This window comes from Ranitomeya imitator, chromosome 8, assembly GCF_032444005.1.
Source record: "Ranitomeya imitator isolate aRanImi1 chromosome 8, aRanImi1.pri, whole genome shotgun sequence".
Classification (NCBI taxonomy): domain Eukaryota; kingdom Metazoa; phylum Chordata; class Amphibia; order Anura; family Dendrobatidae; genus Ranitomeya; species Ranitomeya imitator.
This window is the reverse complement of record NC_091289.1, coordinates 137402171-137675657: the sequence shown is the minus strand read 5'-3', so window position 1 is coordinate 137675657 and position 273487 is coordinate 137402171. Positions and strand designations below refer to the sequence as shown.

General features: G+C 44.7%; 2 protein-coding genes and 1 non-coding gene across 3 annotated transcripts; all 3 read left to right on the top strand.

Moving 5' to 3' along the window:
* The first annotated feature begins 65049 nt into the window (after positions 1-65049).
* Positions 65050-65121, top strand: TRNAG-CCC (transfer RNA glycine (anticodon CCC)). Its single transcript has one exon. It is a non-coding gene; the product is annotated as a tRNA-Gly (tRNA).
* Positions 65122-70101: 4980 nt separating this feature from the next.
* CDC14A (cell division cycle 14A) lies at positions 70102-190484 on the top strand. Its single transcript, XM_069737406.1, has 16 exons — positions 70102-70342; positions 76133-76223; positions 82934-83009; positions 112891-112983; positions 117561-117640; positions 143132-143198; positions 144713-144775; positions 150453-150540; positions 154008-154238; positions 164467-164605; positions 166883-167042; positions 177851-177960; positions 178198-178245; positions 180072-180200; positions 186357-186621; positions 188676-190484. The coding sequence occupies exons 1-16, from the start codon at positions 70300-70302 to the stop codon at positions 188703-188705; spliced, it is 1713 nt and encodes a 570-aa protein (XP_069593507.1). The 5' UTR covers positions 70102-70299; the 3' UTR covers positions 188706-190484.
* Positions 190485-239045: 48561 nt separating this feature from the next.
* On the top strand, positions 239046-241727 carry GPR88 (G protein-coupled receptor 88). The gene has a single exon (XM_069737405.1). The coding sequence runs from the start codon at positions 239094-239096 to the stop codon at positions 240093-240095; it is 1002 nt and encodes a 333-aa protein (XP_069593506.1). The 5' UTR covers positions 239046-239093; the 3' UTR covers positions 240096-241727.
* The last annotated feature ends 31760 nt before the right edge of the window (positions 241728-273487 follow it).

Genomic DNA, 273487 nt, shown 5'->3' with positions numbered 1-273487 from the left:
TGGCAGCTGTTCTTGAAATATTACCTCTTCTTCTGTTTACATCTCGTTGCCAAAGTTCTTGTATGTACAAGCGCCATCCGAGAGTACGCCTTTATGGAGAAGGGAATAGCCCTTTAATAGATATGGGTGGAAAATCCCTTTTAATATTTTACTTCTGCGTGAGTGATCTGTGCCAGACCTCCAACTAAACTGGGGGAAAGAATGTGACTGAACTTTTATTTAATTAGTAGATTGGATAATAAGAAAAAAAAAACAGCTGCCGCCCCGAGCCCTGTGTGAATGGGGCGTGTACACCGCATCCATTCATTGTCTATGAGGCCGGCGTCACACACAGCGTAAAACAATACGGTCCGTATATTACGGCCGTAATACGCTGAAAAGTCCCGAAAAAAGTGGTCCGTAGCTCCTCCGTAGGCAGGGTGTGTCAGCGTTTTTTGCGCATGGCATCCTCCGTATGTAATCCGTATGGCATCCATACTGCGTGGTTTTCTCGCAGGCTAGCAAAACCAACATACCGCTATAGAAGTGATCCATGTGTCCCAAAAAGAAAAGAAAATATATATATATATATATATATATATATATAATTATAATGTCAGTAGACACATATATGTATATACACACATGCGAGTTTTACGGACGTAAGAGCGCAGAATCTACGTCCGTAAAACTCGCAAAAAATACGGCACAATTATTCTCTATGCCCCTGCTCCTATTTGCCGTATTTTACTGATCAGTATTATACGGCTTTCTACGGCCGTACAAAATCGCAGCATGCTGCGTTTGTCACCGTACTGCGCAAGAAATACGCCAATGAAAGTCTATGGAAGCGTGAAAAATACGGATTACACACGGACAAGCAGTGTGACTTGCGAGAAATACGCCGCGCTGTTAGAGAGAAAATCCGGTAATTCAGTGCGGTGTACAGTAAAATCACACTGACAGCTTACAGTAGAATAGGTAGAATAAATGTGTACACATAGAATAGGTATATATATATATATATATATGTCAGTGAGACACATATATGTATATATATTAATATTTATTCCAGCGCTATACAGCTTGAAAGCCGGTAATTCAATTACCGGCTTTTTCTTTCTCCTTCCTAAAACCCGACATGATTTGAGACATGGTTTACATACAGTAAACCATGTCTTCTCTCCATTTTTTTTGCAGATTCCACACTACTAATGTCAGTAGTGTGTATCTGCAAAATTTGGCCGTTCTAGCTCTTAAAATAAAGGGTTAAATGGCGGAAAAAATTGGCGTGGGCTCCCGCGCAATTTTCTCCGCCAGAGTAGTAAAGCCAGTGACTGAGGGCAGATATTAATAGCCTGGAGAGGGTCCATGGTTATTGGCCCCCCCTGGCTAAAAATATCTGCCCCCAGCCACCCCAGAAAAGGCACATCTGGAAGATGCGCCTATTCTGGCACTTGGCCACTCTCTTCCCATTCCCGTGTAGCGGTGGGATATGGGGTAATGAAGGGTTAATGCCACCTTGCTATTGTAAGGTGACATTAAGCCTAATTAATAATGGAGAGGCGTCAATTATGACACCTATGCATTATTAATCCAATTGTAGTGAAGGGTTAAATAAAACACAAACACATTATTTAAAATTATTTTAATGAAATAAAAACAATGGTTGTTGGAGTATTTTATTCAACGCCCAATCCAGTCACTGAAGACCCTCGTTCTGTGAGTAAAAAAACATAATAAACCAACAATATACTTACCCTCCGCAGATCTGTAACGTCCAACGATGTAAATCCTTCTGAAGGGGTTAAAACATTTTGCAGCAAGGAGCTGTGCTAATGCAGGCTGCTCCTCGCTGCAAAACCCCAGGGAATGAGGCTAAAAATAGATCAATGATCTATATTTAGCTTCATTTGCGGTGAGGCGCCCTCTGCTGGCTGTTCATAGATCGTGGGAAATTACCTAGAAAGCTCCCTGGCTTTCTTCAGTGACTGGATTGGGCGTTGAATAAAATACTCCAACAACCATTGTTTTTATTTCATTAAAATAATTTTAAATAATGTGTTTGTGTTTTATTTAACCCTTCACTACAATTGGATTAATAATGCATAGGTGTCATAATTGACGCCTCTCCATTATTAATTAGGCTTAATGTCACCTTACAATAGCAAGGTGGCATTAACCCTTCATTACCCCATATCCCACCGCTACACGGGAATGGGAAGAGAGTGGCCAAGTGCCAGAATAGGCGCATCTTCCAGATGTGCCTTTTCTGGGGTGGCTGGGGGCAGATATTTTTAGCCAGGGGGGGCCAATAACCATGGACCCTCTCCAGGCTATTAATATCTGCCCTCAGTCACTGGCTTTACTACTCTGGCGGAGAAAATTGCGCGGGAGCCCACGCCAATTTTTTCCGCCATTTAACCCTTTATTTTAAGAGCTAGAACGGCCAAATTTTGCAGATACACTCTACTGACATTAGTAGTGTGGAATCTGCAAAAAAAATGGAGAGAAGACATGGTTTACTGTATGTAAACCATGTCTCAAATCATGTCGGGTTTTAGTAAGGAGAAAGAAAAAGCCGGTAATTGAATTACCGGCTTTCAAGCTGTATAGCGCTGGAATAAATATTAATATATATATGTGTCTCACTGACACATATACATATATATATGTATATGTATGTATATGTATGTATATGTATGTATATATGTATATGTATATGTATATATATATATATATATATATATATATATATATATATATATTCTATATATATCTATTCTATGTGTACACATTTATTCTACCTATTCTACTGTAAGCTGTCAGTGTGTTTTTAGTGTACACCGCACTGAATTACCGGCTTTTCTCTCTAACAGCGCGGCGTATTTCTCGCAAGTCACACTGCTTGTCCGTGTGTAATCCGTATTTTTCACGCTTCCATAGACTTTCATTGGCGTATTTCTTGCGCAGTACGGTGACAAACGCAGCATGCTGCGATTTTGTACGGCCGTAGAAAGCCGTAAAATACGGCAAATAGGAGCAGGGGCATAGAGAATAATTGTGCCGTATTTTTTGCGAGTTTTACGGACGTAGATTCTGCGCTCTTACGTCCGTAAAACTCGCATGTGTGACGGCGGCCTGAGACTGCTGGAAATGGTCGGGAGACGAGCATAATCTCTGCCAGTGTATGGTAGACCTAACGCAAAGCTAGATGTTGGAAATCAGTGACTGGAAGCATTGCCACTCATCTTTCTTCTGATCATATAGATGCTTCAGCCTTGATTAGGTAACAGCAGCAAGAATCAAAGCTCAGCAGCAATCGCTCAATGAAAAAAAAAAACACACTTAGTACAAATACATCCGCATCTGGCATTTCATCCAGCTATTACATAGGTGGCTCAAATGAATGGCCAATTATCAGAGTGGATGCTTTCCTGAAACGGAAAGTACTTGCAAGCAGCATAATACAAAGAATAGCAGGTTTACCCAGAATCCTTTGCAGTAGGCGGAGCTATGCAAATCATCTCTTTCCACCCCTGTCTAATCCACAGCGCTTGGAACCGCCAAGCGTGCAATGCTGCGGATTAGTTTCTAAATTTACACAGCCAACCAATTCCTACCTGTGGACACGTGTTTCGGGCTTTAGGCCCTCATCAGCACAGGGCTGGAATTTGTTGGCTGTATGGAGTGGGGCTCGGTGAGCAAGCGATACATACATGCTAGTCACCTTAGGGAGAGACCCAAGTTGGGCTAATTGTAGCGGGACGAAAGAGACCGAAAAGCCCTCTACTTAAAGGGCAATTATCAGAGGAACTCACCAGTAACACAACTTCAAAGCACAAATGGCAGACGTATAAGAGAAACACATAAAAAAGCAGCTTTGTTTTTAATTAAAACCCCAAATATATGTATATGTCATAAGCACTATGCAGGAGAGGAAGGTAGATGGGATACCTGGAGAAGCCCCGTCTACATCCAACTGTCCACAAGGGGGCAGCAGAGTAGAAATGAGCTGGTAAGGCTACCAGTCTACATACAACTGTCCACAAGGGGGCAGCAGGGTAGAAATGAGCTTGTAAGGCTGTGTTCACACCACTGATTTTGGTCCAAGTGCTGACAGCAGTCGAACAGATGTTAATTGGGCTGTTATATGACTGCTAGCCAGCTAGCTCTTCCAGCCAGCCATCTGCGCTCCCGTGCCGCAATTGTGCGGCAAGGATGGGTTCCCCTGCCAGCGGTGTGGGGAGCCTGCTGCCGTCACTGCTGGCATTAATAGTAGACTGTGATGTTTGTTATATCCATAAATACTGTGGTATCGCTACTTATAGTACAAGTGATCACCTGAACTAAGGGCTAAAAATAAGTGAGAAAATAGTTTGTGTGCTTTTTTTCATATTTAGAAAAAAGCAAACGTTTACATCGCCCACCTTTTCTCATATAAAAAATTTAAGAAAAAAAAAATAGACCACTCAAGTGAACGTTGGATCTCTCAAACCCAAATAAACCTTATTGGTAAACTGCAAAGCAAGAATAAAAAATCTAAATGCCAGAATTGCATATTTTTTCGTTCAGCCCAATATTACTTGTATAACTTTACAAAAAAAAAAAACCCCATGCATGTTTGGTATTGCTGTAATCATACGGAGATGGAGAATTGTATTGTCAGGTCTTCTTTTTTTTTTTTTACTGTATGATAAACCGTTAAAAAAAAAAATAAAATTGTGTGATTGTGCTTTTTTTTCCCCCGCTATTTCACTGCGCTTGGATTTTTCCCACTTTCTAGTACATCACATGATAAAGTGGACGGTGTCATTCAAAAGTACAACTCGTCCTGTAAAAAAAAACAAAACAAAAAAAAACAATCCACCCCTGTGTTGATCTAAATGGGAAAGATAATAAAGTATCTGGAGAACCAGCCACGCAGTGTGAGACGGACAAACCCTCGCTCTCCAATTGGGACTGTGTAATTCTTCATTTCCCCTGCGGGGGGAGCTGCAGGGGATGAAGTCTGTAATGAGGAGCAGAGTTGTGAATGAGTGTCATGGTGGCTTCAAGCATCCTGTATAGCTATTCAGTGCGGCCCCCAAACATTGGGTCACAAACATGCTTGATGGCTCAGAATGTCACCTTTTCCTCCTGGTGCAGAAAGCCGATGTCCTGTGTGGACATTTTCTCATTGCTCCTCTTCCATTAAATCCCATAAAGTACAGAACAGATAGTCATTAGTGATGAGTGCTGGTTCCTCGAGTCTGCACCGAGTATCGCGGGTGCTCCAGTTCCCACGGCCGCATGTTTTGCTATGGTCAGACTGGCACAAAACATGCAAGGATTGCCCGTATATGTGAGGCAATTCCCACATGTTTTATGGCCGTCTAACAGTCGCGAAACATGGGACCATGGGGACTCGAACACGTCACTGGAGCACCCGCGATACTCTGTGCAGGCCCGAGCACCCTGGGCAGACTCGAGGAACGAGCCAATAGTCCTGTGTCTCCACCTTGTGTCCCCTCTATAAGACTCTTGTGGCATGTCCTGTACTATCTGCCATAACCGTCCCGGAAGGGTATACCTGGGTAACTGCAGCCTTCGTGTAGTCTGACCATCTGGAGCTTCTGATGTAGAGGGTCTTGGTGCTAGGGTGGGTGTCTAGTGAAAAGCATATAGTTACACAGCAGATAAAGCTACGTATGGCGGCTCGTATGAGGTGACGAGCGTCGCGGTGGAATAGGACGTTTAGCAATGTTGCTGGATGCAGCCATGAGATGGCCGCCGAGACTCTGCACCCGCGCTTCAGGTTGATGATCCACGCGAGCGTTAGCTGTGGGATTAAAAGATTACTACAACGCTAATGCCGGCGTCCTGGGCTTTCCTCTGCTCTCACAGCCTCTGGCTCCAATGAATCTTTTTTATGCATGAATTCTAGGAGGGTGCTGGAGAGCAGTGGCCTTTCCTTCACCCGGGAAGTGAAATACACTGCCCCCATCTGGTATCTAAATACCCCAGTCCTGGGGGGCTTTTTGGCACCTGGGGCAAATGCCCCTGTTGTCTCCCCCTAGTCCCACCCCTGGGTACTGTGATGGTACACAGATGACTTTCTCTGTTCTATAAAGAGTTTTAGGAGTTGGATCCCATAGAGCAGATTGTTGGGGGGACGGCAGTGGCGTCCCCACCTATTCCCAGACTATGTCCACCAGAGAAAAAACACAACAAAAGAATCCCAAGTATAATTTAAATAGTACAAATCAATTTATTAAACAACCAGGTAAAAGATGACAAACGAGTGGAAAAAGAAGGGAGTACAACCACTAATACATGTCAGAAAATGAGGGCACTCACAGGACAAAAAAACAAATATCAATGAGGTTTACACAGGCAAAAAGGAACATATCTACTACTATTCAGTGTCATTATATATGGATATTGCATAGTTCCCATATCACCTGATAAATATATCGCCTGGTAATAAGGTGTGAAATATAAATAGGGGCCAAGTACAAGCTACATAAGATGACGAATATAATTACCTGTATACAACCAGGAAGAGAGTCCAGGAGTGTCCACCCCGACGCGCGTTTCGGCTGTGTAGCCTTTCCCGCTGTTATGTCCATGTAGACAATATATATTTCACAGCTTATTCATATATATTTTTTCATCATTATCATTACTGTGATTGCTTGCTTTCATGAGGTGTGTTTAAGACTAGGCTAGTGTCGAACAGAGCTTTACATGTAAGAAAAACTAAACATATAGACTTGTGTAGCCCCCGTCACTGGCTCCGAGAATGCCTTCAGATTAAAGTTTACCCCTTAGGGATATCAGGACTGATTCATCATTTGCAATTTCTTGAAGTCCCCATATTTGCTGATATTTTTGCACCACATTTTTCAAAATGGCGCACACGGTTCTTGAATTTGGTGTAAAATCAAAAATGCGCTTTATTTTTATCTTTAAGCATTTTTTTTGCAACTTTTCCCCAAAAGTCCAAAACTCTTTTAAAAAGCCGCACATTTGTTTAAAAAAGTGCAAAACCGAAAACTCCTCCAGAAACCTTACTAGAGGGACGGGAGTGAGATGCGCCAAATTAATGTGACATTTTGTAAAAGTCGCGTTATATAAACAGCTGGATAAACAAAGTTGTTGGGGAGGAAGCAAAAAGAGACGTAAGAAAGAAAGTGACGAAAAATGTATAGATGAAAAGGTGCAAATAATAAAAACCACTAAAAAAGGGGCAAATTACTCCAGAAAAGTAGAGAAACCGCAATGAAGAATCTGGGCCATATTGTGAAGATACTAATATCACTAATCCGAGAACAACATAGTGTAGAGACAGGGACCCTGATTCCAACAATGTGTTACTTACTAGGCTGGTTGCTATAGTTTTTAGAAAAATACTGTTTTTTTTCAGCAAGATATTATGTCTAGATGGCTATTTTGATTCCTGCCATGTAGTCCAGCCATGCCTCCACCACTGATTGGCGGCTTTCTGCCTATGCACAGTCCACACAGAAATCTGCCAATCGGTGATGTGGGCGGGGTTATACCGAGCTCAGATGGGGTAGCAAAAACCTGGTGACAGATTCCCTTTAAAGATATGTTGAATGTTAGGGCTGAGGAACCATCACCCTCTACCAGTGGACACGTTTCTAATTTTGGGGGCGGTTGGAGTAAGAAATGAAAAGTATATTTGTGCATTTTAGGTGTTTTGCAGGGAATCTGGCACGATAAAACGCAAGCGAGTTTACAAGCAGACGAGATCTGTGTGGATTTCAGGGCACGCTTCATCCATAGTAATCCGTGCAGATTTACTTCCACCTTGTGGAAAATTCCCACTCTATGTGGCATTACTTAAAGGAGAAGTTTAAAGGCATCCACACAGCACTGTGTGCAGAAAGGGAGAGTGCGGCAGAGGACAACAGCGCGGATAATAATTGTCAAATATTTTTAAAAATTCAGAATAAAAAGGAATTTGAACTGATGTGGGTGACAAAACATGTCGCACTTGTGAGTTTGCTGCATTTCTGCTCCGTGATGTCAGACAGTAATAAGCATCCTGCAGGTTTGCTGACAAGTTCATTGCAATAAATCCCAGATCGTCTCTTTATGATGTGTGATATGTATTATAGGTGCTGGAAAAGTTGGCGGGTCCTGACACGTATAAGAGAAAGCCGCGGCCGTGTCCTCAATCCGCTCTGTTCTCCACGGCAGTGATACATTCTGTCGAGGCCGTCACCTGTATGTCATCCACATGACTGGGACATCGCACCCACACACTGAAGCTGTGCACACCCTGCGTGAAACCATCTTCTGCTTCATAAATATTATTTCTGGAGTCCTTAATGCGCTGACACCCTTGTGATATTGGTTTGTTATGTGATGACTATGACTGCACACAGGCACATGATATGTGGTCTATTGCCTAAGTAGAAAACAGCCTGAGAATTGTAGGGACTGCCACTGCCAAATACAGGTCCAGGGCGTTTTACTGATACTCTGCCCCATACATTTCTGAGGGACCTGCTGAAAATCCTCTAGATGCCGCCAAACTATTCTCAATTATATGCAGTGGCCTGTAAAAGTATTCATTCCCTTGGCATTTTCTGGGTCACTACTTTGTAGGGCCTCCTTTTACGGCAATTACAGCTGCAAGTAGCTTTGGATAAATCTCTATGAGCTTTCCACATCTTGCCACTGGGATTTTTACCTATTCCTCAAGGCAAAACTGCTCCGGCTCCTTCAAGTTAGATTTTTTCCTCTGGTGAACAGCAATCTTCAAGTCTGGCCACAGATTCTCAGTTGGATTAAGGTCTGGGCTTTGACTAGGCCGCTCCATAACATTTACACATTTCCCCTAAAACGACCAGTATTTCTTTAGCAGTATGCTTTGAGTCATTGTCTTGTTGGAAGGTGAACCTCCGTCCCAGTGAGAAATCACTGACAGACTGAAACAGGTTTTGCTCAAGAATATCCCTGTATTTTGTACAATCCATCTTCCCTTCAAGCTAGATCATTTTCACTGTCCCTGCTGCTGGAAAACATCCCCACAGCATGATGCTTCCACCACCATGTTTGACTGTGGGGATGGTGTTCTTGGGGTGATGAGCTGTGTTGATTTGGTGTCAGACATAGTGTTTAACTTGGTGGACCAAAAGTTCAATTTTGGTCTCATCTGACAACAACACCTACCTCCAAACATTTTGGGAGTGTCCCACATGTCTTTTGGCAAATGCAAAATGAGCCTTACAATTTGTGTGTGCAAGTAAAGGCATTTTTTCTGTCTACTCTTCCATAAAGGTCACCTCTATAGTGTTTATGGCTTATTGTGGTTGTATGAACAGATATCCAAATCTCTGCTTGGGAACTATGCAGCTCCTTCAGGGTTATCTTTGGTCTCTGTGCTGCCTCTCTGATTAATGTCCTCTGTTGTGAATTCTGTTGTCGGGCTCCCTCCTGTGGTCGTGAATGGTACTTCGGCGAGTTCTGTCTATGGGCTCCCTCTGGTGGCTATGAGTGAAGCTGCTGCTTCTGAGGTTCCTTACACAGGTGACGTGGTTTATCCTTTGGTTGGTTGCTCTATTTAACTCCTCTCAAATCGTTACTCCATGCCAGCTGTCAATGTTTTTGCATTCGTTCAGTTCGCTCCTGGATCTCTCTGGTGACCTGCCTTCTCCTGCAGAAGCTAAGTTCCTTATTGTCTTATTTTGTTCTCTGTTTTCTTGTCCAGCTGGTTTTCATGATTTTGTCTTGCTAGCTGGAAGCTCTGGGATGCAGAGTGGCTCCTCCGCACAGTGAGTCGGTGCGGAGGTCTTTTTTGCACACTCTGCGTGGTCTTTTGTAGGTTTTTGTGCTGATCGCAAAGTTACCTTTCCTATCCTCTGTCTATTTAGTAAGTCTGGCCTCCCTTTGCTGAAACCTGTTTCATTTCTGCGTTTGTGACTTTCATCTTTACTCACAGTCAATATATGTGGGGGGCTTCCTTTACCTTTGGGGAATTTCTCTGAGGCAAGGTAGGCTTTATTTCCTATCTCTAGGGCTAGATAGTTGTTAGGCTGTGACGAGGCGCCTAGGTCTGGTCAGGAGCGCTCCACGGCTATTTCTGGTGTGTGTGATGGGATTAGGGCTTGCGGTCAGCGAAGCTCCCACATCCCAGAGCTCGTCCTGTATGAGGTTTAATTATCAGGTCATTCCGGGTGCTCCTGACCACCAGGTCATAACAGTCCTCCTTGCCTAGGCTGAGCGTATTGGTGGGTGGTCCTCCCTTGGTAGGTTTGTTGTGGTACCATGTTCTTTTCATTTGATGATAATGGATTTGATGGTGTTCTGGGGGATTATCAGAGATTGGAATATTTTTTTATAACTCAACCCTGACTTGTACTTCTCTACAACTTTGTCCCTGGCTTGTTTGGAGATCTCCTTGGTCTTCATGGTGTTGTTTGGTTAGTGGTGCCTCTTGCTTTATGGTGTTTGGTTACTGGTGCTTCTTGCTTATTGGTGTTGCTTATTGGTGTATATACTGACCGACGTGTGACACTTAGATTGCACCCAGGTGGACGTCCTGTCACTGAACATGTGACTTATGAAGGTAATTGCTTGCACTAGACATTTTTAGGAGTTTCATAGCAAAAGGGTAAAAACATATGCACATGGTCAATTTTTAGTTATTTGATCCCAAAAATTAATATAGGGGAGATCTTTGTGAGATATTCGTTATTTATTGGACTATGGCGGAAAGTAAGTATACAGTTGGTTTATTTTTTTTACTTTTTTTGCAGGCATTCAAGTATGGTAAGTATGGTGAAATTAAGAATAATAAAATACTTTTTTCTGGCTGTGTCTTTATTTTTATTTTTTTAAACTCTCGCTACAATAAGATTAGTAATGGATAGGCATCTTATTGATGCCTCTCCATTATTAACTGGGCTTAATGTCACCTTATATTAGCAAGGTGACATTAACCCCTTATTACCCCATGTCCCACCGCTGCAGGGGAGTGGGAAGAGAGGCTAAGTGCCGGAATTGGCGCATCTTACAGATGTGCCATTTCTGGGGCGGCTGCGGGCTGGTATTTGTAGCCGGGGGGAAGGGGCAATATCCATGGCCCCTCTCTAGGCTATGAATATCAGCCTGCAGCTGTGTGCGTAGCCTTTCTGGCTATAAAATACAGTGGGACCCCACGTAATTTTTTTGGGGGGTCGCCCTATTTTTATAGCCAGTAAAGACTACACAGACAGTTGTAGGCTGATATTCATAGCCTGGGAAGCTCCATGGGTATTAACCCCTTCCCAGGCTACAAACATCAGTCCCCTAGACGCTGGCTTTCCCTCTCTGGTGCAGAAAATTGCGCAGGAGCCCACGCCATTTTTCTTTTTCAAATTTTTTTTTTTAGATTAAACATTGCGTTTAAGGCTGGGGTCAATATCCGGCTCTGCCACGGGTACTTGGGACTGCAGCGTTCAGCTGCATAGAAATACATGCGGCCGCACGCTCCACTCCCGAGTGCCGGTGGCAGTGCCGGGTATTGAAGCGAGAGACTTGTGTGAGTTTCTCGCGAGTGTGACCCCGCCCTAACGCAGATTTCGTGTGTGTATCTTTATTTAAGGCCGGGATCACACATGCGAGAAATTATCTACGATATCTATTGTATCTATCGTATCCATCTATCTATCGTATCTATCTATTATCTATTTATCAATATATCTATATATAGATATATTTATAGAGCGATATTTATCGGTAGATAATAGATAGATATATCGATAGATAGATACCATAGATAAATACGATAGATCCATAGATAGATATGATAGATACGATAGATATCTATCATATCTATCTATTGTATCCATCTAACGTATCTATCTATCTATCAATCAATCTGTGTGTTTATATTCTTCAATGGAGTATGTAAATGAAGAGGTTGGACAAGAAATGACATCACAATTCTTTTTTTTTTTTTTTGTATATCTTTATTGAGCTTACAAAAACACACATATCAGCATTAAAAAAACGCATGAAAAACGCGTCAAAAAACGCAGGTGACCTGCCAGTGACCTCAGGTGTAGGTTTGGTGCAGATTTTACCTGCGTCAAATCCTGATGCAATCCTGAACGTGGAAACATTCCCTAATACTGAGTTGGGTTATTTCATGAGTGATCATGTGCGACCGTGCTGCGACATTCAATCTCTGTGCACGGAGGAAGAGTGGTGGATCCCAAACCCCATTGTAGAAACCATCGTCATATTACAAAAAGAACTCAAACATTCTGGTATAATCTGTATTTCTGTATTCTTTATTATACCAGTTGTTATGACCTTTTTGTAGTAAAAATGCCACCTGGTGATCTAGTCCAGCCAATCTGTATGAGCGCACCGCCATTACAGGAGCAAGATATGCCTCAGATAACGGTAAAATTAGTGCCGGTCTGTAGACGACCGTGATACCGTAACTGGACTGTTGCTGAATTTTGCAATGTTCTGCCAGTGATCTCCACAGCAGAATCTCCTTCATTTTGCAAGTTGTGCAGAGTGTAACCCAGCGTTGTCAGCACCAGTTGTCGACCTCTGCACACGTCATCCTGTTCCCTCTGATTAGACTTTTGAAACCTACAAGTTTGTCCCCTTATGTAAAACAGTAACCATTAAGCTTGTTGCTTTCCCATGAGTAAAGAGTGAAGGACGACTTTACCAGCAACGGCCAGTGCATCCCAGTATATATTGAAAGCGTTATTCCATCCTTAGGGTATGTGCACACGTATTCTGGAGGACTGCGGGTCCGCAAAGGATTTGGAAAAACCGCAGTGCAAAACCGCTGTGGTTTTTCCTGCGGATTTATCGCGGTTTCTACTGCGGATTCCGCTGCGGCTTTACACCTGCAGTTTTCTATTGGAGCAGGTGTAAAACCGCAGCGGAATCTGCACAAAGAATTGACGTGCTGCGGAATGTAAACTGCTGCATTTCCGCGCATTTTTTTTCCGCAGCATGTGCTCTGCGGATTTCGTTTCCCATAGGTTAACATGGTACTGTAAACTCACGGGAAACCGCTGCGGATCCACAGCTGCGGAAACGCTGCGGATCCGCAGCAAAATCAGCAGCGTGTGCACATAGCCTTATACATAACATCACTGCATAATGTGGGAGTGGTTTATTGTTAATAATCCAGCTGACAGGTTCCCTTTAACAGCTTGTGCTGCATTATATAGAGAAACAAAATTCTAGATTGCTGTACTATATGGTTGTTCTTGTGATTACAGTGATACCAGATTTATATAGTTTTTTTTATCTTTTGCTGCTATCGCACAGTAAAAACATTTTTTTCAAAAATAAAAAGTAGGTTTTTTTCATCGCTATATTCTGAGAGCTGTACCTTTTTTAATTTTTTGGCGAGCAGAGCTGTATAAGGGCTTATTTTTTGCGAGAAGAGTTGCAGATTTCTTTGGTACCATCTTGGGGTACATAATATTTTTTGATCGCTTTTAATTCCGATTTTTCAGAGACCGAATGAACAAAATAACAGCAATTCAGTTTTGTTTATTTTTTGCGCTGTTAACCATGCGGTAAAAGTGATCAGACAGATTTGTCCGTCTGGTCGGTATGATTACAGCGATACCAGGTTTCTATCTTTCATCTTTTATTTTAAGCGTTGCTATTTTTACACACTAAAAACAATATTTTTCAAAAATGAATTTGTTTTTGCATTGCCATATTCTGGGAGCTGTAACTTTTTTACTTTTTTTGCCGAATGAGCCAAATTAGGGCTTGTTTTTATGCAGAACGGTTTGACAGTTTTATTTATACAATTTTTTTTTTACATATGACTTTGTGACCTTCACGCCCCCAGGAGGAAGCTGTCGCGAAACGCGCGTCGGGGTCTGGCAAGGATCAGCGTGCCATGCGGCTGTAAGCAGGGATCACCACATATCTATCAATATGTACTTATTCAGATTATTTAGCCTATTTATCTTGTGCGTACCTACTTATGTTGCCAGTAACATTTGACTATAGTGGTCTTACTAAGTTGGGACAATCTGTCAGCAATATGCAACTGCACTGGTCTTATGGTGCTGACATACTGGGTAAATAAAAGCGGCATATGTTTGTGTACTTTTAAGCTAAACCTATATAATTTGGGCTTTATTACCTAGAATATGAAGGCACTTTGGCAATAGAATTTTGATGAATTAGTTTACACATTATTGCACTAGTCTTATGATGTTGAAATGCTGATTAAAGTCTACATAATTTTTTTGTAGATGGGTACTGCACCTATATAACTGTGGTCTTAGCATTTAGATTAAAGAGGCATTTTTTGTCATTACAATTCTGATTTATCTGGTCTGTTTAGTGTGACACATATTGCATGTTGCCAGATGTTATAGCTTATTTGTGATATATTGAGCATACAATAGTGACACAAAAATCGAGATAACTTGTCTGTATGCTTTTAGTATTAAAGTGCTCTGCAATTTTCTTTAATCGAATCAATGGTGATCTGCTAATATTGTATACTTTGCGCTTACCTGCCAATACTTTATGTGGTTCAGAGGCATTGTTTTAAATGTTATGTGTAATGTGTGTATTAATAAATTTATAACTTTTTATATATAAAAAAAAGCAAGAACACTTTTTTGATTCAGCTCGCAGTTTAATAACTGCCTAGTTGGTTAGTATGTTTATAGATTTGGTAGAGTGTTACCCACCCCAAGTTTGAGGTTATGTGTTTGGGTTATATGTTTACAGAATAAATGATGTGCGAGTTTTATAGATTTGGGTCGGTTCGGTCTCGGTGATACCAATTATGTTTACTTTTTTTTGTTTTATCACAAACACCGCATTTTGTGTGGCGAAACAGCTTTTAATGATTTGTGTGCGCTTTTTTGCAAGTTTTTAACATTTTTTACAGATTTTATTTTACTTTTTTACTTAATCCCACTGTTGGACATGTTTAATTTTTATTTTGCTCACTGGTGTCATGCACTGTAGTACTCGTGTACTGCAGTGCAGGAGACCAGTCAGCAAGTCATTAACAGAGCCTCTGAGACCCAGCTTACAAGAACAAAAGGGGTTCTTGTAATGTACAGCTGACACACGAGGGGCAGCGCTATACTCCTATTCCTCAGCACTGTTAAAAAGCGGCACTGAGGAATAAGGCCCCTTAACGGCCGCCATTAAAAGGCGTATCGGCGGTTGATTAGGGGTTAATCGACAAAGCGCGAGACAAACTGACGAGCACAGCAACCTGTTAAATCATGTTTAAGATGTCCAAATAATGATAATGTAATTAGTACAAGGATGTTGACATTGTTTTTACATGTACGGCGCATGTTGTGTCCCTCCGGCGCAGACTCCACATCTTTCCCGGCACGTCAGCTGTTTTGAACAGCTGACATGTGCCCCTAACAGCCGCTGGTGGAAGCGTGATCCACCCACGCCTGTTAACCCATTAAATGCCGCTGTCAATCTCTGACAGCAGCATTTAATGTGATCGCGCCGGAAGCAAGTCACGTCACTGCGGGTCGCTGATGGGATGGCATGACAACCCATGGTCTGCAGGAGACCCCTGTGGTTGTCATTGCCAGATTGCTATGAGCGCCGCCCAGTCTAGTGTCCCATGGAGACTATTGAAGCATGCAAAAAGTTAAAAAAAAAGTTTTTAAAAATATTTTTAAAATAATAAATAAAAGTTCAAATCACCCCTCATTCGCCTTACATAAATAAAACAAAACAAAAAAATACACATATTTGGTATTGCTGCGTTCAGAATCACTCGATCTATCCAGCTATAACAAGAATTAATCCGATCGGTAAACAACGTAGCAAAAAAAAGTAAAAACCCCAGAATTACGTTTTTGGTCACTGCAACATTGCATTAAAATGCAATAACGGACGATCAAAAGATCTTATCCAAACCAAAATGGTATCAATAAAAACATCAGCTCGGCACACAAAAAATAAGCCCTCACCCAGCCCCAGATCATGAGAAATGGAGAGGCGTCTCGGAAAATGACGCAATTTATTTTTTTCTTTTTAACATACTTTGGATTTTGTTTTCACCATTTAAATAAAAAGCAACCTATACATGTTTGGTATCTACGAACTCGTAATGACCTGGAGAATCATAATGGTATGTCAGATTTAGCATTTGGTGAATATGGTAAAAAAAAAAATGTAAAAAAAATAGTTGTGGAATTGCACTTTTTTTTGCAATTTCACTGCGCTTGGAATTTTTTTCCTGTTTTCGAACACAGGATATGGTAAAATCAATGGTGTCATTCAAAAGTGCAACCTGTCCCACAAAAAACAAGCCCTCACATGGCCATATTGACGGAAAAATAAAAAAGTTACGGCTCTGGGAATTAAATTTGTCCTGGTTTGTCATCTTCTTAAAGAGGCTGTGTGCGGATACCGGTCCCTAATACTGTGCTTAATATATTAATCTATAGTGTGAATTGTGTTTTAATTATATCTATATTAAACATAGCATTTTTACAGTTCCTTTATTTCCAAGCTACCAGTATTCACTAAAACACACCTTTTGTTGCCATAATTTCAGGGGTCTGTCCTGTGTTTTCTTCTTGCAGGGCAAGAAAAAACAGAGGACATTTAAAATGGGGTTTCCAAGTGCATTCAAGCTCATAGCAGAAATTGCGACATTCCCCTCCCACCTTTGAGCTTACTCTTATTCTACATTACACATTTTTTGCATAGCGTGGTCAATGAGTTCAATGATTCCTGTAATTCTCTGGTCTTTACAGTCAATCTACTATATAATTGTCTAAGGGTCACTTCCGTCTGTCCGTCACGGAAATCCCGCGTCGCTGATTGGTCGTGGCCCGAGGCCGCGACCAATCAGCGACGGGCACAGTCCGGCCGCGAATTGGCCCCTCCCTCCTCCCCTGCAGTCAGTGCCCCCTCCCAACTCCCCCCCCCCCCAGTCAGCGCCCACATAGCGTTAACCGGACTGCCTTACACCGTGGCATAACGCGGTGTAAGGCAGTCCGTTAACGCTGCCATTAACCCACTGTGTGAGCAACTTTTTACTATTGATGCTGCCTATGCAGCATCAATAGTAAAAACATATAATGTTAAAAATAATTAAAAAAATAAAATAATCATTATATACTCACCCTCCGATGGCCCCCGGGTCCAGCCCAAGCCTTTCCCGTTCCTCGCGTGCCGCTCTGGTCCCCAGAATACATTGCGGCAATGACCGGAGATGACGTAGCGGTCTTGCGAGACCGCTACATCATCACGTGTTATTGCCGCTTGGGACCGGAGCGGCGTGCGAGGAGCGGGAAAGGCCTGGGCTGGATCCGGGGGCCATCTGAGGGTGAGTATATAACTTTTTTATTTTAATTCTTTTTTTTTAAAAACAGGGATATGGTGCCCACATTGCTATATACTGCGTGGGCTGTGTTATATACTGCGTGGGCTGTGTTATATACTACATCAGCTGTGCAATATAATACGTGGCTGTGCTATATACTACTTGGGCTGTGCAATATACTATGTGGCTGTGTAATATACTACGTGGGCTGTGCTATATACTGCGTGGGCTGTGTTATATACTGCGTCGGTTCTGCAATATACTGCGTCGGCTGTGCAATATACTACGTGGCTGTGCTATATACTACATGGGCTGTGCTATATACTACATGGCTGTGCAATATACTACTTGGCTGTGCAATATACTACGTGGCTGTGCAATATACTTTGTGGCTGTGCAATATACTACTTGGCTGTTCTATATACAACGTGGGACTACGTGGGCTGTGTTATATACTGCATGGGCTGTGTTATATACTATGTCGCTGTGCTGTATACTACGTCGGCTGTACAATATACTACGTCGGCTGTGCAATATACTACGTGGGCTGTGTAATATATTACATGGCTGTAATATACTACGTGGCTGTGCTATATACTATGTGGGCTGTGTAATATACTACGTGGCTGTGTTATATACTATGTGGGCTGTGCTATATACTATGTGGACTGCAATATACTATGTGGACTGTGCAATATACTATGTGGCTGTGCAATATACTACGTGGCTGTGCTATATACTACTTGGCTGTGCTATATACTATGTGGGACTACGTGGCTGTGTTATATACTGCATGGGCTGTGTTATATACTACATCGCTGTGCTATATACTACGTGGACTGTGTAATATACTACGTGGCTGTGTAATATACTGTGTGGGCTGTGCAATATACTACGTGGCTGTGCTCTATAGTACGTGGCTGTGCAATATACTACGTGGCTGTGCTATATACTACGTGGCTGTGCAATATACTATGTGGGCTGTGCAATATACTATGTGGGCTGTGTAATATACTATGTGGCTGTGCAATATACTACGTGGCCATGCAATATATTATGTGGGCTGTGCAATATACTACATGGGTTGTGTTATATACTACGTGGCTGTGTTATACACTATGTGGGCTGTGTTATACACTACGTGGGCTGTGTTATATACTGTGTGGGCTGTTATATACTACGTGGCTGTGTAATATACTATGGAGCTGTGCTATATACTACGTGGCTGTGCTATATACTCTATGGGCTGTGCAAAATACTACGTGGGCTGTGCAATATACTATGTGGCAGTGCAATATACTACATGGCTGTGCAATATACTACGTGGGCTGTGCAATATACTATGTGAGCTGTGCTACATACTATGTGGCTGTGCAATATACTACGTGGGCTGTGTTATACACTACGTGGCTGTGTTATACACTACGCGGGCTGTGTTATATACTGCGTGGGCTGTGTTATATACTACGTGGCTGTGTTATATGCTATGTGGGCTGTTATGTACTACATGAGCTGTGTTATATACTACGTGGTTGTGTTATATGCTATGTGGGCTGCTTTATACTATGTGTCTGTGCTATATACGACGTGGCTGTGCTATATACTATGTGGCCGGCCGCGAACAATCAGCGACAGGTGCACTCCGGGCCGTGAATTGGTGCGGGATTTGAACCATGCTTCGCTAACTGGTTGCACCCGGCCAGCCGAATTCTGTGTATTCATTCTATTATTCTAAAATCTTCATAAATAAACCACATATATATTCTAGAATACCCCATGCATTAGAATCGGGCCACCATCTAGTCTATATATAATTGTCTATGGTCCACTTACGTCTGTTTGTCTGTAACGGAAATCCCGCGTCGCTGATGGGTCGCGCCCGGCCGGCCGTGACCAATCAGCGATATTGGGGCAGGATTTAAACACCGCTTCACTTTTTACTATTGATGCTGCCTATGCAGCATCAATAGTAAAAACATATAATGTTAAAAATAATAATTGTGATATTCTCACCTTCCGGAGTCCCCGGCAGCTTTTCCCGCTCCCCGCAATGCTCCGGTCCCAGTAATGCTTTGCGGTAATGACCCAAGATGACGTAGCGGTCTCGTGAGACCGCCACATCATCACAGGTTATTGTTGCAAGGCATTACTGGGAACAAAGCATCGTGAGGAGCATCGCTAAAGGCCTGGGCTGGATCCGGGGGCTGCCAGAAGGTGAGTATATAACTATTTTTTATTTTAATTCTTTTTTTAACAGGGATATGGTGCCCACTCTGCTATATACTACGTGGCTGTGTGGGCTGTGCTATATACTACGTGGCTGTGCAATATACTAAGTGGCTGTGCTATATACTACGTGGCTATGTTATATACTACGTGTCTGTGCTATATACTACGTGGCTGTGCTATATAATACATGGACTGTATTATATGCTACGTGGACTGCTATATACTACGTCGCTGTGCTATATACTACATGGCTGTGCTATATACTATGTGGCTGTGTTATATGCTATGTGGACTGTGTTATATGCTACGTGGACTGTTATATACTATGTGGCTGTGCTATATACTACATCGCTGTGCAATATACTACATGGCTGTGTTATATACTACGTGGCTGTGCTATATGCTACGTGGGCTGTTAGCATATAATGCAGCCCACATAATATATATGTGGCTGTGTTACATAATACTTGGCTGTGCTATATACTACGTGGCTGTGTTACATACTGCGTGGCTGTGCTATATACTACGTGGGCTGTGTTATATGCTACATGGGCTCTGCAATATACTACGTGGCTGTGTTATATGCTATGTGGCTGTGTTATATGCAACGTGGCTGTGCTATATGCTACGTGGGCTGTATTATATGCTACGTGGCTGTGCTATATGCTACATGGGCTGTGTAATATACTACATGGGCTGTTATATGCTACGTGGCTGTGCTATATTTCTGTGCTGTGTATCTGTGCAGCATGAATCGTGGTATGTGTTAAAGGGGGGACCTACTGAGACTCTTTTGCCCGGGGCCCTCAAAAACCTGGAGCCGACCCTGACTTCACTGATTGGTCGCGCCTCGCCGGTCACAACCAATCAGTGACAGGCGCAGTCTGGCCGCGAATTGGCGCGGGATTTGAACCATGCTTCGCTGATTGGTCGACCCTGGCCAGCCGAATCATGTGTATTCATTGCATTATTCTTAAATCTTCATAAATAAACTACATGCATATTCTAGAATACCCGATGCGTTAGAATCAGGCCACCATCTAGTAGTTAATAAAGGCCCACATATACATTCAATAGTTGAGAAAGGCCAAACCTATCCTGACTCCCACATACACAGGAATTTACGGAGGAGCTCTGCTGTGTTGTCATTGAGAGCCGGAGGAACTCTGCTGTGTTCTCCTTGAGAGCTGGAGGAGCTCTCTTGTGTTGTCCTTGAGAGCTGGAGGAGCCCTTCTGTGTTGTCCTTGAGAGCTGGAGGAGCCCTTCTGTGTTGTCCTTGAGAGCCGGAGGAGCTTTCCTGTGTTCTCCTTGAGAGCCGGAGGAGCTTTCCTGTGTTCTCCTTGAGAGCCAGAGCAGCTCTTCTGTGTTCTCCTTGAGAGTCGGAGGAGCTCTTCTGTGTTCTCCTTGAGAGCTGGAGGAGCTCTGTTGTGTTCTCCTTGAGAGCCGGAGGAGCTCTGTTGTGTTCTCCTTGAGAGACGGAGGAGCTCTCCTGTGTTCTCCTTGAGAGCCAGAGCAGCTCTTCTGTGTTCTCCTTTGATAGTCGGAGGAGCTCTTCTGTGTTCTCCTTGAGAGCTGGAGCTCTGTTGTGTTCTCCTTGAGAGCCGGAGGAGCTCTTCTGTGTTCTCCTTGAGAGCTGGAGGAGCTCTGTTGTGTTCTCCTTGAGAGCCGGAGGAGCTCTCCTGTGTTCTCCTTGAGGACCTCTCCTGAGTTCTCCTTGAGAGCTGGAGGAGCTCTGCAAGATGCTTATCTCTCCTGGCATTATCTGTTGGGAGAGTCAGGAGACCCCCATACCCATTAGGGCTCATTCAGACATCCATGATTACTTCATGTATGCAAAAAAAAAAAGTTTAAGTTTCATCTGTCTTTTGAATCCCAATTTTTTGGACAGTGTTTAATTTTTTACCAGGAGTTTTTCATCACTGACTATTCACGTGTTAAAAAGCTGCTCCTATTCATCAAAATGTTAATCATGGACTGCACACTGATGGGGAAAACTTTGATGACTTGGGCCCATAGACTTGAATGAGTTAATTGATCTATGATCAAAAACAGACATGTCGTCATGATTTTTTTTCTTGATACAAGGACATGTGGGGCATTGAAAATAATGGGTACATGCTTGATCCGTGAAAACCGCAGAACACCAAGCATTGCATATGTCGCTATGATTTCTATTTACACAGACAGATAGTGCCAACTGCAATAACAGAAGGGCACTCACTATATTGGGTGCAGAGGTCGCAGTCACATCTGGGTCTTGGAGCTAAGGATGGTACATGTATGAGAAAGCAATTACTATTAAAAACCTGTGATAATTAATGGGCACTGGTGGAGATCTTGCATTGGGACCCACACTCAATTTATGTGGCTTAATGACAGGATTAATGTATGTGCAATTGATTACAGTGCTTTCTAGGTTCATGATATTAGTGGTCTGTCTGATTATAGTTGAGGTCCCAGCTGTTTGCAGTGGATCTGTTTACCTGCATGCGGTCAGAATAGTATCGGCTGTGCGTCCTATTGAAGTGAATAGAACCAAGCTGTCATACCTAACACGACCAATACTACATAGATGGGGAACAGGTAATCAGGGCATATGACGCAGCGGCACTTGCCAAGTACTGGGACCCATTAAAGCGGTTGATCCATTGAGAGTCGCCCGTCACTGATCATGTATTGATGGCTGATCCTAAAAATAGGTTGTCAATATTCTAAACCCGGAAGGACTCTTTCAAATTGATTAATAGTATTTGCACTGACTGAGCCATTACCCCAGCAATAAAGCGGTCTACAACAGTTGCTGCAGCATTTGCACCTTCTTTTGTCTTCGGTTCTGATTGAATTTTTTATGCAAATTTTTCCAGCTCAACCCTGACTGTGTGGAGGATACATAGAAGAGTTTAGCGTTAATGTATTTGGGCAACAGACAGCAGCCCATTTGACACAGAATACTATTTTTCCCACTCAGTCTCTGCATCAACCTATATTTTGCAAGATTACGTCCCATCCTCAGCCTCACTGATTTCCTCCCACAGTCACATAGTTTGTCCCAAGCTTCTCCATCTCAACAGTATCCAAGGAAGCAATCAGCCACTCCTGGATTTAGTTTGTCAAACCAGCTTTGTGGTTTGTGTATCTATCTTGCACTTAGCGCGAGGTATCTGCAGGACATCAATTTAACCTTTTATCAGCTCTTAAGTTCACCAGACAAAGCTAGAGCAGAATAAGGGTTAATGGCGCCAGCTCCTATTCTGAAGTGTTTTTGAGAGTACACCTTCAAGAACTCATACAAGTGGATGCAGAGGTATTATCAAGATATCACATCAACCTGGGAGACAGGGTGACGCAAGAGCAAAACTGGGAGCGGCCCTAATTTACCGTGTTTTTACACCGTCCGATGTATGGTATTAATAACACAGGAAGACTGCACTTCTCACTCAACAATAACCGATCATTCAGTGGGCATAGACTGCCATTGCTCTCGGCAGTGCAGATCCTGTTTACACAGGATGATGCACCGCTGACAACGATGATCTTTCAAGCAAACCAGAAGATCATTTAACCCGATGAAGAAGCATTTTGCATTTAGGTCTGCTGTGCTCCAGTATATGTCATCACACTACAGTAATGAGAGCAGACTGTTACATGTCTCCCACTGAGCATTATCTAAGCTATTGTGGGGGCGTGTTCTTCTTTCCTCAATAAGTTGCTGCCTTCTTATGATTGGTCAGTGTTGGAAAGAGGAATAAGTACACGCCCCCAGTGAAATCTCTCTGGTAATGCCCACCTTGACTTAAAAAAAAAAAAATAACTGTCTATGGCTGTGACAAAGTCACTGGTAAAGTGCTGGATGGGAGATATGTTTCACTGCTCTTAATGGCATCAGTGATGTAAAACCCAGAGGTTTTCTTCCAGCACACTAAGTGCCGTGAGGGGTTAATAGCTAATTTATGTAATGGGATGGGTTTTTGTGGACAACCATAGAGCAAGTGGGAGGTTGTCAACCTTATCTCCACCCCAGTGTGTGGTCTGGGGCTTAAATAGCTGGCTTCCAGAGTCAGTCTGAGTTCAGTAGGGCTGGAGAGAGGATCTCCAGTGGTTTGTGTCCTGAAGAGGAAAGACTGAACCTGCAGTATCTCTAGGTTGCTCCAGAGCGGGCAGCTCCCCGCAAATGTATGGACTGTGTTACAGTATTTTTTTATTTTTTTTTATTATTGTTGCCCTGTTTTGCCCAAAGGGCTGAGTTTATTTTTCCCTTCATGTTGGTTTATGACGTCTGTCTAGTAAATCAACAGAAGATTTAAAGAGAAAGTGTTCCTGTTTTCTACCTATGTGTACTGCGGAGTGAGCTGATCTACCACAGTGACAAATAATTTAATCACTAATATCGCCATAATGAAGCGGGAAAATAAAAAAAACAAAAAAAACACTTTGCAGCCATTATTACATCGTGTGTCCAGTTTAATATGAAAAAAATGGTGGTAGGTCTTCTTTAAAGAAAATCTGTCATCAGGATTTTATACCCCAAATACCCGCCCACTGCCTGCCTCCAATCTCTGATTCATGACTACCTGAACAATGTGGTGTCACGTTGCCCCTCCAATGGAGAGGGGATGGGGAGAAGGAGTGAGACACATAGTGACAAAACAAGCACACAAAGAGTCTGTACAAAGCTTTCTAACAAGTCTTTTACTTTATCCCAAAGCTGGATTCACATCTACCCTTCTCAGAACTACTGTATAATTTCCTCAGCTTCTGCTGCTTCTGTCTGTGTGCTAAATAAGGAAAGTAGAGCTGGAATCCCTAATTTCTATGTGACGTGTATGCAACATAGCACTTAGTCTCTTTCCACCAGCTCAGAGTCAATTGCTAATTAAAAGGGAGTCTGCACTGGAGAAAACTGTTGAAATTGCATGCTACAAGTAAACAAAAATTACAAAATTAGTGTTATTTCTGATGTACTCACACATATTCTGAAAAATTACTTCAAAGCACAGTTAGCCTTTCAGGAGATATTGAGACTGGAATTAATTTCAAGTTCTGAATTTACACTCAATGGGTGTTTATGGCAGGTTTCAATACGCTGTCCAAAGAGGTTTGAATACAAGTGAAGGAGGACATCTTAAGGTTTAAAACAAAGAAACTTTCCAAATAAGAGCAAAAATGTTTCTACTGGGCAAATCAACAATTTGGTGCATTAAAACAACAGATTGTACAAACGCAAAAAAAATAGAAGAAAACGTGAATGGAACTGCTATAAACTGAGTACTATAGAAAATAAATAATATTGCAAAAACATAGGTGCAATGATCACCTCAGATGGTTATGCTATGATAAGTACAACATTATAAATCATCATATTTGCAAATGTTAGGTAAGTGCAGCCTGTGTTCTCATAGATGGAGATCTCACTGGGTAGCTTCATATGGTAAAATGATGGTACCAGGAAGGTTAGGACACGAATATTCAACACGGCATAACATTATCTCACTGTAAATTTGACAAAGGGACATTGAAATAACAAAACACATAGTCCCTGATTCATCAAAGTGATTACGACAGAATTTTGGTGGAAATCCTTTTGAAAAGTACCAACATTTTTGCACTATAAGAAGTTGTGCATAAATTTTGCAACCATTGGTGTAACAGGGGGTGTAATCAGAGCACCACATGAAGATTCCCCCCCACAGGCCGGCCCGAAGCACGAGCATATGCTTGACCTTGGACTTCATTCTGACCGTCTGTTTAACCACTTCTGCTCTGATCCACTATCTCCTGGTATTCTGACTTCGGACCTGACTACACCTTTGTCTCTTCCTTCTGTTTATGACATACCCTCTAGGTTTCTGACCTCGGACTCCTGACTATCCTCTCTTGGCTTGACCATCAGAAGTGACTCAACGTCACAGATATGTTCTTTTCACTTTATTGTGGTAGGAAACTTAAAGCAATGTGGGATATAACATGTTTCTTAGGCAAAAAAATTCCTAACAAGGTCAACTGATAAAGTCTCATAAATAACTTGTGGTTGAAGAAGTCAAATAAGGCAAGGGCAGAATATTTTTTTATAAAATCCTGGTATCCTCCTTGTCACTGTATAAGCAGCCATCTCTCAATCTAGGCTGCCATTTACTGGGCTGAAGCACTAATTTGTTCAGTGATTACATAATACATCCCTGAGGTGCGTTACACGTCAGTCCACAATGCTGTGTTTTGTATGAGTGTGTGACAACTTCAGTTCAAGGTGTCAATACTATATAAACTATTTGAGAACCAAAACATGCAGTAAGATGCTGTTAATCAATTACAACAGTTGCATATACACCCAAATCATAACTAATAAAGTGTTTCTGTACAGTGCTGATAGTTTGAGAGTGTAATTCTTGGATATGGCCCTCCCTTGTTCTGCCGTGTCACCTCCTGTTCTTGTCACTTGTGGTCTCATTGATGTTAGCTGTGTACTTCAAGATTCACTCAACTTTGAAATTAGGACTGAGAGGCTTGTGAAATGCCAATGGATCCCATGTAGACTGTTAGTAACTCATATTAGCTGGAACTATTATATAACCCACTAGCTGTGGATGGGCCAATAAAACAGAATGTACATATGTGGTGGCAAGTCCTAGATATTTTATTAATGATTTTTTGGAGATACAGTATCAGTTTTGATGCAGTCATTAAATTACAGGGGTTTTCTCAACTTTGGAAGTTCCCTTACCTTTGGGTAGGTATAACATCCTGATCGCTGGGGGTTTGACTGCTGGGACCCCTACTGATGCTGACAATTGGGGAACTGAAGATCCCCGTATGCATGGCGTTCTCTCCCTATGAGAATCAATCAACCTTTGGCACCCACAACACTATTACTAGCTGTTTCTGCTTGGATCACGGGTCAATGGCATACCAGAAACACCGCAGAAAAAAATAGAATTTTGTAAATATAAATGTAAATGGGTTGGCGCATCTGATTTTGCACAGAGGTATTTGCTGCAAAAGAAGGACAACACCACAAAATTGTCAGTAAAAAACAACCTACATACTACATGATTTGTGTAAAAATACCTTCTTAGATTGTAGAAGTAAATGACATATTTATTAGGAGTACAATAAAATCTAAATTCAACCCGTCGGTTGTTTAGAATAAAAACCGAAACAAATAAGTCCAAATTTAGTCCTAAATGCCAGGTTGATTAACTCCAGAGCGTATAATATTTCAACAACTGCTTCACAGAGTCCCCAATAGTGAATGAATTTGCTGATAAAACTGTATGCAATGCGTAATGTTGAGGTTACCTCTATCACCGTAGTGCTTTAGTCCACAGTGCGAGGTTCTTCTCTGAGAATAATGGTTGCAGCAAAAGAGTTCTTTCAGGAGCGTGGTTCCGGCAGGTGACACACGCTCCTTGAGCCTTCTTCCCAGCGGTGTGCGAGCGTGTAGAAACTCGTGGTTGAAGTCCGCGGCACTGAGATAGACCTGCAGGACCTTACGTGACGTGTGTTGTCACGTGACCAGCGGGGGTAAGAGGCGTCAATAGGACCAATTCCTACACGTTTCGGAGATCGCGGTCTCCTTCGTCAGGGATGCTTAGCACTTGTTGGCCCTTTTTCCTTCACTCTGCGGTCCAGCTCACCCCAAACATCTCGATTGGGTTCAGGTCTGGTGACTGTGGAGGCCAGGTCATCTGGCGTAGCACCCCATCACTCTCCTTCTTGATCAAATGGCCCTTACACAGCCTGGAGGAGTGTTTGGGGTCATTGTCGTGTTGAAAAATAAATGATGGCCCAACTAAATGCAAACCGGATGGAATAGCATGCCGCTGCAAGATGCTGTGGTAGCCATGCTGGTTCAGTATGCCTTCGATTTTGAATAAATCTCCAACAGTGTCACCAACAAAGCACCCCCACACCATCACACCTCCTCCTCCATGCTTCACAGTGGGAACTATGATTCTATGATACTTCATAGCACTAGCCAGCTGATTTTCCCAAGCTGAAGAGTTCATCTTAGTTCAGGTCAGCAGGGAGCGCAGCTTCGGTGACATCACCGCTAGTGGCTGAAGCTCCGCTCAGAGCATTTCATTTATTCCCCAGTAGTTTACAGCTGGTATGGTCACATTAGCACTACTCCCGGTTGTAAACTGTATTTAACCCAGATATGGATTACGGCGTGGGACTGACTGTATGCCAGACAGGTATGGGTATATTGTTGCTTTTTTATTTTTTACAGAAGTTCGAGGGTGTCGCATGGATTACCAGTAACAATAAAATGGTGAAACTGTGTTTAGTGTTTTATTTCATTAAAAGACCTTTTTCTGGCTGTGTCTTTTTTTAACCCATTAACAACTATAGGATTAGTAATGGATAGGTGTCTCATTGGCACCTCTACATTACTAAGCCGGCTTAATGTCACCTTACAATTCAAGGGTGACATTAAGCCCTTATTACCCCATATGCTAGATGCGCCATTTCTGGTGAGGCTGAGTGCTGGTGTATGTAGCCGGGGGGGCAATAACCATGGTCCCTTCCTAGACTATGAATCTCAGCCCGCAGCTGTCTGCATAGCCTTTTCTGGCTATTAATTATAGGTGGACCCCACATCATTTTTTTGGGGGTCCTCCTATTTTAATAGCCAGTAAAGGCTAAATATACAGCTTCTGGCTGAGATTCATAGCCTGGGAAGATCCATGGGTATTAACCCCTTCCTAGGCTACAAACATTGGTCCCCTAGTCGCTGGCTTTCCCTCTCTGGCGCAGAAAATTGCGCATGAGCCCACGTAAATTTTTTCCCTGAAAAGATTCTTTTATTAAATACATACATGTCCCCTCATTTGCACACACACTATACTAATTGTATTGGTCACTGACATTTACCATATATATTTAACTATTCTGCATGGATTTACTATATGTAATCCATGTCTCCTATCCTGTCGGCTTCTGCATTGAAGCCGACAAATTCTTCCATCTATCTGTCTATGAAATACAAAGAGATATATATGTGTGTCACTGACATATATATATATATATATATATATATATATATATATATATATATATATATATATATATATATATATATATATATACCTATTCTATATGTATATATCCATTCTATCTATTCTAACCTATTATATTTTATACTGTACGGGGCAGATCATTTGCCGGCTTTTAATATATATATATATATACATATATGATTTGATGAATATTTCGTTTAAAATGATGTGTAAATGACTTAAAGAAGTTCTCTATGTAAATGCTCGTGTTAAAATCGCTTTGCAGTCTGATAGCAATCGCACGGGATGTAAATCGGGTTCTGGGTGTGAAAAATCGGATTGTACTCGCACAAAAAAACGCATGTCACTCGCATGACAGTTGCATTGCACTCGTCCGACTCTCCTGCATCAAAATCGGAACGATTTTTAAATCACTAGTGTGTCTCCAGCCTTACAATGTTGTCCGGCCACCTGTCTAAAAATGCATGGAGTGACTGACACACAATTTGTAAACTAAAAGTAATAAAAAACAAATAAAAATACCAGTGCCAGTGCCGGCCCATAACAACAACAAAATAAAACTGATTTAAATTCCAGATACCTAAAATGGAAGTGCATTTATTTGATACAGATTTTTTTCTTTGCTATATTTTTTCCCTAAATGTTCCCAACTGTGGTTATAAACATGAAATAACCCAAATGGGCAGCACAGTATTAAATGCTATGAATGAATAAATCATATAAACCACAGGGATGCTTCCTTGTGCTGAATAATTTGTGGACTTAACTATTTCAGCTCTGTCGGTTTCACACTCGGGCACCACTTCACCCTGGGAGATCTCAAAGTCAGCACCTTGGCTGATGAGCGTAGTACGGGGCCAAAAATAGTCCTGCTGTACGGGACTGAGAGCTGGAGGAGGGGTCATTCATGGACCGGAATACTGCCCACTGTGGACTCACGATCTTTCATTATAAGACTAATTTTTCATATTCTCGTAAAATAAAATAAAATGTTTAATAATTAAGGAATTTTTAATGCAGGTAGGTGAGTGTACTAATGTCATGCAATGCCACATTGCTCTTCACACACTATTTTTATTCTATTTTACATGATTTTTTCACAAAATATAGCTTTGGTTTAAAAAAAATATTCTGGAATGTACATACCGTAAATATAGTGGAGAAAAAATAGAAATGATCTATGTTCTTACTAATGCCAATATATTGAAAAAGGGACATTTCCTAGGGGCATTATTACTATGTTGTGGCATTCTGCTATATAGCTGCGGTGTAACAGAAATGGGTAATGGGCTGCAGCAAAGTCTGAACGGTGCATTTTCTTTGTTGTCAATAATAGATTGAAGAGCAGTAAGGCCGGGATCACACATACGCGAGATATGGCCGAGTCTCGCAGGTGAAATCCCTCCTCTGGCGCCAGCACTCCGGAGCGGAGCGTGCAGCTCCATGTATTGCTGTGCGGTTGCACGCTCCGCTCCGGAGTGCCGGTGCCAGAGGAGGGATTTCACCTGCGAGACTCGGCCGTATCTCGCGTATGTGTGATCCCGGCCTAACACTGATGGATCCCATGTAACTCGCTACACACAGCCAAACTCTGTATTTTATAAACACAATTCTTGACTTCAGATGAAAATGAAGGATGATTTGTCATCTTTTCTTTCTCAGGGATGTCACAGTTTAATAAAGTGAACTGTATGTAGCCAAGCAGAACACAGCTCTTGTAAATACACAGTATCCGAAATAAAGGTCACGTTGGCCTATACAATGGTAGCCACAAATCTTAATTACAGGGGTTTTCTACTTACTGTAATAGGGAATTTTGATTTAAAGGCTCTCACAGTCTGGAGGACATTCCTGCATTACACAGATAACCCATTAATATAAATGGGCGCTGTGATTAAAGGGGTTTTCCACTACTTCTTAAAGGGGATCTGTCACCCCAAAATTCGCCTATAAGCTAAGGCCACCGGCATCAGGGGCTTATCTACAGTATTCTGTAATGCTGTAGATAAGCCCCCAATGTATCCTGAAAGACAAGAAAAACAAGTTAGATTATACTCACCCAGAGGCTGTCCGGTCAGATGGGCGTCGCAGGTCCGAGTCCGGCGCCTCCCATCTTCATACGATGACGACTTCTTCTTTGCTTCTTGCCGCGGCTCCAGCGCAGGCGTACTTTTTCTGACCTGTTGAGGGCAGCATAAAGTACTGCAGTGCGCAGGTGCTGGGCCTCTCTGACCTTTCCCGGCACCTGCGCACTGCAGTACTTTACTCTGCCCTCAACAGGGCAGACAAAGTACGCCTGCGCAGGAGCCGCGGCAAGAAGCAAAAAAGATGACATCATTGTATGTAGATGGCAGGCCCGGACCGCAACGCCCATCTGACCACACCGCACTGGGACCGCCCCTGGGTGAGTATAATCTAATTTCTTTTTCTTATCTTTCAGGTTACATTGAGGGCTTATCTACAGCATTACAGAATGCTGTAGATAAGCCCCTAATGCCGATGGCCTTAGCTTATAGGCGAATTTTGGGGTGACAGATTCCTTTTAACCTACTTTCAAAACAATCCACATTACAATTTACACTGCTCAAAAAAATAAAGGGAACACTCAAATAACACATCCTACATCTGAATGAATGAAATATTCTCATTGAATACTTTGTTCTGTACAAAGTTGAATGTGCTGACAACAAAATCACACAAAAATCATCAATGGAAATAAAATTTATTAACCAATGGAGGCCTGGATTTGGAGTCACACACAAAATTAAAGTGGAATGTAATGTCCTTAAAACAAATCAAAATGCTGAGGTATTGTGTGTGGCCTCCACGTACCTGTATGACCTTCCTACAACACCTGAGCATGCTCCTGATGAGGCCAACTCCTGAACAGTCTGTGGTGCAATGTGACATTGGTGGATGGCGCGAGACATGATGTCCCAGATGTGCTCAATCGGTTTCAGGACTGGGGAACAGGTGGGCCAGTCCAGAGCTTCAATGCCTTCATCTTGCAGGAACTGCTGATACACTCCAGCCATGAGGTCTGGCATTGTCCTGCATTAGGAGGAACCCAAGGCAAACCGCACCAGCATATGGTCTCACAAGGGGTCTGAGGATCTCATCTCGGTACCTAATGGCAGTCAGGCTACCTCTGGCGAGCACATGGAGGGCTGTTCAGCCCTCCAAATAAATGCTACCCGACACCATTACTGACCCACTGCCAAACCGGTCATGCTGAAGGATGTTGCAGGCAGCAGATTGCTCTCTACGGCGTCTCCAGACTCTGTCACATCTGTCACATGTGCTCAGTGTGAACCTGCTTTCATCTGTGAAGAGCACAGGGCGCCAGTGGCGAATTTGCCAATCCCGGTGTTTTGTGGCAAATGCCAAGTGTCCTGCACGGTGTTGGGCTGAGAGCACAACCCCATCTGTGGACGTCGGGCACTCAGACCATCCTCATGGAGTCGGTTTCTAACCATTTGTGCAGACACATGCACATTTGTTGTCTGCTGGAGGTCATTTTGCAGGGCTCTGGCAGTGCTCCTCCTGTTCCTCCTTCCACAAAGGCTGAGGTAGCGGTCCTGCTGCTGGGTTGTTGCCCTCCTACGGCCCTCTCCACATCTCCTGGTGTACTGGCCTGTCTCCTGGTAGCGCCTCCAGCCTCTGGACACTACGCTGACAGACACAGCAAACCTTCTTGCCACAGCTCGCATTGATGTGCCATCCTGGATGAGCTGCACTACCTGAGCCACTTGTGTGGGTTGTAGACTCCGTCTCATGCTACCACAAGTGTGAAAGCACAACCAACATTCAAAAGTGACCAAAACATCAACCAGAAAGCATTGGTACTGAGATGTGGTCTATGGTCCCCACCTGCAGAATCACTCCTTTATTGAGGGTGTCTTGATAATTGCCAATAATTTTCATCTGTTGTCTTAGGAAGCAGTGTTGCTTCCTAAGTGGACAGTTTGATTTCACAGAAGTTTGATTTACTTGGAGTTATATTCTGTTGTTTAAGTATTCCCTTTATTTTTTTGAGCAGTGTACTTGCATTACCTGTAGTCAGGGCCGGAATGGCCATCTGGCAACTTGGAGGACAGGTAGAGAGTGACAGACCCCACACTACATATGGAGGACAGGTAGAGAACGACAGGCCCTTCACTACACATGGAAGAGAGAGAGAGTAACAGACCCCACACTACACATGGAGGACAGGAAAAGAACGACAGACCCCTCATTACACATGGAGGGCAGGGAGAGAGTAACAAATCCCACACTACACATGGAGGACAGGTAGAAAACGTTAGGCCCTTCACTACACATGGAAGGGAGGGAGAGAGTAACACTGTCACACCGTTAACAGCGATAAAGGGGCAGGACGGCGTACTGGGACCCGCACCTGTCCCTGCCACTATAATGGGGCCCTGGCTTTCCCTTATCTCAGGGGTACCTATGATGGTTAGGAGGCCTGAGCCGCCAGCGTATCCCTGTCTCCTGTGCAGGCCCTATCAGTGGCCCCCTCTCCTCCCAAGGGAGGTGGACAGCACCAGTGTATAAATACAACAACTAACAGGGTATACAGACAAGGTAACTAAAAGTCTCAAACTCACCAAATGCTCACACAACCACAGAGGAAACACAGAGAAGGGAAGAGAAGGAAAAAACTAGGAAGGAAAACAGGTTTAACATGCAACCAAAACAGCAGACACCAATCTCTGTAAATAAACCTCCAAGCTCCAACACTATACTCCTTCACACTCTCCAAGCCAGGCAGCTGAACTGATCACTGACAATAGCTGTAGTCAGGGCTGGGTCTATATAGATGATGAGATTACAAAATCCACTTCAGCTGAGAGACCCAGCTCTCAGCAACTCAGCAATAAGGTTAACTCCTGCACTGCTGGCAAAAAGCAGCCAGGTCAAAATACAGGAGAAGAGCTTCTGTTCACTGTGTGAATGAGGCCCAGAGCGCTGAGGTTCTCTGGAACCTCTTTGTCGCGGTAGCCCCGTGACAAACAGACCCCACACTACACATGGAGGGCAGGGAGAGAGTGACAGACCCCACACTACACATGGAGGGCAGGGAGAAAATGACAGACCCCGCAATACACATGGTGGGCAGGGAGAGAATAACAAACCCTTCACTACACACGGAGGGCAGGGAGAGAGTGACAGACCTCGCACTACACCTGGAGGACAGGTAGAGAGTGACAAGAGGTTTGTCCTGATGAAGATGTCCGGCGTGACCTTGAAACGCGTAGACTTAGACTTAACTGTTAAATAAAAGTTTTACTTTTAAGGATATTCCGTCTCAGCAGTGCATTAGTGATACGTCCCTCGTTTTTCCTTTCACCAAGTGTCGTCCTTCTAATCGATATCTGTGCAGCAGATGATGTATGCTATTTATGTGTTGCCATCTAGCAACTCAGCAAGGGGAGTGTATCTCTTCTTTACCTGACACTCGTGTTTTGAAATAAGACAAGACCCTATTGCGCTTTGTTTCTTCCTAGCTCTTTTCCACGTTTCAGACTCTGCACTACACACTGAGGGCCTGGGAGAGAGCGACAGACCCCTCACTACACATGGAAAGCAGGGAGAGAACGACAGGCCCCGCACTACTCATGGAGGTCAGGGAAAGAGTGACAGACCCCACACTACACATGGAGGGCAGGGAGAGAGTGACAGACCCCGCACTACAGATGGAGGGCAGGGAGAGAGTGACAGACCCCACACTACACATGGAGGGCAGGGAGAGAGTGACAGACCCCACGCTACAGATGGAGGGCAGGGAGAGAGTGACAGACCCCACACTACAGATGGAGGGCAGGGAGAGAGTGACAGACCCCACACTACACATGGAGGGCAGGGAGAGAGTGACAGACCCCACGCTACAGATGGAGGGCAGGGAGAGAGTGACAGACCCCACACTACAGATGGAGGGCAGGGAGAGAGTGACAGACCCCACACTACACATGGAGGGCAGGGAGAGAGTGACAGACCCCGCACTACAGATGGAGGGCAGGGAGAGAGTGACAGACCCCACACTACACATGGAGGGCAGGGAGAGAGTGACAGACCCCACACTACACATGGAGGGCAGGGAGAGAGTGACAGACCCCGCACTACAGATGGAGGGCAGGGAGAGAGTGACAGACCCCACACTACACATGGAGGGCAGGGAGAGAGTGACAGACCCCACGCTACAGATGGAGGGCAGGGAGAGAGTGACAGACCCCACACTACAGATGGAGGGCAGGGAGAGAGTGACAGACCCCACACTACACATGGAGGGCAGGGAGAGAGTGACAGACCCCGCACTACAGATGGAGGGCAGGGAGAGAGTGACAGACCCCACACTACACATGGAGGGCAGGGAGAGAGTGACAGACCCCACGCTACAGATGGAGGACAGGTAGATTGTGACAGACATCTGGACTGGCCATCTGGCAGATGCCAGAAGGTCCTGTCTGGTATTGGGCCTCCTTGGCTGCTACATTCTTATCAGGATCTGCATCCTCAACATACCCACACTGTTAGCAAAGTCGCTGGCTTCGTCACCTACCCCAGAAGGCCACGTGCATCCCTTTTGTTGGCGACCTGCTGAGGACAGCACCAACAGGGTAAAATGAAAAACTGTAAAGCTTGCACCATTAATTACCAAGAATGATTACTCCATAACATTGAAACTGCATTACTGCCATAGGAAATGTGAAAAAAAGAGAAAAAAAGCGCTATATAGCGTATACATGAAATATTCATCTGCAAAATTGCTATGAAAAATGCAGTAAAAAAGAAGGTACTTAGAGCATAGATTGGCCAATATATGTGAACCCAACTGCCATGCCAAGGTGTCCTTCAAAGTTGGGTCCCTGACCTTCATTTGTCACCTCTCATGGGCAAAAAAGCCTACAATTTATGGGGGGAGGAATGGACCAGCTAACTACTTAAAATCACCTGTGGCTGATGGGAGTGGGAGTGCACATGTCCAAAAAAGGTTTGATACAAATAGAGAAAAAGACCAGCACATCCAAGTTAGTGTGAACAGGTGCCAACCAAAAAAGCATATACCTTGAAAAACTATAAAAGTTGCACTATGAATTACCAAGAATGATTGCTATAGAACATTGAAACTGCATTACTGCCATAGAAAATGGGAAAAAAGGAAAAAAAGTGCTATATAGTGTGTATATGAAATATTCATCTGCAAAATTGCTATGAAAAATACAGTAAAGAAGAAGGTACTTAGCACAAAGATTGGCCACTATATGTGAGCCCCACTGCCATGTCAAGGCATCTTTCAAAGGTGGGTCCCTGTCCTCATATGTCACCTCTCCTGGGCAAAAAAGCCAAATCTCTGATGGGTCCGCCAATTACTACATTATTTAATCTTTATTTATTCGATTATTTTTTCTTATTGGTCTTTATTGCACTTTTCCTTTATATGATCCTCATGGACCTGAGGAAGCGAAGGAAAGAGTTGCCTCAGGAGATTAGAAAGAAAATTATAGACATGTTAAAGGTAAAAGTTATAAGACCATCTCCAAGCAGTTTGATGTTCCTGTGTCTACAGTTGCACATATTATTCAGAAATGTAAGATTCATGGGACTGTAGCCAATCTCCCAGGACGTGGCCACAGGAGAAAAATTGATGACAAATCAAAGACACGGATAAAACGATTGGTAACAAAAGAGCCCAGCAAAACTTTTAAACAGATTAAAGGTGAACTTCAAGCTCAAGGAACATCAGTGTCAGATCGCACCATCCATTGTTGTATGAACCAAAGTGGACTTCATGGGAGACAACCAAGGAGGACACCATTGTTGAAAAAAAACATAAAAAAGCCAGACTGAAATTTGCCAAACTACATGTTGTCAAGCCACAAAGCTTCTGGGAGAATGTCCTATGGACAGATGAGACATAAATTGAACTGTTTGGCAAGGCACATCAGCTCCATGTTCACAGATGGAAAAATGAAGCATATCAAGTAAAGAACACTGTCCCTACTGTGAAACATGGAGGAGGCTCTGTTATGTTCTGTGGCTGCTTTGCTGCATCTGGCACTGGGTGTCTAGAATCTGTGCAGGGTACAATTAAATCTCAAGATTATCAAGGGATTCTAGAGAGGAATGTGCTGCCCAGTGTCAGAAAGCTTGCCCTCATTTGCAGGTCACAGGTCTTGCAACAGGATAATGAACCAAACACATAGCTAAAACCAACCAAGAATGGATAAGAGGAAAATGATGGACTATTCTGAAGTGGCCTTCTATGAGCCCTGACCTCAATCCTATTGAGCATCTTTGGAAAGAGCTGAAACATGCCGTCTGGAAAAGGCAACCTTCAAACATGAGACAACTGGAGCAGTTTGCTCTTGAGGAGTGGACCAAAATACCTGTCGAAAGGTGCAGAAGGATCATTGACACTTACAGGTATTGTTTGATGTGCAGCAAAATATTAAGTTAAGGGTACCATAATTTCTGTCCAGGCCTGTTCATGAGTTTTATTTTTTTTTTTTATTCTGTGGATGCATGGTTGAAAACCAATGTCTGACTTTAATTTGTTCATTTTCATAGATCTTTTATTTATTATTACTTTTGTCAGATTCAAGTTATTTCTGTGACCATTGTGGGTTTTTCTGTCATTAAACGAGGGGTACCAACAACTTTGACCACGTGTGTAAATTCCCAGAGGGGTGGAATTTCCAGAATGGGGTCAATTGAGGAGGGATTCTGCTCTTCTGGCACTTAGGGGTTCTGTATATAGAGTCTGCAAACTGTTCTATGAAATTTTGTTCACCAAGAGTCAAGTGTGACAAATTTTGGTGCCATTTTTACCCATTTCACCATGTGAGAATGTAAAATCTTGGATCCAAACAACATTTTTGTGTTAAAAATGTAATTATTTTTTCTTCACTGCCCAATGAATAAAATTCTGTGACACACTTATGGTGTCAATATGATCACTTCACCCTTAGATTAACCCCTTAATCACTGGGCCATTTTCCGTTTTTGTTTTTTGCTCCCCTTCTTCCCAGAGCAATAACTTTTTTATTGTTAGGTCAAAATGGCCATGTGAGGGCTTGTTTTTTGAAGGACAAGCTGTACATTTGAACGACACCACTGGTTTAAACATATCGTGCACTAGAAAATGGGAAAAAAAATTCCAAGCGTAGTGAAATTGCAAACAAAGTGCAATTACGCAGTTGTTAGTTTTTTTTTACCATGTTCACTAAATGCTAAACAGACCTGCCATTATGATTCTCCAGGTCATTACAGGTTCATAGATGCCAAACATGTCTAGGTTATTTTTATTTAAGTAGTGAAGAAAAATCCAAACTTTGTTAAAAAGGTGCCATTTTCTGAGACCTGTAATGTCTGCATTTTTCGTGATTTGAGGCTGTGTGAGGGCTTTTTTGTGTGCACCAAGCTGATGTTTTTATTGATACAATTTTGGTGCAGATATGATCTTTAGATTGCACGTTATTGCATTTTATTGCAATGTAGCGGCGGCCCAAAAAATGTAATTCTGGCGTTTTGACTTTTTTTCTCGTTACGCCGTTTAGTGATCAGGTTCTATTTTATACAGATAGATCGGGCTATTCTGAATGTGTCGATACCAAATATGTGTATGATTTATTTCTTTAATTGTTTTATTTTGAATGGGGCTAAAGGGGGGTCTTCCATTACATATGGGGTGCTGGTTTACTCAGGAGAAATTGCACAACAAATTATATGGTCCATTTTCTTCTGCTACCCTTGTGTCCACTATTGAATCCAACAAATTTTGTATTCCAAAAGTGAAATGGTGCCAAACAATGGATTTCCACCACATTTAGCATATCGGCATACTCAAGAGAAATTGCACAACAAGTTGTATGGTAAATTTTCGAATGTGGTTTCGAGCATTTTGTGGGATGCAGTTTTTAGAATGGTGTTACTTTGGTTTTTTTTTGTCATATAGTCATATAAGTCACTTCGAAAGACATGTGGTCGCTAAAAAAATTGGTTTTGCAAATTTTGGGGGAAAAAATTGGAAACTGCTGATCAATGTCACATAGTGTCCACTATCTAATCCAGCCAATTTTGTATTCCAAAAGTAAAATGGTGCGTAACAATGGCTTTCCACCACATTTGGCATATTGGTGTACTCAAGAAAAAATTGCATAACAAATTGTATGGTACATTTTTTCCTGAAACCCTTAGGAAAATGCAACCCTGTGAAACACCTGAAGGGTTAATAAGACTTCTTGAATGTGGTTTCGAGCATTTTGTGGGATGCAGTTTTTAGAATGGAGTCACTTAGGGGTATTTTCTGTCATATAGGCCCCCCCAAAGTAACTTCAAATGGCATGTGGTAGCTAAAAAAATTGTTTTTGCAAATTTTGGTGGAAAAATTTGAAACTGCTGATCAAGTTTTAACCTTTCTAACTTCCTAACAAACACAATTTGTTTTTAAAATGTTGCTTATGTTAAGTAAACGTGATAAATGTTATTTTCTTTATTTTGTGCGATATAACTATTTAGTTTAAGGGCTTAAAAATTAAATTTTTGAAAATTGCTAAATTTTTGCCAAGATTCCAATATTTTCACAAATAAACGCCAAAAATATCAACTTAAACTTACAACTAACATACGGTAAAGTACAATGTGTCACAAAAAAAAAAGTCTCAGAATTACTGAGATTTGTTGAAGCGTTCCAAAGTTATTACCACATAAATTGATGCTGGTTGTACCGTAATTGTAAAATATGGCCTGGTAATGAAGATGCAAACAGGCTGGGAGGGGTGAGCAGGTTATATACAGTGGGGCAAAAAAGTATTTAGTCAGTCAGCAATAGTGCAAGTTCCACCACTTAAAAAGATGAGAGGCGTCTGTAATTTACATCATAGGTAGACCTCAACTATGGGAGACAAACTGAGAAAAAAAATCCAGAAAATCACATTGTCTGTTTTTTTAACAATTTATTTGCATATTATGGTGGAAAATAAGTATTTGGTCAGAAACAAAATTTCATCTCAATACTTTGTAATATATCCTTTGTTGGCAATGACAGAGGTCAAACGTTTTCTGTAAGTCTTCACAAGGTTGCCACACACTGTTGTTGGTATGTTGGCCCATTCCTCCCTGCAGATCTCCTCTAGAGCAGTGATGTTTTTGGCTTTTCGCTTGGCAACACGGACTTTCAACTCCCTCCAAAGGTTTTCTATAGGGTTGAGATCTGGAGACTGGCTAGGCCACTCCAGGACCTTGAAATGCTTCTTACGAAGCCACTCCTTCGTTGCCCTGGCGGTGTGCTTTGGATCATTGTCATGTTGAAAGACCCAGCCACGTTTCATCTGCAATGCCCTTGCTGATGGAAGGAGGTTTGCACTCAAAATCTCACGATACATGGCCCCATTCATTCTTTCATGTACCCGGATCAGTCGTCCTGGCCCCTTTGCAGAGAAACAGCCCCAAAGCATGATGTTTCCACCACCATGCTTTACAGTAGGTATGGTGTTTGATGGATGCAACTCAGTATTCTTTTTCCTCCAAACACGACAAGTTGTGTTTCTACCAAACAGTTCCAGTTTGGTTTCATCAGACCATGGGACATTCTCCCAAAACTCCTCTGGATCATCCAAATGCTCTCTAGCAAACTTCAGACGGGCCCGGACATGTACTGGCTTAAGCAGTGGGACACGTCTGGCACTGCAGGATCTGAGTCCATGGTGGCGTAGTGTGTTACTTATGGTAGGCCTTGTTACATTGGTCCCAGCTCTCTGCAGTTCATTCACTAGGTCCCCCCGCGTGGTTCTGGGATTTTTGCTCACCGTTCTTGTGATCATTCTGACCCCACGGGGTGGGATTTTGCGTGGAGCCCCAGATCGAGGGAGATTATCAGGGGTCTTGTATGTCTTCCATTTTCTAATTATTGCTCCCACTGTTGATTTCTTCACTCCAAGCTGGTTGGCTATTGCAGATTCAGTCTTCCCAGCCTGGTGCAGGACTACAATTTTGTTTCTGGTGTCCTTTGACAGCTCTTTGGTCTTCACCATAGTGGAGTTTGGAGTCAGACTGTTTGAGGGTGTGCACAGGTGTCTTTTTATACTGATAACAAGTTTAAACAGGTGCCATTATTACAGGTAATGAGTGGAGGAAAGAGGAGACTCTTAAAGAAGAAGTTACAGGTCTGTGAGAGCCAGAAATCTTGATTGTTTGTTTCTGACCAAATACTTATTTTCCACCATAATATGCAAATAAATTGTTAAAAAAACAGACAATGTGATTTTCTGGATTTTTTTTTCTCAGTTTGTCTCCCATGGTTGAGGTCTACCTATGATGTAAATTACAGACGCCTCTCATCTTTTTAAGTGGTGGAACTTGCACTATTGCTGACTGACTAAATACTTTTTTGCCCCACTGTATATATATATCTATATATATATATATATACAGTTAGGGCCAGAAATATTTGGACAGTGACACAAGTTTTGTTATTTTAGCTGTTTACAAAAACATGTTCAGAAATACAATTATATATATAATATGGGCTGAAAGTGCACACTCCCAGCTGCAATATGATAGTTTCCACATCCAAATCGGAGAAAGGGTTTAGGAATCATAGCTCTGTAATGCATAGCGTCCTCTTTTTCAAGGGACCAAAAGTAATTGGACAATGGACTCTAAGGGCTGCAATTAACTCTGAAGGCGTCTCCCTCGTTAACCTGTAATCAATGAAGTAGTTAAAAGGTCAGGGGTGGATTCCAGGTGTGTGGTTTTGTATTTGGAAGCTGTTGCTGTGAGCAGACAACATGCGGTCAAAGGAACTCTCAATTGAGGTGAAGCAGAACATCCTGAGGCTGAAAAAAAAGAAAAAATCCATCAGAGAGATAGCAGACATGCTTGGAGTAGCAAAATCAACAGTTGGGTACATTCTGAGAAAAAAGGAATTGACTGGTGAGCTTGGGAACTCAAAAAGGCCTGGGCGTCCACGGATGACAACAGTGGTGGATGATCGCCACATACTTAATTTGGTGAAGAAGAACCCGTTCACAACATCAACTGAAGTCCTGAACACTCTCAGTGAAGTAGGTGTATCTGTCTCTAAGTCAACAGTAAAGAGAAGACTCCATGACAGTAAATACAAAGGGTTCACATCTAGATGCAAACCATTCATCAATACCAAAAATAGACAGGCCAGAGTTAAATTTGCAGAAAAACACCTCAAGAAGCCAGCTCAGTTCTGGAAAAGTATTCTATGGACAGATGAGACAAAGATCAACCTGTACCAGAATGATGGGAAGAAAAAAGTTTGGAGAAGAAAGGGAACGGCACATGATCCAAGGCACACCACATCCTCTGTAAAACATGGTGGAGGCAACGTGATGGCATGGGCATGCATGGCTTTCAATGGCACTGGGTCACTTGTGTTTATTGATGACATAAGAGCAGACAAGAGTAGCCGGATGAATTCTGAAGTGTACCGGGATATACTTTCAGCCCAGATTCAGCCAAATGCTGCAAAGTTGATTGGACGGCGCTTCATAGTACAGATGGACAATGACCCCAAGCATACAGCCAAAGCTACCCAGGAGTTCATGAGTGCCAAAAAGTGGAACATTCTGCAATGGCCAAGTCAATCTCCAGATCTAAACCCAATTGAGCATGCATTTCACTTGCTCAAATCCAGACTTAAGATGGAAAGACCCACAAACAAGCAAGACCTGAAGGCTGCGGCTGTAAAGGCCTGGCAAAGCATTAAGAAGGAGGAAACCCAGCGTTTGGTGATGTCCATCGGTTCCAGACTTAAGGCAGTGATTGCCTCCAAAGGATTTGCAACAAAATATTGAAAATAAAAATATTTTGTTTGGGTTATGTTTATTTGTCCAATTACTTTTGACCTCCTAAAATGTGGAGTGTTTGTAAAGAAATGTGTACAATTCCTACATTTTCTATCAGATATTTTTATTCAACCCTTCAAATTAAACGTTACAATCTGCACTTGAATTCTGTTGTAGAGGTTTCATTTCAAATCCAATGTGGTGGCATGCAGAGCCCAACTCGCGAAAATTGTGTCACTGTCCAAATATTTCTGGCCTTAACTGTATATATACCGTATATACTCGAGTATAAGCCGAGATCTTCAGCCCAAATTTTTGGGCTGAAAGTGCCCCTCTCGGCTTATACTCGAGTCACGGTAGCGGTGGGGTCGGCGGGTGAGGGCGCTGAGGTATACTTACCTAGTCCCAGCGATCCTCGCGCTGTCCCTGCCGTCCCACGGGCTTCTGTGCTGCAGCTTCTTCCCCTCTTCAGCGGTCACTTGGGACCACTCATTAGAAAAATGAATAGGCGGCTCCACCTCCCATAGGGGCGGAGCCACCTATTCATTTCTCTAATCAGCGGTGCCGGTGACCGCTGATAGAGAAAGAATCTGCGACACCGAAGACCAGCTGTGACAGGCAGAGGGAGCGCCAGGATCGCTGGGACCAGGTAAGTATGTAATATTCACCTGTCCGCGTTCCAGCCGCCGGGCGTCGCTCCATCTTCCCGGCGTCGCTCCATCTTCCCGGCGTCGCTCCGCTCTGACTGTTCAGGTCAGAGGGCGCGATGACGCATATAGTGTGCGCGGCGCCCTCTGCCTGATCAGTCAGAGCGGAGAGACGCCGGGTCCGGACGCTGGGAGCTGCAAGCAAGAGAGGTGAGTATGGCATATTTTTTTTTTTTTTTTATTGCAGCAGCAGCGGCCATGGCACAGATTTATGTGGAGCATCTATGGGGATATATGAACGCTGCAGAGCACTATATGGGGCTCAGCTATGGGGAGATATGAACGCTGCAGAGCACTGTATGGGGCACAGCTATGGGGAGATATGAACGGTGCAGAGCACTATATGGGGCTCAGCTATGGGGAGATATGAACGCTGCAGAGCACTATATGGGGCTCAGCTATGGGGAGATATGAACGCTGCAGAGCACTTTATGGGGCACAGCTATGGGGAGATATGAACGGTGCAGAGCACTATATGGGGCTCAGCTATGGGGAGATATGAACGCTGCAGAGCACTTTATGGCACAGCCAAGGGGGAATATGAACAGTGCAGAGCACTATATGGGGCACAGCCAAGGGGGAATATGAACAGTGCAGAGCACTATATGGGGCACAGCCAAGGGGGAATATGAACAGTGCAGAGCACTATATGGGGCACAGCCAAGGGGGAATATGAACAGTGCAGAGCACTATATGGGGCACAGCCAAGGGGGAATATGAACGGTGCAGAGCACTGTATGGGACACAGCCAAGGGGGAATATGAACAGTGCAGAGCACTGTATGGGACACAGCCAAGGGGGAATATGAACAGTGCAGAGCACTATATGGGGCACAGCCAAGGGGGAATATGAACGGTGCAGAGCACTATATGGGGCACAGCCAAGGGGGAATATGAACAGTGCAGAGCACTATATGGGGCACAGCCAAGGGGGAATATGAACGGTGCAGAGCACTGTATGGGGCACAGCCAAGGGGGAATATGAACGGTGCAGAGCACTATATGGGGCACAGCCAAGGGGGAATATGAACAGTGCAGAGCAATGTATGGGGCACAGCCAAGGGGGAATATGAACGGTGCAGAGCACTGTATGGGGCACAGCCAAGGGGGAATATGAACAGTGCAGAGCAATGTATGGGGCACAGCCAAGGGGGAATATGAACAGTGCAGAGCACTGTATGGGGCACAGCCAAGGGGGAATATGAACGGTGCAGAGCACTATATGGGGCACAGCCAAGGGGGAATATGAACAGTGCAGAGCAATGTATGGGGCACAGCCAAGGGGGAATATGAACGGTGCAGAGCACTGTATGGGGCACAGCCAAGGGGGAATATGAACGGTGCAGAGCACTATATGGGGCACAGCCAAGGGGGAATATGAACAGTGCAGAGCAATGTATGGGGCACAGCCAAGGGGGAATATGAACGGTGCAGAGCACTGTATGGGGCACAGCCAAGGGGGAATATGAACGGTGCAGAGCACTATATGGGGCACAGCCAAGGGGGAATATGAACAGTGCAGAGCAATGTATGGGACACAGCCAAGGGGGAATATGAACAGTGCAGAGCACTATATGGGGCACAGCCAAGGGGGAATATGAACAGTGCAGAGCAATGTATGGGGCACAGCCAAGGGGGAATATGAACGGTGCAGAGCACTGTATGGGGCACAGCCAAGGGGGAATATGAACAGTGCAGAGCACTATATGGGACACAGCCAAGGGGGAATATGAACGGTGCAGAGCACTATATGGGGCACAGCCAAGGGGGAATATGAACAGTGCAGAGCACTATATGGCACAGCTATGGGGCAATATGAACAGTGCAGAGCACTATATGGGGCACAGCCAAGGGGGAATATGAACGGTGCAGAGCACTATATGGGGCACAGCCAAGGGGGAATATGAACAGTGCAGAGCACTATATGGCACAGCCAAGGGGGAATATGAACAGTGCAGAGCACTATATGGCACAGCTATGGGGCAATATGAACAGTGCAGAGCACTATATGGCACAGCTATGGGGAAATAATGATCTATTTTTGTTTTTGAAATTCACCGGTAAATGCTGCATTTCCACCCTAGGCTTATACTCGAGTCAATAGGTTTTCCCAGTTTTTTGTGGCAAAATTAGGGGGGTCGGCTTATACTCGGGTCAGCTTATACTCGAGTATATACGGTATATAACGAAAAATAATTTCTGCTTTACAGGATATTAGCTTTTAAGGGCTTGTTCATTTCAGCGGAATATGATTATGTGCGCAGTCCATATTAAAATTATGTGTCACACTGGCCAATGTTATTCAATAGAGCTGTTCAGGTGAGAAAACAACCTCTGACCCAGTCTGAATGATGGCTGCAATTTGTACTGAGTAGTGCAAGATTTTACCAGGGAGATGGGACATTGAGGAGCTGTCAGTTTGTCTAGGTGGGTAGAAATTGAATTAAACTTTCACAAAATATTATACTGCCATGCTGATGTAAAGTGACTGTGGGTGGTAGCCATGGTCGATCTGCCGCTCCATTGCACCCTGACACTTTACAGGAAAATCATGTCCCAGTCCCAGCTTACTGGCAAGTGTGGGGTGCATCACACTCACCTGTAGACCGCAGGCCTCTGCTTTCTCCAGGTCTCCGTCCTCAGGAGCCGCCGCACACAACTCGGGGAACACGCACTTAATTTTATTAAGCAAACATTTATTAGGCAGTTGAAGTTCATCAGACTGTAACACCCAGTTTTGGGCACAACGCTTCTTATTCCTTGTTTCTTTAGTACAGTCTGTCTCCAGCATCGCTCTCCGTTCCTCCTGGACTATCTTCCTCACGTTAACTGGTTTTCCAGGGAATTCCTGTCCAGTCCCGCAGTGCAGCAGGGATCCGTTACCTTCCCTTAAAGTGGTTTCACATCCATTTCCTTTGTACACTAGAGGATAAGGCACTCTTTGTAGTATCTGTAAAGGTACTGTCACACTAGACGATATCGCTAGCGATCCGTGACGTTGCAGCGTCCTCGCTAGCGATATCGTCCAGTGTGACAGGCAGCAGCGATCAGGCCCCTGCTGTGCTGTCGCTGGTCGGGGAAGAAAGTCCAGAACTTTATTTGGTCGCTGGACTCCCCGTAGACATCGCTGAATCGGCGTGTGTGACACCGATTCAGCGATGTCTTTGCTGGTAACCAGGGTAAACATCGGGTAACTAAGCGCAGGGTCGTGCTTAGTAACCCGATGTTTACCCTGGTTACCATCCTAAAAGTAAAAAAACAAACACTTCATACTTACCTACCGCTGTCTGTCCTCCAGCGCTGTGCTCTGCACTCCTCCTGCTCTGGCTGTGAGCGTCGGTCAGCCGGAAAGCAGAGCGGTGACGTCACCGCTCTGCTTTCTGGCTGCCCGGCGCTCACAGCCAGACCAGAGAAGCAGAGCGCCGAGGACAGACAGCGGAAGGTAAGTATGTAGCGTTTGTTTTTTTTACTTTTTAGAATGGTAACCAGGATAAACATCGGGTTACTAAGCGCGGCGCTGCGCTTAGTTACCCGATGTTTACCCTGGTTACCGGGGACCTCGGGATCGTTGGTCGCTGGAGAGCAGTCTGTGTGACAGCTCTCCAGCGACCAAACAGCGAAGCTGCAGCGATCCGGATCGTTGTCGGTATCGCTGCAGCGTCGCTATGTGTGACGGTACCTTAACAAGCCCAAGGCTACGGATGTTGCAGGAACGTCCGCAAGAGATTCCAGTAAGGCCTCCCACTGCCTTGAATGACGGCTGCTGGCTATACTGTTCTTCCCTATCTGACTATCAGGAACTAGTCCTCTTTTATGAGGGTTTTCCCATCCCACTATGGGCCAGTCCCAAACTTTAACTATGTGTGTCCCTACAGTATGTAGCTGGGCAGATCTCCACCACAAGCACTGATGGAGGGAGAACAGGAAAATCCTCCGGTGGGTCATTGTGCAAGAGTGGGCTACCACGCTCTTATATGAGAAGTACTTGGCATAATATACTTTATTCACTATGTACAAAGGCGGCATCCTATTCATGTAACAATCTACCCAGTTTAGGCTAAGTTCACACTGCGTTAGTGCAGTCCATTCAACACATCCGTTAAACGGACTGCACTAATGCAAGTGGGCAGCACGGTGGCGCAGTGGTTAGCACTGCAGCCTTGCAGCGCTGGGGTCCTGGGTTCAAATCCCACCCAGGACAACATCTGCAAAGAGTTTGTATGTTCTCCCTGTGTTTGCGTGGGTTTCCTCCGGGTTCTCCGGTTTCCTCCCACATTCCAAAGATAGGGATTCTAAATTGTGAGCCCCATTGGGGACAGTGATGATAATGTGTGCAAAACTGTAAAGCGCTGCGGAATATGTTAGCGCTATGTAAAAATAAATATTATTTATTTATTTAAGTGCCGACGTTTGCACAGCGCTAGCGCTAGCAGTGATGGACCTGGAAACGTTGCAGCCCGCGTCTCGGGTCCGTCACTCAATGACGACACATCGCTAGTTCACGCCCATTGTGGGAGTGTGCTAGCGATGCGTCCGCCATTGAAAGTAATGGCGGCGTTAACGGACTATGTTACACCGCGTTATGCCGCGGTGTAACGTAGTCCGTTAAACGGGTCACACTAACGCAGTGTGGACCCAGCCTTATTTCTATAAATTTGTGATTGATGATATTCACATTATCACGTAGCTGAAAAGTTGGCCCTGGGGTTGGTTACTGGTGGATTCTTCGCACCCCAATCATACACTGCTTGCGTCTCTTGTCTAAAAAGAAAGTGAATAAAAAAAAACTCCCATGACACTTTTATTTTTATTTTTCTTTTTTTTTTAATTGGAATAGCAATAAGCAACGCTGTAATAAAAATATTACTGGCCCTTTAAGAAATTAAATCATGATCCCAATGACTCTCAGGTCAGACCCTACACAGACCACAGAACTAGCTGTGGGCATTGAGGGCTGGATGAGAGCCATTGGACCAAAAGATCCAGAGGAAGGCGAAGAAACCCCCCGGAGTGTTCTGCCTCAGGGGGGGAAAAAATTCCTTCCTGACCCCAGTTGTGGCGATCGGATATTTCCCTGGATCACGTCTGTCCTGTTGCATATTACTGTATATCTGCATGTATTATAAGATCAGGAGAGTCGATTTGGAAGGGAAAAGATAAATACACCCTGCTCCTAGGAGCTTACAATCTAATATACACCCTGCTCCTCAGAGCTTACAATCTAATATACACCCTGCTCCTCGGAGCTTACAATTTAATATACACCCTGCTCTTTGGAGTTTACAATCTAATATGCTATAGACATGATGTTGAGAGCATAGAGAATAATAAACAGATAAATGAGGGGAGGGGAGTATAGAAGCTCACCATGTTGATGGCTTGCGATCTTCGGTTCAGGCTGGAGACATGCTGGTGGGTGCCGCACCCTCTGGTCATTGCCGCGATACAGAAATGACAAGAGGGCAGATGTTGGCACATCCAACCAGGAAATAAAAGTTGAAATATTTATTTGTGTAACATTAAAGGGCCACTGTCACCCCCTCCAGCCGTTATAAACTAAAAGAGCCACCTTGTGCAGCAGTAATGCTGCATTCTAACAAGGTGTCTCTTTTAGTTTTTGGTGCATGTATTCCCAAAATAAAGCATTTTATAACTTCTTCAAAATACCTGTCTTTCGCCAGGGAGGCAGGTCCTCACCCCACTGCTTGAACCACCACACTGCCGTCACTCAAATCTTCAGGGGCTCCGGGTGCCACCCCCTCCGTGCTGTTTTCGCATGAAATCCGGCGCCTGCGCTGTGTAGTACTGTCTCGTGCAGGTGCAGTAAGCTCTGGCCGTCTGACGTCACATCCAGGCTTGCAGACTGCGCCTGTGCGGCTACCCACCTTGGTAATCCCAGCCCCGCAGTGTGTTATGCATTATGCACAGTGCGGGGCTGGGATTCCTGGGCATGCGCACTGCGTGTGTCAGCCACTCACCCAGGTCCCCCGCTGACACACGCAGTGCGCATGTCCAGGAATCCCAGCCCCGCACTGTGCATAATGCATAACACACTGCGGGGCTGGGATTACCAAGGTGGGTGGTCGCACTGGCCGCACAGGCGCAGTCTGCAAGCCTGGCTGTGACGTCAGACGGCCAGAGCTCACTGCGCCTGCACCAGACAGTACTACACAGCGCAGGCGCCGGATTTCATGTGAAAACAGCGCGGAGGGGGCGGCGCCCGGAGCCCCTGAAGATTTGAGTGACGGCAGTGTAGCGGTTCAAGCAGGGGGGTGAGGACCTGCCTCCCTGGCGAAAGACAGGTATTTTGGAGAAGTTATAAAATGCTTTATTTTGGGAATACATGCACCAAAAACTGAAAGAGCCACCTTGTTAGAATGCAGCATTACTGCTGCACAAGGTGGCTCTTTTAGTTTATAACGGCTGGAGGGGGTGACAGTGGCCCTTTAAAAGCGACTACAATCTAATATACAATAGACAGGCTTCTCCTGAGAGTTTATAGACTAATCTACACCCTGCTCCTAGTTTACAATCTAATACACATGCTGATGAAAGCATACAGACTAATCTACACCCTGCTCCTAGAAGTTTAGTCTACCAGTGGGAATAAGCTTCACATCGGGAAATTTAATGCACAACAAGGCTTCTAAACATCTATGAAAGGCCGGCATTAAGGGCACAAACTTGACACGTAACCATACACAAAGCAACCCCCTGCCTTCTGCTGAGATATCGTATTTTTTGAATTATAAAATGCACATTTTTCCCTCCAAATTTTGGAGGAAAATGGGGGTTAATGTTATAATCTGAAGGTAGCTTACCGGGGTGGTGGCTGCCGTGGTGCAGGGCCACAGGAGGCAGGGTGGTTGCTTCAGGAGTCTGGCAGAGGAGGCAGGATGCTGCTGGCCATGGGCTCTCATAAGATGTCAGCGCTGGTGAGTGGAGTCTCCTTTTCCATTGATTTCCTTGTGATGAGCTTCGGGAAATTGGCTGCCTGAGACAAGATCTCATCTCCCAAGATCTCAAACCGCGCATGCGCGGCCTCTGGCAGTGAGTTTCCCGAAGCTCACCACAGGGAAATCAATGGGAAAGGGGACTCCACTCCCGTCCTCTTGAAGCAGCGACCCTGACACCTGTGACATCGTTCCCCAGCAAGCTACCGTTAAACCAGCCTAGAAGATGCATCCCCATCTTATCTAAAAATGTTGTAATTCTATTTTCCACCCCGGGGTGCATCTTATGTTCAGGTGCATCTTATAGTCCACGAAATACGCATAATAGAGTTGCAGACTCCAATCAGGCTTTGATCAGAGTGTGATCAGAGTGGCATCAGTTTCTCTCAGAGGTGGAGAGAGGGATAAAAAGTTTCTCCATTTTGTCAGTCTGTGAATATCTGAGAGCATATATATAAATATATATATATGTATAAATATATTTACTTATATATATTTAACTTATTTATATATAGTGCTGTGGAATTAATGGCGCTACGTAAGTAAAATAAATAAAAATATGTGTGTGTGTGTGTGTGTGTGTGTGTGTGTGTGTGTGTGTGTGTGTGTGTGTGTATTTGTGCAGCCTTTGCACAGAGTAGAATACTGGCTAACAGACATTCTATGGAGCCTGTACATACAGTAGTTTTGAGCCCGCTCAGGCAGAGTTCTGCGCTTCTGTCTGTTGATCAGCATGCCATGGAGCAGCTGTTTGGAGCAATCAGTGGCTTTCTCGGACCCAGTCTCCCACTGATCAACTCCACATAAGGCCGGTTTCACACGTCAGTGGCTCCGGTACGTGAGGTGACAGTTTCCTCACGTACCGGAGACACTGACTCACGTAGACACATTAAAATCAATGTGTCTCTGCACATGTCAGCGTGTTTTCACGGACCGTGTGTCCGTTTTGAAAACACGGAGACATGTCAGTGTTCGTGGGAGCGCACGTATTACACGAACCCATTAAAGTCAATGGGTCCGTGTAAAACACGTCCCGCACACGGATGTTGTCCGTGTGCAGTCCGTGTGCCATGCAGGAGACAGTGCTACTGTAACCTCTGTTCCCCCCGCGTGGTGCTGAAGCCGCTAATCATTTCTTCTCACCAGCAGCGTTTGCTGGAGAGAAGATGTGGAAACTCTTTTTTTTTTTGTGTTTAAAGGGAACCTGTCACCTGAATTTGGCGGGACTGGTTTTGGGTCATATGGGCGGAGTTTTCAGGTGTTTGATTCACCCTTTCCTTACCTGCTGGCTGCATGCTGGCCGAAATATTGGATTGAAGTTCATTCTCTGTCCTCCATAGTACACACCTGTGCAAGGTAAGATTACTTTGCGCAGGTGTGTACTACGGAGGACAGAGAATGAACTTCAATCCAATATTGCAGCCAGCATGCAGCCAGCGGGTAAGGAAAGGGTGAATAAAACACCCGAAAACTCCGCCCATATGACCCAAAACCAGTCCTGCCAAATTCAGGTGACAGGTTCCCTTTAAAAAAAAAATTCCCGTCCCCAACCCCCTCCCACCCCCTGTGCGCCCTCCCCCCGCTTTTAATAAAATACTTACCCGGCTCCCTCGCTGGCACTGCTTCCTGTCCTCACCGCAGCTTCTCCTGTATGAGCGGTCACGTGGTGCTGCATATTCATCACTGTAATGGGCGGCACCACGTGACCGCTCATACAGTAGAAGCTGCGGCGAGGACAGGAGGCAGCGCCAGCGAGGGAGCCGAGTAAGTATTTTATTAACAGCGGGGGGGGGGAGATGGCGCACAGGGGGTGGGAGGGGGTTGGGGACATGAATCTTTTTTTTTAAACACAAAAAAAGGGTTTTCATATCTTCTCTCCAGCGAACGATGCTGGAGAGAAGAAATTATTAGCGGCTTCAGCACCAGATGCAGTGGACAGCGCTTAACTCTAGCGCTGTCTTCTGCGCGGTGCGTGTGGTCCTCAGTCGGCACACGGGCGACACACGGATGCCGCACGTGTGCCACACTGATGTGCCACATAAACGCACGGACACGGATAATTCCGGTACCGATTTTTCCGGTACCGGAATTATCTGGACGTGTGAGACTGGCCTAAGGGCTCGTGCAGACAACCAATTTTGTCATCTGAATGCTATCCGTGGTTTTGACGGAGAGCACTCATGCCTTTGATATTCTATGGGACTGTGCATTTGTCAAATTTTTTTTCTCGGGCCCAGTGGTCCATTGAAAAAAATCAGACAAATCAGATTTTGAGTCCAGTGTCAGATCAAAATCGGCAATGCAAGTCTATGGGCCCGTGAAAAAATTGGACCCCGCTTGGATGACATCTGAGTGCGATCCAATTTTCACAGACTGACATAGTGGAGAAGGTGGAGAAACCATTTTTTTCCCCTCTCCACATCTGAGAAAAACTGATACCACTCTGATCAAACACTGATCTGAGTTTAATCAGAGTCTGTAACTCTATTACGCCAGTTGCCGTTTAATCAATTCTGCTCATGATATCCTGTGGTTCCAGTTCTGGTCCTCCTGCTGCATCAAGCTACTACGTTCTCCATTGTTTCTTCTCAGCCTTCCTGCTGCGCCACCGTCATCTGTCCGTGCTTCGTTACAGCTGCTCATCTGAACTAGATGAGACATAACACCTATCATTACAAAAAAGAGGATTAAATGGTAGGTCCTATTTAATGAACTATTCTGATACACAAGAGAGAACACGTCACCCAGAGATGTTTGCTGAGAAATTTTAGGGGTAACTGGTGCAGTTCTAAACTTCACCACGAACACCCCACAGCTACACAATGTGTGAATGGGGCCTTAATGTTAAGTGAACAGCTTCCTACCAGGACTTTTCTTCCTCAAGCTGCTGCTTCTGGGGACACAAGTGGTGGTTCAGGATAATAATGTTATACATTCTGTACCCATTGTGATGTCATGTGATAGCTATGATGTCATGTGCCCTGTGATGTCATGTCCCCTGTCGTAATAACTGCCGCGGGTGTGTTATGTATCAAGTTTCCAACATCAAGAGCAGAATTAATAAAACAAAATCACAGGCTGCAAATAACCACCAGCCTCATTTTTAATTGAGTCATGACTAGAATTGATCGAATATGTTCGGAATTGGTCGCTGAATCCTAATTTGCCATATTTGTGCCATATTGATACCCTATTTGTGCCGAATTTACATTTGATGATCGGTTCCGAACATATTCGTTCATTTCTACTCCCATTGACTCCAATGACGTTCGGTGAATAGTGCAAAAACAATATTTGTTGCTGATCATAATCGGGACCGAATTTTGAAAAATTTGCTCAACTCTAGTCATGACGCACATTAAAACCTAAACATTTCCACCCTTTTATTCTAATCCATATCACCTACTATTCTATGAACTGCTATTTCTGATCACGATAAACCGTCAGTTCCCGATCACTCCTGATCCAACAGGACCGAGGGAGCTGAGAATGGAGAACTGTCGCAGTCTGCAATTAAATTTATGTTATGATAACGTTTTCACAATATTTATGGCAAAGCTACCTAAAAATGGAACCAAATGGAGTTGTCTCACCTGGTTCTCCCCTTTCTATATGCTTTTACTAGAGCACATGGGTGTCACAGAGGGCAAAACCAGCTGATTGTTGAGGGTCTTGAAGACTAGTGACACATGATCAGTTCATTGCCAGCAAGTCCTCATTTAGGGAAGGGGTTGTCCAAATTGGTAACCCCTCCCTGTTAGGCCGGGTTCACACTGGCTTAATAAAAAACAACATGTTCATATTTTCCTTGGAATCTGGTCAATAATTTTTTTTTTAAATCATAGAATTATTATAACAATCACAGGACACATGATATAGCAGGTTTTGCTAAGATCCCACTACTAACCCCCCATCTATACAATTTATCAGTGAGGTTGTAAGTGAAGAGTTCCTTACCTGGACTTGTTTGCTTCAAGCTGTCAGGCTCTAATGAAACAAGATGGCTCAGGTGTTGCACTTTGCACATTCTATGCCAATTGTGATGTCATATGATGTCTCTGATGTTAATGTGCATTGTGATATCATCCAAACTGCCGGTTTAACCCCTTCCCACCCAATGACATACTTTGATTTTGTGAACAGGTTATTTGGAAGCAACGGCGCAACCAATGAAGGGACAATGGTTAATCATCCAAAACTATCTTTCTACCGCAGAATATCTTATTCTAATTGTATACATTATCCTTTTGGTTCAAACGTGTAACGAATAATTATGAATTTCTGTCTTCGCTCAGTGGGCACCACTCTCAACACCAGACCTGTCGCTGTTGTATTCTCTACAATCCTTTTTGATTGTTACACTGGCAGTAATGGGGGTCACCAGTGTTTGCCGCTAGGCCGCAAGTCCTTCATAAGTGAGTCACTTAGTACCCTGCATATGGTCGCCACTACCCACCCACGTTCTTTTCCGAAACATGGCCATAGCCCACACCCTGTACCATATGGCTACGCTGGAAATAACGGCCCAGAGGAACAGTCCTCCACTACTGTGACTTTGGTAGCATAATCACAAAACTAATATAGCATTGCAACCGCGAGGGTGCTGAAACAAACCAGTTGCAAAACATTCAACTGGGTATGATTTTTGCGTCTTGTTTGTCATGGTTGCATTACATTAGGGTTGGAATGCGACCTGGTTCACCTGTATTATGCTGCGATGCAGCAGTAACACCTAGCAATGTTTGGTTCTCCCGACGTTTCGCAGCCAAAGTCACTGTTTTGGCCTTACAGTGCCATGAATTAAAGGTATTCTGAGAAAAACAAGCCAGTAACTTCATGTTTGCCACTGAAACTTCAGCTAACCTTTGCCCACTGTTATCTCTATTATATTCAGTCTTATCCAAGTGGCTGAAATTTGCCAACTTGCTTGTAAAGTAACTAGAAGACATGTGGGATACCTTAAATCCATCGCAGGGGTGGTTTGTGTGACCATTTTCCGAGATGCATAACTTTTTTATTTCTCCATAGACAGAACTGTATGAGGATTTTTCTTTTTTTTTGTGGAACTGTAGGTTTGTGATCATTTCAGGGTACATTTGGTCTGTTTTGATTATTTCTTACTACATTTTTTTTCAGCAAGGTGCAGAAGTAAAAAATGTTAAATCTGGTCTTTTCATTTTTTTCTTATGACGTTTACTTTATTCTATATGCACACGTCCGGAATTGCCGCGGAAATCTCCGCGGCAATTCCGCAACTGTGCCGCGGGTAACACGCATGCGGAATTGGCATGCGTTTTCCTGCTAAACACTAGCGTTTTACAAGCGTAATTAGCTTGCAGAATGCTAGCGTTTTACAAGTGATCTGTAGCATTGCTTGGAAACCTGATTGGTCACACTTATCAAACATGGTGTTTGACAAGTGTGATCAACTTTTTACTATTGATGCTACCTATGCAGCATCAATAGTAAAGAGATAGAATGTTAAAAATAATAATAAAAATAAAAAAATCGTGATATTCTCATGTAGCGCCCCAGAGTCCTGGTTCGTTGCAGTAATGTTATTCTTCCACCAGGGGGAGTGATATTACGTCTGATGGCACTAAAGGAGTCCAACCTGCCAGGTATCACAAACCATACACCACACTTCACACTCCAGTCCACCAGGGGGATCCTTGCTCCTATCTATTAAGGAACTCCTCACATTAGGGTAAAACTGATGGGTTGAATAGAAAGTTAGTCAGAAGCTGACTGGGCTTTGCCCATGCAAGACCTGTCAGGCAGACAGCGGGAAAGGAGGAACACCACAAAGCTGCAGACATAGGGCCCCAGACAGGGGTGGGATCCTGTCGGAGGCCTAGCACAAGACAGAAAGACACGGAGCTGCGCCTGCATCCCATACGGCAGCATCCTAAGGAAGGACGAGAAAGGAATTGTATTGTAGAAAGTAAGACACGAAGTCATAGCACAAGGAGAAAACCAGAAGGAGTTCTGCCCTGAGAGAGGCGCGTAGCCGTTGGCCGGAACACCGAGGGAGTAATAGACTCTATGCTTTACTTCAGAGACCGGCAGGACAGTCAATTCTAAGTTGGCTGCCCGACCTTAAATACCTAAGAAGACACGGTGTCAAATTGTGGGGGTCGGGGCGTCTCTAGGGTCCCTATAAACAAGCCTCAGGCCATCAGTCATACGGGTTTGTCCTATCCACACCATCTGGGGGACAGAGAGGAAGAGACAACATCTACAACAGTTGTGAGGACCTTACCGAGTTGCTCAGCAGGGAGGTACTACAACACCCAGGCACTAGTAGGAAGGCTATTGAATTCCACCTGGAAAAGGGGACTCTGGATTTGCCTTCGGACCGGCCGGACTCTGCCTACCCTGTGGTCTGGTGCCCTGAACTGTGGATGTTGCAGCCTTCAGTAAAGGTAAAGAGACTGCAACCTTGTGTCCTCGTTATTCACTGCGCCTCACACCATCCATCATCTACACTCTGGGAAGCCCTGGGGATATACTTCACCTGTGGGAAGGTATACCATCTAGCTGTCATACCATCACCCCAGCGGACCCCTAAACAGTGTCGGTCACCCTGACCGAATACCACAGGTGGCATCACGAACATTATCCCTTTTAAAGACCTTTCCCACACACATCTTCAACGGACGTCTCCTAGGGCCACGGACCGGGTCAGCCGCCGTGACATCCCCACTGAGAATCAAAGGACCCGGTGCAAAGAACCCCATTGCCCTACTCTGGGGGCGATCCACTCACCTTCCGGCGTCCCCTGCAGCCTCCCCGCTCCTCGCTATGCTCCTGGCAGCTTCCGTTCCCAGTAATGCCTTACGGCAATGACCCCAGATGGCGTAGCATCACGCGAGACCGCAACGTCATCATAGGTCATTGCTGCAGAGCATCCCTGGGAACGGGAGCATCACAAGGAACGGGAAGGCTGCCGGGGAGCTGGCAAGCGTGAGCAGTGGCGCAGGTTCCATTTAAATGCCTTTGTCAGAGATTGTCAGCAGTGGTTAACACCTTTACGACCTATGACGTATAGGTACGTAATTGGTCGCCTTCCCCTGCTTGATGTGGGCTCCAGCCATGAGCCCGCAACTTTTCCGGCATGTGTTGAAATCAGCTGTCATGTGCCCCTAACAGATGCCGGTGTAATCGCAATCTTCCCGCGGATGTTAACATGTTAAATGCTGCTGACAATTTCTGACAGCAGCATTTAACATGATCGTGCCTGATGACAGCTGATGGTTTGGTATGACAACCCTATGGATGTCGCTCATATCAGATGAGCATTTTAGCAACACTGCAGGGCTGAAGCCCTACTATGTGTAGCAGAGGCGATCAGATGATTGCAGTTTCTAGTCTCTCATAGAGACTATTGAAGTCAGTAAAAAGCAAAAAAAAGTTTAAAAAAATATATATAAAAACAAACTTCAAATCATCCCCCGTTTGCCCCATTCAAACTAAAACAGTAAAAAAAAAAATACATACCATATATTTGGTATCACTACGTTTAGAGTCGCTCGATCTATCAATATGTAAAAATTAATGCAATCAGTAAATGGCGTAAAGAGAAAAAAATCAAAACGCCAGAATTATGTTTATTTGATTTCTGCAACATTGCATCAAAATGCAATAATGGGTGATCAAAACATTGTATCTACCCCAAAATGATATCAATAAAAATGACAGCTCGGCATGCAAAACATAAGCCTTCACCCAGCCCCACATCCTGAAAAATGGAGACGCTATGGGTCTCGGAAAATGATGCCTTTTTTTTGTTTTGTTTTTACAGACTTTGGATTTTTTTTCACCTCTTAAATGAAAAAGGACTTATACATGTTTAGTATCTACTAACTCGTAATGATCTGGAGAATCATAATGGCAGGTCAGTTTTAGCATTTAGAGAACATGGTAGAAAAAAAAAAAAACAATTGTGGAATTGCACTTTTTTTGCAATTTCACCACAGTTTGATTTTTTTCCTGTTTTCCAGTACACTGTATAGTAAAATCAAGTTGTTAAAAAATACAACTTGTCCCGCAAAAAAACAAGCCCTCACCTGGCCATTTTGATGGAAAATCTAAAAGTTATGGCTCTGGAAAAAAGGGGAGCAAAAAGCGGAAGCTCAAAAATGGAAAAACACAAGGTGGTAAAGGGGTTTAATGGTTAATAGCCACGGCCAGAGAGGCAATGCCGGCTATCCAATATAGGGAAGGTGCTCAGCTCCTGAGCCCCTTCCACGCATTGTCACCCCCGTAATCATGTACATGTATGTGATATTGCTTTAAGGGGTTAATAGTCTCCATCTTTTCCTATAAGGCAAAGGTTCCTTGTGGGCCCCCCCTAGCCTCTAGGGCCCATTTGCGATTGCTCCTTTTATAGTTACATCCCAGTCAATAATGTGTTCTATCCAGCAGGTGGATTTTAATGTGTTTCTCCAGTTTCTGAATCCAGAGCCCCGTAGAGGGGTGGATTGGATAAAACAGCTCAGGAAGGAGGAACTGCAGGTGAACAATACATCCCGAGACTCCTGCGAGATGCGCTCAGAAAAGAGCAGGTAATAAAGGTATATTGTAAAGCGGATTGTTTCGATTGTAGGTTAAGGTGTAGTGGAAAACTGATTTAATCACAGCGTCCACTCAAATGAATAGGTTATCTGTGTAATGCAGGAAAGAAGATGTCCTCCAGACTGTGAGAGCCTTAGGCCGAAGTCACACTACAGCGAGATACGACCGAGTCTCACAGGTTAAAACCAAGCTCTGGCACCGGCACTCCGGAGCGGAGCGTGCAGCTCCATGTCTCTGTATCGCCCCCGTGTAGGGCAGTGGGGTACTCGGCACCGGGCCCTTCGGTTCTCGAGGGGGATGTCACGGTGGCTGACCCGGTCCGTGGCCCTAGGGGCATCCGTTGTAATTGGGGGAAAGGTCTTTAAAGGGGAAATGTTCGTGACGCCACCTGTGGTATTCGGTCAGGGTGACCGACGCTGCTTAGGGGTCCGCTGGGGTGATGTTATGGCAGCTAGATGGTATACCTTCCCACAGGTGAAGTGTGTCCCCAGGGCTTCCCAGAATGTAGATGGTGGATGGTGTGAGGCACAGTGAAGAACGAGGACACGAGGTTGCAGTCTCTTTACCTTTTTACTGAAGGCTTCAGCATCCACAGTCCAGAGCACCAGATCACAGGGCAGGCAGAGTCCGGCCGGTCTGAAGGCAAATCCAGAGTCCCCTTATCCAGGTGGAAATCAGTAGCCTTCCTCTAGCGCCTGAGTGTTGTTGTACCTTACTGCTGAGCTTCTCACAAGGTCCTCACAACTGATGTTGCTGTTTTAGATGTTATGTCTTTCTCTCTGTCCCCCAGATGGATATGAACAACCCGTATGACTGATGGCCTGAGGCTTTTTACAGGGACTCTAGCACGCCCCAGCCCCCACAGTTGCCACCGTGCCTACTGGGTAAAAGGTCGGGCAACTAATATGGTATTATCTGTCCTGCCGGTCTCTGGAGCCAGGCGTGGAGACGATGACTCCCTCGGTGTTCCGGCTACCAGATTCTGCGCCTCAGAAGGAGGCAGCCTGTGCATGGCAGAACTCCTTCTGGATTCCTCTCCTTGTGCTATGACTTCGTTTCTCACCCTCTACAATACAATTCTCCTTCAATGTCTCTTTCCGTGCCTTTCTGTCTAGGCCTCTGACAGGATCCCACCCCTATCAGGGACCCAATACCTGAGTGGAGCACAGATAGCCGCTCACTGGGTCGAGCCCAGCCAGCTTCCACCAGACTGGTGCTGCCTGGGTGAAACCCAGCTCGCTTCTGCCTAACTTCCTATCCAGACCACCAGTTTTACCTAATTGTGAACAGTGCCCTAATAAATAGGAGGATAGCTCCCCCTGGTGGGCTGGAGTGTGAAGTATGTTGAATGGTTTGTGATACCTGGTAAAGTGATCTCCTTTATTGCCTTCAGATGTAACATCACTCCCCCGGTGGAAGAATGACGTTACTGCAATGACCAGGACCCTGGGGCGCTGCATATTGCTGTGCGGCTGCATGTTCCGCTTCAGAGTGCCGGTGCCAGCGCTTGGTTTTAACCTGCGAGACTCGGCCGTATCTCGCTGTGTGTGATCCCAGCCTCAGGGTACGTGTCGACGCTCAGGATGGCCGGCGGTTTTGACGGAGCGGCAAACTAGCTCCGCCCAAATCTCCGCCCCCTTCTGGAGACGCGATGATGCCGGATATGTTCATTGCACACATCCGGAATCATCGCACCCCACACATAGGGCCCTGTGTTATACCTTGCAGCGGCGCAGCGTGGCCGTAAGGTATACGGACATGCTGCGATCTAAAAAGATGCGCCGCATGTCCGAAATCGCAGGGCCGCCACGTATAGTGGAGACGGGATTTCATTAAATCCCCTCCACTATGCTGTAACATCTGGACGCTGCATGTTTGACGCTGCGATTCAACGCAGCGTCAAACACGCAGTGTTTCCTTAACGTGGAAACATACCCTAAGACTCAAAATTCACTAATACACTATGTAAAATGATTTTTGTTTAGCCGGACAGCACCCTTCAAGAGGATTTTCTGGGAATTAAGTAAAGCAGAAAGGAATATTCTAAAATAAATACATATTACTTACCTGTTCCAATGTTCTCCAACATTCCAGCAGTGAAAACATCCTGTCGATCAGTCATGTCGCTGTTGCCACCGATCACTGACCTCAGCAGTCCCATGTTGTACATGGAAACATTACTGCCCAGACCAGTGGTTACGTGAATGCTGGACAGGAGGTCATCACCGCAAGACGGGCAACACTGAATTGGCAAAGACTCCATTGGGTAAGTACTGGTTATTTCTTTTACTTTAAAACATTCCCTATTTTTTGTACCTAGACACTAATAAGTGTAGAGTGGGGTCATATATCTTTAGAGAATCGTTAATCACCTATACACAAAATAGTATATGCCAAAGTAATGGAGAAATTCAATTAATTGAATACTTTATTGTAACATGATTAATTTAGTAAGATAATTAAAAGACAGCGAAGATTCAGTAGCGAAAAACTGCAGCAACGTATGTGATCAGCCGAAATGTATGATCATCTGATGTAATGTATACTTGGCATACCATTGTATTTGTATTTTTTTTTTACAAGCATTCAGCTCGATCTCAGGCGATAAAGACTTGAAGGATGAACGATATGTAGGAAGATCGATCTTATGCAAGCCTAGATAGGTCAACCAGGGTCTTCTCCGCCATTATCTGGATAGTATCAAGCCATCGGGTTGCTGGTTTTCCTCCTCGCCTTGTTCCTTCTATTCTCCCGACCATGATGTCCTTCTCCAGTGATTGCTCTCTTTGTATGATGCGTCTAAAGCAGACAAGTCATAGCTTGGTGATCCTTGCTTCTAGTGACATGTCTGGCTTGATTTGTTCCAAAATTGATTTGTTTGTTCTTCTTGCCACCCATGGTATTGATTAAATTCTTCTTCAGCAACACATTTCGATGGCATCGATTATTCTTCTGTCTTGTTTGTTTATCGTTCAGGTTAGTTTATCATCCAGCATTATAATGGAAGGATAATGTGCTTAGTGCTTAATGGTGCATGTAGAAGGGTAGTCAGAATATCTGTACCTAAGGCCGGGATCACACATGCGAGAAACATGTTCGTGTTACGCATGTGAAAACCAAGCTCTGGCGCCGGCACTTGGGAGCGGAGCGTGCGGCTCCATGTGTTGCTCTGCAGCCGCACTCTCCGCTCCCAAGTGCCGGCCCCAGAGCTTGGTTTTCACATGTGAGACACGGACGTGTTTCTCGCATGTGTGATCCCGGCCTAAGGCCGGTTTCACACGTCAGTGGCTCTGGTACGTGAGGTGACAGTTTCCTCACGTACCGGAGACACTGACTCACATAGACACATTAAAATCAATGTGTCTCTGCACATGTCAGCGTGTTTTCACGGACCGTGTGTCCGTTTGAAAAACACGGAGACATGTCAGTGTTTGTGGGAACGCACAGATCACACCGACCCATTAAAGTCAACGGGTCCGTGTAAAACACGTACCGCACACGGATGCTGTCTGTGTGCAGTCCGTGTGCCCTGCAGGAGACAGCGCTACTGTAAGCGCTGTCCCCCCCGCGTGTGGTGCTGAAGCCGGAATTCATCCCTTCTTCCCAGCAGCGTTTGCTGGAGAGAAGGAATGAATAATCTTTTTTTTTTCTTTTCCCTTAAAAATAAAGTTTGTGCGTCCCCTCCCACCTCCCATCCACTGTGTGCACCCCCGCTTGCCAGGAAATACTCACCGACACCCAGCTCCAGCGATGTCTCCTCTCAGCGGCTGCAGCCTGTGATGTGTGAGCAGTCACGTGGTCCCGCTCATTACAGTGAGGAATATTCCTCACACAGGGCCTGCTGCCGGCGCTGAGAGGAGACATAGCTGGAGCTGGGTGAGTATTTCCTGGCAAGAGGTTGCTCACAGGGGATGGGAGGCGGGAGAGGACGCACAAACTTTATTTTTAAGGGAAAAGAAAAAAGGATTATTCATTTCTTCTCTCCAGCGAACACTGCTGGGAAGAAGGGATGAATACTGGCTTCAGCACTGCACGCAGGGGACAGCGCTTAACTGTAGCGCTGTCTCCTGCACGGTCCGTGTGCTCCTCAGTCGGCACACGGGCAGCACACGGCTGCCGCACGTGTGCCACACGGGCGGCACACGGCTGCCGCACGTGTGCCACACTGATGTGCTACGTAAGCACACGGACACACGGACATGGATAATTCCGGTACCGATTTTTCCGGTACCGGAATTATCTGGACGTGTGGGACAGGCCTCAAGAAGTATATCGCTCGAGCCCCAACCTCACAATATGAAATGCAAATTGAATTGAAGGAATATTAACATAATTCAGCAACAAGGTGTAAAACATTCATCACAATGCATATCAAATCTTTACAATAAATAAGTGCTTAAAACCCCTTTCTGACCTCGGGCGGGATAGTACGTCCGAGGTCAGAACCCCTGCTTTGATGCGTACTCCGGCGGTGACCCCGCATCAAAGCTGGGACATGTCAGCTGTTTTGAACAGCTGACATGTGCGCGCAATAGCGGCAGGTGAAATCGCGATCCACCCGCCGCTATTAACTAGTTAAATTCTGCTGTCAAACGCAGACAGTGGCATTTAACTACCGCTTCCGGCCATCCGGCAGGAAATGAGCGCATCGCTGACCCCCGTCACGTGCTTCAGACCTCTATGGTTACTGATCCCGGCTAGGTGTGAGCGACACCCTGTGGTCGGCGCTCATAGCACACCTGCATTTCTGCTGCATAGCAGCGATCTGATGATCGCTGCTATGTATCAGAGCTGATCGCGTTGTGCCAGCTTCTAGCCTCCTATGGAGGCAAAAGTTAAAAAAAATGTGAAAAAAAAAAAAAAAAATAAAAGTTTAAATCACCCCCCTTTCGCCCCATTCAAAATACATCAATAAAAAAAAATCAAACCTACACATATTTGGTATCGCCGCGTTCAGAATCACCCGATCTATCAATGAAAAAAAGCATTAACCTGATCGCTAAATAGCGTAGCGAGAAAGAAATTCAAAATGCCAGAATTACGTTTTTTTGGTTGCCGCGACATTGCATTAAAATGCAATAACGGGCGACCAAAAGAAAGTATCTGCACCAAAATGGTATCATTAAAAACGCCTGCTCAGCACGCAAAACATAAGCCCTCAACCGACCCCAGATCATGAAAAATGGAGACGCTACGGGTTTCGGAAAATGGCGCAATTTTTTGTTTTTTTTTTAGCAAAGTTTGGAATTTTTGTTCACCACTTAGATAAAAAATAACCTAGACATGTTTGGAGTCTATGAACTCGTAATGACCTGGAGAATCATAATGGCAGGTCAGTTTTAGCATTTAGTGAACCTAGCAAAAAAGCCAAACAAAAAACAAGTGTGGGATTGCACTTTTTTTGCAATTTCACCGAACTTGGAATTTTTTTCCCGTTTTCTAGTGCATGACATGCTAAAACCAATGATGTTGTTCAAAAGTACAACGTGTTTCACAAAAAATAAGCCCTCACACGGCCATATTGATGGAAAAATAAAAAAGTTATGGCTCTGGGAAGGAGGGGAGCGAAAAACAAACACGGAAAAACAGAAAATCCCAAGGTCATGAAGGGGTTGAATCTGACAGCAGGCTTTCACACACCAAACTATTTATATGTGCATGTAGCTCTTTCAAAGTCAAGTCCAAGAATACCTTTCATGGCCAGTCTATTCCTTTTGTTACTGAGAAAACAGCATTTGAATTGATATGCAAATGAGGCTGAAAAGCTATGATAGATCTGAAGCCTCTGTCACTCCAGCTCTATTTCCCGCCCAGCTCCACCTCCTCCGGCTTGACTGACGTCTCCTTTGCCTGAAGTCACATAGCATAGAGGACGTAAATGTTAAAACAGTAAGGTACTTAGCAATAATTTGTTTTCATGAAAGAGTGCATGAGCCATCCAAACATGTCAAGGTGCACCTAAATATGGATGGTCCCATCACTAATGTTATACCTCGCCATGTGCCAAACCAGACTTCATCTGAATGGGGAGTGAAGTGAAACAAGGTACAGCTCCCAATGTAAATCCTTGCCTGGGAAAGATGAGTAAATAAGGGTGCAGAGCTTTAGAGGGTTCTGAGCTTTGGAGGCCACTCCCCCCCCCCCCCCAATATGTACTACAAAAAAAAAAAACATTGGGCCTGCACGCCTTTAGTAGTAAATTAATCTACATGTGCAAAAATACGTCATGTGACTATGTATTGGTGACATAGCATATTTGTGCACCTGTTGATTTAATACTAATGGTGTGCAGGCCCTGTTTTTTTTTTCCTTTTTTGTACACCATAAAGGCTGTCAGTCAAGCAGGAGGAGGCAGCGGCTCTGGGTGAGGAATAGATCTGGAGTGACAGAGGACTCAGAGCTACAAATAGCTTTCCATCTTCATTTACATATTGATTAGAGGGCTCATGCATTGGTGGTATAGTGGTGAGCATAGCTGCTTCCCAAGCCGTTGACCCGGGTTCGATTCCCGGCCAATGCAATAATGAAGTGTTTATATACAAATATCTCGCTGAGGATCTGTTTATACCAAGGAAGGTGACGGGCACAAGGGGGCATTCTTTGCGTCTGGAGGAGAGAAGGTTTTTCCACCAACATAGAAGAGGATTCTTTACTGTTAGGGCAGTGAGAATCTGGAATTGCTTGCCTGAGGAGGTGGTGATGGCGAACTCAGTCGAGGGGTTCAAGAGAGGCCTGGATGTCTTCCTGGAGCAGAACAATATTGTATCATACAATTAGGTTCTGTAGAAGGACGTAGATCTGGGGATTTATTATGATGGAATATAGGCTGAACTGGATGGACAAATGTCTTTTTTCGGCCTTACTAACTATGTTACTATGTTACTATGATTCAAATGCTGATTTCTCAGTAACAGAGGAACAGACCGGTCATGCACAGGTATCCCTGGACTTGTCCTTTATATAATTTGTGGAGTGAAATCAAGTCAGAGCCCCAATGGAGCCATTCACATCAATTAAGTCAATGGTCACTTTGGACATTGTCCTGTCTCCCTCTTGGCAGTGTTCATCTTTTTCAGACATGCACAAAAACATGGTATGAAACATCTGAAAAGGATGAAGACTCGATGAAGTCCTCAATGGAGAGGACTGTATGTAGGTGAACCTAGCCTAACATGATTATTAAAGGAGATCTGATGGGGAGGCAGACAACTGTTAATACTGTGAATGCACATACGGGCAAGCAGGCAGGGGTCCACTCAAGTCCCCAATGCTCAGTGGCAGCACGGTGCCTCAGTGGTTAGCCTTGCAGGTCCTGGGTTCAAATCCCACCAAGGACAACATCTGCAAGGAGTTTGTATGTTCTCCCCGTGTTTGTGTGGGGTTCCTCCAGGATCTCCGGTTTCCTTCCACACTCCAAAGACATAGTGATAGGGAATTTAGATTATGAGCCCAAATGGCACAGTAATGATGCATGTAAAGCGCTGGAGAATAAAATAGTGCAAAGCATAATAATAAATACATTTACCTTGTGCACATTTGGTGGGCAGCTTAGGAGAGCTCTCATTATTCTTAAAAGGAACCTGCCATTATATCCATGAGAGAGAGCTGGAGTGGAGCCTGGAGAAGCCGCCCAGGGGTTTTAGCCGGACTATAGTCCTCCTGACTTCTCACACTGTTTCCTCTAAAATCCTGCAGCATTTCAGTGCAATATATACCTGGCTACCATCGCACAGCCATGATCTATACCCTGCTGCCCATAGTCCGAGCATCATGCTGCCATCGCACAGCCATGATCTGTACCCTGCTGCCCATAGTCCGAGCATCATCCTGCAATCGCACAGCCATGATCTGTACCCTGCTGCCCATAGCCCGAGCATCGTGCTGCCATTGCACAGTCATGATCTGTACCCTGCTGCCCACAGTCCGAGCATCGTGCTGCCATCGCACAGCCATGATCTGTACCCTGCTGCCCACAGTCCGAGCATCGTGCTGCCATCGCACAGCCATGATCTGTACCCTGCTGCCCATAGTCCGAAAATCATGCTGCCATCGCACAGCCATGATCTGTATCCTGCTGCCCACAGTCCGAGAATCGTCCTGCCATCGCACAGCCATGATCTGTACCCTGCTGCCCATATTCCGAGATTCGTGCTGCCATCGCACAGCCATGATCTGTATCCTGCTGCCCATAGTCCGAGCATCATGCTGCCATTGCACAGCCATGATCTGTACCCTGCTGCCCACAGTCTGAGCATCGTGCTGCCATCGCACAGCCATGATCTGTATCCTGCTGCCCACAGTCCGAGAATCGTCCTGCCATCGCACAGCCATGATCTGTACCCTGCTGCCCATATTCCGAGATTCGTGCTGCCATCGCACAGCCATGATCTGTATCCTGCTGCCCATAGTCCGAGCATCATGCTGCCATTGCACAGCCATGATCTGTACCCTGCTGCCCACAGTCTGAGCATCGTGCTGCCATCGCACAGCCATGATCTGTACCCTGCTGCCCACAGTCCGAGCATCGTGCTGCCATCGCACAGCCATGATCTGTACCCTGCTGCCCATAGTCCGAGCATTATACTGCCATCGCACAACCATGATCTGTACCCTGCTGCCCATAGTCCAAGCATCATGCTGCCATCGCACAGCCATGATCTGTACGGTACCCTGCTGCCCATAGTCCGAGCATCGTGCTGCCATCGCACAGCCATGATCTGTACCCTGCTGCCCATAGTCCGAGAATCGTGCTGTCATCGCACAGCCATGATCTGTATCCTGCTGCCCATAGTCTGAGCATCATGCTGCCATCGCACAGCCATGATCTGTACCCTGCTGCCCATAGTCCGAGATTCGTGCTGCCATCGCACAGCCATGATCTGTATCCTGCTGCCCATAGTCCGAGCATCATGCTGCCATTGCACAGCCATGATCTTTACCCTGCTGCCCATAGTCCGAGCATCGTGCTGCCATCGCACAGCCATGATCTGTACCCTGCTGCCCACAGTCCGAGCATTGTGCTGCCATCGCACAGCCATGATCTGTACCCTGCTGCCCATAGTCCGAGCATTATACTGCCATCGCACAACCATGATCTGTACCCTGCTGCCCATAGTCCAAGCATCATGCTGCCATCGCACAGCCATGATCTGTACGGTACCCTGCTGCCCATAGTCCGAGCATCGTGACTCTACTGACCAGTTCCCTCTAAGCACAGATAGTAATCTTAGGAAATTCCTCTATCAGGTTATACATTCAATCATAAAGCGCAGTAATGAAGCCGGGGTATTTACATGAAGGGCACCATGTTGGGTACCAGGTTTGCCCCTAGTAGGAAATCTATCAAATCTCTTTTTCCTAAATTAAACTTTGTAGCTGAGGTATAAACACTGGCGGCCAGTGTGCTGGACATGACAGCCCATAGGATGTGGGTGACAGTCCATTGGATGGTGGGTGACAGCCAGTGTCGGACTGGGGTGCTAAGGGCCCACCAGTACCCAACTCCAGGGCCCCACTTTTCAACTACATGCAAATATGACATTATCCTCAATCAAAAATGTATATAACAATGATTGGGGTAGATTGTTAAATGAATAAGATGCTGCCTGTCTGTACATAATGAGTCAAGTGTATTATAGTGCCAAGTACTGCTCATATAAAAGGGTTGTGGCCCACCAGTGTACAGGGACCCTCCGGAGGATTCTCCTGTGGGCCAGTCCAAGCCTGGTGACAGCGCACAGGATGGCTCCTGACCAGTGGTGGACACAGACAGTAGTGGGCCCCTGAGCAAGCACAGTATAGGGCCCTTTCCATCCAGTCAGGTGTCTGTGGGAGAAGCTGGTTGCCATTTTGGATATGGAAGTGGCCCCGCTCCGTCCTGGGCCCGTGTCACTGGTCGCCCCTATGGCCGTCAGCCCCTCCTGTACTGCTCCAGTGTCGGCCATGTACCCGGTCTCTTTCAGGACCACTCTCCGCCACAGAATGTGACTGTGGTGACCGCACACTGGTTACAGTCCCCAATGTAATCATTTCATATTTAGTTTACCACACAAAAAGTGGCCACACAAGACAAACATGCGTGCAGTCACTGTGTTATCAGACATGCGTGCAGTCACTGTGCTATCAGGGGCCAAGTGGCCCTAGGAGAGGTTCCCTGTGGCCCTAGCAGAGGTTCCCTGTGGCCCTAGCAGAGGTTCCCTGTGGCCCTAGCAGAGGTTCCCTGTGGCCCTAGCAGAGGTTCCCTGTGGCCCTAGCAGAGGTTCCCTGTGGCCCTAGCAGAGGTTCCTTGTGGCCCCCTAGCAGAGGTTCCCTGTGGCCCTAGGAGAGGTTCCCTGTGGACCTAGGAGAGGTTCCCTGTGGCCCTAGGAGAGGTTCCCTGTGGACCTAGCAGAGGTTCCCTGTGGCCCCCTAGCAGAGGTTCCCTGTGGCCCTAGGAGAGGTTCCCTGTGGACCTAGGAGAGGTTCCCTGTGGCCCTAGGAGAGGTTCCCTGTGGACCTAGCAGAGGTTCCCTGTGGCCCCCTAGCAGAGGTTCCCTGTGGCCCCAGCAGAGGTTCCCTGTGGCCCTAGGAGAGGTTCCCTGTGGCCCCCTAGCAGAGGTTCCCTGTGGCCCTAGGAGAGGTTCCCTGTGGCCCTAGGAGAGGGTCCCTGTGGCCCCCTAGCAGAGGTTCCCTGTGGCCCTAGCAGAGGTTCCCTGTGGCCCTAGCAGAGGTTCCCTGTGGCCCCCTAGCAGAGGTTCCCTGTGGCCCTAGGAGAGGTTCCCTGTGGCCCTAGGAGAGGTTCCCTGTGGCCCTAGCAGAGGTTCCCTGTGACCCTAGCAGAGGTTCCCTGTGGCCCTAGGAGAGGTTCCCTGTGGCCCTAGCAGAGGTTCCCTGTGGCCCTAGGAGAGGTTCCCTGTGGCCCTAGCAGAGGTTCCCTGTGACCCTAGCAGAGGTTCCCTGTGGCCCTAGCAGAGGTTCCCTGTGACCCTAGCAGAGGTTCCCTGTGGCCCTAGCAGAGGTTCCCTGTGGCCCCCTAGCAGAGGTTCCCTGTGGCCCTAGCAGAGGTTCCCTGTGGCCCTAGGAGAGGTTCCCTGTGGCCCTAGGAGAGGTTCCCTGTGGCCCTAGCAGAGGTTCCCTGTGGCCCCCTAGCAGAGGTTCCCTGTGGCCCTAGCAGAGGTTCCCTGTGGCCCTAGCAGAGGTTCCCTGTGGCCCTAGCAGAGGTTCCCTGTGGCCCTAGGAGAGGTTCCCTGTGGCCCCCTAGCAGAGGTTCCCTGTGGACCTAGGAGAGGTTCCCTGTGGCCCCCTAGCAGAGGTTCCCTGTGGCCCCGGAGCTGCATAGTGCTTGCCATGACCACTTGTCCTGTCACTAACACCGTGCTACAGCAGCACTGCTGCCGATGGCACGGCAACAGTTAAAACCTCAGCACTCCTTACTCCACCCTGATTGGCCGGGAGACACAAAGCCCTAGTAACGGAGGCCGGCCGCAGATTGGCTGGCGGTTACCAAGACATGCGACTTTAAGAGAGCGGACACATAGAGTACAGGGGGCTGGTGGAGAGGCTGACACCACGGGGGGCAAGACGGGAAGAAGTGCTGAGGCGGCGGCGGCGGCGGCGGCGGGAAGAGGCCGGGCGGGAGCGTGATGTGATAGCGTAACGGGACAGGAGGATTATCCGGGGGCAATGCCAGAGGAAGCGGCGCTCTCCCTGTGACCTGGGGATGGAGAACCAGGAGCTGATCAGCGCAGCGGAGATTATCAAGGGTAAGAGCCTGTGCCCTGACCGCAGGGTATGGAGCATGTCCTGTGCTGCCCTATGTCTCACCCATCACCAGTGTTGTGCTGCAGGGTGCTGACTGCTCACATAGTACCCCAGGGGTCCCTGCTGGGTGCCCACTGCTCACATAGTACCCCAGGGGTCCCTGCTGGGTGCTGACTGCTCACATAGTACCCCAGGGGTCCCTGCTGGGTTCCCACTGCTCACATAGTACCCCAGGGGTCCCTGCTGGGTGCCCACTGCTCACATAGTACCCCAGGGGTCCCTGCTGGGTGCCCACTGCTCACATAGTACCCCAGGGGTCCCTGCTGGGTGCCCACTGCTCACATAGTACCCCAGGGGTCCCTGCTGGGTGCCCACTGCTCACATAGTACCCCAGGGGTCCCTGCTGGGTTCCCACTGCTCACATAGTACCCCAGGGGTCCCTGCTGGGTGCCCACTGCTCACATAGTACCCCAGGGGTCCCTGCTGGGTGCCCACTGCTCACATAGTACCCCAGGGATCCCTGCTGGGTGCCCACTGCTCACATAGTACCCCAGGGGTCCCTGCTGGGTGCCCACTGCTCACATAGTACCCCAGGGGTCCCTGCTGGGTGCTGACTGCTCACATAGTACCCCAGGGGTCCCTGCTGGGTTCCCACTGCTCACATAGTACCCCAGGGGTCCCTGCTGGGTGCCCACTGCTCACATAGTACCCCAGGGGTCCCTGCTGGGTGCCCACTGCTCACATAGTACCCCAGGGGTCCCTGCTGGGTGCCCACTGCTCACATAGTACCCCAGGGGTCCCTGCTGGGTGCCCACTGCTCACATAGTACCCCAGGGGTCCCTGCTGGGTTCCCACTGCTCACATAGTACCCCAGGGGTCCCTGCTGGGTGCCCACTGCTCACATAGTACCCCAGGGGTCCCTGCTGGGTGCCCACTGCTCACATAGTACCCCAGGGATCCCTGCTGGGTGCCCACTGCTCACATAGTACCCCAGGGGTCCCTGCTGGGTGCCCACTGCTCACATAGTACCCCAGGGGTCCCTGCTGGTTGCCCACTGCTCACATAGTACCCCAGGGGTCCCTGCTGGGTGCCCACTGCTCACATAGTACCCAGGGGTCCCTGCTGGGTGCCCACTGCTCACATAGTACCCAGGGGTCCCTGCTGGGTGCCCACTGCTCACATAGTACCCCAGGGGTCCCTGCTGGGTGCTGACTGCTCACATAGTACCCCAGGGGTCCCTGCTGGGTGCTGACTGCTCACATAGTACCCCAGGGGTCCCTGCTGGGTGCTCACTGCTCACATAGTACCCCAGGGGTCCCTGCTGGGTGCTGACTGCTCACATAATACCCCAGGGGTCCCTGCTGGGTGCCCACTGCTCACATAGTACCCCAGGGGTCCCTGCTGGGTGCCCACTGCTCACATAGTACCCCAGGGGTCCCTGCTGGGTTCCCACTGCTCACATAGTACCCCAGGGGTCCCTGCTGGTTGCCCACTGCTCACATAGTACCCCAGGGGTCCCTGCTGGTTGCCCACTGCTCACATAGTACCCCAGGGGTCCCTGCTGGGTGCCCACTGCTCACATAGTACCCCAGGGGTCCCTGCTGGGTTCCCACTGCTCACATAGTACCCCAGGGGTCCCTGCTGGGTGCCCACTGCTCACATAGTACCCCAGGGGTCCCTGCTGGGTGCTGACTGCTCACATAGTACCCCAGGGGTCCCTGCTGGGTGCTGACTGCTCACATAATACACCAGGGGTCCCTGCTGGGTGCCCACTGCTCACATAGTACCCCAGGGGTCCCTGCTGGGTGCCCACTGCTCACATAGTACCCCAGGGGTCCCTGCTGGGTTCCCACTGCTCACATAGTACCCCAGGGGTCCCTGCTGGGTGCCCACTGCTCACATAGTACCCCAGGGATCCCTGCTGGGTGCCCACTGCTCACATAGTACCCCAGGGGTCCCTGCTGGGTGCCCACTGCTCACATAGTACCCCAGGGGTCCCTGCTGGTTGCCCACTGCTCACATAGTACCCCAGGGGTCCCTGCTGGGTGCCCACTGCTCACATAGTACCCCAGGGGTCCCTGCTGGGTTCCCACTGCTCACATAGTACCCCAGGGGTCCCTGCTGGGTGCCCACTGCTCACATAGTACCCCAGGGGTCCCTGCTGGGTGCTCACTGCTCACATAGTACCCCAGGGGTCCCTGCTGGGTGCCCACTGCTCACATAGTACCCCAGGGATCCCTGCTGGGTGCCCACTGCTCACATAGTACCCCAGGGATCCCTGCTGGGTGCCCACTGCTCACATAGTACCCCAGGGGTCCCTGCTGGGTGCCCACTGCTCACATAGTACCCCAGGGGTCCCTGCTGGGTGCCCACTGCTCACATAGTACCCCAGGGATCCCTGCTGGGTGCCCACTGCTCACATAGTACCCCAGGGGTCCCTGCTGGGTGCCAACTGCTCACATAGTACCCCAGGGATCCCTGCAGACTGCTCACATAGTACCCCAGGGATCCCTGCTGGGTGCCCACTGCTCACATAGTACCCCAGGGGTCCCTGCTGGGTGCCCACTGCTCACATAGTACTCCAGGGGTCCCTGCTGGGTGCTCACTGCTCACATAGTACCCCAGGGGTCCCTGCTGGGTGCCCACTGCTCACATAGTACCCCAGGGGTCCCTGCTGGGTGCCCACTGCTCACATAGTACCCCAGGGGTCCCTGCTGGGTGCCCACTGCTCACATAGTACCCCAGGGGTCCCTGCTGGGTGCTCACTGCTCACATAGTACCCCAGGGGTCCCTGCTGGGTGCCCACTGCTCACATAGTACCCCAGGGGTCCCTGCTGGGCGCCCACTGCTCACATAGTACCCCAGGGATCCCTGCAGACTGCTCACATAGTACCCCAGGGATCCCTGCTGGATGCCCACTGCTCACATAGTACCCCAGGGGTCCCTGCTGGGTGCCCACTGCTCACATAGTACTCCAGGGGTCCCTGCTGGGTGCTCACTGCTCACATAGTACCCCAGGGGTCCCTGCTGGGTGCCCACTGCTCACATAGTACCCCAGGGGTCCCTGCTGGGTGCCCACTGCTCACATAGTACCCCAGGGGTCCCTGCTGGGTGCTCACTGCTCACATAGTACCCCAGGGGTCCCTGCTGGGTGCCCACTGCTCACATAGTACCCCAGGGGTCCCTGCTGGGTGCTCACTGCTCACATAGTACCCCAGGGGTCCCTGCTGGGTGCCCACTGCTCACATAGTACTCCAGGGGTCCCTGCTGGGTGCTCACTGCTCACATAGTACCCCAGGGGTCCCTGCTGGGTGCCCACTGCTCACATAGTACCCCAGGGGTCCCTGCTGGGTGCCCACTGCTCACATAGTACCCCAGGGGTCCCTGCTGGGTGCTCACTGCTCACATAGTACCCCAGGGGTCCCTGCTGGGTGCCCACTGCTCACATAGTACCCCAGGGGTCCCTGCTGGGTGCTCACTGCTCACATAGTACCCCAGGGGTCCCTGCTGGGTGCCCACTGCTCACATAGTACTCCAGGGGTCCCTGCTGGGTGCTCACTGCTCACATAGTACCCCAGGGGTCCCTGCTGGGTGCCCACTGCTCACATAGTACCCCAGGGGTCCCTGCTGGGTGCCCACTGCTCACATAGTACCCCAGGGGTCCCTGCTGGGTGCTCACTGCTCACATAGTACCCCAGGGGTCCCTGCTGGGTGCCCACTGCTCACATAGTACCCCAGGGGTCCCTGCTGGGTGCTCACTGCTCACATAGTACCCCAGGGGTCCCTGCTGGGTGCCCACTGCTCACATAGTACCCCAGGGGTCCCTGCTGGGTGCCCACTGCTCACATAGTACTCCAGGGGTCCCTGCTGGGTGCTCACTGCTCACATAGTACCCCAGGGGTCCCTGCTGGGTGCCCACTGCTCACATAGTACCCCAGGGGTCCCTGCTGGGTGCCCACTGCTCACATAGTACCCCAGGGGTCCCTGCTGGGTGCTCACTGCTCACATAGTACCCCAGGGGTCCCTGCTGGGTGCCCACTGCTCACATAGTACCCCAGGGGTCCCTGCTGGGTGCTCACTGCTCACGTAGTACCCCAGGGGTCCCTGCTGGGTGCCCACTGCTCACATAGTACCCCAGGGGTCCCTGCAGACTGCTGGGCGCCCACTGCTCACATAGTACCCCAGGGATCCCTGCAGACTGCTCACATAGTACCCCAGGGATCCCTGCAGGCTGCTCGCCCAGTGACTGCATGCCATCCCATGCAGGAGAAGTGTGTGCCATCACTGGCATCAGACACATTCTAAGGCAGATTCCTAAAAGTGATCTCTTTTCTGATTTTTTTTTTTTTCCCAATTGTCTAAGAAATATAATAAGATCCTGCATATTATTGAGAAAATCAAAGACAATCCTCAGATCTTTGCAGATATTTCTTTTAGCCCCATCAGGTCACACTTTGTAAATCACTTGAGGGAAGAGGATGTGATCCTTATGGACGGCGTCACACTTCTTTCTTATGACCACAGATCACAATGGAAATCTAATCAGCTCCTGTTGTGTAATTATGAGGCGGACCGAAATAGAATCGGTATAGACTATAAACTCACCGCTTTTGTGTATATATATGGTTAGCCTATATATATGGTTCACAGTTTACTTTCAGAACCGGTTTTCATGTAAAGTGCATTGTTCCTCAGGTCCACTTCCTGTATTCGTGTCCTTGTGGTGATACATTCTTTGTCCCCATAGTAACAGAACACTCAAGTGTTGCACAAATGTAGCCGCGCTTTCGTCACTGACCACAATGACCCCGGGTCCCAGTGATGTTACAATATAGTTCAGCTGTGAAAGATCCGGATGATCTAAATAATAATAATAATAATAATAATAATACACACGTAGACGATGTAATATACATGTCAGTTATAAAGGTAATTATTACACATCCAGTTTGACCTGTCTCTAGGTCCTTTTGTTATGCACTGTGCAAGTAATATTAATGATACAGGGAGTAATTAACCATTTCAGTAGTCCGTCCTGCCTAGACCGCGGCCACGTTCCCCAACACGCGTTTCGCGAAAAGTCACTTCCTCAGGGGAATATGTATGTATATTGTATCTATAGTGATAATAATTTAATAGTAATGCTTTGATAATATTAATGAATCGATAACCCACTGTACCCTAGGGCTGCCCGTATACATTAATATTTTGGGGTTTAAGGATCAAAGTAGAAAATGGCACAGATATATCCTTCATAAAGGGACTGATCTGATTTACTATAAATAACAGATCAGTAAAGAGTTTTTTATGTATTTGTTATTTATCGTAGCTTTCTTTTAAATTTCCGAGAAATTGCTTTAATCTGATAATCCCTAAAATCTGATCATCTGCTGCGTTTCCTGCACTGGACTTCAGTATAATGGGCAGAGAGAACCAATTCAGACCGTCGTCATCGGATTAAAACCCGTAGTGACGGCAGCAGATTTTGTCTTTAGTCCGTAGCTGTATCATGACCAGAGACGCTTCGGCTTCTGTAGTGTCCTGTCCAGTATAAAGGGAAATATCTGGTTCATATAATGTCGTTCTTCACACGATCATCATACCTGTTATTCATCCTGTAAGAGCGGAAATCGTGACGGCCGGGTGAACGGAGCCTTTGAAACATTTCTTAGAACTAATCCTGTGTAATTGCCGCCTGGCTGATGACTACAATGGGCTGGGGATCCATGCGGGACGGCCGTCGCTACCGACCACAGCTGTAACATTGAGCATTGTTCTGTTCTTCTTTGTAGATCGCTTGTACTTTGCAACCTTGAGGAACAAACCAAAAAGTACCATAAACACTCACTATTTCTGCACTGACGAGGAGCTGGTGTACGAGAAGTAAGTATGGCTGGATTCCATCTTGGTTATGGGCACTCTCCATTTTTTTCTTGCTCTCTGTGGTTTGCAGGACTTTGTGTAACTTATTAAGATTTCCTTTCTTATTCGATCTTGTCCAGAAAATTGATTTTGAAAAATGAGCTTTGTAATGAAACGATTACATTTTTACCTGACCATTGCAAATGGAGACATTCAGGATACACTGTGTATTGGGTTAGGTCAGTGTTCCCCAAATTCCAGTCCTCACGGCCACCAACACATCATGTTTTCAGGATTTTTTTTTTTAGCATTGCACATGAAAGAGAACCTCGGGCAATTTCTGTTGCCTTGATGATAATTGGAAATCCTGAATTCATGATCCGTTGGGGGCCGTGAGGACTGGAGTTTGGGAAACACTGGGTTAGATGAATGGGTAAGTTGTCTTGCTGCCCTTTTCCAAAACAACAAGTTTTAGTGCACATACTGCATCATTCTAATATGTCCAGGAACCAACTTATTTCTGATGCTCTGTAACTTGCCATCCACTTGTTTTGAGTGCGCGATTCCTCTTCAGCATTCTGCCAGCACTATAGGAGCAGGAACGTCCTTTCGCTTACTTTGCACCTACTACAGTCCCATAGCCTCCCTGCCCTAAACTGAAAAACATTCTTCTATTATGTCTGCATGCAGTTTGTCAGACAGGAGAGTAGGAGCAGAGAGACCAAGACCTGCTCTCCTCCCTGTTATCCATTTTGGTGCCTCTGGCTATTATCTGCATCTTTCTTTATTCACTTCTATGGATGTTCTGAAAATATCTGAGCCAACTTATTCAGCTATTTTCTTTCAATGGAAAGATCAGCACCTGCACAACCACCTTTCCATTCACAATTGCTACAAGACAGCGCTCAGGGGACCCTCATTCTCAAGACACCAGAGGTGGACTATCTATCTATCTATCTATCTATCTATCTATCTATCTATCTATCTATCTATCTATCTATCTATCTATCTATCTATCTATCTATCTATCTAAAATCTAATTGAAAAAATGTGGCTTTGCTGATCCATTTTGTCAGATTTTCTATTTTGGAGGTTTTGGCATCACCTTTACAGGTCTTATTGCACCCCTTCTTTTTGGTAGTGCTACCAAATTTTCTTTAATTATAATAAATAAATATAAATGTTCAAGTTACATATTTTAAACATTAAATGTAAAAATATAAATAAAAAAAGTATAAGTATTATATAAAACTCATCTCCTCAACCAATCATCACCGTCCGAGCCTTGACCCCGTTACCCTAAATTGGACATGTAATGTATAAAAATGAATGTCAAGAGTAAAAAGTCTGTTGTAGGATGACGCAATATGATTAAAATATATATCAATAATTAGATAGATTAATTAGAATTAACTATAACCATAAGAATTTTTTTTTAAAAATCTACAATTATGTGTGTAAATGTTATAAACAATTGTACCTTTCTCAGGTCTTTAGACATCACGTCCACCAAATACAAAAGTTAATGCTGCTAAATTCACTCTTTAAAAATGCCAAATACCTATTCTGAATACACAAAAAACTTAAAGCATTCCCCCTAAGAGAATCGGTAAAGATGCAGTTAGTCGCGTGCCTTCCGCGAAACTCTTAAACCGATTCCAAAGAAAAATCACATTTTTTTTAATTGAATGTGCTGTGTGATCGAATCTCCAGGGGATTTAATTTCCTTACAGGGATTAAGCTAACTAGATGCGGACTTGGCGATCAAACTGGGTGAAGATTTCGGCGTAATGGTTCAGGGAAAGTATGACAATCTCTGCTCTAGTGAACATGTTGTCTCACAGCACTGACCTAGTTTTCTGAAAAGGGCCCCATGATTTTTAATTCGGGAGTTTTTTGTTCTACCGCTGTTGTTTACCCTGCAAAATTACTCTAGCAAATGGGGGGAAAAACAATAGGAACGGATTAACGGGCACGATAATATGCTGCCAGGAGAAACCTCTTAGCCCCAGCCAAGCGTGTTTTTTTTTTTTTTTATTCTTAAAGTTAAAAAGGCATCACTTTTTAATTTTTCAGTTGACATAGTTATATTAGAGCCTTTTTGTGGAACTGTTTTTTTTTTTTAACTTGATTGATTAACTTTTATTAATTTTTTCAGAGGAAAGAAAGGAAGAAAAACAGCGATTCCATTTTAAATTAACATAACGTAATAGCTACAACTTGGTCGCAATATGTTGACACCAAATAAGTACCGTATATGGTTTTTTCACCACTTAGTACTTTTGCTCCATTCTAAAGTTTTAAACAAAAAAATGTAATTTTTGAGACTCTGCATCCAGAGGGCCATAACTTTTTTTTACTTTATAGCTATCAGACACACTGGAGCTTGCTTTTTTGCAGGATGGGATAAATTTTATATTTGCGCTATTTTTTTTTTTTTTTTTTTTGGGGGGGGGGGGGGGGGCACATATATAGGTTATTGATTATTAATAAAACTGATATGCAAAGGAACAGTCATTCCTTTATCCTGACAGTTATTATAATTGTGGCCGTTCCGAAAATGTATTTTTTTTTTATGCTAAAGGAGAAAAAGGAAAGATCATATGTAGCGGACCAAAGGGCGTTTGTTAGGTCTTTAGCTTATATAAAGAAGGTCCATTGATCTGACAGAAGGAGACGCTCCCTCTGTCGAAGGTCTTAGGTGCAGCATTTAATGGGTTAAATAATGGAGTCCTCACTCATTGGTCTTTAATCAGTGCCTGATGCCCATGGATGCCAGCAGCATCCTAGATCTTTGGATTGTGCTGTGTAGACCAATCTACAAAAGCTGATCCTTTAAAAAAAAATGGTGCATCAGAAGTCGGGTCTACAGCATCCACCGTAAAACACTGTTGGTTAAGTGGGAACTGTGATTTATGCCTCACTCAGACGTCTTTTTTTTTTTTTTTACACCTGAGAATTACGGACTGCGTTTCATCAGTGTTTTATATCCAAGTTTCATCAGTTTATCTCGGATGATAAAGTTTATCCAGCTTTTCCTTTCAGTCCATGTCCGATTTTTTTTTTTTTTTTTTTTTTTTTCCATTTATTTTATTTATTTATTTTCACAGACCTATAGACTTACATTGCCGATTTTTAACAATTTCGGTCTCGTCACTGCCATTTTGCACAGATCACTTGTTCCAGCTTTAAACAAAAAACAAAAAAAACTGATGTCAACAGCCTCATACAGTAGCGTGTCATAGGTACAAGTTCTATCCAGGAAAATCACAGGTAGAACTCGCACGTGAAAAACGGACGTCTGAATGAGGCCTAATATAATAGTCTATAATGGACAATTAGATGGGTGGAAGTCCACCACCATACAACCCCATTGATCATATGATCGTAGCTCTGTCAATAATTGGATGTAATCAGTGCATTGAGATGGCACACCTCGACTCTGTACACCATGTAATGGCTGTTCTTGGGTACCGCAACTTGTCTCTTATTGAAGTGAACAGGCCATGAAAAGTAAGTAATGGACGACCTCTGCAGTCATGCAGTGTGACTGTAGGATGCTGAACTGTGAAAGTGTGTGATGTGCACACTGGCGCGATTCCCCTGTTTTACCTGTAACATGGTGGCCACCTGACTGCAGGTATGTGACTTATATAGCTGCGGTCACATGCAGACTAGTCTCACTCTTTTTCTCTCAATAGGAGACTAGTCAGCACCACCATTATGTAAATCACATATATGCATTCGTGTTACCACCACCCACATGGGGAATGCAGGGGAATCGTGACAGTATGCGATGCACACATTGTCATGATTCGGTAGTCTGCAGTCACTGTGACTGCAGACTTTTCTGAGACCGGACAACCCCTTTAAGGATGAATTGACTCGTCCGAATACAGATGCTGATCCCCCCCACTACACACCTATGTCCAGGCCTTGGGCTCTGTAACGTGATCACTGTACATTAGTAGGATAGATAAACAGTATGGTGCATATGGTAATTTGTTCCCGTGTAACCCTTTTAGCTGAGGTTTCACCTGGGAACACATTAATATTTAACAGTTTCCACCTACACAATAAAAGCAGAGGTGTGAATCACTCCTCGTCCATATAATTAAGTTGTCTTTTACTGTTCGGCATCAAGCACAAGAGTCGTGGCAGGTTCATGGATTTTTTTTTAATTTTTTTATTTTTCAAGCATGGCCTGATTTATCTCTTTATTCAGAAGTGTTAGTTAACAACTCCTGTAGAAACCAGCCTTCCTTCCAGCAGTTGGATCTTGGCTGCAGTTTTCCAGCTGTTACGACTCTTGGACATGTTTGATATATGGTGGGAGGTTATTCTTCCACAGTGCGACCTGGGGATAATGGGTATCCTACCAGGGACTCGTATACGTGATCAGTGTGCACCAAGGTATGTGCACACCATGCAGTATTGCAGATTTCTTTTCTTACAGGTGTCAAGTTCTTAAAATAATCTAATAAAGGAGGCATGTATATTATGTTCTTGTAGTAATGCACTTTACCAGAAAATCACCTTTTAAAGTTGCTGCCTGGTTTGGAAACTCCCTTTTAAAATGATGGATTACTGGAGACAAGCTGATATGTTGGGGTTCGTTATAAGGTCCTGAGTTATCAGTAAGGAGACCAATGTGTAAGTGCAGTGGGGAAGCTAAGGGTGCTCCAGCCCCAGAGAATCTGAATGGAGCATTCGCAGTACCACCCTATTCCAACTACCCACCGCAGTGAGAAGAAACGAGAAACATAGTACCCCTCATATCATGATCAGGAAGAGTCCCAGAAAGTATATACTAAAAGGGTAGCTATCATGTAAAAATATGATTTATATATTATAGGGGCTGCTATGGGGTCCTGATCCATGGGGATATTGAGAATCCCACTGATTAATGAAACCTTCACTCTGAAGTGTGCTGCTCATGCTGGACACCTGGGGTCTAAAGGTCCGGACACTACTCACTTCGCAGAGCAGCTGTGCACTCAGAGCTGTGTTTTGACCAATTGAATGTTATTCCAGGATCCGAACACCCCCAAGCCCCTGTAATATATAAACCATTCTATTAAATGACAGTTACCTTTTCACACCTACACTCTAAAGAGGTGATACATGTTGATTCCGAATAGTCCTAATAATCTCACTTAATCCTTTATGGGCATCTCCCCGTTCCTTGTATACTGTGTCTGTGTCTCATGCCTGCATCATACATACATGAACTGCATTCCGGCTTGTGTGGTGGATAATAAAGCCTTGTTATGTTCTGTAATTGTATACGTGTGTCACTGTACGACATCTTCTTTTTACTATGATGCGACCTGAGAAGCACAACTGAGCTCGCTGCTCTCATTACCATCAGTTCCTAAACTGACATTTGGGAAGCTCCTTCCCCAGCTTCTCTGTGCAGAGATGTGACAAGATAAGGGGCCCTGGGGGGTACATTGTTAGCCAGTAATATTGTAACAAAAGGGAGCTTAGGAACACCACACAATGGGTCCGCTGTCCTCCCCACCTCTGATTTTGTCATGTTTCCTCTTCTCTGCTTCCTCTAACTCCTGATCAGCCATCCCACTCCTCCTTCTGTCTTATATCCTCCCAGTATCCCTCCGCATGCAATTAAATGAAAAACGTAAGTATGCAACAAGAAAAGGATTATTCTAATTAGAAATAAAAGTAGTATTACTGTAAATAGGAAATTTGTACAAATTTGAACATCAACAAAACCCACTGACTTTGTCAGGACAGGATGACCGTCTGATTTGTATGGTATGATATCTTTTGCCCGACCAATGATGTCAGAGAAATAAAGGATCGGGCATGTAGGAATTTAATATGCCCGATCCTTTGCTCTGAAGTTGTGAGGCAGCTTCTTACTGACCTCTTCCCATTGAGAACACACACAGTAAAGGTACATACTGTATGTTGGGGATGGGGTCAAAGGAACAGCTGTGATCTATGGCCGACTTATTATTTTCTTTTCTTGGCTGTCATCGTGTATTGTAAAGTTGGCCGTACACATGAGATCAGTGTCAGCAGTCCACATATAGATGAGCTCGTGTGTTTTCATTGGGGAGAGAGGAGAAAGGCGGCTCATATCCCCTGAGAACAAGAGGATCGGCTGTTGAAATTCCATCCTAATCTCCCCTTCATCGTCAGTTGGGGACAGTCTGGATTGTGATCCCGCTGAAATTGGCGGATTGGTCAACGCTCATCTAATGTCTATGGGGCAGTAAGGGTCCTTTTACTTGGTATAGAAGACATAGGACGACGATGTCTTATGTTTTATATGCGTCAGTCATCGTTAATGTGCCAACTGTATGAGACACACATCACCACAATTGTTACTTTGCAATATTTTTGGCACTTGGGGCGTCTTGTGGATAGTCTAGTTTCTAGGACTATGATGGTGGTAATGCAGCAACGATCAGGGAAGAGGGCGTCTATGGATGTTCTGCCGGTCATTGGTCTGTGTAAGGGCCTGAAATGGAATTTATGGTTTTCCGCTTTCTATAACTGATTTTTCACCAGGGAAGCGGAGTTTGTCATGTGTAGATTGTCAGCAGTTTGTTATACCGTGAAATTGAGTATGTGGATTTCCATTGGACCCATCATTATCCCAATGCACCGATAGTCTGCAGATCAGGTCCTACTAAAGGGATAATCATGGCAACGTCTCCAACTTATCTCTTACCTCTCTTGTCTCTCCTCTTGTCCTTCAGCTTCTATGCAGATTTTGGGCCTTTGAACCTCGCTCTTCTCTACAGATACTGCTGCAAACTCAACAAAAAGCTCAAGGTGAGGAAATGTTCACACGTGATTATTGTTGGTTCTCATTTCTACCCATTAAAAGGTGATTTTGTTTGTTTAACCAAAATAGCCAATAATTGTTTATGATCACAATCGATCCTTTCGGATGACTTATGTAGGGTATGTCGCCATAAGTCTCGCTCTTCTTCTGGCATTCTTCTTTTCGATGTATGATTATATTTTACAAATGGGTGTTACCATTTCTTTGTCAAAAGGACCAACTCCCAGACACTTTGAGGGCAGGTGCAGATAATTGTATTTTCAGTCCGAATGCGATCCAACAAAACATCAGATCGTACTTAGACCGATGTTATTCTACGGTAATGTGCACATTTCCGATTTAGTTTTCTTGGACAGAGTCGGTCTGAGGGAAAAAATAAGTAGCATGCCTGAGTTTGACCCAATATTTGGATCACACTCTGCCATGAAAGTCAATGAGTCTGTGGAAAGCATTGGACTGCGCTCAAATGACATCTGAGTGCAGTCCTATTTCGACACACTGACACAATGCAGAAGATGGAGACAATTTTTCCTTCATCCTGTCCTCATCCAAGGGAATCGGATCACACTATGCTTACACTCTGATCACACTCTAGCCTTGGATGAGAGAATATACGGTGGTGGGCGCCTGCCCTGACATTGTCCGGTTATTCCTGATAGTGACTATTGTCCAGTAGGGTAGTAACTCATAGTTGTCCTCTCATTCATACATTTCCAGGAGGAATTCAAAAGGAATAGCAAAACAGAGTGCTAACAATTTTTTTTTCTCCACAATTGTCATTTAAAGAGCAGCTAAACTTTGAAGTTTTTTAATATATTTTTTTTCTGACACTTTAATTGCTTGACAATCACTTAAAAGGCCACTGAAAAGTGCCAAACTGGAGAGGCAGCCGCGCACAGAGGGGATCGGGGTCAGTAGAAATTCATAGGCTTTCTGTAGAATTCATACTCTGCTCTGTGCGCTCCGGCCTTTGAGCTTCTCACTTTGCAGTGGTCTTTTGTGTGATGGGTGGGGGTTTAGGGATTTTAGCTCCCAGACTCTTGAAAAGAAAACTGTTCAAAGTTGAGTTACTCTTTAATAGTGACTCCAGGTGCTTACTTAAAGCTGACATTGGGAGAGGTGCAGGCCCTCTTGACCTTTTGGGGTATGTGTTAACCCAATGCACATACTGTACTCCAGACATATTTGTGACACAGTGAAAGATCAGACCACAGCTCCTTGGGATTCGGGCAAGGTCAGTGCTCTGCTAACTCTGCATTCACCATTCATTGACCTGACATTAACCTTTTGTGCACCTGATGAGGCTTGTCTCCTCCAGAGGATGGATTTTCCTATTAATGAGCCTGGCAGGCCGTATCCTGGAGATGAACTGGCATTAGGACTGCCTCTCTCTTAGAATTAAATGAGCCAGTGTTAGTGCTCCCCTTCCCCCATTGTGTAATCTGCCCCTCCTTAGCTTCATTCTGATTGTGCAAGGAATCCGAGATCCGTGCGCTCTGCACAAAAGACAAGTCTGTATCTCGTCCTCGGTGAAATCCGAGCACAATCTTTTCACAAGCTTGCCTGAGCAGCAAGTAAAGGTTGCCGAATGCGCACCCTTTCCGTCCGCTCACCCACCAGGGTGCTTCTTTCTCCTTGGCATCGCTCTTCTGAAGCTATTTCGTGGACTTACAGAATTATTAATTATTTATAAAGTAAACTATGTCCTCCATGGATCTCAGTGGTGTTAATGCATCAGAAGATGCATCCCTCTTGGCGATCAGGAGATGGCACCAGGTTCCGCTCTGGGCACCAGCGTCAAAGATCTGATCGTCTCTTGAGAAATCACGGCCTGACTGCGGAAGGAGAACATAGTCTACATGTTTCCCAAGAGTCATCTTCAGTAATACATGGACAGCTCATATTTGTGGGGGTGGCTAGCATGGACCCTCTTTTTTATGATGTCCACATGCTCTAACACGGCCTATAGACAATGGTTAAAAAGGGATATTCTAGTTTCAGTAAATAAAGTTTAGCAATTCCCTGATAACTAGGTTACATTTTTTGACATTGGTGCCTGCGAGAGTCCACTAATTCTTGGAGTTGTGCATCTCCAGTAGACTTTTCATTAGGACCAGTGTATAAAACCGCCAGACTTGATGGATTCCCTCCCCACTCCCATTTAATCTGCATTTGTACTAAATTATTTTTGTGAACGAGTTTTCATCAGAAGACTCTTTTTTCACAATAATCTTGCAGTGGCCAGTCATTTGATGAAGGAGCAATACGATCATTTGTTTGGTGAAATGATTTGTAAGCTTGGATCAAAATCGTCAATGCAGTTCGATGGGTCTGTGAAACCATCAGAATGGAGAAGGTGAGGAGCTTTACATGCAGGGTCACGCCCCAGTACACTTCCAGACACATACACTGTGTGCAGAATTATTAGGCAAGTTGTGTTTTAGAGGATTATTTTTATTATTGATCAACAACTATGTTCTCAATCAACCCAAAAGACTCATAAATATCAAAGCTTAATATTTTTGGAAGTTGGAATGGTTTTTTTTTTTATCTGTTTGTGCAGGGAACTATAAGGCTGCCGTCACACTAGCGGTATTTGGTCAGTATTTTACATCAGTATTTGTAGCCAAAACCAGGAGTGGGTGATAAATGCAGAAGTGGTGCATATGTTTCTATTATACTTTTCCTCTATTTGTTCCACTCCTGGTTTTGGCTTACAAATACTGATGTAAAATACTGACCAAATACTGCTATTGTGACGGCTGCCTTACTGTGCAGAATTATTAGGCAACTTAATAAAAAACCAAATATATTCCCATCTCACTTGTTCATTTTCATCAGGTAAACCAATATATCTGCAAAACATTTAGAAATAAACATTTCTGACATACAAAAACAAAACCCCCCAAAATTAGTGACCAATATAGCCACCTTTCTTTATGATGACACTCAGCAGCCTTCCATCCATAGATTCTGTCAGTTGCTTGATCTGTTTACGATGAACATTGCGTGCAGCAGCGACCACAGCCTCCCACACACTGTCCCGAGAGGTGGACTGTTTTCCCTCCCTGTAGATCTCACATTTTCTGAGGGACCACAGGTTCTCTATGGGGTTCAGATCAGGTGAACAAGGGGGTCCATGTAATTTTTTTTCTTCTTTGAGACCTTTACTGGCCAGCCACGTTGTGGAGTAGTTGGAGGCATGTGATGGAGCGTTGTCCTGCATGAAAATCATGTTTTTCTTGAACGATACCGACTTCTTCCTCTACGACTGCTTGAAGAAGTTGTCTTCCAGAAACTGGCAGTAGGTCTGGGAGTTGAGCTTCACTCCATCCTCAACCCGAAAAGGTCCTACAAGTTCATCTTTGATACCAGCCCATACCAGTACCCCACCTCCACCTTACTGATCCAGCCTCTGGCCCATCCATCTGGCCCATCAAGAGTCATTCTCATTTCATCAGTCCTAAAAACCTTTGAAAAGTCAGTCTTAAGATATTTCTTGGCCCAATCTTGACGTTTTATCTTATGTTTCTTGTTCAAAGGTGGTTGTTTTTCAGCCTTCCTTACCTTGGCCATGTCCATCAGTATCGCACACCTTGTGCTTTTTGTTACTCAAGTAACATTTCAGCTCTGAAATATGGTAAAACTGGTGGCAAATGGCATCTTGGCAGCTTCTCGCTTGATTTTCCTCAATTCATGGGCAGTTATTTTGCGCCTTTATTGCCCAACACGCTTCTTGCGACCCTGTTGGCTATTTGCCATGAAACACTTGATTGTTCGGTGATCACGCTTCAAAAGTTTGGCAATTTCAAGACTGCTGCATCCCTCTGCGAGACATCTCAGAATTTAGGACTTTTCAGAGCCCGTCAAATCTTTCTTCTGACCCATTTTGCCAAAGGAAAGGAAGTTGCCTAATAATTAAGCAAACCTTATATAGGGTTTTGATGTCACTAGACAACACCTCTCCTCATTACAGAGATGCACATCACCTGATTGATTTACTTAATTGGTAGTTGGCTCTCAAGTCTGAATAGCTTGGAGTAGAGCAACATGTATAAAAAGTTTCATGTGATCAAAATACAACTTGCCTAATAACTGCACACCGTGTATATATAGAACATGGAAGCCTGTCACGTCCCAGTGCTCTTCTAGACGCACATATACAGAACATGGAAGCCCGTCACGCCCCAGTGCACTTCTAGACGCACCTATACAGAACATGGAAGCCCGTCACGCCCCAGTGCACTTCTAGACGCACATATACAGAACATGGAAGCCCGTCACGCCCCAGTGCTCTTCTAGACGCACATATACAGAACATGGAAGCCCGTCACGCCCCAGTGCACTTCCAGACGCACATATACAGAACATGGAAGCCCGTCACGCCCCAGTGCACTTCCAGACGCACATATACAGAACATGGAAGCCTGTCACGCCACAGTGCACTTCCAGATGCACATATACAAAACATGGAAGCCTGTCATGCCCCAGTGCACTTCCAGATGCACATATACAGAACATGGAAGCCTGTCACGCCCCAGTGCACTTCCAGATGCACATATACAGAACTTCAAAGCGCTTCTTCCTGCTGGAGCATCACTTTGGGTTATAAAGACATCCACTTTCTTATCTTTTAAATGACTACACTGACATATGAATGGTTTGGGGGTGTAGACGTTTCTTTACAGATTCTCTTTAAGGCTTTTGTATGTGTAATCTTAATCTGATAATTACAATGCCGCCCAATCAAGACAGAGCCCCACTAGTAATTATCATGAATTACAGATTCGCTTGCTAGAAAGGCTGTGTACAAACAATGTTATCCCAAATGCCCGCAGAACAATGTTACTATGGAAGACACTGCGGACACCACAATAGGCTGCAGACGTGACTTGTAATCTGATTTTTCTTAATAGCAGAGGATTGTGCAATGAATGTTTAGACATAGTGAATTATCAATGAGTTGAAAACTGCACCGAAGGCTCTGACATTTTGGGGCCTTTCATCTCCTCCGTATGTCCCGTAAAGGAAAGGTATAAAAATCCAACATCTCTGCCCTTGTTTCTGTTTACATCTGTGCTTGAGATGTCCAGATATACATGAGAACTTACTTCATTCAGGAAGCTCTGATCACAAATTCCGGAAATTTGCTGAAAGAGTATGGACATGTAATTGAGCTTTATCTCGTGGCCATTGTCATGGAAAAATATCATTTTTTTTTTTTTTTTTTTTTTTTAATAACATTTGTGTTGTATGGAGGAAATGGAAAAATGTTAAACCATGAATACCAAGCAGCTCAATTTAAAGGAGATATCTTAAGTTCATACATGGGTAGAATTGCAAAGTGCTTGTAAAATCATGCAAACTTGCAGTTTACCTCTTATTTAAAAAAATACTCAAGAATGGAGAATTTTTTATTTTAGGTTAGGAGCGCGTGTCGGGAGAAGACTGTATGCTTTGCATCCTGCTCAGGGCCCATACAGTTATGTAAGTGAGCTCTACCATGTGGCCATCCCAATTTAAGTTTTTTTTTTTTTTTTTCTTTTTTAATGAGTTGAATGATGGAGAGAAGAGGAAATGGACAGAATACAACCATACTGAACAGCTCAATTTAAAGGGGTGTCTTAAGTTAATAAATTGGGAAAATTGCAACATGCTTATAAAAAAAAAAAATGCAACTTTGCAATTTACTCATTATTAAAAATCCTCTCCATTCTCAAGAATGTAGGGATTTTAAATCTTAGTGTCTAGGTCAGTGGCAAGGTGTCACGGGGTCTACTGTGCTGTAGTACCTCTTTCAGCACCCCCCCCCATGTTTCAGGAGGTCCATTCTGCTTTTGCTGGATTCTGAATGAAGGACGCTGGCTAGGATTTCTTGATTACATGGGCACATATAAAAGCTGACTGCTACTCCAGGTATTTCCAGTCTAAAATAACACACTTTAATTACAGCACACAGAATATGTAACACAGATACATAGGGCAGGCCAATAGAAAGAACAGGCCAGACATACATTACAATAGCCGCAGGGGGCCGGAGCCTGCTGGTATTTACTGGGGGAATTACAAAGGTGGGGGAGGACAGAAGGGGGATTGTTGTGAATTCTGTGGCAGAGCTCCCTCCTGTGGTCACAAGTGGTACTTCGGCTGATTCTCTCTGTGAGCTTCCGTTGGTGGAGGAAAGTGGTACTGCGGCTTCTGAGTTTCCTTTCTCAGGTGATGTGGTGAAGTCATTAGGTGCTGCTCTATTTAACTCCACCTAGTGCTTTGATCCTGGCCTCCAGTCAATGTTCTAGTATTGGACCATTTTCCTCCTGGATCGTTCCTGTGGCCTGCTGCTCTGCATAGCTAGGTTCCGCTTTGCTATTTTGTTTGCTGTTTTTTTCTGTCCAGCTTGTCTATTGGTTTTTTCTTGCTTGCTGGAAGCTCTGGGACGCAGAGGGTGTACCTCCGTGCCGTTAGTTCGGTACGGAGGGTCTTTTTGCCCCCTTTGCGTGGTTGTTTGTAGGGTTTTGTGTTGACCGCAAAGTTACCTTTCCTATCCTCGCTCTGTTTAGTAAGTCGGGCCTCACTTTGCTAAATCTATTTCATCTCTACGTTTGTCTTTTCATCTTACTCACAGTCATTATATGTGGGGGCTGCCTTTTCCTTTGTGGTATTTCTCTGAGGCAAGGTAGGCTTATTTTCTATCTTCAGGCTAGCTAGTTTCTCAGGCTGTGCCGAGTTGCATAGGGAGCGTTAGGTGCAATCCACGGCTGCCTCTAGTGTGGTTGGAGCACAAGACGGGAGCGCACTCTATGCTTTATGGCAAGTTTGCGCCTCTCTGAAGTTGGCCAGATCGACTTTATCTTTATTTTAACAGATGTGTTGGGGACCTGATTTTATGGCTTTCATACAGACAGCACAGCTCTCAACATGGCTGCTGATAGAGGAGCATGCGGCCAGACCAGACACTTCACATGTTTTATCATTGGAGGAGGCTGATGGACAGGAATTTTTGTGACAAACGTCAGGAATTCAGAAGACTGTATCAATGAAGAGATTAATGTCGTAAATGAAAGAGCCCTAGTATTCAGTAGATGAGCCAGGCAGTGATTTTCTATTTCGGTGTAACGCCTCTGTAGTGGTACTGCTGTATTGATTCTACATGGATGTATGGCCTCCACACAGCTGAGGCATGCATTGTGTGGGCTCAGCCAATATTTATGAGAATAGGACCTCTAAATCCACTGACTGCATAATTGCCACATGGAGAAGCGTCCATCATAGCTTCCGTGACGCGCTCGTGAATGTACAGCCTCGTACACCCTATAAATCTACTTTACTGCATCCTTGTGTTAGACTGTTTAGTAAGTAATGAATGGGGTGGTCAAAGATTTGGTTAACATGCTAATATAGACAACATCATCTTTAAGAATTCTTAAAGGTGCCGGTGTTCACCTCCACTTGTATAAACTATGCTGTGTCCATCCATAACCATAGTAATGTCCAGCAACTGAGTCATCATATTATTGGTGTCCATACACATAAGATAACCAAGCATGTATTTGGTTGACCTCTATCTCTCTGGGGTACCCCACACCCATGAGCACTCCTGTCAGCTGCACACTTCTCGAAAACAAAAATCTGCTACATTCCTTGAAAACAAAAGGAATGGCTGTTGAAATTCCAACGTACTGGTCTTTCATGCCGCCAATGTATCTGTCAGTGAAGAGTTGGAAGGTCCCCATACATACCAGGATGTCACCTACTCCTTCTTAAATTGACAGGTTTGACTGATGTGAGGATCTGAGGTGGGTTGTAATAATCAACTAGGCAGGTTAACGATGCAACTATTTTTATTTCTTACATCCATGGTCTTACAGCAACCCTGGGTAGATGGCCACGATGCAATGTCTCCAGTCCACAAGATCTCAACCCAGGGCCGGTAGATTCACTGGTTCCGTACCAGGTGATACCCACTGTCTCCCAACTTATGCTTGGCCCACAGGTTTTATATCTCCCGCCACTATAGTATGCAGTAACATTCTGTGCTCCTCCAGATGACAATACCACAACTGTAGCGCATGTATCCAGCTCCCGCCGGCAACAACAGTCTTTAGGATAGTTCCTCAAGTCCAGATGACAGATAGCTCATGTATCCAGCTCCAGCTGACAACAACAGTCCTCAGGATAGTTCCTCAAATCCAGATGACAGATACCCGACCATAGCACATGTGTCCAGCTCCAGCTGGCAGTTGACCTCCAATTTCCATAGTTGATCCACACATTGGCACCAGGATTTAGCCTCCGCAACAGATCCTGGCCCCTCAATGTCACCTCAACAACAACTCACTAAACATGTGGTCTATTGTTCCACCTCTCCTGGGTTCAGCCCTCTGGCTGGGCTGAGATACTAAAACCCCACCCCTATAAACATTTGCTACAGGTATATTGGATATTAGGGATGCCCCCTGCAGAGAGGAACAAAGACACACATGCCACCAACAAATGCAGGAGTAAAATGCTAATGTAGGCCTTATGTATACATGAGATCAAACACCCCAGGTCTCCCTCTTCTTAAGGCCCCTTCACATTAAGCGACGCTGCAGTGATACCGACAACGATCCGGATCGCTGCAGCGTCGCTATTTGGTCGCTGGAGAGCTGTCACACAGACAGCTCTCCAGCGACCAACGATGCCGGTAACCAGGGTAAACATCGGGTAACTAAGCGCAGGGCCGCGCTTAGTAACCCGATGTTTACCCTGGTTACCATCCTAAAAGTAAAAAAAAACCAAACACTAGATACTTACCTACCGCTGTCTGTCCTCCAGCGCTGCGCTCTGCTTCTCTGCACTCCTCCTGTACTGGCTGGGAGCCGGAAAGCAGAGCGGTGACGTCACCGCTCTGCTTTCCGGCTCACAGCCAGTACAGGAGGAGTGCAGAGCACAGCGCTGGAGGACAGACGGCGTTAGGTAAGTATGTACTGTTTGTTTTTTTTTTACTCTTAGCATGGTAACCAGGGTAAACATCGGGTTACTAAGCGCGGCCCTGCGCTTAGTTACCCGATGTTTACCCTGGTTACCAGTGAAGACATCGCTGGATCGGTGTCACACACGCCGATCCAGCGATGTCTCCAGGGAGTCCAGCGACGAAATAAAGTTCTGGACTTTATTCAGCGACCAACGATCTCCCAGCAGGGGCCTGATTGTTGGTCGCTGTCACACATAACGATTTCATTAACGATATCGTTGCTACGTCACAAATAGCAACGATATCGTTAACAATATCGTTATGTGTGAAGGTACCTTTACTGTCACTGAATGGAAACTGATTCCTGAGCCTAAACACTTTCCAGGAAAGATTTGTGCACCTTACACTGACAACCAAGCAAATCTCTAATAAAACACAGAAATAAGATTGATGTAGCCGGTGCTCTGTGCTGGAAAAAGTCTGAATCGCTAAGAGCCATAGACTCCTCTCTACGTCCATTGGTCCAATAATCTTTAGTCCGTGGCCAGCTCCTCACAGCTGACTTTCATCTAATGTGTATGGAGACCTTTACACTGCTATGAATACAAGTCCACATGCGGTAAGTAAAACTTAGTCGCTACCATTGTAACTGAGAAAAAAACTAAGGGAAGTTCCCTATTTTTGCTCATTTACTTCCACAGATTTGAATTTCCAGTGTTAAGAAATCCTATCTTAATACTGATGTTGACTTTGGATACATTGTAACACTTTCTCATCTGTTAAGGCCCCGTCACACATAGCGACGCTTGAGCGATTCCGACAACGATACGACCTGTCAGGGATCGCTCAAGCGTCGCTATGTGGTCGCTGGTGAGATGTCACACAGTGCGATCTCCCCAACGACGCAGCAGCGATGCGGCGAACTGTAGCGACCTGTAGCACGATGCTATTTCATGATGATTCAATGGGACGTCCTGTCAGCGAGGTCGTTGGTAAGGTGTCAAACACAGCGATGTGTGCTACCCAGCGGGACCTCAACGATCAAAAAATGGCCCAGGCCATTCCGACACGATCAGCGATCTCACAGCAGGGGCCTGATTGCTGCTACGTGTCACACATAGCGAGATCGCTACTGAGATCGCTGTTGCGTCACAAAACTTGTGACTCAGCAGCGATCTCGCTAGCGATCTCGCTGTGTGTGACGGGGGCTTTAGGGGTTCTTGTGACTTTCTTATTGATGACCTTTTCTTATCCGAAGGTAATCCAACATCAGATTAGTGAGGGTCTGACAACCGTTGTTTGAAGGGGCTTTGTGCCCTTGGTACCGTGAATGATGTTGCAAGCTCTCTCACATTTGATTGCATGGGTAGGTTCACAGTACCATCTTCTCCCCATCGGAGAAGGTCCGATTATTCTGATCAGAGTAATAGTAGAACAACACGGCACTCGTAGTAGTGTATAGAGTAGGTGCTCAAGTAGGGTATTCAGCCCAACAAATCCGAAAAAACTCGATGAATAATTATCATATGCAAAAGGTTTATTGATGTGCATCCATAAAGGCAAGTTGAGTGTTTTCAAGCCACATCCGGACCTTCATCAGAACAAATATACTGGATGCAGCAAGAAGTCCTGTCCACGTAGGCGCACGTGTAATGCGACCAGAGTCGCTGGGTAAATGGCGCTGAGTGGCATCAGATTTTCTTGGACGAGGAAATCAGAAGAAAAAAAAAGCTTCTCCATTCCGTTAGTCCATGAAGATCGTTCATGTGCACAGCCCCACAGACTATCATGACTATCAAGATTTCCATCTGTGAAAACCACTGATGGCACTCGTCGATAAAATCAGCCGTGTGCATGAGCCCTATGAGAGAGAACTTCCAACACCATTCATAGATCACCATTCTGCCGAACGTCATGGCTGTGGAGAGTCAACCCACCGACCAGATGGTAGAGCTGTTCTGCAAAAAATGTCCTGGTTGTTTTTAGTCCCTTGATGTAAGCTAAAGAGATTGCAGCAAGCAGATATGCTTCAAATGCAAAGATTCGCTATGGCATATTTTTGATCTAGTTTTTGGTGTTTTTCATTTACACCTTATTCTTTTAATTTGTTTGCCTTTTTATGTCTGTCATTGTGGGCTGGGTTTGGGGCTTCTAAATGTTTCCAACTGATTTATCAATTTAACTTTTTAAATAGTTGCAAAAGTTTTGCATAACTATACTCTTGTTATCCCCTACCACCGCCCCCTGAGTAAAGGTGGAAACCTTCCAATGTCAGTAGGATCCATTGCTGCTCTTTCCGCATAGGGAATGTTGATATTTTATTACTGAGTTGTCGAAATAAAACTGAAAACCTGTCGTCGAGAGCTGTGAAGAAGCGGCGTTGTGTGACTCTGTGTCTTATTGTGCAGAATGTTTGCCGATGCTGCTCATTAATCAGGAAATTACAGGTACAGTTTGTTGCTTGGCTTGTGTGTGTTGCCCTGGAATTACCAAGGAAATAGGCAGAGCTTGGTCACTGCTGGAGTTATGGAGGAAGCCTCCGCGGCTGATCAGGATCCTCTGCATGCTACTCCACCAAGGAATCTGTTTGGGATTGCGAGTTTGCACCCTGCTCCTCCTCTATGGCAGGAGATCTTACGAGTGTTTGCTTCTGCTTGGCTGTGGACAGAAATAAATCTCCACTTTTAGCATGCCCAACGTGTGATTGCTCATCAGGTCGGAGAATGCCATCTGACCGTAAAGGGATTCACAGGGCAAATAAATAGCATTTCAGTTCCTGAACACTGATCACGGTCTACTATAATAACCCCTGAATGTCATCTGATGACAGAATCCCACCTGTGTGGACAGGCCTATGTAAAATCCCCCCTTATCTCCGCAGAAACAGCCTTCAGGCCACAGCACAGGGGTTACATTTCAGTGGTTCGTATACTACTGACTGAGGCCCCTTCACACGTGCCGTTTTCCGGTACCTATCACGTCTGTTTTCACAGCGGAGACACTTATACCCGCCCACCCATTATAATTTATGGGGCTGCGCACATGTCCGTGTTTTCACATGGACCGTGTGTCCTTGTGACCCAAACGTAGACATGTCAGGATACAGATCTCAATGCATACTGCACATGTGCACATGGATGACATAAGTGTGACATCCGTGTGCCGTCCATGTTACACGTACCGGAATTGAATAAAGAATAGAAATTGAAGATTTTTATTTGTTACATTTGTACAAAGATATAGATAGATATAAAAAGAGGCAGTACTTCATTAATAAGCAAAAGGTGTGGACTTTATTAGCCCATGTGGACATCATAAAGTCCACGCTTTTTGTTTATTAATGGAGTGTGGCCTCGTTTTATCTATATCTGATGGATTATGGGATTGTTAGTCCAGGAGGCATGCACCGTGAGTTTTTTTTTTTAAATTGTTTTGCATTTTTTGCATGTTGTGCTGCTTAATTTTTCTCCATTTAGATAGATAAATAGATATCTGTGAAATACATAATTAGTTCCTTGCATCTGTAGCATACTGTACATGGATTGAGCCAATACATAAATACATAAATGAAAAAAATGACTTGGGTTCCATCCATTTTGATCATCAGCAATGGTAAAGCAGACAGCTGTGAGCTGATATTATCAGGCTGGCAAGGTCCGTGGTTATCTTGCCCTTTCCAGCCTAAAAATACCAGCCCACAGCCGCCCCAAAAGTGGTGCATCACATTAGATACATCAATTCTGGCAATTTGTCTTCGCTCCTCCCGATTGCCCTGGTTAGTTGGCAATCTGGGTAATGGTAGTTGGGGTTGATGTCAGCTGTGAATTATCCAAAAACACAGTTGACATCAAGCCCTGATGTGATACCCCCCATTACTAAAACTCACACAAAAAATATTAAAAAACACTCCTCTACACTTACCCTGGTTCACCAATTTAATTAAAAACAACCCCACGCAGGTCTGAAATAGTCCAGGGAATCCTATATCGTCCAGAAATAGAAACTTGAAAAACATAAAAAGAGAGAAATAAAAACAAGACACTATTCTTCATTCACCAATTTATTATAAATAAAAAAAAAAAAGAGATCCCAGCATGTCCGACGCAAGTGCTTCTCACGACATTCCCCGAATTCAGCTCACACTACACGTGACGTCCCCGCTCATTAGAGTTGCCGGCCACGCTTTCGCTACGCAAGCCCCGGCACCTGTGAAGAGCAGTAGTACTGACATCACCGCTCTTCACAGTCGCCAAGCCTCCGCTACCGTTATCTTGTGTTGGCTGTGCCACTGATGTCACATCGACAGCCATTCAGTAAGCTCAGTGACTCTGCCCGTTGTAGGGATGTAGCTTGTTGGTAGCATTCACACAGGCACACAGTTTCTTGTCCAAACATGATATACGATTTATACGGTTTGATGAAACTGGTGTATTTTAATACTGTTTATCTAAGTTGGCACCACATACAATATTAGTTGCCATATTTTGTGCAAGAAATGTTTGCCAAAATGTTGGCACATTGTTTGGGGGCACAGTGTGGCACATTAGTCCTCTTATCAGACAAGGTGCAGAAAGTGTCTAAAACACATAAATATGGTGCAATTTAAGAAAGATTTTTTTTGTGTGTGTGCAGATTTGGTGCACTTTATATAATTGCTTTCCCTATGGCTTGTATTTTAGTCTACTGTTGTTTGCGTGTGCGGGCACTCTGTGCTGCTTCCCCTTCTGTCTTCTCTTTATTTTACTGCTCCTCCCTTCTGTAAGCGGTAGATTCATTCTCCTTCCTTTAGCATGCACTCTACTACATCTTCCTGGGATAATATTTCACTGCTCCTATCTTCTGCTTCATCTCTAGTCTGCTGCTCCTCCCTTCTATAAGCAGTCTGTTCTACCACGTCTTCCTTCTGCAGGCATTTCTTTTTACTGCTCCTCCCTTCTACAACCCCTGGCAAAAATTATGGAATCACCGGCCTTGGAGGATGTTCATTCAGTTGTTTTAATTTTGTAGAAAAAAAAAAAGCAGATCGCAGACATGGCACAAAACTAAAGTCATTTCAAATGGCAACTTTCTGGCTTTAATGAACGCTAAAAGAAATCAAGAACAAAAAATGTGGTAGTCAGTAATGGTTACTTTTTTAACCAAGCGTAGGGGAAAAATTACGCAGTCCTGAGGAAAAAATTTTGGAATGATAAACAAAAAAAACCCACAAAAACATCACTGCTGCGTGGGAACAACGGTTGTGCAACAAACAACTTGTGAACATTGTAAGTAAAGCCGAGTAACTAGAGTTACACTTGATGTAAAAAGTTAAATGATATTTAAAAAACCCCAAATATAAATATATAAAGGCTTTAAAGTGGATAATTCACAGATGTAACATCATCATACATGGTTTCAGTAAAGAGGAGATAATCATGATTCTGGAAATACAAAATAATAATTTTTCACTCGGCATTATCTAGAAAAGTCACCCAAGACTTTCCAAGTGTATCCAATGGAATGATCATTTTCGTGATATCATTTGACAACACATTGGGTGGGTAGATGGAAAATCCATGTATGAATAAATAGGAGCGAGTGACCCTGCACTTCCAGGAAATATTGAGAGGGAACTCGTACAACACAAGTGAATTCTGAAGGAAATCAAACATTTATCTGTGTCATGCCGCCGGAGATCGGTCTTCCTTTTCTTATGTAAACCTCTATATGATACGTCGGCTTCCTGTGATTGCATATGTACACATATGTTTTTCTAGGTACACATGCGGGATGAATAGGATGGACAGATGATTTGAATTAATAGATTCTTGGGTGATGAGACATTTCCACCTTTACTGCACTTTATCGTTTGCATATAGATGTAATCTACATAGAGGTGGAACCTTGTTAATATCTTGTGTTACAGCCTCCACTCTATTCCAGATCTTTGTTCATTGTTCTGCTGGTTGTCATTGGAAACAGACAACAAACATATCATTAAACAATAGATTTTATAATACAACTGCGTTCACACATCCAATGTTACAATCTAAGAGAAGCAGGTACATTTTTTTTTTTCTTAATGGTCATCCCAGTTGCATGTTTTTTTTTTTTTTTTTTTTCACTGAAGCAGGTAGACTGAACGTTTTTTTTTTATCCATTGCCTCTTAAACAGATTGTCTGGCCTTAAAGCTACAAGTCTGCAGTCACACTGTGTGACTGCAGACTTGTGAATCCTCACATCGCGTGCACTGCCCGCTGTGCGGATTCTCTGGAGCAGGCGGGCACATGATCTCATGTATGTGATTTGTATACATACGGTCACGTGCCGACTACATGAGTGCGGCCAAACTCAGCACAAGTGTATTGAGCGAATCCAGTGTAGTCGGAATGTTGCCGGAATATGAAAATCACATATCAGTCCCATGACTGCCTGCCTGACCCTGGCACCAGAGAATCCTGACAGCGTGCACTGCGCACGATGTGAGGATTCACAAGTCTGCACACATATGCAATGACTGCAGATTTATAGCTTAAAGGGACACTGTCACCTGAATTTGGAGGGAACAATCTTCAGCCATGGAGGCGGGGTTTTGGGGTTTTTGATTCACCCTTTCCTTACCCGCTGGCTGCAATATTGGATTGAAGTTCATTCTGTGTCCTCCGTAGTACACGCCTGCACAAGGTGCAATCTTGCCTTGCGCAGGCGTGTACTATCGAGGACAGAAAATGAACTTCAATCCAATATTGCAGCCAGCATGCAGCCAGCGGGTAAGGAAAGGGTGAATCAAACACCCAAAAACCCCGCCTCCATGGCTGAAGATTGTTCCCTCCAAATTCAGGTGACAGTGTCCCTTTAAAGGGAACCTGTCACCTGAATTTGGCGGGACTGGTTTTGGGTCATATGGGCGGAGTTTTCGGGTGTTTGATTCACCCTTTCCTTACCTGCTGGCTGCATGCTGGCTGCAATATTGGATTGAAGTTCATTCTCTGTCTTCCGTAGTACACGCCTGCGCCAGGCAAGATTGCCTTGCGCAGGTGTGTACTACGGAGGACAGAGACTGAACTTCAATCCAATATTTTGGCCAGCATGCAGCCAGCGGGTAAGGAAAGGGTGAATCAAACACCCGAAAACTCGGCCCATATGACCCAAAACCAGTCCCGCCAAATTCAGGTGACAGGTTCCCTTTAACCCCTCTGTGACCTTAGACGTACTATCCCGTCGAGGTGCCCTGGGCTTATCTGACCCTGGACGGGATAGTACGTCATAGCCGATCGGCCGCGCTCACGGGGGGAGCGCGGCCGATCGCGGCCGGGTGTCAGCTGCTTATCGCAGCTGACATCCGGCACTATGTGCCAGGAGCGGTCACGGACCGCCCCCGGCACATTAACCCCTGGCACACCGCGATCAAAGATGATCGCGATGTGCCGGCGGTGCAGGGAAGCACCGCGCAGGGAGGGGGCTCCCTGCGGGCTTCCCTGAGACCCCCGGAGCAATGCGATGTGATCGCGTTGCTGCGAGGGTCTCACCTCCCCCCCTGCTCCCTCCAGCCCCGGAGGTGGCTTCACAGAGCCTGCTCAGAGCAGGCACTGTGAAGCCTGCAGCGCTGCATGTCAGATCAGTGATCTGACAGAGTGCTGTGCAAACTGTCAGATCACTGATCTGTGATGTCCCCCCTGGGACAAAGTAAAAAAGTAAAAAAAATTTTTTCCAAATGTGTAAAAAAAATAAAAAAAAAATATTCCAAAATAATGAAAAAAAAAAAAAAATATTATTCCCATAAATACATTTCTTCATCTAAATAATAAAAAAAACCCAATAAAAGTACACATATTTAGTATCGCCGCGTCCGTAACGACCCGACCTATAAAACTGTCCCACTAGTTAACCCCTTCAGTAAACACCGTAAGAAAAAAAAAAAAAAAAACGAGGCAAAAAACAACGCTTTATTATCATACCGCCGAACAAAAAGTGGAATAACACGCGATCAAAAGGACAGATATAAATAACCATGGTACCGCTGAAAGCATCATATTGTCCCGCAAAAAAAGAGCCGCCATACAGCATCATCAGCAAAAAAATAAAAAAGTTATAGTCCTGAGAATAAAGCGATGCAAAAATAATTATTTTTTCTGTAAAATAGTTTTTATCGTATAAAAGCGCCAAACCATAAAAAAAGATATAAATGAGGTATCGCTGTAATCGTACTGACCCGAAGAATAAAACTGATTTATCAATTTTACCAAACGCGGAACGGTATAAACGCCTCCCCCAATAGAAATTCATGAATAGCTGGCTTTTGGTCATTCTTCCTCACAAAAATCGGAATAAAAAGCGATCAAAAAATGTCACGTGCCCAAAAATGTTTTCAATAAAAACGTCAACTCGTCCCGCAAAAAACAAGACCTCACATGACTCTGTGGACCAAAATATGGAAAAATTATAGCTCTCAAAATGTGGTATTGCAAAAAATATTTTTTGCAATAGAAAGGGTCTTTCAGTGTGTGACGGCTGCCAATCATAAAAATCCGCTAAAAAACTCGCTATAAAAGTAAATCAAACCCCCCTTCATCACCCCCTTAGTTAGGGAAAAATAAAAAAAATGTATTTATTTCCATTTTCCCATTAGGGCTAGGGCTAGGGTTAGTGCTAGGGTTAGGGCTAGGGTTAGGGTTAGGGTTAGGGTTAGGGTTTAGATTACATTTACAGTTGGGAATAGGGTTGGGATTAGGGTTAGGGGTGTGTCAGGGTTAGAGGTGTGGTTAGGGTTACCGTTGGAATTAGGGTTAGGGGTGTGTTTAGATTAGGGTTTCAGTTATAATTGGGGGGTTTCCACTGTTTCGGCACATCAGGGGCTCTCCAAACACGACATGGCGTCCGATCTCAATTCCAGCCAATTCTGTGTTGAAAAAGTAAAACAGTGCTCCTTCCCTTCCGAGCTCTCCTGTGTGCCCAAACAGGGGTTCCCCCCCACATATGGGGTATCAGCGTACTCAGGACAAATTGGACAACAACTTTTGGGGTCCAATTTCTCCTGTTACCCTTGGGAAAATACAAAACTGGGGGCTAAAAAATAATTTTTTTGGGAAAAAAATTTTGTTTTATTTTTATGGCTCTGCATTATAAACTTCTGTGAAGCCCTTGGTGGGTCAAAGTGCTCACCACACATCCAGATAAGTTCCTTAGGGGGTCTACTTTCCAAAATGGTGTCACTTGTGGGGGGTTTCAATGTTTAGGAACATCAGTGGCTCTCCAAACGCAACATGGCGTCCCATCTCAATTCCTGTCAATTTTGCATTGAAAAGTCAAACGGCGCTCCTTCCCTTCCGAGCTCTCCCATGCGCCCAAACAGTGGTTTACTGCCACATATGGGGTATCAGCGTACTCGGGACAAATTGGACAACAACTTTTGAGGTCCAATTTCTTCTCTTACCCTTGGAAAAATAAAAAATTGGGGGCAAAAATATAATTTTTGTGAAAAAATATGATTTTTTATTTTTACGGTTCTGCATTATAAACTTCTGTGAAGCACTTGGTGGGTCAAAGTGCTCACCACACCTCTAGATAAGTTCCTTAGGGGGTCTACTTTCCAAAATGGTGTCACTTGTGGGGGGTTTCAATGTTTAGGCACATCAGTGGCTCTCCAAACGCAACATGGCGTCCCATCTCAATTCCTGTCAATTTTGCATTGAAAAGTCAAATAGCGCTCCTTCCCTTCCGAGCTCTCCCATGCGCCCAAACAGTGGTTTACTGCCACATATGGGGTATCAGCGTACTCAGGACAAATTGGACAACGACTTTTTGGGTCCAATTTCTCCTGTTACCCTTGGTAAAATAAAACAAATTGGAGCTGAAGTAAATTTTTTGTGTAAAAAAAGTTAAATGTTCATTTTTATTTAAACATTCCAAAAATTCCTATTAAACACCTGAAGGGTTAATAAACTTCTTGAATGTGGTTTTGAGCACCTTGAGGGGTGCAGTTTTTAGAATGGTGTCACACTTGGGCATTTTCTATCATATAGACCCCTCAAAATGACTTCAAATGAGACGTGGTCCCTAAAAAAAAATGGTGTTGTAAAAATGAGAAAATGCTGGTCAACTTTTAACCCTTATAACTCCCTAACAAAAAAAAAATTGGTTCCAAAATTATGCTGATGTAAAGGAGACATGTGGGAAATGTTACTTATTAAGTATTTTGTGTGACATATCTCTGTGATTTAATTGCATAAAAATTCAAAGTTTGAAAATTGCGAAATTTTCAAAATTTTCGCCAAATTTCCGTTTTTTTCACAAATAAACGCAGGTACTATCAAAGAAATTTTACCACTATCATGAAGTACAATATGTCACGAGAAAACAGTGTCAGAATCACCAGGATCCGTTGAAGCGTTTCGGAGTTATAACCTCATAAAGGGACAGTGGTCAGAATTGTAAAAATTGGCCTGGTCATTGACGTGCAAACCACCCTTGGGGGTAAAGGGGTTAAAGCCAGACAACCCCTTTTAACAATGAAGCAGTTAAAAACCTGAAACTTGAATGAAACTGTGAAGTACAAAGTACAATGGGGAAAATAAATATTTGATATACTGATGATTTTGCACGTTTTCCCACCTACAAAGAATGGCGAGGTCTGCAATTTTTATCGTAGGTACACTTCAACTGTGAGAGACAGAATCTAAGATTAAAAAGACAGAATATCACATTGTATGATTTTTAAATAATTAAATTGCATTCTATTGGATGAAATAATTATTTGATCACCTACCAACCATCAAGAATTTTGGTTCTCAAAGACCTGTTAGTTTTTCTTTATGAAGCCTCCTACTCTGCACTCATTACCTGTATTAATTGCACCTGTTTGAACTCGTTACCTTTATAAAAGACACCTGTCCACACACTCAATAAATCACTCTAACCTCTCCACCATGGCCAAGACCAAAAAGCTGTCTAAGGACACTAGGGACAAAATTGTAGAACTGCACAAGGCTGGGATGGGCTACAGGACAATAGCCAAGCAGCTTGGTGAGAAGGCAACAATTGTTGGCACAATTATTAGAAAATGGCAAGTGAAGAAATGTTGTTTTTGTATTTCCAGAATTATGATTTTCTCCTCTTTACTAAAACCATAAATGATGATGTTAAATCTGTGAATTATCCACTTTAAAGCCTTTATATATTTATATTTGTTTTTTAAATATCATTTTACTTTTTAAATAAAGTGTAACTAATTACTCAGCTTTACTTCCAATGTTCACAAGCTGACTGTCAGTCCTCATCGGTCCGGGGCTCCATGCTAGATCTCACCTCGTGGGGTAAGGATGATTCTGAGATAGGTGAGGAATCGGCCCAAAACTACACGGGAGGACCTGGTCAATGACCTGAAGAGAGCTGCGACCACAGTCTCATACATTACTGTTAGAAATTAAGAAACTAGGGAGCCATAGCGCAAATAGGCTGATACCCATGATACAAAGGGTGAAATATCAGGGGGTGTAAGCTCATTTTGTTTTTTTGCAATTGCAATATTGAATACACTTGAACAGTTGCTGCGGACAGTGGGTGATAGACCATGAGGATAGTAGGAGATGGACGGCTTTCCTGCTCTGCAGTCAATATCCCACAAAGGATAACGAAGACTCAATAAAATAAAACCATTTGTTTATTCTGAGGTCATGTGGAATCTTGAAACGCGTTGACTTTTAAACCTGTAACATTAAACCTTTTGGATTTTACCTCTGCCTTGAATGTTATCAGCAGCGCAAGATAAATACGCCACCGGCTTGCACATCTATTTTTCTGGCTAAAAACAAGTGTCATTATAAGTAGCATAAACATAGTTGGTTATCGGAACTTAAATTCCAGGATTTATAGTATAATCTTATTTTGATATTCATGCCATTGGTGCCAATTTTCAGAGCTTGTCCTGTTTGCTATTAGTCAAGCGAATTTTTTAATTACCGTATATACTCGAGTATAAGCCGACCCCTCTAATTTTGCCACAAAAAACTGGGAAAACTTAATGACTCGAGTATAAGCCGAGGGTGGAAAATGCAGCAGCTACCGGTAAATGTCAAAAGTAAAAATAGATACCAATAAAAGTAAAATTAATTGAGACATCAGTAGGTTAAGTGTTTTTGAATATCCATATTGAATCAGGAGCCCCATATAATGCTCCATAAAGTTTATGATGGCCCCATAAGATGCTCCATATTAAAATATGCGCCATCTAATCCTACATAAAGGTTAATAATGGCCCCATAAGATGCTCCATAGACACATTTGCCCAATATAATGCTGCACAAATGTTGATTATGGCCCCATAAGATGCTCCATAAAGATATTTGCGCCATATAATGCTGCACAAACGTTGATTATGGCCCCATGATATTTGCGCCATGTAATGCTGCACAAACGTTGATTATGGCCCCATAAGATGCTCCATACAGACACTTGCCCCAAATCATACTCACCTCTCCGTCGCGGCACTTTCAATATTCACCTGACTTCGTTCTGGCGCCTCTCCATCTTCAGTGTCTTCTGCACTGACGTTCAGGCAGAGGGCGCGCACTAACCACGTCACCGCGCCCTCTGACCTGAGTGTCACCGCAGAAGACGCTGAAGACGGAGCGGCACCGGAACGAGGAGCAGGTGAATATCGCGCAGCGCTCCCCTCCCTGTTATACTCACCTGCTCCTGGCGCAGTGCAGTCCCTGCTTCCCCGACGCCACAGCTTCTTCCTGCATTGAGCTGTCACCGTTACCGCTCATTACAGTAATGAATATGCGGCTTCACCCCTATGGGAGGTGGAGCCGCATATTCATTACTGTAATGAGCGGTACCATGTGACCGCTCAGTACAGGAAGAAGCTGCGGCGCCGGGGAATCAGAGACCGCGCCAGGAGCAGGTGGGTATAATTAGACAGCCCCCGCTCCTCCTCCCCTGCCGACCCCTGGATATGACTCGAGTATAAGCCGAGAGGGGGACTTTCAACCCCCAAAAATGGGCTGAAAATCTCAGCTTATACTCGAATATATACGGTAATATACAGCACAGACCAAAAGTTTGGACACCTCATTTAAAGATTTTTCTGTATTTTCATGACTATGAAAATTGTAAATTCACACTGAAGGCATCAAAACTATGAATTAACACATGTGGAATTATATACTTAACAAAAAAGTGTGAAACAACTGAAAATGTCTTATATTCTAGGTTCTTCAAAGTAGCCACCTTTTGCTTTGATGACTGCTTTGCACACTCTTGGCATTCTCTTGATGAGCTTCAAGAGGTAGTCACCGGAAATGGTCTTCCAACAATCTTGAAGGAGTTCCCAGAGATGCTTAGCACTTGTTGGCCCTTTTGCCTTCACTTTGCGGTGCTGCTGACCCCAAACCATTTCTATTGGGTTCAGGTCTGGTGACTGTGGAGGCCAGGTCATCTTGCGTAGCACCCCATCACTCTCCTTCTTGGTCAAATAGCCCTTACACAGCCTGGAGGTGTGTTTGGGGGTCTTTGTCCTGTTGAAAAATAAATGATGGTCCAACTACCGGATGGAATAGCATGCCGCTGCAAGATGCTGTGGTAGCCATGCTGGTTCAGTAAGCCTTCAATTTTGAATAAATCTCCAACAGTGTCACCAGCAAAGCTCCCCCACACCATCACACCTCCTCCTCCATGCTTCACGGTGGGAACCAGGCATGTAGAGTCCATCCGTTCACCTTTTCTGCGTCACACAAAGACACGGTGGTTGGAACCAAAGATCTCAAATTTGGACTCATCAGACCAAAGCACAGATTTCCATTGGTCTAATGTCCATTCCTTGTGTTCTTTAGCCCAAACAAGCCTCTTCTGCTTGTTACCTGTCCTTACCAGTGGTTTCTTAGCAGCTATTTTACCATGAAGGCCTGCTGTACAAAGTCTCCTCTTAACAGTTGTTATAGAGATGTGTCTGCTGCTAGAACTCTGTGTGGCATTGACCTGGTCTCTAATCTGAGCTGCTGTTAACCTGCAATTTCTGAGGCTGGTGACTCGGATAAACTTATCCTCAGAAGCAGAGGTGACTTTTGGTCTTCCTTTCCTGGGGCGGTCCTCATGTGAGCCAGTTTCTTTGTAACGCTTTATGGTTTTTGCAACTGCACTTGGGGACACTTTCAAAGTTTTCCCAATTTTTCGGACTGACTGACCTTCATTTCTTAAAGTAATGATGGCCACTCGTTTTTCTTTACTTAGAATTTGTATTATGGCAAGAAAAAAGCAGCTAACAGTCTATTCAGTAGGACTATCAGCTGTGTATCCACCAGACTTCTGCACAACACAACTGATGGTCCCAACCCCATTTTTAAGGCAAGAAATCCCACTTATTAAACCTGACAGCGCACACCTGTGAAGTGAAAACCATTCCCGGTGACTACCTTTTCATGCTCATCAAGAGAATGCCAAGAGTGTGCAAAGCAGTCCTCAAAGCAAAAGGTGGCTACTTTGAAGAACCTAGAATAGAAGACATAATTTCAGTTGTTTCACACTTTTTTGTTAAGTATATAATTCCACATGTGTTAATTCATAGTTTTGATGCCTTCAGTGGGAAATTTACAATATTCATAGTCATGAAAATACAGAAAAATCTTTAAATGAGAAGGTGTGTCCAAACTCTTGGTCTGTACTGTATACTATTAAATTCGTTCATCCATTCTGATTTGAATTTTTATAGATTTAAAAAAGAAATGTTGAAACATTTTTTATTTTTTACTTCTATTGTTTAGACGCCTCAGGGAGTTTTTTTTTTTATACTGCAATACCATAGTATTGCATGATGGTCTGCCATGAAGCCCACCCTTATTTACATAAGAAGTAGAAAATTATAAAATCATATCCAACGATAGATGTTTTCAGTTTCAAATGAATAAGATTATTCTATTCACTTTCAATAATGTGCGTCCCGTTTATGTACGTTTGTATGAGTGTATTATCATCATCACATGGTCAGGGATAATCTGCCTGGTATAACAACCCTATGGGGATTTGCATCTTAAATTCTGCATCAATGCTATTTTTTCTTAATAGGAACATTCATCAACACATTTATAAATAGATAAAATCTTCCATACATATAGAACGTAACAATCTCTGGTAATGAATAGGTTACATTTCTGCAAAGATCCAATCTTTGAGTTTATTAATATGATTTCATACAATTGTGTGTTTTATAGATATTTTTTATGGGATGCAATGAATACATTATTATAGCATTGGCTTAAAAAGTGGCTTTATTAATTTTTTTCATATATGAATAGTTCACATGAGAATAAACTTTTGCAATATATATTATTAACTAAATTTGCCCTTTTCTCCTCCTGGAATGATCTTTCATTCGGAAAACTCTGTATTAAGTGGTAAAATCTGTATTCAGTGAAGGCGGATTTCACCATTATTGAGACAGGAGATGGCTGTTTTTTTACTATGGGGTTAAGAACTTTCTGGATGTTAGTTGTTAACTACCGGCTTCTGCTGCCTTGCGGCGATTTGTTCTAGCTCAGCTCAGTTACGTACCGCTCCTGCCAGCAATTCTGCTGCTTCCGGTGACATCACATCACCCCAGCAGTTTTTCTTCTCTTCCGATGTGCTCTGTCAATGGGGAGTCACTGCTGATGTCATGCTGATTGATAGCCAATTTCGCCCTGAGCTGGCTGTCAATCAGCATGACAGCAGTAACGCCCCGTCGGCAGAGCAGACTGGATGTGAAAGAGCTGGTCTGTTGACGTGCCGTCAAATAAAGCTGGAGAATCGTTTCCTCAGCAGGAACAGATTGGCGCAGAGCAGAACATGCAGGTAGTTAAGGTCTTAACCCCATTGCCAAAAAAACCACCAACGTTCCCGATAACCCCTATACGTTTTTAGTGAGAGGACAGTTAATACTGTGCTGATGGCCACTGCAGTGAGGCCTTATTCATTTCACTTATGTTGGTAACTGGTCATTTACATCTGAAGGAAATTACAAGATAGAAATGTACAGTCATGGCCAAAATTTTTGAGAATGACACCAAAATTATATTTTCACATGATCTGCTGCCCTCTGGTTTTTATTAGTGTTTGTCTGATGTTTATATCACATACAGAAATATAATTGCAATTATATTATGAGTATCAATAGGTTATATTGACAGTTAGAATGAGTTAATGCAGCACGTCAATATTTGCAGTGTTGACCCTTCTTCTTCAAGGCCTCTGCAATTCTCCCTGGCATGCTCTCAATCAACTTCTGGACCAAATCCTGACTGATAGCAGTCCATTCTTGCATAATCAATGCTTGCATTTTGCCAGAATTTGTTGGTTTTTGTTTGTCCACCCGTCTCTTGATGATTGACCACAAGTTCTCAATGGGATTAAGATCTGGGTAGTTTCCAGGCCATGAACCCAAAATCTCTGTTTTGCTCCATGAGCCATTTAGTTATCACCTTTGCTTTATGGCAAGGTGCTCCATCATGCTGGAAAAGGCATTGTTGGGCGCCAAACTGCTCTTGGACTGTTGGGAGAAGTTGCTCTTGGAGGGCATTCTGGTACCATTCTTTATTAATGGCTGTGTTTTTAGGCAAGACTGTGAGTGAGCCGATTCCCTTGGTTGAGAAGCAACCCCACACATGAATGGTTTCTGTATGCTTTACAGTTGGCATGAGACAAGACTGGTGGTAGCGCTCACCTCTTCTTCTCCGAATAAGCTGTTTTCCAGATGTCCCAAACAATCAAAAAGGGGATTCATCAGAGAAAATAACTTTGCCCCAGTCCTCAGCAGTCCACTCCCTGTACCTTTTGCAGAATATCAGTCGGTCCCTGATGTTTTTTCTGGAGAGAAGTGGCTTCTTTGCTGCCCTCCTTGAAACCAGGCCTTGCTCAAAGAGTCTCCACCTCACAGTGCGTGCAGAAGCACTCACACCAGCCTGCTGCCATTCCTGAGCAAGCTCGGCACTGCTGGTAGTCCGATCCCGCAGCTGAAACAGTTTTAAGATAGGGTCCTGGCGCTTGCTGGTCTTTTTTTGGGTGCCCTGGAGCCTTTTTGACAACAATGGAAGCTCTCTCCTTCAAGTTCTTGATGATGCGATAGATTGTTGACGGAGGTGCAATCTTTGTAGCTGCGATACTCTTCCCTGTTAGGCCATTTTTGTGCAGTGCCATGATGGCTGCACGTGTTTCTTTAGAGATAACCATGGTTAACTGAAGAGAAACAATGATACCAAGCACCAGCCTCCTTTTAAAGTGTCCAGTGATGTCATTCTTACTTAATCATGACTGATTGATCGCCAGCCCTGTCCTCATCAACACCCACGCCTGTGTTAATGGATCAATCACTAAAATGATGTTAGCTGCTCCTTTTAAGGCAGGACTGCAATGATGTTGAAATGTGTTTTGGGGGTTAAAGTTCATTTTCTGGGCTAATATTGACTTTGCAAGTACAGTAATTGCTGTTAAGCTGATCACTGACATTCAGGAGTATATGCAAATTGCCATTAGAAAAAATGAAGCAGTAGACTTTGGAAAAATTAATATTTGTCTCATTCTCAAAATTTATGTCCATGACTGTAGGCACAGTCATCACTTGCATTTTCTTTAAGTTGTTTTCCTGATTTTGGCAGAGTTAAAAAAATGACTTTTTTCCTGTCTTGAAGTGCTTTGGCGATTCTCTGCAGCAAGTCGCAATTTGGCACAAAAAGAAGTGAAAAATGGGTCAAAGATCTGGCACGTTGAAATTTCACCAGGTTGGGACTGGATTGAAATTGCACCTTTTTTTTTTTTTTTTTTTTTTTTTTAAATCTCACTGAGAAAAATGGATCAGCTGTCCAAATTGGACTTGCAGGATCCTTATTTCAGCTGACATCTGTCCATGAGAGTCGGGAGGCCACCATGCATGTTAGACCTTGGGCTGAACCCCACAATATCGGTGCCGCCATTAGTCTAGTGTAAGGGACCCAATAATGCGATATGTGACTATGTATTTGATCATAATACATTTAGATTTACACTTTTGGCTTGTTCAGCGTAGTTCTGGTGGTTGTCATCACAAAAATAGATCATCGCTAGATTGTGCGCCCTCGTGATCTGCAGGCACCTGGATGGAGAGGGTTTCTGTTGTGGATAGTATTTCTAGGGCTCTGCTAGCCCATGATCACCACATGCATTCAGTGTGCACTGGAAAATGCTGGTTTTCCATAATATCCTAAAATCTACAGTTGCTGTTTTGTCCCTCATTTCCTTTTATATAGCAGTTTCCCATAGATAAAAAATTGTAAGACATTATGGAGGGAATTTATCAAGACTAGTATTTCATTTCATAGGACAATTTTGAACCAAAAGCTTTTTGGAGTAAAGTACTCCAAATTGTGTGCCTGGTAATAAATGTGGTCCTCCTTTGGACTGTCAATGCACTATAAATAGTTGCATATGTTATTTAATGGATCTCTTGGACCTGGAGAAGCTTGTGTACTTACTAAAAATCTATGTCAGAATTGCTGTATAATCCTTTTTGCATGTTTTCCTGCCTGATAATAAAATGAGCATTTTATCAGCCCAATTCTAGCTCCTCTTAATTGGATCGTGCAGCTATTCCCACATACCGTAGATTTCTTAAAGTGAAGTACATAATCCGGTCTAAGAGATTTATATAATGTATGCCATTTATATTGTGAAGTCTGATATCCATAGTTTTAATTCAGTGTTGTACAGTTTTTCTAAATACCCCAAAACATGACATTTTGCAGAGAGGGACAATTATCCTATTAAAATTTCATTTACATTTTGCATTGTCGATAGATCAATACACTTCAGCAAGGAATTAAAGGAAGTCTAGTCCCAAATTCTTATTAAATTATGTTCATATGCAAATAAGGTGCTTAGAGCACTGAGGGTGGGCACGGGGGGCTCTGACAGGTTCTCTTGCTATTTCCGGCTCCCACTGCATTGATGGACAGTATTGGGTCAGCCTGTGAAACGGTCAGAGGAAGGGCACTCTGCATATAAACATGAAGCAGTTTCCTCCATTGCTATCTAGTGGATTTTTAATCCCTTAGTGACAATTTTGACGTTAATGGCTTTAACTTTTTTTCACGACAGTTTTGCTTTAGCTCCAAATGTGTTATTTTCACTAATAGGATAAAATAGACCCTAAAATGTGTTGTGCAATTTCTCCTGAGCACGCCGATACCCCATATGTGCAGGAAATCCACTGTTGGGGCGCATGGTAGGTCTTGGAACAAAAGGAGCATTGATTGACTCTTTTGAACACAAAAATGGCTGGAATCGAGAGCCGACGCCATGTTGTATTTGGAGAGCCCCTGCTGTGTATAAACCGTGGAAATCCTCCACAAGTGACACCATTTTGGAAACTAGACCCCTTAAAGAATGTATTTAGATGTGTGGTGCGAGCCTTGAACCGCCTGGTGCTTCCTAGACGTTTATAATGTAGACCTGTGAAAATTAAAAAAAAAATCACATTTTACCCACAAAAATGTACTTTTAGCCCCAATTTTTTTTTATTTTCACAAGGGTATCAGGAGAAAATGGACCACAATATTTGTTGTGCAATTTCTCCTGAGTACGCCGATACCTCATATGTGAGGGAATACTACTATATGGGTGCACAGCAGGTCTTGGAAGGGAAGGAGTATCGTTTGACTTTTTGAACGCAAAAATGGCTGTAATCAAGACGCTGTGTCGAGTTTGGAGAGCCCCTGATGTGCCTAAATAGCAGAACCCCCCCCCCCCCCCCACAAGTGACCCCCTTTTGGAAACCAGACACCTTAAGGAATGTATCAAGATGTGTAGTGAGCACCTTGTACCCCCAGATGCTTCACAGAAGGAGAAAATGGCCCCCAAAATTTGTTGCGCAATTTCTCCTAAGTTAAGTACGCCGATACCCCATGTGTGGAGGAAAACTACAGTTTGGGCAGCGGCAGGCCTTGGAAAGGAAGGAGCGACAATTTGGGATGCAAACTTTGATGTAAAGGTCTATGGGCATCATGTCGCGTTTGGAGAGTCCCCATTTTGGAAACTACACCCCTCAAGGATTTTATCCAGGGGTATAGTGATCATTTTGAACCCACAGGAACTACACTGAATTTGGTAACATTAGGTGGCCATATTGAAAATGTTCAGGTTTTTTTTTTTTCACGAACATGTTGTTTTCGCCCCAAATTTGTAATTTTCACAATGGATAATACAAGAAAACGGATCTCATAATTTGTTGTGCACTTTGTCCTGAACTCGACTATACCCCATATGTGGTCAAAAACTTCTGATTGGGCACATGGCAGGGCTAGGAAAGGGCGCTATTTGCCTGGGATAGATTGTGAATGCCACGAAAACAGCAGAAAGCCCCCACAAGTGACCCCATTTTGTAAACTAGACCTCTCAAGGAATTCATCTACAGTTGTAGTGATTATTTTGAACCCAAAGGCAAAACATTTGATAATAGGTCGTTTTTAACTATAGCTATAGTTAAAAACGACCTATTATCAAATGTTTTCATGTCTTCTCCATTAAGGCTATGTGCACACACTGCGGATTTTGCTGCGGATCCGCAGTGGTTTTGACGCTGCGGATTCGCAGATGTTTTCCCTGAGCTTACAGTACCATCTAAACCTATGGAAAACAAAATCCACAGTGCCCATGCTGCGGAAAAAGCGCGCGGAAACGTAGCGTTGTTAATTCCGCAGCATGTTCATTCTTTGTGCGGATTCCCCAGCGGATTACACCTGCTCCATAATAGGAATCCGCAGGTGTTAAACCGCACAAAATCCGCGGTAAATCCGCAGGTAAAACGCAGTGATTTTTACCTGCGGATTTCTCAAAACAGGTCTACATGTACATGTGCACATACCCTAAAACTGCCTGGTTGTAAATGTGTGTGAACTGCTCAGCTCGTCTTATTCTTCCCTTTTTTTTTTTTCAGTCTTTCAGTTTATCAAGAAAGAAGATTGTGCACTACACCAGCCATGATCAGAGGAAAAGAGCCAATGCAGCTTTCCTGATTGGCGCGTATGCAGTAAGTGTTTAATAAAGACGTGAACCCAAGTACCCTGACCATTCTACTCTGTGATCCGGAGGGGGCTGTCACTCGCCCCTTGTGTGTGTGAGGAGTGACAAGTTCCTGACCTGCTGCCGTTACTCTTCTGAGCCGATCTCCCCTTTGTCTCAGAGATTCTCATTCTGCCTCGTTAATATTTTATAACGGGACAGAAATAAATAGAACGGGTCTCGTATGTCCGGGTCCGGTTCAGGCTTTCATCATAGTGTGTGTGCAGCAGTGCGGCAGATTTAAAAGGCCTTTATCATAGGCTGATGCGTATTACTGGGCATCTTCTATGCTGGAGAATCTGGGAGCAAAGTCCTATTACTTGTAGTCTGTAGTAAGATAAACCATGGTCACCTACACCTACAAAGAGAGGAAATCTGAAAAACTGTGATTCTACTGTAGAGTTTCTGAGGAGTCGTCCCATGAGTCTGATTTTAGCCTCGCACTTAGGGAGTGATCACTAATTAGAAAGTCAGCATGTAATTACAGTTCGGTAATTGTGTCCCGCTCTCCTGCTACGCTGGTGGAAGACTGCTGTGCATGGAGCATCTACACAAAATCAGGGTCGGGAACACCAGGGAGACACGTCAAATAGTGGATTTCTGCTCTGGTTATTAGATGGTTCTCCAGAGCTGGAAACTCCACTATATTGTACGCATACGCCCATAAAGGAATTTATTAGGGTATGTTCACACATAGAATTTTTGATGCGTTTTTTTTTTTTGTTTAATAGAAAACTGCAGCATTTTTATATGATTGTGGCGCCACACTATTTTGATCTCAATTGGGAAAAACTTTAGTTAAAATGCCGAAAGAATTGACACGCATGTTGAATTTCTTTAAAAATGCACCACAAGTCAAAAACTCCATAGGAAAAAAACACCCCGGTGCGAATGATATTTTAGAAGTCTCATTCATTTGAAATACATTTTTTTTCCCCAGACTTAAAAAAAGGAGTGTTGAAGAGTTAATGAAGAATGCTACATGTGAATACACTCTAATACATACATGCGGTTTTGCAGTGTTTTACAATAGTAGCAAAATAAATGAGGTTTCTACACTATTAGTCCGGGATCACACATGCGAGAAATACGGCCGAGTCTCGTATGTTAATACCCGGCACGCAATACATGCAGCCGCACGCTCCGCTCCCAGGTATTAACATGCGAGACACGGCCGTGTTTCTCGCATGCTTGATCCCGGCCTTATGCACATGTTACTACTTTTTTTCAGAACACAGCACAATCATTTCTGCATTTTTAGCAGAGCTTTTTTAACCATTAAGATCAATGAAGCTCTTTAAAACAGTTGAAAGTAAAAAAAAATGCACGAAAAACGCATAAAAAAACGTGATGTTTACTACGTATTTTCTGCCCACACTGAAAAAACGCAGCAAAACAACTGTATTTTCGATCCAAGTTCGATCTGATGTTTTGTTATTCTATGGGGCTGTGCACATATCTAATCTTTTCCTCGGAATGAGCCTAAAGACAAAATCCCATCGTTTTCTGTTAAAAGAGTTCTGTAATATTTGTGCAGGCTCCCATACATATCAGACAAAAAGGGTGACTGAACGGTTACAGGTCACTGGTGGAAAAAAGTTCCACCACAAACCCCATCAGCAGGGTTTAATTTTTGTGGCCGATGGTACAGCCAGTGCTTTATCATAGTCCAAAAAAATACAAAATACTCAATCGATCGTGATCAGACATTGATCAATAGTGACAATAGGTTGTTTCAACAAAGCAGCCAATGATCATTCACTATGGTCAAAATCTGAGATCTTGGCCTGCTTTTATATTGTGTGTGTGTGTGTGGTGCCTGTACACCTCCGTGAGCCAAGTTCCCACAATGAGCTTTAGGTGAGTTTTTGATGTTCCACGTTTTCTGCACCATTTCTGCACCTATTAAGTAAAATAGGTTACTTTCATCTTTTCTTTAGAAAATAAACAGCATAAAAAACTAACCAAAAACTCATCGTGGCTTGTTTTGGTGACAACTATCTTTCCCTGCTTGCTCATAATCTTGCCTGTTTGGCTCTGGCAAGCATGCATGTGCTCTGTATGGGGGACTGTTTGGCTCTGGCGATCATGCATATGCTCTGTATGGGGGACCGTTTGGCTCTGGCGATCATGCATGTGCTCTGTATGGGGGACCGTTTGGCTCTGGCGAGCATGCATGTGCTCTGTATAAGGGACCGTTTGGCTCTGGCGATCATGCATGTGCTCTGTATGGGGGGACCGTTTGGCTCTGGCGAGCATGCATGTGCTCTGTATGGGGGACTGTTTGGCTCTGGCGAGCATGCATGTGCTCTGTATGGGGGACCGTTTGGCTCTGGCGAGCATGCATGTGCTCTGTATGGGGGACTGTTTGGCTCTGGCGAGCATGCATGTGCTCTGTATGGGGGACTGTTTGGCTCTGGCGAGCATGCATGTGCTCTGTATGGGGGACCGTTTGGCTCTGGCGAGCATGCATGTGCTCTGTATGGGGGACCGTTTGGCTCTGGCGAGCATGCATGTGCTTTGTATGGGGGACCGTTTGGCTGTGACGAGCATGCATGTGCTCTGTATGGGGGATCGTTTGGCTCTGGTGAGCATGCATGTGCTCTGTATGGGGGACCGTTTGGCTCTGGCGAGCATGCATGTGCTCTGTATGGGGGACCGTTTGGCTCTGGCGAGCATGCATGTGCTTTGTATGGGGGACCGTTTGGCTGTGACGAGCATGCATGTGCTCTGTATGGGGGATCGTTTGGCTCTGGCGAGCATGCATGTGCTTTGTATGGGGGACCGTTTGGCTGTGACGAGCATGCATGTGCTCTGTATGGGGGATCGTTTGGCTCTGGCGAGCATGCATGTGCTTTGTATGGGGGACCGTTTGGCTGTGACGAGCATGCATGTGCTCTGTATGGGGGATCGTTTGGCTCTGGTGAGCATGCATGTGCTCTGTATGGGGGACCGTTTGGCTCTGGCGAGCATGCATGTGCTCTGTATGGGGGACCGTTTGGCTCTGGCGAGCATGCATGTGCTCTGTATGGGGGACCGTTTGGCTCTGGCGAGCATGCATATGCTCACTATGGGTGCAGGTGCCAGACTGCAGTGGTGGCAGCTTATCTTCTGGGAAAACTAAACAATCAGGCAATTCAATGCTCCCAATCCTTTTGATTGAGAGTCCCCCATACACATTAGATATTTGCCAATTCCCACTGAAATCATTCAATTGAGCGGACGTTATTGGGGCCTATAGTGTATGGGGGCCTATGGTAGCTACAATTGAGTCCTACAATAAGACCCTATGGACACAATTCATTGATGCATTTGCACTTTTTTCAGTCTACTTTTTGGCGTTTTTAGCCAGATCTCTAATGTTATGTCAGGTGAGCCCTGCAGCCAGTCAGTGTCCTCTAATGGCCGCCTCCTTCTCGCCTTCTTCACCTGACATGTAGAGGTGGTCGACCATCTGTAGCTCTCACTTCCAGACATCCGTTTTGTCAGAAGTAACTGAGAGTGGAGTGACCCATTAACAGCCACTGATGGGCTGACATAGTAACATCACACAAGCCGCTGAGATGGAATGGCGCTACCACCGGAGGTGAGTATGATGTGTTTTTGCTCTATGTGGGGGGGATATTATAATTGTCATTATTTTATTTCTGTACATCTGTTTTTTTCTATGTTCGCTGCTGTCAATGAGGGTTGAGGTTTTGAATAATTTTGATCTTCATGAATTATGACCTTTTAAGCCTTTTAATAAGTTGTACATTTTTTGCATAAAATGTACTCCAATTTTCCATTCAGGGGTTTTATGAACACTTAAAATTTGTGTGCAAATTTTGTAACCGTTTTGTAGAACGTGCAAATTTTTGCTCTAAAAAGTTGCGAAAAGGAAAAAAAAAAAAATAAAGAGCATTTTTGCTTTTATACAAAATTCAAGAAAGTGTCAGTTGAAGAATTTTGATGAATAATACAAGACGTCAAAAGAAAAGTAGAACGTTTCCGCCCGCCTGAATGCTGAGTGTGGCCTGAATTTCTGTACACTGTAAGGACTTGTGGACATGACCGATTTTCTCTTACAACTGCTATCTGTGGTTTTGACTGATAACACTCGTACCTATGACATGTTATGGGGCTAGCGATCTTTTCCTCATGCCGAGTGGTTTCCGAAAAAAATATGAGACATGTTCTATTTTGGTTTGAGTGTCGTATCAAAATCACCAACGCAAGTCTATGGGTCCATGAAAAAAATCTGGACTGACAGAATGGAGAAGGTGTCTCTCCATGTCTGAGAAAAACTGATGCCACCTGTGATCGAAGTGTGATCGGAATAATCGGACCGTTTTTCTCAGATGTGGCGAAAAGGTTCTTGTGACCCTACCCTGGATCAATGTTTAATCCAAGTCTAATCTCCGTCATTGCCGTTCTCCTGCCGGCTACTTAGCTCCGGCATGTAGTAGCGCATTGTGCTGGCGGGTCAGTATTATGACTTTAGTATTCTTGTAGTTATGGTCTTTGTATTGATAATGGTGTATATTTCTTTGTTCTTTAAACTAGGTGATCTACTTGAAGAAGACGCCAGAGGAGGCATACCGAGCACTGCTGAGCGGATCCAGCCCCCATTATCTCCCTTTCAGGTAAGAAGCTAAACAGGAACTATGTTGGGGAAAATTTATCAGAACTGTCTGGAAACTGTGTCCCATTACAACCAGTCAGATCAAGAGTGCAGCTTATTTTTCAAGAGGGTGAAAAGAAATGAAAGCTGTGCTGTGATTGATTGCCAAGGGCAGCAAAGATTGTGTTTCTATGAGTGCCTTTAATCTCCCCCATTTTTAGTCATACGAAGACAATGAGCGTTTTGGGGTGGCTTTGAGCTGCACACACTGACTGAAATGGACGACCTCACAATACTCGGACTATCCCTCAGCTTTCCTGACCGGAGCATGACCACATGTATATCTATCTATGCAGCTGCGGTACTGCTGGCTCAGGTGAGGCGACGGCCAGTCCATGCACTGCGATGTCGTCCATGTTATACGGCCATCTGACGTTTGGTAAGTTGTAGCAGCTCAGATCATTTCTACCTTTTAATATCCCCATGTGTATACAGTTAGGTCCAGAAATATTTGGACAGTGACCGAATCGTCGTGATTTCAGCTCTGCAGGCCACTATTTTGCATTTAAAATGAATCATTTGAGATGCAATTAAAGTGGAGACTTTCAGGTTTAATTAAAGGGGCTGAACTAAAATGTCTGGTGACATGTTTAGGAATTGCAGCCATTTTTCTGCAACACCCTCATTTCAGAGGCTCAAAAGTAATTGGACATATTTTTGTAGTACAATGGATAGTTGGAGGAGCAAGTGTAATGGGGAAGGTATCGGCTGCAAAAAAGGACAACACCCCAAAGATGTCAGAAAAAATTCTAGTAAGAGATAACAGTGATTTGCGCTATGAGTACCTTCCTAGCAGAGGAGTGTGATAATCAGATGGTTGTATGGTATAAGATATGTCAATAAGATATTGTGAATATGTTACCCAAAGATTACTCCAATAATCAAGGATAATATTAGTTTCAGTCAATAGTATATCGTAATGTGTGATCTCACTGAATTCTGCTGGTATTCTTGCTTAATACGTGGATGTTAATCCAAAGGGTTGATGCCCATCAGTCATAGTATAAGTGTAGATCGTGAGTAGGCAAATAGGGAATCAATGGACAAATGAATATTTGTAAAGTTATTACCTTTTCCCAGTTGGTGAGGTTGTAGTTGGATCCTATATTGGCAAGGAGTAGAGAACCTCCGGTGGATGTCCACACTTGTTCAAGGTAGGAGCTGGTAAATGTATATAATGGAGCGATGTCCCAGCTGGTGAAAGATGCTCCGTGTGGCTCTTCTCCGTTGGTGCGCGAGCACCTGTGCACCACGGTACAGTCCAGCGAGGTATCGGCGTCTGAGAGGCAGACAGGACCTGCGTGACATAGGTGGTCCCGTGAGGTACACGTGACTCGATGAAGTAAGAAGCGTGGTCAGGACCAATTCCTACTCGTTTTGGAAATACATGGTTTCCTTCATTAGGGATGGTCCTGATAGTCACGTACAGTGGGTACGAAAAATATTCAGACCCCTTTAAATTTTTCACTTTGTTTCATTGCAGCCACTTGGTAACTTCAAAATAGTTCATTTTTTTCTCATTAATGTACACTCTGCACCCCATCTTGACTGGAAAAAACAGGAATGTAGAAATTTGCAGACGAGGTGAAGGCTGCTATCAAAGCAACCTGGGCTTCCATAACCCCTCAGCAGTGCCACAAGCTGATCACCTCCTTAACACGCCGCACTGATGCAGTAATTGATGCAAAAGGAGCCCCGACCAAGTATTGAGTGCATTTACTGAACATACATATCAGTAGGCCAACATTTCGGATTTTAAAATCATTTTTCAAGCTGGTGTTATGAAGTATTCTAATTTACTGAGATAATAACTTTTGGGTTTTCATTGGCTGTAAGCCATACTCATCAACAATAACAGAAATAAACACTTGAAATAGACCACTCTGTTTGTAATGAATTTATATAATATATGAGTTTCACTTTTTTTATTGAAGAACTGAAAAATTAAATTTTTGATGATATTCTAATCTCGTTAGATGAACCTGTATGTTCAGATCTAAAAAAAAATAATGGTTTCAGTGCTAGTGAATGAAGTAAAATGAAAAAATATATATTTTTATTAATTTCAATTAAAAATTCAGCTAATAAGTGAGGGCGTCCTGACCAGATGAATAAAACATTATCAATAAAACGTGCCAGAGGAGCAGGTTCGCACACAGCCCACCATCGGGATAGATGGCCTCATGTTCCCATCTACCCACGTATAGCTGCCCGTGCCTGTGCTGTAGCAGCTATTGGATCACAGCTAGACACTGATTGCTGCTACTGCGCAGGCGGCGCCATCTTGGAGGAGGAATTTGTTTTTTTCTCCAGTAACATGGCGCTGCCGGCGCATGTGCAGTGACATGTGTAGGTTATTTTTTATTTAAGTGATGAAAAAGAATCCAAAGTGATCATACTAAATGCCACTGTCAGAGATTGACAGCAGCATTTAACAGATTAACAGCCGTGGGTGGATTGTGATTCTATCCGTGGCTGTTAGAGGCACATGTCAGCTGTTCAAAACAGGTGACATGACCCTGGAAAGATGTGGGGTCAGCGCCAGAGCCCATATCAAAGGGAGGGATACAACATGCCCCGTACATGTACGTCACATGTTGTGAAGGGGTTAATGATTTGCACCTTGATTTGAAATCTCTCTATTTGCTCTTATGAAGTTCTCTTTATAGTAAGTTCCTGGAGATGGTTCTTTACATGTTGTCTTCTGTGGACATCCAGGTCTTTTTGAGTTCCCAAGCTCACCAATACTTTTGTTTTTGACCCGTTGAGGCAGCTACACATTAAAAATCTGTAATTCCTAAACCCTTATTCCAATTAGGATGTTAATACCATCAAATGAAAGCTGAGAGTTTGCACTTTAAGCCCATATTGATTATACAACTGTATCTTGAACATGTTTTGGTAAGCAGCTAAAATGCCAAAACTTGTCACTGCTCAAATATTTGTAAGCCTAACTGTGTGTATATACTGTACAGACCAAAAGTTTGGACACACCTTCTCATTTAAAGATTTTTTTTGTATTTTCATCACTATGAAAATTGTAAATTCACACTGAAGGCATCAAAACTATGAATTAACACGGGGAATTATATACTTAGCAAAAAAGTGTGAAACAACTGAAAATATGTCTTATATTCTAGGTTCTTCAAAGTTGCCACCTTTTGCTTTGATGACTGCTTTGCACACTCTTTGCATTCTCTTGATGAGCTTCAAGAGGTAGTCACCGGAAATGGTCTTCCAACAATCTTGAAGGAGTTCCCAGAGATGCTTAGCACTTGTTGGCCCTTTTGCCTTCAGTCTGCGCTCCAGCTCACCCCAAACCATCTCGATTGGGTTCAGGTCGGGTGACTGTGGAGGCCAGGTCATCTGGCGTAGCACCCCATCACTCTCCTTCTTGGTCAAATAGAACTTACACAGCCTGGAGGTGTGTTTGGTGTCATTGTCCTGTTGAAACATAAATGATGGTCAAACTAAACGCAAACCGGATGGAATAGCATGCCGCTGCAAGATTCTGTGGTAGCCATGCTGGGTCAGTATGCCTTCAATTTTGAATAAATTCCCAACAGTGTCAGCAGCAAAGCACCCCCACACCATCATACCTCCTCAGAGCAAAAAAAGGGGAGAAGCCAGCGCAGCCTAAGGTTAAGACGCAATACATAAAGTGCAAATGCACATATTAATTTCTAACTGTATTTTCAAAATGAGACATTTAGCAAACAATTGATCAATTCTTTGAGCCACCCCGCCTCTTCACGGCAATCTCCTATTGGGGCAGTCCTACACTACGTTTTTTATATTCGCTGTGCCATAAAGGCCTCCTAAATGAACTAAATGCAAGACCACATTAAAAACATGCTGTACCTGGAGCATATACTGAGTCACCCCCATGGCGCCAGAGTAGGCAAGCGAGGATAAAGGTTGACCAGGTCCAGACAGACATTTCGGATCCAACCTCCACACTGCCCATCCAGAGCCACAGATGAAGAGTGAAACAGGCTGAGGCACAGGTGCATAATTAAACAAAGCCTGAGGCAGGGCAGGGCTGCTGTGTGTGAACAGCAGCCTATCAATCAATGAGACACACAGCCTGGTTATGTGCGCCATTCTTTCTGTGTCTCAGTGATTGATAGGCTGCTGTACACACACATAGCAGCCCTGCCCTGCCTCAGGCTTTGTTTAATTATGCACCTGTGCCTCAGCCTGTCTCACTCTTCATCTGTGGTACTGGATAGGCATTGTGGAGGTTGGATCCGAAATGTCTGTCTGGACCTGGTCAACCTTTATCCTCGCTTGCCTACTCTGGCACCATGGGGGTGACTCAGTAATGCTCCAGGTACAGCATGCTTTTAATGTGGTCTTGCTTTTAGTTCATTTAGGTGGCCTTTATGGCACAGCGAATATAAAAAACGTAGTGTAGGACTGCCCCAATATGAGATTGCCGTGAAGAGGCGGGGTGGCTCAAAGAATTGATCAATTGTTTGCTAAATGTCTCATTTTGAAAATACAGTTAGAAATTAATATGTGCATTTGCACTTTATGTATTGCGTCTTAACCTTAGGCTGCGCTGGCTTCTCCCCTTTTTTGCTCTATCATACCTCCTCCTCCATGTGTCACGGTGGGAACCAGGCATGTAGAGTCCATCCGTTCACCTTTTCTGTGTCGCACAAAGACACGGTGGTTGGAACCAAAGATCTCAAATTTGGACTCATCAGACCAAAGCAGATTTCCACTGGTCTAATGTCCATTCCTTGTGTTCTTTAGCCTAAACAAGTCTCTTCTGCTTGTTGCCTGTCCTTAGCAGTGGTTTCCTAGCAGCTATTTTACCATGAAGGCCTGCTGCACAAAGTCTCCTCTTTACAGTTGTTGTAGAGATGTGTCTGCTGCTAGAACTCTGTGTGGCATTGACCTGGTCTCTTATCTGAACTGCTGTTAACCTGCGATTTCTGAGGCTGGTGACACGGATAAACTTATCCTCAGAAGCAGAGGTGACTCTTGGTCTTCCTTTCCTGGGGAGGTCCTCATGTGAGCCAGTTTCTTTGTAGCGCTTGATGGTTTTTGCAACTGCACTTGGGGACACTTTCAAAGTTTTCCCAATTTTTCGGACTGACTGACCTTCATTTCTTAAAGTAATGATGGCCACTCGTTTTTCTTTACTTAGCTGCTTTTTTCTTGCCATAATATAAATTCGAACAGTCTATTCAGTAGGACTATAAGCTGTGTATCCACCAGACTTCTGCTCAACACAACTGATGGTCCCAACCCCATTTATAAGGCAAGAAATCCCACTTATTAAACCTGACAGGGCACACCTGTGAAGTGAAAACCATTTCCGGTGACTACCTCTTGAAGCTCATCAAGAGAATGCCAAGAGTGTGCAAAGCAGTCATCAAAGCAAAAGGTGGCAACTTTGAAGAACCTAGAATATAAGACATATTTTCAGTTGTTTCACACTTTTTTGTTAAGTATATAATTCCACATGTGTTAATTCATAGTTTTGATGCCTTCAGTGTGAATGTACAATTTTCATAGTGATGAAAATACAGAAAAATCTTTAAATGAGGTGTGTCCAAACTTTTGCTCTGTACTGTGTGTGTGATATATACACACACACACACACACACACACACACACACACACACACACACACACACACACACACACACACACACACCCACACCCACACCCACACACACCGGATGAGACAGTTCAGCATATGATGTCACGTATGTAAATTGGATGAACGGTCGTCAACCGTCATCGGCAATACCAGTGAATCATCACTGTGGACTTTTAACCCAAAACTTGTATGGCGCCTTTAACTTTATTCAACCAGTAGTTTCTAATTTTTTAAAGAGCACAAATTTAGATTGTGTTATATGGTCAGAAACCTATATTGATTCTTGTCTACGTATTCCCTGGAAGCTGCCTTTTTTTTGACTAGAAAGTTCTGACATTTTTGCAGCAAGTAGCTGCATTATTCCTCAATACGATCATGAATAGGAAGTTTAGAAAAATACCTGTTATCTCACATTACTCACATTTTATGTTAAACTTTTATAACTTTGTGCTTCTTATTAAAGGGAACCTGTCACCCTCAAAATTGAACATGAGCTAAGCCCACCAGCTTTAGGCTCTTATCTACAGCATTCTGTAATGCCATAGATAAGCCCCCGATGTATCCTGAAAGATGAGAAAAAGAGGTTAGATTATACTCACCCAGGGGCGGTCCTGCTGCGGTCCGATCCGATAGGCGTCACAGTCCAGTCCGGGGCCTCCCATCTTCTTACGATGACGTCCTCTTCTTGTCTTAACGCTCCGGTGTACTTTATCTGCCCTGTTGACGGCAGAGCAAAGTACTGCAGTGCACAGGTGCCGGGAAAGGTCAGAGAGGCCCAGCACCTGCGCACTGCAGTACTTTGCTCTGCCCTCAACAGGACAGACAGTACGCCTGCGCCGGAGCTGCAGCCTGAAGACAAGAAGAGGACGTCACCGTAAGAAGATGGGAGGCCCCGGACTGGACTGTGACGCCCATCGGATCGGACCACCCGCCCAGGTGAGTATAATCTAACCTCTTTCTCATCTTTCAGATTACATCGGGGGCTTATCTACAGCATTACAGAATGCTGTAGATAAGCCCCTGATGCCGGTGGGCTTAGCTCGCCTTCGATTTTGGGGGTGACAGGTTCCCTTTAAGAAAAAAGTGGGCTACCTGGTTCTGCAATTGGCTTGTCTCAAAGATATTGCAAATGGCTGATTACATCAGATTTGGCTATCTTTGGCTGCAGTCTTATCACATTTATATGGTGTCCTGATTGAAAAGGCAAAATTAAATTAGCACTACAATATCAAATTGTATTCCCTGCTTTGTATGCAGTTATTCGGGGGCATTGTAGGATGTATCCTTTAGAATGTAAAATAGCTTTCTAACCAGTTTGGGGAGGTCGTGCTACAAAAAAGTAAAAAAGCCTTTAGAGTTTCAGAATTAGACATTTGCTTGGACAGGCAGATGCTACAGCTAACCGTTGCTTGAAGCTTTACTTGTAGAATATCTTCCACGTGTCGCTCATACCTCAGGGGGATCCCATACCAAGAATTAGCTGCTGGATGACCCCACATTTACTACATGGACTACTTGTCCTCTCTTGTTGTTACACATATTTCCTTCTCGTATCAAATTTAATACAGTTATATATGTCTATGTACATATGTATATAATTATGTCTTATTACACCACTGACCCATTAGTGACCACTGGTAAGCCTTTTTACTGACCTAAGGAATAAGAGAATGGTGCCCGCAGATGGGTGAAGATGCAGCGGATGTTGTCCGTATACTATAGCTGACTACCTGGTGCATTGGCCATGGTCAGTGTTAGCATCGATCATTGCTGTACCCCAATAGTGACAATGGCATCTAGATAAGATACCAGTGGGAGGGAGCTCCCTGTTTACCCGGATCAGCACCAGTGATCATGTAGTCTTGGGAGTTAGGCCAAGTAATGACCGTAGGGTCTGCCAGCTATCGTGGCCTGTTTATATGTTAGCAACATTTTACTGAACAAAAAAAAAATTATTCCATTCATTCCACTTTGCACTAATTCCTGTGAAGTTCTGGAAGGGTTAACAAACTTCCTGACAGCAGTTTTAACTGGCTCCCATATGTCTGCATAAAGTAGACATGGGAAAATGCTGTTTATTATCTTTTTTTGTGTCCTATGGCTGTCTACTTTAAGAGTATAAACATTCAAAGTTTGGATTTTGCAGATTTTTCAAATTCAAATTTTTTTTTTTTCCAATGTTTTTGAAAAACATGCAAAAAATTATAGCTGTAAATTTACCACTAAGGCTATGTGCCCACGTTGGGGAATTGCCTGTGGAATTTTTTGTACGGATTCTGCATCTCTTGGCAGAAAACGTAGGTGCGGATTTGATGTGTTTTTTGTGCGGATTTACGGCGGATTTTGTGCAGATTTTTTTTGCATTTTTTTTTATCCCTTTGGATTTCTATAATGGAATGGGAACAAAAAGACTGCAGATCCTCAAAAAAGAAGTGAAATGCTACTTCTTTTAATGCGCAGCAATTCCGCACGGAATTTTCCGCACCATTAGCACAGCATTTTTTTTCCCATTGATTTACATTGTGCTGTAAATCACTTGCGGATCTGCAGTGTTTCTGCACGGTAAAAAACGCTGGGGATCCGCAGGAAATCCGCAACGTGTGCACATACCCTTAGGGCTTATTCACATGACTATATTTGCAAGTGCTATCTGTGGGGGGAAAATAAAAAAACGGACATCACTGGGACCAATATTGTTCAATGGGGACATGCAGATGAACCATTTTTTTTCCACCATGCACTAGTTCCCTCCATAAATAAGATGACTCGCTATTCAAGTCTGTGTGTGTGTGTGAAAAACAGATGTCATACAGAATCTATATCTGTATAGGGGGTTTTAGGCCATGTTCACAAGTTCAATATTTGGTCAGTTTTTTACCTCAGTATTTGTAGCCAAAACCAGGAGTGGGACATTTAGAGGAAAAGTATAATAGAAACATATGCACCACTTCTGTATTTATCACCCACTCCTGGTTTTGGCTACAAATACTGAGGTAAAAAAACTCCCCAAATACTGAACGTGTGAACGTGGCCTTAGGGATAGCTGTCGGCCAAGCGAGATTTCATCCAGCAACTATCTTATGTGTGTGCTGAGCCTTATTAATGAAAATGTGGAGCTTTGGGAACACTTATATGAAATGACCCTCGTACAACAGCACTTCAAATCAGGCATGTAACTCCTGCAATTAGACAGTGGATTTTACTACAACTCCCAGCATTCAGGTACAGTGTCAGGGCATGCTGGGATGTGTAGTTTCACCACAGCACTTGAACCTTCAGCTGAATATAAGGAACACTAGATGGTAGCCCGATTCTAACGCATCGGGTATTCTAGAATATGTATGTAGTTTATTTATGAAGATTTTAGAATACATTGAGTACACAGGATTCGGCCGGCCGCGACCAATTAGTGAAGCGTGGTTCAAATCCCGTGCCAATTCGCGGACGGACTGCGCCTGTCGCTGATTATTTGCGGCCGGCCACGTAGTATATAGCACAGCCACGTAGCATATAGCTCAGCCCACGGAGTGTATAACAGCCGACATAGCATATAACACAGCCACGTAGTATATAACAACCCACACACGCAGTATATAACACAGCCCACGTAGTGTATATCACAGCCACGTAGTATATTGCCCAGCCCACGTAGTATATTCCCCAGCCCATGTAGTATATTGGCACAGCCCACGTAGTATATTGCCACAGCCCACGTAGTATATTGCCACAGCCCACGTAGTATATTGCCACAGCCCACGTAGTATATTGCCACAGCCCACGTAGTATATTGCCACAGCCCACGTAGTATATTGCCACAGCCCACGTAGTATATTGCCACAGCCCACGTAGTATATTGCCACAGCCCATGTAATATATTGCACAGCCCATGTAGTATATAGCAATGTGGGTATCTATCCCTGTTAAAAAAAAAAAAAAAATAGTTATATAATCACCTTCCGTTGGCCCCTGGATCGAAGCGGTTACCGACGCTCCTCGCGCGCTCCGGTCTGAAGAGTGCATTGCGTTCTCGCAAGATGATGACGTAGCGGTCTCGCGAGACCGCTACGTCGTCATCTCGCGAGATCGCAATGCATGGAGCAGTCACCGGAGAGTCGCGAGGAGCGAGAAAGGCGTGTTCTGGATCCGAGGGGCCGACGGACGGTGAGTATACAACGATTATTTTTATTATTTTTAACATTAGATCTTTTTACTATTGAGGCTGTATAGGCAGCATGAATAGTAAAAAGTTGGTCACACAGGTTTAATAGCAGCGTTAACAGAGTGAGTTACAGCACGGCATAACGCGGTCCATTAGCGCTGCCATTAACCCTGTGTGAGCGCTGGAGGGGAGTACGGAGCGGGCACTGACTGCGGGGAGTAAGGAGCGGCCATTTTGCCGCCGGACTCTGCCCGTCGCTGATTGGTCGTGGCTGTTTTGCCACGACCAATCAGCGACTTGGATTTCCATGACAGACAGAGGACGCGACCAATGAATATCCGTGACAGACAGAAAGTCAGAAAAACGGAAGTGACCCTTAGGCTGGCGTCACACTAGTGAGTTTTACGGACATATGAGCGCATAAAATACGTCCGTAAAACACGCATTACACACGGCCCAATTATTCTCTATGCCCCTGCTCCTATCTACCGTATTTTACTGATCTGTATTATACGCTTTCTACGGCCGTAGAAAATCGCAGCATGCTGCCTTTGTCACCGTATTGCGCAAAAAAATCGCCAATGAAAGTCTATGGAAGCCAGAAAAATACGGATTACACACGGACCAGCAGTGTGACTTGCGAGAAATACGCAGCGGTGTTAGAGAGAAAAGCCGGTAATTCAGTGCGGTGTACAGTAAAATCACACTGACAGCTTACAATAGAATAGGTAGAATAAATGTGTACGAGGTTGTCCCTCGAGCGTGGGAACTTTCCTAGAAAGCTCCCAGGCTCGAGTTCATATGAGGACAACCAGCAGAGGGCGCCTCACTGCGAATGAAGGTAAATATAGGTCATTGACCTACTTTACCTTCATTCCCCGGGGTTTTGCAGCCACGAGCACCGCTGCATTAGCAGAGCTCCTGGCTGTAAAATATTTTAACCTGTTAAGATGGATTTACATCGTGGGACGTTACAGATCTGCGGAAGGTATGTATATTGTTGGTTTATTATTTTTTATTTGTTACAGAGCGAGGGTCTTCAGATGGATTGAGCGTAGAATAAAATATTACAACAACCTTTTGTGTTTATTTCATTAAAATACTTTTTAATAATGTGTTTTGTTTGTTTTTTAACCCTTTACTACTATTGGATTAATAATGGATAGGTGTCATAATTGACGCCTCTCCATTATTAATTTGGCTTAATGTCACCTTACAATAGCAAGGTGGCATTAACCCTTCATTACCCCATATCCCACCGCTACACGGGAATGGGAAGAGAGTGGCCAAGTGCCAGAATAGGCGCATCTTCCAGATGTGCCTTTTCTGGGGTGGCTGGGGGCAGATGTTTTTAGCCGGGGGGGGGGGGGGGGGGGGGGGGCAATAACCATGGACCCTCTCCAGGCTATTAATATCTGCCCTCAGTCACTGGCTTTACTACTCTGGCGGAGAAAATTGCGCGGGAGCCCACGCCAATTTTTTCCGCCATTTAACCCTTTAATTTAATAGAACGGCCAAATTTTGCATATACACACTACTAACATTAGTAGTGTGGAATATGCAAAAAAATGGGGATATGACATGGTTTACTGTATGTAAACCATGTCACATATCATGTCGGGTTTTGGAAGGAGAGAGCAAAAGCCGGAAATTGAATTACCGGCTTTAAAGCTATCTCGCGCTGGATGAAATATTAATATATATATATATATATATACATATATGTGTCTTCTGATTATATCTATATATATAATTGTCTAAGGGTTTTTCCATCTGTCTGTCTGTCCTGGAAATCCCACGTCTCTGATTGGTCGAGGCCGCAAGGCCTCGACCAATCAGAGACCGGCACAGCATCGACGTAGAAATCCCGCGTCTCTGATTGGTCGAGGCCTGGCGGCCTCGACCAATCAATCAGCAACGGGCACAGCGACGATGATGTCATAAAGGACTTAGACATCCCGCGTCTCTGATTGGTCGAGGCCAGGATTGGCCTCAACCAAATCAGCAACGGGCACAGCGACGATGATGTCATAAAGGACGTAGAAATCCCACGTTTCTGATTCAGCGACGGGCACAGTATCGACGTAGATGTCATAATGGTTGCCATGGCGACGATGATGTCATAAAGGTTGCCTCGACCAATCAGCGACGGGCACAGTCTGCCGCGAATTCTGGAATCATCATTGTCCATATACTACGGGGACATGCATATTCTAGAATACCCGATGCGTTAGAATCGGGCCACAATCTAGTATATATATACAGTATATGTGTTTTTATGGGTTTTTTTACACATGGATCCCTTGTATATCCGTATGTTGGTTTTGCAAGCCTGCGAGAAAGACACGCAGTACGGATGCCATACGGATTACATACGGAGGATGCCATGCGCAAAATACACTGACACACCCTGCCTACGGAGGAGCTACGGACCACTATTTTGGGAACTTTTCTGCGTATTACGGCCGTAATATACGGACCGTATTGTCTTACGCCGAGTGTGACGCCGGCCTTAGACAATTATATAGTAGATAGTCATTGGCAAGTGATTAGAGGAATTGCTATATAAGCCATTTCTATTTCACTGTGATGTACAGTTGAATGTGTCTAGTGATACTAGAGGAAATGTTCTCCTTTGTCCTACTCAGGTCCCTAATTTATAATGGTGACGTTACCCCTCTCGCTGTGTGTGATCACATTTCTCAGTGGTAGAGAAGGCACCACAATTAGCTCTAATTTCCCGCATGAGTGACTACATGAACTTTTAAAGCTGGTTCACACTAAGGCTAATTTGGCACATGCATCTTTCGCCGTCAGGCATAATCCAGCGGCGGGACGGATCTCTTTATCCGGCGAAATTAGTGAAAACTTAAAGCGCCAGATCAGTTTTTCTGCGAGAGAGAGAGAGAGAGAAACACCCCAGAATGTAAAATACAAATTCTGGGCATGTGCCATTTAAAAAAAAATGGAATCCGTCATTGACGGATTCCGGTGCCATAAGCTTTCATTATAGGAGCTGGAAACAAAAAAACCTTCCTTTGTCCGTTTTGTCTGTCTGCCGGATCCACAATTTTTGCCGGATCCGGCGAAAAACGGACGAAACGTAAGGCCATCCGGCGCTAGTACAAGTCTATGAGAAAAAGATGGATGGGGCGGCATCAATCGCCTGATCTGTTTTTTTTTTCAAAAATCTCTGGATTGCGCCTGACGGCGAAAGAGGGATGTGTGAAAGTAGCCTAATGCGGTGCTGTACGCCGAGCACTCTCCACTGAAGTGCATGGCTATGTCGGGGTTCCCATCACAATACAGTTGTTTGGGGATTCCTCTGGCAAGTCAGGCCACGGTCACACCTATCAAGCACTCTCCTCGAGCACTGCATCGGAGTTCTTTTTGTAATCCCTGAACCTGTTTTTTTGTCTTTTTTCCGACATACAGAAAAACGTGGGTGGCCATGTGTTTGTGAAAATCCGAAAAAGAGGAATATTGCCAGGACGGAGGTCATAGTGTACACAGTAACTCCATCCAAGTCAGATTAAGGCCACATTCACACGATCAGTATTTGGTCAGTATTTTACCTCAGTATTTGTAAGCCAAAACCAGGAGTAGGTGATAAATACAGAAGTGGTGACGTGTTTCTATTATACTTTTCTTCCGATTGTTCCTCTCCTGGTTTTAGCTTACGAATACTGAGGTAAAAAACTGAGCAAATGCTGAACATGTGAACGTGGCCTAATTCCTACAACCAGCATTAACCATCGCTCCACCACACCGCTGCACGACCAGCTCTACCTTCTCCTAGTGTATCCTTACCCATCCCTTGTAGATTGTGAGCCCTCGCAGGCAGTGTCCTCTCTCCTCCTGGCCCAGTCGTGACTCTTATTGTTCATGATTATTGTACTTCCTTTATTATGTATACCCCTCCTCACATGTAAAGCGCCATGGAATAAATGGTGCTATAGTAAAAAAATAATAATAAAGTTCTGCATGGATTCTGATAGAAGCCCCGACATAGTGCTCAGCGGATAGCCGTGTATTAGGATTCACTCACACTAGTGTATAAATAATATAATATGAATTCTACAATCATACATGATTATCCGTAATGCATATACCGTATATATGCTTTTGGAACCCAACAAATACTGTAGTGACGACTCAAATAATTAAGTTTATAAGGAGAAACCTGAGTCAAAGCTACATAAAAAGTTAATTTTATTAAGTAATCAAAACACATTGCAGAACACATTTAAAAGATTAGGCAGAGAAGTAAGGGATGACGGCAGTACAGTGACAAATTAACCCAGAGATAAAGATGGCTGGTGGCACTATATGGCATGAAAAGACAATGGGTACCAGAAAAACATTCATATCAATACGTACAAAAATGTGCTTTTCTTACATAAACAGATTGTAATCAGAACAGAAATCTGTATGCAGGGCTGCCACTAGAAATTTCGGGGCCCCATACTGGCAAAATTTTCGGGGCCCCCTTGAAACTCCGCCCAGGCTCCACCCCAGCCCCGCCTCCAGGCTCCACCCCACGAACTGTCCACAGTCCCACTGCTCTCTCTTGGAAAATCTCCACTTCTCACCTATCACACATTAACAGTTCCCATCACCAGATCACACATATAGCCGGCAGCTTTTGTTTTGGCCAAAAGATTTTTTAAGCCGCCACCACAACAAGGTAGACACTTTTGGCCGGGCCCTACTCTACTGTAACCTACTAAATATTTGTTAAAATATGCAATACAATTTAGGTATATTTTTATTTATTTTTCAATTTTTAAAATGACCTATAATACTACATACAAGGAACAAATACCACAGCACTATGACCAGATGACATATTACCACCACAGTGATCGAATAATATAAAATACAAGGAACAAATACCGCTACACCATGACCAGACCGCATATTACCACCAATGACTGAATACTACAATACTGATCAGTAATAAAAAAAAAAAAAAAAACCCACAATACTATCACCATCAGTGCCATTATGCACAGGAGATCTGTAATTAGTAAGCAGTGTCTGTGTACAGGTAATACAGTGATCACCGGTGACATTACACACAGGAGCTCTGTGTATAATGTATAGGTAATACAGTGATCACTGGTGACATTGTACACAGGACCTCTGTATATAGTATACAGTGTATAGTGTCAGTGTATAGGTAACACTGACTCACCAGTGACGTCTCTAGGTGAAGTCCTTCATCTTTCATCCAGCACAGACCACCATCACTTCATCCAGCCAGGACTCGTCTCTGCAGGAAATAAAACAGTTATCTCGAGTTCCGCTTGTAGAACACATTACTTAATTTTCCCAACTTCTACATTACACCACATGAAGAAGGCAACATAGTATCACTCTACACAGTAACAGGACCGCCCCCCCATTTAAAACAGTATACTCAAAAAATAAAATAAATACATCACTGCAATAATAATATCCCTTAATTAGCCCCTATGGTAATATTCGCCATCCTAGCCCCCGTGTGTCTCATTCCAGGCTCCAGCCATATGTTCTCCCATCCTGCCCTCATGAGTATCCATTCTGCCCCATATGATCTCCCCATCCTGCCCCATCTGTCTCCATCGTATCCATCCTGCCCCATCTGTCTGCAATCTTGCCCCATCTGTCTCCATTCTGCCCCATCTGTGTCCAGCACTCTGCCCCATCTGTGTCCAGCACTCTGCCCCATCTGTGTCCAGCACTCTGCCCCATCTGTGTCCAGCACTCTGCCCCATCTGTGTCCAGCACTCTGCTCCATCTGTGTCCAGCACTCTGCTCCATCTGTGTCCAGCACTCTGCCCCATCTGTGTCCAGCACTCTGCCCCATCTGTGTCCAGCACTCTGCCCCATCTGTGTCCAGCACTCTGCCCCATCTGTGTCCAGCACTCTGCCCCATCTCTGTCCAGCACTCTGCCCCATCTCTGTCCAGCACTCTGCCCCATCTCTGTCCAGCACTCTGCCCCATCTCTGTCCAGCACTCTGCCCCATCTCTGTCCAGCACTCTGCCCCATCTCTGTCCAGCACTCTGCCCCATCTCTGTCCAGCACTCTGCCCCATCTGTGTCCAATCCTGCCCCATCTCTGTCCAGCACTCTGCCCCGTCTCTGTCCGGCACTCTGCCCCGTCTCTGTCCGGCACTCTGCCCCGTCTCTGTCCGGCACTCTGCCCCGTCTCTGTCCAGCACTCTGCCCCGTCTCTGTCCAGCACTCTGCCCCATCTCTGTCCAGCTTTCTGCCCCCCCTGTGTCCAGCTTTCTGCCCCCCCCTGTGTCCAGCTTTCTGCCCCCCCTGTGTCCAGCTTTCTGCCCCCCCTGTGTCCAGCTTTCTGCCCCCCCTGTCCAGCTTTCTGCCCCCCCCCGTGTCCAGCTTTCTGCCCCCCCTGTGTCCAGCTTTCTGCCCCCCCCTGTGTCCAGCTTTCTGCCCCCCCCTGTGTCCAGCTTTCTGCCCCCCCCTGTGTCCAGCTTTCTGCCCCCCCCTGTGTCCAGCTTTCTGCCCCCCCCTGTGTCCAGCTTTCTGCCCCCCCCGTGTCCAGCTTTCTGCCCCCCCCGTGTCCAGCTTTCTGCCCCCCCCCCCCGTGTCCAGCTTTCTGCCCCCCCCCGTGTCCAGCTTTCTGCCCCCCCCCCGTGTCCAGCTTTCTGCCCCCCCCGTGTCCAGCTTTCTGCCCCCCCCGTGTCCAGCTTTCTGCCCCCCCCGTGCCAGCTTTCTGCCCCCCCCCCGTGTCCAGCTTTCTGCCCCCCCCCCGTGTCCAGCTTTCTGCCCCCCCCCCGTGTCCAGCTTTCTGCCCCCCCCCCGTGTCCAGCTTTCTGCCCCCCCCCCGTGTCCAGCTTTCTGCCCCCCCCCCGTGTCCAGCTTTCTGCCCCCCCCCCGTGTCCAGCTTTCTGCCCCCCCCGTGTCCAGCTTTCTGCCCCCCCCCCGTGTCCAGCTTTCTGCCCCCCCCCCGTGTCCAGCTTTCTGCCCCCCCCCCGTGTCCAGCTTTCTGCCCCCCCCCCGTGTCCAGCTTTCTGCCCCCCCCCGTGTCCAGCTTTCTGCCCCCCCGTGTCCAGCTTTCTGCCCCCCCCGTGTCCAGCTTTCTGCCCCCCCCGTGTCCAGCTTTCTGCCCCCCCCGTGTCCAGCTTTCTGCCCCCCCCGTGCCAGCTTTCTGCCCCCCCCCCGTGTCCAGCTTTCTGCCCCCCCCCCGTGTCCAGCTTTCTGCCCCCCCCCCGTGTCCAGCTTTCTGCCCCCCCCCCGTGTCCAGCTTTCTGCCCCCCCCCCGTGTCCAGCTTTCTGCCCCCCCCCCGTGTCCAGCTTTCTGCCCCCCCCGTGTCCAGCTTTCTGCCCCCCCCGTGTCCAGCTTTCTGCCCCCCCCCCGTGTCCAGCTTTCTGCCCCCCCCCCGTGTCCAGCTTTCTGCCCCCCCCCCGTGTCCAGCTTTCTGCCCCCCCCCGTGTCCAGCTTTCTGCCCCCCCGTGTCCAGCTTTCTGCCCCCCCCGTGTCCAGCTTTCTGCCCCCCCCGTGTCCAGCTTTCTGCCCCCCCCCGTGTCCAGCTTTCTGCCCCCCCCCCGTGTCCAGCTTTCTGCCCCCCCCCGTGTCCAGCTTTCTGCCCCCCCCGTGTCCAGCTTTCTGCCCCCCCCCGTGTCCAGCTTTCTGCCCCCCCCGTGTCCAGCTTTCTGCCCCCCCCCGTGTCCAGCTTTCTGCCCCCCCCCGTGTCCAGCTTTCTGCCCCCCCCCCCGTGTCCAGCTTTCTGCCCCCCCCCGTGTCCAGCTTTCTGCCCCCCCCCCCGTGTCCAGCTTTCTGCCCCCCCCCGTGTCCAGCTTTCTGCCCCCCCCCGTGTCCAGCTTTCTGCCCCCCCCCCGTGTCCAGCTTTCTGCCCCCCCCCCCGTGTCCAGCTTTCTGCCCCCCCCCCGTGTCCAGCTTTCTGCCCCCCCCCCGTGTCCAGCTTTCTGCCCCCCCCCGTGTCCAGCTTTCTGCCCCCCCCCGTGTCCAGCTTTCTGCCCCCCCCCGTGTCCAGCTTTCTGCCCCCCCCCGTGTCCAGCTTTCTGCCCCCCCCCGTGTCCAGCTTTCTGCCCCCCCCCGTGTCCAGCTTTCTGCCCCCCCCCGTGTCCAGCTTTCTGCCCCCCCCCGTGTCCAGCTTTCTGCCCCCCCCCGTGTCCAGCTTTCTGCCCCCCCCCGTGTCCAGCTTTCTGCCCCCCCCCCCCCCCGTGTCCAGCTTTCTGCCCCCCCCCCGTGTCCAGCTTTCTGCCCCCCCCGTGTCCAGCTTTACTTCCCCCCTCTGTGTTCAGCCTTCTGCCCCCCCTGTGTCCAGCTTTACTGCCCCCCTGTGTCCAGCCTTCTGCCCCCCCCGACCCCCCCCCCCCCCCCCCCCCGGATCGCCGCCCTCAGTAGAAAAAAAAAAAGTTCTGCTTACCTGCTGCGCTCCTGATCTCTCCACGCAGCTGCACTGTGCACTCGCCGGCGACTGACAATGACGTCAGACGCCGGCGACCTGCACGCTGCGGCTGGCAGCTGTTAACTATTGACGCGCGGGCCCGCATGTCAATAGCGTACAGCTGTAGCGCCGGCCGCCGCTAAGGGCCCGGTTCAGCCTGCGGCTGCCGGTAGGGGCCCGGTGAGCAGGTAAGAGGGGGCCCGATGCGGGCCCCCTCTGCTCACCGGGCCCCATACGCCAGTCACGGCTGTAATGCCCTGATGGCGGCCCTGTCTGTATGGCAATAGCACACTGCTGCTCACTCTCCCCAGTCCCACAAGCTCGCTGCATCGTGGTAACCCTTGACTCTAATCTCTCCTTCAAACCACATATCCAAGTCCTTTCCACTTCCTGCCAACTTCAACTCAAAAATATTTCACGGATCCGTACAGTTCTAAACCAAGAATCTGCAAAAACCCTAGTCCATGCCCTCATCATCTCCCGCCTTTACTACTGCAACCTCCTGCTCTGTGGCCTCCCCTTTAACAATCTCGCACCCCTCCAATTTATCCTAAACTCTGCTGCCCAAATAATCCACCTGGCCCCCCCTGCTAATCCCCGGCCTCTCCCCTCTGTGAATCCCTGCACTGGCTCCCTATTAACCAGAGACTCCAGTTGAAAACCCTAACCATGGCATACAAAGCCATCCACAACCTGTCTCCTTACATCTGTGACCTCGTCTCCCGGTACTTTCCTGCATGCAACCTCCGATCCTCACAAGATCTCCTTCTCTACTCCCCTCTCATCTCCTCTTCCCACAATCGCATACAAGATTTCTCCCGTGCTTCCGCCATATTCCGGAACTCTTTACCACAACATATCCAGACTCTCACCTACCATCAAAACCTTCAAAAGGAACTTGACGATTCACCTCTTCTGACAAGCCTACAACCTGCAGTAACCACCTATCCACCAAACCGCTGCACGACCAGCTCTACCCTCACCTACTGTATCCTCACCCATCCCTTGTAGATTGTGAGCCCTCGCGGGCAGGGTCCTCTCTCCTCCTGTACCAGCTATGACTTGTATTGTTTAAGATTATTGTACTTGTTTTTATTATGTATACCCCTCACATGTAAAGCGCCATGGAATAAATGGCGCTATAATAATAATATAGAAAGTCAGGGGTGCATATGTGTATATCTGTGGAGGTGGGTTTCCAACAGTTCCTGCACAGTGGCCAGACATAGCAGACCTCCACCTCCGTTCATACCTCCCAACTTTTGAGGAAGGGAAAGAGGGACAAAGTTAGCGATGCGCGCAGCGGCACATTTTAAGCCACACCTCTGACCATACCCATTTCATAACTAGTCACGCCCCAACCACACCCATTTAGCACTTCTGATCACAATGTTTCATAAACAATAATTATAAACAAAAAAATATGGTCACACAGTGCTCCATACTGTATAATGGCCACACATGATGCTCCATACTGTATAATGGCCCCAAATGATGCTGCATACAGTGTACTGGCCCCACGTGATGCTCCATACTGTATAATGGCCACACATGATGCTCCATACTGTATAATGGCCCCAAATGATGCTGCATACAGTGTACTGGCCCCACGTGATGCTCCATACTGTATAATAGGCACACATGACGCTACATACTGTATAATGGCCCCAAATGATGCTGCATACAGTGTACTGGCCCCACGTGATGCTCCATACTGTATAATGGCCACACATGACGCTACATACTGTATAATGGCCCCAAATGATGCTGCATACAGTGTACTGGCCCCACGTGATGCTCTATACTGTATAATGGCCACACATGACGCTCCATACTGTATAATGGCCCCAAATGATGCTGCGTACAGTGTACTGGCCCCATGTGATGCTCCATACAGTATAATGGGCCCACATGATGTTGCATACTGTATAATGGCCACACATGATGCTCCATACTGTATAATGGCCCCAAATGATGCTGCGTACAGTGTACTGGCCCCACATGATGCTCCATACAGTATAATGAACCCACATGATGCTGCATACTGTAAAATGGCCACACATGATGCTCCATACTGTATAATGGCCCCAAATGATGCTGCGTACAGTGTACTGGCCACACATGATGCTCCATACTGTATAATGGCCACATTATGCTCCATACTGTATAATAGCCCCACATGATGCTTCGTACTGTATAACGGCCACACATGATGCTGCGTACAGTGTACTGGCCCCACGTGATGCTCCATACTGTATAATGGCCACATTATGCTCCATACTGTGTAATTGCCCCACATGATGCTTCATACTGTATAATGGCCACACATGATGCTGCGTATTGTATAATGGCCACACATGATGCTCCATACTGTATAATGGCCACACATGATGCTCCTTACTGTATAATGGGTCCACATGATGCTCCATACTGCATAATGGCCACACAGTGCCCCATACTCTATAATGGCCACACATAATGCTCCATACTGTATAATTGCCACATTATGCTCCATACTGTATAATGGCCCCACATGATGCTGCGTATTGTATAATGGCCACACATAATGCTCCATACTGTATAATTGCCACATTATGCTCCATACTGTATAATGGCCCCACATGATGCTTTGTACAGTACAATGGCCCCACACAATGCTGGGTACAGTATAATGCCACACATGGTTACCCCCACCATTGCCTTCTCCATCACTACACACACACACCTTTCACAGCGCACCCTCGCAGCTGCCGGTAGCTTCCACTCCCACGGCGCTGAATGGTGTCATCCAGCTGCGCCGCTGACTGCTCACGTCGCTGCAGCTGTGATACGCCACTGATAAAGACCTCTTCGTGTCTCCTGTGCCAGTCAGTGTCAGAGCGAGGAGCAATATATGCTCCGATCCGACACAGCCAGCGTCTGCTCCGTACACCTCGTACACATGCGACTCTGCTCCATACACCTCGTACACACACACGACTCCGCTCCGTACACCTTGCACATGCGGCTCCGCACCGTACACCTCGTACACACACGGCTCCGCTTGGTACACCTCGTACACACACGGCTCTTCCCCATACACCTCGTACACACACGGCTCCTCCCCATACACCTCGTACACACACGGCTCCTCCCCATACACCTCGTACACACACGGCTCCACTCCGTACACCTCGTACACACACGGCTCCGCTCCATACACATTGCACACAATGCTCCGCTCCGTATACCTTGCACACAAGGCTCCGCTCCGTACACCTCATACACACACGGCTCCTCTCCATACATCTCATACACACACGGCACCACTCCGTACACCTCGTACACACACGGCTCCGCTCTATACACATTGCACACGCTGCTCTGCTCCGTATACCTTGTACACACATGGCTCTGCTCCGCACACCTCATACACACGTGGCTCTGCTCTATACACCTCTTATACACATGGCTCCGCTCCGTACACTTCTTACACACACGACTCTGCCCCATACACCTTTCACACACTGCTCCGCTCCGTACACCTCGTACACACACACGGCTCCGCTCCATACACATTGCACATGCTGCTCCGCTCTGTATACCTTGCACACACATGGCTTCGCTCCGAACACCTCATACACACATGGTTCCTCTCCATACATCTCGTACACACACGGCACCACTCCGTACACCTCATACACACATGGCTCCGCTCCATACACATTGCACACGCTGCTCCGCTACGTATACCTTGTACACATATGGCTCTGCTCCGCACACTTCGTACACACGTGGCTCTGCTCTGTACACCTCGTACACACGTGGCTCCGTTCTGTACACCTCGTACACACACGACTCTGCTCCATACACCTTTCACGCGCTGCCACGCTCCGTACATCTCATACACACGTGGCTGTGCTCCGTACACCTCGTACACACGGCTCCGTACACCTCGTACACACGGCTCCGTACACCTCGTACACACGGCTCCGTACACCTCATACACACGGCTCCGTACACCTCGTACACACACGACACCGCTCCATACACCTTGTACACACGCGGCTGTGCTCCGTACACCTTGTACACATGGCTCCGTACACCTCTTACACACACGACTCCGCTCCTACACCTTTCACACGCTGCTCCAATCTGTAGACCTCGTACAAACGCGGCTGCGCTCCGTACACCTCGTACACACGGCTCCATCCACCTCTTACACGACTCCGCTCCATACACCTTTCACACGCTGCTCCGATCCATACACCTCGTACACACACGGCTCTGCTACATCCACACTGTAACACCTCCTGACCTCACACTTACCCTCCTCCAGCGCCATGACAACCAGCAGAGTCCTGTACACGGAGGTCCTCCCACATATCGGCTGCTCTGTGCGCACAGGACCTGTGATGAGGTCACAGGATGGGAGGAGTCAGTGGGTCACATGATCCGATCATGTGACCCACTGACTCCCATCCTGTGACCTCATCACAGGTCCGGTGCGCACAGAGCAGCCAATATGTGGTGTGCTGCTCTGCGGGTGCAGGGACTCAGGGAGCTGGCCGGGTGATATACACACCTCTCAACCAGTGCGGGACAACTAATGTCCCGCCCGGGATCGCGGGGCTGAACTGTCAAAATTGGGACAGTCCCGCTGGATCCGGGACGGTTGGGAGGTATAGCACAACAGGTCCAGGCATGCGCATCAAGTGATAAACAAACGCAAGGCGTGTGTAAAATTGCATCAACTGGACATCTAGCAGCAACAGAAATAGAATGTAAGAATTTGATATATACCCATAGCTGCAGTAAAGAGGGTGCACAACAGCTAGCTGTCCCCACAGGGGACCCTTTTTTCTCACACTCATCAGATTTTGGAGTGAAATTATAGTATGCTGCAGTTTTTGTTTTGTTTTTTTTGTTTTGTTTTTCATGCCGAATACAGCTTGGAAAAAATATGCAGGTCTCATTGATCTGATTGAATAATATTGGTCCAAGTGCTGTCTGATTTTTTTTTTTTTTTTTTTCTTTTATTGGATTGCACTCGTCCGACTTATACGCCAATGTGAGCGAGCCCCTAGTGTGAACCTAACCAAACTCTTCATGTGGAACGTTACATGCGGAGCAGGAGTTGTGTTGGGAGTACCATATTACCGTAGTTAAATGTTTACCACCTTGAATATGAAGATACAATGGGACCCAATGTGGGGCTCATCGAAGAAGGACTGCAGTCCACAACAAAGAATTTTTCTCATTTATTAAATTTTATGGTTGTCATAATTCTTATATTTCCGCCCTCAATCCTCCATCCCATAACGAATCTTGGACGCTGGCGGTTACTAACAAGCATCTTATGTGCAGGCTCCTCACCTTGTTGTGACTCTGAGCTTGTGTGACGCTGTATAGCCAGCACTGAGCCCTCTCCGCTCGCCATAGTGACAGTGGAATTTCTGGCTTCCTGGCGGCCATTGTTCCTATGCCTACAGTGTGGGACATAAATGTGCTCGCTATCATGCTTGTATACCTGTCACACCTATGCTGAATACAGAATTTCTTAAAGGTACCTTCACACTAAACAACTTCACAACGATATCGCTAGCGATCCGTGACGTTGCAGCATCCTGGCTAGCGATATCGTTGTGTTTGACACGCAGCAGCGATCTGGATCCTGCTGTGACATCGTTGGTCGGAGCTAGAAGGCCAGAACTTTATTTCGTCGCTGGATCACCCGCTGACATCGCTGAATCGGCGTGTGTGACACCGATTCAGCGATGTCTTCACTTGTAACCAGGGTAAACATCGGGTTACTAAGCGCAGGGCCGCACTTAGTAACCCGATGTTTATCCTGGTTACCATCGTAAAAGTAAAAAAAACAAACACTACATATTTACCTTCCGCTGTCTGTCCCCGGCGCTCTGCTTCTCTGCACTCCTCCTGCATCCTGTGTCAGCGTCGGCCAGCCGGAAAGCACAGCGGTGACGTCACCACTCTGCTTTCCGGCCGCTGTGCTCACAGCCAGAGCAGAGAAGCAGAGCGCCGGGGACAGACAGCGGTAGGTAAGTATGAAGCGTTTGTTTTTTTTACTTTTAGGATGGTAACCAGGGTAAACATCGGGTTACTAAGCGCGGCCCTGCGCTTAGTAACCCGATGTTTACCCTGGTTACCGGCATCGTTGGTCGCTGGAGAGCGGTCTGTGTGACAGCTCTCCAGCGACCAAACAGCGACGCTGCAGCGATCGATATCGTTGTCGGTATCGCTGCAGCGTCGCTTAGTGTGAAGGTACCTTTAGTTCCCAAGATGAGATCTTAAGGGGATATTGTACTACAGTGCAGCCTGATCACTTCTTCGCTTCCTTGTAGACAGGAGAAGTACTGTACCATAAGTTACCATATGTGCCTGGGAAAATTCCTGATTCGGAGCCTAAAGGGTCACCCTCAGCTTCATTTTTATTTCATAGATCAATAGAATACTTGAAAATAAGCAACTTTGCAATATATCTTATCAGATAATTTTGCTTCTTTAATCTACTCTATTGATCTTTCACTCTCAATAATTCATGGGTAAAATGTGGATGATAATGTGTGCAAACTGTAAAGCGCTGCGGAATATGTTAGCGCTATATAAAAATAAAGATTATTATTCTAAAGATTATTATTTAGTGAAGACAGACTTTCCCATCACCGAGACAGGAGATGACAATGCTTGTAGAATTCTATGGAGAAGGGGAAAAGGAAAGGCAGACACAGACTTTCTGCAAGTTCTCCTGAAAGGCAACTTACAGATCTCCATAGAACTTTCTGAGCACTAACTGTCATCTGTCTCCGTAATGGGGAAATCTGTATTCACTGAAGACAGATCTTTACCAGTGAATTGAGTATATTGTGAGAATGAATGATCAGTCCAGGAGGAGAATGAAGTTGATTTCTCTTAAACTTTATCATGTGTTTTTTTGTTTTGTTTTTTTTTTTTATTTTCACGTGCACTTTTGATTTATGAAATAAAGGAACAAAATGATGGTTACTCTTTCAGTAGATCCATTGGCCCCCATTTACCAGTTGCCATAGAGTATTTATATGGGAGCCTATAGGTGACCTGTCATTTTAGTACCATCTGATATAGTATGTTGGATCTTGTATTCACTGATTTTCAGCCGTTCTAAGCATCCGGAGTCTGTTTTTTATTGGCGTCGTTAACGATATCGTTATGTGTGAAGGTACCTTAACTGATGACCTTTCTCTCTCTCTCTCTTTTTTTTTTTTTTTTTGCAGAGATGCTTCTTTTGGAAACTGCACTTATAACCTCACCATCCTTGACTGTTTGCATGGCATGCGCAAGGTAAATGCCGTTGGCTATAAATGTCATAGTTCATATTTGCTGTCATGCTGATAATTATACGATATGCCACATAGTAATCCTCCTGCTCTATCGTCAGCTGTAGCTTTCCTTTACTTCTCTTTTGGCCTGGCTGACCTGCCATGGTCCAAGTTTTGTACTTACACATACACTGGAGTATTTTTTTTTAATTCTTTGCAATGTATTTTCAGTAAGCACATTGCAGATCTCTATAAAATGCTGCCACCCAGAGGATGTGTGTGTTACTACAGCACTCATAATAACTATTATTATAAAATGTAATATCTAATGGTAGAGTGTCATTTTTATTTTTGTTTTACCACCAGAGTACTTAAATAGATTTAACCCCCTCACTGAATGTAAGAATAATAAAATCAATATTCTATGTATTATGGCTCGCTCACACCACCGTATTATCGCTCCGAGTGCGATCCAACAAAACATCGGAATGCACGGGGATCAATGTTTGTTTATGGGGCCTAATTTTTCCAAGTCGGTCCAAGGGAAAAGTCGCAGGATGTCAGAGTTTGATCTCGTATTCAGATCACACACCACACTGTAACACAATGAACGGGTCAGTGGAAATCACTGGACCACGCTCGGATGGCATCTGAGTGCAGTCTGATATCTGCGCACTGCCACAATGGAGAAGATGGAGAAATTTTGTTTGCCATCTTCTCCTCAGCTGAGAGAATCACACTATGCTCACACTCGGATCAGTGTTTTTTGCATAGTCGGCCCAATTCTCTTGGATGAGAGAATCCATGGCCGTCTGACTGTAGCCTTACACCTTCCCATTAACTTTGGTATTTTATCTTGAAAACTTGTAGGCAAAGGTGATGAGATCTGTGTAAAAATCTAAAATTCTTTAGTGAGGCAGAGTTATCAGAGCTTCTCAGAGACATAACTCGAATGTGGAAGGTGAGTTTTCAGCAGGCTCCTTATCATCAGAGGCAGGATTGCATTAACAAAGGACACCCCTATGCACAGCCGATAACAAACGATTCACCAATAATATGCGTTGTCACACTACTTTTGAGAGAACCCATCGGGGACTTGCCTCTGACTAATCTCCGTAGTGATTAGTAAAGTATGTTATCTCTCAACGCCGCAGCACTGCAGAATAAAACATACATGTAGGTAGCAATGGAGCTGGTCTCTAATTTATGCTGCCCGAGATCTGGACAGAATAAAGCGGCTGAATGGGTTCCTCCTAAAGCACAGTGGGGTGTAGATCCAGAGGACACGCTGTGGCCCTTCTGGTGGGTGCCGGCTGTGGTTACAATGGAGCTAGGTGCGTCCGCGTCGTCACAGTGGACAAAGGCCGGAATCACACAGTGATGGATATATGCCTCATCAATATACATACAGTATGCTGTATATGTCAGTAAGTAGGGAACAGATATACTTTATCAGTAATGTATTTGGGATGGAGATTTCCATGAAAAGTGACTGTATGTGGTCCGTAATGCCGGGATGTGTTTGTTTCCCCGCAGGCGCTGCATCTGGGGTTCTTTAACTTTGAAAACTTTGATGTGGATGAATACGAACATTATGAGGTCGGTTTCCACAATGTTGAAGTTCTTTTTTCACTTATCCAGTTTCTTATTTGGAGCTGAAGTTGGTTTCTTATCCGGCAATTTATTTTTTTCTGTTTTTTACAGGTTTATCGACAAAAATAAAAAAATTACAGTAATAAAATAAAATGCAGCGGGGTTCCTGATGTGAAAACACTTAAAAGCAGCTACAAAACTGGCACAAAAATGAAGGGCGTTATAGAAGGGGTTAAACGAGTGTGGGCCACTGATCTCACACTGCAGACACGTTGATCAGGGTGCCCCATATCAAATTCAGGTCTCTGCAGCCACATGTGATCTGGGCAGAGAACGGGCATAAAACAGTGCATGTTGATGATTTTAATAAAAGTGTTTTACGGGTGTTTAATGACTTTTTTTGCCACCGATCTCAAACCACCGTTAGCATACATAGTGATTGCCCCACATCAAATTCAGATCATCCCCAGTGTGGCCCAAATGGGTTCTGGGCATCAGAATGGACATCAAAGCGGGGAAATAGCCAATTTTCACAGATTTGAAATCCGCAACTGGTGTTAAAAAAAAAAACAGAAAAAAAAGAAATTGCCTAATAAGAAACCAATATCCGCATTGTCCATTTTTTGTTTTTTTTTTGTTTTTTGCTTTGTTGTTCATTATGGAGAGGAACAGATTTTTCAGTCTACCTTCCCTACCTAAATGCTTGCTGTCTACTACTTAAGGAGTAATCCTTCTTTTTGTATATTTCTTTTCATAAATCAATAGTACAGGTGAAAATAGTAGACTTTCAGAGCGCACTCCTCGAGGTCGGATTGGGCATTCGTCTGTTTTCAGTGAATACAGAATTTCCCATTAGTGAGATAGGAGATGACAATTGGTTCTCATAAAGTTCTGCAGCTGTCGTTTCAGGAGAGCGTGCGGCAGGAAGTCTGTCTGCCTCTAGCTCCTCCATAGAACTGTACAAGCACCAACTGTCCTCCACCGTCTCAGTAATGGAAATAGCTGCCTCACTGAATACCCATTTTAAAGCTTTACACCCATGAACTGAGTGATTAAATTGAGAATGAAGCCGATTTCTCTAATAAGATTTATTGCAACGTTGTTTTTCATGTGTACTATAGATTTATTAAATATATATTAAAACAATGGTGACGCTAAAAAATGAATGACCAATATCAGATCAGTGGGGAGGCCGACACTTGGCACTTTCACAGATCAGCTTTTTACAGCACGGGCGGCTTCCTGTATTAAACAGTGTAAAGAGCTGGAGCCGCCCATCTCCGTACACCGTGCCATTCTCTGGTGCTGCAGCTCCGCTTTCTTTTAAAGTGAATAGTAGTTGAGCTGTTGTACTCAAAAATGACCGCCAAGCAGTGAACATGCTGTGGTGTCCCCCTCCGTATACTGCTTTACATCAGCCCGCTGCTCTCATTATTAGGCCGGGGTCACACTTGTGAGTACAATGCGAGAAACTGGCGCATCAATACCCGGCCCTTCCGCCGGCACTCGGGACCGGAGCGTTCAGCTGCATAGAAATACATTCAGCCGCAAACTCAGGTCCAAGTGCCGGCGGCAGTGCCAGGTATTGATGCGCCAGTTTCTTGCATCATACTTACAAGTGTGACCCCGGCTTAAGCAGGTGATCGGTCGCAGCTCTGGCTGTTGGATGTTACTGATCTGATATTGATGACCTTCCTCAGGATAGGCCATTAACATCAGATTTGTTAGGGCTCATGCAAACGTCTGTGCAAATTGGTCCAAGCACGGACTGCTAATGCACTGACTGGCTGTGGGTTTCCCAACCCGAGCATGACGGCTTCATATATGTGATAGTAGAGAATGGGTGTTCGATCGTCTCATCGGTGGTGCTCAGAAGTAAATAGATACAATAAGGTTAGGTATAAACTTCGGCACTCAAAAATTATGCTACAATAGAAAGTTTATTAACAAAAAAAATTGACCCAAATGGATTCCATATTATCAAGAAGTCAACCTTCCGGCCTGACAACTGGACTTTGTCAAGAGATATCTGGGAGGGAAAGGGTCTCTTAGAAATGCAATTCAAAGGCGCCAGGAAATAATCCAAATGAAGAATGGATAAACCCAGAACTGGTAGGGATATAGCGCCATTCTGCAACATGACCACTTAACCCTACCAGTTCTTGGTTTATCCATTTATCCATTTGGATTATTTCCTGGCGCCTTTGAATTGCATTTCTAAGAGACCCTTTCCTTCCCAGATATCTTTTGACAAAGTCCAGTTGTCAGGCCGGAAGGTTGACTTCTTGATAATATGGAATCCATTTGGGTCAATTTTTTTGTTAATAAACTTTCTATTTCAATGTAATTTTTGAGTGCCAAAGTTTATACCTAACCTTAGCTTCATATATGTGTATCAGGCCATCACGCTCTGGTCTCGAGACCCGCGGCCAGTCCGTGCATTGCGGTCCGATATTGGAACGAGAGAAACAGACGTCTGCATGTGCAATTATGTATGTTGTAGGCTCTGCCTGCAGTAGGGCACATGCACACTTATGCTTTAGGCTCTGCCTACAGTAGGGCTCATGCACACTTATGCTTTAGGCTCTGCCTGCAGTAGGGCACCTGCACACTTATGCTTTAGGCTCTGCCTGCAGTAGGGCACATGCACACTTATGCTTTAGGCTCTGCCCGCAGTAGGGCACATGCACACTTATGCTTTAGGCTCTGCCCGCAGTAGGGCTCATGCACACTTATGCTTTAGGCTCTGCCCGCAGTAGGGCACATGCACACTTATGCTTTAGGCTCTGCCCGCAGTAGGGCACATGCACACTTATGCTTTAGGCTCTGCCTGCAGTAGGGCACATGCACACTTATGCTTTAGGCTCTGCCCGCAGTAGGGCACATGCACACTTATGCTTTAGGCTCTGCCTGCAGTAGGGCTCATGCACACTTATGCTTTAGGTTCTGCCCGCAGTAGGGCTCATGGACACTTATGCTTTAGGCTCTGCCCGCAGTAGGGCTCATGGACACTTATGCTTTAGGCTCTGCCTGCAGTAGGGCACATGCACACTTATGCTTTAGGCTCTGCCTGCAGTAGGGCACATGCACACTTATGCTTTAGGCTCTGCCCGCAGTAGGGCACATGCACACTTATGCTTTAGGCTCTGCCTGCAGTAGGGCACATGCACACTTATGCTTTAGGCTCTGCCTGCAGTAGGGCACATGCACACTTATGCTTTAGGCTCTGCCTGCAGTAGGGCACATGCACACTTATGCTTTAGGCTCTGCCTGCAGTAGGGCACATGCACACTTATGCTTTACGCTCTGCCTGCAGTAGGGCTCATGGACACTTATGCTTTAGGCTCTGCCCGCAGTAGGGCTCATGCACACTTATGCTTTAGGCTCTGCCCGCAGTAGGGCTCATGGACACTTATGCTTTAGGCTCTGCCTGCAGTAGGGCACATGCACACTTATGCTTTAGGCTCTGCCTGCAGTAGGGCACATGCACACTTATGCTTTAGGCTCTGCCTGCAGTAGGGCACCTGCACACTTATGCTTTAGGCTCTGCCTGCAGTAGGGCACATGCACACTTATGCTTTAGGCTCTGCCCGCAGTAGGGCACATGCACACTTATGCTTTAGGCTCTACCTGCAGTAGGGCACCTGCACACTTATGCTTTAGGCTCTGCCCGCAGTAGGGCACATGCACACTTATGCTTTAGGCTCTGCCCGCAGTAGGGCACATGCACACTTATGCTTTAGGCTCTGCCTGCAGTAGGGCACATGCACACTTATGCTTTAGGCTCTGCCCGCAGTAGGGCACATGCACACTTATGCTTTAGGCTCTGCCCGCAGTAGGGCTCATGGACACTTATGCTTTAGGCTCTGCCCGCAGTAGGGCTCATGCACACTTATGCTTTAGGCTCTGCCTGCAGTAGGGCACATGCACACTTATGCTTTAGGCTCTGCCTGCAGTAGGGCACATGCACACTTATGCTTTAGGCTCTGCCTGCAGTAGGGCACATGCACACTTATGCTTTAGGCTCTGCCCGCAGTAGGGCACATGCACACTTATGCTTTAGGCTCTGCCTGCAGTAGGGCACATGCACACTTATGCTTTAGGCTCTGCCTGCAGTAGGGCACATGCACACTTATGCTTTAGGCTCTGCCTGCAGTAGGGCTCATGGACACTTATGCTTTAGGCTCTGCCCGCAGTAGGGCTCATGCACACTTATGCTTTAGGCTCTGCCCGCAGTAGGGCTCATGGACACTTATGCTTTAGGCTCTGCCTGCAGTAGGGCACCTGCACACTTATGCTTTAGGCTCTGCCTGCAGTAGGGCACATGGACACTTATGCTTTAGGCTCTGCCCGCAGTAGGGCTCATGCACACTTATGCTTTAGGCTCTGCCCGCAGTAGGGCACATGCACACTTATGCTTTAGGCTCTACCTGCAGTAGGGCACATGCACACTTATGCTTTAGGCTCTACCTGCAGTAGGGCACATGCACACTTATGCTTTAGGCTCTGCCCGCAGTAGGGCACATGGACACTTATGCTTTAGGCTCTGCCCGCAGTAGGGCTCATGCACACTTATGCTTTAGGCTCTGCCCGCAGTAGGGCACATGCACACTTATGCTTTAGGCTCTACCTGCAGTAGGGCACATGCACACTTATGCTTTAGGCTCTACCTGCAGTAGGGCACATGCACACTTATGCTTTAGGCTCTGCCCGCAGTAGGGCACATGCACACTTATGCTTTAGGCTCTGCTAGCAGTAGGTCACATGCACACTTATGCTTATGGATTTACATACAGAGAATTTTAAAAGGTTTTTGGGGGTTATATGGGGGTTATATACCCCTTTATGGAGTGCACCACAAGCGATGGTTAAGGTGCTAGTCTTAGTTCAGACATGAAAAAACTGGTGACCGGTTTCCTTTAAAACAAAAGCTAAGGGCGAACAAATCTGTAATTCTGCTGAACAACCCCACCAAACCTGTTCTACAAAAAGCTGAATTTTTAATGTTTTCCCATAGCATAATTGTTTCTAGTTAATGATAGAAATAGAAAAGTGCAGCACAATTGTGTCAGCTCTGATCTTCTGCCAATATTTGCTTCCTGACGTGTGACGTGAGTGTTCCCGTACGTAACATTTTGGGAAGAGGATAAGCCATACAGTCAGTACCGTAAAGAAAATGGAAACACCAGAATTGTCATTTGTCAGTTGCCCTGAAAATTGCGCTAAGAAGTGATCCAAACGTGGTAAGTACCCAATAATAATGTCACAGTGCAGAGAACAAGACCTCGCACAGCTCCATTGATGAAAAATAAAAAAGGTATGGGTCTCAGAAAATGGAGTAGTATAATAATTCTCGTATATTGTATGGTAAAATGAATGGTGTAAAAACGACCATTTGATCTGAAAAGAACAAGCCTTTGAACGGCTATGTTGATGGAAGGATATGGGGATGAAAAAATCAACACGCAAAGCTGGAAATTCGCCTAGGAAGAAAAACACAACAAAAAAACACACCTAAAAATGCAAAAAAAAAAATTTTGAACCAAAATGCCAAATGTGAACTTTGGCTCAGTGGACACATGTCCTGTCATACATAAAGATGCTCCTTTTTAGGACTTTGTAATATCAGACATGTAAACTTGACACTAGGTGGCGGATTCTGACTCTTTTCTTGTGTTCACAGAGAGTGGAAAATGGGGATTTCAACTGGATTGTCCCAGGGAAATTTCTGGCATTCAGTGGCCCTCATCCAAAAAGCAAAATTGAAAACGGTAAGTTTAGTAAATAGAGTAAAACTAATAGAATAAATTAATTTACACGTTTCCAGAGGGATTAACTGAAATATGGGTTTTCAGTTTTTTGCAATCAAAATTTTATTTATTTTTTTATGGCGCATCTAAGCATCTTTATAATTCAGACGCATCTTACACCAGCACATGCCTCTTAATAAATAAGGCCGGCGTCACACTAGCGTATTGCATCCGATGCGAGAGCACCAGATGAGATATGCTAATGACCCTCGGCTCCTGCTCTGCTGCGAGCGGGAGCCAAGTGTCATACGTCTGCGAGCCTTTCGCAGAGAACGGATCGGAGCACAGCTGCGGAGGAGGAGGAGAAACTAATTTCTCCATCTCCTCCATTGCCGGGGTCCGCGTTTAGCGCACAGCACTCGGATGATATCCGAGTGGTGTGCGCTGTCTCACTCGCACCCATAGGCTTATATGGGTGCGCATGAGCCGACAGTTAGCTGCTGGGAGCTGCCCCATAGTGTAACATTGGTTCGATTGCAATGCGATTTTTTTTATTTTTTTTATTTATCGCATTGCACTCGTCCGTTTAAGTCACCAGTGTGACGCCGGCCTCAGACGCATCTTACACCAGCGTATACCCATTGATAACTCAGCCGCATCACATGCTGTACCTTTACCGAAAGTCCAGATTCACAGCAGCCTTGAGCTGGCATACATCTGCATTATATTTGACATCAATATCTGGTGTAAACTATAGTAAATTTGTTGGATTACATGTGGCCTGATCCCTGTATTCTAAGCGCAACCAGTATTGTCGAAAATTGGCATGAGATGCGGTGAAAATTTAAAAAGTTGTAAATTATGGAGTAGATGTGGCAGGTGCCATAATTTGGAATTTTTTTTTCTATCCAGAAATCGAAAGTAATCACATTGTAAATCCTCCTCAAACACTGCACAAATCTCTCCCTTCACCTGCATTCATACATTGTAACAGACTCACCTGCGTGAGCAGCACTAGGCCAGAGGCTTCTAGAACTGTTGCCATTCATTGACTGCAAATATATATATATATATATATATATATATATATATATATATATATATATATATTGTAGTGCAGCGGGGTTGGTGCAGTGCGACAGACAGACGGGGACAACAGAAAGTTCAACATAAATGGAGTCTTTATTTTCAGAACTCGCACATAGGAGTGATGTCCTATGGATCACAGTCGGGTCTCCATAAACACAGTCCAGAACGCAAAACTTGTTGCCGTGGACAATGGCACTGCCATGCCTTCTGGGTGTGTCAGCTACCTGGAAGTTCCTGGCTCTGTGTTAGACCTGGGTTGCACAGAGCCACCTGCTCTGCAGCTTGCAAACTCCAACACATCATTGCCACAGAGCCACCTCCAAAACCCGGAGTGGAGAGAGGGATTCGCCCCACTACCAAACTTGCAAATACCTCTAAAAATATCAGCCCTTAATGGGTTTTCCTAAAAATCTGACTGAGTCACTACTTGGACCCAATCTATTCTTTCTTTTATTTTGCCTTGTGACTCACAGGCATCCTGCGGGTTTAATAGGACTCCGTACGCATCCTGGGGGACACATATCGACCCTCGGATATGATCCCCTTCACTGTCTCACAATATATATCTTACAATAATCAGTAATTGAAACGTACAAAACTTTCTTTACACCAATTTAAACACAATCTGTCAGATTCAGAATCTATTTACCTGCAGCTATAGGGTTAATCTGGAGGTAAATAGTGTATGCTAATTCAGCTCTTTACCCGATAAGGACCAGGCCATGTACCCCTGTTCTGACCACACACACTTTCATGTTTTTTCGTACATGGAGTATAAAGACCTGTAAAAATGTTTCTCATTCAAATAATTTTTTGCATTTGTGATACATTGGGTTTTATCTTTGTTATCTTAATAGTCTCTATTTTTTAGTCTTATCGGAAAATAAAGGAAACGCAATCTGTTTTTCGAAAAAAAAAATTTTTTTTAATTATCTATTGCCACAATGGATCATTAAAATTGTTTTAAAAGTTGTTTTCCCTTTTTGCAACAACTATTTTTATATATTGGACAATTTTTTTTCAGTTGGTGTGGAGCTAGTGAGAACAATTTGGATTGGCTACGGCTTTTATATTAATTTTTAGTACATTTATTTATTAATTTAATCATCTATTTTTCATTTATTTCACATTACGTGCTCCAAATAAGGTCACAAAAGAACTTTAAAGCGTATTTCAACATTTAAATACTTTATTTTATTTTTTTTATCTGATTTTTCCCTGTAACTAGGGCTGGTATATTAGACCCAGTTACAGTGGGAAATACAAAAAAAAATTAAAGAATTGTACATACATTTTTTTTATCTGCGGATTTTCCTCATCTCACTCAAATCTTTGGCGAAAATCCTCAAATTGTATTTTAAGCATACGTAGATTATGAGCCCTCGCCGGCAGGGTCCTCTCACCTCCTGTACCAGTCGTGACTTGTATAGATTAAGATTATTATAGTTGTTTTTATTATGTATACCCCTCCTCACATGTAAAGCGCCATGGAATAAATGGCGCTGTAATAATAAATAATAATAATAACATAAGGCAGGAGAATTGACGTGTTGCATATTTCAAATTGTCTCTTCAGAGAGGAGGAGGACTAGAACTCTAGTGCCACCTATAGGAAGTAGTGATCCTAAAAGTCATTATCGACTTTCTAACGAGCATATTTCAAAATCACAGTGCAGGTCAGTTTCTGCATAGTAAAAAAAAAAGTTCAGTCAGCATAGAAGCATAGATACCATCCACTTTTCTTGAACTGTACACAAACATACGCAGCAGAAAAAAATGCATCGGACACTTATCGTGGGAACTCATAGTAGTAGTGATGAGGGAAAGTGCTCAGATAAGATGTTATCTGAGCATGCTCTTGTGCTGAGTGTCTTCGGTGTGCTCGAAAAATATGTTTGAGTCCCCGCGGCTGCATGTTTCGTGGATGTTTGACAGTCGCAACACATGAAGGGATTGTCTGTTTGTTAGGGAATCCCTGCTTGTGTTGCGGCTGTTGGACATCCATGAGACATGCAGCTGCGGGGACTTTATTCAAGCAAGTCGAAGACACTCGATTACCACCTTGAGCATGCTCAGATAACACCTTATCTAAGCGCGATCGCACATCACCAGTATGCAGTATTGGTGTGCAGCCGTTCTACGTTTTTTTTATTTGTAGTGGATCACTGTTCCATTTTAAGATTAGAATTAAAGATAACATTTTAATTATGTATTCACTTATGTAACTGATTGAACGACAATTGGATGTGCTAAAATCCCCCCATGTCAGATAACTGTTTCCTCCAAATCTGTCATGGCATGGCTGTCAGAAGAGCTTGTTGGCTGAACCCCTCTCATATAGCATTGTACATACGGGAAACAGATAAACATACCTAATTGCCATTGTTCTCCTTTTCCAGGCTATCCCCTCCATGCTCCAGAAGCTTACTTTCCATATTTCAGAAAGCACAACATCACCGCCATCATCCGGCTCAACAAGAAGGTTTACGATGCCAAGCGATTTATAGATGCTGGGTTTGATCACTACGACCTGTTCTTTGTTGATGGGAGCACTCCCGGTGACTGCATAGTGCGGAGATTCCTCAACCTCTGTGAGAATACAGATGGAGCAATGGCTGTTCACTGCAAAGGTAACAGGATGAGCTGAGTGATATGTCACCTGTGTTTCCTCACTTATTTATGTGAAAGAATGTCACTTGGCGTCGTTACATCTCAGTTGGCTGCGTTCTTTTCATCTGACCACATTTTAAGTACTGTTGTAAAAAAGGGAATCCGTCAGCAGGATCCACTCTCCGAAAGCCGTCTATATGGGCATGTAGGTTGTAGGCAGCTGAATAAAATGATACCTTGACAGCTGTAAGCTGATGTATTATTCCTAAGAAATCAACTTTTTTCTTAAAATGTAAATGAGCTGTTAGGATCTATGGCCCGGACATGGATCTCCCTGAGAATCTGCCTCCAGAGCTTATTATGAAAGAAAGGAGTTGTGAGACATGTAGATCAGGAGAGCAGACTGTCAGTCATTACATGTCTCACACTGGTAACGCCTGTTTTTATTTATAATAAGCACAGGGTGGGGGGAGATTCTCAAAGAGATCTGTGTCCCTCCCATAGATCTTAACAACTCATTTACATATTAAGAAAAATGTGGAATAAAATATTGAATCGCAGATACTGAGTTATCTTTTTCATGCCCATATATATGGCTTGGGAGGGTTGATCCTACTGACAGATGCACTATAAGGTCACTGATTGCTTTTTGCTTTGCTTAACCAGGATAAGTTTCCTTTGTCTTCTGTATTATTTGCATCATTCTTAAAGGGAACCCATCGCAGGATTTTATTGCCCCAAACCTCTCCAATAGCATCATACTGCTTTGTCACAATATGTTCCTAGGGGGCGGCACCCATAGGGCAATTATCGAGCTGCCTAAAGACACGCCCCCGGGGAACCTTGTGGGCCACACCCCCGGTAGAGACCATAAAAATGAGCTCTAAACAAAAAGGCCCATAAAAAAAACAGCAAAAAGAAGAATATCAAAGAGGAGCAAAAACTGTCCACTCGTGACCTAATGACATATAGAATGTACACTTATTTTAGCTTAATTTTCTCGTCATTGATAAGACCTTGCAGTAATATAGGGATTTGTTTAGAAAGGTTTGGTAAAGCAGTATAACGCTATAGTCATGGTGTAGTGTAAGAGAGTGACGTTCAGGCTCCCATTAAAGGTTTCCAGTTTCCCTAGTCAGTTGGTTACTGATTGGCTCCTATTGGCAAACCAGTGGTCCCAGTGTTCCTCAGTGTGGGTGATGGTACTTTCTGAGAGGTTTAGGGCATATCACCAATATAGTACATGCCATACATGTACAGGTTGCTCTACTGGGGGTTCTCTTCTCCCCAATCAGTACTCTGGAGGGCAGGAGACCCTACAGAACTCTCCCCATTGAAGATCATGGGTGCTGTAGTAGGCGGCTGCATTTCATATTTCCCTTAGACTGGTATAATGAGAGTTGCCCGCATAGACAGGCTCTTAGGCCGGACTCAGAGAGGCGTATTTCATGGTCCTTATACTGACCGCGGGGCTTCATATGTGTCTATAAGGATATAAGTTAAGATTTGGATACCTGCGGTCAGTCCAGGGGTCTGTATGCGGACTGTGAAATGTACTTGTCGGACCGTGGCCTTCCGTATGCCTTTGTGGAGTGCTAGCCCCTAATGCCTTGATGTTGGGGGACCCAGATAGAGGTACACAGGGCTATTCCTGCTTGTCCATGTCGGCTCCTGACATTGTGACTTGGAAACTGCTGTATACAGAGGATTGTGGGCCGCACAAAATGTCATGGAGGGCGGCATGTGGCCGCAGGTTGTGCCCCCTACTCCGGAGTGACTCGTCGTAATGTAGTAGTGGCAAGCATGCACTGTACTCGGCTATCTGACTGTCCCATAGACATGGGCTTGCAGGGCTGACTATCACTCCATTTAGATGAGGCAATGTAGTACCTCATTCCCGGAATTTCAGGGGATTTCAGAAATGTTACAAAAATAATTTGTTCTTCCATTTTCCACATTTTTTTAAGTTACAAAATGCTGATATTACAGAGTTCCAGTCATTAAACAGATATTTAGCTCTGATTTATCGAATTCATTATGCAGTAAATCATCGCTATTCACTGAAAACTGGAAACCCCCTTAAAATCTGCTGTTCCCCCTGAGTCCAGTAGGTTGCGCTGTTTCTCCTTGTCCCACTAGTGTAAGCTCCTACTGTATCCGCCGCCGCTGGGGGACGTCCATGTAAATATTTCTATTTATAAGGCGGCAATTAATGTGCACTTATCATGCTCCTTGGCCCCGGGCCACATAATTACAGCCATTGGGGAGTAAGTGGCTGTGATTTTCCCGATCCTCTGGGGAATGGGCACAGGGTCATTTCCTGTCATTGTTTATCTGCTAAGCAATAGACTCTGCGCGTCGGTAATTAAGAGAAGTAAAGTAGAGTTTCTTCTCCACCAAGTACATGACATATTCTATTTAATGACTTATTGTTACAGCATTCACAGTGATGTGTGCAGCAGACTCCGATTTTAGGTCTTTCTTGGCCTTCTGCTGCAAAAACTTGCAAGATTAAAAGGGGCTATATATAAGCTTTAGGGTATGTTCACACACACACAAAGTTTTGCAGCATTTTTTTCTGCAGAAAATAAACCGCTTTTTTTCAGAACCAGCCACAATTCAGATTTCAGGAAGCGTTTTTTAAATCTGCAGCATGTCAAAATTTTTTTAGTGTTTTTGCAGCATCTTTGCAATGTTATCTCATAGAAAGCAATGAAAGTGCAAAAATGCTGCAAATAATGCAGTAAATAGGCTTTGCTACTTTATAACAGTGGCGTAACTGCAGTATGACGGGCCTCGGTGCAAGATTTGCATTCTAATAGCATATATACGTCCCTCATCCCGGTATATACAGCTCTGGCAAAAATAAAGAGACCGCTGCAAAATGTTCAGTTTGTCTGATTTTTCTCTTTATAGGTATATGTTTGAGTAAAATGTAAATTGTTCATTTATTCTATAAACTTCTGACATGTCTCCGAATTTCCAAGCAATAAATCAATAAATTATGGTTGGTTTTTTTCCGAAAAGGAGAAATGGTCAAAATTTACAAAAAAATAACCAGTGCTTTCAGACCTCAAATAATGCAAAGAAAACAAAGTCATAATCATTTAGAAACAACAATACTAATGTTTTATCTCAGGAAGAGTTCAGAAATCAATATTTTGTGGAATAACCATGATTGTTAATCACAGCTTTCATGCGTCTTGGCATGCTTTCCACCAGTCTTTCACACTGCTCCTGGCGCAAAAATGTAAGCAGTTCTTCTCTGTTTCATGGCTTGTGACTATCCACAGGGCTGCCACTAGAAATTTCGGGGCCCCATACTGGCAAAATTTTCGGGGCCCCCTTGAAACTCCGCCCAGGCTCCACCCCAGCCCCGCCTCCAGGCTCCACCCCACGAACTGTCCACAGTCCCACCGCTCTCTCTTGGAAAATCTCCACTTCTCACCTATCACACATTAACAGTTCCCATCACCAGATCACACATATAGCCGGCAGCTTTTGTTTTGGCCAAAAGATTTTTTAAGCCGTCACCACAACAAGGTAGACACTTTTGGCCGGGCCCTACTCTACTGTAACCTACTAAATATTTGTTAAAATATGCAATACAATTTAGGTATATTTTTATTTATTTTTCAATTTTTAAAATGACCTATAATACTACATACAAGGAACAAATACCACAGCACTATGACCAGATGACATTACCACCACAGTGATCGAATAATATAAAATACAAGGAACAAATACCGCTACACCATGACCAGACCACATATTACCAACAATGACTGAATACTACAATACTGATCAGTAATAAAAAAAAAAAAACCCACAATACTATCACCATCAGTGCCATTATGCACAGGAGATCTGTAATTAGTAAGCAGTGTCTGTGTACAGGTAATACAGTGATCACTGGTGACATTACACACAGGAGCTCTGTATATAATGTATAGATAATACAGTGATCACTGGTGACATTGTACACAGGACCTCTGTATATAGTATACAGTGTATAGTGTAAGTGTATAGGTAACACTGACTCACCAGTGACGTCTCTAGGTGAAGTCCTTCATCTTTCATCCAGCACAGACCGCCATCACTTTATCCAGCCAGGACTCGTCTCTGCAGGAAATAAAACAGTTATCTCGAGTTCCGCTTGTAGAACACATTACTTAATTTTCCCAACTTCTACATTACACCACATGAAGAAGGCAACATAGTATCACTCTACACAGTAACAGGACCGCCCCCCCCATTTAAAACAGTATACTCAAAAAATAAAATAAATACATCACTGCAATAATATCCCTTAATTAGCCCCTATGGTAATATTCGCCATCCTAGCCCCCGTGTGTCTCATTCCAGGCTCCAGCCATATGTTCTCCCATCCTGCCCTCATGAGTATCCATTCTGCCCCATATGATCTCCCCATCCTGCCCCATCTGTCTCCCATCGTATCCATCCTGCCCCATCTGTCTCCAATCTTGCCCCATCTGTGTCCAGCACTCTGCCCCATCTGTGTCCAGCACTCTGCCCCATCTGTGTCCAGCACTCTGCCCCATCTGTGTCCAGCACTCTGCCCCATCTGTGTCCAGCACTCTGCCCCATCTGTGTCCAGCACTCTGCCCCATCTGTGTCCAGCACTCTGCCCCATCTGTGTCCAGCACTCTGCCCCATCTGTGTCCAGCACTCTGCCCCATCTGTGTCCAGCACTCTGCCCCATCTGTGTCCAGCACTCTGCCCCATCTGTGTCCAGCACTCTGCCCCATCTGTGTCCAGCACTCTGCCCCATCTGTGTCCAGCACTCTGCCCCATCTGTGTCCAGCACTCTGCCCCATCTGTGTCCAGCACTCTGCCCCATCTGTGTCCAGCACTCTGCCCCATCTGTGTCCAGCACTCTGCCCCATCTGTGTCCAGCACTCTGCCCCATCTGTGTCCAGCACTCTGCCCCATCTGTGTCCAGCACTCTGCCCCATCTGTGTCCAGCACTCTGCCCCATCTGTGTCCAGCACTCTGCCCCATCTGTGTCCAGCACTCTGCCCCATCTGTGTCCAGCACTCTGCGCCATCTGTGTCCAGCACTCTGCCCCATCTGTGTCCAGCACTCTGCCCCATCTGTGTCCAGCACTCTGCCCCATCTGTGTCCAGCACTCTGCCCCATCTGTGTCCAGCACTCTGCCCCATCTGTGTCCAGCACTCTGCCCCATCTGTGTCCAGCACTCTGCCCCATCTGTGTCCAGCACTCTGCCCCATCTGTGTCCAGCACTCTGCCCCATCTGTGTCCAGCACTCTGCCCCATCTGTGTCCAGCACTCTGCCCCATCTGTGTCCAGCACTCTGCCCCATCTGTGTCCAGCACTCTGCCCCATCTGTGTCCAGCACTCTGCCCCATCTGTGTCCAGCACTCTGCCCCATCTGTGTCCAGCACTCTGCCCCATCTGTGTCCAGCACTCTGCCCCATCTGTGTCCAGCACTCTGCCCCATCTGTGTCCAGCACTCTGCCCCATCTGTGTCCAGCACTCTGCCCCATCTGTGTCCAGCACTCTGCCCCATCTGTGTCCAGCACTCTGCCCCATCTGTGTCCAGCACTCTGCCCCATCTGTGTCCAGCACTCTGCCCCATCTGTGTCCAGCACTCTGCCCCATCTGTGTCCAGCACTCTGCCCCCCATGTGTCCAGCTTTCTGCCCCCCATGTGTCCAGCTTTCTGCCCCCCCCCCCCGTGTCCAGCTTTCTGCCCCCCCCCCTGTGTCCAGCTTTCTGCCCCCCCCCTGTGTCCAGCTTTCTGCCCCCCCCGTGTCCAGCTTTACTGCCCCCTCCGTGTCCAGCTTTACTGCCCCCTCTATGTCCAGATTTACTGCCCCGTGTCCAGCTTTACTGCCCCGTGTCCAGCTTTACTGCCCCCTCTGTGTCCAGCTTTACTGCCCCCTCTGTGTCCAGCTTTACTGCCCCCTCTGTGTCCAGCTTTACTGCCCCCTCTGTGTCCAGCCTTCTGCCCCCCCCTGTGTCCAGCTTTACTGCCCCCCTGTGTCCAGCCTTCTGCCCCCCCTGTGTCCAGCTTTACTGCCCTTCTGTGTCCAGCGGCCTTCTGCCCCCCTGTGTCCAGCTTTACTGCCCCCCTGTGTCCAGCCTTCTGCCCCATCTGTGTCCAGCACTCTGCCCCATCTCTGTCCAGCTTTCTGCCCCCCCCCGTGTCCAGCTTTACTGCCCCCTCCGTGTCCAGCTTTACTGCCCCCTCTATGTCCAGATTTACTGCCCCGTGTCCAGCTTTACTGCCCCGTGTCCAGCTTTACTGCCCCGTGTCCAGCTTTACTGCCCCCTCTGTGTCCAGCTTTACTGCCCCCTCTGTGTCCAGCTTTACTGCCCCCTCTGTGTCCAGCCTTCTGCCCCCCCCTGTGTCCAGCTTTACTGCCCCCCTGTGTCCAGCCTTCTGCCCCCCCTGTGTCCAGCTTTACTGCCCTTCTGTGTCCAGCGGCCTTCTGCCCCCCTGTGTCCAGCTTTACTGCCCCCCTGTGTCCAGCCTTCTGCCCCATCTGTGTCCAGCACTCTGCCCCATCTCTGTCCAGCTTTCTGCCCCCCATGTGTCCAGCTTTCTGCCCCCCATGTGTCCAGCTTTCTGCCCCCCCCCCTGTGTCCAGCTTTCTGCCCCCCCCCTGTGTCCAGCTTTCTGCCCCCCCCCCTGTGTCCAGCTTTCTGCCCCCCCCCGTGTCCAGCTTTACTGCCCCCTCCGTGTCCAGCTTTACTGCCCCCTCTATGTCCAGATTTACTGCCCCGTGTCCAGCTTTACTGCCCCGTGTCCAGCTTTACTGCCCCGTGTCCAGCTTTACTGCCCCCTCTGTGTCCAGCTTTACTGCCCCCTCTGTGTCCAGCTTTACTGCCCCCTCTGTGTCCAGCCTTCTGCCCCCCCCTGTGTCCAGCTTTACTGCCCCCCTGTGTCCAGCCTTCTGCCCCCCCTGTGTCCAGCTTTACTGCCCTTCTGTGTCCAGCGGCCTTCTGCCCCCCTGTGTCCAGCTTTACTGCCCCCCTGTGTCCAGCCTTCTGCCCCCCCTGTGTCCAGCTTTACTGCCCTTCTGTGTCCAGCGGCCTTCTGCCCCCCTGTGTCCAGCTTTACTGCCCCCCTGTGTCCAGCTTTACTGCCCCCCTGTGTCCAGCCTTCTGCCCCCCCTGTGTCCAGCTTTACTGCCCCCCTGTGTCCAGCCTTCTGCCCCCCCTGTGTCCAGCTTTACTGCCCCCTGTGTCCAGCCTTCTGCCCCCCGTGTCCAGCTTTACTGCCCCCCTGTGTCCAGCTTTACTGCCCCCTCTGTGTCCAGCTTTACTGCCCCCTCTGTGTCCAGCCTTCTGCCCCCCCTGTGTCCAGCTTTACTGCCCCCCTGTGTCCAGCCTTCTGCCCCCCGTGTCCAGCTTTACTGCCCTTCTGTGTCCAGCGGCCTTCTGCCCCCCGTGTCCAGCTTTACTGCCCCCCTGTGTCCAGCGGCCTTCTGCCCCCTCTGTGTCCAGCCTTCTGCCCCGTGTCCAGCTTTACTGCCCCCTCTGTGTCCAGCTTTACTGCCCCCTCTGTGTCCAGCCTTCTGCCCCCCCTGTGTCCAGCTTTACTGCCCCCCCTGTGTCCAGCCTTCTGCCCCCCCTGTGTCCAGCTTTACTGCCCCCCTGTGTCCAGCCTTCTGCCCCCCCTGTGTCCAGCTTTACTGCCCTTCTGTGTCCAGCGGCCTTCTGCCCCCCCTGTGTCCAGCTTTACTGCCCCCCTTGTGTCCAGCTTTACTGCCCCCCTGTGTCCAGCGGCCTTCTGCCCCCTCTGTGTCCAGCTTTACTGCCCCCCTGTGTCCAGCCTTCTGCCCCGTGTCCAGCCTTCTGCCCCCCGTGTCCAGCTTTACTGCCCCCCCCTGTGTCCAGCGGCCTTCTGCCCCCCCCCCCCCTGTGTCCAGCTTTACTGCCCCCCTGTGTCCAGCGGCCTTCTGCCCCCTCTGTGTCCAGCTGCCTTCTGCCCCCTCTGTGTCCAGCTGCCTTCTGCCCTCTCTGTGTCCAGCTTTACTGCCCCCCTGTGTCCAGCGGCCTTCTGCCCCCGTGTCCAGAGGCCTTCTGCCCCCTCTGTGTCCAGAGGCCTTCTGCCCCCTCTGTGTCCAGAGGCCTTCTGCCCCCTCTGTGTCCAGCCTTCTGCCCAACCCGTCCCCCCCCCCCCCCCCCGATCGCCGCTCTCAATAGAAAAAAAAAAAAGTTCTGCTTACCTGCCGCGCTCCTGATCTCTCCGCGCAGCTGCACTGTGCACTCGCCCGCATGTCAATAGCGTACAGCTGCAGCGCCGGCCGCCGCTAAGGGCCCGGTTCAGCCTGCGGCTGCCGGTAGGGGCCCGGTGAGCAGGTAAGAGGGGGCCCGATGCGGGCCCCCTCTGCTCACCGGGCCCCTTACGCCAGTCACGGCTGTAATGCCCTGATGGCGGCCCTGACTATCCATCATCCTCCTGATTACATTCCAGAGGTTTTCAATGGGGTTTAGGTCTGGAGATTGGGCTGCCATGACAGGGATTTGATGTGGTGGTCTCTTAATATTTGCCAGAGCTGTATAATCCTCCATCCGAGGACACACCTCCAGCTGAAGTATTTGGTGGCGTTGGCGGGCCCCTCACCTGCACGGGCGCCGGACAAATCACATATGTAATCCACCCTTAAAAGAATACACTAGTAAAAACAGCAAAAATGCAGCAAGACGTTTTCAACTCCAAGACCTCAGTCTTTGGCTGCAGAAAAAAAGTGCTGAGTGTAAACAGCCTTAGACAGCCATCATAACAATATGGCCTGTGGTGGACACATATCGGGCACTTACAGGTCATCCCCCTTACATGTGTAGAAACATTTCACAAGAAGACCACTGTAGAACTAATCAGGGTCCTGGTTTTGCAGCTGTAACGTAAATGCCCAACTGTGTCTGCATTATGTCCGACTGAAAAAGAGCTTCAAAGAAATGGCCTGTGAAGTGACGTTCTCACATATCCACAGGATAGGATAGATCGGTGGGGCCGGTCTCAGACCAGTGGATTCCAAAATGATCTCCAGAACTTGTAACTTTTATTCCCAATAGAATGGTGCGGTTTTGTGCATGTTCAACCACCAGTCCATTCATTCTTTATGGGACTGCCCTACGCTGAGCTTTTTCCATAGACAATGAATGGCGTTTGATTCGAGCATGCGCATTTCCATTCCATATAATGATCATGTTGTTTATTTTCTGGCCTGCACCTTTACAGTCTATCAGGAAAGACTATCAGGAGGCTTTATTTATGTTTTTCCATTATATTCTATATCCTTTTGCCGGGTTTTGGGTGGCGTCAGAATTGATGTTGATAGAACTATACAGGAAAGATGTATACCTTGTTAGCCAGTAGATAGAAAAATATTTAGAATTGAGAGTCCTCAGTGGTTGATACCTTTTAATGGCTAACTGAAAAGATGGTAACAAATTGCAAGCTTTCGAGACTACACAGGTCTCTTCATCAGGCAGATGATAGAAATATAATAACTCTGACTCCAGTTTTTAAAAATAGATATGATCTTTTATTAATATCATATTAATTCATTAACTTGCTTAAGAATTTTAAAAAGTGAATATTTATGTTCTATCAAAGTAAAGAAATAAAAGGATAAAAATTAATAAAAAATAACCATTCCTCTTTTGCCTTCCCTCCAGTCCTTTATACGAAGTGTCTACATGCTGCTCTCTAGACTTGGAGCCCTTTTCATCATTTGAGATTTATTAAAGTCACTTTTATTCCTTTGTATTATTGTATTATTCACTGACATTTTTTGCCTCAAATTCTTCAAAATGGTTCATGAATTCAGCTCAAAATCTTCAACCTGTTTTTGCAATTTTTCAGCTCAAAAAGTTGGAAATTCTTTTGGATAAAGTCACAAAAATGGGCCAAAATGAAAACTTTTCCAAAAACCAGCTAGGGCTGAAGTGAGACGCACCCGCAAAATGAGATAGTTGGTGAAAGTCACGTTTCATAAACCTGTCTAAAACATATAGTAAGGAAAGTTGTCCAGGAAAAAAAAAGACTTTAAAAGTGGAAAAAAATGAAAAAAAAAAAGGTAAAATGTGGAGTATAGAAAAAAAGGCACAAATACAAAAGCCACTAAAAAGTGTAGAAACAACAATGATGACTTGAGGTCTTGTGTCTTTGTAGTCAGACTGTTTTCATTGTACAGTAATTAAAGACTTGCCGCCTCATGTCTTGTTCCTTTTTCGTTGTTCCCCACAGCTGGCCTAGGCAGGACAGGTACTTTGATCGCTTGTTATATCATGAAGCACTACAGATTCACACATGCCGAAGCAATAGCGTGGATTAGAATATGTCGACCTGGTTCCATCATTGGACCCCAACAACACTTCCTGGAAGAGTAAGTTAGATGCTTGGATGACAGGTATCTCAACCTCTGACGTGCGCTCTCTGTACTTTATCTGGAGGCCGGCAACTTCTGTAACACTTCAGTACTTTACAGCCTACTCAACAGCTCCATGTTTCTAAACAGCCACTTGTGGTGTTTGGTCAATGGTTCTCTCCACATTTTATGTCCTGGTGGTCCAGTTAGCTTAAACCATCCCTGGGTAGCTAGCACTGGCTCTTCCTCCTGAGCTGGAGTGTAAACAGGCCTGGAGGCAGTATGGTCATCCCACTGGCTCTACTCAATGTGCAATGCAATGGGATCCTTCTCCACCCATTTTACTCTAGCTCTTTCTCTCTGTGCTCAAAAATGTGCTTCTGGCCCTACTGCTCTTACCAGACAAGCAATCCCAAAACCTCTTTTTCCTGGGTTTTTGGGGCCCATAGTCTGATGTTTGAGAAGTGCAGACCCCAGGGCACACCGTGTAGTCCCAGCTACACATAACGGGGCACATTATGTAGAAACAGCTGTTCACACTGGCACACGCCATATAGTCCCAGCCACTCACACCTGGGTACACCATGAAGTCGCAGTCGCACACATCGTAGCACACCATGTAGCCACTGCTGCACACACAGGGGCACTCCATGTAGTCACAGCCACACATTCCACAGGCACATTATGGAGTTGCAATCAAACACATTGCCACACACCAGGGCACGCTATGTACCACGCCACACTGTATAGTCACTTTGTCACACATTGTGGCACACCTTGTTGTCATAGCCACACACTAGGGACACCATGGAGTCACAGCCATACACACACTGAGGTACACCGTATAGTCACAGTCACACACATTGTGGCACACCATGTTGTCATAGCCACACACTAGGGACACCATGGAGTCACAACCATACACACACTGAGGTACACCGTAGTCATAGCCACACACTAGGGACACCATGGAGTCACAACCATACACACACTGAGGTACACCGTATAGTCACTGTCACACACATTGTGGCACACCATGTTATCATAGCCACACACCAGGGACACCATGGAGTCACAGCCATACACACACTGAGGTACACCGTATAGTCACTTTCTCACACATTGTGGCACACCATGTTGTCATAGCCACACACCAGGGACACCATGGAATCAGTCGTACACACACTGAGGTACACCGTATAGTCATTGTCACACACATTGTGGCACACCATGTTATCATAGCCACACACCAGGGACACCATGGAGTCACAGCCATACACACACTGAGGTACACCGTATAGTCACTGTCACACACATTGTGGCACACCATGTTGTCATAGCCACACACCAGGGACACCATGGAGTCACAGCCATACACACACTGAGGTACACCGTATAGTCACTGTCACACACATTGTGGCACACCATGTTGTCATAGCCACACACCAGGGACACCATGGAGTCACAGCCATACACACACTGAGGTACACCGTATAGTCATTGTCACACACATTGTGGCACACCATGTTATCATAGCCACATACCAGGTACACCGTATAGTCCTAGCCACACAGTGGGGCACACTATGCAGTGACAGCCACACACAGTGACTTCTTCCTATTGTCTCTAGTGCTACAGAGACATTTAGTGGCAGCCATTTTCGCTATAGATAAACACTCAATACAAATATAATCTTTTTTTTAGTAAGTTATATTTATTTAAAGGTTTTACTGTCAAACTTAACATTGATTTTCATGTAGTCTGACCTTGTTGGTAGTGGCAGCTAGAATGACCCTATGTATGCCCCCTCTAGCCTGGTCAGATTCCAGCCGTGACCGGTGTTCATTGTCGGGTACTATCAGATGCCTCTTAGTGTAATTGACTTTCCTTGGGTTCTAATTAGACAATTTCTGCTCTTTATTATCACTCTAAACACACTGAAGTAAGGCTACGTTCACATTAGCGTTTCCCGACGCAGCGTCGGGAAACGCAGCGGCGACGCATGCGTCATGCGCCCCTATATTTAACATGGGGGACGCATGGACATGCGTTGTGCTGCGTTGTGCGACGCATGCGGTTTTTTTGCCGCAAGCGTCGGGCAAAGAAAACGCAACAAGTCGCATTTTTTTTGCGTCAAAATTTCGGCAAAAAAGGACGCATGCGTCGCAAAACGCAACGTTTTGGTGCGTTTTTATTTGCGTTGTGCGTTGCGTCGCCGACGCAGCGGCGCACAACGCAAATGTGAACGTAGCCTAAAAGCTGAGGAAGACTAATGTCTTGTCGCCTTGTCTTTAGGAAGCAGGCTTGGCTGTGGCTGCAGGGAGATCTCCACAGGAGCAAACAGAAACAGATCCAACTGGAAGATGGGACGGTGAACCGGATCTTATCGGAGTTTGAAGATCTGTCTGTGAGCAGCAGGATCAGCCGCCATCACAGTATGGATAGATCAGGGGAGGTGCGTGTGTTCCTGAGTCATTGACGTGTCTGCATCTAGCAGCTGATATCCTCTAAATATCATTTCTTACACAGTTCTTCCTCGCCGTCTGTGCACCTAGTTATACTTTATTGTTACCATTGCCTCGTTCGCATCATATCAGTGTCAGATGTGACAAGAAATTAGGTGCGATGGGCCCTCATTCCAGTAAAAATGTTGTATAATGTAAAGGGTTTCCTGTAAGTCCAACTTGTCATCAAATCGGTAATGAGCATCTGATCGCTATGGGGTCACACCATAGGACCCCCACTAGTCATGAGTATGGTGGTTTTATGTCCCCCATAGAATTAAGTAGCCCCCATTCAATAATCATCTAGAGAGTGGGACCCCTAGTGATCATATACATATTCTGTGGATAGAAAAAGAAGACATAAAACAGAGTCCGCACATCCATAATATTACATTAATGTGCAGGTGCACAAACACTGTGGCCAATATGCAGACACCTATGCACACACTGTGCGTCAGCACACTGCAATTAATGAGGATTCTACTATTGCTACAGACGTAAAAAAAAAGTCACGTATCAAAAAGCACAGAAGCCATCTTCTAGTGACAATGTGAACTCATTGGTTGGATCCTACAGATTTTACTATGTTTTTTGTATTGTGTATTGGGGTGTGGCTCCTTTTGGGCCGTTCACCTTTATCCACCCATTTTTCCCACACAACCTTTAATTAGATCTAAGCCAGATTTATCTTTATAAGATAATTTGAGGCCAGGTTGGCACATAAAGAAGTGAATTAAAAGATGTGGGGTCCATCTCTACGGGGTACACCTTGTTGGTTGCGGCTGGATGGCTTTTTGATCAACAATCATATTAGGTTTGCATGACTTACTGTCAGCAGATCATGGCAATGTGGACAGAACTCTGTGTCAGTGTAAAGGGGATGTCCACTTCTGGAAATCCCACCTAAGTCCGACCCTGATGGAATGGTGAAGACTGCAGCCAGTGGCCTTGATTTATGTAATGTGTTCATTTTGGGACATAGAGTTTGAGATCAAAGGAACAACATGGGCCGATAATATTTATTTTTTTATTTTATTAGTAAGATGCTTTTCAGTGGTGGACAATCCCTTTAATATGTCTGAAGGCAGCTTCAGTGTAATTTCTGCTGTTAGAGAAAAGGGTTTGGCATGTTGGATATCCATGTGCACAAACCTCTGTTCATTTGGAAGAGGGGTATGACAACTGCCGATCACTAAGACATTATATCTCATTCTTGGCCACTGATTTTTTTGTGGTAGAGGAACAGAGCTCTGACCCTTAGGACTCATTCGGACAGCCCTTTTTTCACCTATGGGAAAACAATAACCACCCCACCCCCCCCTCAAAAAAAAAAAGTTTCTCTACTTTCTTATAACTGTGAAAAATGGACTTGACTTGGATGGTATCCATTTTTTCACTGACCATAGACTTGCATTGCTGATTTTGAGCTGACGCTCGGATAGACATTGGACAAGTCCCCGATTTTGCGTGGACCACCTAGTCCGCAGCAAAATACTGAACATTTGAACAGTCCCAATCACTCAAGAGTGATCTCTGCAGGGTCAGGTTCCCATTCTCTGAATCTCTTGGGGTCCCATCAGTCAGACCCTCAGGGATCAGTAAGTTCTTCTGTATCCCATGGATATGGTATAACTTACTATTTTGGGAGTAACCCTTTAATTTTTTTTCCTCGTGGAAAAGTTTTGCTTTTGAAATACATGTATCACCTTTGCATGGACTGTTTGGATGTCCTCAAAAACCGAATCAGTATAGTGGGGTCTTAGTGAAAGGAAAACCAAGTATGAAGCAAAGAACCCTTTGAAAAATAACTTTTATTTATATTAATAAAAAAAGCCAAATATATAAAAAAAATTATTTTCTTAAAAAAAGGAATTATAGAGGGTCTGGTAATGATAATCCCATAGAGTTTATTCACTGGGATACAAGACACAAAAATAGCTCATTGATTTGGCGCTAATGAATAAATGACAAAATGGGAAGAGTCTAGGGAAAATAGATTGTGTCACCCTACATGTATCCCTTGCTAGCAGCGGAGGTTGGCACCCCGGGTAGTGAAATGGCGCCCCGGCTCCACGTCAACTGACCCTCACCAGGACTCCTTAACAAAGCCACCAGAGAACGCCTACATAAAGTGCTTATAGTGCATATTAAAATGTCTGATCCTATGTGCCTAGTCTCTACTGAGCGGTGCAAGTATATGGCTCAATATTACAAACAACAGATAATACTCGCATAAGTACCGTATATATTTTTTATGCCTTTATATCTGCTAATATCTCAATGTGGTGTAAAGAGGATATAACCAAAATAATGTCCCGAATCAAGGAAAGTTTGTATCGTATAGGAACCTATTTCTCAAATGAGAGGAAGGTTTTTACAAAAAAAGCAAAGGCAGAAAAATGGTCATGCAGCAAACCACATTGATAGTGTACATACATGCATGGCCCTAATAGTACTGTAGCCCCATAGCACAATGTATCCTTATAAAGGACAAGTGTAATAAACACTTATCTCACAGGGGCTGGTACCCCATCTCCGACGCGTTTCCCCCCTATTGCCAATCCAAACGGGGTTCATCAGGGGAAATGGTAACTGTGAGCCACGGGCAGCATCTGTCAGTGGAACGCTGCGTGCAATGTTTGGATGTCCCCCATCATTCCTGTAGACAATGAATTGAGTGTCACCGTGTCCATTCCGAGAGGAAGAACCGGGGAATGAGAACTGGATCGTAGTGATTGGTGGGGGTCCAGAAGTTTGGATAGGTGATAAGTGCCTGATCGAGAACTCTCAGTACACTGCTTGGCTCCATAGACAATGTTGTGTCATTTAGCGTTCATGTGCTACCATGCTGCCCAATTAAATTCTAACATCAGAGAGAGGGAACAGGTGGTGAGTTTTGGGGACCCCCTATTTGTAGTGATTGATGGGTTTCCCAGAAGAGTAGATATGGGAATTATTTCTTACACGTGAAACCCCCTTGAACTCTTTAATACTTATGGAGGCTTCCTTTAATAGTTATCTGACTCCCATGTCTTGCTGCGGGCAGTGTCGTGAAATGGCTGAGGAGGCCCAGGACAATGGACACATTGTCCTCAGCCTTTCCTCAAATGTAATCGTACATAAGTGCTGAGACAACACAATAAAATTATCATTACCTGCAGGAAATAATAACGCAGTTAATGTATTTGTGCAAATCCACATGTTACTTATGGCTTTAAGGCCTCACTCAGACGTCAGTGATTTTCTCGTACGTCTATTAGTGTTTGTTCACTGGGTCAGTTTTTACCATCGGTTTTGCATCAATGATTTTTCAGAGATGGAAGTAAAAAACCCAAAAGCCATAAAGTTTCTCCAATCCATCGCAGTGTCCATCATGGACATCACATGGATGTGATTTTCTTGGACACATAGACATTTATGGGTCATTTTGATCAAAAACCTATTTCTCAGTGATGTTTGCATGGATGCACGGTCCACAAACATTCACAGGCATGTGAAAAGCACCATAGTCTAAAATCGGTACTTAGTCTATCCAAGAAAATCTAGGATAGAACATATACTGCACTTGAAATACAGTCGTCTGAATGAAGCTTTATTTAAAGTGTCCAGAAAGGATCATACTTGATAAAATGCTTAGGAATCACTTTTCCGGCTGCCTTTAATGAACACGTGTTGCGTTATTGCAGAAGGGTAAAGGCTGACCTTGCACTGATGACCTAGTATGACTGAACATCCATGATCAGAACTTCTGGTGCAGCCGTATTATACTGCGATTAGAGCACATACTACTATATACCTCTAAATAAATCATAAAATAGATACAGTAAAGCATGCTAAGATGCTAAACATGGTAAAATTATCAATTTATGTCATTTATACTTGTATTTTATCATTGTTGGCTTGGTTGATTATATTCTGTTGTATTGGGGTGTTACACCCATGCTGCCCAAATGGGAAGTGTGCCCCATGTAAAGAGCAGCTCGGGGTCTGCAGACACATGGCAGCCCCTGCCTTATGGTTTCTCCGTATTTTGCGGCTGCTCGCAGTCTGCCCTTTTGTGTAAGTGTGCTGCGGGGGCACAGAGCGCTCGGTGTAAAAGCTTACCTTGTCTCATACTAATCGCTCATATTTTGTCCCGACGTGAAGCATTTTCCTTCCGTGGTAGCATAATGGAGCCATTATCCCTTGTAACGACAGGCATTCCCATGTTGTCCTGACGTCCTTCTTGCACATTTCCACATATCATGCCCTGTTGGTGATTTCTCTTCCTGATGATTTCAGCTGACTTTCTCCGTATACCTTGCTTAGCCCAGCGGAAGACAACCTGTAGATGATTGGAATAATTTCAGAACTTTTTCCACCTTTTATGTCACCCATATCCTGTACAATTCCATTTAGAAAAAAAACTGAAATCATTTTGAAAGGGTTAATAAAAATAGCAAAACTAAAATAATGTGGCTGCATAAGTGTGAACACCCTTTTGTATAATTGGAGATGTGGTTGTGTTCAGAATTTTCCAGTTACCTGTAAACTCATGTTAAATAGTAGTAAGTACACAACTGCCGTCATTTACAGTGATCCTGATTAACTCTATATAAATCTACGTGTTCAAGTAGGATTTTCCTGACATTTTCTTAGTTGCATTCTACAGCAAAAGTCATGGTCCGTAAATGGCTTACAACACAGCAAAGGGATCTCATTGCTCAAAGTTATCAGTGAGAAGAATTGTAAAAAAAATATTTTCAAGGCATTAGATATACCATGGGACACTAGGAAGACGGGAATTAGGCTGGGTTCACATTGCGTTTATATGGCACGTTAGACGGACTACGTTACACCGCGGCATAACGCTGTCGCTAGTAGGCAAAAAAAAGGAAACTAGCTCCTCCTTTGTAGTATACACCCACCGACAGGCACGAAGTACCTCAGTTAGTGTTAAAGCAGTAGGAGAAGCAACCAAAAGCTCAACATATGTACCAATCCAACAAAGAAGGCACATAGACCAAATAATGGAACAAACAGTTAGGGAGGGTGCTGTGTCCCCCAATGAAGGCTCCAAGAAAGAGATTTTACAGTGAGTACCAAAAATCCCTCTTTCTTTATCGCTTCATTGGGGGACACAGGTAACCATGGGACGTCCCAAAGCAGTCCCTAGGGTGGGAAACGGGAAGATCCAGGGAATAAATGAGCTCAGGTCGGTCGGTGGAAAACCGCCGCCTGCAGCACCTTCCTTCCCAGGCCTGCATCAGACGAGGCATGGGTATGAACCCCGCAAAAAACTCGCAAAAGAGGGTAAACATGACCAGGTTGCGATCTAACAAACTGGAAGCAAAAACCTGGTAACGAAAAACCTAGGAGGCCCCCACCGCAGAGCGGAGTGAGCCTTCACCCCCGGAAGAGCCTGCACCGCCGGAAAAGGCTGTTTGTCCTGAACGTGGAATACCTCAAGTCAATAGTGAAATTAGAAGCTGGGAGCCCATTAAGGTAACATTCATAGATGACGAACAGGGCATCAGATTGGCGAAAGGGAGCAGCCCTTGAAAAGTAGACTCAGAGAGCCGTGACGGGATCCAGCTTGTAGAGGGACATCTCCAGGGGATGGACCGAAGAGACACAGAAGGAAGGACAAAGTCTTAAATAATGAGAAATGAAAAGGCCACCTCGGGTAGAAAGAGAGGAACAGGCCTGAGAACTACCTTGTCCTGATATAGAATCAGGGGCAGGGAACGGCAGGACAATGCCGCTAACTCGGAAACTCTCCTGATAGACGTAATTTTACTAAGAAGACAGCTGTCCCGGACAAGAGAAAAAGACGATAAAAAAAACCCATGGATCTATTGGAAGACAATAAGGAGGAGCCAGGTGGGCCACACCTCGAAGAAAACCGAAAATGAAAGGAAGAGAAAAGGACATGGGGACCAACCCCAGTCCATACTGCACTAGAAGAAGGCTTTTCAGTATTTGTAGTAAATACACCAGGATGCTACTTTCTCGGCCCCAATCATGGCCTGATTCATCAGATGGGAAAAAAACAGCCTCCCTAGGACTATGGCCTCAACGGCCATGCTGTTATACTCAGAGACTATGAGCTCTGGAGGAAGAGGGAACCATGGGAGAGAGAGAGAGAGGATCTGGACAGCTGGAAGCTTCCAGGGGACGTCCATGAACATGTTCACCTGGCCCTTGGCCAGTCCAAAGCTATCAGGAATATAGGGACCCCTTCTTCCTTTATCCTTTTTTCGACTCTCGAGACAAGGGGAGAGACGGAAAAGTATAAGGCAGTTGGAATTGTGACCACAATATTACTAGTGAGTCTAAATAGGTGGGTAGCTTGTCCCGGGACCTGGCTACGAACCAAGCAACCTCGTGGTTTATCCGAGACGCCCTGAGGCCGACGTCCGGAGAGCCCCATTTCAGCATATTTGGATGAAGGCAGGGAGCTGAGCAAGCACCCGCCCAAGCGGGACCCTGGTGGCTCAGAAAATCGGTTGTCAGATTTTCTACTGTCGGAAAGTGCACGGCTGATATGGCAGAAACGTGACTTTCTGCTCATCGCCGAATTCTTGTTACCTCTCACTTAACCTGTTTGCTGCGGGTTCTGCCTTGACGATTTATGTAAGCCTCGGCCATGGCGTTGTCCGACTGTATGGAGACCGGCTGGCTCGGAAAAGGAGAATGCCAATGGTAAAGAGCAAAGAAAATTGCCCTGATCTCCAGGAGATTGACATTCCAGTGGCCCTGCGCTATGTGACAAAGAAAAAACGGCTCCCCAAATGAGGAGACTGGCGTCGGTGGCGAAGACCTGCCACCAGAGAGGAAGGAAGGACTTCCTTCATAGGACTGATGCCGACAGCGTGAACAAGTGAAGGACTGCCTCACCTTAAGAAGTAGAAGCACGGGATCATCCGGGAAGACGACCAGAGGGCATGGAACTGGGCAAAAGGAACGGCTTCCGTGACGACAATCCCTTTTCCCTAGAACTCATGCTGGACCATATCAGAGAGAAGCTGGTCATTTAGAGTACGGAACCACCCTTGGCACAGTAATGAAAACCTCCTTTGGAAAGAAGACACGGGCTTGGGTCGTGTCGAACCTCATACCTAGTATACCCAGGCTCTGAGCAAAGGCGTGGGAGAACTTCTCTCTGTTTATAATCTAGCAGAGATGGACCAGGATATTTAGAGTAAACTGAAGACTCTGGTTGCAGTCTCAGCGGGACGGCTCCTTGAACAGAAGATCGTTCAAGGAGGGAAATATGAAGAAAAAAAAAACACCCCTTGGAGAGAAGGATATCCCTGACCGCTGCCTTGATGTGAATAGTCTGGGAGCAGAGGCTAGGTGGAAAGGAAGGGCCGAGAACTGATAAAGACCCTCCTGTATCGCAGACCATAGCTGAAAAGACAGAACCGAACGTCTCAGGTAAACCGCTCGAAGTCTAAAAAGGGAGGGAACGGTCCGTCTAAAGGAATAGAGTAGAACTCTGAAAACCGTACGTTCCTGGGAACGGGTATGAACACTCCTGTGCATGGTAGGTAAAGGACAGCCTGAGGAACTCATGGAGCCTGCGATGTATGTCTTGGCGGGCGAAAACAGAAGGAAACTTCTTCCTGGAGAAGAAGAAAGGTCGATTTTGTAGCCGAAAGTCGCTATCTCTCTCGAGATTGAAGCAACCTTTCCTATTAAAAGGACATTTAGACATGGACCGTGAAAACAAGGTGCTTTTCCTGTCAGTGGCATCCGAAATTATTTGATCCAGCCTGGATCCAAAAGGACTAGAATTTTGGAAGGCAAAGCCAGTGAGGCCAGAGAATGCGGCATATAGCAACGATGTTGCTGGCAGCCGAGGCGGCTATCTCTCTCAAGAATGAAGCAACCTTTTTCTATTAAAAGGACATTTAAACTTGGACCGGGAAAGCGAGGTGCTTTTCCCGCTGGTGGCATCTGAAAATATTTGACCCAGTTTGGATCCAAAGGTCTACAGCCTTGGAAAGCAAAGCTAGTGAAGCCAGAGAGTGCAGCGTATAGCAATGATGTTGCTGGTAGCCGTGGCAGATGAACCAGCCGCATCAAAAGAGAGCGATCACGAGAGAGATGCCGGTATGGCGATCTGATCTGCCAGATCTGGCTGACTTAGCCAAGGATTCAATCTGTCCATCAGAAGAATCCGTAAGCGATGCACTGATCAGTAAAGATAAGGCTGTCTTGGAGAACATGCGAAGCCGGCGGATCCACATTAGAGATTCTGCCCATTTATTGTGTAGCGTCTTCCTACCCAGGAAGTGCTTTTCAGGGTGTTCCAAGTATTTAGACATAATCATGACAACTTCCCTGTGATTAGGGAAACTCCAGGAAGAACATTTTACCCATTTGAAAGCAACGGAGTGCTCCTGAGCAGGTACCTCGTCCTCCCTTAGGTTCAGAATTTTGGTAATCTGCCAAGATGAGGCTATTGAGCATATATTGCATCTTCCAGGTCTGGTCCGTACCGAACTCAGACTGAGACTGGGAATCCATATGTGACCTGAAAGCCACCTCCGAGGAGGGGCATGGGATGAGGAGTGCCTCCAGGAGAAGGTAGAGGGGCCCGCAGGTTCCTTTACTTTATACCCGATTTGTCCCTGTAAAGGTCAGGTGCGTGCGAATCACCATGAGAGGTGTTCGGAGCACTGGTGGCAGAAGACTAATGTAGATGTCGTTCCAGGACCTGGATCGGGGACTGCAGGACTTTAGTCAGATCTGAGACCGACTGTGACATAGCAACAGCCCACTCCAGAGGGAGGGGAGTGCTCTCGTCCTGGGTGTTGGAGGGTTTCTCTGAATGCCACTTCTGTTTTACAGATGGCACAGGCATCGCGGATTACAGGGACAGGAATGGGCCTCCCTGAGATTGGGCATAAGTGATAGACTAGGGCTAAGGCTAGAGAGAGCTAAGCCCTCATGAAGAGAGAAATTAACCAGCCTGGGCTGGTCCTACCTGATAAGAGACGGCTCTGTCCTGCTCAGGCTGCAGTGTCCTCCAGATTCAGTGTGGACCCCTGTTGTGCCCTTGGAAAGACGATGGTGACTGCACGAATCTTCATACTATTTCGAATCTTCCCACACCTTGCAGACAGAGACACACTATGTACAATGCGGAGGGCGTCTCGGGAGAGAGGGATAGAGAAAAAAACACACTCTCTCATAGGCCAGGAGACAGGGCCTCGGCGTACGGCGTGCCCTAGTTCCCCGAGAGTCCAGTAAGGGGGCATGGCTAAGCGGAGGGCGACCGCTTATTGGCCGGGGACCCAGTAATTGGGCGTGGCTACACAGAGTCCGGGAGAAGGCCCCGAAGCCGGGGGCTTAATTAGCAGAGGACATATAATTATGCAAAGCTTTGGCGCCTGCAATGACAGGACCGGAAAATGGCATTAACCAAGGTCCAGGTCTGGTATGAAAGTTGGCCATGTCTGACGGTATCAGGTAGTAGGGGCCCAAAGCCGGGGGCTAAATTAACGGAGGACATGGAATTATGCGAAGTCTCGGCACCCGCAGTGACAGGGCTGGAAACTGCATTAACGAAGGTCCTAGTCAGGAGGCCTTCCTATTGGCTGTGCCGCCAGAGGAGTGCACCGGGCAGGGAGAGGAGGACCATTGATAGGGAGAAAAGCGCGTGATAAATACTCGTGCTTAATGTGGGGGGTGTTAACGAAGAAAAGATGGCCGATGTCTTTCAGTGACGTCATGTTCTGTGCAGCGTTCTCGTGGGTAAGTGGAGGAAAAAGAGCGCCAAGAAAGGGCGCCAGCGCAGGGACACCCAATAATGTTAGAATTCTGCTGAGGGGAGCGGGAGTAGTCTATAAGGGAACAAACCTCCCGGGCGCTGCGGAGTTAAGGGATGATGATCCTTTACCTTCCTTGAAATCCGGCTCCACATGATATGAGGATCGTCCAGGGTCCCATGATAGAGAGGGTCGCTGGATCAGGAATCCTTCATCCAGAAGACGGCATCAACATAACACAGGGTGAAGGTCACCGACGGTGACCACCGTCTTCCTCTCGGCCCTCTCCGAGCTAGTTTCCTTTTTTTTTTGCATAGTGTTGGCCTCCTAGTGACAGCAGCATACACCCATGTTACCTGTGTCCCCCCAATGAAGCGATAAAGAAATGCCCATATTTTCTGGATGAAATTCGGACGATTTTCTATACGCTCATGTGAACCTAGCCTTAGACTGTTGTGCAGCTGGCCACATGGCCGTAACCCTGTCTAGCCGCAGAGGCCAATGGCTGCAAGATTGGGTGGGTGGAATTTTGGCTCCCATGCAGCTACATCAAGCAGTCCCACTCTTAGGGCTCGCTCACACTAGCGTATACATCGGACGAGTGCTGTGATGTGCTATAAGATAGCACATGGACTAATGTTATTCTATGGGGGCGTGCAGTCCTAATTCTGCATCAGAAAACAATTGCAGCAAGCTACAAGTGGCTCCACAAATTGGACCATGCGCACCCATAGCTTGACAGCTGCATAATAATCCATCATACTGTCTTGCTCAGGTCAGGAGAGGTGCCGGCCAGTCCGTGCAGTGCAATGCGATCCTCGCAGGATACGGCAGTCTGTCTAAAATTCTTCCTCTTCCTTTTATTTCATTACCAGCACCCCTTGTGTTTTCATGTACAGTTTTTTTTTTTTAGATGCGGCACTCCTTTTCATCTGCTGTCCCATTGATATGATAATTGTGTTTTCAGGTGTGTTTTAAGCAGACCATGTTTTCACTTGCAGATTGATTCCGAGGATGAACTGGAACCGAGAAATGGATTAACACAGGGAGACAAATTACGTGCCTTAAAGAGCAGAAGACAGCCAAGGTCGGCCACCACCGGAGCCCTACGGTACCTGCAGCATTCACATCACAATAGACTCTGTTACACAGTGATGTTAGATCCTCTATATCCCAAATCTTCACTATATGTTCTGCTAAATTTGAAATCATTTTCTGTATTATGTAGTTTTTTGTTACCGTCTCCTTTCCCTATTTATAGCTTATTTGACTGAGGCAGAATCCATTCGCTCCGGTACTATACGTGCACATTCACATTCCTGACTCCTGAATTTATCTTCCATTTCAGGCTAGAGGAAATGAAAACGCACACGAGATCTACATCACAGCCCTTCAGGTGATTGCTTTAAATACGGTAGTTTTTTTTTTTTGCTTTTCGCTTTATATTTGGCCATAGACTGATCCAGTCAGAAGACGTTATAGTCTCATTCTGTTGATTAGTTACCACTTCATTAGTGTAGATCTGAAAAATCTGGCTATTTTGTAGCGAAATCGGCACTTGTCGCAGGTGATCTGTATTGGATTTTCATAGTTGATTTTACTCCTTTACATTGAAGAGGTAAAATCCAGTGTGAAAGTCCATAACATTTCCGTAACGTGCGGCGGATTTGAATATCTTCAGAATTTTTCTTTTTCAGCTCGGTATTATTAAACCTCAACCACATTCACACTGTATATAAGAGTTTTACACCCACACAGCAAATGCACAGCATCTGAGTCCCAAGAGTATGTTCACACCTAGCAAGCACATTGCTTCATTTCCATCAGGATTTGTAGGAGGGAAAATGTCAAGTATTACAGTAGCAGCGAAGCAGTAAAGGATGACGGCAGCAGCAACACAATGTGGAAAAAAATCCAAGGCGGAAATTGATCTGTGATATATGATCTTTTATGCTTAGGATTTTTACCCCTGATTTCAACCTTTGCACTGGATATATGTGGATGTTGCAGTTTTTGATATGGATCTGCTGCAGAAAATTTGTACATGTGCCAAGTTCACCCGACTGTATTTTCGGTTCAACTACTGTCAATGGAAAAAAAAAGGAGCAGCCCTTGGGCCAATGTTCAGGTGCTGAAGCTGCCTGTAAGCTAGTTTCTTCCATGTCGAAGAGACTGACCTAGCCAAGTGTATGGGCGCGCAAAAAATAAAATCGGATTCCATGTGGATCATCCATACAACATCTGATTTTTACCGATATATTGAAATGCTTTACCAAAGGAAACTGCATTTGGTCCTGTAAATTTTAACAAGTTAAGTAAATAAGGCAGCACACTGCATTACTGCACTAGAAATATGAAAAATTAGCGCATAAAAATGGCCAATTTTATGTGTACCTGGTAGCCTCTTTACGGCATCTCTCTTATACCAGGTCCTACACTTGCCTTTCCTCGCTGAGAATAAACGTCTCCATCTGAATGGGCACATGTGAGACCTCTTCTTAGACTAAAATTCTCTCTCTCTGTGGAGGGGTATTGGACCTGCTGTAATTAAAACACCTGAAGCTAGGAGGCGGAGTGCATGATCAGATGGCTAGAGAATACATTTCAAAAACCCGACCTGCACATCCAAACATAGACTAAGTGTGAACAGGTGCTGAACCCAGAGTCGCCAACTCGTATATAGTTAAGGGGCTACCAGGTACACATAAAATTGGCCATTTTTATGCGCTAAACGCTCTCATTTTTCATATTTCTAGTGCAGTAATGCAGTTCAAATTTCGTTTTTCAAGTTTGCATGTTCTAGCGCTGCAGTGTGCTGCCCTATTTATTTAACTATATACGAGTTGGCGACTCTAGGTTCAGCACCTGTTCACACTGAGTCTATGTTTGGATGTGCCGGTCAGGTTTTTGAACTGTTAGGGTATGTGCACACGTTCAGGATTGCATCAGGATTTGGTCAGGATTTTTCATCAGTATTTGTAGCCAAAACCAGGAGTGGAACAATTAGAGGAAAAGTATAATAGAAACATATGCACCACTTCTGCATTTATCACCCACTCCTGGTTTTGGCTGCTAGTGTGAGCATACCCTAAGGCCGTGTGCGGACGTCCTAACCAACTGCAAACAGAAGGTGGGTTTCGACGTCTCTAAAATTAGTTGGCTCTTGTGATACAATAATTGTTGTCCTCTTATGATTATACTTTGTTTTGTGATCCTCCTTAGAATAATCGCCTCTAACAGCACACCAGGCTCCATGTCCCCTCTCAAGTCATCCAGGGTGTCTGCATCCACATCAGCAGTGGCAAGAAGAGTGGGGCAGAGCTCAGGGTCCTCAGCCAGCAAGATCAAAGGGTGAGTGTCATGGATTACATGCGTCCAGGCGCACTAGATTCTACTATCAAGCACTTACCGGAAATCCAGCTGCACAATAGTCTCTTCACTGAAGCCTCTAATATAATTACCATAAATGAGCTACTTTGATCTCCGACATTAATGACACATCCTGTGGATATAGTTTTAATGTCTGATACTTGTGGTTCCTTCACCTGTATTGTGAACAGGGCTGAGCAAGCAAACATGCGCGGCTTTTTTCTGGAGCTCCTATTGACGTGTATGGAGAGAGCTGCACATGCGCAGCCGCATCTGCACTGTCAGCCTTGCAGACGGGGTTCATCTGTGAGATAGGTGTGGATCCCGAGGTGGAGCACGCCTTTATCAGTTGTTTATGGCAGAGGTCCCCAACTCCAGTCCTCAAGGCCCACCAACAGGTCATGTTTTCAGGATTTCCTTAGTCTTGCCCAGGTAATAATTGCATCACCTGTGCAATGCAAAGGAAATCCTGAAAACATGACCTGTTGGTGGGCCTTGAGGACTGGAGTTGGGGACCTCTGGTTTATGGCATATCCAGGGTCTTGGAGATATATGCCATCAATATATGAAATGGAAATCCCATTACCTCACTGTTCTTCATTTAAAGAGGTATTCCCTTCTCCGACATCTTATCCCAATATGTAGTAGGTATAATAATAATAATTTTAGCAAATACCTCCAATTAAAAAGGTAGTGTGTTTTTGTTTTATTCGCCATTTCTCTATCCTCATGTGCAGGCATTGCAGGACCTTAGGTATCCATGGTTACAATCACTAGCAACAAGTTAATTAACTGTCTCTGGATGTAACCATGGATACCTAAGGTCCTGCACATGACGAATGACGAAAGACATAGTGAATCGGAAAACTATACATTTCTAATTGAAGGTACAGTATTTGCTAATATTATTATAACGCCTACTACGTATAGGGATTGAATCTTGGAGATGGGAATACCCCTTTAAAGGGAACCTGTCACCTGAATTTGGCCGGACTGGTTTTGGGTCATATGGGCGGAGCTTTCGGGTGTTTGATTCACCCTTTCCTTACCCGCTGGCTGCATGCTGGCCGTAATATTGGATTGAAGTTCATTCTCTGTCCTCCGTAGTACAATCCGTAGGTAATCTTGCCTTGCGCAGGTGTGTACGGCGGAGGACAGAGAATGAACTTCAATCCAATATTGCGGCCAGCATGCAGCCAGCGGGTAAGGAAAGGGTGAATCAAACACCCGAAAACTCCGTCCATATGACCCAAAACCGGTCCCACCAAATTCAGGTGACAGGTTCCCTTTAAAGCTCCATTCTGTCACTGATTCTCTCAGATTTGATAAAAAAAAATAACTCTGCATTAGCACTAATTGGTGTCAGACGTGCGTAATTCACACGATAGATCGTGTTTAGGATTGGAGCCTCAACACAAATGGGAACATATGGTCACTGTGGGACACGTTTATATGGGGTCTGTACACTTCTAATGTTTACTGAAAGAAGAGTAGATGGAAAGATACAATAGTCCCTAAAGGGCCCTCGACCACCCATACACCTTAGATTGCTGTATTTTGGGATCGCTCTGTGAGCTGGCTGCTATCGTGGCCATATCCTCCATACACAGGAGAGCTCACTATGCCGCACTATCCTGGGTACTCCATGAGAAAGCCATTGCCAAACTTCTCTGCCAGCGGCTTTTCTCTTATAGAATAAAAGGATCGGCAGTTCTAAATTAGAAATGCTGGATTCTTATCTTCCCTGACTATCAGCTGTTGGGGGCTCTAATGCACATTAGACTGTCGGCTGAACCCACCGATATCTGCAGGTTTGGTTGATGTCAACCTAACATGTATGGGTGCTTTATAAGAATTTTATAAGAGCCTCAAAAGAATGGATATTATTAATAGATATAGCTGCTTTTATAAATGCATATGATATTCAGCTCTGGCAAACATTAAGAGACCACCACATCAAATCCCTGTCATGGCAGCCCAATCTCCAGACCTGAACCCCATTGAAAACCTCTGGAATGTAATCAGGAGGATGACGGATAGTCACAAGCATCAAACAGAGAAGAACTGCTTACATTTTTGTGCCAGGAGCAGTGTGAAAGACAGGTGGAAAACATGCCAAGACGCATGAAAGCTGTGATTAACAATCATGGTTATTCCACAAAATATTGATTTCTGAACTCTTCCTGAGTTAAAACATTAGTATTGTTGTTTCTAAATGATTATGAACTTGTTTTCTTTGCATTATTTGAGGTCTGAAAGCACTGTTGTTGTTTTTTTAAATTTTGACCATTTCTTTTCAGAAAAAAAATACAAAATTTATTTCTTGGAAATTCGGAGACATGTTGTCAGTAGTTTATAGAATAAAAGAACAATTTACATTTTACTCAAAAAATATACCTAGAAAGAGAAAAATCAGACAAACTGAACATTTTGCAGTGCTCTCTTTATTTTTGCCAGAGCTGTATATTATTGACATATCATCAATATATAGAGAAATAACATCAATTTATAGATTATTATTATTATGACTAAAAAAGGTATTGATGGTGCATTATCATCATTACATTAATATAGAAAGGATTGATAGGGTGTAAAATAGGTGTCAAGAAACATACCGTCCTTTAACCATTATTTTTTTTATAAATGTAACTTAGTATAAAGGTAGATGTAGGAAGCTTCGAGGAATGAACAGCGCAAATCAAAGTCAGAGCTGATGACTGGCATTGAAGACATTAACACCTATTGTCGATCTTGGATTCTGGCTTTTGATTTTCTGCGTGGGATAATGTACCATGATTGCATGTGACAATACTATTATGTCATTATTCTAATGACTATCAGACGTATGATCTGACATATAACTATAAAGTGGAGGTACTGCAATTATAAACCAGTGGGTGAAATAAGTATTGAACACGTCACCAATTTTCTAAGTAAATGTATTTCTAAAGGTGCTATTCACATGACATTCCAGATGTCGGTAACAACTCATCTACTTCACACAGGCAAAGAAATCAAAGCATAGTTGTCCATAAATTAAGTTATGTGTAATAATGAGAAATGACACAGGGAAAAAGTATTGAACACACACTAAAATGTATTTAATAATTCATACAAAAGCCTTTGACAGCTTCAAGACGCTTCCTGTATGGAGAAACCAGTCGTATGTATTGCTCATGTGTGATTTTGGCTCATGAGTAAGTTTTGCAACAATAAGGTTGTGAAGGTCTTGAGATAGCTCACTGGTTTTACCCATCATGAGATGTTTCTTGTGTGGCACCTTGGTAATGAGACACCTTTTTATAAGCCATCAGTTGAACCCAGCTGACTTCCATAGCTTTTTGCATCTCTCCTCATGTTTTCAATAGTTTTTCTGTGTCATTTTTCATTATTACACATAATTTATTTTAGGGACATCTATGGTTTGATTTCTTTATTTCATCTGGTGAGACTTGTCATTGTCACCTTTAGAAATATATTTATTTAGCACCGAACTTTCATGTAATGGGCTTCAGATCAGCCAAAAAGTCATCTCATGTTTATCACTGGCATGAGTACAATAGAAGACATCACCTCTATATAGAAAAGTCAGATTCCAACACTTACAAAGGTGATAGTCTCAGCTTAGCTCCTCCCCCTCTCTGCACAGTGACCCACGCACAGGTGCCAGAGCATGCCCACAACACTCTACCATGCAGCAGCTGTAAATCTCTAAACGCTGTTCACAGCGGCTCAGGTAACATGGCTGGCCCTATAATCATGTACAGAAGAAAACAAAGTGACAAAATCTACAATTAGAAAAAAAATACTAAAAATGAATCTGTATCAATATCTGGTTTGAATTAGTGAAAAATGTAGATGGCACATGTCCTTGAAAAAATTCCAATAAAGGTTTAATTAATTAATTTAGAAGTGAAAAATGAAAGCAATCCTGATGTTGGCGGCGTCTTATAGTGACATTCTCCATAGCCGCACGCACCTTGTGTCCGCACGGTGAGCCATCACATTCTGCATTAGGATGGTTGGTTAATAAATGAGAAGGTTTAGTAAGTACACGATCTATTGCATCCAAGCATGTGGAGAACGCCGGCACTGGACAGAGACGTGGGGTCCTGGGCCATGATGTCTTAACATAATAAATGCTTCCTGCAGCCCGGACTGCTCTCCGGCTCACCGCTTCCTTTCTCTGGAAATTCCCATTATGCAGCTGAAATCGAACAGATTATTTTCCCTCTAGAGGGAAATTTTTATTACGGCATGAGACATTCTGGTTTATACAAAATGTCATCCCACCTATAGATCAGTGAGTAAGAGCCGTAATCACTTGTACACGTCCACTCCCCCACATATTGTTCTGGTGGCTGCACAATATTTCCTGTGAGGTTTTTTTTTTTTTTGCTGATAGCCATTTTGTGGAATCGGGCCCCGTTTAGGAGAAATCTGGTTTAGGCATGGTTACATCAGAATGGAAACCTTCGTTGGAGGCTTGCTCCGGATTTCCCAACTTTTCGCCCAGATGGAATACAATGGATCCCACTGTGTAGGCGTATTAGACTGTCGTAGTCAGAGAATGGTTCAGTGCGGCATCGGGGGTTTATTGTATAACTTGTTATGGAATGGCCTAGCTTTCTACAATATCAAATATAGGAGAAATATATATATATACACACCCAGTAATACCATCCCAATGGAAGCTGAGCAACACTCTTTTGGCTTTTGTCAGGTGAATGCAGCCCTATATAGCAGACTCTATAAACACTCTATACATTGTTAAATGGACCTCTTAGATCGGATGGGACTGGTGTGTTTATTTTGTAAATTCTTGTTTGAATGGACGTATAATCTGGATATTAATGGGGTTATCCTGGTATATTTAATTTTTTTTTACCATCAGCTTAATAACTAACAGGCAAGTAGTCGGTAGTCGCTAACTACTTGCCTGCTGTTCCCAACACTGATCTTCGCATAGACCATAGACCACTTCTGGTGACCATTCAGTGGCCTCTGCTGACATGGCATCTCATCCGCTCCGCTTTGTTGACGGGGTGTGACTGCCGACATCATGGTGATTCAAGGAAGAAAGCAGAAATGAATGGGTTCACCTGCGCTGTCATCGAAGGATGACAAGACCGGAATCTGAGTAATGCAGGTTAAAACGTCTTCATCAGAACCAACCAGGAGTATCATGGTTTATCACCATTGTATTTATACTTTTTACCCAGACAAGACCCTATTGCTCTTTTAGTCATTTCTTACTTTTTACAATTAGACATCTTGCTGATTGACAGTCAGCTCCCCACTACCAAACTGCGGGGGGTCAGCTTTAAATCAGTATGACATCGGCAGTCACGCCTCATCATTAGAGCAGCCCAGAAGAAGAAAAACTGCTCTGTTGACGTGTAGCAGCTGAATCGCCAGCAGAAGCGATCAGTGACCACCCTGAGCTGGCGCCAGCTAGTACAGGCACGCAAGTTGCCTCTGTTAGAAACTATCTGACTTAATTTTAGGCTCATAGTAAATATAAAATAAAATACTCCTGGACAACCCCTTTAACATGAGCACATTATAAATGTAGAGAGAGAGTTCTATATTTATTTCCCCCCCTGCCCTGTCTGACTGGCACCTGTAGCTTGTACTGAGCGTTGTTAGATTTCAGCAGCAGCAGGGAGGAGGGACGCTGAGGATCTGTTTATCAGGCTAGGTGGGTGGAGATTGACTAAAATGCCTGAATGACTTTAATTACTTTTATGCAAGTTTAATTCAAAGTAACTACACCAGCCCCATCAAGTATTTGACAATGTTTGCAGGTGTCAGGTACGCTTTATACAGCATTGGTTTATGCACAAAACATAGTTTTGGATCATGATGTGAACAGGTCTTGGTAATGTGCCTCCTCTCGATATATAGAGATGTAATAATATGTCACTAGTTTTTACTGTATTGTTTCTGCTGCATGTGTATATGTATACACGGTATAACCTGGGAATGGTTGTGCATGCTGGTGACACTTGTTAATACTTTGTGCTGTGTTTGCTCCATTAATGGCTTGTATATGAGCATGTCATCGGTTCATGTCATTTTCCTGCATGTCCTTCTGCCGTCAGGGTCTGTGATCTCCCCCCTGTTTTCTCCTCTCAGTTATTCTGTAAATTCGCGGTATGCTGGCTCCCTGGGGAACCTGAACTCTGCTCTGGAGGAGATAGACAGCCCCCGCGGTTCCTCTCCTTCCCGCCCCAGCTACTCCCCGGCTCACCCTTCCAGCTTGTACCCCTCCAGTCCTCATGGGCGAAGCCAAGGCGAGCTGAACAACAACCGTAACTGGAATGTGCCTACCGCCGGATCCGTCCGACCCGCATACACAGGCCTCACCTCCTCTGCACGCTACCTGAGCCGCTCGATTCCTGTAAGTGTCCTTATATCGCACCCTCCCCACCATCAGGCGGTATCATCCATTCCTGCCTATGCTTAACGCTTCCCCGCCACAGCCGTGCAGCCCTGCTTACCTGACAACATGTCTTATGTATCTATGTATGGATCACAGAATCAGAAGATATTAACCCATCTGAGCAGGATTACTTTCTACATTGCAATATTGTACAATAAAAACTGATCTTTTATGTAACCAAAATGTCATCAGGGAGCACTAATGGTATACCAAGCGCACGCTCCTATTATAGAATAACTGTACAGCTTGGTCTAGCACAAGTCCCCACACAAGGTCCCGCGACTAGGAGATTTTAAGGATGTGCTTCCTCCAGATGATGACAACCAAGCGGGCTATGTAGGGAGAATTGATTCCTCAGGGACCTCCAGGAGGAAAGGTTTTGTAGAGTAGGAAAATGGCACTTAAATAGTTTCCACGTTCCGGAGCCTTGTAACAATAGCTTGTTCAAGAGAGAAAGTGGGCGCAGCAAAGCCACTGTGCAAATGGAGACTGACAAAGCTAAAGTCAGAATTTCATGTTTAAATGAATCAAGAAATCTCATTTCCACCACTGATGGTTAGGGGGCACCATTTTCTGCATGATCTGGACACAATTGGTCTTGTAAAAATCCTACAGAGAACAAAACGATTTATTTTCAGCTGATCAATTTTTGGCTAATGGGAAGCTGGTGCCCCAACCCTAGAGAAAGGGAATCTATCACCATGTTTTTCCTACCTCATCTGAGAGCAGCATCATGTAGAGAAAGAAACCCTGATTCCAGCGATGTGCCATTTAGTTTACTGGGTGCAGCAGGTGTAATACAATCAGGTTTTAAATGTTTCATGTAGCAGAGCTCAAAAGCTGCCCCCCGCTTCCTCCACTGATAAAAAGCTTTCTGTCTACACTGTCTATTGACAGTGAGCTGCTAAGTGCTGGGGTTATGGTTGGATGAATGTGATCTGTAGTTCAGGCAGTGATGACCTCCTGCTGATAAAACACTTATTGTATTAAAACAACAGTGTCTCAGCCCCTACATTATGCTACTCTTAGATTACGTAGCAAAAGCCTGCTTACAGATTCCCTTTAAGAGGGCACGGCTTAACCAACTTACATAGGTCTATTCCCCACAATAAGTTCCCTGGACCCTCCGTCCCTAACTCCCAACCCTAGGGACAACATTACATTAGTGGATATATACAGTGTTGAAACATGTGCCATGCTCAGCAACATATACATGTGTATATATAGTCAGCAATTCCCTTTAAAGAGAATCTGTCACCATGTTTTTGTTGTTCCATTTAAGAATAGCATAATGTAGGGGTAGAGACCCTGATTCCAGCGATGTGTCACTTACTGGGCTGCTTTCAGTAGTTCTGATAAAATCCCTGTTTTTTCTGCTGCAGATCTAGCAGTTCTCTGAATGCTGAGCTCTGTATAACCCCACCCAACACCACTGATTTGGCAGCCTTCTGTATGTTCACTGTGCATAGGCAGAAAACTGCCAATTAGTGGTGGGGACGGGGTCATACAGAGCTAATGAATATGGAGGACTGCATGACAACAGGTTTACTTGTCCTCTAGTGATAAAATCACTGTTTTATCATCTGGAAATGATCAAAAAATTACATTTTATCATCTGGAAATCATTTCCAGATGATTTTATCATCTGGAAATGATCAAAATTACAGCAGGCAGCCCAGTTTGTGACACATTGCTGGAATCAGTGTCTGTGCCCCTACATAATGCTGCTCTCAGATTAGGTGGCAAAACCTTGTGACATATTCCCTTTAATGTATGTAAAATCTGTTAATCTAGATTGGTTTTTCACATCTATTCTATAGTTGGCAGATACTAAAGAGAGTTCTCCTCCATTTGTATTTTTTTTTTTTTTGTCAGTGTAACGTTTTACTGGATCTCAAATGTCCAGCTAGTGTATCATTGTTCCCCCTGCTTCCCCCATCCCCCGGCAGCACCCCCAGGTCTGTATTGATTGTGGTCCTGTGGATAATGACTATGCATCTGTTTTCTTCCAGTCCCTTCAGTCTGAATCTGTTCAGTTCTAAAGGCGCCCACGCAGCCGGTAACCCTTTCCCCGCCATGAGTCCTCTGCCGTGGAGAAATGAAAGCGCAATAAAAAAGAGGAATCCATTGTCCAGATAGCATTTGATGTTTAATGAAAGCATGATTACTACTGATGGATATCGCTCTGCTACTGACTGTTTTTTTTTATTATCATCTCTGATTTTTATTTCAGTTTTTTTTTTATGGACTGGATTTTTATATATTTTTTTTTTTAGAATTCAGGACTGGTTTGTACATATTTGGTTTGCAAATATGAATGTACTAATAAGATGTATATGTACATATTATATCCTGATTATCTGGCACACGTAGAACCACATAGAATGCCGGATTATTGAAATTGTCAGTCCATTGGAAGTAAGCAATGGGAACATCAGACCTTAAGTGCATGGTGTGAAGACATTTGCTGAAAATACTTACCCAGGTTCTGTCGGCTCTGTCTCCGGGATCCAGTACTTTAGGTCCAAACCTTCCCACTAGTATACTACCTGGGCACCAGCTGAGTAACCTTGAAGATGTTGTAAGGGCTCCTTGCAATGCCCCCCAGGATCATTCCATTAGGCCGTGTCCACATGTCCATTCAGACGTTCCGTTTGTCCTGTTTTTGGAACAACCCCAACTGTGTCCAAAAACTGTGTATATGGTCACATGCAATGAATATTCCGCAAACCCAAAGAAGAAGCAAGTGGCGTAAATATAATGTAAAAGACCAAAACCTTTATTGAAAACGAATCAGTTAAAAAATAATTAAAATCAATCCACACAATGAAAAAGAGGTGGGGAAACCAGAAATACTATATATGTATACGGCTGTGCACATATACAAATAATAGCTCAAAGAAAATCCCCAGAAAAGGTAATAGACCGATGTATAAATATGCACAACATGCTTCTCTCAGGGGAGCGTTGTTACACTTGATACCCCCTGATGAAGCACGCTGTGTGAAACGCTCGCCGGATGAACTGGCCACCTTGATCCCTTATTTTGGGCAGTGCTGGCTGTGCACATATAGAAATAATAGCTCAAAGAAAAATCCCCAGAAAAGGTAATAGACCGATGTATAAATATGCACAACATGCTTCTCTCAGGGGAGCGTTGTTACACTTGATATCCCCTGATGAAGCACGCTGTGTGAAACGCTCGCCGGATGAACTGGGCACCTTGATCCCTTATTTTGGGCAGTCCTATGTCTGTGAATTTCTAGGATTATTGTCTGTATTTAAGATATATTGTTTTTATATGGTAGTTCATTTTTTAATGTTTTTTATTTACAGTTGCTATATTATGGGTACAATTTTATACATAGACCGATTACCTTTTTTTTTTTGGTCTTTTTCTTAATTTTTTTTTATTGTGCTATTATTTCTATATGTGCCCAACCTTATACATACCATTATATAGGGTTTCTGGTTATCCAACCTGTTTTTCAATTGTTTTTAATAATTTTTTTTTCTGCTGCATTTTCAGTAAAGTTTGTGACGTTTTGTATTATATTCATTCACTTTGGGCGTTTTCATGCCCCTTCTATGGTTCTGCTGTTTTAGGAGAAACAAACGGATTTGTTGCATCGGTTATTGAGACAGAAGCAGATGAACCCTATTGATGTAAAATGGGACAGACATATGGAATGTGCGAGTGGACGTGTGAACGGAGCCTTAGACTGTTTGCACACCACGGTAACATTGGCCCATTTTATCATCTGTATTATGGCTGTAATATCTGAGCCTTCTGTAGTTCAAATAAACTGAACTTAGATCACCACGATGTATGTCTGGTTCAGCTAAACCAAGGAAGATTTGGGTATTGCAGTCAGATAGCAGTGATAAAATGTCCGCTTGTATTATAGCGGTGTACAGTTGCACTACTGATCGTAACAATCCAGTATTGCGGCTATTTTTCACTGTGTGTGTATATTTATATAACTATATATTGTGTGTATGCATATGTGTGTGTATGTGTGTGTGTGTATATATATATATATATATATATATATATATATATATATATATATATAATGTGTATGTAAAATATATATATATATATATATATATTGTACAATATACCGGATATAACACATTCAGTAGACAGACAAGGGTTATATTGACAAATCTTGAAGTATATTTTCAATTTTAGAAACTCTTTGTAACCAAAAAAAATCTGAAGATATATTTTTCTGTCTAGAATCCTATTTTTGTAATAATGTTTGCTGTGGATTATTCTTTACCTGCATTGTTAGTGTAGGTAGATTTGATATAAATGCAACCTTAGAGTAACCTGATTACGGCTGTTGTATAAGGAACAAATGGGGGAGATGGGAGCATTATGTGTAACTTTTTCTTTTTTTTTTTTTTTTCATAGAATTTTTATAAAATATTTAGCAAATACACATGTTCATCCCCGATGAACATCCTGGAATTTGTTTGGATCTGGAGTAGTGTCCCTATTTGTATTTTTTTTTTTTTTTTTAGGCAGCTAGATCGTTTGCTACAGTCCTGCCTTACAAAGACAAATGTGTATTAATAACATGGTGTAAATTGCTACCTAATCTGAGAGTAACAGTGTAGGGACAGAGACCCTGACTCCAGCAATGTGTCACTTAGGCTACTTTCACACTGGCGTTTTTTTGGATACGTCACAATGCGTCGTTTAGGGGGAAAAAACGCATCCTGCAAAGTTGTTTGCAGGATGCGTTTTTGCCCCATAGAGTAACATTACCGATTCATTGCGACGTATTGACACATGTCGCAGTCGTCGTGCGACGGTTGTGCCGTGTTGTGGCGGACTGCCGGGAGCAAAAAACGTTAAATGTAACGTTTTTTGCTGCCGACGGACCGCTATTTCTGAGCACGCATGCGCTGCCGGAACTCCGCCCCCACCTCCCCGCACCTCACAATGGGGCAGCGGATGCGCCGGAGAAATGCATCCGCTGCACCCGTTGTGCGGCGCATCAAACGCTAGCGTCGGAATCTCAGCCCGACGCAATGCGACGGGCCGAATCCGACGCTAGTGTGAAAGTAGCCTTACTTGGCTATTTGCTGTAGTTTTAATAAAACCATAGTTTTATCAGCAGGAAATTATCACTAGAGGACTAATTGGTGCTGCAATGTAGTCCAACCACGCCCCCACCACTGATTGGCAGATTTCTGGCTATGCACAGTGTACACCGGAAGCTGCGGGGATGGGGTTATACACAGAACTCCAAGATCTGCAGCAGATAAAACCGTTTTTAATAAAAGCTGTAGCTCCCAGTAAAGTAAGTGACACATCTCTGGAGTCAGGGTCTCTTCCCCTACATCATGCTGCTCTCAGATAGGGTAGCAAAAAACTGTTAACAGATTCCTTTTAAATCTGGGATGTAATTTATTGAAAAGTCGGTAACAGATTTTGAGCTCTGGTTACTGGCTGTAAAAATATCAAAATATAACTAGTTTTAATCTGTGACATTCATTATGCTGAATTAAGTTTAATAAATTGTTTTAGATAGGAAGAAACAAACACACAGAAACACTTTGTAGTAGAAATAGCGCCACCATAGGCTCAGCGTGGTGCTGCAGTCTGCCCCTATTCACCTGACAGTGGCTATTTCTGTAAGACATGGTTTTTGTTTTTTAATCTCTACAGCATTTTTATTCACATAATGGAAACTAAAGTGGTGGTTTAAAATTCTACAGGTTACTGATCGCTGCTCTAGCATAGAAGACTGTTAGTCTCTTTTATTAAAATATGTCTTTTATACATTGTTCCTTACAAATGAGAATGATTTCTAAGAACTGGAAATGTAAATATGATATAAGTCTTTAAATATGGAAGGGCTTGTTTTCAAAAATGTATGAAAATGGTGTGTGAAGCTCTGAAAACGGTCTAATCGCCGCTCCCCTGTAAAGGAAATCTGGTCAAATCTGACCTGTTACATCGCTGAGATCTGCACTGTGCTCTGGTTTATCTAGAAAACAAACAAAAATCCTACATTATATTAATAATTAAATTCCGTCCAGTGTTTTTTTCCCCCGTTTTGTTTTTACGTAGACAGTTTTGATTTATATATAATTTGCTTCACAACTTCAATGATGGCTTCCATTTACATAAGTTCATGTTGTTCCATTCAGGTAATAGAAACGGTATCAGTAATAAAGGCACATATGCAACTGTTAAGCACATACATTGGTAGTAATATACTGTGATTTGCTGCAAGCTTAAATGGGGTTGTCCCACAAACCAAGTACACTTTAATCAATTGATCTTGGAATACAAATAAGTTGTGTTTTTTTTACTGCACTTCCTGTGACATTAATTTTAGAGAAATCTCAAAACAGGACGTCAAAGGAAGCTGGTGCTGCACTCACTGCCTAGAAGCGTCTATCATCCTTCCTGGAATAGGTCATCATTAGGGGGCAGCCTTTCTGTTACTTACTACAGTTTCCTGCATTGCTGCCCTCTGTAGATGTCCTAGATCTTGAGTGATAGATGCATGCTGGAGAGGTGAGTTCAGCACTGGCATTCTGCTTCTATGTCCACTGTCGCTGCTAAATGTGAAATGTAAAAAGCAGTGAGTGACACCAGCGCCACCCACTGATAATGATTCCTTTGAGGGTGGTTCTAGAAGCTATGGGGCGGCGCTGTTGTCACTCGCTGCTTCGGTCTCCACCCCCTTATCAACCACAAGGGTTTGCCCTTGAGTCAAATGCGGACATGAAGAACCACAGCTCTGAAGTAGTTTGTATCATTTAAAGCTGCTATTACTACTTTTGAGTGACCTTGACATGATCATCCATTTCAGAGCTTCTTAATGGGTTATGTATGGCTGTAAAATATTGATCTTTAAAAAAAAAAATTACTGTACATAATGATTTACTTAGCAATCAAGTGTATCCTCTATTGTTACCAAAGTCAGTATTGATAGTATTTGCCCTCAACGATGGGTTATTTTTTACACTGACAGTGGGAACTATTATTTTGAGACTATAAATTGAGTTTCCGGCATTGTGTTTTAGTAATCATAGCGAATAATTTCATCAATATGTCTTAATAAAAGGAACCTCAAAGACTAACTTCACTCTTACCCTGAAACATCAGCTGTGACTGCTCTTATCCCCAGTAACGCTCTCCTCCCTTTTTCCAGTCTGAGAAGGATATTGGGTCATCACTATACACCCGTTGGGGGGGGGGGGGGGAGAGAGAGAGATTCATTCATTCGTGTTTCGGTCGATCCATGACTTTTTGCGATAATCGGCCGATTCCACTCGACTTTTGAGATAGACCCGACTCGACCCTAAAAAAGTAAAGGTCGCTCAACCCTAGTCGCCACCAGTTTCTTTCTTTAAAAGGGATGTCCAAGCGGTTATCCAGCTATTAAAACTTTTTACCTTAACTAAAAGTATAGTAGCTATGAAGGGTCAGAAAGTATAGTGTCTCCTCGATTTCCCCATGCTTTTAATTACCAGCAAGCACATAGATGGCTTGTGGAGATATCCAGCCTGAGAATCACACCAGAGAACACTTAAATGGAACCTGACAGTCTGATCAATGCTGTATGTTCTGTCTGAAAAGCCGCAGAGTTTCAAAATAAAACATAAAAATCTGAAATGACGGAGCCAGTGTATTATACAGTCTGCCCTTGGCAGCTGTCAGGTTCCCTTATTCCAAAATCTATTATTTTTTTCCAAACTACATTCCCTTCATAAGTAACCTAACCCTGACTTCTTTCTGGCTCCTGCTCGTCCATATCTGTGCCTCTGTGCTCACTGTGAAGAGGGCAGTCCATCAGTGATGCCTGTGTGACCGGTGTAAACTACATCTCCCACAAGCACCTGCTTCTCTAGGCTTCCTGATCTTTGTAGTGCACAGGCTGACATTATCAACTCGCCAAAACTGTTATCTGCTAAGTGGCAATGAGGCAGAGCTGATAGGACAGACCAGGCGCTGTGCATAGGTATATCCATAAATGTAATTTTTTATCTGTCGTATTAGCCCAGTACAGGTTACAATCCTCCATTCCTCACCAAAGAAGACTGCATGCCATTTAGATATATTCCCTCTTATGTGTCCTCTCCTGACTCCAAAAACTGTCTATATGGCCCCCTGACCTATAGCTTTAGGCAACAAATCCTGTTTCGGACAGTTCAGATATCATTGACATTTTTATTTATAGGTAGGAGGTGTCCATTATAATGGACATAAATATTCAGCCGTTTAAAGGGAGGCGAAACCATGGATTGGATGAATCCCAGTCTGGCTGCATGATTACAGCCAGGTATATCATTCTCTGCCATTTCTGAGAAGATATACTTTAAAGATGCGGCTAAGGACCATTGCCAGAGACCAGACTAGTCCAGTGTTGCCCTGCCCACCTCTTCCCAGCGCTATTCTAGGTGATTGGCAGGTCTGTTCTTATGTACGCAGTGAGGCTGCAATTCATGGTGCCTGCAGTTTGGGCAGCATGAATCGCCTGACAGGTTCTCCTTTATGGAGGAGTATGTGGCGCCATCATACTGCATAGGTGACAATGTGAGACCATTATACTGTATGGAGGAGTATGTGAGGCCATTATACTGTATGGAGGAGTATGTGGCGCTATTATACTATGTAGGTGACAATGTGAGACCATTATACTGTATGGAGGAGTATGTGAGGCCATTATACTGTATGGAGGAGAATGTGGCGCTATTATACTATGTAGGTGACAATGTGAGACCATTATACTGTATGGAGGAGTATGTGAGACCATTATACTGTATGGAGGAGTATGTGAGACCATTATACTGTATGGAGGAGTATGTGGCGCCATTATACTGCGTAGGTGACAATGTGAGACCATTATACTGTATGGAGGAGTATGTGAGACCATTATACTGTATGGAGGAGTATGTGAGACCATTATACTGTATGGAGGAGTATGTGAGACCATTATACTGTATGGAGGAGTATGTGAGACCATTATACTGTATGGAGGAGTATGTGAGACCATTATACTGTATGGAGGAGTATGTGAGGCCATTATACTGTATGGAGGAGAATGTGGCGCTATTATACTATGTAGGTGACAATGTGAGACCATTATACTGTATGGAGGAGTATGTGAGACCATTATACTGTATGGAGGAGTATGTGAGACCATTATACTGTATGGAGGAGTATGTGAGACCATTATACTGTATGGAGGAGTATGTGGGGCCATTATACTGTATGGAGGAGTATGTGGGGCCATTATACTGTATGGAGGAGTATGTGGGGCTATTACACTATATGAAGGACTCTTGGGCCCATTATTCTGTATGGAGGACTGTGGGGCCCATTATTCTGTATGGAGGACTGTGGGGCTCATTATTCTGCATTGATGATTATGTGGTGCTCATTATTCTGTATGGCAGACTATATGTAAAGGCCCATTATACTGTATGGAGGACTCTGTGTGGCCCATTATACCGTGTGGGGATCAGAGTTGGGACATCATGCTGTGATTGGTCACCATACTTTGCTGTGGGGTACAGTAGGGACATCATACCGTGCGTGTGGAGGAATTTGCTGTGGGTGTATCATACTGTGTTTGAGGGACACTTTTGTTGGCATCATGCCTTATAATCTGTATTTATTAATTCAAGTTTTTTATCCTTTGCATATTTAAATTAGGCCATTGGGCCATAAGCTTTTATTGCTCTTACATAACATATTACACTATTCCGATATGTCCCATTTGTGATTATGTGCTAATTTTATTCTAAGATCTATTAACTAAAATGAACTTTGTTTGTGAGAGAACCCCTTTAAGTTTGTTTCCATATGAAAATTTTCATCATTATATTTGATAAGGATTAACGTCCACAATTGTAGACCTTTTTTAATAAATATCAAGATTGGCCCGCAGTGTTGGCCGTTTTTAATTTTGGCCCTTTGTGTATTTGAGTTTGACATCCCTGCTTTAAGAGAAGCTTTTGGTAGCCTAGTGGCTGCACAGTAAGAATGGGATGTCTACTGTATAAGAATACCAGGTATGTAATGCAAATGCACAACTTTTTCTGAAACTACAGCATGTATCCTTGGACAACGAGGTCAGTAAAGCACTCTGACACTTGGATTTTCAGGGCGTGATATCTGGAGCAGCGAGCACTTTTGTAAATTGATTACATTTGATACATGTTTTTATTGATTGGTATAATGGGAATAGTCCTTCAATAACTGACCCTTCTGAACCCGTTAGCTTGACATTGGAGGAAAAGGGACTTCCAGCAGTCACACCTTCATTTCTAGGCTTTGAATGAATTACTCAGTATGTAATTAACTCTGGCCATGTATATAAGCAATAAACATCTCGTAAGCCTACCAAAGATTGTATTTAAGTGATGTTTCTGTTGATTCTACAGTAGACAGAGCAGAGCTAAGGGTTTGACTGTGGCTCATATGCAGCAACATTGCCTTCCATTTCAAAAGTCCCTCCATTAAAGAATAGGAAGGAGTTTAGATCCTACAAAGTGTTAATACACATCAAATGCAGTAATTTAAAGAAGAGCTTCCATCAAAGTTTTTATGCTCTTAATATATTGCAATCATCATATTATATAGCACTGTGTACTTACAATTGCTCATTTTGTCTTTCTACCCAGTTAATCCTTCTCTTTTCTCTGCTCTATGTAAAAACAGGAAGTATATTTTCCCTGCAAAAGTCGTTCCCCTCTCCAACTTCTGACCCGGATGCTCCTCCGCCCCTCCCCCATGCCACTGACTTTTGCAGTGAGTCATGAGTCATACAGGGAAAATTGACTTCCTGTTTCTACATAGAGCTTAGGCTGGTTTCACACTAGCGTTTGCATACGCAGCATAGGGCTGCGTACTTCTTACCTTCAGATCCGCATACATCCACATCCGTTGCGTTTGGCGGGCACATCAAAACGCCGTGCGGGGACTCATCCGCATACAATGCATGACCATGCATGTCCCTGTGTACACAGTGTTAAAGATAATAACGCAGGACAGATGCGGATGTCTGCGGATCTGAAGGTAAGAAGTACGCAGCACTATGCTGGGTACACAAACGCTAGTGTGAAACCGGCCTTAGAAGGATTCAGCTAGTCTGTGTTTAACCTTGTGATGTCTTAGACCTAATGGAAAAGAGAAGAATTAGCTGGGTAGAAAGGCAAAATGAGCAATTGTAAGTGCACAGCGCTATATAATATGATGACTACAATATATTAGGATAAAAGCTTTGATGGGGGGAGTTTCTTTTACATAGTACTTACTGCCTTAAGAACTAATTTTAGCTCCTACTCTGACTCCCTGGATGGGTTAATATGGTGATCCCAGTCACAATAATCCTGGGTCCCTGGGAGACTTTATTGTACTAGGAATCAAAAAGTGAAAATAAAATGTGTTAAAAACCTCTAAATATTCTGTGTAATCGTAAATGATCTCTTAATAAATGTACAGCAATAGGAATCTATTTCTACCTCCCCTACAAATAAAACTGTTTTTATTGATTTAACTTTTTTATTTAATAAAGAACTGTATTATGCAAGTGTGTCCATGTGTGTTCACACAGAAGCTACTTATTATTGAAATAAAGGGGTTGTCCCATCATAATTGTTAAGGACCTACTGCTCCCCAACCTCTTGGCTTTCTGCTAACTGGGGTCCCCATTGATTGACAACAAACTAGCAGCATAATTTAGCTGCTGGCCCAACAGTGCACTTTCCAATGCTGCTACGTGACACAGCATTGCCTCTGCAGCACCGAGGAGCGCAACACCCCTGAGTGTGGTCAGGATTAGGCGCTTGCCTCTGCAGCATTTAGGAGTATACCCCTGAGGCTGACCAGGATTAGGAGCTTGCCTCTGCAGCATTTAGGAGTATAATACCCCTGAGGTTGACCAGGATTAGGAGCTGCCTCTGCAACATTTAGGAGAATAATACCCCTGAGGCTGGCCAGGATTAGGAGTTTGTATCTGCAGCATTTAGAAGAATAATACCCCTGAGGCTATCCAGGATTAGGAGTTTGTATCTGCAGCATTTAGGAGAATAATACTCCTGAGGCTGGCCAGGATTAGGAGCTTGCCTCTGCAGCATTTTAGGAGTATAATACCCCTGAGGCTGACCAGGATTAGGAGCTTGCCTCTGCAGCATTTAGGAGTATAATACCCCTGAGGCTGGCCAGGATTAGGAGCTTGCCTCAGCAGCATTTAGGAGTATAATACCCCTGAGGCTGGCCAGGATTAGGAGCTTGCCTCTGCAGCATTTAGGAGTATAATACCCCTGAGGTTGACCAGGATTAGGAGCTTGCCTCTGCAGCATTTAGGAGTATAATACCCCTGAGGCTGACCAGGATTAGGAGCTTGCCTCTACAGCATTTAGGAGTATAATACCCCTGAGGCTGACCAGGATTAGGAGTTTGCCTCTGCAGCATTTAGGAGTATAATACCCCTGAGGCTGGCCAGGATTAGGAGCTTGCCTCTGCAGCATTTTAGGAGTATAATACCCCTGAGGCTGACCAGGATTAGGAGCTTGCCTCTGCAGCATTTAGGAGTATAATATCCCTGAGGCTGGCCAGGATTAGGAGCTTGCCTCAGCAGCATTTAGGAGTATAATACCCCTGAGGCTGGCCAGGATTAGGAGCTTGCCTCTGCAGCATTTAGGAGTATAATACCCCTGAGGTTGACCAGGATTAGGAGCTTGCCTCTGCAGCATTTAGGAGTATAATACCCCTGAGGCTGACCAGGATTAGGAGCTTGCCTCTGCAGCATTTAGGAGTATAATACCCCTGAGGCTGACCAGGATTAGGAGTTTGCCTCTGCAGCATTTAGGAGTATAATACCCCTGAGGCTGGCCAGGATTAGGAGCTTGCCTCTGCAGCATTTTAGGAGTATAATACCCCTGAGGCTGACCAGGATTAGGAGCTTGCCTCTGCAGCATTTAGGAGTATAATACCCCTGAGGCTGGCCAGGATTAGGAGCTTGCCTCTGCAGCATTTTAGGAGTATAATACCCCTGAGGCTGACCAGGATTAGGAGTTTGCCTCTGCAGCATTTAGGAGTATAATACCCCTGAGGCTGCCAGGATTAGGAGCTTGCCTCAGCAGCATTTAGGAGTATAATACCCCTTAGGCTGACCAGGATTAGGAGCTTGCCACTGCAGCATCGAGGACCGCAATACCCCTGAGGCTGACCAGGATTAGGAGCTTGCCTCTGCAGCATTTAGTAGTATATACCCCTGAGGCTGACCAGGATTAGGAGCTTGCCACTGCAGCATCGAGGACCGCAATACCCCTGAGGCTGACCAGGATTAGGAGCTTGCCTCTGCAGAATTTAGGAGTATAATACCCCTGAGGTTGACCAGGATTAAGAGCTTGCCTCTGCAGCATTTAGGAGTATAATACCCCTGGGGCTGGCCAGGATTAGGAGCTTGCCTCTGCAGCATTTAGGAGAATACCCCTGAGGCTGGTCAGGATTGGGAGCTTGCCACTGCAGCATTTAGGAGTATAACACCCCTGAGGCTGACCAGGATTAGGAGCTTGCCTCTGCAGCATCGAGGACCGCAATACCCCTGAGGCTGACCAGGATTAGGAGCTGCCTCTGCAACATTTAGGAGTATAACACCCCTGAGGCTGACCAGGATTAGGAGCTTGCCTCTGCAGCATTTAGGAGTATAATACCCCTGAGGCTGGCCAGGATTAGGAGCTTGCCTCTGCAGAATTTAGGAGTATAATACCCCTGAGGTTGACCAGGATTAAGAGCTTGCCTCTGCAGCATTTAGGAGTATAATACCCCTGGGGCTGGCCAGGATTAGGAGCTTGCCTCTGCAGCATTTAGGAGAATACCCCTGAGGCTGGTCAGGATTAGGAGCTTGCCACTGCAGCATTTAGGAGTATAACACCCCTGAGGCTGACCAGGATTAGGAGCTTGCCTCTGCAGCATTTAGGAGTATAATACCCCTGAGGTTGACCAGGATTAGGAGCTTGCCTCTGCAGCATTTAGGAGTATAATACCCCTGGGGCTGGCCAGGATTAGGAGCTTGCCTCTGCAGCATTTAGGAGAATACCCCTGAGGCTGGTCAGGATTAGGAGCTTGCCACTGCAGCATTTAGGAGTATAATACCCCTGAGGCTGACCAGGATTAGGAGCTTGCCTCTGCAGCATTTAGGAGTATAATACCCCTGAGGCTGACCAGGATTAGGAGCTTGCCTCTGCAGCATTTAGGAGTATAATACCCCTGAGGCTGACCAGGATTAGGAGCTTGCCTCAGCAGCATTTAGGAGTATAATACCCCTTAGGCTGGCCAGGATTAGGAGCTTGCAACTGCAGCATCGAGGACCGCAATACCCCTGAGGCTGACCAGGATTAGGAGCTTGCCTCTGCAGCATTTAGGAGGGTAATACCCCTGAGGCTGACCAGGATTAGGAGCTTGCCTCTGCAGCATTTAGGAGTATAATACCCCTGAGGCTGACCAGGATTAGGAGCTTGCCTCTGTAGCATTTAGGAGTATAATACCCCTGAGGCTGACCAGGATTAGGAGCTTGCCTCTGCAGCATTTAGGAGTATAACACCCCTGGGGTTGGCCAGGATTAGGAGCAAGACCAGCCAGCCATCTAATCTGTATAGGGATTTTAAACTTTGCCCCAACAGATGATGCCACTTAATCGGACATGTTACATTTTCAATGACTGATTCAAGGCTTCCCTAATGCTGAATGGAGGTCAAGGTCTAGACTATGTACACCTTGATTCATGGTGTGATGAGTTTTTATATTCCATGTTTCTTTTGCATAGTTCCACTAAAGAACATAAAATCGTGACCTTAAAGCTGAGAATCGTAAATGTTCAATGCTTTCTCTGAACAGCAATAATATCCTTCCAGTTGTGATCATCTTCAAGGTCAGATGACGGAAGTCCACACCAGACCAAGCAATTCAGTGTAAAATTTGTGGTGTTTGAGTCAAGTGTGGAGTACAATCATCTGTGAAGTTACACACAATCAGGGGCCCGATATATTTAAAGGAGTCTTCTGGTTTTATGTAAATAAAGCTTAAAAAAAAATTAAGGAAAAAGGGGTTTTCAGCTTTCTAATATGCTATGGGCCGATTCTTTAAGACTGATATTTTGTAAACTTTATGATGGACATGGAGGAATAAGGTGTGCCATATCCATTATGAGGCCACTTAAAGAATTTGGCACATCTTATGAGGGGCGTGCACCTCTGTGGCCCCAGATCCAAAATGTTACTCCAGTCAGGCTCCGGAGTAACATTTCTGTCGTAAGAAACACTGCCACTTTTGATAACTTTAAGGGGCAGGTGTATCCACATCCCGGGCACACGCATTAAATAAGTTTGGTACATCTCATCACTGGCGTTCGCCTTGCCGAAAGTGTTATTCCAGTCAGTAAGGTAAGTTACGTGACATATATTTTGAAGAATTTGCTGGGCGGGCTTCACCACACCCCGTCTCACCCATGCCGGGATTGGCGAGAATATGCCAAAAGTCACAACATTTTATAACTTTTTAAAGTGTTTTTTTTTTAATGCCAGAAATCTGATTAAAACACTTTTGATGAATCGAGGCATTTGTGTTTCAATCCTCACTATTTTCAATATCAGTAAGACCATGTTCCCACATTCAGTATTTGGTCAGTATTTTACCTCAGTATTTGTAAGCCAAAACCAGGAGAGAAACAATCGGGAAAAGTATAATAGAAACATATGCACCACTTCTGTATTTATCACCCACTCCTGGTTTTGGCTCACAAATATTGAGGTCAAATACTGATCATGGTCTAAATGGAAACATTTGTGGATTAGCGAGCCTTAGAATCAACATAGACCTCTTACTTCACAGAGCTGAGAGATGGATGTAATTGTGTCAAGTCTAGAAAATCCTCAGAAATAAAATGACCACTTGACTTTCAGAAAACTTGATATCTTGTCCTAGATAGTTTGATAAACAGGCAACCCGCAAATTACTTTAAATGTAACCTGTCTGTAGATTCATGCTGTACACACATGGGAGAGACCTGTCAATCAAGTAGAGCAGGGCGGGGAGAAGCCGGCTGGGGACTGCATAGAAGGTGTCGTGTCTCCCCCTCTAATCAATGGCTTCTCTTAGTATGTTTACTGAAAAGCCACAGCAAATCATTTCTGGCTGCTCTGATTTATGCTGCCATTGATTAGGAGTGCTTGAACCGAATGACAGTTTCCCTTTAAAGAATATGGGCACTTCCATAAGCTAAAATTGTTTCACATTAAAGTTTTATTAAAAATATTAAGTCTTTCAGGTCCTAAATTTTCTGTGTATCTCACTACATTGCAGGTTGCAGAATTAACTAACAAATGATCCAACATTGCTATGACAGCGGCTGAAACTCTTCTATGTCTTCCTTTGAGCTATCAACCAGCTGTATTATTCATGCGAGGATCACGTCACAATCCTTGGACTGGCCGGCGGCTCTCCTGACCGGAGTATGACAGCTGCATAGAAATACATGCTGTCACGCTCCGTTCAGGAGAGCCGATTGCCAGTCCGAGGAGTGCAAGGAGAGTAATATGACAGTGTGACTGCACCCCAAGGCTGGAGTTACACTAGCAATGTTAAAATCGATCCAATTTTGTTCCAGTAAAGTTGAACGAATGTAATGCAAGTGTCAAGCGTTTTTCATGTGAGTGAAATCCAATTTTTCACATTGAGTATCCGATTTACATCCGAATGCAGTGTGATCGCTATCCAATTGCATTGCGATTTTAACATGAGCTTTTACATACAGCAATTCTCTGTCATTTACACATTTTGAAAGGAAATATTCTTCAAAACACACACACACACACACACACACACATTATATATATATATATATATATATATATATATATATATATATATATATACTAGATGCTAACAGGAACACATGGGCTACTTGCACAGTGAACAAGTCTGTAGGATCATGTTCACACACCACCAAGAAACCTGAAGACACAAAAGAGAATAGTAAAACCAAAAACACTCAGTTTGAAAAAATGTTGCAGTAATCCGCAAGTGCTAGTAAAAGATGTAAAAAACAGGGTATTTGGTTGATACGTTTTTTGCAAAAAATGTATACTAAGCTGCTCTACCAATCTTCACGGTATACCCTTATCAGAGCAGTCCTAACTAATGTATGCAATCCCTATCTGATGTATTTAAAAACCTGATCATCTGTATATAACCTGTGTGAACAGGGTTCAGAGAGGAAAAATCCATGTGGGGAGTTCCACCACTCCTCTTGGGCTATCTGCACAAAAGCTGTTCTACCCTGTATGCACACATGGATTTTTCCTCTCTGAACCCTGTTCACACAGGTTATATACAGATGATCAGGTTTTTAAATACATCAGATAGGGATTGCATACATTAGTTAGGACTGCTCTGATAAGGGTATACCGTGAAGATTGGTAGAGCAGCTTAGTATACATTTTTTGCAAAAAACGTATCAACCAAATACCCTGTTTTTTACATCTTTTACTAGCACTTGCGGATTACTGCAACATTTTTTCAAACTGAGTGTTTTTGGTTTTACTACTCTCTTTTGTGTCTTCAGGTTTCTTGGTGGTGTGTGAACATGATCATACAGACTTGTTCACTGTGCAAGTAGCCCATGTGTTCCTGTTTCCATAATTGTTCTCTTGTGTCTACAAGACTGGGGAGTTCCACCACTCCTCTTGGGCTATCTGCACAAATGCTGTTCTACCCTGTATGCACACATGGATTTTTCCTCTCTGAACCCTGTTCACACAGGTTATATACAGATGATCAGGTTTTTAAATACATCAGATAGGGATTGCATACATTAGTTAGGACTGCTCTGATAAGGGTATACCGTGAAGATTGGTAGAGCAGCTTAGTATACATTTTTTGCAAAAAACGTATCAACCAAATACCCTGTTTTTTACATCTTTTACTAGCACTTGCGGATTACTGCAACATTTTTTCAAACTGAGTGTTTTTGGTTTTACTATTCTCTTTTGTGTCTTCATATATACTAGATGCTGTAGATAGATCAATAGAAGAAAAGCCGGCAATTCATCTGTCGCATACAGTAAGATCACAGCAGGATCCGACAGTTTAGAATAGAATAGTATTACATACAGAATAGATGGATATAGACATTTCAGTCACATATATGATTAGTACAGTGTGTGTGCAGCTTACTGTACATGTATTTAATTACTAAAATATTTTTCTGGAAAAAAATGGTGTGGACTCCCGTGTAAATTTTTTAACCAGCAGAGTCAAAGCTGATGGCTGAGGGCAGTTGTTTATAGCCTGGGAAGGGGGTAATACCCATGGAGCTTCCCAAGCTATTAATATCAGCTCACAGCTGTATACTTAGCCTTTACTGGCTATTAAAATTATTATATTTTGGAAATTATACCCCTTTGGGAATTTATCTACAGATGTTGTGACGATTTTACTCCATGAGTGTTTTCCAGAAACAAGCAGTAGTGGATGTTGCTGAGTGAAAATTGTAGGCTGCCATTGTAGTGACCAGTATGTTGTAGTGACCACCAGTACATTGTGCCCAGCTCATGCTTCTGGAGACATACTCGTAAATTAGGTGGGCTCTCATCACTACAGAAATGCCAAACATGTGGACGCTATATGTGGTTTAGACTAGAGATGAAAGAATTTGATCTGGTCCCTGCTTATTCGGCAAGCTATAGCGGGTACCGAATAAGCTGCAGAGGGAACTGGGATACATGGAGCACGCTGGCTGATCAGCTGTTCAACTTGCTTTTTTTTGGATTGCATTGACGCTTTTATTGGGAACATTTTACCTAACGTTTGGGATCAGATTTATCTGGTGCTCTGCGCTGAGCACTTACTTTCTGCTTTCCATCTAAATCTTCGAGTGATGTGATTCAGATTAAACCTCTGAGGTATCCATTCACTATAATGAGGCAGAAGAGTTACTCAGGACTCCGTCTGGCCTTTGCTCAGTGGAGTCCTTTTCAGAAGTGCACAAAACTATGGCACTTTTATTTACGCCTAAAAGATAGACACCTCCAGATAACAGGTCTTATGGCATCCACAATCATCTGCCTCATTATAGGGAATCTTCTGCCAGGGGTTCTGTCTGAATCATATATTTCAGAGATATACATGAAAACGCCGGTGTAAGCGCTCAGTCCAGATCATAGGATAAATGTGCGTCGAGCATTACTGCGATCTTTGGGAGATAGAATGAAAAAATCAACAGCAGGCAAAGAATTGGTTTTATTTATTTTTTACACCATTCCTCATGCGGTATAAGTGATTTGGTGACTATTCTTCGGGTCGGTGCAATTACAGTGATACCAGATTAATATCAGGTTTTTATGTTTGGCTGCTGTCACACACTAAAAAAAGCCTTTTATTGCAAATACTAGTTTTTGCATACCCATATTTTGAGAGCTATAATTTTTCCATATTTCGGCAGTCATGTGAGGGCTTGTTTTTTTCTGGGATGAGTTGACTTTTTTATTGGTACTATTTTCGGGCACCTGACATTTTTTGATCACTTTCTATTCTGATTTTTGGGAGGCAGAATTAACAAAAAACAGCAATTCAGGATTTTTTTATTTTTTTATAGTGTTCCGCATGTGGTAAAATTGATAAAGCAGCTTTTTTCTTTGTGTCAATACGACTATAGTGATACCCCATTTACATTTTTTTATGGTTTGGCACGGTGGAGACACAGGGAGGTTGGCGGGCACCCTGGTGCGCTAGCCAAAACCACTTGGACCCAGGATCGTCCCACCGAACACCTGCTCTCCTTTTAACACAGAACGCTACTCAGACAACACAGGGTGAGGGTAAAACTGTGGCAATACTTTACTGAACCACAAAACAGATAGATAACACGTACTGTAGAACAGTCCCAGCAAAATAACCCAAGATGGTGCACATTACAGAGTCTCACCCTTCCGCTGAAAATGGCAGCTGTTACTTCAGAGCTTCCACGGTCAACTACTCCACCTTTGGCACGCACATAGAGAGAAGGTAACGACAAGCAATGGAAGATGACAGTCCGTTCAAATACAAGGGCCAGTGGACCAGAGGGTCACAACCTGGATTCATCTGCAAGGGTCGATTACCCCACCTGTATTGAGAAATACCGTTAGCACTACTGAGGTCGGTGCACATGTAGGTTCCCAAACCGTAAATTAGTAGTAAATACACTTGGCACTCAACATATGAAATGAAGAAAATTTAATACAGTCAACTTTATGGTAGTAAAGTACAAATGTTTCGGCCTTTATGATCTTCCTCAGTTACTACAGTAGAGATAAAAAATAAATACATAAGGAAAAATAAATCAAGCATTTACTGTATATCCAGGAGAATGGTCATGATTCAATGATTCATATAATTAGGCAGAGGTTTATCCAACATTATCCATCATAGAATGACATATTTCATTAAATAAATTTAAACAAAATGGTTAGTATAAGTGTAGCTATTAAAATTTGAAGGAGGAAAAAGGAGAAAAGAAATGCGTCTGAAATTTAGGGATAGAGGCTATCCAGCCCATTTACTAGGTAGGTCCACCGAACCAATTATCTCCACATGATCCAAAGTTATCGATCGCATTCCATTTGTTCATAAATATCCATTTGTATACATCCTACGCAAAACCATCAGAAAAACACTGGCACCTTCTACAAACGGCACATCCAGAGATTACAGAGTTCGGGCAACCCTTTCCACCTTGCTTTAAAAGAGCACCCAATCTCAGAAATTCACTAGTGAAGGCAGACATAGGCATCACCTGGCATCCACTGAAACAACGGTTTTTACACAACTTGAAAACTGGTACCTTCCCATGCTTGCCATGCAATCAGTGTAACAAAGTTCTAAGGGGGAATATCAATCATCATCCCTATTCTGGAAAATATCCAATCAAGGACTACTTTACGTGTGACACGTCATTTGTTGTGTATTTAATCCAATGCCCATGTGGTTTCCTATGCATTGGTGAAACCACACAACCCATCAAAGAGAATATCAAAACATAAATCTACTATCAGGTGCAAGAATCTTCTCCTATCCATACCGCACCCATCTCTTCTGGGTATAGGATGACACAACTTCGATTCCAAATAATCAAACATATCCCACATCTTGATATCTTAAAATGTAGAGAAGCCCATTGGATTCATGAACTAGAGATACTGTTCCCCAAAGGGCTAAATAGGCACTATGATTTACTATGGTTCATACAATAAGCACTCCCTTTCCCCAGGATGTCGGCTGATTACCCGATGACACCTTTATGTATAAGTCCTACTCACTATTTGTTCAGTGTTTTGACTATTGTCTGTTTAATAAGATGTTTGTTTAGTAAGATGAAAATAGTTATGATTATGCACTTATCCTGTGCATCCTTTTTACAGTCACTTATAATGAATTCTACCTCGAATCCCTTCACTCCATGACTTCCTTCCCCAAACTGCTTTGTTCCTATGCTGCCTGACGACCAGACACACTATTTCTGTCATACCCACAGATTCTATAACTGGATTGCACTAAAGAACAGGGGAGGAACGCATATCTATGGCAACAAATGTCCACTTCCTGCATGTGGAACGCAATCATCCCCGCTCCTGACACGCTTGTAAGGTTGGCGTTAGCGGCAGGCAGACGAGGCAGCTGCCTAGGGCCCCTGCTCCCCCAGGGACCCCCAACCAGTCGCCTGCCATCAGCGCTGTCTCCCCACACCAGCGCCGACTGCCCCCCATCAGCGCCGACGCATTCAACTATACCGGCTGATGCTCCCTCTCCCATCATTCCCCTCTGACACTGCGGGTGCGTGATGACGTCACTTCATCGCATACCTGCTGTGTGCCGGGCAGACTACAGCCGCTGAGACCAAAGCCGAGCCTGGAGCAATGCTGGGCACGAGGAAAAGTGAGGATTGTGTGTGTGTTTTTTTTTTAAATATATCAATGAGTGAGTACTGGACTGTGGGGCCATTCTCGGGGGGCGGCTAAATTATATTTTATGGGGGAGGATTGCATCATACTCTTTGATGGGGCTACATTATATTCTATGGGGGCTGTATTATATTCTCTGGGGGCTACATTATAATATATGGGGGGCTGTATTATATTCTATTGGGAGAATTGCATCAAACTCTTTGATGGGGCTACATTATATTCTATGGGAAGGTGGGCTGCATTAAATTCTCTGGGGGCTACATTATATTCTATGGGGGGCTGTATTATATTCTATGGGGAGGATTGCATCAAACTCTTTGATGGGGCTACATTATATTCTTTTGGAAGGGGGGCTGCATTATATTCTCTGGGGGCTACATTATATTCTAGGTGGGGCTGTGTTATATTCTATGGGGAGGATTGCATCAAACTCTTTGATGGGGATACATTATATTCTATGGGGAGGTGGGCTGTATTATATTCTATGGGGGCTACATTATATTCTATGTATTAAATTTATTCAGTGTATTAAATGTATTATATTCTATGAGGGGTGATTGCATCATACTCTGAGGGGGCTATGGGGGGCTGCATTATACTATGTGAGGGGGCTGCAATATATTCTATGGGGGGTTACATTATATTGTATGGCAGGGCTGCATACTATATGTGGCCTGCATTATACTGTATTGAGGACTATGGGGAATACATTATACTATATTAAGAACTATGGTGTGTATTATACTATGGGAAGTGCATTGTACTACATGGATGACTGTGGCAGTGCGTTATACTATATGGAGCACTATGAGGAATGTATTATACTATATGGAGGACTGAGGAGTGTATTATAGTATATGGAGGACTGAGGAGTGTATTATGCTATATGGAGGACTGAGAAGTGTAGTATACTATATGGAGGACTGAGGAGTGTATTATAGTACAGTACAGAGCAAAAGTTTGGACACACCTTCTCATTTAAAGATTTTTCTGTATTTCCATGACTATGAAAATTGTAAATTCACACTGAAGGCATCAAAACTATGAATTAACATGTGGAATTATATACTTAACAAAAAAGTGTGAAACAACTGAAAATATGTCTTATATTCTAAGTTCTTCAAAGTAGCCACCTTTTGCTTTGATGACTGCTTTGCACACTCTTGGCATTCTCTTGATGACCGACACTCCAGGGGGTGTCCAAATCTCCTTCCCATGCTTCCTTCACCAGGGCAAGGGGCCCCTGTACATGTCGCCCATACAGGAGCTGAAAGGGGGAGAACCCCGTTGAGGCCTGTGGTACCTCCCGGTAGGCAAATAGAAGGTGTGGGAGATACCGCTCCCAGTCTCTCTCGTGGGAGTCGACTAACATCTTAAGCATCTGCTTTAAGATGCCATTGAACTGCTCACACAGGTGTTGTGAATTCTGTGGCGGAGCTCCCTCCTGTGGTCACAAGTGGTACTTCGGCTGGTTCTCTCTGTGAGCTTCCGTTGGTGGAGGAAAGTGGTACTGCGGCTTCTGAGTTTCCTTCCTCAGGTGATGTGGTGAAGTCGTTAAATGCTGCTCTATTTAACTCCACCTAGTGCTTTGATCCTGGCCTCCTGTCAATGTTCTAGTAGCCTGTGGCCTGCTGCTCTGCATAGCTAAGTTCCTCTTTGCTATTTGTTTGCTGTTTTTTTCTGTCCAGCTTGTCAATTTGTTTTTACTGCTTGCTGGTAGCTCTGGGACGCAGAGGGTGTACCTCCGTGCAGTTAGTTCGGTACTGAGGGTCTTTTTGCCCCCTTTGCGTGGTGTTTGTAGGGTTTTGTGTTGACCGCAAAGTTACCTTTCCTATCCTCGCTCTGTTCAGAAAGTTGGGCCTCACTTTGCTAAATCTATTTCATCTCTACGTTTGTCTTTTCATCTTAACTCACAGTCATTATATGTGGGGCTGCCTTTTCCTTTGGGGTATTTCTCTGAGGCAAGGTAGGCTTATTTTCTATCTTCAGGCTAGCTAGTTTCTCAGGCCGTGCCGAGTTGCATAGGGAGCGTTAGGCGCAATCCACGGCTGCCTTTAGTGTGGTTGGAAAGGATTAGGGATTGCGGTCAACAGAGTTCCCACGTCTCAGAGCTCGTTCTTGTTTTTTGGGTTATTGCCAGGTCACTGTATGTGCGCTGATCTCTATGTCCATTGTGGTACTGAATTACCTTTCATAACACACAGGCCATTGGTCTGTGGGTGATACGGGCTGGCTACCAGATGTTGCACCTGTATCTGTTTACAGAGAGACTCCATCAGCTGTGACATGAACTGGGTCCTTCAGTCGGTGAGCATTTCCTGGGGAAACCCCATTCTGGAGAAGATCTCCAGTAAGGCAGCGGCCACTTTGTCAGCCCGAATGGACAACAAAGCTACCGCCTCCGGGTACCGGGTGGCATAGTCCACTACCGTTAATGTGAAGCATTTTCTGGAGCAGCTGGGAGTGGACAGAGGTCCAATGAAATCCACAGCCACACTCGAGAAAGGCTCTTCAATGATGGGCAAAGTTTCCAGTGGGGCTTTGGGGCGCTGCCCCGCCTTCCCCACCCTCTGACAGGTGTCACACGAACGGCAGTAGGCAGTTACCTTGGTCCTCATTCCAGGCCAGTAGAAATGCTGCGCTAGCCTGGCCCTGGTTTTAGCAATCTCTAGGTGTCCAGCCATGGGAATCTCATGTGCTATCTGCAATAATTCTGCCCTGAACAGATAAGGTACCACTAACTGTTGGTCCCTGGGCCACACCTCCGGTGAACCCTGCTGGACCATTACCCGGTACAGCCATCCCTGGACCCATACCACCCGCTTGCGGTCTGACTCCCTGGGAGGCTGTGCCGCCTGCTCCTTGAGAGCTTTCAGGCTAGCGTCAGCTTCCAATGCTGCCTGAAATCCCTGACTCAGTGGCAAGAATGAACGACACTGCCACATCTGCTGTCAGCTCCCCGGAATCTGTCTCCTGGCCGCTGTCTGACTCGGCAGCCACTTGGTCGGAGAGGGGGAAGCCGTCGGACCTCTGCGAGGCTCCTTGGGCTCCGGCGCTCCCACTCTTGGTGACAGCGGCCACGACCGCTGTGCCCACGGGTAGCGCCTGCTTCCCCTCGGCTCCTGACCATGTTGCCAGGTCAGGCAGACTTCCCTGGCCTCCTGACATCCCAGGTGTGGGAAACTCCTGCCCTGGGGTCTTACCTGGTGGCTCTTCTCCCAGGATGCCCCCTCCCCCCATGGCCTGTTCCTCTTCCTGCAGTGGCCCTAGACTCAGCAAGCAAGCTGCCCATAGCAGCACCTCCCTCCACCTCTGAGCTCTCCCCTACAGTCTCCCCACCTCTCCTCACTGTGAGCCCTGTGTGTGGGGTGTCAGTGCATGGATTACCATCAGGTTTCACTCCCTCCTCCACTGTTGGAGGCACATTCAACACATCAACATCGGCATTCAAAGTAGAGTCATGACATTCTTGGGGAGCCGAACTTGGGGGTTCAGTGGCCACATACTGAGACACTAGCCGTCCCAAATCGGTCTAAAGTAACACATTGGCAGGAATATTTTGCGTTACTCCCACCTCCTGCATTCCCCTCCTGGCGCCCCAGTCCAGAAACACCTTTGCGACAGGCAGATCCGGTTCCACGCCTCCAATTCCAGAGGCGGAAAGGGTTTTCCCCGGTACCAAGTCTTGGAGGGACACCACCTTAGGATGTACCAGGATTCGTCAGCGCCTGTGTCCCACAGACTGCTGAGCGGCCAATGGGGATGGGTTGGTAATTGTCCAGTGACCTCCCACCACCCCCTCCCACACATAAAACAGTGGACGGTTTCTGGGACAGGGATGGGGCCTTATGACGCTGGGGACATGCAGCCTTGAAGTGTCCCAGCTGGTTGCAGTGATGACATCTGGGTTCTGCGCCTGTCCTAGAGAGGGCAGCAGGGGGGTACACCCTTTGCACTCTGGGGGCTGGGGAAACAGGGGCAGGAATTGGGCTTACCCCCTCTCCAGGTGCTGCTGGCAGGTTTCTTCGGCTCAGGCGTCCTGTTATTGGCATACTCGTCTGCCAGGGCGGATGTAGCAGAAGACCCCTTCGGTATCCGGTCACAGAGGAACTGCTGGAGGTCCTCTGGGCAGTTCCACAAGAACTACTCTGTGACGAACAGTTCCTGGACCTCCTGGCGGGTGGTGAGCGCTAGACCCGAGGTCCAGTGCTCTGCAGCACTCAGCAATGCCCGCATATGGTCAGTCCAGGTGTCCTTTGGGCCCCGCTGCAGGCTCTGGAACTTCTTGAGGTAGGACTCCGGGGTGAGGTTGTAGTGCTGGATCAGGGCCCGCTTGATGCTGTTGTAGTCCTGCTCCGCCCCAGCAGGTAAGTCCCCCAAAACTTCCAGGGACTTACCCCTCAAGCGGGGGGTCAGGTATCTTTCCCACTGATCCTGGGCCAGATGGTGTTGGAGGCAGGTCCTTTCAAAGGCCAGCAGGAAGGAATCCAGGTTTCCATCCTTCTCAAGCAGAGGGAAATCCTCAGCCTGGATTTGGAAGCCTTGGACTCGGGTGGTGCTGGGGCGTCCAGTGGGAGCCCGTGTTTAGCCATCGCCAGTCAGTGCTGGCGCTTCGCTGCTCTCTCTGCCCGCCCCGCTGCTTCATGGCGTTCTGCACGCTCTGCCTCCGCTGCTTTCTCTGCAGCTGCCATGAGTTTCACATAGGCGTTTTCGTTACCCCCCTCGAGACGTGCCACTGCTGCTGCAACAAGGGCCGCTGATGTGGACAGGCTGGGATGAGTAGGTGGTAGGTAGTTCCCTGCAGGACTAAGCACGGGTGGCTGCTCCTTGGGGAGTCCTGGCTGAGCTCCCCCTCGCCTTGAACGGTACCGTCCACCACCACCTCCTCATAGACCATAGCACTGGCCTGCGACCTCACCGCACTCCTGGTGCCATCCGCCATCTTTGGAACCTCTGGTTAATGACACAGCTGTAACCCTGACCTTGCACACCACTTATTATATCTACACTCTGACCGTCTAGTGCTGGGCTGACCTTAAGACCCCAGCAGTGAAAGATACCGCTAAGAGTCTTTAGTGTCTGGGAGTAGGGGTCCCACGCACACTATTAGGCTATGTTCACATTTGCGTTGTTTGGCGCAGTGTCGTCGACGCATACCGACGCATGCGTCATGCGCCCCTATCTTTAACATGGGGGGTATGCGCCGGTATGCGTTGTACTGTGTTTTACGACGCATGCATCATATAGGCGCACAGGACAGGGCGCAGAGGACGCTACTTGTAGCGCTTTCCCTGCGCCGAAATTCCTGATCTGTAGGATCTTATGACAACGCATGCGTCGCAAAACGCTGCGTTGTGTACATGCGTTGTTGGTTGTGTCGCGTCGCATCGCCGACGCTGCGCCCAACAACGCAAATGTTGTCGTAGCCTTACTCTGATGCCACCTCGCTGCCACCAATGTGAAGAAAACTAGTTCCTCCCACATCACCAACCCGTGACGTAACTGCACAGGCACAGCTCTCCAGCACCCCCTTTGTCTCTCAGGTCAATAAGGGAACTGCACCTAGAGCAAATGGCCGCCGGAGAGACTGCCCTGTTACCCACGCTGGGTATTCTAAGATTCGCAATCAGAATAAAAGGATCAGCCCAAAATTAATTCATGGTTTAATTGCCTTAAGGGCGCACTAGATAATTACAAGAAATATACAGTAAAAATATACCAAGAGTTACAGTCAGAGTAAAATATAACAATAATAGTACAAGGCTTAGAGGTATAAAGCTGGAGGTCAATTTACCAGGTTGAAGGTTGCTTGTGGAGGCCGGGGAGCTCTGCGTTCCACAGGTACAAGATGTCTAGGTCCTGGGCAGCCCCCAAAAAGCATGTGCTTGCTCCCCTCTGGCTGGCATATGCCCTGTTCCTTATTTCATCATCATCTTCTCATGTGTGTCCACTGTTATGACCTGGTGGTTAGGAGCACCCGACCTGATAGTTAAACTCATACAGGACGAGCTCTGGGATGTGGGAGCTCTGCTGACCGCAAGCCCTAATCCTATCGCACACACTAAAAATAGCCGTGGAGCGCTCCTGACGCTCCCTAGGCGCCTCGTCACAGCCTAAGAGCTAGCTAGCCCTAGAGAAGAAAATAAAGCCTACCTTGCCTCAGAAAAATTCCCCAAAGGAATAGGCAGCCCCCCACATGTAATGACTGTGAGTAAAGATGAAAGTCACAAACGCAGAAATGAGATAGGTTTCAGCAAAGGGAGGCACGACTTACTAAATAGACAGAGGATAGGAAAGGAATCTTTGCGGTCAGCACAAAAACCTACAAAAGACCACGCAGAGTGTGCAAAAGGGTCCTCCGCACCGACTCATGGTGCGGGGGTGCCACCCTGCATCCCAGAGCTTCCAGCTAGCAAGACAAAATCAAGATAACCAGCTGGACAAAGAAACAAGAACAATAATAACAATCAGGAACTTAGCTTCTGCAGAAGAAGACAGGACACCAGACAGATCCAGGGGCGAACTGAACTAATGCTAAAACATTGACAGCTGGCATGGAGAAACGATCTGAGTGGAGTTAAATAGAGAAGCCAACCAAAGGATAAACCACGTCACCTGTGTAAGGAACCTCAGAAGCAGCAGCTCCACTCACAGCCACCAGAGGGAGCCCACGGACCGAACTCACCGAAGTACCATTCATGACCACAGGAGGGAGCTCGACAACAGAATTCACAACAGTCCACTCTCCCTGTGTCCTCAGCTCTTAATCCTTCTATGTCCCTCCCCCCTGTACTGGGTGGGCTAATAATTTCCACCCTCTAGCTTCCCTGCAGGACCTATTCCCAATATCTAATAAATGGAATAACCTCTCTCAGGATGATCGGATCAGTACATGGGTGGTACCAGTGCATGTGGTTTGTTCTGCCGGTCATACAGGGATCAAACCTGGACCCATTCGATCGCTGTGGGAGACTGATCTCTATATCTCAGGTTCTAGAACCCTCACTGACCCAGGAGTTGCACTGTCAGATGCGCAATTTCATCAGGGCTATGAGGATATTTTTTATGAGCCTGTACCTCGGACGATGCGTCCATAATTCTTAATTTTCATGTTGTAGACGGTCCGACTGGGAAGACAATAGATTTGTATTCTGTAGCCATCTGACATGTATACTATAATTGAGCCCCCAGGGACCTCCATGTCCCCTGCTGGCGTGGCTTCCTCATTCAAGCTTTGAAGTGCCATCTGTCTGCTACACTGGCCTAGTCCTTTACCATACTAAAGGGTCTTCATTCAGGTAGGAAAAAGATAGGGGCTAGGAGTGCTCATGTTCCTGCAGACATGTAACAACGTGAATTCTGATAGGAGGCAAAATGGTGTCAGGCCAATCTCAGATAGGAGGCCAGCATTATGCCCCATATCAAAGATGACGGCTGCTCCCTCATCACAGAAGCATATGAAGGTCCTGGAGTGGCCTAGCCCGTCTCCAGATCTCAACCCCATAGAAAACCTTTGGATGGAGTTGAAAGTCCATGTTGCCAGTGACAGGCACAAAATATCACTGCTTTAGAGGAGATCTGCATGGAGGCATGGGCTAACATACCACCAGCAGTGTGTGCCAACCTTGTGAAGACTTACAGAAAATGTTTGACCTGTCTCATTGCCAACAAAGGATACATAACAAAATATTGATATTAATTTTTGTTAGTGACCAAATACTTATTTTCCACCATAATTTGCAAAATAAATCTTGCCAAATCAGACAAGGTGATTTTCTGGATTTGTTTTCTCATTTTGACTCTCATAGTTGTGGTCTACCTATGAAGTTAATTACAGGCCTCTCTCATCTTTTTAAGTGGGAGAACTTGCACAATTGGTGGCTGACTAAATACTTTTTTTCCACGCTGTAGGTTACTACAGTGTAAAAGTCATCCCACCATCGCCAAAGGGTACTCAGTCAGGTAGGTCATAACCAGTAGTATTAAAACCTTATTGTGTGTCAAAAATGACCTCAATGTGAATAAAGGCAGAGCAGAATCAGGGCCCAACTGTGGACACCCAGCCATGGGAAGCTATATAAACATAATGCCCAGCTCAACATAAAAAAATGACTTTGAGGTTAATTTTCACACTGTAAGGTTTTAAAACAAGAGATTAGAACTGTGCCAACTGGGTACACCTTGATACAGGTGGGATGCTTTTATGCTTTTTTTTGGTCAAAAACAGTGTTTACTTGCACGTTGTTTATGTGCACTATTGCGTTTTACTCACTTATAGCAGGGTACATGTTCATTTAGTTTCTGTCTTAGGGTTTTGTCTGTTTAATGGCCAGTGTGAACATGCTCCTACACATTGTATGTATACCAACTTATACTCCAGTTCATTTCTTTCAGTTTTGCTTTAGGTTTTTTCACTCTTTCTTTGAGCTTTACATTACATTTATATAGCTTCCCATGGCTGGATGTCCAGAGTTGGGCCACGGACCTGCTCGGCCCTTATTCACATTGACATCACTTTGACACCTGGCAAGGTTTTAATACTAAAGGTTTGAACTGTCCCGATTTGGGTTCACCTTGTCACTGGTGGGATGGCTTTTACACTTTTTTGATTAAAAACAGGTGCCAATATACCGTATATACTCGAGTATAAGCCGAGATTTTCATTTTTTTGTGCTGAAAGTCCCCCTCTCGGCTTATACTCGAGTCATACCCGGGGGTCGGCAGGGGAGGGGGAGCGGGGGCTGTCTAGTTATACTTACCTACTCCCGGCGCGGTCCCTGCTTCTTCCAGCGATGCATCTTCTTCCTGTATTGAGTGGTCACATGGTACCGCTCATTACAGTCATGAATATGCGGCTCCACCTCCCGTAGAGGTGGAGCCGCATATTCATGACTGAAAATGAGCGGTAACTGTGACCGCTCAATACAGCAAGAAGATGCAGCGCCGGGACTGCAGGGACCGCGCCGGGAGCAGGTAAGTATACGGGGAGGGGAGCGCTGCGCGATATTTACCTGCTCCTCGCTCCGCTGCTGCTCTGTCTCTAGCATCCTCTGGCAGTGACGCTCAGGTGAGAGGGCGCGGTGACGTAGTCAGTGCACGCCCTCTGCTGAGCATCAGTGCTGGAGACGGAGCCGCACGAGGAGCAGGTAAATATTGAAAGCGCCGGCGTCCTGAGCAAGAGAGGTGAGTATATGATTTTTTTTTATTGCAGCAGCATTCTATATGGCACAGCTTGATAAGGAGCATCTATGGGGCCATAATGAACGGTGCAGAGCATTCTATATGGGGCACAGCTTTATAAGGAGCATCTATGGGGCCACAATCAACTGTGCAGAGCATTCTATATGGCACAGCTTTATAAAGAATCTATGGGGCCATAATCAACGGTGCAGAGCATTCTATATGGGGCACAGCTTTATAAGGAGCATCTATGGGGCCATAATCAACGGTGCAGAGCATTCTATATGGCACAGCTTTATAAAGAATCTATGGGGCCATAATCAACGGTGCAGAGCATTCTATATGGGGCACAGCTTTATAAGGAGCATCTATGGGGCCATAATCAATGGTGCAGAGCATTCTATATGGGGCACAGCTTTATAAGAAGCATCTATGGAGCCATAATGAACGGTGCAGAGCATTATATATGGGGCACAGCTTTATATGGGGCCATAATGAACGGTGCAGAGCATTATATGTGGGGCACAGCTTTATATGGAGCATCTATGGGGCCATAATGAACGGTGCAGAGCATTATATGTGGGGCACAGCTTTATATGGAGCATCTATGGGGGCCATAATGAACGGTGCAGAGCATTATATGTGGCACAACTTTATATGGAGCATCTATGGGGCCATAATGAACGGTGCAGAGCATTCTATATGGCACAGCTTTATATGGAGCATCTATGGGGCCATGAACGGTGCAGAGCATTATATATGGGGCACAGCTTTATATGGAGCATCTATGGGGCCATAATGAACAGTGCAGAGCATTATATGTCGGGCACAGCTTTATATGGAGCATCTATGGGGCCATAATGAACGGTGCAGAGCATTATATGTGGCACAGCTTTATATGGAGCATCTATGGGGCAATAATGAACGGTATGGAGCATCTATTTTTGTTTTTGAAATTCACCGGTAGCTGCTGCATTTCCTACCCTAGGCTTATACTCGAGTCAATAAGTTTTCCCAGTTTTTTGTGGCAAAATTAGGGGGTCGGCTTATACTCAGGTCGGCTTATACTTGAGTATATACGGTAAGTACCCAATGTTATTTACGGTATATTACTTTTTACTTATTGTAGGGTATATGTTCATTTTGATTCTATCTTAGGTTTTGTCTGTTTAATGGCCAGTGTGAACATGCTCCTACACATTGCATGTATACCAACTTATACTCCAGTTCATTTCTTTCATAATACATAATTTCATAATACTTTGTAGCAAGAGAGAAATTTGAGGTGGTAATATTGCTCATGTGCATTTGTTTAGGATGAATACAATACAATAGCATTATATCAACCCTTCCATAGTCTTTGAATGTTAGGAAGAATAATTTGATTCACTGACAGTACGGGAAGATCTTGAAAATGGCATTTCAAACAAGAAGTACATCAGAAAACAAAAAAAAACTGTTCTTCTATAACTCCCATGAGAATGATTTTTGGCATAATCAGGCCACCTATAGACTGGTACAGTTCCCGAATGCTGGCACCTAAATGATCCACTCAGTTACGTAGTCGAAATGTCAAGATGCCATTTTTTAATGATACAAAATGATCCCTGTCAGCAGCTATGAAGACATGGCATTAATGGTATTTCCCAGAGCACAGTGACATTACTTGTCAACTACAGGCGAAAATGCTTCTGAAACATTGAGTTATGTGAAGTGTCGGCCAAGTAAGTAATACTGACATTTTCCATAAAGACTGCCCGCTGACACAGGTTACATGGACTGCACTTACCGATCATCTACACCAAACCTTCAGTGTTTCCATTAATTTAATCCACGAGTGGACAATCTTCAGGTAGGTCTTCTGATTTTGAGAACCATGGCAAATATGGAAAGCATGTTATATTATTGGGCTGATGCAAATCCAGTCCCATTCTCTATCACCCTCTTGGCAATATCTACCATATACACTTACAGTATGCAGTATATTTCCCAACAGCTTGTTTGCTTGAGGGCGGGTCCTTGAGATAATGCCCAGCATGACCACAGTACAGCCAGAGTCCGAGATCGCACCAACGTTTCCTCTCCCAGTCCAAGAGCTGGCTGCTCCAACCTCCATTGGTTTCATCTCAAGTAAGGAAACAGACTTGGAAAGAATGACCGAAACCCCCTGTCACTCATCACATCTTTCCTGAATTCTACAATCCATACGAATGGCCTGAGTCTGGCCCAGATCTTGTACCATCTGGGTAAGATTAGTCACCTGATCAAAGAGTGTACAAACTGTATCCATTGGTGAGAAAAAAAGTATATGGCTAGACGTATTATGACAATAGTCACTACTATGGTTGAGCGAAACGGATCGGACAAATTCAAAAATCGACGACTTTCGGCAAAGTTGGGTTTCATGAAACCCGACCCGATCCTAGTGTGGGATCGGCCATGAGGTCGGCGATCTGTGCGCAAAATTCGTGTTTCGTATGATGCTTTCAGCGCCATTTTTCAGCCAATGAAGGAGGACGCAGAGTGTGGGCAGCGTGATGACATAGGTCTCGGTCCCCACCATCTTAGAGAAGGGCATGACAGTGATTGGCTTGCTGTCTGCGGCGTCACAGGGGCTATAAAGGGGCGTGCACGCCGACCGCCATCTTACTTCTGCCGATCGTAGCATAGGGAGAGGTTGCTGCAGCTTCGTCAGAAGAAGAGATATAGTTAGGGAGGGAAGATTAACCCCCAAACTGCTTGTGCTGTAGCGATTTCCACTGTCCAACACCACCATTTGTTTGCAGGGACAGTGGAGGCTATATTTTTGTGCATCATCTCTAGCTTATTAGGCTGCCTTATAAGGCTCCTTGTTAGCTGCATTGCTGTTTCCACGCTGCTGTGCAAACCAACTGCTTTTTTAAAAGCAAAAATCCTGTTGCTCCTTTCTGCACAGTTCTCTTGTTTATTTGTCCACACTTTTGTGTGCAGCAGTCCTTTTTATTGCTGCCATACTTTTCCTGAGATCATTGTAGGGAGATTGAAATTGTACTACAGTCCTTGTATTTTTTCATATATCTTCCAGCCACTTTCTGCCACTTACATTGTGTTGTTTTATACACTGGGCCTGAGTTTTGGTTCAGTCTCCCCCCAAAAAAGTGAGATTCAAATTCTCACAAAGTGGATATACTTCAGTCCTGTTAGTTTGTCGTATGTCAGCCAGCCACTTTCTGCCAATTAGATTGTGTGGTTATATACACTGGGCCTGAGTTTTGGTTCAGTCTCCCCCCCAAAAAAAGGGAGATTCTAATTCTCACAAAGTGGATATACTTCAGTCCTGTTAGTTTGTCGTATATGTCAGCCAGCCACTTTCTGCCACTTAGATTGCGTTGTTATATACACTGGGCCTGAGTTTTGGTTCAGTCTCCCAAAAAAAGTGAGATTCAAATTCTCACAAAGTGGATATACTTCAGTCCTGTTAGTTTGTCGTATATATCAGCCAGCCACTTTCTGCCACTTACATTGTGTTGTTATATACACTGGGCCTGAGTTTTGGTTCAGTCTCCCAAAAAAAGGGAGATTCTAATTCTCACAAAGTGGTTATACTTCAGTCCTGTTAGTTTGTCATATATCAGCCAGCCACTTTCTGACACTTAGATTGCGTTGTTATATACACTGGGCCTGAGTTTTGGTTCAGTCTCCCAAAAAAAAAAAAGGGAGATTTAAATTCTCAAAAAGTTTATATACACCTTCTACCTTGTTTTACAGTACCATATAACAGTTGTTATTTTGGTTAGATTTTCCAAAAAATGAGGAAGTCTGGTGGAAGAGCCCGTGGGCGGTGGTTGCCAGCTGGTACTGATGGTAGTGGTGCATCTGGTGGTAGTGGCAAAAGCACAATAGCACCTAAGGCTGGAGGTGTTGAGCCAGCATCATTGTCTAGCTACACAAGGCCTGGAAGGCTCCCTTATCTGGGAGTAGGAAAACAGCTTTTAAAGCCGGAGCAGCAGGAAAAAGTTTTGGCTTTCCTTGCTGACTCAGTCTCTAACTCTTTCGCCTCCTCTCCAGAAAGTTCCAAATATAAAAGCAGCGAGTCGTCAGTGGATGCTCCCGGTCATGAACAAGACGTTTCCTTGTGTCCTTCACCCAAACCAAAAGTGAAGGATACGTCAGGCGACACTACAGGTTACTCCATGGAGTTCTTTACACATACCGTGATCTAACCTTCATTAAAATGAACCAATCATGGATTTCAAATTATTTTGCCCCACCTTCCCCTGCTGACACGTAGCTTGCCTGAAAAATGTCTTGCTTTTGGCCTCCTCTTACTGACTTCTCCAATTCCTCCATTTGCAGCTGCTGAATGTCCACCATAGGCCATTTTTATACCTCCCTAAATGGGCTGACTTCCCCCACAGGGCCGTGTTCACCACCTTGTGCAAGCACCCGTGCCAGTGCCGTTTGCCTGGACAGGAGGGTGGGCCCACTCTTTGGCGACGGCACTGGCACAGGGTCCCTCATAGTACAATGAAGTGTCTCTGACGGTGGTGGTGCACAACCAACGTCAGACACACCGTCGTAATATGAGGGGCCCTGTGCCAGTACCGCAGCCCACGAGAGAGTGTTCCCCCCAGCTCGAACAGTGCTCTACCACTTGCAATAATTACCTTTCCCTGCTCCACCACTGTGTAGTCTGCGCTGTTAAATCCTTCAATGGTACTGCCAATACAAATTTGTTGAAATGATAGATGATAGTTAAAATATACAGGGGCCCTGGCCTCCATTTAGACCAGTTAATACTTTGCGCCTACAACCACTGTCTGCTACTCAGCAGAGGAGCCCACCCCAGTACCTAGCTATGCCGCCTGTTTAGTCCTGTTACCAATTTAAAACTGCATTTAGCCTACTTTTTTATTTGGGCCTACTAACTGTGTCTACCACTCATTACAGTTGTCCTCCACTGAACAAAGCAATGCCGCCCGTTTAGTCCTGTTACCAATTTTGAACTGCATTTAGCCTACTTTATTATTTGGGCCTACTAACTGTGTCTGCCACTCATTACAGTTGTTTTCCACTGAACAAAGCAATGCCTCCCGTTTAGTCCTGTTACCAATTTTGAACTGCATTTAGCCTACTTTATTATTTGGGCCTACTAACTGTGTCTGCCACTCATTACAGTTGTCCTCCACTGAACAAAACAATGCCGCCGGTTTAGTCTTGTTACCAATTTTGATCTGCATTTAGCCTACTTTATTATTTGGGCCTATATCTGTGTTTCCTCCTCATCCTGCCTATTGCCCAGCCACTGCTAGATAATAATAATAATAATAATAATAATAATAATCTTTATTTATATAGCGCCAACATATTCCGCAGCGCTTTACAGTTTAACAGTTTCAAACACAAAAGTCATAAGTAACAACGTTAACAATACAATAATTAAAGCAAAATAAGACGACCCTGCTCGTGAGAGCTTACAATCTACAATGAGGTGGGGGAGATACAAAGTACAGGTGTGTATTTACAATGATGTATTTACAATCATGGTCCATGATTGAGATGAGTCTGCTGGTACATTGACCCAGGCCACTACATTCCCCTTGAACTCTACACAGCCAGAATCTGACCCTGCCGAAAGTCAGGTTCCCCTTCCCGCATACTATACCACCTTACACGGGGACAAAGACGAAGGTGCAGATGAAAGTGCTGGTTCCTTCATCAGGTGGGGGGGCATACTCGTTGGCGACGTCACTGGCACAGGGCCCCTCATAGTACGCAAAAGTGTCTCTGCCAGTGGGAGGCGCCACCCGCCATCAAACACACCGCCGTACTATGAGGGGCCCTGTGCCAGTGCCAACGAGTGGGCCCCCCCTGCTTGCTCAGGATCACAGCACTTGCAAAGTTGAAATACTTACCTCTCCCTGCTCCACCGCCGTGAGGTATTCTGCATTTCCTGGGCCCACGAAAATCTTGAGCCAGCCCTACCCCCCCAAAACTTTAGCCAAATGACCCCCAGTTTTCAATGCCTAACTATTATTATAAAGTAAATTAAGATTGACAAGCTTAAGTAATAAGAATTGATGTTTTTGGCATTAAAATGGGCACTGTAAGTGTTTTCCTGTCCTCCACTTACTGCCGACTTTGTTTCCCCATTGACTTGGATTGGGTTTCGTGTTTCAGTCGGCCCACCACTTTTCGCAATAATCGGCCGATTTCAACCGACCCGACTTTTGACAAAGTCGGGTTTTGCGAAACCCAACTCGATCCGAAAAAAGCAAATGTCGCTCAACTCTAGTCACTACTTACGGACAGACCAGGAGGCAGAGAAGTCAGATATTCAGGGGTAAGTGCCAAGAGAGCACATAGAATGCCAAGGAGATAGTGGATCAAAGCAAAAAGATAGGATGAAGGGATAGTTGTAACGGACTGGGTGGTGGAACCGCTGTGCCATGATCCGAGGAGAGCCTGAAGGGGTGAGACTAGGTGCCTCACCAAGTACGAACTTGAATGCATGGCGGCTGATGATACCGCAAGCCATTGGCTGGGGACCGATTAGAACAGTGCATGTGTGGCCACTTTCAAAAGGAGGGAACGCGCACGCGCTTTAAGTACAGCACCTGGGGATCTGCACGCTGTGCTCGTACCCTAGGCAGCAGCAAACCAGGAAGGAGGAGTGGAACATGAGCCACAGCAGTGAGTTATTTGGGGTTCCTGCCACTGGAGAGAGGCAGCCAGCGCTACAATAATCAGAACACAGTCCAAAGTGTCAGCCAGCGGAAGATCATAACTCATCACAACAGAATCAGGCAAATGCTCTGCAACACCCAGGTTCAAAGGGCAGCAAAACAGTCACTCACTGAGGGGAGGAATTGTGACAGACTGACAGTTATCCTTGGTGGGATTTGAACCAACAACCCCAGTGCCATAAGGCTATTGTTATCCATATTAAAAACACCCTTATAACTATATATTTAGACGTAGACATAATGTACATATTTAAATGCTATATTTTTATCTACCACGTGTGGGTGTAAAATCATCCCGCACTTCCCATTGCATTTGTCAAATGGACTATGATTGTCATATAATGAGATCTAATAACAGTTTTTAACTTCTAGCAGAACAATGAAGGATCTGCCATACACATCACACACGAAAATACTGTTTTTCTCATACTGATTAATTCCCTATAATTCTACTGACTAGTGAGCAGGTGGATTATATATATATATATATATATATATATATATATATATACACACACACATACATGGCTGAGAGTGTTGCCATCCTTGAAATTGTTCTAGAAAATTAATTACTTCTACCAGAAATTATTGCAGTTACAAATGTTTTGTTATGCACATGTTTAATTCCTTTTGTGTATTGGAACAATACGAAAAAAAGCACAGAAGTAACAAACATCTTATCCAGACCATTTGGGAGGTTTTGTGTGAAATTATGTCCAATTTGCCTTTCTTTCTGTTTTTTTTAATGTTGTTCCAATACACACAAAGGAAATAAACATGACTATAACAAAGCATGTATCATTGCAATAATTTTCTGGAAGAAATGCTTCATTTTCTGGAACAATTTCAACACTTTTGGCCATGACTGTATATATCTGTGTCTATTGTGATTGTGATAGATCGACTCACTTGGGTGTGCACGGAGGAAGACAGGAACGCTGTCTCTTAACCTCTCACTGGTTTATTAAGGATAATGTATAAACTGGTGCAGAGCTGGCAAAAACAAACATGGCCTTTCTGGACTAAGGAAAAACAAAACATAATAGAAAGCATAGTCCTTGTTGTTGCGGGGATCGCCTGCTCAGGGAAAAAAATACACAATAGTTCAGCCTTCCTTATGAGAACACACAGCCCTGGAGTTCCTATCTCCTGGCCTATGGACCACCTAATGACTCAAAAGGCTGGCAATTTATATCCCAGACCACATCCTGGGTTGCAGATATGGTGAAGAGCCTCCCACCACTCTATGGTTGTCTACAAAAACCCAGCACTTAAAATGGCTGATTAACCCCTCTCAGCACATAGTGTGCTGGAGCAAACCACTATGTTTTAAAATCACTGAAGCTAAAAGACTCAGTGAAACATATGTCCCCTCCAGTACTTTGCCAGTGACTTTGTCACATATCAGCCTCTGCCCAAAGCCAGGATTTTTGGCACCTTCAGTCACTCAAACAGGAGAGTCTAGACAGGGAATTTGCATTACCGTGTAGCTTTCTGGGCCTATGATCCACATGAAAACTAAAGTCCTGCAGCAATAGAAACCACCTAGTTACCTTGACATTCTTCCTTTTCCTTTCCCTCATCCATCTCAGAGGCGCATGATCTGTCAATTGCTCATTTGATGGCTAAGCACTCTTTTTTCCAGAATGGCATAGTTTTTCTCACAGGTAGAGAGATTTCTTCTGATATATAGGATGGGATGTTCCTTCCCATTTACTTCTTGGGAAAACAGGGCTCCCAAACCAACCTCAGAGGCGTTTGTCTGGACCACTAATTCCTTAAAGATGTGATCAGGACCATCATCTACACAGGGCGAGCTTCAATTCTTGAAACGCCATCTCAGTTTCAGAACACCACTTGACTATCAACATCTTTGTGCCCTTAAGAAAGTTGGTCGGAGGTGTGACTATCATGACGAAATTCTGGATAAATCGCCAATAGTATCCCACAATTCCTAGAAATGCCCAAACCTACTTCTTGTAGACTGGTTGGGACCAATTTTGGATTGCCTCCGCCTTATTCACTTGCGGCTTTATATCGCCCTTTCCGAAGATGTAAGTATTTTGCTTCTTCTTTCCCCATTGCACACTACTTTGTTTTTGTGGTAAACCCTACCTTCCTCAGCACATCCAGTACCGCCTGGACCTTCTGAAGATGTATTCACTAAGCTGGGCTGAAGATCACAATGTCGTCCAGGTAAGCTGCGGCATACTATTTGTGAGAGGCTAGGACTGGTCCATGGCCCTCTGGAAGGTACAGTAGCTGGCGCTCCCTGCTGAACAGCATCCTGGTAAACTGAAAGCACCCATGAGGTGTAGAGAAGGCTGTCTTCTTCTTGGCACTTGGAGACAGGAGAATTTGCCAGTATCCTTTTGTTAAATCCAGGGTGGTGATGTATGTGGCTGACCCTAGCCTCTCAATCAGTTAATCTACCGGGGTATCGTATATGATCCAAATTTGGACATCTCATTTAGCTTTCTATAGTTGTTACAAAAATGCAATTCTCCACACGGCTTTCGCACCAGGAAAATGGGGCGGGACCAGTGCTTTTTGACTTCTCAATGACATCCAGGCTCAACATTCTTCTCACCTCCTTCAAAATAACCTTGTCTCGGGCTTCAGAGATTCAGTAATTCAGTAGGGCTTTTGATTCACCCGCACTTTCGGTTCCATCAAGATCTCATGTTCAACAACCTGCGTACGTTCTGGCAATTTGGAAAACAACTATGAACAACAACCCTGTTTCGTTGAAGCAGTGCTTGGCACTGTTGTTTTTGGGCCGATGACTGTCTCTGCCACTGTGACATCCTCGACCTTGGTTTCAGGATTGGCTCCCAGACAGGTAGCTTCAACTGGTTCCCTGTTTTGCCTCGGTTTAAGCAAGTTGATGTGGCATACCTGGTACTGCTTTCTTCTCCCTGGCTCGGGGACTTTGTAGTTGATGTCACTCAACTTCTCCCACCACCTCATATGACCCTTGCCACTTGGCCACGAATTTACTTTCCACCATGCTGATCAACACCAACATTCGGTTCCAGGGGTAAACTTTCTCAGTCTTGTCGACCGATTTAAGACTCTTACCTGGGCCTCTTGTGCTTGAATGAGACTCTCCTTCACAATTGACATCACCTTCACGATTCTGTCCCGCATCTGAGAAACATGCTCAATGACGCTCTGGTGGGGTGTTACTTCAGCTTTCCTGGTCTCCTTTGCGACGTCCAGAAGTCCCAAGGGTGTCATCCATACAGCAGCTCGAACGGTGATAACTCTGTAGAGACCTGTGTAACTTCCCAGTCTCGGCCATCCCTCTCCACGACCCTCTGACGCATGGATTTTAGGGTCTTCTTGAACCTCTCCACCAGGCTGTCCATCTGTGGATGGTACACTGACATCCTGAGTTGTGTAATCTGGAGAGCCTTACACAACTGCCTTACCACTTTGGACATAAGAGGAGTTCCTTGGTCTGTCAGGATCTTTTTTGGCCGGCCGTCTGGGAGTAAATCTGGACTAGCTCTCGGACTATAGTCCTGGTAGAGGAGTTTCTCAGTGGTACCGCCTCCAGGTACTTTGTTACATAGTCCATCACCACTAGGATGTATTGGTGCCCCATGGCGGACATAACTATGGGCCCAACAAGGTCCATGGCAATCCAGTCAAATGGGAGCTCTATAATGGGCACTAGGGCACCGCGGAAGTAGGATATGGGAAAAGTTAGCTGACAGGTTGGGCAGGATAGGCAGTAGTTAACAATGTCTCAGTGACACCCAGGCCAGTCGAACCCAGAGTCCCACTCAAGACATGAGAATGGGCCAAATCTAATACCCTACGCCTATAGGGATTCGGTACCCACAACTTCTCTATCACTTTCCCTCTCAGTTTAGTGACCCAATAAAACAGCTCCTCATTTAAAATGAAATATGGAAACCTGGTGTTGACCTCCTGCTCTTGAGCAAAACCATTTATCACAGCCTACCGAACACCTAATGACTCAAAAGAATAGCTATTTATATCCCAGACCACCCCCTGGGGTGCAGATATAGTGAACAACCTCCCATCACCTCAATGGTTGTTCACAAAAACCCAGCCCTTAAAATGGTTGATTAACCTCTCTCAACACATAGTGTGCTGAAGCAAACTTCTGTGTTTTTAAATCACTGAAGCTAATAGCCTCAGTGAAACATATATCTCTCTCTCTCTCTCTATGTATATATATATATATATTTATATATACATATATAGTTATTTACAAATATGTATATATGATATTAGATTATGACGTACCTAAATGATTAAGGGCAGTGGTAACAGACTACTATTATGCAATCAGCGCTGATTGACAACTAGGGCTTAATTGCGAAATTACAGTAAAATAATCAAATCTTATGCCTAGGAGAGTTGATGTGGAAGCATTATTATTTGCATACTGCAGTTGTACGTTATTATGAAATTTTCAAGGCTATTTAATCATTTAATATCGCTCACAAATGTCTTCTGGCTGTCTTCACACCTCACAAACAGACTCAGATGCTGGATTAGTGGTGATTCTTGATAATATTGGTAGGATAAGGGATAAATGACAGGGAGATGTAGATTTTACTGTGTCTATGTCAAGAACAGGGCCCTGTTGCTCGCTATCCACATCTATTGAACAATTCTGGCTTATCCTTTCAATATGCCATAAATGTCGTTTATGAGAAAACTCCTTAAAGTTGTAGTGAAGCTTTTATTTTATTTGCTGTTGAGTCCATAAGTATTTGAACAAAGACAGAATATCCATCATTTAGTCTTGGTATAAAAGCGATGGATTTAAAAAAAAAAGAAAGGCACAAAGGTGTGAATTATGGACTTTTAGCTATAATTCAAGTTTTTTTTTTAATTTTGCCTTAGTTTTTTAGGAATTAAGTCATATTAATATTGGCCCTCTCTTTTACAAGCTCAAAAGTAATTGGTCAATTGACTAATAAGCAATTCATGGACCTTTGTGGCCTGTTACCTTTCATGACATATTAAATGGGTTATCCACTATATAGAAAACTACCTTACTTATCAATCCCTATGTTGTCCCCTTGTAAAAAAAATAACACTTATACTCACCTCTGGTGCTGGTGCTTTTCCAGCAGTGTGACAAATATGGATAATCTGCAGTTTATCTGTGCTCCTGAAGGAGATCCAAACTAAAATTCTCGGAGACATGAAGAGACTTGATGTAGTTTTATTATCAACGTGTCAGACATGTCAGTGTGTTTTGCACACTGACACACGGTCCGTATGAAACCAGTGACTGGTGCCTCCATAAAAACAAGATAAAAATTTCCATTGTATTCACATTTTAGGAAACACCTGTCATTATTTTCTGGAGTACCATTCCAATGCTGTTGACCAGTCAGAAATATACAATGCAAAAACAGGTGGACAGGCACATCCAATAATAAAAAATCTTCAATCGTTAGTCCAAATAATTAAAAAATCCATACCAAGATGATGTGGTAGAGGAATCGCTCTGACACGTTTCTGGCACCTACTGCGCCCTTAGTCATACGGCATGAATACCCACTGACATGTGCGCAAACCCATAGATTTGAATGGGTCTACGTGTGTAAGTGTCTGAAGTATCAAAGCTGTCAACAACACACATACTGGAGACACTGACGTGTAAAGGGGGCCCTACATGGATTTTGATAAGTATTCCATCAATATACAGGTGTTGCCAACTCCATTATTACTTTTTGCTAATAATAGGATGCGTCATCAATATGAAGCTAGTGGGGATTGCCTCTCCCACCGATCGGCCAATTAAGAGGGGCACAGCACACTGGAAGTGGCCCAACTCCATACTGTAGCAGTTGTGAATGGTATTGTAATTTTCTCACATACAATTGCTGACTATTGGAGCAGACAGTGATCATTTCAGCCCCAACTCTGATGTGACAGTAAAGGGATACTTATCGTCTCACACTCACTCATCCACTTACCTATTGCAATAAGCTAACTGTGAGCTGAGCGCAACCCACAGCCAGTTTGCATGTCCATAATGTAGGGGTCCTGCCCGATCTTTCTTCTGTAGAGGATAGTCATACTGCTAAAGCTGCCATTGAACATAGTCAAGACCTCCAGAGATCCAGTAGGCCTAATACAGGGGTTCCACCAAATAAGTACAATGCTGATCTGTTCATTTGTTCCACCAGTATATACAGTTGTGCTCATTGAGCCACTCTGGGGAAATCTCAAGCACGCAGTTCATGCTAGACAGCCCAGGAATTTACAGGAACTGGAGGCTTTTTGCCAAGAAGAGTGGACAGCTTTACCATCTGAGAAAATAAGGAACCTCATCCACAACTACCACAAAAGACTTCAACCTGTCATTGATGTTAGAGGGAGCAATACACGGTATTAAGAAATGGGGTATGTGAACTTTTGATCAGGGTCATTTGGATGTTTTCGGTTGTCATTATGATTTAAAAAAGAGAAAACACAGTATTTTGACAATAAATGGCTTCACCCAACCACTAACCGTGAGTGGAGAAAACGTTTTGGTGTTATCACTCACATGCTCAGAAAGAAGGCCAATAAAGCAAAAATTCTGCCGGGGTATGTACATTTTTGAGCAGAACTGTATTGTGGACAACAGGGCACTGTTGTGTAAACAGTTGCATAGAGTCTTTCATCCTTCTCCCTAGACTATATAGCAAGGCCGAGGATGACCACCTTTAAAGAGAACCTGTCAGCAGGATTTTGCTAATTAAACGACAGACATTGTCAAGTGGGTGTTGTTGCACTGATTAAAATGATACCTGGAGTGAAGAAATACGTCTTGTGGTTCTTGTGTAATCAGTGTTAGAAGTTTTCAGTTAATGAGATGCCCGTGCTCCATGGCGGGACTGTAGGCAGAGTTTTATCTTCCTGCTCTAAGCCAGAGAAACCAAGGAAAGACTGGACCACAAGCCACCCCGAAGCACAAATATGTTCTTCATCATAGAGACTGAGAGAGACAGACTGTTTGTGGTACCAGTAATCCCTCAGCATGGAAAGTGGGCCCGGAAGAAGACAGATCCATTAACCTGAAGGAAGAGCTCAACACAACAAACTTGGCACCACTACATCAGGACTAATAAATAGAACTACCAATAATGGTTGTCGTGTGAACTTTAAGAAGATTACTATACCTATACAATGGAGACACGACTGAAGTAAATTTAAACATTTATTAACATAATCAAAATCAGACAATGACAAAATAAGTCTCTCAACAGAAAAATTTGGCGGTGAACGGTATATAATAAAGTACTGATGTAAATTACATGATCACAGTAGCAGCCAAAAATATAGCACAAAGGGGTAAAAAAAATCACAGATACATTTCAAGGCAATAATCGCATGAATACGGTAAATATAAATACCAAATTAATGGACCAGTACTCTGTACTAATTGCACCTATTCTCCTGCAGTAAACACAGTGTCTCAAACCTAGTGGAAAAAGAGACACTAACACCATACTCGCAAAGCTAGATATAATAAAAAATTATAAAGTATTAAAGTGACTAGTGCTCAATATAAAGGATAGAGAATGCCAGAAAATGATGAAGGCTGCTTACCCGCTATGGCAAAACGCGCGTTGGGCACGGCGATCTGAGCCGCAAAGAACACATTTATTAAGTTAAAAGCAATATACCAAAAGTACAGTGCTTCCAAAAATTACAAAAAAGAAGAAAGAACAAATAGACATACATTCAAGGCAAAACAGTACAAAGGTTAACAGGGATACATACAGAAAGCTCTTACACATTGGATCGATGAGAGAATATTACAGAAAAGACACCTCTGAAGTCTGATCCACAGACACTGGGTGTCTGTGGATGAGATATTTTAAAGGGTCCCATCGAGACCACTCACCACTCTTCTAGGACAGGTCAGAGAAGAAAAGCTAATTATATGCAAGATACGACAGTTTCAGGACATAATTTTTCTTTATGTCATATTTTCAGTTAGGAACCTCCGAGAGGAATATGACTTACATGTTTCTGAGCATATTTTTGCCACCTTTCACACATCAAACATGACTGATATGTCCATAATTTGGATTGATTTTACATTTCTGTGGTTACCCAAGGACGATAATCCTTGAGCTTGAAACCACAGAAGCAATTAGGTTGCTCAATCACAGATACATTCATGGATTATTTTGCCATTGGATTATTATTATAGAGATGGCATTGAAATATTGCATTTTCATGGCGCCCTCTTGTTGTCCCTGGTCAGGTTTGCAGATGATGACCAGTCTACGTTAGGGGCAATTTTCTTCACCTGCTCATTACCATCTCTTATTGAAGAAACACACTGAGAAGACATTTGGTCTTCCTGAGATTATCAGCTCCTAGCTAATATAATTATCTTGATGATGAGATTTACAGTGGTGCAATAATGTCAGATATTTTTTTATTCACCTAATACACAACAATTATCATCATAATTTTTTGGATCAACAACTCAGGCCAATTGCTATAAGGGTAGTAGTCTCACCTCTGTGACATCTAATTTGTTTGCAAAGCATTGCTATATCATAAAATAAGTAAGGCAGATGGAGAGCCAAAGGTACAGCTCTGCAGTGTTACAAAATATCCCCCTCCTTGACAACTACTATTTTCAATCAACTTCATATTGTGAATTCTGGTTAATTTTCACCTCAGCATGTAGAGATCTAAGGAGTTTATTATGTGTGTGCAGTCAGAATAGGGCAATAGAGCATATACAGCCAGCTGCACCTGTTTGATCAGAGAAAGGTTCACAGTAAACCAGGGGTTTCTGCCAAACAGATTAATCCCTTTGGTGTCTGGACTAAAACTGTATAGACAGAAGAGATAACAAATTCATGTAATTACATTTTACAGTAATTGATTATATAACGGCATACTTCTTAAAGGATTATTTCCAAGAACGTAAGTTATCACTTATCCACAAAATAGGTGATGACTTGCTAATCACAGGGGGACTGACAGCTGGGACCCCCAGTGAACCCGATAATATGGATATTGGACCAGGAATCACTGGGCCCACTCTCCAGTTGATCAGAGGTGCATATATAGGGGTGGAGAAGATGATGTGGCATCTTTCTGGAGACCCCTGTTGTTTTCAATTTATGAAAATGTACTGTATTGTATGTGTTTTCTTATGAGAAGCTGCCGTTCCTTTTAGTCAGGGGTGACAGGGTTAACTATAGGGCCGGCTCATGGTTGGGGAGGAGGATTGTGGACCTGGGTGTCAGTTTTGGTAGTTAATTGTTAGTGAGCTAAAGACAAGAAAGGGCACCCTCAGAGGGAGGTTATCATCATTGTGTGTGTGTGAGAAGAACCCAGAGAAAAAGGGAGCACGTTTCAGGAAGAGATCTTCAGTGGTGGCAGAGATCTTTCTTCAGCAGGCAAGTTGGAGAACCTACAAGAAACTTTTAGGAACTTTTTTTAATGTTAACCAGACTTGGAGGCTGCAGTCCATAAGGCAGTGATAGCGAGGGTGGGGGCATGTTTTGTAAGGTGGCAGGTGGAGGACCTTCCTTACGTTACTCTCAGAAAGGGCATTTAGGGTGCAGAGGCACAGAGAAAGACATTGACCTGTGTGGTCCTGTACCAGGAAGATGGAGTTACCCAATTTGTCTTGTTGTTCCTCTGTAATGTTCACCACAAGTAATGTGTGGTGTTCCTTAACCACCAAGAATGTGCGTCTGTATTGTGTAGAAGAAAGCAGCAAGCTTATTTCCTGCTTCCCTCTGTACATAAATTTGATTGTCAGTAAAAAGGACTTAATTTTACACACTTATCTGGGTCCTCGTCTTGGGTCTAAAGGGGTCCATTACCACGCCAACTGTGGCAGAACTGAATATGAATGTATCTGCAACAACCCAACCACACACACACCCAGTCAGGACCCCATTTATACAGTATATAGTGCCCCATAGAGTGGAAGACAAGTACTTTGTCCATGGCTACCACCCACCCCACGCCACGTTACACATGTATTCAACCTTTTCTACATTCATTATATATGGTCCTGCCAAAGAAAGCTGAGCACAACACTTTACTATTTCTAGCAGTCACGTAGACAATGAATGAATCAGAGGCTGAGCATGCGCATACCAGCACCATTTAAGACAGAGCTTTTCGGAACATGGTGTCTGTGTTTCACAGCTCCGTTCTTGGGATCATTAGGTCCAACGGTTGGATCCTGAGTAATCAGTAATTTATCACCTACTCCTAGATTACTTTGTTGGAAATAATGCTTTAATTCTAGAATTTGCATTTTAGCCTTCAGATATTCATATGATTCACTATCAATATAATTAAAATTTACATTACATTTACATTTGTGGGGCTTCCTCAACACAAACCATGGGCACTATGTACCGCTATGTGCTGACTTGGGAGAAGAATAACTTTACCGCATAATATGCAATGGGGAATGTTGGGCAGAATTATTCATGCCTTGGAGTTCCATTAGCATCTGGTCCTTAAGTATTGCTTATACACAGGAAATAAATATAACAAACATTCACGCTCACAACGATGGCCACTTTACAGTAATGGGTGTGCTCCTCATTACATGTGACATCACTGAATTATAAACAATCATTAATAAATATCAACCATAACAAATATCAATCATTACCAGTCATAATTTTGCATGTACAGACATAGTACTGCTCTTCATTTGTTGTGCTGCCTTAGGGCGTGTAACAAAGCCAGGTAGGCTAATGTTAAATCCTAGCTCTGCAGGCTCTGATTAGGTGTGCCTGGATAGCTCTGCACATAACCAGGCTAGGTGCTCACCTCAGTCAGCCAGCTGGGGAAGCTGAGCAGAGTGGATTGTATTGGAGCTGAAGAGAGACAAGCCAGAATCTCTCTCTGAGAAGAGACTGCACAGGTTGTGTGCACCAAACTCCAAGTATCACTGGTTGCTATGAACAATAGCTGTTTTGCTTGACCGAACTGGGACTAGCTCAGCCGTGTATGAGTAGCCAGGGTCTATTTAGTTTAGTGAGCATCTGGCAAGGCTGTTGGGATTTTGTGTTTAAAGTTTTGTCTCTCCGTGCTGTGCAACATGTGTAAATAAACATCCCATTGTTTTGAAGAATCCAGTCCTTGTGTGAACGCTACCTAATGCCTTCCAGAGATCGTGAATCCCTACAGGTGCTATAGATTCACTGTATTCAATGATCACAAATAATCCCTTAATGCGCATTAATTAACTAAAACATACACTGCATTTCAACTTCAAATATCTGATGAAGACTCTCAGTTGGTGTTGAAACGACTTGCTCTTTTTTCATTATCACATTTTCTGTAAATATTTACACTAGTTGACTGCTTTTCATAAAGTGCCAAGGCAGTGATCCAAGCGAATAGTCTTTTCTTGTGCGTTTACTACATTTAGTGACTCATCAAGATCTGTTTTTAAGTATCATTTTGGCAGGCTCTTTGTTAGCTTTCAATAGTGTCCTTCCTAATCATGCACAATTACAAAAAATGACCTACTGTCCACTGATGTGTATCGGAACAACTCGTCCTACTATGCTACTTGAAAGAGCACCAACTATTTTTCTTTTGGCTTTCTTTGTACTAATAATGAATAGACTATTAACTAACTCTATTACATTATTAGTATGCTAGTATAAGCCTTTATAATACAAGCTCAGTAATAGGATAATTTATTTTATATAGCACCAACATAGGCTGAAGCTCTTTCCAGTCATTATCATCAATGGGGCTGACAATCTAAAGGCCATATCAATGTGTAATTGGAGTGTGGAAGGAAACCGGAGAACTCGGAGGAAAGCCACTCAAACACGGGAAGAACATGCAAACTCCTTGCAAATGTTTTCCTTGGTGGGATTGTGACCCAGGACCTCAGCGCTGCAAAAGCAGGTGCAGACGACAGCATGTGTTCCAATTATGCGAATCACACTCCGATCAGAGTTTGTTCAGAGAGCAATCTGATTTTCTCATACGTAGGGAGTTAAAGTTTCTCCATCTTCATGTCCTATGTTTTCCGTGGACCCATAGACATGAATGGGTGAGTGCCATCCGGTAATTGGAGGCAAATTGTGTATGATGCCATCTTTTTCCTCAGATAATGATGATCCTGGTTCATATTATATTCTTCATCACTCATTTGTAAGATGACTGAAGGGGGGCTTAATGGTCTCCTCTCCAAATCGCACCTTAACACCTGTGCGCTCGACCCCATCCCATCCCACCTCCTCCCCAACCTCACCATCACACTTATCCCATCCCTAATCCACCTCTTCAACCTATCACTAACATCTGGCACCTTCCCTTCTGCTTTCAAACATGCCACAATTACGCCTATCCTTAAAAAGCCAACCCTCGATCCAACTGCTATGTCCAGCTATCGCCCAATATCGCTGCTCCCATTCGCTTCCAAACTCATGGAGCAGCACGTCCACTCTGAACTTTCCTCCCACCTCTCATCGAACTTGCTCTTTGACAATCTACAATCTGGTTTCCGCCCCATCACTCAACTGAGACAGCCCTGACCAAAATCACTAACGACCTACTTACTGCCAAAGCTAACAGACAATACTCTGTACTCCTCCTTCTAGACCTGTCCGCTGCTTTCGACACAGTTGACCACTGCCTCCTACTACAGATCCTCTCCTCCTTTGGCATCAAAGACCTCGCCCTATCCTGGATCTCCTCGTACCTTTCCAACCGCACATTCAGCGTCTCCCATTCCCACACTACCTCCTCATCCCAGCCTCTCTCTGTTGGTGTCCCCCAAGGCTCTGGTCTAGGACCCCTACTCTTCTCAATCTATACACTTGGCCTGGGACAACTCATAAAGTCTCATGGATTCCAGTACCACCTCTATGCTGATGACATTCAGATCTACCTCTCTGGCCCAGACGTCACCGCTCTGCTGTCCAGAATCCCAGAGGGTCTATCAGCCATATCTTCTTTCTTCTCCTCTCGCTTCCTCAGACTCAATGTGGACAAATCTGAACTCATCATCTTTCCTCCATCCCATAGATCTTCCTTACCTGACCTATCTATCGCAATTAACGTAATCATGATTTCCCCCGTACCGGAAGTCCGCTGCCTCGGAGTAACCTTTGACTCTGCCCTGTCCTTCAAACATCCAAGCTCTGTCCACCTCCTGTCACCTCCAGCTCAAAAAATATCTCCAGAATCCACCCTTTCCTCAACCGTCAATCTACTAAAATGCTTGTGCATGCCCTCGTCATCTCCCGCCTTGACTACTACAACATCCTATTCTGCGGCCTCCCTGCTAACACCTCTCCAGTCCATCCTTAACTCTGCTGCCCGACTAATTCATCTTTCTCCTCGCTACTCCTGTGCTTCCCCCTCTGCAAATCTCTTCACTGGCTCCCATTCCCTCCGCGTATCCAGTTCAAATTACTAATACTGACCTACAAAGCCATCCATAACCTGTCTCCTCCATATACAGTATCTCTGAACTAATCTCCCGATATCTTCCCTCACATAATCTCCGGTCCTCCCAAGACCTCCTTCTCTCCTCCATACTTATTTGCTCCTCATCCAACCGCCTCCAAGACTTCTCCAGAATATCCCCCATTCTCTGGAATTCTCTACCCCAACACGTCCGACTATCAACCACATTCGGATCCTTCAGACGGAACCTGAAAACCAATCTCTACAGGAAAGCCTACAGCCTGCACTGACCCCGCTGCCTCCTCATCACTACCGGAGATACTGTCTCACCAACACTAGAGCTCCTGCAACCCTCAACCTATTGTCTCCTTCCCCATAATTCTGTAGAATGTGAGCCCGCAAGGGCAGGGTCCTAGCCTCCCTGTATCAGCCTGTAATTGTTAGTTTGTTTACTGTAAGTGATATCTGTAACTTGTATGTAACCCCTTCTCATGTACAGCACCATGGAATCAATGGTGCTACATAAATAAATAATAATAATCTGTATGTTTAACCATATCATTGATGCAACCTGTGCAGCCACACAGGGGCCCAAGAAGTAAGGGGCCCATTTCTACTTCCAAAGCAAGTGTAATTTTGCATTTTTAGGAGCTTTTAGGCTGCAAAGGACCCATATATTGTTCTTGCAAGGGGCCCTTTTCTGTCTGTGTCTGCCAATGTGTCTAACATGTACTGTATTGCCAGACCTTCTGGAGATTAGATTTTTCTCCATAATAAGCAGTTTTCTAATCTTTAACACTTTATATGGTTAAAAACACGAACGAATGATATCCGCTTTACATTCACTGCAGTATAAACTCCCCATTCTCTAAGCTCAAGACCTGTTGAATAATCCATCACAGAAGCTTTTTTTTCATGAGTATAATATCACCAAGACATAAAGTGAGCTGAGAGTATAACACGGAGAGAGCTGTCACAGCCATGTCACCCCTCCCTCCTCAATCTCTTATTCTCTCTCCCTCTCTCGCTGCCTGCTTCACTCTGTTGCTCCTTCTCACACATGCACTTTCTCGTTTTTCATGTCTCCTGCACATTGGTTCTGGGAATGGCTTCATTTTCTGCAGGATGAGCAATATCACGTCTCCCCCAGATCACTGTGAAAGACTTTTGGGGACACGTGTCTTGGTGGCTGCCGCATACTCTGTGTATTCAGTGTCTGGGACTTTGGCCAATGTTTTGGTTATCTACCTGGTCTGCTCTTTCAAGAAACTCAAGACAACGAGTAACGCGTTCATTGTGAATGGCTGTGTTTCTGATCTCCTAGTCTGTGCATTTTGGATGCCTCAAGAAGCCATATTAATTTCCACTGGTCGCCTGGAGAACCCTACCTACAGGGTATTCATGGAGGGGGTCTTTTTCCTTTGGATGACAGTCTCTCTATTATCCCATTCGTTAATTGTGTTAAACCGTTTTGTACTCATCACCAAACTCCCGACTGTATACCATACTGTATATCAGAAGAGGAACACAGAATGGATGATTGCTATGGCATGGGTAATGCCTCTTGCTTTTTTACTCCCGTGGCTCTTTGGACAACGGCATTATGAAGTAAACTTCCAATGCCCAAAACTTAGACTTTACGTGTTTTGGGGCCGTGAAGTCCCAACCTCCAGCTCGTACACCGCCATTCTTTCTGCAGTCACAGTTTTAAGCCAAACTATAATCCTTTTTCATTGCTATTTTCGAATTTTCAGAAAAGTGCAGGTCAGTCTGAAGAGAGTGAGTGTTCTCAACTTCCAGGTGGTCCACAACCTGCCCTGCTCATGCCCACGTAAGGACAAGCGATTGGGTTTGTATGTGCTGATTGTCTGTTGTGTTTTCACAGTGACCACAGAGCCCTATGCATGGTCAGTCCTCTATGGCTTGTTCCAACCATTACCTCGAGGTGTTGTGACAGGCAGCTGGCTCTTGCTTTGTCTTCTATTTGTGCTTAACCCCTTCATCTACACCTGGAAGAATGAAGAGTTCCGAAGGTCCTTTCGAGCTGTAGTTGGAGGAGAGCTCTGGAAAAGCTCTGGAATCAGCGCTGATCCTGTGGTGCAAACCATTTCCCAAAATGAGTCATAAGGTGTCCTTCATTCATGGAGTTACAAGTGCATTTCTCATCATTCGGGACACATCATAGAATCTCAGGAGAGCATCTGACTCACAAATCGGAGCTTGTTCTTGTCTATGTATGGCCTCTCTTGTTACTTTTGTATTGATCGTTTCTATGGTAACATTCTGCATTCCTCTTCCCCACCCCGTCAGCTCCATGGGCCAGTGTAAATTAGCCCTCAGCAGGCAACAGAGATTGGATTTCTTACAATACAACATATATTATCTGCAACGACTGCCGGTGATGAATTTCTGAGAAAAAGAACATTCTAGTCAAGTAAACAGACGGCAGCGTACCTAATTTTGCCAAAAGAAAAAAAAAATGTGTTTTACATTTTCTGAGTGACTTTATGTTGATAGAGCCAGCATTAAAAACGCCAGAGAATAATAATGTGTTTGTGACAGGAACAGACAGCATGAGAAATAGATTCTGTAGGAAGATACATTTTTGTCTGAATGATAAAATGTTTTAATAAAAAGGACATTCAAGATTTGTATGTGGAAACATTTAACGATATTGGACAATATTTGGAGTATATGTATATTTTGTACCACTTTCAATAAACACTCCTATCAAAAATGTGATCCAATAAGCTTAAATAAATACGAACAAGATGTAGTTTAGGTGCATTAAAATATTTGCCGAATACCATCTTCCCTGGTTTCCACTGCTGCTCAGGTCCTCTTCTGGGTCATATAACTTCTAATCTGATTTAAAATCACATGATCAAGAAGAGGACCTGAGCGGTGCTGGAACCTGGGAAAGGTGATGACCCAGAAGAGGTTGGGAGCGGTGTTGAAACCTGGGAAAGATGATGACGGCTTAGTATTTTAATGCAACTACACTACATTACATATATATTTAGAAATTATTATGGTATATCATTTTTGATGGGAGCGCTTCTTTAACTTGTCTAAAATTTGGTGTTTATGGATAATAGTGGATAGACCACTCAAGATATTCCTACAGATTATCTATGAATCTTATCCAGATACCATGTTGGACAAAGCATGTATACTTCATGCGTAGTGCTAGTCGGAGGAACATTGGAAGTAATAATCTCTAAATTAAAACCAATTTTCTGTTCCATTATATTGCAATCCCTTACAGGTTTATAGTGTGCTATTTTGTGTTGTGTTGCTTTAGGAGACTTATTTTAAGTCAGGATGAAAGTTGGAGATTCTTAATATCACATTTGCTACCTTTTCTTGCTAAGCACCCAGTGGTTGTTACATACTCTAATTTAGTTTTTTGCTTGGATGCTGTATACAGCAAGACATAAAATATTTCTTAACTATTCTCTGTTCTTTTAAATATCCTTATTTTTTGTTTGATGGATGAATTTACCACATTGCTCCAAAAGGTTTCTGTCTGGCTCCTCTAATTCTACAACCAACTGCTTTGTATGTTGCTGCATATTTAGTGGTACTATATGCCTTCATAGTAAGCAATGGAAAGAATGTTTTATAGAGTGTAAACATGATAAATATATATCATGAACAATATTATGTTTACAACATGTTGTTTAAAAGTGCTCTTTCAAACTCACCTGTTGCAAGTAACAGGTGTGGGCAATGTGAAAATGCAAACTGACAAAATTGCTGTCCACCCAGTCAGCGTAGGACATTAACATTAATTACTATTTGCAAATGAAGGCAACTGATCCCTAACTAAAGGTGGTTAAAAATTAACTTTTAATGAACTATTGAAAGAATAAAAATACAACAAATAAAAAATACAACAGCCAGTGTGTTTAAGGGGACATCGGGGTGTAACCCATTTTCCGCTATGCTCAAAATATAGTAAACCCCTACATCCCACACTAGTGAACATTGATGAATATTAGCTTGGTTCGGCCGCTGCCAACTGCTCTCTAACATTGTTGTCAATAGCACAGACTGACTGAAGCTAGTAAAACCTAAAGTCTCCCCAACATGTTTCACCAGAGATCTGGCATCATCAGGGGACAAAGGCTTATTTAATTCTCTCAGCTGTGCACTGTTAGGCACTCCCAACTCATATATATTCTGGGCCCTGGCTAGCACTCATTGTCAGAGTAGCTTATGATGCATGGCTGAAGTTTGTTGGTTGATGTTATTGTAGAAGGTGTTTGGTGGATTTATCTGCAACTGTTGCTAGGTTTGGGTGTTTGATAACTCCCTTTCTTCTCCTACTTTGGTTTAACCCCATCCTCCACTCCCCAGTGCATTCCTCTGTTACATGTGTGATTATATTTGTTTGGTATTTTTTCATTACCCTTGTTCGTACTACCTTGTTTGTCTGGTTGGTGTACTACAGTACACTACTACTCCCCTCTTCACTGGGTGGGGGAAGGGTACAGACTGAGGACGGATTCAGGAGCTAAGGCAAGGTAGGTGGCCCCGGCGTCTTCACCATCAAAAGTAATCTGGTGTGCAGGGCGAGCTAGGGCGCCCCCTAGCATTAAGTACAGGGAAGGAGCCCCCTGGTTTTGGGACACCTGGCAAAAGAGTTGTGACAGCTGGGGTCACAAGCATAGATTCTCCCATGCTAGAGAATTGGGATGATAATGCTAAAGTCATTGCCAAAGTTTGATCCAAATGTCAGCTTAGTGTGCTCCGATTCTCTCACATGTTATACGAGCTCCAATAGAGCAAATAGTATGTAGAAATAATAGACAACTTTCAGCAAATAATCTGCAGGTATATCCAATTGAATATATTAACGTACCTGAGTTTCTATATATATTCATATTTGTAAAGGTACATATAATAGGGAAAACCTCACTGCACTGCACTTATTCTTTTTGGTCAGCCAAGCTTCTTGTATGGTGTACCTGATGTCTGAAATCCATCTGCAGCTTTCACATTGTTATAAATGAAGAAACATTTCATTTACTGGTTTAGTACCATGTCTTGTATAAAATAAGAAATCTGTCTGCCACTTGTTTGGTTTATATGAAAAGTGTCCTTTTGGGAAAATAATATTGTACTTTGATGCTTGCGATAGAACTTTCAAATGTTGCTTTCATTAAAATAACTCGGGAAAATGAAGAATTGTAACTGTTGGGTGACACTGCAGGGATCCCAGTGGATGCTCAATTATCAGCAATGCGTCACTGTCAGGACTGTTTGCCGCTGACATGGAACTGAGTAATAGGAGCAAAACTTTTGATCACATGAATGTAGACTTCTGCTTGTTCTACAAGCTGCTCACAATATGATGACATGAAGTAGGAAGATACTGGAAAAAGATCATGTTATTTCAAACAAAATCGGAAAATACTGAAACAAATTTAGAGTGATAGGGAACTGGCAATGGCAAAATGAAAACATAAAAAAAAATGAAAAATAATGGGGTATAAATTATCACGGCCAATACTTTGTTTCCCATAGTGAACAAAAAGTCAGCTGGAATAAATAGCAGCAAATTTACAAGGAGGCCATAGTGCATTGTTTGTGCTCTCGTGCCCCAGAAAATAAAATTTCTGATATAAATTTCACCAATTTTTGACATCAATTTTAGTAAATGTATAGTGCTTTAGCTGAACCCCACCTACTTTAATTTTAAAAGGGCAAAAGGTGCTACATTTTTGAGAAAATACACCTTGCTCTAAATTTTCAACCTTTTTCTTGCCTATAGGGAATGATAAATCTGCCCCGAAGTCTTTGCATAATATTTGTTCTGAAAATAAGGTTAGTTTAAAAGGAATCTGTCACCCGGTTGGTTTTAAGCTATTTCTATGGGTATATGGGTAATACAATGGTTACCTGTTTGCCTCATAGCTGTGGTCTAGATGTTGAGAATTGCACATTTAATGTTTTATGCTAATGATTTCTTCCAGGCTTTGCGGCGTGCGATGCCTGTAAGAAATCCCTAGCTCCTCTCTTCATTACAACAGCACCCCCTCCATGTGTGTCTCACTGACCTGTGACTACACTTGTGGCGCCGTAATCCCGTGCATGCGCCCTGCTCTCGCGTGGTTATGGGTGCGTAATCCGCCCTTCTATGGTCAGTGTCTTCATCCTGCTTCTGCGCAGTCACCTGTGAGTCTTTATAGATTTCTATAGGCAGCAACCTGTCTGAAAACCTGCCTTGACTGAAAATAGATTTGTAATGTGAATTCACAGAAGACGCCCCTAGTAATATAACCCCATAATGACCAAGCTAATTTTGACCTTAATGACCAGGCCAAATTTTAAAAATCTGATCACTGTCACTTTATGAAGTAATAACTCTGAAACGCTTCAATGTATACCACTGATTCTGAAATTGCTTTTTCATGACATATTGTACTTAATGATAGTGGTAAAATATGCTCAATATGTCTTGCGTTTATTTGTGGAAATATTGCAATGTGGGTGAAAATTTCTTTAAAAAAAAAAAAAAATCACAATTTTCAAACTTTCTACCTTTATATCCTTAAATCAGTTAGACATGCTGTTAGGGTTTGCAGATCACACCAAATGACCAAATGTAAACTATGAGAAGGTGCAATCGCAAACTGGGGTCCACCGTGCGGTGATGGAGAAACCGCGGCTAGAGAACAATGGCAGAGGGTAGCCGCGAGTAGGCACCGTAAACACACCGAGTTAAAAGGTCACTCGGTGTGAACAGAGTGCAACGTGCCTGACTCTGTTGCTGCACAGAGCAGTACGAAAGCTGAGAACACTCAAAGCTATGCCCTGTTAAACGTCACAGGAGCATAGAGGAATTGATGCTAGTTGGGGTCCCTATAACTCTTCCCCCACTATGCTGGTGATTGAACCTGCTCTAACACTCGGTGGCTTTTGAGCACTGCGCCTGAGGATGCCCGGTGTAGATGCTAAGTTCAAGCGGGAGTTCCCACCCAACACTGCCTGTCTAGAAACACACCCGTGGTGCTAATAGTGGCACACGTGCATACAGGGTGGTAAATGTCCCACCTACACACACACAGCAAATACACATGATCTTAGTGCACCGACGGGCGCGCCAAAGATCCTTTTATAGACTGTGCCAATCAGACAGGACCTTGCTCACGGGCCAATCCAGAGCTGGCACAGGACTTGAGCAGCTGACGACTGACCACCAATGAGAGGTCGCCACCTCATGAGCATGCTCAGTAGAGCGAATCCTAGACTTAGTCTCAGGAATGACTGCTCGCTGCTGTCTATTGTTAGTTACCATAGCTGAGCATGGAGAGGCAGCAGTAACAATGCGCACAGACCGAGTCTGAGCAAGATGCTGAGGCCTATGTCTTTGCTGAAGATACCCCACATGTAGTCAAAAAGTTCAGTTTGGACAAACGGCAGGGCTCAAAACGGAAGCAGCACAATTTGAAATTTGCAACACAAATTGGCTGAAATAGATTGTGGGCAGCATATCACATTTGCAGGGCCCCTACGTTGTCTAAACAGCAGAAACCACTCATAACTGACCCCATTTTTTTAAACTAAACCCCTCAAGGATTTTATTCAGGGATATAGTGAGCATTTTGAACCCACAGGTACTACATAAAATTTGATAACATTAGTTGTCATATTGAATATGTTGTCATTATTGTTGAGCGCAAGTGCTCGCTATTCGAGTTTGCATCGGACAAAAAACATATGGGGAATGTCTGTGTATAACAGGCAATCCCTATATGGCTTTTTTGGGTGTCTAACATCTGAAAAAGCACCCGATTAAACTTGAGTAGCGAGCACTAAGCCCAACCCTAACCCTAAGCCATACCCTAATCCTAAGCCTAACTCTAATGGCAAAGAATGAAAGAAATAAAAATGATAAAATAAAAATAATCTGACTAAGGGGATGACACAGGGGAAATGATTCACTAATTATTGGGATTGTGATCACTGTGATAGGGTCTATCACAGTGATCAAAAGTCCGGAACCAATAAGAAAAATCCTTGCTGTTACCGGGTGCCAGCCGGCATATCTCGAGGGCAGCTTCAGTGATGAGCGGTGACATCATATAAGTAACCGCCGGTCACTGTAAATGTGTTCTCAGGCTCACTTCACTGTGAGCTGGGACGATGAACTGCAGTGATCCCAATGAGATCATCACGAGCACCGTGAGAATTTTCTCACAGTGCTTGTGATGATCTTATTGTGGCTGCCACAGTGCATTGTCCTGGCTCACAGTGAAGTGCCAATGGGAATGCACTTTCAGTGACCCACGGTTACTTCTATGACTTCACCGCTCTTGACTGAAGATGCGCTCGAGATCTGCCGGCCGACACCAGGTAACAACAGGGATTTTTCCTATTGTTTCCTGACTTTTGAACACACAGAACTTCATGGTTTCTTGGTTTCAGCCTGGATAGTGGCATCATGGCACCATTCTGGTTGTAAACCAGATATCGTAGTGATGGATTACGGCATGGGACAGTATTGATTCACTTCAAACAGGTGAGGGAGATGGTTTTTTGTGTTTTTTGACAGGGGACCAGGGCTTCAGTGGAATAGGTATAAGGTGAGTATAACTTTGCAATAAATGTGTAAAACAGGGTGTTGATTTTTATTTAAAATAAATGATTTTATTCATTCTGTGTTTTTATTTCCAAACTTACTATTGGGTTAGTAATGGGGGCATTTTATAGACGCTTCTCTATTACTAACCACTGGGCTTGATGTCACCTGACAATACAAAGGTGACATCAACCCCACAAATATTACCCCTCTTCCAAGCATCACGGGGCAAGTGGGACAGGCAAGGTTAAGCAACAGATATGGCGCATCTTATGGATGTGCTATTTCCGGGGCGGCTGAGGGTTGATGTTATTAGTCTGGGAGGAAGGTCAATTTCCCTGACCCCTTTCCTGGCTATTAATATCAGTCCACAGCTGTCTGTTTAACCATTGCTGGTTTAAAATTATGGAGGTCCTACGTCATTTGTTTTCTGTGATCCTCTCATAAAATAACCAGTAAAGGCTAACCAAACAGCTGTGAGCTGATATTAATACTATAAGAACCTTTAGGGATATTGCCCTCCTTCCCAGAATATTAACATCAGCCCTCAGATGTTGGTTTTCCCTCTGCTGCTTATGAAAATTATGAGGGACTGAGGTTCAGCAATGAACTCTGGAGAACTTTGTCACGGGAGCACAGCACTAGACACTGCAGGAGCGATTATGTTCCTGTTACTGTGAGCTGGATGACAGGGAGAGCCGTCACTGATGTGACTGCTCTCCAAATAATTTGAATCATCGTGGGACAGCATGGATTATCTTCACGTCAGAGAGTTGAGAGATATGGTTGTTTATTTATTTATTTTTTTACAGGGGACATGGGCATTGGAGGATTAGGTGTAAAGGGAGTATAACTGTGATTTTTTACTTTTATTTCAAATAAAGTAGTCTGTGTATGTCTTTCAAATAAAGGACTTTATTGCAGTCTGATGTTAGTAGTGAGGGCATCTTATAGATGCCTCTCTATTACTAACCTGTGGACTTGATGTTAGCGGCCATAAAACAGCTGACATCAACCCCATAACCAATACTCTCTTGCCATGGCACCTGGGCAAGCAAATGGGAAAAGCCAGGTAAAGCGCCAGAATTTGCACATCTAATAGATGCGCCTTTTCTGGTGCGATGGTGGGCTGCTATTTTCAAGCTGGGGCGCCAATATCCATGGCTCCTTACCAGCCTGCTAATACCGTCCCACTGCCTGCTTTAGCTTGGCTGGTTGTAAAAAATGGAGGGGACTCCACGCCATTTTTAAAAATGATGTATTTAAATAATTTAAGAAAATGACGTGGTTATCATCTATTCTTGATAACCAGCCATGATAAAGCTGACAGCTGAGGGTTGCAGCCAGCAGCTGTCAGTTTTACCTGAGCTGGTATTCAAAAATGGAAAAGACCTCATGTCATTTTTTTTTATAAGCACAGGCACTGGCTGATGAGTAGTCCCATCAGAGATACCTGCTCTTGCTGTTTTCAGCAACAGAAATCTTAGGTTCATGGGAGTAGCACTCTCTGATCAGCCAATGCGTGTGACCCAAGGTAATCTTTTTACAGCCGTCACAGCTGCTTTCTCACACTGTCATCATCTGACAACGTGGGATCTGCAGCTCTCTGACCAGTGGTAATGATCTTACCATCAATCAGAGCCCGTGTTTTCTGTGATGTAATGCATATAATAGCGTGGCAAACAATGCATTTTTGGGGGCCCCATCTGAATTGGTTCCAAGTTTGAGTTAGGGTAGCAGTCTGGTACATGAACTGAACTTTTTTTACATGTTCGACTGAACCCACCGGACCCGATCATCCACTGGTTTGCACATCACTACTCATAGCAGATTGGCAATGACAACCACCAGGGTCTCCTGCAGTCTCCGGATTGTTATGCCAACCCATCAGCACCCTGCATTCATGTGACGGGTGCTGATGGGCAAGGTTTGTGACACCCTTCCTGAGGGGGCATGTTAAATATGGCTGCTGGAGATTGACAGCAGCACTTGTCATCCTCACATGTAAAGCGCCATGGAATAAATGGCGCTATAATAATAAATAATAATAATAGGTCATAAAGGTGTAAAAAAGAATGAATGTGGTAGATCTGCTCACTTAGATGTACACGGAGGTAGACACGGGAACAACGTGTTTTCTGCACTGTCATGCATATGATATCGTGGCAAACATTGCATGTTTGGGCCCCCCATTCATCTGAATTGATTCCAAGTTCAAGTTCGTACACCGGTTTGGTACCTGAACTGAACTTTTTTTAGATATTCGACTGAACCCGCCGGACCCAATCATCTACGGGTTTGCACATCACTTCTCATAGCAGATCGGCAATGACAACAACAGGGGTCTCCTGCAGTCCCCGGATTGTCAAGCCAACCCATCGGCACCCCGCATTCATGTGACAGGGGTGCTGATGGGCAAGATTACTGATACCTTTCCTGCGGGGGAATGTCTAATATGACTGTCAGATATTGACAGCAGCACTTAATATGCGGGTAGATCACGATTCCACCTGCAGGTATTAGGGCACATGACAGCTGATCAGATCAGCTGTCTTGTGCCTGAAAACATGCAGTCTCAGCTCCGAAATCTGCATCAAAGAGGGGGAAGCGACTTATGATGTACCAATATGTCATAGGTCATAAAGTGGTAAATAATAATGAATGTGGTAGATCGTTTCACTCAGATGTACATGGAGGCAGACACAGGAACAGCATCTCTTTAAGATCTTCACTGTTTTATTATATATGCAGCATAAACCATGGTCCTTAGGTCAAAACAGGAAAACAAAACAAAGTGGTATCACAAAGCACAGTCTTGTGGTAACGGGGATCTGCCCGATCAAGGTTAGCAAGACACATGGTTCAGGTTAGCACAAACACGAACATTTCTCTGGAGTTAACCTTTCCAGACACACTGAACACTAAATGCCTCAGGACGCCATATATTTAAACAAAGACCACACCCTGGGGTGGAAATAAGATAGACAACCTCCCATTCGCTCTATGGTTGTCTGCAAAAACCCAGCTCTTAAAATGGCCGATTAACCCCTCTCAACACATAGTGTGCTGGAGCAATCTTCTGGGTTTCAAATCACTGAAGCTAATAGCCTCAGTGAAAAATATCTCCCCCCAGCAATTTGTCAGTTACTTGTCAAATATCCCCCCTCTGCCCAAAGCCAGGGGGTTTGGCACCTTTATTGACTAAGCAGTGAAATCTTGACAGTGCATCTGCGTTACCACATGGGTTCCCTGGCCAATGCTCCACAAGGAAGCTGTAGTCCTCTAGCACCAGAAACCACCTAGTCACCCAGGCATTCTTCCTGTTCCTTTCCTTCCTCTCAGGGATGCATGGTCTGACACTAACCTGAACTTATTGAAAGCACCAGTTAGGTGTAGAAAAGGCATTCTTATTATTGGCAGTTGGGTACAGGAGAATTTGCAGGTACTTTTTTGTTAGGTCCAGGGTGGTGATATACCTGGCTAACCCTAGCCTCTCAATGAGGTCATCGACCTGAGGCACTGGATATGCGTCGAACTTGGACACCTCATTCAGCTTCCTGTAGTAATTGCAGAAACGCCACTCTCCATCTGGCTTTGGCACAATGACTGTGGGGCTGGACCAGCCACTCTTTGACTCCTCGATGATGCCCAGACTCAACATTATCCTCACCTCCTTGGAGATCACCTCACGGTGGGCTTTGGGAATCCGATACGGCTTTTGGTTCACCCTCACATACAGTTCCGTCAGGATTTCATGCTCCACAACCGGCGTACAACCTCGCAACTCTGAAAACAGGTCTCGTTTCCGCTGAAGCAGCTCTTCCTCTCTGCGACTGTGATATCCTCGACCCTGGCTTTAGGATTAGCCCCTAGGAACATCACTTCCACCGGTTCCCTGTCTCAACATGGTTTGAACAGGTTAATGTGATACATCTGGCATGGCTTTCTTCTCCCTAGTTGGGGGACCTTGTAGTTGATGTCACTCAACATCACTTGGCCAGGAACTTACTTTCCACAGTGGGGATCAATACCAACACCCGGTCTCCAGGGCTAAACTGTCTCAACCTTGCCAAACAATTGAAGACCCTTGCTTAGGCCTCTTGTGCTTGAAGGAGGCTTTCTCTCACAATCGGCCTCACCCTCGCAATCCTGTCCTGCCTCTGGGCCACATGTTTGATCACGCTTTGTTGGGGTGTTACCTCTGCTACCCAGGTCTCCTTTGCAATGTCCAGAAGTCCCCAAAAGTGCCATCCATATAGCAGCTTGAATGGTGAGAACCCAGTTAAGGCCTGTGGACTTTTCTAACAGAGAACTGTAGGTGTGGTAGCTGGCAATCCCAGTCTCAACCATCCTTCTCCACGACCTTCTTCAACATAAGGTACCGTCACACTAAGCGACGCTGCAGCGATACCAACAATGATCCGGATCGCTGCAGCGTCGCTGTTTGGTCGCTGGAGAGCTGTCACACAGACAGCTCTCCAGCGACCAACTATGCCGGTAACCAGGGTAAACATCGGGTTACTAAGCGCAGGGCCGCGCTTAGTAACCCGATGTTTACCCTGGTTACTAGCGTAAAAGTAAAAAAACAAACAAACACTACATACTTACATTCCGCTGTCTGTCCCTCGGCGCTCTGCTCCTCTGCCCTGTGCAAGCACAGCGGCCGGAAAGCACAGCGGTGACGTCACCGCTCTGCTTTCCGGCCGCTGTGCTTACACAGGGCAAAGAAGCAGAGTGCCGAGGGACAGACACCGGAATGTAAGTATGTAGTGTTTTTGTTTTTTTTAACTTTTACGCTGGTAACCAGGGTAAACATCGGGTTACTAAGTGTGGCCCTACGCTTAGTAACCCGATGTTTGCCCTGGTTACCAGCGAAGACATCGCTGAATCGGCGTCACACACGCCGATTCAGCGATGTCAGCAGGAAGTCCAGCGACGAAATAAAGTGCTGGACTTTCTGCAGCGACCAACGACATCACAGCAGGATTCTGATCGCTGCTGTGTGTCAAACTGAACGATATCGCTAGCCAGGACGCTGCAACGTCACGGATCGCTAGCGATATCGTTTAGTGTGACGGTACCTATAGAATTCAAGGTCTTGTTGAACTTCTCCACCAGGCAGTCTGTCTGTGGATGGTAATTTGGAAAGCCTTAAACAACTCCCTCATCACTTTAGATATAAAAAAAGTCCCTTGGTCTGTCAGGATCCTCTTTGGCAGGCCCATCACTCAGATGTACAGGGAGGCAGACACAGGAACATTGTCTCTTTAAGATTTTCACTGGTTTATTATATATGCAATGAAAACTATGGTGAAGTAAATATAAACATGGCCCTTCAGGCAAAACAGGAAAATAAAGCAAAGTGGTAGCACATAGCACAGTCCTTGTGGTAGCAGGGATTCGCCCGATCAGGGTTAGCAAAACACACGGTTCTTGTTAACACAAACACTTCTCTGGAGTTACCCTCTCCAGACACACTTAACACTGACTGAATGCCTCAGGAGGCTGTCTATTTAAATCCTAGACCACACCATGGGGTGGAGATAATGTGGACAACCTCCCACCCACTCTATGGTTGTCCACAAAAACCCAGCCCTTAAAATGGCTGATTAAGCTCTCTCAACACATAGAGTACCAGAGCAAACGTCTAGGTTTCAATTCACTGAAGCTAATAGTCTCAGTGAAACGTATCTCCCCTCCAGCACTTTGCCAGTGACCTTGTCACATGAGGTAGAGGGAAGCAAGCATGTGTGCTATTACAGTGAGTTTAATATGGAAAAGGTCTATTAAAATTTTGCTACATGGATTGTCTCGTGAAATCAAGTTATCATTTATTCATAATAACCCGTTGATCAGTAGGTGTGCTGTTTATTAATTTCCGATGGGGCTTGGCTTTTTCTGGTAGCCCAATACAGAACAAATGAAGCAGTGGTCAGACATCCAAACTGAAGCTCAATTTTGTAATGGGGATAAAATTTCCCTGTTATGCTATACAATATGGGTCAACCCCCCACCAGGTAGGACTCTCACCGATTGGCTTAATGGGAATTTTTCTATCCATGATGTGCTGTTTTTATGCTGTGGATAGGATGTGTTTTCACTGGACATTCTCTTCAAGTTTTATATATACTTTATTATGGCTGATCCAATGTGCATTGCCCCAGTTAAAAGAATTTTCAGAGACAAATATGATTAAATCAGGTTTAAATGGCAAGCTCAGGTGCCCCAATCTCCTAAATCACAAAATATGGAATTATAGGGTGCGCCTAGAAAGAAATAAACACCTCATGGCATTGTTTATATGAAGATTCTTTCTATATGTACATAGTCAGCTAAGCTGAGAGAGAAAATGAAATTATTGTAATAAATGATCCAGTTGTGACATAGTATAGTGTGGCATGCACTGCTTATCTTACAGGCAATATTGTTTGCAATTTTAGCAAGGAGGATAATTGTTATTATTTTTATTCAAGTAATTACATTCGCAAAATGAGTTGTAGGGATTTCACTCACTCGGGTGCGACGTCTGAGACTCAGGAGGCACGTTTCTTGAAAAGTTCATAGGGTTTATTGCATCATAAACCACGTGGTGAAATAACAGAAAACAAATAGCCTTTGGCTCAGGAAAAGAAAAACAAATGTCCAGTCCTTCCGGCTCAGTCCTGGAGCCTTGACACACTCAGGAGGGTTTCACCTCCTCACATATCTATCTGTGTTAAGCATTAGGCTTTCTTTTATATGTCTAACCACACCCAGAACCCATCACATGACCAGACATGTGGTTGTGACATCACCACAGGTCCTGAAACACATATAGGTAGCTATGGTTACATCACAGCAGCAAGCCATCTATAAGACACATATCTCCCATCAATTAAACATCCTTTAGCCACGCTACATACCTCCCCCCTCTGCCTAAAGCCGTGGGGCTTGGCACTTTCCCCCACTAGACAAGGGATTCTTCACAGGGCATCAGCATTACCGTGCAGCTTTCCGGCCCTATGTTCCACATGGAAACAGAAGTCCTGCAGGGCTAAGAACCAACGGGTGACCCTAGCATTTCTACCCTTCGTTTCCCTCATCCACCTAAGTGGGGCATGGTCGGATATCAGTCTAAATTTACGTCCCAGCAAATAGTACCGTAATGTGTCGACTGCCCATTTTATGGCCAAGCACTCCTTTTCAACGACTGAGTAGTTCTTTTCAGACGAGGACAGCTTCCTACTCAGATAGAGAACAGGATGCTCCTCCACATGTAGTTCTTGGGAAAGGACTGCTCCCACCCCAACATCTGAGGCATCTGTCTGAAGAATAAACTCTTTCTTGAAGTTTGGGGCCATCAGAACGGGTTGCTTACATAAAGCCTCTTTCATTTCTTGGAAGGCTGAATCTGTTTCTTCGGACCACTTAACCATTACTGATTTTGTCCCTTTTAGCAGGTCAGTCAGAGGCGCCGCCATTGTGGCGAAGTTTGGGATGAACCTCCTGTAATATCCCACGATTCCCAGGAAGGCTTTAACTTGCTTCTTGGAAACTGGTTTTGGCCATGTTTGAATTGCCTCCACTTTACTGATTTGGGGTTTTATTTCTCCATGACCCACTATGTATCCAAGGTACTTAGCCTCTTCTTTACCCAATGCACACTTCTTCGGGTTTATTGTAAATCCGGCCTCTCTTATAGCATCAAACACCGCTTGGACTTTCTCCAGATGACTCTCCCAGTCCGGGCTAAAGATGACGATATCATCTAGGTACGCAGCAGCGTATGCCTTGTGGGGTGCAAGGACTCTATCCATAGCCCTTTGGAAGGTGGCCGGAGCTCCCTGTAGGCCAAATGGCATCCGGACATACTGGAAGCATCCATCTGGTGTAGAAAACGCCGTCTTCTCCTTGGCTTCCTGTGCCATGGGGATCTGCCAATACCCCTTCGTCAAATCCAAGGTGGTTATGTACCTGGCGGGCCCAAGCCTTTCGATGAGCTCATCAACGCGGGGCATGGGATATGCGTCGAACTTGGAGACCTCATTCAACTTCCGATAGTCGTTGCAAAATCTCCACTCCCCATCAGGTTTTGGGACCAGGACAATTGGGCTCGACCAACCGCTCTTGGATTCCTCAATGACTCCAAGCTTCAACATACGCTCCACTTCCTTGGAGACTATTTCTCGACGGGCCTCAGGAATTCTATAGGGCTTTACGTTCACGCGCACATGGGGCTCTGTCAGGACCTCATGCTCTATGACCTTCGTGTACCCAGGCAACTCGGAAAACAGGTCCCTGTTTTTCTGGAGTAACTCCCAGCATTGCTGTTTCTGGGACTCCGATAGCGTCTCCGCTATAGTAACCGCTCCAACCTCATCTTTTGGGTTGCTTAACAACGATGGAGTTACTGTCGGCTCTCTATCTTGCCACGGCTTGATAAGGTTGACATGGTATACTTGGAATGGTTTCCGTCTTCCTGGTTGGTGAATTTTATAGTTTACTTCACCAAGTTTCTCGATGACCTCATATGGCCCTTGCCATTTGGCCAAGAACTTACTTTCCACCGTTGGAACCAACACAAGAACTCGGTCTCCCGGATTGAACTGCCTCACTCTTGCAGACCGGTTGTAGACCCTGGCCTGAGCTTCTTGTGCCTGGAGGAGGTGCTCTTTCACGATAGGCATCACCTTTGCAATCCTCTGCTGCATCAGGGCCACATGCTCAATGACGCTTCTGTGGGGCGTGACTTTGGCTTCCCAGGTTTCCTTGGCTATATCCAGGAGTCCTCGCGGATGTCGGCCATATAGAATCTCAAATGGTGAGAACCCTGTGGAGGCCTGTGGAACTTCACGAATGGAAAACATCAGATAGGGTAAGAGACAATCCCAGTCTCTACCGTCTTTCTCAATAGCTTTTCTCAGCATGCTCTTCAGAGTCTTGTTAAATCTCTCAACAAGGCCATCTGACTGGGGATGGTAAACCGAGGTCCTCAACTGGGAGATTTTCAGGGCTTTGCATAACTCCCTCATCACCTTGCTCATGAAAGGTGTACCCTGGTCAGTCAGGATCTCCTTCGGCAGACCTGTCCGGGAAAAGACATGGACCAACTCGTGGGCTATGCTCTTTGAGGAAGAATTTCTCAAGGGAATTGCCTCAGGATAGCGTGTGGCATAGTCCAGGATGACTAATATATACTGATGGCCCTGAGCTGATTTAACTAAGGGACCGACCAAGTCCATGGCAATTCTCTCGAACGGTACCTCAATAATGGGCAGTGGCACAAGGGGGTTCCGGAAATGAGGAGTGGGAGCAGTTAGCTGACATGTAGGGCAGGACCTGCAATAGTTCACTATTTCCCGGTGACACCCATGCCAATAGAACCTCTGCACAACCCGTTCCTGCGTTTTTTCCACCCCTAGGTGTCCACCCAAGATGTGTGAATGGGCCATGTCCAACACCTTCCGTCTATACGGACCCGGCACTACCAACTGCTCTACCAACTCCTCCCTTATTTTCGTGACTCGGTACAACAACTCCCCACTCATCAGAAAATGGGGAAATCTTGTGTCTGCCCCCGGCTCCTGTACCACCCCGTCAATAACTGTGACATTATTAAAGGCTTCCCTCAGAGTGGGGTCCCTATGTTGGGCAGTCCCAAAATTTTCACCGGATACCTCTAACTCCAGAATGTCAGATGCAGGGGACACTTCCTCCTCATCTCCAACCAGGACACAAAAAGGAAACCTGTCTGACTCTGGGTGTGGCGACACCTTTCCAGGGTTCATTGGTTCCCTACTCTTGCTAGGCAGCTCAGAACCTTTCCCCCACAAATCCCAAAACAAACAGAAATCCCGGCCAATAATTATAGGGTGCAACAAGTCCTGAACGACGCCGACTATGTGGGACTCAGTGCCACATGCCGTTTCAATGTCCACCCTGGCCATAGGGTAGTCCTTTGCATCACCATGTATACATCGCACTCCGACCTTCTTTCCTGGGAGCAGGTGGAGAGGAAAAGTGGCCCTCACCAGGGTCACTAGGCTCCCCGAGTCTAACAGTGCCGTTACTGCTCGACCGTTCACCTTTACGGGACACGCTTGAGGTCCCTCGTTGGATGGAGAGTTCACACTACAGGCTGGATACGCATAGTATGAATAACGGCGTACCATGCTGCAGTCCATCTGCTCAGTGGTCTGGGAACAACGGGCAGCTATATGTCCCGGCCCGTGGCACCTCCAACAAATAATATCACCCGTAGGGACCTTGGGCACCACATCCCCCGCCCTTTGTGACCTTGGACACACCACCCCTTTTTGGGACTCAGCTCCCTTCTGGGACCCCCAGTACGGCATGGGCTGCCTCCCGAAGGAGCCTTCCAACCCTTGGTATCTCTCAACCAGTCCGATCAGCTCGTCGGCATTCTGGGGATCACCCTGGGCAACCCAAGACTGTATAGGCCTTGGGAGGGAATGGACAAACCGATCCATCATCACCCGTTCTACCATCTGTGCAGGTGTAGATGACTCTGGCTGCAGCCATTTCTGGACCAGGTGCAACAGATCAAACATTTGGGAACGAGGTGGTTTGTCCCGGTGATAGGCCCAGCAGTGAACTCGCTTTGCCCTGACAGACAGTGTCACCCCCAAACGTGCGAGAATCTCGGCTTTCAATTTGTGATACTCCTTGGCATCCTGCAAGGTCAAATCATAGTACGCCTTCTGGGGTTCTCCCGTCAGGTATGACGCCAGTACCTCTGCCCACTGCTCTGGCGGAAGTTTTTCCCGCTCAGCGACCCTCTCAAACACCGTCAGGAAGGCCTCAACATCATCCCCGGGAGTCATTTTTTGCAACGCGCGTCTTACCGTCTTCCGAACGTGGGTGTCATCAGCCAGACCTGGGGTTGGGGCGCTCGTCTTGCCCTGGATGGCGGTTGCCAGAAGCTGCATCTGCTGCCGTTGCTCCTGCTGGCTCTGTTGTATCTGCTGCCGTTGCTCCTGCTGGCTCTGTTGTATCTGCTGCTGGTTCTGTTGAATCTGCTGCATCAACAGCCTGTTGCTCTCTTGCTGCGACTGGAGCAAGTGTTTCAGCAGGTCCTCCATTTTCTCCGGCAATGCTTGCTGGCTTACCACAGACTTGACCCAGGACATCCAATAACAGACTCTTCGTCTCCGCTGGGAACGCTGCCCGCACGTCTACCGCCAATTGTAGGGATTTCACTCACTCGGGTGCGACGTCTGAGACTCAGGAGGCACGTTTCTTGAAAAGTTCATAGGGTTTATTGCATCATAAACCACGTGGCGAAATAACAGAAAACAAATAGCCTTTGGCTCAGGAAAAGAAAAACAAATGTCCAGTCCTTCCGGCTCAGTCCTGGAGCCTTGACACACTCAGGAGGGTTTCACCTCCTCACATATCTATCTGTGTTAAGCATTAGGCTTTCTTTTATATGTCTAACCACACCCAGAACCCATCACATGACCAGACATGTGGTTGTGACATCACCACAGGTCCTGAAACACATATAGGTAGCTATGGTTACATCACAGCAGCAAGCCATCTATAAGACACATATCTCCCATCGATTAAACATCCTTTAGCCACGCTACAGAGTATATAATAGGAAATATCAGACAAAAGGTGGCATTCAATTAAAGAGATGCACTTTTTTCATAGTGTTTTTTGTAAATAAAACTTAAAGGAGATGTCCATTGCTGGAAACCCCCATATCAGTGTCCCCAGGGTGCAAAAAGAAAAAAAATATATGCTTTCCTCTTAGAACAGGACCACTGCTCTGCTCTCAGCTCTGTGTGCCCAAATGTTCTACTGACATAAACAATGTCAAATGACCACACCAGCCAATCTGACTGGCTGCAGTGTTCACACTATTCTTCCACTAGGTCAAAACTGTAAATGGTGCAGCTGATGAGCCACCACTGATCGGCCACAGTGGTCACTTGACATTGTTTTTGTCAAAAGACTGGTGTGGGTTGAGAGCACGTCAGTGATGCTGGTCCGGGAGATAACTATATATACTTTTATACTGTAACCTTTACATTTATGTTAGACTTGAAGAAACACTGTAATTCCACTAGGTCAAAACTGTGAAGGGTGCAGCTGGTGAGCCGCCACTGATCGGCCACAGTAGTCGCTTGACATTGTTTTTGTCAAAAGACTGGTGGGGCCGAGAGCATATCAGTGATGCTGGCAGAGAGCAAAGGGCTGAGAGAGGAGCAGTGGCGCTGGTCCACAAGGAATTTATGGATCTCTTTTACTTTATGTTGAACCTTGGAGCCATTGATAAGGGGTAGTAGTGGTAATTGTAAACGGAAAAGTAGTCCAACTTTCTAAAATACCTTGTGTTTCAATTTCTCATGATTTCCATGACATAAGGGTATACGTGACTCAGGTGAGCTTCCTAACGACCCCTTGATCCTCCACTCCTTACCGAAGCACTAAACGGTCCAATCCCTTAATGCTAAACAAAATCCTCCACAATAAACACATTAGACATATTGGATTTAAATGGCCACAGCAGCCTTTATTAACATTTAATACAAAACAAATCAAAACAATAACCTCCCGAGGAAAGGGGGGTGGTCCTCGAAGCCCCAACAATGTAAGCCTCAAATATCCAAATCCCAACTTTTGGCCCCTCTGGTTAAGTCTTACCCCCAGCCGCTACGCACCAGCTCAGAGGCAGATAATGACTAACCTGGCCAAACCAAAAGACCCGTCCACGAGTCACTTAGGTATCTCCTCCACAGGATTATCCAAACAAACCCCGTCCAATTAAATTCCCCCAGGGGGAGTCCAGGACCTTTTCAGATCCCCCCACCACCACTAATCTGCCATTTCCACATTCCACCAACTTCGAGGATCCTCCCCCTTCTGACACCTTAAACATTTATATCCCCCCAAACTTTAAGGCCAGTTTCTACGCCGTCACAAATAGCCAGATACCACATATCCATGCCCACCGCATTTAAGTGAACACCATCCGTTCTCCAAAATCCTTCTCCACCTGACTCCAAATCCACATGTCTTTCTTCCACTGCACCATTCCACGCCATGAAATGAGATACCGCTCTGTTAACCTTAATCCTAGCCCTATTAATCCCATCAACAGACCTGGAGCCTCTCCATACTTTACGGGGAATAATATCTGACCAGACCACCAAGACCTTCGGAAACATGACCCATAACCTCAACATGTCAAATTTAATGTCTTTTATCAACTCTCTGCAAGGCCTGTTACCCAAGTCATTCCCCCCAGATGAATAACCACCATGTCCGGCGCGCGGTCCAAGCGAACAAAGAGATGAAATTCGGGTAACCATTGCTTCCAGACCATACCCCTTTTACCGATCCAACGTATAGTTACCAACTGCCTCGAAAAGCCTAGCTGCCACCCATCCGGGCTGACTGCAGCCCTCAATGCTGCCCAGAACACGAACGAGTGGCCCATTATCCAAACAAGTCTCCGACCATCCTCTGAAATAAAAGAAAAGGAAAAACAACAACACCTATTTATTTTAATCAAAACTAACTACTTAATCCAGGCTAATAATAGTACAACAAATCAGCACGAATGTACGACCGAAACCTTGCCGATTCCCAACACCCAATCCTCTTCATCATCTCATCCCCCAAACCCAATCTGGCTGCTTCTGTCGCTGCCCCAATCTGGAAAGAATGTCCATTGTAATCTTTCAACGAAATACCCCCTGCCTCTAAACAACGTCTAAATACTATGGTAAACTGAAAACTCGACAAGAAAGAGCGATCTGCGTGCACCAATAACGGTTCTTTCAAAAATCCACCCCTGCTCATAAAAGTTCTAACACAAGCCACCGGGCCTAACGGAGAGCCCTCCAGCTAAAATAGTACCACTTTACAACCCTTCCCAAACACATTCATCTTAGAAAAATGAATGAATACCACCACCCTATCTTTGCAAACATCCACATCCTCTCTTAACAAACCACCCTTCTTGCACCTAGAGGCGCTAATCAGTTTCCCCAGCCGAAAAGGTCCGAAATAGGCCAATGTAAAAACCGCTTTAAATAAATCAACTTCCCAATCAGAAAAACACACCCCCGGTAGCTGCCCCCCAATAGTCAACAATACCTCAAAAGACACAGTACGTCTACCATCAACTGCCTTCCACCCTTTCTTCCAAACCCTTACCAATTGACATACCAAGATTGATTTTGTTTCATCTTTAAGATCTCTGACCTTGAAGCCAAAAGACAAGCTCGCTAAAAACATATTCATCTTCGCAACTGACCAACCTAACTCCCAATAATGTCCTAACACCAACAATAGACTAAACTCATCCTCCATTCCATCTCTTAAGGAAGCTCTCCACGTTTCCCACAAACTCCAAGCCTGACCATATCGCAGCCATGATCCATCAGACAGCGATCTGGAGTACAAATCACTCACATCCCGCAGGGCAGGTTCCACAACTCCGCTGGACACTCCAGGCCCGATGCCTCCGCTCATGATGCCAATTCCCGAAATCGCTCCAACTGTAATTGAAAAAGAGCATCAGCAATGAGATCAAACGATGGTAACTTCGCCTCAGACACAATCCATAGATTAAATTTCAAACCTAAAAAGACCAAGTGTTGCAGCACTTTCACTAACGCTGACGATGGTGCCGATAAAGTATTTAAGGTTGTCACCACTTCCGTGTGTTCACATGGAAAGCAAATCTTTTTGTCTCTAACCATCTCCCCCCATAAAGACAACGTCACCACTGTATCAAATATACAGTAAGACGCAAAATCGAATTCGCCGTTAAACCATGTTCAAACCAAACTCGAGGCCATTCCGCCACCAACCAGCTCCTTTGAAAAAAACCAAACACAGCCGCGCCTTTCGTCAACCCTTACAACGAAACCCAGTGTTTCTGCATCAACCGGTTGAATAAGCAAAGACCTGCCGTTGTAACCTTCAAGAAAATTTGCCAACACCTTCAAATCCTCCTTTAACTCTTTTTTTAATCTAATGAAATGTACAGGGGACTTCACCCCAACCGTCGCCAAAGATAAATGCCTACAAAAGGCATGCCCCATTGGCATAATCCTGCAGGCAAAATTCAATTTGTCTAATAAGGATTGTAAATCACGCAGCGTCATCTTCCGTGAACTGCCCGCCTTCGCAACCTCTTTTGCAAAGCGATTACCTTATCGTCAGGTAATCTGCACTCCATCGCCACAGTGTCAATTTTAATTCCCAAGAAACTCAAAGATGTTTGTGGCCCCTCTGTTTTTTTCTGCTGCCAAGGGGACTCCGAATCTCCTAGCCACACTTTCCTTTGTACTCAACAATATCGAACAATCAACGGCTTGAACCGGACCAATAAACAAAAAGTCATCAAGATAGTTTATACAGGAGGCCAAACCCGAAACGTCCTTAACCACCCACTCTAAAAACATGCTAAACGTTTCAAAATAGCCGCAAGAAAGCGAACATCCCATCGAAAGACAACGATCAACGAAGAACCCCCCGTCCCAAAAACAGCCCAATAAGTGCATACTTTCCAGGTGTACCGGCAACAGACGAAAAGCCGCCAATATATATGTTTTTGCCAGCCACGCCCCTCTTCCACACAACCGTACCCACTCCATCGCCACATCAAATGACGTGTACTGAATTGAGCACAATTGCGGATAGATCCCGTCATTCACAGACGCCACTTTTGGAAAAGATAAATGATGGATCAACCTGAATTTATTACGTTAATTTTTTGGTACCACTCCAAGTGGTGACACCCTCAAATTACTAGTAGGAGCTGTAGCAAATGGGCCTGCCATTCTACCCAACACGACTTCCTCCTGTAATTTCTCCGATACCACCCCAGGAAACTGTAAAGCTGATTTTAAATTCTTTTTGGACAAAATCCCAACAAACTACAAAAATACTCCCAACCGGATACCAAAAACGGAATAGATAAGATATCTACTATAATTTTCATTTGTTTTTCATTTTTTAAATATATATTTTTAAATAATCCCTTTTTTAGAATGGGACCAAACCCATTTTTGTGCTTTCTTTGTATTATTTTACATAGTGATAACGATATTATATGACTTTCAGATACACGTTAACATTCCAATCTAGTGAGCGTGGAAAGTTTTATCACTTCATTTGAAAAACTCAAGCTGTATAAAATATTTTCCGCAGATTCATTCTCCTCAGGAATCCAAAGAGGATTCACGCATCACAGTCTGCTGCCATACAAATCTAAAGAGGAAGATTTACTAAACTTCATATGTTATTGAACATATCTCTTAGACCTGATGATGCAGGTGCATGTATCAAGAAAATTCATGTCAGTATGGCTAAAAGAAAACTTTTTGGGAAAGTTTTGCTCTCTGGTATTAAAGGGAACCTGTCACCCCGAAAATCGCGGGTGAGGTAAGCCCACCGGCATCAGGGGCTTATCTGCAGCATTCCGTAATGCTGTAGATAAGCCCCAGATGTTACCTGAAAAAGGAGAAAAAGACGTTAGATTATACTCACCCAGGGGCGGTCCCGCTGCTGGTCAGGTCAAACGGGCGTCTCTGGTCCGCTGCGGCGCCTCCCATCTTCATTACAAGACGTCCTCTTCTGATCTTTAGCCATGGCTCCAGCGCAGGCGTACTTTGCTCTGCCCTCTTGAGGGCAGAGGATAGTACTGCAGTGCGCAGGCGCCGGAAAGGTCAGAGGCCCGACGCCTGCGCACTGCAGTACTTTGTCTGCCCTCAACAGGGCAGAGCAAAGTACGCCTGCGCCGGAACCATGGCTGAAGATCAGAAGAGGACATCTTGTAATGAAGATGGGAGGCCCCGGACCGGACCAGAGACGCCCGTTTGACCTGACCAGCAGCGGGACCGCCCCTGGGTGAGTATAATCTAACGTCTTTTTCTCCTTTTTCAGGTAACATCGGGGGCTTATCTACAGCATTACAGAATGCTGTAGATAAGCCCCTGATGCTGGTGGGCTTACCTCACCCGCGATTTTCGGGGTGACAGGTTCCCTTTAAGATGAACATTTTATGAGCTCATCTCTTGACTTATTCAGGATTATTCAGCCATTCTGAGATGCTTTTTTAAAAGTAAGTACACCATCCTCATCAGGTCTTAGAGATATATTTACCAGTGTGTACAGTTTGTATTGTGAAATCTGGTAACAAATCCCCTTCAGGCAAGTCACACCAGTTTTTAATGGAAAAAAGTTTTACTAATTTTAGGACAAGCTTCTTTTACTAAAACGTTAGTGGCTTTATTTTAGATTTTTACCCCTATCTTGCCAACTTTTCAAAAAGCAGATGGTAGAAGACCTCACTGTTCCACATCTTAAATGAAGATTGATGGAGAAAATAGGGCTGTATTTAATACGGCAATATTGTGATGATCAATGGGGCATAGCTGACTCCTCCACTGAAGCCGTGAAGCATTCAGCCTGGCCCAGATGAACCTGGAAACAAAACTAGAGGGCTGCTCTACTTTGTAAATTGCACATTTTTGTAAAAATATCATTAAAAATTAATTTAAGTCCATATAAATTGATAAAACTATGATCTCACCTTTGGACTTCTGAGAATATGCAGAACTTTCTTTTTTGGACTTTATGGCAGTAAAAGATAAACATACAGAATGCAAGGCACAGGGGAAACAAACCACACTTAGCTGAATGTACGCCTGGCATAGGTTTGGAAGAAACAGCTCAGTTAAGTAGCATGGCAATCACCTGAGATAATGAACACTTGGGAGACAGCCAATGCGTCCTAGTCTCAGACTGGATAGTCGAGTTGTCAATCAACACACTGACAGCTCAGCACACCCTTGTACCAGACTGGATGATTGAGCTGTCAATCAAAGCACCACCAGCTTCAGCACTCCCTTGTACCAGATTGGATGGCTGAGCTGTCAATAACTGTATGCCGGGGTCACACTTGTGAGTGCAATGTGAGAAACTCGCACAAGTCTCTGGCATCAATACCCAGCACTGCCGCCAGCACTCGGGACTGGAGTGTGCGATTGCATGTATTTGTATGCAACTGAACACTTCGGTCCCAAGTGCCGGCGGCAGTGCCAGGTAAATCATAGACCTGCGCTTATCACTCTGTCCTGTTGAACAGCCAGGGAGTTGGTGACGTACAAGTGAAGCTGGCGCCTGCCCATTGCATTACATGACTTTGCTCTGTTGGTCTCTGATTCCACTGCTTCACTCTCCCCACCTTCTGATAAATCACATACATCTGAAGGAAGTGAGCAAGCAGCAGCAGAGTGGAGACAGTGCTGATTGGCTGCAGGGATTGCATGACATAATATGCCACACGATCCCCGGGAAAGCCAGTGCGATACTTCTGGAACGGCGCTGCCACCGGTGGTGAGTATAGCTAATATTATTTTACAAGGGGTAAACAGGGATTGATAATGGATTGTCCAAGTAATGGACAATCCCTCTAATAAATATATATAGATTATTTAGCATTTTTACATATTTTCTTCTTTCTAAGCAGGTCAGATAACTATGTTTCATGGTATACATTTTTCAGGTTAGCAGGATGAACGGTGTTCGGTGCCCATCACACAGACACAGTTACAATGGCTTAGAGGCAGCACATTAGGCAGAAGCAGTCACCTGTCACCATGCTGTGAGTACAAAGTGTTCTGTTCTTTGCTGGAGAAATTCATAGGAATAAAGTGCGGGGGCAGGCCAATAAAAATCAAGACAATCAATGTTTTTTTCAACACATGTCAAACTGGCAGCTTAGCCTGGCCAGGGCATGCACAATACATCCAGAAAGGTAGATTGCACTGCATTTTTAGAAACTTATTCTGTTCTAAGGGCTAATTAAGGCGTAGAAAAATTGCCGTCCATCATTATTTAAACTGTAAAGCGCTGCGGAATTTGTTGGCGCTATATAAATAAAGATTATTATTATTATTCTCTGTTAGATCTTGCAAACTTGACAAGTAAGAAAGAAAAAGAAGCACGTTGTGTTATTGACGAGGCAAAAAAGTAATAATTCCATTGAGTGGATACAATTTGTATGTATGTGATATATTAATTATAAATATATGAGCAATTATAAATTCTATTTATGGTTTCCCCTCCCGCGCTTCTAAGAGGAAAGATGAACAACAGTGATACTATGGGGACCAAATGGTGATAATCTGTGATGATTCTAGAATGGCAAAAACTGATGAATATATTTTAATTGTGTTATATTTTTTTTTATTGGCAGTGCAGAAATACAAGCTCACATTAGACAAAGATCCTGATTAAATTCGGGTTTTCTCCATTTGTTTTGGGGGGGGGGGGGCAATTTTATTTTTTTATTTCTTATTCTCTCTATATTTTGCACTATTTTTTAAAGTTGTCTTTCTTTTTTAAGTTTTTTTTTAACTTAAAACAGTTTACTTTTTTTTACTTTTCAACAGCTCTTCTAATCTAGATGTATTAGACAGATTCATGAAGTCCGACTTTTACCAAATGTCACTTTTTTGGCTCATCCAACTCCAGTCCAGATTTCAACACTCCAATTAATTAATGCAAATGATAGAGATATTGATTGGTTTTGTTATATATATATATATATATATGTATATATATATATATATACATATGTATATATATATATGTATATATATATATATATATATATATATATATATATATATATATATATATATATAAAGAAAAAGGAAAACAGCACAACCAAAGTGAAACAAAGTGGACTTTAATGCCTGAACGGCGTGGCAACGTTTCGGATGTAATATCCTTTCTCAAGCAAAAGGATATTACATCCGAAACGTTGCCACGCCGTTCAGGCATTAAAGTCCACTTTTTTCATTTTGGTCGTGCTGTTTTCCTTTTTCTTTTTTTTATACTTTAACCACCCACAATAGTGGTTTGGAAAGCTTTGCACGTTTTTTCAAGGTAGTATTTTGATGCTGTTCCTTTTTTCATTATATATATATATACAGTATATATATATATATATATATATATATATATATATATGTATATATATATATATATATATATATATATATATATATACTTTCCAATGGAGTCCACGGAAAGCTAATTGAAAACTTGTCCAGCCACATGTTAATCGTCCAAATGGTCTGTCTAAACAAAGGACATTTATCTTCAAAGATGAGAACCAATGGAATGGACTTGTTCCCATGAGATGGTATCATGTAAATGTTAATTAGACAGATGGCGCAGTGGTTAGCACAGCAGCCTTGCAGCGCTGGAGTCCTGGGTTCAAGCCCCACTAAGGACAACATCTGCAGAGAGTTCTCTCTGTGTTTGTGTGGGTTTCCTCTGGGTTCTCCGGTTTCCTCCCACATTCCAAAGACACACTGATAGGGAATTTAGATTGTGAGCCCCAACGGGGACAGCGATGATAATGTGTGCAAACTGTAAAGCGCTGCGGAATATGTTAGCGCTATATAAAAATAAAGATTATTATTACTTGTTAAGCCCCCAGGGATGCCAGGTGGTGTTGTTATCTATTTGGCCTGAAGGCTTCAGTACACATACCATGATATTGATCAAAAGCTTTCAGATAAGATTGAATGCACAGTGACTTTACATATAAAGCCTTGGACACAGAGAGACAGAGACAGAACAGATTTGGATGAGCGAGGACACTGAGAGCGAGAGGCTGATTTGACTCCTACCATTTCCAATGTAATGTATGACTTATGACTTTATTGATTATTTGCTATTTTGAGTGACTGTTTACATTTATTAGCTTTTATTAAGTAAATTCATTTTTGTCTTATTCAATTTTCGTGTGAGCATTTATTTATTCATCACAATTCTTTGAACCTTAACAAAACAGATGCATTTTAAGAAAAACATAAGATTGTTTAAAGGACATTTGTAGCTAAAAATTTGCTACATTGTTTACAGAACAAAAATAAAGAAGAGCATACCGGTATTTAATTTAGTTCCAAATCCGTGAAATGCTTGCACCGTTTTAAAGAATTATATACAAAAACCTTTGGTGATTAACACAAGACAAAAAAAACCAAAAGCAACTTATACAAATTGTAAATGATGAATTGGGGCCAAAGTGTCTGTGCTGTACCTCTTCTTTAAGGGGCTTCTCCCAAACAGTAAGATATTCCCAAATCACCTGTGTGTAGCAGAAATGGTCACTTGCTATGAGCGCTGTCCGATAGGGCGGTGCTCATAGCAATCCGGCAAACACAGGGGTCTGCTGAAGACACCGGTTGTCATACCATTTCATCGGCGACCTGCTGTCACGAAGTGACTGTCCTGGAATGACCCAACCCGACGAGGGGGCGGTCGCAAAACAGCGAAACACACAGGGGTACACCAGGAACACTTTAACAACAGTGGGCCCTGTCAGTAGGGAACGGGGAATGGACACCTCCTGCACTCACCTGAGGATGTGCCCTGCTCTTACTACCGTCCCTATATGGGTTCTTTCACCCCGTTGCTGAGCAGGATACCTAATCCCTCACTTGCCCTGCTCTAATCCCTAGGTAGGGAGCTGGCAGGTGAGAGCACTGGTCCCACCGCTGCTCTAATACAACACAGGGGAAGTTACAGACAACAAATGGAAAAAGCAACAATAAACTCCACACTTAGCTTTCTCTGCTGTAATGCACCGCACAGCAGAGTAAGGCACCAGATATCAGTATTCAGCTGAAGAACCACTGAACCAGTAACCTCCAGTCTTCAGCACGGTTGGTATCCAAATGGACCTGTAGAACCAATAGTTAGCTGATGCATCAGGTGACCTTTTGAAGGAAGGTGGGAGTGGTCACCAACTGCAAAAGCAAACTAGGCAGCAATGTAATTACACCAGTGGCCACCGGGGAAAAACTACATTAACTCCCGATAGCCTGAAAGGAAAAATGTTTAAATCTGAAAGGCCAGATATGCCACAGATCCAAATATGGATCGTGACACTTGCCCTCATGTAACATGGGCGCCGATTAGCAGGATTAGTGACGCGCTTCCAATAAGTGTGAGTTAAATGCCGCTGTCAGAGATTAACAGCGGCATTTAACTAGTTAACAGCCGAGGGTGGATTGTGATTCCACCCGCGGCTGTTGCAGATACATGTCAGCTGTACAGATCATCTTACATGTGCCTGGAAAGGTGCGGGCTTAGCGCTGGAGCCTGCACCAAACAGAGGGAGTCCAACATGTGCGTACTATTACGCCTGATGTCGGAAAGGGGTTAAAGCCATGTGCACATGCTGCATGTTTCATGCATGTTTTTCAGCACTAATTTGGCACAGAAAATATGCAGCGTTTTGCTGTCCCAGCAAAGTGAATGCACAACTAACTTATTTTTTCCTAGCAGACTCAAATCTGCAGCATGTCAATTCTTGCACTTTTTTTCACCCATACTAATGAGTGGGGAAAATATGCAACAAAAATGTATGCCAAAAACAAGTGTATTTTATAAAGTGTTTTCCTGCCAACAAATCAGGATTGGCAACAGAATATTCCGCTGCAATTCCTGAACTTGTTCGCACAGGTTAAGTATTTGTCGCAGACATTTCTGCACCAAAAAACATGCCCATTGACGGGAAAAACGTTTCATAGAATACACATGTTTTTCATGCAGTTTTTTTTATGTGTTTTTTCCCCAATAATTGGAGTAGGTGTAAAACATTGAAAGAATGGGACATGATTTCAGGTATCTCATTCACATTGCTGATACTGGGAAATGCTGCATTTTATGCAGCAAAAATATAGGGAAAACAAAGCACAAATGCAAAGATTGCACATACTGTAAGGTGGTAGTCCTTGTTACAATCAGCCAAACGAGTACAGATTAAAAAAACATAGAAAAGGAATTGACCGCAGCACGTCTATTTCTCTTGCGGAGATGCGATTCGGGCGTTCAAAAGAACGTATCTGCACCAAAATTGTATAATTAAAAACGTCAGCTCGGCACACAAAAAAAAAGCCCTCAGCCAACCCAAGATCATGAAAAACGGAGATGCTACGGCTATCGGACAATTGCGCTTTTTTTTTATAGCAAAGTTTGGAATATTTTCTCACCACTTAGATAAAAAAGAACCTAGACATGTTAAGTGTCAATGAACTCGTAATGACCTGGAGAATCATAATGGCAGGTCAGTTTTAGTACTTAGTGAACCTAGCAAAAAAGCCAAACAAAAAAACAAGTGTGGGATTGCACTTTTTTTGCAATTTCACCGCACTTGGAATATTTTTCCCGTTTTCTAGCACATGACATGGTAAAACCAATGGTGTTGTTCAAAAGTACAACTTGTTCTGCAAAAAACAAGCCCTCACATGGCCTAATTGGCTGAAAAATAAAAAAGTTATGGTTCTGGGAAGGAAGGGAGCGAAAAACAAAAGCGCAAGACGGAAAAAAGCTCTGGGGGTTTAGGGGTTAAAGACGTAAATACAAATCAATGCATGGAACGTTCAACCTCCGCTTGCAAAAATACAGGTCTTGCTATTTGGTCAGGCTGAGGGAAGGGGTTGAAAAATAAAAAAAATGTTTTTTCTTTTAAGCTTATGCCCTAGGCATCGGAATTTCTGTGCCTAGTGGTAAATACAGCCCTGATCACACCTACAGGATAAAATTGTATATGATTTTTATAAAAAAAAGTTCTGATTTGTACTCTCAAACTTAAATTTCCTAACAGAATGAGATTTTCCACTCTTGATAAGGACATATTTAAGAATTATTATTTTGGCATTATTTCAGATTGATTACTACGCTATGGGAACTGTGTCCATTCTGTTTGGTAGGGAAACAATATGTATCCACCTCTTTCCATTGTCTAACAAACATTTCCACAAATAGGTTCAAATGGTCAGGAACGCAGTCTTAGTGAAAATCTCATTTGCTAAAATAAGGGTGTTTAAAAAAAAATCTGTTTCTTTTTCTAGAACATTAGAACAAAGCACGTAAGACTTATGGAAATACCCTAAATTACCTGAAAATATCTATTCATTACATAGTTAATATATGAACAATTATTTATTGTCAGCACTAGAAATAAGCAGATATTTTCAAAATTTGGCTTTGCGGAATTGTCCCTAAAAATTTGATTTGAGCCAAATAACTGCACATGAATCTCCTTACTGGAAATCTTGTAATTACTGGTACTCAGAGAATACAAGTGGGGGAGAAGTGAGAACACAAGTGACCATAATATCTTACACTATATGGGCGAGAGAAAGAGAGAGGACCTCATTGATCATAAGAGCTTACACAATACAGAAGGGAGAGACTTACCTTGTGACTCTGGAGATGGATGATGACTCTGCCGTATAAGCTGTGCTCCACTGGGGACCGCAGATTTGTGATTGCCCAGGACAGACGGCCACTGTGATAAACTGCTAGATGTCACAGCCTCAGGGCATTATTGGGAGGTCCTCGCTGCAATGCAAAAAGACATTCGCCTGCTTCAGCCATACTGCTGAAATGGTAATGGTGCTGGGCAATTGTTTTGGGTTTTTTTGCGGACCGCAAATCAAATTTCAAAATGTTCAAATTAACGTGAAATTGCAAATTTCAGGAAATTCGACTAGAACTCGATCCTCCACAGCTAAGTTAGCTCATCTCTATTTTACACTGTAAACTTTCAAACTATAAAATTATCAGCGTCAGATTATTTTAGTATCAAAATCTCACTAATCTATGTATAAATGTAACCTTCCGGATCTGTGAATTCAGTAAAGCTGATACAGTATATCAGCAATCAGAATTAGGACACCTCCATAAATAAGCAGCGAAGCAATAACCTGGGGGCAAGAAATAGAAAATCAAATAATTTACCCGCAAAGCATTGAGAAATACATTAAAATATACTCACTATCTGGTTTTTTTTGTATTATCAATGTAGGAGCAGGTATTGGTATAACATCAATCTTATTTCATACAACTCACAAAGGTTCTGAGTTTTCTTTATAAAAGATACATAGAAAGAGAATGCAATCTATCCTAGAATTCCTCAGTTTTTCTTTTTTTTTTTAAATTACTTTCTCATGCTAATCTACTAAAAAAGCAAGCATTCCTTTATTCTAAAAAAACAGTTATTATAATCAATGAGTTCACTTACAGATTAACATCTTTGCAGTAAGAGGTGTGTAAGGGTTCTCCAACAAAGTGCATCAATGACTAATATTTTTTCAGGTTTCCTCCGTGTTTGATCAATGTGTCAGTTTTTACCATCAAAGATTCATCATTTTGAATGCTTCTTTATGAATCAAGAGTGTCTGAAAAGTGGCGTGCACCTCTGTGCGCGACACCAGAAACCTTACACCAGTCCCTGCAAGTGTGCATGTTTATATAGCAGAGCTGTGTGTATGTAAAAAAAGCTGTGGGTGTGTATGTAGCAGAACTATGTGTATATAATGCAGAGTTGCATGTACTTTGCATGCAGTGGTATTATGTATATGTGTCATATGTGTCAGTATTCATAATGTGTGTGCTGTACAACTGTATGAGTATAATATACACGGTCTAGGATAAAAACAAAATGAGCAAATACCCTGCAGTAAGTAAATAGTTAACACTATTTTGATGAAAAAAAGCGTCAAAGCCATCTCACCACGACAAGATATACCCCAATCAGGATGATCCCCATCTCTTGTAGTTCACCTCTCTATGTGTCAGTAGGCCTCAAAATAGGGCAGAACAGGACACAGGCCTGATTGTTTAAACACCTGCCTGTAGAAAGCTATATAAACTAATTGCACAGCCTAAAAACTGGGACCCATGTGTAACACCCCAGGAAGCCGGTTGTTACAGTGGTATTGCCTTCCTCATGGGGAGGGTGATGCCATGCCTGGAAGCAAGGAAGGATCCCTTTAACATGTAACATGTACACACAACACTGTTCTGACTCCAGGCCAGAAAGGGGAGTTTGAGACCCAGTTTAAGGGTAACTTCCCTATATATTCTGGCTGGAGGAGGAGTTAAGTAGTCAGTTTGAGAGAAAAGCTGGACCATGCAGACACAAGGTTCTGCAGCTCCTGACAGAACAGATTGTAAGAGACTGTGAGGGGAGAAGAGAAAAAGGAGAGGAAAGATACTGGGAGTGGAGCTGTGAGAGGGCTCACTCCAGAATCAGTGCTAGAAACTGGAGGACAGAATTCCGAGGTTGTGGGGGGATCTGTATGCCCCACAGCAGAAACCAGCAGGCAGAAGATTTCATATCGCCACCACTACACCCGAAGGCACAGCAGCAGATAGAGCCCAGAGCCACCACTAGAAGGGACACCTGTAAAAGGTTCAAGTTGCCTGCCAAGCCTGTAATGTCCGACTACAAGGACAGAGAGAAAGGACCTTGTGTGAAGCCTTAGGCAGCAAGGGACTTATACCACAGCGCAGTTAGAAAGGATTCCAACCCCACCTTGCTAGGAGTATTCTGAATCGCTTCCAGGCTGGCTGGACCTCACCATCACCTGTTATCGGTACCCTGGACTGTGGCTGCAAACAACCAGTAAAAGATAAAGAGACTGCAACCGTGTGTCCTCCTATTCTTTCTAGCACTACACCGTCTCTCATCTTTACCCACTACACTGGGAGCCCTGGGGATCAAGCTTCACCTGTGGGAAGCCATACCATCCCTGCTGCAATAACCTCATCCCCAGTGGACTCCTTTTAGCTGCGTCGGTCATCTCTTACCGAATACCGACTCGTTAAAATGGGTCTTGTGCGCATAAAAGATTGTGCTTAATTGAGAGATCATTGAACTGTTAAATTGCCGCCATTACCGCAGCATGTGGTGCGCAGGAGGAGAAGGGTGTTTTGTCGTGGGTGGAGCTTGGAGGAACGGAGCGAAAGCTATGGCCGCCCCTCATCAATAGTACTATGTGAGAGAAGTATGTCCGTCAATGAGAGAGGTCCAGCTCCTGGTCTGGGATGGCGAGAAGATGAAGAGGAACCACCCACGAAGACAAGAGTG

Bases quoted from the DNA above. Each gene is read 5' to 3' on its own strand.
- CDC14A (XM_069737406.1), top strand. From the start codon at position 70,300: ATGGAGAACCAGGAGCTGATCAGCGCAGCGGAGATTATCAAGG. The intron at 112,984-117,560 runs GTAAGTGTTTAA...TCTTTAAACTAG, and splicing joins TCCTGATTGGCGCGTATGCA to GTGATCTACTTGAAGAAGAC. The intron at 164,606-166,882 runs GTAAGTTAGATG...CCTTGTCTTTAG, and splicing joins CAACAACACTTCCTGGAAGA to GAAGCAGGCTTGGCTGTGGC.
- GPR88 (XM_069737405.1), top strand. From the start codon at position 239,094: ATGAGCAATATCACGTCTCCCCCAGATCACTGTGAAAGACTTTTGGGG.